Source organism: Lemur catta, chromosome 22 (genome assembly GCF_020740605.2).
Source record: "Lemur catta isolate mLemCat1 chromosome 22, mLemCat1.pri, whole genome shotgun sequence".
NCBI lineage: Eukaryota > Metazoa > Chordata > Mammalia > Primates > Lemuridae > Lemur > Lemur catta.
In genome coordinates, this window is record NC_059149.1 from 7,548,256 (window position 1) to 7,836,613 (window position 288,358).

At 36.0% G+C, this 288,358-nt stretch overlaps 3 protein-coding genes across 4 annotated transcripts; 2 read left to right on the forward strand and 1 right to left on the reverse strand.

Annotated features, from left to right (window-relative positions):
• Window positions 1-11,469: 11,469 nt before the first annotated feature.
• Window positions 11,470-132,673, reverse strand: LOC123626427 (A disintegrin and metallopeptidase domain 3-like). Its single transcript, XM_045535374.1, has 20 exons — window positions 132,619-132,673; window positions 132,042-132,124; window positions 126,746-126,801; window positions 118,133-118,211; window positions 102,116-102,192; window positions 101,464-101,641; window positions 91,859-91,924; window positions 85,739-85,810; window positions 85,346-85,512; window positions 84,138-84,219; window positions 73,900-74,036; window positions 71,126-71,315; window positions 59,732-59,830; window positions 56,953-57,148; window positions 56,364-56,451; window positions 55,931-56,111; window positions 36,734-36,851; window positions 15,493-15,664; window positions 14,130-14,180; window positions 11,470-11,541 (listed from the first exon to the last, which is right to left on the reverse strand). Exons 1-19 carry the CDS (start codon window positions 132,671-132,673, stop codon window positions 14,132-14,134), a joined length of 2,145 nt encoding a protein of 714 aa, XP_045391330.1. The 3' UTR covers window positions 11,470-11,541; window positions 14,130-14,131.
• LOC123626491 (squalene monooxygenase-like) lies at window positions 60,443-66,310 on the forward strand. The gene is given in 5 exon segments (XM_045535468.1): window positions 60,443-60,453; window positions 62,453-62,529; window positions 64,585-64,734; window positions 64,838-65,934; window positions 65,936-66,310. Coding segments are annotated over 5 exon segments (1,710 nt in total).
• A 50,956-nt stretch (window positions 132,674-183,629) lies between the features above and the next one.
• Window positions 183,630-280,602, forward strand: LOC123626630 (disintegrin and metalloproteinase domain-containing protein 32-like). Of its 2 annotated transcripts, none has more exons than XM_045535776.1 (16): window positions 183,630-183,696; window positions 190,794-190,870; window positions 191,473-191,650; window positions 201,510-201,578; window positions 205,720-205,791; window positions 223,910-224,046; window positions 230,031-230,247; window positions 244,269-244,361; window positions 246,031-246,229; window positions 260,041-260,132; window positions 260,401-260,484; window positions 267,841-267,940; window positions 269,087-269,243; window positions 271,741-271,779; window positions 279,695-279,733; window positions 280,500-280,602. In XM_045535776.1, exons 1-16 carry the CDS (start codon window positions 183,643-183,645, stop codon window positions 280,504-280,506), a joined length of 1,614 nt encoding a protein of 537 aa, XP_045391732.1. In that variant the 5' UTR covers window positions 183,630-183,642; the 3' UTR covers window positions 280,507-280,602. The 2 variants fall into 2 exon arrangements, with proteins under 2 accessions (XP_045391732.1, XP_045391733.1); XM_045535777.1 differs by having other exon boundaries at window positions 230,070-230,247.
• Window positions 280,603-288,358: the final 7,756 nt, after the last annotated feature.

Below are 288,358 nucleotides of genomic sequence, written 5' to 3' on the forward strand. Positions count from 1 at the left end.
TGTGGGGTTGAATGTTGATCAAAGGGTAAAAAATGTCAATTAGACTGGAGGAATAAGTTTTAGTAATTTATTGCACTACATGGTGATCACAGTTAGTAATAATGTATATTTCAAAATTGTCAAAATAGATGTTTATAGTTTTCACCACAAAAAAAGTGAGGTGACAGGTATGATGAACAGTTAGGTTCATTGAATTTCTCTATAATGTATATGTAGATCAAAACATCATCTTGTTCCCCATGAGTATACATAATCATATGTCAATTAAAACTAAGTTTACAAAAAAAGAAAATAGAGCTTGATCCTGACAAGGCAATCAAAAAGCACTTTTCATGGTGTAACTTGATGACAATTCTAGATTATAATCAGTGGAGGAAAAGGGAACACTTTAATACTCTTAATATTTATTGTCTTTTCAGATAAGGAGAAATCAATAAAATGGAACTTTATCTTGATAAGGCAAATAAAAAGTGCTTTTCTTCAACTGTGAACACTGCTAACAATACTAGATTATAACATAGTGTTATGATGGGAAAGGAAAGCTTCAAATGCAACCTGACCATCTGTTGTTAACAGTGACTCTGAACAGCCACTAAGAAGCTGTGGGGATGGGGACGGCGGCAAGGCGAGGGGAGAGAGGAAAACACACCCTGCGGAAGAAGGAGCACGCAAGTGCCTCCTTGAACTTTCTGACAAATATCCTAAACTGCACACGTCCGACACCTAACTCCTCTTCTATCCCACCTCTCACACAGCCCTTCTTTAACCCCAGTGCACCCTGTCGCAGGGATGAATTGTGTCAACAGTTGTAAAAATAAACTCTACTCAGCATTAAAACTTGGACCTGCTAGGTACTGGTATAACTGGGTCACTGATAGCTGAGAAATTATTTTTAAAATAAGGCAGAAAGTGATGATAATTGTTGAAAAGATCTCATGGCAATGAGAATGAGGTATATGTGGTAGAATCATCCTAATTTGTATTTTTCAAACAGCTTTTTTGAGATATAATCCACATACAACACAATTCACCCATTTAAAGTCTACAGTGGAGAGATTTTTATTATGTTCACAGATATGTGTGACCATCACCAATTAATTTCTGATTAGCCTCATCGCATCAGGAAGAAACCCTGTTCCCTTTAGCCATCAACCCCCTCCCGGCAGTTCTTCATCCCCCACCTCCCCTCCCAGCCCTAAACAACCACTACACTAATTCTTATCACCAGAGATATTCCTGTTCTGGACATTTTATACAAATTAAAACACATATAAATACGTGGTCTTTGTGACTGGCTCTACTCACTTAGCATAATGGTTTCAAGGTTCAACCATGTTGTAGCAGTATCAGTGCTTTATTCCTGTTGATGGCTAATATTCCATTGTTTGGATATACCACATTCTGTTTATCCATTATTCAGTTTATAGACATTTCAAAAACAAAACTCTGGGCCTTTTTGATGAGATTCTTTCACTCTTGTCCCAGGACCATCTTTGTTTTTTGATGGAGACTCTGCAGGTCTGAAATACACTCGAGGTGGGCTGATGGTTTTGAGACGTGTAGAAGTGCACACATCTTAGGGAGAGGGAGAGGGGTGGAGGAGAAAAGCAAAAAAAAAATCTTACCAGTTTATACAGGGCTAAGGAAGTATCGCTAGTGATGGAACAGGTGTCTCTGACCAGGAAGTCCATTTGAGCAAAGTGATTCTTGCTGGGTAACTTAGCGGAAGTGTTATACCTTTAGGAAGCAAGACCTCTAAACTTGTATAGTCCAGAGCTCAAAGGACAGAAAGCACTAATGTGGGCCACTAGAAGTGATATAACTGGGGCCACTCCTACATCCATCTTGAATCCAAAACAGATGCATTCTTCTTGTTGGGGACGCAGCACCACACAGAGGTCATTCATTCATCCTCATCCTTGAGGATGTCATCCTCTCTCACAAACTATCACCTGGAAGCTGATGCTCCAGCAGCAGGTTTAACAGTTATTTCAAACTTCTGTCAGGCTAGCAGCGTCTTTGGTAGAGAACCAGCCCCTTGGTCTCTGATGTGATGTTATATGGAAAGCCTTGCCACAGGAATAAACACTGTTTAAGGTTTTGGAGAAGGGTGGTGGATGAAGCTTTGCAGGTGGGGAAAGTAAATCCATACCTGGATATGAGCCTATTCTTGTCAAAATGAATTCCTGGCTGGAAAACATCAAATATGGTCAATGTCCCTCCGAGGGACTTTTTCCTCTCATTGAATGATGATTTGTCTGATGAATGGCCACATGCCCCAACAAGAGGCCATCGTAAACGTTAACATAAATACCACATCTGGCACAATTATTGCTAATGGAAACATTGAATTTTTGTGTTTGAAGAATTGAGTATCATCCTTCAGGATAGGTCTGTTTTCATGGAGGCCTGAGTGGTGAATTAAGTGGAGATGTGATGATCTTGTGTCCGACAGTCCTCAAAATGTCTGGGTATTCCTCTTGTCTCAGAGAGCGGTTACATCAGGAAATGGTGGTAGTTTCTGCCAGGAAAGGACTGAGCAAATGTTTATCATGTAATTATATTGTTGTGGCTTTGCAGTGGCATTCATCTTTAAGATCCTGCTTCTCTTTCAGTCAATGGTTGAGGGTCAAAAACTTTGCTCAGTTCCAGAAACTGGTCGAGAACTTGTGACATGTTAGGGCAGCAACAGCCCTCAGCCTCTTTATTATCTCTTGTTAATTAATTTGATGGACAGATGAGTCAACCCTTTTTGACTGCCTATTTTTTCACTCAGGGAAATCTCCTTAACTCTGTGGTTAACCCTAGGACCTTGCCAGATATTACGATAATTTTATACACTTGGTTTCTGATGATTAAAAGAAACTACCTGGCCTCTGCAATCTTACGATTCTGTCACACCCGTGGCTCACAGAGAGCATGGATCTGTGACAGCATCTCATACCATGAATGTGTCCCACACTTAATTTCTAACTGAATGTAGTTCTTTCTAAATATTGAATTTTTGATTAGTTGAGTAAATAAATGACATACTCTGTTAACATAAAAAGAACCAAACTCTGTACAATAATTTAGAGAGGTTTATTCTGAGCTGAATGTGTGTGACCAGCCTGGAGCACGTGGCCTCAAGAGGTCCTGAGAAAATGTGCCCAGAGTAGGTGGTTCACAGTGTGATTTTATACTTTCACAGAGACGAGAATTACACATAAAAACGTGAGTCAGTATGTAGAGAGCATGCATTGGTTTGGCCCCAAAGGTGATACATCTCAAAGCAGAGGCTTACAGGTTATAGGTGGGTGTAAAAATTCTTTGATTTGAAATTGGTTAAAGAAATTAAGGTTTGTCTAAAGGCTTAGAATATTGTAACTTAAGGATGTCTGTTAATCAGAGACAAGCCACCGGAAATTTATGGAACCTCAAGTGATCCATTAAGCAAATTGATGGCGTGTAGGTGTGGTTTAAGCTTTCTCTTATGTAGCCTTAGGCCTATTGATGAGTTACAAAGGATATCTCCAAGGAGGGAGGTGAGCATGGCAAGACACGTCTGACCTCTCTTCTCATGGCTAGCAACTCAGTTTTTAGATATTTCTGGGTCCAAGAAGGGATCCATTCAGTCAGCTGGGGGTGCTGAAGATTTTATTTTGGTTCACAATTCTATGGGCTTTCATATGGCACACAGGCATTTTGAGGGTGACTGGCCTTATACAGAGAGCCTTACTCTGTGCTACTATAGGAAAATACCTGAGACTGAATAACTTATAAAGGCAGAAATTTATTTCTCACAGTTCTGGAGGTTGAGAAGTCCTCGATCAAGGCACCAGCAGGTCTGGTGTCTGGTGAGGGCTGCTCTTTGCTTCCAAGATGTTACCTTGTTGCTGTCACCTCTGGGGGGAAAGGGAGCGAAAGCCAGTTCCCTACAGCCCTTATATAAGGCACTAATCCATTCCTGAAGGCAGAGCCCTTGCAACTTAATCACTTCCTCAAAGGCCCCACCTCTTACTACCACAATAGGGATTAACTTTCAATGTGAATTTTGGAGTGGGCACACAGTCAAACCATAGCATATAGTATATCAATTTATTATGCCCACTTTTCTGGGCTTCTAATTTCCTCTTTTACATCCTAGCATTTGTATTTTCAATTCAATGTGTACTATTGCTTTTTCCATGATTCTAAGAGACATCATAGAACTGTGTTTGCTGAATCTCTTGGCATTTCTGCCAGCATAATAAGTCCTGGATCCTTAGAAAGTTCTTCTAAATCAATGAACATTCTTTTACTCAACCTTACATCCCAGCCCCTTGATCAAGTAGCTTCAGAATGCAGTCCCATGCCTACTGTCCTTGCGCCCACTGGTATATGTTGGCTAGATGTTGCATTTCCTTTGGAGTATAAATCCTTTTGTCTTATATCAGGCCCAGCACATCTCTGACCAAGTTATATTGTGACTTAATTCTAGTTAATTGCCTAGTGGCCAGGAGGGAAAGTGGGAGCAGAATACTTTTGGGGGCACGTATGAATTTGCAGAAGACAGACCTTTGTATAATTTTCAGTCAAGGAAAGAATGCCACCTCTTGATAGGAATGAATAGATCATTTCTGCAGGTTCAGATAGTTCTGAAAAATCTGGGGATTTGAGATTTTTCAGAGGTATCAATCCAAAAGTCCTACTCCTTCCGTGAATGGAAAAATCCAAACTCTGAAATATTTGAAAGAGGTTTATTCTGAGCCAAATGTAAGGACCATGGCCCAGAGCCACTCCCAAGAAGCCTTGAGCAGGTGGACTCGCTGTGGCTGGGTTACAGTTTGGTTTGATACATTTCAGGGAGACAGGGATTACAGATAAAGTCATAAATCAATGCATGGAAGGCATACATTGGTTTGGTCCAAAAAAGGTGTGACATCTCAAAGCGAGGGGCTTACATGTTGTAGGTGGGTTTAAAGATTCTTTGGCTGACAATTGGCTGAGAGAGTTAAGCTTTATCTAAAAGACCAGAAAGGAAATGCTTAATTTAAGATGAATGTGTGAGCACTCTGGGAGGTCCAGACAGGAGGATCTTTCAAGTTCAGGTAAGGATCTGCTAGGATGCTTGAGTTGAGATGGGTGGCTTTCTATCTTTGATCTAGCATCTCTGATGCTAATGCTATACCAGAGTCAGGTTGGGAAGTAAACCACACTATAGTTGGTTAACAAAACCTGTCTAGTGGCATTTTACCATTTGTGAGCATGACTCATCAGGCCCCCTTAGGGAGGAATTTTGGGCAAAAGAAAAGATCAGAGTTCAGTCTTTACTCCCGTATGTGAGACTGCCATGGTTTTCCAATCAGGGCTGGCCCAGTTTATAGCCTAGAACAGTTTTGGTTGGAAATTTAACCTTCTCTGAATCTTGGCTAATTTTCACACAAAAGCTCAGGACTGGTTTTCAGTGTGCTGTGTGTTCTGCTATCTCCTCCTGCATGAGATGAGAACTTCATTTTATGCAATCATAGAAGCTGTTATACGTTGACTTATAAGAAGAAATATATATTTGGCCTTCATCCTTGTTTCCTGGCATGAAGCTCATAAAGTCCTTGGAATTGTAACTAAAAGCTCAGTACCTGTTCCTGCCGCCGAATTAAAAACAACCACCACCACCACCACCAAAAACAAGCGGGTTGAGGAGAAAGAGAAGGAAGCTTTATTAATTTGGCAGCAAATGAGGTGGATGGCAGACTCTAGCCTTAAAGAACCACTGCCCTCCCATTGAGAGGAGTTGAGACTCTTTTATAGTTACACAGTTCTTTAGTTAACTCAGAGTCTTCATGACCTGTGTCACACACTGTTCCCCTGGTGGCTCAGTAGCTCCTTGTCTGATCTTGCAGTTTCTCCATCATTTGTCCTGTGACCATTGAGCCATCTCCTGCAGTGAGAAGAAGACAACAAACAAACCAGCACAAACAGACCTGCAAGTTAAGTTTCCTGGTATTGTTACATTGTTACTGTGAGAGTAGAATAGCCTTTGGCTTAATTAACTTTTAACCCTGTAACAGCATGTCTAGAAGCAATAGCATCTTCTTTGTATGCTAATTGGATGGCTGATGGATGCAGCCTCCAGGATAGCTTAGGGACAGAGGGTGGTTGCCAGGGGAACCAACGATGTGAGTAGAAGGTTGGAACTTTCAATTGCATTGCTAAGGGCCAGGGAGAAGAGAGGGACTGGAGATTGACTTAATTATCAATGGTTAATGATTTAAGCAATGACACCTACATAAAGAACCCCAAAAGGATGGAGCTCTGGGTAGCTACAGGAAGGCCATGGGAAGGTGGTACACTTGGAGGTGGCATGAGTAGTGGAATACTAACAACTTCCAGCAGGTTCTTAGATGGACTGTATCTCCGTAACAAAAGACAGATTGACCATAGAAAAACAAACCGAAGTTTATCAACTTGCATATTTTAAATATATTATACATGGGAGGCATCCAGAGAATGAGCAGTTCTCAAAGTTGGGAGGGGGGTTTGAATTCCAGCCTATACCACATATTCAACAAAGAATAGTAAATTTTTAGGGAAGTAAGACAAAAGAAAAGGAGTTTGAGTCTGTCTCTATATGCAGCAACCTGGAGAAAGGCAACAAATGGCGCAAAAAGGCTCGTTAGCAAAAGCTACCAGTATAAATTACTCTGCTATCATCTCCAGGCTGATGACGGTCTGAAACTATCTTCAACGGTTAATCTTTGTTCTCCCTGGGGTGGGGGGTGAGGGGCAGGATGCCTCTTGTCTTTGAAAATCTTTGTCCAGCTTTTAGAAAAATAGAGGGAGGGAAGAGAGTTCTCCTGCATCTGTTCCTTCTTACTTGTGTTTAGCTCAACAATTCCTCATGCTGTTGAAAGATAAATTCTGGTATCTCACACATGGAAGCATCACATCTCTTTCCACTTACCTTTCCCTATATACACGTTTATGTAGATGCTCATCTGTGTACTTTGTAATGTTCTTTATAATATACTGGCAAACACACATAAGTGTTTCTCTGAGTTCTGTGAGCCGTTGTAGAAAATGATTGATGTTCAGAAGGGGGTCCTGGGAGCCTCTAATCTGTAGCCAAGTCAGAAAGAATTTATGGGTAACATGGGGACCTACCACTTGTCAGTGGCCTCTGAAGTGTGGGCTATCTTGTGGGACTGAACCCTCAACCTGTGGAGTCTGGCTAATTCCAGCTGGTGTCAGAATTGAATTGAGTTATGTAGGACACCCATTCAAAGTCTGCTAAGAACTGGAGAATTGCTTGGTGTGTGTTTGTAGGGGGACACATATTTGGGAATCAGAAGTATTACGTGAGCAGATAAAGGAACAAAAGATTCCTATTTATGGTTGGTTTTTCACATATTGAGGACCACTGTTATTCTCCCTGGAAACAATGTTATTGTCACTGTTGTTCTCTCTTTGCTCTTGAATCATGTTTACCAAATGTCAATCAAGGCTTTTTTTTTTGGTGCTCTTACCTCCCCTATATTTCTTAGTTGCCAAATACAACACAGGAGCTAACACATTCCCTTCCACTGGGTCACCATTTCAATTCACCACCAGCGAACGGTCTTGTAATTGCAATTGTCTCAGGGCTATCTTTGCTCTATCTACCACCAGTGATGAGATTTCCACTGACGTCTGGGTGGTAGGAGATTCCACTCAAAAATCCCACCTCAGCATCAGCTTTCTTAGGCCCACGCTTAGTCACAGCAATTGCAATATCCTGGGAAACAGTTGAAGACATGGTGACTATTCTGCAGGATGTTTTCAGAGAGTGTTGTTGCAAATAAACACCTGTGAAAGGGAAGACAAACAGGTAGTAGAATTTTGCTAGGGGTGAGAGATTTTGAGCTGCTAAGCAGTTTCCAGTGAAATCTTCAGCCAAACTTTTAGGAAGTTCTGAAGATGGGATGCCCTGCCAGATATGTCCCAAGCTGGAGTGAGAGCCTCAGGCTTTTAAAATCCCACATCACTCACTCGTTGGATGTGGGCTGCCCTGGCAAGTGAATGTTACCCTAAATTCAGTAGTTCTCTTCAGCTGAAGAAATCCCCATAGGGGGCTGATGGCTGAGGACTGCATGCCTGCAATATGACTAGCAGTTGTGATAATATGTCCAATATTCCTAAAAGAGGATCCTGGAGGCATGGCATAACATCCACTTTGGTTATTAAGGGAGTGGTACAAAGAAATAGCTCATACTCTGCTGATAGGTATGTAAATTGGTCCAGCATCTATTAAGTCTAATTAGAGACATAGCCAGTATTTTCTCTCCTAGATACGTACTTCCATATTTCTATGTTTATTTGCCATATACATGTAAATGCCAACACTGTTTATAATAGCTATAATCTTCAGGAAACGGATTACAGACCCTCCAAAAGCAAAGTGGCAAAGAAGACCATGGCATATTCATGTAAAGCAGTACAATACAACAACCGGAATGAGTAAGCTAAAACCACACATAACATTATGGATAATTCTCAAAAATATAATGTTGTGGATCAGAATACATACTTTATACTTCATATAAAAAGATCAAAATCTGACAAAACCAAAACAAAATAAAAACTATAGTGTTTGATATCAGGACAGTAGTTACCCTTCAAGGATATTAGAATTAAATGGAGCATAAATGGGCTTCTGGATTATTATGGATACAATACTACTTCATACATGCTCTTGTTAGGTAGTTACAGTTTTTCTTTGAAATTTAACCAACCTTTATACTTACAAATTGTTCAATTTATTCTGTGTGTCTTATTATATAATAAAATATTTCCTTATAAAGTATTATTAGCAGCATCAGAAAATAAAATGGGTTTGACACTGTTATTGTTTCTGACATTAGAAAAAATATTTAAAAAATTGAAAATTTTGAAGATTTATATAAAATGAACAAGTTGTTGAAAAATTTCGAATGACAAAACTGGCACAAGAATAAGCAGAATTCATAGATAGTCCTACTAGTATTGAAGAAACTGTATTTTAATTGTATTTTCCCATATAAAAAAGTCCAAGTGGATTTCACAATAAATTCTACCAGACATATGAGAAGAAATAACAAACAAACAAACAAACAAAACCCCCACAAAAAAATTTACTATAGGTTTCCAGTTTCTAGTCTGGCATGTAAGGAGCTTTGAAGTCATCACTGCTATCCTCGTAACAATAAAAAAGCCAAAGAAACTGAAAACCAACACCCCCTTCTGGAGCCATCAGAGAACTGAGGGTACAAGGAAAACTGCTGTCCCCAAAGCTAGAGCGACAGACTGGCAGATACAGAGAATCAGAACTTATCCGAGAAGAAACCCACAAACAGGCACCTTTTCAGGAACCAGTAGCAGATTAGGAAAACAAACTGTGGTTGATGAATTGCTGGAGGCTAGTGTGAACAAGTTTAAAAATGAAAACATCCACAGGGGCTCAGTTGTAGGGAGGAGCCTTACACTTTTGTCAGTTTTACCTCCTGGAGTCCTATCAAGTTCTCACAGTGAAGATCAGAGAAAAGAATCCATTTTGAAATATGCCCAAAGCATTGCTTTTCTTAACTTACTTGCCCTGAAAAGAAACCATTTCACCACAGTCTAAATGACTGGAGTTTTAGTAGAGTCTAACTAACTTGAAGAAAGACAAATACCCAGCCCTAGCATGCTCTCCAGCCTTTGATTAGGGGCAGAGCATATACCCGTCTAACCGAAGTTCACTCAAACATTCCACGTGCAGTAAGAGAAATACTCAACTGGACTCAATTGCATACCTTGCTTATATTACTAGATTATAACCCACAGAGGAAAGGGGAAGGAGAGCTTTCAAATGCAACCCGTATCTTATTATCAGTGACCCTAAGCAGTGACTAGGAAGCTGTGGGGCTGAGGAGGGCAGCAAGGCAAGAGGAGAGAGGAAAAGTGACACCACAGTGGAAGAAAGAGCATGCAACTGCCTCCTTGAACTTTCTGCCAAATATGCACATGTCCAGAACCCAACTCCTCTTCTATTCCACCTCTCCCCCAAAGCTTCTTTTACTCCAGTATTCCCGACTGCCAGAATGAATTGCATTAACGGTTACAAAAATAAACTCTGGTCTGGACTGAAACTTGGACCTGCTAGGTACTAGAGTACACCTGGGCAACTGATAGATCAGACACTACTATTAAAATAAGGCAGGACATCGATCATAATGGCCCCAAAGAAGTTAGAGGCAATCAGGATGAGATATAGGTGGTGAAATCATCCTAATTTGTATTTTTGAAACAGTTTTATTGAGACATAATTCACATACCAGACAATTTACCTATTTAAAGTATACAATTGAATGGATTTTAGTATGTTCACAGATATGTGCAAACATTATAAAATTTTAATCAGTTTCATAATTTCAAAAAGAAACTCCCTACCTTTTAGCCACCAATCTCTCCCCCACCTGGTTCTTCAACCCCCACATCCTCTCCTAGCCCTAAACAACCATGAAACTAATTCTCGTCTCCAGAGATAGTCCTATTCTGGACATTTCATGAAAACGAATAATACATGGTTATTGTAATCAGATTTATTCACTTACCATAATGGTTTCTAGTTCCATCCATTTCATATCATTTTCAGTGCTTCATTTCTGTTTATGGCTGCTATTCAATTGTTTGGATATATCACATTTGCTTATCTATTCATCCACTGATAGACATTTTGAAAAAGAAACTCTGGGCCTCTATGGTGAGGTTCTACTCCTGTTCCAGCAGCATCTTTGTTTTTTGACGGAGGCTCTGTAGGTCCAAAACAGACTCCAGATGGGCTGATGTTTCCTTGACCCATGTGTAATCTTTGAGACTTGTAGAAGTGCGTCCATCCCAGCAAGAGAGAGATGGGAAGATGGAGACAGAAGTAAGAAAATCATACCCAGAAGACATCAGCTGCACTTAAGACGGTGCAGCGAGTTTGGGTTTCCCCAAAAGACAAATAAATATTCTATATATCAGTTTATATATGGCCAAGAAAACATATATGCCTGACAGAACAGGTATATATGACTGGGAACTCAGTCTGATCAATTTCCTTAAGATAAAATAGATGCTAGTGACTATCTGTGGGCACTGGGAATAGACTTATCTAGAAATTCTTCCTCTCAATATTCCCAAGCCCAGGATAGGCAGGAGCAACTGGAGATGCGCAGGCTGTCACTGTCTTCTACTGAGGTGTGCGCAGTCCGCGTGGCCACGGGCACCTGAGAGTAGACAGCAGCAGTGGACAATGGAAAGTTTTCAGCTTGGGATGTAACAAAAATTCTGAGGTTCAAAAGAGGCAAAGCTGCTTATTTCATACTAAAAGATCATGGTGGGTAGAAGAATTGATAGACACAAGCTTGCATGTTTTCAGTCACAGGATTTTATTTTGGTTTGTGAAAATGAAAGCTTTTCGCCATAACAAAAGGAGAGCAACACAGGGTTTTTTTTCCATTCTTGGATCAGGCCAGTTTATAGTGAGTTTCTTGGTAACATCCTTTCTCCATCTTATGGCTTTTTGATATTATCATTTAATTGCTGTTGTAGAAAAAATATAGAAAAATAAAAATGCTAAATTTTCATCGTTAATAAAAGCTATTTACATTTACTATGCAACTACAGGTATGACACTTAATTTATATAATAAGACACTGCTTATACTGTTGTTATTTGTGACTATGATCTGGGAAATTTGTTATTCTAAGTTTCTATTTCATGAATAGTTTATGATAGCTACTTTAAACAGAAATATTACAAATTGATGTTTATATGTTTAATTTACACAGCCTCTAAACTTCATGCGGGTAAAAGAAAACCACCAGCAAGGAGAGTGAAGAAAAAAACAATATAAATATGTATAAGAAATAGAAAACTGTTATTACTAATCGTGTATTTCTATCTGCAGAGGAAGAGCACTTCCAAAAACCCTCTGTGCATTTCCTACATACACATGACAAATCCAAACTCATTCTTCACTCCCCTCTGCTTCTTCACCTCAACCCAAATTAGTTCTTTTCCTACTATACTGTATGTCATTGGTAAAATCCGTCACTATTCATTCTGCCAGAAAAGTTGAGGTCCTTGTAGATCTCTCTTTCATTCTAATGTAAATACGTCCACCCAGTCACCACTCCAATCAATTCTACCTCTGTCATTTCTCTCAAAACATATTTGTGCTTTTCCTCTCATCCGTCCCTGTCCTCATCATACCTTTCCTGTGCATTTAGTAGTGTCTTAGCTGTGTCACTGGTCTCCAGTTCTGACAAAATCCATTTCCCCTACTTTATCCCAGTGAAATTTGTAAAATACAAGCCATATGTATCAAATGTCTCTTACCACCTCAAAAATACTACGTCCTTCATGCAGGAGAACATTTAAACTCCTGATCATGGCATGTCAGACACTTGACTTGGCTCATGCTAACCTATGCAGACTTTATCTCTCAATATTTATAAACTTACGATGAATTTTAAAAACTGGTAAGAGATAAACTTGGGAAACAGAGAGGCCTAGTTTTACATTTTAGTCTTGCTATCTTCCTGCTTTATATCAATAACCATATTATTTAAGTACTTTTTCCCACACTCTACATCCAAACTGTCAATGCATTCAGTTGGTTCACCTTCAAATTTATACATAAAACAATCCTTACCATCCCTTGTCTGAAGTACCATCTTTTGTCTCCTGGGTAACTGCAGTAGTTTCTCCATTGAGGGGTATCTATCTGTACTTCTACTCTGGCCATCATACAGACTGTTTTCAACAAATTAGCCTTTCGAAGTATAAATTATGTGCTGGGAATCTGAACTATCCCACAATGCCTCCCTTTCACTCAGAGTAAATGACAAATGGTCTTCAAGAGCTCCAAGAAGCTACGTGAGTTTTACTTCTCTGACCTCATCACAACTGCAGCCCTCCTGCTAACTCGGCTCAAGATGAACTGACATTCCTGGTGTTACTCAAACATTCCAGACTTAATTTTGCATTAGAGCAATAATGTGTTTGGAAAGGTATTGCCCAGATATATGAATGGATAATTCTTTCAGGTACATGCCTCTGTAAGACAAAGTTGCCTTGCAGCTGGAATTGAAAAGCTCTGTCTTTACCTCTGGGAAATCCTGGATGTCGCTTTTATTCCCCCCCAGGATAAGGGCAATGCAATTTATAATAGGCTGCTTAAAATTTAAAATAAGGATCTTTGGGACTTAGGGTCTTTGTTATCCCAAGTGCTTAATGACAGATAAGGAAATGGAGACCCATTGACTTAACTATCAATCAAAGTCAGATAAGGAGAAATGACAGATAAGTAATTGGATGAACTTTTGATGTCACTTTTGGTTGAATTTTTTAATTTTTCCATTTACTCCCAGTGATAGAGGCCTAACATGCCTAATATCATTATTTCTTCACACATGTGAATTATAACTTTGAGCTATATTTAGGGATGCCCATTGTATTCCATATTATGATAAAGAATGGTCTCTCTGCCTTGAAGGGAGGATGCATTTAACATTTTGTCTGATATTTAATACGTACTTAATCAATGTAAATTCCATTCTCTGTCTCCAGTCATATATCAGGTTCTGTGTGTAAAGACTGTGACATTCTTATAAGTGTAAACTCTGGATGCAACCAGTTGCATTAAGTTAAATCCCAATTCCAAAACTCATTAAAATTCTATACTCATGAGAAATCATTTAAATTCTTTATGTCTATTTCCTCCTTGAAATGAGGATAATAATACCCATGGAGTCTTAGTGAGGAAGAATATAAATGTGAGGAGACAATGTGTGTAAATCTACCAATTAGAACCACTGGAACCTTAAATGAGTGAGCAGGAGGTATAATGGTTCATAGATATTTTAAGGAAATATTTCCAATTCATTTAAAGTCATTTCTTATTACAAAAATTCTGCTCAGTAAGTTTCTGGCAAATATGAGTTAACATTAAATATTTCTCAAGAAGCATAAAACAAAATTAACATCAAGTACTTTAATGCGATATTAACAAATTGGACTCAGGATGATGAAATATGAGCATAATAGTTTCTCATACTGAAGTATTATCAAACAAACTACTTCATGAACTATATCATTTTATTAATAATTTGATTCTTTCAATTCACCTTTAACGCTGTGACTGGCTGCTGTTACTATTGCTGACTTCTGAGAAAGATCTGTAAAAAAGAGATAGCATCAGGAAACAATATAATCTTAAGGAAAATAAAGACAAGTTTAAACAAGCTACATTTGGGCTAATTCATCAATTAATATGTATGAAGTGAACAAGTGTAAGCAGAGAAGTCAATTTGGAGAGAATGGACAGAGATACAAAGAGGTGCTGTCCATCATAAAGCCTTTGTGTGACAGAGAGAATGACCTAGTTCCCAACCATCCAGTTCATTACCACCCTTTTGTGCTTCAGCTCTATTTCATTTCTTATTCTTGCAGCCCTGAAAGCACGTATTGCTGTGAAACTTAGGCTGTCTTGACCAGATTTTGTAATTTTTAACCAATGATCCCTTAGTATAACATTTCTTCCCAAAGTCAGATTTATTTCTTGCAGTTGATCTTCCAAGAGACATATTCAGATATTTCCAAGATGTCTTAAATAAGAGCACAGGAAGAGTCATGCTAGCTATCATTCAATTAAGTCAATTTATAATAATTGGATAATTATGTAAATGTCTGCATAAATCATCCAGATTATTACTCTGAATTTAACTAGTTGTTGCTAACTTTTTGATAAATAAAATAAACTAACCAGAGAAATAAAAGTGCTGATGGAAATTTTACATCACTGTCTTATTTCCATGAACACAAATGAGAAACAGAGAATCTCTCTATTTTTTTTTTAGCATGGAACAACAAAATCCACTTACTTATTCTTGCTTCTGCATTCTCATATCTCTAAATATTCACTGCATGGCTTTTATTGGTTTTACAATAAAGAAAAAAAGCTATGCAAGTACCTTAATTCTAATTTTAGAAACACGGGAGCAATATTATGTTTAAAATATGGAGTATACTACCTGTGTTCTTTCCCTCATTCTGTGTCATCTCCTATTTTCTTACCTTCTATGTATTCTAAGCACAATATTTGCCTCCATGACTAACTTTATTGATCTCTTTGGCACAACTGATTGTCAATGCAAGGAAAATCGTGTTTCTTGGGAAAGCGACAGAACTTCTTAAAACAGTTATAGATAATGTGACTTTCTATGTGAAAGACCATGAGGATTTACTGAGTAGCTTTAATTGTTCTTGGCCTTGTAAGAATGATTAGGAAATCTAACTTCCTGAAATGTGAAAGAAAAAACAAAAACAAAAAACTTTGGTATATACTGAGATCTTCTTATTCAATATTTCTAAACATTAACCTAATCCATCTCAGTATCCCTACTTGTAATATTCTGAATTACAGTCAAATTCTTCCCATAGTATAATACATTTATAATATTAAGCATAAAAGGTCGTAAGTTTACTTACCCTATGCTTGCAGTTTCTGCTTTGTGCCAAAATCCTTTCATTGTTTTCCATTTGAGACTAACAGTGGCAGTTAAAATGAGGAAAGGTAGAAGAATGTAGAAACTTATCAAAAGGCCATTTTTTTGAGGAGAAATGGGTCGTTTTACAAATAAGGGCATCTTTGCATTGAAACCTGAAATAAAAAGTACTTTTTAGCTTTTTCAAAAATATGTATAAATCATACCAGTAATTTGAATTATAAAAATTTAAATTTAAATAATATAGTCAGAAACTTAATACATTTGAATTTAAAAGTGTTTTTCAATCTTCTATGACTATGCCCCAAAGTGCATTATATATTTTATGTCAGCTCAATATCCTTATAAATATCATTGGCAATATATTGTCATTGACATTATGTAATATCCTTGCCATAATTTAATTTGTCATCTCATCATATATATATTTAATTTTTACTTCTGATATATTATAATCTCTTTTAGTCCATCATATCCCCTTCTGTGACCTGCATTAAGTTCATTTACGTTGTACAACCATCTAACTCCAGAACATTCTCATCCTGCCAAGCTGAAATTCTCTACTCATTAAATATTTACTCACCATTTCCCCCTCTCCCCAGAAGAACCATCCTCCTATAATAGTTTGATTTTATGCATTTGACCACTCTAAGCACCACAAATAAACAGAATCCTAACATATTTGTCTTGTTCTAACTGGTTTACTGCCCTTAGCATAAGGTCTTCAGTTCATATCCACATTGTAGCATATGACAGAATTTTATTCATTTTTAAGGCTGAACAATCTTCTATTATGTCTATACAACACATTTTGTTATCTGTTGATAAACATTTGGGATTTCCACATTTTGGCTATTGTGAATAACACTACTATAAACATGGAAGTACAAATATCTGCTTGAGTCCCTGCTTTCGATATTTTGGGGACTATATCTAGATGCGGAATTTCTGGATAATATATTAATTCTATGTTTAACATTTTGAGGATCCACCATGCTGTTTTCCACAAAGGCTGCACTATTTTACATTTCTACCAGCAATGCACAAGGGTTCCAATTTTTCCATATCCTGATCAACATTTGATATGTTGTAAATTTTTCTTTATAATAATGATCATCCTAATAAGTTTGCACTGGCATTTCATAGTAGCTTTGACTTGCATTTCCATAAGGATTTTGATGTGAGAAAATTACATTTTTTTTCTTGTGTTCACTGGCCATCTCCACATCTTTGGAGAAATTTCTATTCAACTCCTTTGCCCATTTTTGAATTGGGTCATTTCTTTTTATGTTTTTGACTTGTTCTTTACATCTTCTGGATATTAATCCCTCATCAGATATATTATTTCAAATATTTTCTCCCATTCCATGTACTGCCTTTTTACTAGGTTGATAGTTATTGATGCACAACAGTTTTTAATTATGATGAATCCTAATTTATCTATTTTTTCTTTTGTTGACTGTGCTTTTGGTGTCATATCAAAGAAATCATTGCCAAATCCAATGTTATGACAATTTCCCCCTATATTTTCTGTCTTGAGAGTTTATTTAAGCTCTTACATTTAGATCACTGATCCATTTTCAGTTAATTTGACATGTGATATAAACAAGGTCCAACTTTATTCTATTGCATATAAATATGCAGATATCTCAACACCGTTTGTTAAAATGACTGACTTTCCCCCAATTAATGCTGTAAGCATTCTTGTTAAAAATCATTAGAATATATAGGCAAGTATTTATTTCTGAGGTTCCTTTTTTACTCTATCAGAAAACTTAAATTCTCTTATTTTATTGCCCAAGGTAATCAATTAACTATCAGAAAAAGTACAACAGTGTCCTGGAGACAAATTCTGTCTTTTTATTGTAGCTTTTGTAGAACACATTCAAAAATTCAGAAATTGTCTTTTATTGACCATAATAATATGAAAAATAATATTAATGAATTAAAATATTATACAATTACTAACCAGACAAATGCAAAGAAACAGAAAGCAGCAGTCTAGCTTGGAATAGTGATTGTTTTAGTCTTTTCAAGGTGCCCTAACAAAAATACTATACACTTGGTGGCTTACAAACAACAGAAATTTCTCACAGTTCTGGAGGCTGAAAAGTCCAAGATCAAGGCTCTGGCAGATTCATTCTATGATCTGGGTCTGCTTCCTGGTTCACAGACAACCCTCTTCTTGCTATAAACTCACATGCTGAAACGGACAAGGGAGGGAAATCTCTTTTTTATTTTTTATTTTTTTATTTCAGCTCTTCATGGGGGTACAAAACTTCAGGTTACATACATTGTCCGTGTCCCACCCATCCCCCTGAGTCAGAGCCCCAGGCGCGTCCACTCTCGAGACAGCGCACCTGGCATACACCATGCAGTCATACCTCCATCCCCCCCCCACCTCCCTGAGTTAGCACCTTCAAGCATGACCATTCCCCAGACGGTGCCCAACGTACTCATCATGCAGTCATACACCCACCCCCTCCCCCTCCCCACCCCCGTCTCAGTCTGAAATCCAGTTGGTTTCCTTCCCTGATGTGCATTTAGGTGATGATCAGGGAAACCAATTTTCTGGTGAGTACATCTGATGCTTGTTTTTCCATTCTTTGGATACTTCACTTAATATAATGGGTTCCATTCTCTCCAGGAGAACCAAAGAGATGTCGTATCATCGTTATTTCTTATAGCTGAGTAATACTCCATGGTATACATATACCACAGTTTACTAATCCATTCGTGGATTGATGGGCACTTGGGTTGTTTCCACATCTTTGTGATTCTGAATTGTGCTGCTATAAACATTCGGGTACAGGTGTCTTTGTTATAGAGTGACTTTTGTTCTTCTGGGTACATGCCCAATGATGGGATTGCTGGATCGAATGGTAGGTCTACTTGAATCTGTTTAAGGTATCTCCATAGTGCTTTCCACAGGGGTTGCACTAGTTTGCAGTCCCACCAGCAGTGTATGAGTGTTCCTGTCTCTCCGCATCCACATCAACATGTGTTGTTTTGGGAGTTTTTGAAAAAGGCCATTCTCACCGGAGTTAAGTGGCATCTCATTTTGGCTTTGATTTGCATTTCCCTGATGATTAGGGATGTTGAGCATTTTTTCATATGTTTGTCAGCCATTCTTATATCTTCTTTTGAAAAATTTCTATTCATGTCATTTGCCCACTTTTTGATAGGATTGTTTGATTTTTTCTTGCTGATTTTCCTGAGTTCTAAATAGATTCTTGTTATCAGTCTTTTATCTGATGTGTAGTATGTGAAAATTTTTTCCCATTCTGTAGGCTGTCTGTTTATTTTCATGACTGTTTCTTTGGCTGTGCAGAAGCCTTTTAATTTAATCAGGTCCCATTCATTTATTTTTGTTGTTTCTGTGAATGCCTTAGGGGTTTTCTTCATAAATTCTTTGCCTAGACCAATGTCTATAAGAGTCTTTCCTACATTTCCTTCTAGAATTCTAATCGTTTCCCATTTAAGGTTTAAATGTTATCCACCGTGATGTGATTTTTGTGAGAGGTGAAATCTGTGGGTCCTGTTTCAGTCTTCTACATGTGGCTATCCAGTTTTCCCAGCACCATTTATTGAATAGGGATTCTTGTCCCCAGAGTATGTTTTTGTCCATTTTGTCAAAGATTAGATGGTTATATGAGGATGGTTTTATATTTGGATTTTTTGTTCTGTTCCACTAGTCTGTGTCCCTGCCCTTGTGCCAATACCAAGCAGTTTTAATAACCACAGCCTTGTAGTATACTTTGAAGTCTGGCAAATCAATACCTCCCATTTTGTTTTTATTGCTTAAAATTGCTTTTGCTATACGGGGTCTTCTCTGATTCCATACAAAGTGTATAATTATTTTTTCTAAGTCTGTGAAAAATGATGTTGGTAATTTAATAGGAATTGCATTGAATCTATAGATTACTTTGGATACTATAGACATTTTAACAATGTTGATTCTTCCAATCCACGAGAATGGTATGGTTTTCTACCTATTTACATGTTCTGCAATTTCCTTCCTTAGTGTTTCATAGTTCTCTCTGTAGAGGTCCTTTACCTCTTTAGTTAAATATATACCTAGATATTTTATTTTCTTTGTTGCTGTTTTGAAGGGTATTGAGTCCTTAATTTGGTTCTCCGATTGAATGTTATTGGCATATATGAATGCCTCTGATTTGTGTGTATTGATTTTGTAACCTGAGACTTTACTGAATTCATTAATTCCAGGAGTCTCTTGGTTGAGTCCTTGGGGTTTTCCAGATACAACATCATATCATCAGTGAAGAGTGAGAGTTTGATCTCTTCTGTCCCTATTTGGACACTCTTGATTCTGCTCTCTTGCCTGATAGCTCTCGCAAGGACTTCCAACACTATGTTGAAAAGTAATGGGGACAGTGGGCAGCCTTGTCTTGTTCCAGTTCTGAGTGGGAATGCTTTCAATTTTTCCCCGTTCAGTATGATGTTGGCTGTGGGTTTGTCATATATGGCTTGTATCATTTTTAGGTAGGTTCTGTTTATGCCTATTTTGTTAAGCATTCTTATCATAAAAGGATGTTGAATTTTGTCAAATATTTTTTCTGCATCTATTTAGAGGATCATATGGTCTTTATTATTGCTTCTATTTATGTGGTGAATTACATTTATAGATTTTCGAATGTTGAACCACCCCTGCATCTCTGGGATGAAGCCTACTTGGTCGTGATGAATTATTTTTTCAATAAGCACTTGAATACGATTTGCTAGGATTTTATTGAGAATTTTTGCATCTCTGTTCATGAGAGAAATTGGTCTGTAGTTTTCTGTTTTTGTTGCGTCCTTTCCTGGGTTTGGTATCAATGTTATATTGGCTTGGTAAAATGTGTTGGGGAGAATTCCATCCTTCTCAATATTGGAGAATAATTTATGTAGGATGGGCACCAGTTCATCTTTGTATGTATGGTAAAATTCAGGTGTGAACCCATCTGGACCAGGGCTTTTCTTTTTGGGAAGGTTTTTTATTGCTGTTTCAATTTCAGTTCTTGATATTGGTCTATTCAGGAATTCTATTTCTTCCTAATTGAGCTTGGGAAGGCTGTGTTTTTCTAAAAATTTGTCCATTTCCTCCTCATTTTCCAATTTATGTGCATAAAGATTTTGGTAAAATTCATAGATGATATCATGTGTCTCTGTAGCATTGGTCATGATTTCTCCTTTCATGTTCCTGATGGAGGTTATTAGAGATTTTTCTTTTCTGCTCTTGGTTAGTGTAGTCAGTGGTGTGTCTATTTTATTTATCTTTTCAAAGAACCAACTTTTTGTTTTATTAATTTGCCTTATGGTATTTTTGTTGTCCTTTTCATTTAATTCTGATTTGATCTTAATAATTTCTTGCCCTCTGCTGGGTTTGGGGTCAGTCTGTTCTTCTTTCTCCAGCTCTTTGAGTCTATTCATTAATTTTTCTATTTGTAAGTTTTCTATCTTTTTGAAATAGGCATTTATGGAAATGAATTTTCCTCTCAGGCTGCTTTAGCTGTGTCCCATAGATTTTGATAAGTTGTGTCTCCTTTGTCATTTAATTGAAAGAATGTTTTGATTTCTGACTTGATTTCTTCCTTCACAAAAATAGTTGTTCAGGAGAAGGTTGTTTAGCTTCCATGACTTTGAGTAGGAATGAGAGTTCCTGTTAGGGTTCATTATTACTTTTATTCCACTGTGATCTGAGAAGATGCCTGGTATGATTTCTATTTTTTTGAATTTTTTAAGACATGCTTTATGGCCTAGGATATGGTCAATCTTAGAGAATGTCTGGTGAGCTGATGAGAAGAATGTAAATTCAGTGGATTTCGGGTAGAGTGTCCTGTAGATGTCAGTCAGGCCCATTTGTTCTAGCATTCTGTTTAAGTCTACTATTTCTTTGCTTATTTTCTGTTTGGAGGACATGTCCTGTGCTGTCAGTGGGGTGTTAAAGTCTCCAGCAATTACGATATTGTTGTCTATCATTTGGTTTAGATCGAGTAGTATTTGCTTTATGAATCTGGGTGCGCGAAAGTTGGGTGCATGTGTATTAAGTATGGTTATGTCTTCTTGTTGAATTGTGCCTTTCACCAGTATGTAGTAACCGTCTTTGTCTTTTATTACTTTTGTTGGTTTAAAGATTAAGTCATTGGAAATTAAAACTGCCACACCAGCTTTCTTTTGGCTACCGTTTGCTTGAAATATCGATTTCCATCCCTTTATTTTCAGTCTAAATGCATCTTTGCAGGCTAGGTGAGTTTCCTGAAGACAGCAGATACTTGGTTTGTGCTTTTTATCCATCGGCCCAGTCTATGTCTCTTGAGTGGGGAATTCAGGCCATTGACATTTAGTGAGAGAACTGATAAGTGGGACATATTTCTGTTCATCTTATTGGGGAGAACTTCATTGCTATGTTTTCTCTCTTGAGCCATTGTGGTGGCTAGAATTTGATCTTTAGCTCTTGGGTGGTTTTACATTTGTGGGTCTTTGTTATGCTGATCTGTGTATAACTCTCTTTTGAGTACTTCTTGGAGGGGTTGTCTTGTCTTGATGAATTCCCTCAGTCCTTGTTTATCTGAGAATGTCTTAATTTCTCCTTCATATAGAAAGCTTAGCTTAGCTGGGTACAAGATTCTAGGCTGGGCATTATTCTGTTTCAGAAGAGTGAGAATGGGGCCCCAACTTCTTCTTGCTTGTAACGTTTCAGTTGAGAAATCTGGCATAATTCTAATGGGCCTCCCTTTGTCTGTTACTTGTTTCTTTCTCCTTACAGCTCGAAGAAGGGTCTCTTTAGTGGATATTTTGGTCAGTCTGATGACTGCATGGCATGGTGTTTTCCTATTTGCTATGAATCTACCAGGGGTTCTTTGAGCTTCTTGAACCTGTATATCTAGAGTTTTGGCAAGGCCTGGGAAATTTTCCTCTATTATGTCTTCAAATAGTTTATCCAGCCCTTGCTTATTATCTTCTTCACCCTCAGGGATGACGTTAATTCTCACGTTAGGCTTCTTCACAAAATCCCACATTTCTTGTAGACTCTGATCTTTTTTCTTATTTCTTTGCTCCATCTCTGTGACTGACTTATTTAATTGGAAAGAGTTATCTTCAATCTCTGAGATTCTTTCTTCTGTTTGATCTACCCTGCTCTTGAGACTTTCCACTGTGTTTTGTAGCTCCCTAAATAAATTCTTCATTTCTAGGAGTTCAGTTTGGTTTTTCTTCAATATTTCTATTCCCTTAGTGAATTTTTCTTCCAAATCCTGGATTTTTTTGGTAGTTTCTTTGTGTTGGTTATCCATTTTTTCTTGTATATTATTCAGCTTATTTATAATCCATAACTGAAATTCTTCTGGTAACATGTTGGTATTCTGAATCTGGTTTGTGCCAATTAGAAGAGAGCTGGTATTTCTCTTTGGGGGCAAGGTTTCCGTTTGGTTTTTTGTGCTCCCCATATTTTTCTCCTGAGCCCTTCCCATCTGGCTCTATCGTTAGATCTTTTCTCACAGCTTTAGTCTGGCTAACAGCACGCCTTGTACTCTGTTCTTAGCCTGTGAAACAATCTAGGTATGTTGCTTCCTTTGTCCAGAGGGGGAGACTGTTGTGTGTTGTTTAGAGTTTTTTCTATCTCAGTTGGGGGACTGCTTCTGATGGGTCCACCCCCAGAGGGTTGGCTTGACCTAAGACCGGTTTGGCAAGTTAAGTCACTATGTTGTGGACTTTCAGTTAGCAGGCAGGATTCACACTATTTGCAAGCAGAAAGTCTCTCTCTCTCTCTTTTTTTTTTCCCCCTGTCTTTTGGTTCTTTCTCTAGATGTGTGGATTCTGTCTCATTCTGCAGGAAAGACACTGGCTAGGGGGACGAGGCAGTGCCCTCACTCGCTCAGTGCCTCAGTTGCTGCAGCTCCCATGGGCAAAAGTCTACCCTGTCCCAATGTCTCCAAGGTCCAGGCTCCACACTCTTGCGTCTGGGGAAGCCCTCAGTGTTCACACCTGTGAAGGGGACCTGGAGAGTGTCCATGGACCAGGGGATGGAGGCCCCTGGGGAGCTGCCTGGCACCCTATGGCTCTGCAGCAGCTAGGCCTTGGACCCCACAATGGCGGCTGCCCACCCGCAGATCATGGGCACTGGGGGGCAATGTGCAGAGTCCAGTAGGAACCAGAGCTGGGGGCCTGGAGAGCTCAGGAGTATACAGTAGCTCCTGGGCTTGAGGGCCACCAAAAAGGAGAAAAGAAAAAGAAAGAAGGAGAAAAAAAAATAAAAATAAATAAAATAAATAAAAAGAATAAAAATAAAAATACAAATAAAAAGAAATAGAAAAAGAGAAACAAAAAACAAAAAACAAACAAAAAAAAACAAAAAAACACACTAATAATAATAAAAATAATAATAATATTTTCAAAAATCAATATGAATAAAAATAAAAGGAAAAAGAAAAAGAGAAAAAAAACAAGAAAAAAAAACCCTGTTATTCCGTGACCAAGAGTTTTAGCTCTTCCCCGCTGATGTTTCCTGTCCACAGAGTTCACACAGAGCCACAGCTCTTGGTGTGGGGTCACGGACTGTAAAAGGGAGCTGCGCGGGGAACCCCGCAGCCCCCTATGGATCTGCAGTGGCTACACTGTGGTCCCCAGATGGTGACCGCACCTGCCGGTGGCCGGCGCTGGGGGAGAATGTTCAGAGCTCGGCCGGCGCCAGAGCCCACAGCAGCTCCCCGGCCGGGGGGCCGCCGAAAAAGAAAAAGAGAAAAAAAAACCCGCTTTAATATTTCACGATCACGGTCCCTCGCCTCGGCACAGCTCTGCACCTGTTCCTTTAAGTGTTATGTCGCCGCAGAAACTCCCCAGAGTCTAAGCTCCTTCCCGCTTATGTCACCTGTCCTCGGAGCTCCACGTCTCCCGCGGTGGTTCTGCACCAACTTCAGTCAGATGCCTGATTGAGCGGGTGTGGATGTCAGTGGGGAGAACAAGCCGCTTTGCTGTGGGGCTGAACCCGCCTCACTCGTTGGTGAGGTGGGTACAACCGTCCCGCACTCCGCTGTCTATTTTCCATCCCGCACTCTCCAAATTATCTCGGTCTGATTTCCCACTCGCCTCTGTTTTTTCTTGTTCTCTGTGTCCCATGGTGATTCTCCGTGGGTTCACACCGCGGTTGCAGCTGCGGGGGAGCAATCCTCTAGTGTTGTGACAGGTCGAGATCTATGCCTTCCTCTCCGGGAGCACATATCCAGGAGGTCACCTCCACTCCACCATCTTCGAAATCTCTTTCATTAAAACACTAATCCTATTTATGAGGGCTCTACCTTCATGACCTAATCACCTTCCAAAAATGCCACTACCAAATACCATCACATTACAAATAGATTACAATATATGAATTTGGGGGGGAATAAAAGCATGTAGTCTACGAATAATATTACCATTGATCGTGTAAATGAAATGTCAGACTACAAGAGTTTAGATGATATCCTTATTTTTTCCAAGTCAAAAGTCAATGACCTATTTCAAAAGACAAACTGGATATATGGAATTCTCATCCAGTTAGTCACATAATAGGAAGGACTTCAGCAAGCAATATTTTGTTACAAGCACCTGAGACTTCCTGTATTATAAAAAAGACTGAGGATAACATCCTTTCATCTTCTACAACATTTGGACATGAACATTTATTTGATATGGTTCACAAGTAGAAAAATACTGAAGTTAAATATATATGCAAAGTATATTGAAAGGATTTAAACACAGTAGGAGTAAAAAATTAAGATTACCTTAGTTGGTGTTTATTAAAATATTTTACTTATAGTACAAAGAAGATAACATCAGGAAAATTGTTACCATCAAAATTGTGCTTTGAAGATATAAATGCAAAAAAAAGAGAATGATAAATAATGGTCATTCCTAACCTATTAAAGATTGATTTCAAATACATCTGGTAATTATAAGAAAGATATGTTCCAGATTCACATTTAACAGCAGAGAGTTGAATCAAAACACATGGGGCATTTTAGTTACATATCCTTAAAAGCCTAGTAAAAATATAGATTTAAAAAATTGTGTTTTCCATGTTTAAGTCTATATTAAAATTTTTAATGAAGATTATTTTCACTATTTTTTATTCCTACTTCCTAAATTTACATAAAATATGATTTTTAAAATAGAAAAAGGATTTTTGGGCATACAAGTTAGAGATAACTATTGAGGGTTAATTTCAGACAAAGTAAACTTCAAGACAAAAACAAAAGAAATACATTACAGAAATTATAAAAGCAACAATTCACCAGAAACAAATCTGAACTATATATGTGACAATTAGCAAATAATCAGAATGGAATGAAATACATACCAGCATACTAAAATGGAAAAATAAATAAATACATATTTACGATTGGAGATTTTTAAAACTACTCTCTCAGTAATTGATAGAAGTGGAAAACAATTTGTTGGGTGAATTCCTTGAAAAGTATAAACTACTTTAACTCACTTAAGATGAAATTAGTAATATGAATGTCTACATGCTAATTAAGAAAATAAATCTGTATTTTAAAAGCTCCTCCAAAAGGAAATCTCCAGGCCCACAGGAATTCACTGGAAATAGCTATCAAACATTTAAAGAAGAAATAATGCCAATTTTAAGCAATCGCTTATGGAATATAGACAAGGAATATAGAAGAGGAACTCATTTTATAATACTAGTTTTACTTGATGACAAAACTGGATAAAGACAGTACAGGGAAGAAAAAGAGACAGAGACAGAGGGACAATGAGGCAGGTGATATTTCTCAAAAATACAAACACAAAAATCCTCAACAAAATATCAAATTTATTAAAGTATAAACATAATAAATCATAATCAAGGAAAATTTATTCTAGATACTCAAGATTAGCTCAAAATTCAAAAATCAGTGTAATTGAACATATTAACAGACTAAGAGGCAAAAACATATAATCAATCAACACCAAAAAGCATTTGCAAAATTAACAATATTAATAACAAATTATTTTAGAAACTAGGTATTAAATAAAATTTTCTCAAACTCATAATGACTATCTACAAAATCCTTACAGCTAACATGATACTTAATGGTGAATAACTGAATTCTTTCTCCCTAAAATCAATAGCAAGGTGAGATGTTAACTCCCCCAACTCGTACTCATCATAAGCCCAGAGGTCCTACCAAGAACAATAGAACTTTTTATTTTTATTTAAAACATAAAATAAAATAAAATATAAAAGGCATAGATATTGGAAAGGAAGAAAGAAAATGATCAGTATTTGAAGATGACATGATTGCAATTGCCTACAGAGAAATCCCAAAGAACTTCCAAAAATTCTCAGAACTAAAAATGAATTCAATTATATTGCCCAATATAGAAAGACATGGGAAAAAACCCAACTGCATACCTATAATTAAAAATGAATAAATGGTGACCAAAACATATAAAAAGCCACAATATCATTTACAATTGCTCTAAAGAAAATACAAATAATTAAGTAACAGTACATACACAGTATATGGTGAGAATTACAAGAGTCTGATGAAAGAAATCAAAGCAGACTCAAATAAATGCAGAGAAATACTGTGTTCATACAGTGGATGATGCAATACAAATTCTTCCTAAATTGATCTATATAAATAACAGCAAGATTTTTTAATAAATATAGTCAAGCGAATAGCCACACAATATTGATAAAAGAAGAAGAAAGTGGCAGAAATCAATTTTCTTCAATGTTAAAGATTACCATAAAGCTACAATAATCAAAGGAATGTGGTATGGGTATAGGGAGTGACACACAGATCAATGAAATAGAACAAAGAACCAAATAAAACAACAACAAAAATATTGTCAATTAATTTCTGACAGAAGCCAGAAAACAATTCAATAGATGAGTGATAGCTTTTTCAAAAAATGGAGCTAAAGTACCTGAAAAATTTAACTTTGAATTAAAAGCTCTCATCCTTTATAAAAGTTAACTTGAAATGCATCATGGGCTTAATGATGAAGCCTAAAATTACACTTTTTAGAAGTATTACAGCATACCATTGTCAGGTCCTATGACTGACAAAGAGTTCATATACTTGACATTATAAGCATGATTTAGAAAGTAAAATAGTAGATTTTATCAAAATAAAAATTGGAGGCTACCAAAGATAGCAGCCCAGAGACACCAGCTGCCAGATGGTCTCAGAAAGAAGGAAAAGTTTTTTATTTTGAAAAAGAAAAAATAAACAAATGAACAAACATAGATCAGGTGTAATTCTGAGAGAAAAGTGCCAGAGCCTACAAGAGATTCCACTGGAAGAAATTGCAGAGCAGAATAAGAAGGAGCAAGATATCAGCAGAGGTCAATGCCCTTAGAGGCTTGGAGTCCAGTGAAAAGGGTAGGTGGAATGGTTTTTTTCTCTTTCCCTCACATCTCGGGCAGTCAATAGGCTCCTGAGCTACTAGAGAGAGTTTCTACCCTCATAAGCTCAACGGCTGCTGCTGCCAGTGAACTGGGATATTCTTGAGGACAAAGCACCAGGCTGCCAGCACCCTCAGTGTTACATCCCATCACTGCAGACCTGAGGCTAGAGTTGGTCACAGGTCCTAAAAACAACATGGCAGTTTGTTCCTTCTGGCAAGCACCATCTACTTGCAGAGAGGTCAATTTTCATACACTTTACAGCATTTGGTCGTGCAATCATACATAGTGTGGTTCATTCTTACTGACAGGAAACACCTACTGTCTCAGAAATTAAACTGGGTGTGCCAAGACAATTCACATTGTTGAGAATACCACACATGGGGGAAAGAGAAAATATGGCAAAGACCTCCTTCCTCCCTCACCAAACAGAGACAGGCAATATGCCCACACACATAGCTCACCAGTGCTACAGCCTTCAAACAACTAGTGACTGAAAAATCCATCACACTAAGGATATCTATAGTGAAGGCATCTACCCAGAACCTAGACCACCATCAAAGCACGCACAAGCAAAGCCAAAGATTCTTACCCATCATATGCTACAGTAATGCCCTCACAAGTGATGGGGGAAAGAGAAACCCCATCTAAACAAAACAAAATCCAAAAATAAGAAGCAACAGCTGCTCCAGATGAGAGGCAAAAACATAAATTTACTTACACAGGAAAACCCACTGAGCTAACTTCAGAATTCTGAAGAGAGACCTTACAATCCTAAAGGGATTGGGAACCCATATTCAGTCTTCTTAAACAGAGCGACTTCCAGCCTAGAATTTTGTATGCTGCAAAACTAAGTTTGATGTATGATGGAGAAATAGACTTTTCCAGACAAGCAAACACTAAGGGAATTTGTCAAGATCAGACCTGCCCTGCAGGAAACATTGAAAACTGCATTATATATGGTTCAGGAAAATAGACACCCACCAGTGTAAAACGACCCAAAAGATGAAACTCAGAGTTCATATTAAACAATAACACAGCAGCATTGTAATTGCTGGGGACTTCAACACTCCACTGACAGAACTGGACAGATTATCCAAGCAGAAAATAAATAAAGAAACACTGGACTTAAACTTTACTCTAGAAGAAACAGGCCTAACAGACACAGAATATTTTATCCCAAAACAGCTGAATATACATTGTTCTCATCAGAATATGGAACATTCTCCAAGATTGACTGTATATTAGGCCAAAAAACATCTCTCAGCAGATTCAAGAAAATAGAAATGATACCATGTATCTTCTCAGACCATAGTAGAATAAAACCAGAAATCAACTAAAAGAGAAACATTCAATTCTACACAAAGTCATTGACATTAAACAACCTGCTGCTGGATGATTATTGCAGTAATAATGAAATTAATATAGAAATCAAAAGATTCCTCTAACTGAACAACAAAGGGGACAGAAGCTATCAAAACTGTAGAATTCAGTAAAAGCAGTCCTAAGAGGAAAATTCATAGCCTTAAAGGCCTATATCAAAAAGACAGAAAGATCACATTTTAACAATCTAATGACATATTTCAAGGAACTAGAAAAGTAAGAGCAAAGCCAACTGAAAGCCAGCAGAAGAAAATAAATAACTAAGGTCAGAACAGAACTAAAAAAAAAAAAAAATAGAAAACAAAAAAACAATACAAACTGTCAATGAAACAAAAAGTTGGTTCTTTGAAAATATAAACAAATGGATCAACCTCTTGCTAGATTAACCAGGAATAGAAAAGAAAGGGCACAAATAAGCTCAATCAGAAATTAAAAATAAAAGATTACAACTGATACCACAGAAAAAGAAAATATCATCTATAAATATTATGAAAATCTCTACATATATAAACTGGAAAAAATAGAGGAAATGGATAAATTCCTGGAAACACACAATCTCCCAAGACAATAAGGAACAAAGAGAATTCCTGAACAGATTAATATCAAGCAGTGAGACTGAAGCAGTAATAAAAAATCTTCCAATAAAGAAAAGCCCCGGATCAGATGGATTCATAGCCAAATTTCACCAGACATCCAAAAAACAGCAGGTACACATACTGCAGAAATTATTGCATAACATTGAGAAGGAGGGAATGCTCCCCAAATCGGTCTATAAACCAGTATCATCTTGATACCAAAACAAGGAAAGGACACCACAAAAAAAGAAAACAACAGGCCAGTACATTCTAAATTCCTCAATAAAATACTGGCAAACTGAATTCAAAAGCACATAAAAAAAATCCACCATGACCTAATGGGCTTCATCACAGTGATACAAGGATGCTTCAACATACATAAATCAATAAACGTGATTCACCACATAAAAAGAAGGGAAAACAAAGAAAAGATGATTATCTCAATAGGTGTAGAAAAATGATTTCTCAAAATCAGCACTGTTTCATGATAAAACCCTTCAGAAAACTAGGCATAGAAGGAACATACCCCGAAATTATAAAAGTCATATATTACAATCCCACAACCAACACCATACTGAATGGGAAAATTTCAAAGCATTCCCACTAAGAACTGGAACAAGACAAGGGTGCCCACTGTCACCACCTTGATTCAACAAGGTGCTGAAAGTTCTAGCCAGAGCAATCAGGCAAGAAAAAGAAATAAAGAGTACCTAGATAGGGAAAGAGAAGGTCAAACTATGGCTTTTTGCTGACAACATGATCTTATATCCAGAAAACCACAAAGACTCCTCCAAGAGACTCATGGAATTGATAAATAAATTCAGCAGTGCCTCAGTTACAAAATCAATGTACAGAAATCAATAGCATTTCTGTATACCAATAACAGTCAAGCTGAGAGTCAAAGCAAAGACTCAATGCCATTCACAATAGCTACAAAGAAAATAAATAACCTAGGAATATATTTAACCAAGGAGGTGAAAGATCTCCAAAAAGAGAACTATGAAACACTGAACAAAATTTCAGATGACACAAACAGATGGAATAACATATCATGTTCATGAATCAGTAGAAACAACATTGTTAAAATGTCCATACCATCCAAAGTGATTTACATATTCAATGCAATCCCCATCAAAATACCAACACCATTTTTCACAGATCTAGAAAAAATAATTCTACCTTTGTTTGGAACCTGAAAAGACCCCAAATAGCCAAAGCAACCTTAAGCAAAAGGAAAAAATCTGGAGGCATCATCTTTCCAAACTTTAAGCTCTACTACAAGGCTATAGTAACCTGAACAGCATGGTACTGTCACAAAAATAGAGACATAGACCAATGGAAAAGAACTGAGAACCCAGATATAAAACGATCTACCTACAGCCAACTGATCTTTGACAAAGAAGACAATAATATACCTGGGGAAAAGAAGACTTATTCAATAAATGGTGCTGGGAAAATCAGGTAGCCACATGCAGAAGAATAAAACAGGACTCCTATCTCTCACCATACATAAAATTTAATTCAACATGGATAAAGGACTTACATGTAAGGCATGAAACCATAAAAATTCTAGAGGAAAATGTAGGAAAAAGTCTTCTTCTAGATATTGGCCTAGGCAATGAATCTATAAAAAAAGAGCCCAAATGGCAATCACAGTGACAACAAAAGTAAATAAATGGGATTTGATTAAACTAAAAAGCTGCTGCACGGCCAAAGAAATAACTAACAGAGCAAATAGACAACCTGCATAATGAGAGAAAATATTCACAAGCTATACCTCCAATAAAGGACTAATAAACAGAATTTACAAAGAATTCAAGCAAATCAGCAAGGAAAAAATCAAACAACCTCATTAAAAAATGGGCAAAAGACATGAACAGAAGCTTTTCAAGAGAAGTTAGACAAATGGCCAATAAACATATTACAAAAATGCTCAAAGTCACTAATCATCAGGGAAATGCAAGTCAAAATTATAATGAAATATCACCTTACCGCAGGAAGAATGGTTTTTATTAAAAAAGTCCAAAAACAATAGATGCTGGCATGGATGCACAGAGAAAGAAAGGCTTATACACTGTTGGTGGAATTGAAAATTAGTATAACTTCTATGGAAAATGGTGTGGAGATTCATCAAAGAACTGAAAGTAGACCTACCATATGATTCAGCGATCTCACTACTGGGTATTAAGCCAAAGGAAACAAAGTCCTTTTCTCATGCATGTAAATGTTTATTGCAGGATAATTCAGAATAGTAAAGGTATGGATTCAACAAAGATGCCGCTCAATTCATGCATGGATCAACAAAATCTGGTATGTGTATACCATGGAATACTAGGTGGCAATGAAGAAACATGGATTAAGGCCTTTTGCAACAATTTGGATAGAACTGGAGACCATTATCCTAAGGAAAGTATCTAATGAATAGTAAAACAAACACTACCTGCACTTTCTAGTAAATTGAAACTAATGGATGAGCACATACATACACAGAGGGAAGGAAAACTCAGTGGAAATCAAGCAAGGGAAAGGCAGTTAGAGGGGATGGGCAAAAACCTACCTAACAGGTACAATGAACATTATCTGGGTGATGAGAATACTTACAACCCTGACTCAAGCATAACAAAATTGATACACAGAACCAGAAACATTTGTACTCCTGTAATAATTTGAAATTAAATAAATAAAACCTTTATGCACACAAACTGGAAAATGTGGAGGAAATGGACAAATTTTTAGAAACACACAGCCTCTCTAGGCTCAACCAGGAAGAAACAGAATTCCTGAATAGACCAATATCAAGAACTGAAATCAAAACAGCAATAAAAAACCTTCCCAAAAAGAAATGTTCTGGACCAGATGGCTTCATAACCAAATTTTACCACACCTACAAAGAAGAACTGATGCCAATCCTACAGAAATTATTCTCCAACATCAAGAAGGACAGAATTCCCCCAAAAAAATTTTATGAAGCCAACATAATTTTGATACCAAACCCAGGAAAGGATGCAACAAAAAAAGAATACTACAGACCAATGTTCCTTATGAATATAGATGCAAAAATTCTCAATAAAATTCTAGCAAATCAAATCCAGGTGCTTATCAAGAAAATAATCCATCATGATCAAGTGGGCTTCATCCCAGAGATGCAGGGATAGTTCAACATATGCAAATCTATAAATGTAATTCACCACATAAATAGAAGCAAAAACAAAGATCATATGATCCTCCCAATAGATGCAGAAAAAGCATTTGACAAAATTCACACCCTTTGATGATAAGAACGCTTAACAAAATAGGCATAGACAGGGCCTATCTAAAAATGATACAAGCCATATGTGACAAATCCACAGCCAACATCATACTGAATGGGGAAAAACTGAAAGCATTCCCACTTATAACTGGAACCAGACAAGGTTGCCCACTGTCCCTATTGCTTTTCAACATAGTATTGGAAGTCCTTGCAAGAGCTATCAGGCAAGAGAGCAGAATCAAGGGTGTCCAAATAGGGACAGAAGAGATCAAACTCTCACTCTTTGCTGATGATATGATATTATATCTAGAAAACCCCAAGGATTCAACCAAGAGACTCCTGGAATTGATCAATTAATTCAGTAAAGTCTCAGGATACAAAATCAATACACACAGAGGCATTCATATATGCCAATAATAGTCAAACGGAGAACCAAATTAAGGACTCAATACCCTTCACAACAGCAACAAAGAAAATAAATACCTAGGAATATATTTAACTAGGAAGTAAAGGACCTCTACAGGGAGAACTATGAAACACTGAGGAAGGAAATCACAGAGCATGTAAACACGTGGAAAATGACACCATGCTCGTAGATCAGAAGAATCAACATTGTTAAAATGTCTGTACTACCCAAAGTGATCTACAGATTCAATGCAATCCCTATTAAATTACCAACATCATTTTTCACAGATATAGAAAAAATAATTTTACGCTTTGTATGGAACCAGAGAAGATCCCGTTTAGCAAAAGCAATTTTAGGCAATAAGAACAAAATGGGAGGTATTAATTTGTCAGACTTCAAACTATACTACAAGGCTGTGGTTATTAAAACTGCAGGGTATTGGCACAAGTTCAGGGACGCAGACCAGTGGAACAGAACAGAAAATCCAAATATAAAACCATCCTCATATAGCCATCTAATCTTTGACAAAGCAGGCAAAATCATACTCTGGGGAAAAGAATCCTTATTTAATAAATGGTGCTGGGAAAACTGGATAGCCACATGTAGAAGACTGAAACAGGACCCACACCTTTCATCTCTCACAAAAATCACATCACGGTGGATAACAGACTAAAACCTTAGGTGTGAAACTATTGGATCCAGAAGAAAATGTGGGAAAGACTCTGATAGACATTGGCCTAGGCAAAGAATTTATGAATAAGACCCCAAAGGCAATCACAGCAACAACAAAAATAAATAAATGGGACCTGATCAAATTAAAAGGCTCTGCACAGCCAAAGAAACTGTCACAGGAGCAGACAATTTACAGAATGGGAAAAAATTTTCGCATGCTACACATCTGGTAAAGGACTGATAAGAAGAATCTATTTAGAATTCAGGAAAATCAGCAAGAAAAAATCAAACAACCCTATGAAAAAGTGGGCAAAGGACATGAATAGAAATTTTTCAAAAGAAGATAGAAGAATGGCCAACAAACATGAAAAAATGCTCAACATCTCTAATCATCCGGGAAATGCAAATCAAAACCACAGTGATATATCACTTATCTCCAGTGAGAATGGCCTTTATCAAAAAGTCCCCAAACAGTACATGTTGGCATGGATGCAGAGAGACAGGAACACCCATACAGTGCTGGTGGGACTGCAAACTAGTGCAACCTCTAATTTGGAAAGCAATACAGAGATACCTTAAACAGATCCAAGTAGACCTACCGTTTGATCCAGCAATCCCATTATTGGGAATCCACCCAAAAGAACAAAAGACATTCTATAAAAAAGACATCTGCACCCGAATGTTTATAGCAGCACAATTCACCATCACAAAGATGTGGAAATAACCCAAATGCCCATCAGTATATGAGTGGATTAGTAAAATGTGGTATATGTATACCATGGAGTATTACTCAGCTATAAGAAATAATGGTGGTATAGAATATCTTTTGTTCTCCTGGATAGAGTTGGAACCCATTCTACTAAGTGAAGTATCCCAAGAATGGAAAAATAAGCACCACATGTACTCACCAGCAAATTGGTTTCCCTGATCATCACCTAAGTTTGGGAATAACACTAATTGGGTGTTGGACAGATGTGGGGAGGGGAGGGGATGGGTGTATACCTACATAATGAGTGTGATGCACACTGTCTGGGGAATGGGCATGCTTGAAGCTCTGACTCGAGGGGGGGGGCATCGGCAATATACATAACCTAAATTTTGTACCCCCATAATATGCTGAAATAAAAAAAAAGAGAGAAATTTTGTTTTGAGGAAAAAAAAAAACAACTACAGACTTGGACAAAATATATGCAAATCCCACAACACACATGTATCAATAATATATAAAATGTCTCAAAACTGTCCATTTAAATGACACTTTCACTGAATAGAATATATAGCCAAATAATCACATTAAAGATATTCAAAATCATCATCCCTGGTGAAGTGCAAATTAAAACTACAATGAGATATTAATAGAGAGCTAATAGAATGGCTAAATTTAAAAATAGTGTTACCATCATAAGTTGGTGAGTGTGCAAAAAAGTCGGTTATTCAGATATTATTGTTGGGAACACCAAACAGTATAGCCACCTTGAAAATAGTTTTTGACCCTTTGTTTTTAAAACTATATATACCTTGCAATATGTCCCAGCAATTTGACTCTTGGGCAGATATACCAGAGAAGTAAAATTTTACTTTCACACAGAATCTTCTACATGAATATCATCACAGACTTATGTAGAATAGCTTAAAATTGGACACTGCCCAAATGAGTGAAGGTTAAATTATCCTTCTTTAAATTTATGTATGTATATATTTGTTTCAGCTTAAACTAACTGAAACTTTACTTTCTTCAGTAACACCTACTATTAAAATACCCAAAATTCTAAATTGTGGGAGCAAGAAAACATATTCCAACAACCTGAAACATATATTGTTCTTAACATTCAAGTCTTTAGCTCCCTTGTCTCAAGCTGCTGTATTAATTTATCCATACATCTAGTTAATTAGAAATATAATTGTCACCTCAGTGTATTTGACACACAAACCCATACCTCAAGTATTTATTCAGATACATAATTCTAACTGTAAAAATTATGTTTAGAAAAAGCAAATATTTTATATTTGTTCATGACTTTTCACCAAATATATTTTAAAATGTTTAATTCAACATACTACTAATATGCTGTGGGTGTGGAAGATTTAATTATTTTTCCCTTTTGATATTACAGTTAAATTTAGAGATTCCATTTGGCTGTGAACTATATAGTACATCACAATAGGCAATGTCAATGTCCTTGCCATATACAGACTACATAGTAAAACTATCACCTTTTCTATAAGTTAACTATGTCTATGTACAAAACTGTGATGTATAAAAAGAAATATTCTGGAAACCATGGTTAAAATTAAGGGAGGAGGCTTTAAATTTTTCACTTCTTGATTAGAATTAAAAGTGTACACACAATTTTGGCTGGAAGTATGGTAGTCACCAGCCACAATGGCTATTTAAATTTAAATTAAATAAAGTAAAATAAAGTTGAAATTTCAATTCTTTCATTGCACTATCCACACATCAATAACTATGTAGGACAGGGGGGATGTAGTCCATCTCTATGAAGGCAGAGAGCTTTATTGGAACACATTGATCTAAAGACTTACCTTCTCTTATAAGCCAAAACCCATCATCGCTGCTTCCTCCTGGTGATCCTGGTGATGGGTCGCAAGTTGGGGGAGAATATCCAACATCACAATGACAATTATGGAGATCGTTGCAAATCTAAAACCAAAACAAAATGGAATAAGAAAATTTTATCTACAACATAAAAATTCAATGCCTTGTTTTTAGTTAGTCAATGTAAATTATTAAAATATTATAACAGTATAAGGAGTTTTAAATTTAATATGGAAATAATTTTTAAAATAAAAAGTAACACAATAAATGTCCATGTAATATATTTTTAAATATCATAGAGACATTGTCTTATTTGTCCCTTGTATTTCTAAATAAAGGTAAATAACATTCTTGATTCAACTCAAATGCCTTTTGCCAGAAGGCACAGAGATTATGAAGCTAAACTATAGAATGATAATTTAGTATGAATTGTGCTAGATTTAAAAGTATAGCTGCGATAAAAGTCAAACTTTTATGAGAAATGGGAAAAAAGCCAAAAGGCAGAAGTTTGCTTAATGAGATACACATAGTAAAATGTATGTGGAAGGTGAGAAAAATGTGTATAGTTGTGATCTGGTGAATGGATAGGAAAGGGCCAAGTAGAAAATTCAGAAATAAGTTCATACATAAATTGAATAAGAAAGTACATTAAAAGTAAATAATAAAGAAAAGAAATAAAAAATATATTGCAAATAACAGGACATATTGGGAGAAAATATTGTTTGAAGACAAAGAGACATGTCACTTTTTATATAAATTACTACATAAAATATGAATTATCAGAATGGCAAAAGACACTGGCCACAAAGTTAAAGCAAAAAGCATGCTGGGAAAAATTTACAAAGTTGACAAAATTTCTATAACCTAGTAAATAAATTTATAATAGATAGACAAATAGAAATGCAAATGAAAAATATAACCATACATACTTAGAAACTATGTCATTAATTATCAAATAAATCCAAATTACTAATGGATTTAGCATGTTAGAAGAGAGTAAAAAGACTAATAAACTCGTCTGGCTAGAATGTAAGGAAATGCACATTTTTGTACATGATTGATGGGAGAAAAAAATGGCACAATATTTCTTGAAGCCAATATAATACTTATGAAAATTCAAATGGTGCAAATATTTGTTCCAATCAGATTACGTTGCTAATTATTTTAAGAAATCAGATAACCGTGCAAAGGTGAATTTATAACAATGTCTACTTTACTACTAGTCACAATAGTTAAAATTTAACATCATTTGAAAGGCCATACAATAAATGACATTTCAAATATTGTATGGATGATCTGTACAGGAACATAAATTGATGCCACTGAAGGATGAAACAGATCCAAATGTATAGAAAACTTTGATCCCATAAAAATATTAGATTAAAAGCAATGTGTTTAATAGTGTGTGAGTGTTTATAAATTTATAAGTAACATTATAAATAATATGTATGTATAAATGCATATGTATAATCCTTAATAAACTCATTTCCAAAATTTCATAATCTTAATCTAACATTATAATAATAGATTATGTTTCATATTGCATATTTGTACGAAGTTCATAGTTATTTGCTCATGGAAACCCTAACAATCTGATTGTAAACATAAATAATGTATATGTATAAATAATGAAATCTACTCTCATTTAATAGAAATTTTCCAAAAGAAATTTCCACAACAAATAATTGTGAACTTTATTATTATGGAAAATGTCATTGACATGGATTAAAACACTTACACTTAAAAAGAGAGTAACAGTTACATACCCCATGCCCTTGGCATTTTACTTCTGCATTACACAGTGTCAGATTCTTCTTTGGGGAAACATCTTCACAACTGTGCTCACTGCAAGCCTCAAATATTAAGTTAAAAAACAACAGAAATGAAATGTAAAGTCAAAAGATGGGGAATAAAATTTGTTAAAAAGTTATGTGCACATAATTATATGGAATAAACAGAACAAATGAATCTCACTTTCATAACATCTCTTTATTTTAATAAATACATGGAGTCAAAATCAAAATGGTATGTTATTACTCAATAAAATGTGAAATATTGCAAATGAGATACTATTTTTTTCTTTTAAGAGAGCAGAGATATACTTTTTTGTTACAAATTGGTACAGAAAAAAATAGCTAAATTGTAATAACAATTTGTAATTTCTAGGACCTGTCTTAGCACTTTTTATGCAATTTTATATTATATACTCCCATAGACCCTGAGAAGGAGATATTTTTATGTATATTTTGTATTTGAGAATAATTATACTTACAATTTTGAAGTCATGTCATGCGTTATTGACATAGTGATTTTTCAAAGCAAGAACTGCTTTACTCTTGGGTTCTCAATTCTGTTACATTGTTCTATGTCTGTGTTCTTGTGCCAGTACCATGCTGTTTTACTTACTATAGCCTTGTAGTATAGTCTGAAGTCATATAGCCATCTAATCTTTGACCAAGCAGACAAAAACATACACTGGGGAAAAGAATCCTTATTCACTAAATGGTTCTGGGAAAACTGAATAGCCACATGTAGAAGACTGAAACAGGATCCACACCTCTCACCTCTCACAAAAATCAACTCATGATGGATAACAGACTTAAACCTAAGGTGTGAAACTATAAGAATTCTAAAAGAAAATATTGGAAAAACTCTTATAGACATTGGCCTAGGCAAAGAATTTATGAAGAAGATCCCAAAGGCAATCACAGAAACAGCAAAAATAAATAAATGGGACCCGATCAAATTAAAAAGCTTCTGCACAGCCAAAGAAACTACCACAAGAGGAAACAATCTACAGAATGGGAGAAAATATTCTCAAGCTACACATCCTGTCAGATGTGTATGTAACCTAAACATTTGTACCCCCATAATATGCTGAAATAAAAAATAAATAAATAAATAAAAGAACTGCTTTACTCAGAGATCCTAATGTTCTTGTCATTTTTTACATTTTCTCCAACTTCCAGGACAATATCTCTCTCATATTTCACATTAGCAGTGTGACCTCGAGCAAGTTATTTAATACCTTCATACCTCAGTTTATTCATGTCTGAGTTTGAGATGGTATTAAATGTCTCACAGATTATAAGAATAAAATAAATTTTTATACGTAAATGAACAAAATCAGTGTGTGGCCCTTAGTCAATTCTCATTAAATACAAGCTATTATTTTCTTTAATTATTTATTTAACTTGATTTATAAATTAGATTATGTATTTCATGTTAATATGCCTCTATCCAAGTTTTCATTTAATTTGAATGTCTTTTGAGGCATGTTCTGAAATGATGGCTGGATTTTCTCAAGTTATCTGATGGGTTGTCCTAAGCATGATGAATAGTCCTTATTAAAAAGATACATTTTGGCACAATTAAATGTTAAAGAGTTTGTTTGAGCAAACAGCAACTCATGAATAGCAGAGCTCCAAACCAGAAGGGGTTCAGAAGCTCATTAAAGAAGCATAAAGAGGCTTTTGTAGGATGAACACAGAAGGGCAGGAAAATATCTAATTACCTACAGTTTTATAGTTTTTTTTCCTTGTTCTATCCCATTGGAAAGCTCTTAGTTATATGTTAGTTTGCTGCTTCCCATTGGTTGAGCTTAAGCTCTGTTTCTCTTTAAAATAGGCATTTACAGAAATAGTTCAAATTGAGTCTTGCTTATGTTTGCAAATCAAGCAAGGTTAAGCTCATATTAGGTCTAAATGCTTTTGTCTGCTCAGGGATTCTTCACACTCAGTCTCTATTTTAACTTACTTTAACATCCTAAAAAACAATTCATGATTGTCTATCACCATGAACAGATAAGGAAAAAATATATCAGCTGGTTCATTAACTGAAAGTGCTTTGATGAATCCAGCATGGATAACACAGTGCTGGACCAGACAGCATCACCAGTCCACAACACCCTTTTCATTCTAGTGTTCCTTAAACACTGCCACTGAGACAATGATATGTTCGTCATACTTCAATGGGTTATTTTCATGGGGAAAAAAAGCCAAGAGAATGTAATATCCATGTTTCTGATGCAATTGTCTTCAAGTAAACAGATTAATATGTGGCTGGATCTTCTGTAATGGACAGGAAAAACACAAAGACACTATAAAAGTACTTAGCCTGGTCAATAGTTGGGATGATGTTTTAAATACAAACTAACACATGAGATGTCCCTCTTTCAAGAAGAAACACAGATAGTGCCCCAGAAGTAGTCACATCATGGTACCAAAAACAAAACAAAAAAATCCCTGAAGACATATTTCCTCAGACAAAATATCTGGATTATATAAACATATTTTCTTATAGATCTGTGTATAAGAATGGTTAAGAAAAGGCAGTTATAAATTTATTTATGAAGTAGTCTATCTAATTTTTTAGAAAATTACATGCTCCAAACATATTCCTTTTCAATTTTGAAATGAATGTGCTAAGGTGTGCTCCTAGTCTAGTTTGGTGAGCTAGGATCAATTTCATAAATGATAGCATGCCCTTGCTAATAAACTAACAAACAAGGAAAAAGAAAAAAGAAAAAGTAAACTATCTAATTTGTTGTAATTAAGATTAACTATCTATAGATTAAAATGTTTTTAAGAGTTTGTTTAACAGCCTTGAAGAATTCCTAAGCTGACAGCAAGGGTGAGGAGCTTCTGGCCTTAATTCCTGCTAAGGATAAACCTGCTTCCAGAGAAAAGAGAAAACAGAAAGCCAATTCTCTCATACCTCACAGCTGCTCCTGTTATCAGTCTGCTGCAGTAGAGAAAAAAAAAGGAAAAAAAAAGCAAGCTCAGCAATTTCACCACTGTCTCCTTCTAACGGGCTATAGCCATAAATTTCCCTCTACCCCTTCTCAGCCTTCTCTAATAAAGAGCCAGAGCTGTTTGGCCTCAGAGCCAACACTTCTTTGTTCCTTTCTTGTGTTGAGCTCTTTCTCAGTAGGAGAAAGTAAAATAAACCCTGTACTTCTATCTTAACTTTGGTATGAGTAATTGTTCTCTACCTTCACCATGAACACCTAGTGAGCCCACCACTCTGACAATAAACTCTTCCACTGTTCTAAGACTTGTAAATGACAAATTTAAAGATGGTTTCTATCGTGACTAACATTAAGCAAACTTGCATTGGTGGAATAATCCCCATCTGCATGCAGTACCTTGTTCACTTAGTATATTACTATGTTAAATTTATTAGTGCTGTATTTAGAATATTTATTATAATAAAGAAGAGAGGTATACATATTCATATTGATAAATAAGAAATCTTTCTAGTTCTATTGATTAATTTAGGTATAGATAGATATAGCTGTAGATATGTATTAAATTTAATTTTTGTAAAGGACCCACATTTTATAAGGGTGGGTTAAAGAAGTCTACTACCCAACTTCTTTGAAATCAACTGAGCAAGGTAGAATAACAAATGAGAATAAGTATATTATTAATTAATATCACAGAGACAGAAGTATTCCCATTCAAATCGACAGAGTTAGCACACACAAAAGCCCCTATTTTCTAATAAATGAGAGTAAATGTTAGTCAAAAATATGTAATATGAAGATGAGAAATTTTAAAACTCTTTGAGATTGTGAAATAAAATGGAAGGCCATTGGTGGATGAAATGAAGTGAAAAAGCCACCAAACAGAATACAATGGCAAAGGAGAGAGCCTAGCTGATCAGCCTGACAATGCTCTGCAAGTGCTGCAGCCTCAGAGTCCTAAGGAAAAACTGAGGAATAAGATGAAAAAGGAGGAATGGGAAGGGTGGCCAAAATGTTGCATTATGCATGGAAGTGTGTCCACAAAACCACAGAAGTTTTTAGCTCTCAACATCCACTACTCACCTCTCCAGCTCTCCTTTCAATTACAGAATGCAGTCAACACACTTTTATCCCATGGGAGAATGTATAAAGGGGCAATTTGTTTCCTAAAGCAACTGAATTAATAATGACTATAGAAGTCAGGCTTCTAAAATTGTCTATCCTCTAGAATAAGCACTACCTAATTGAACTATTGCAAATACCATGGCCTAAAATCTAAGTTCCGAGACAAAGACTGCCATTTAATAAACCCCTGCTACATAGAGAAAGCTCCCTACTATGTATTTGATCAAAAATGGTTTGGGAGTAAAAAGTCATGCCAACCCAAAACTCCTACTGCACCAATGAGTCAAAGCCAGATAAATTATCTGAATCATACTTTAAGGACACCAGAGTTCTTTGAATGCAATGAATATTGCATCATCTAAAGATTTCTTTACCAGTTGTTTTTAACTATCAATTTCAATCTTGTTCACTCCCCTGCCAACACAAATTTAGAAGCATATACTTGTGGAAGTAATTTGTAGAATTCACTATACTTATATCATACCTGAATGTTCATGTGTATGTGTTTATGTATAGTATTATATGTATATGTATTTCAAGCTGAATATTCAGAAAGAATTAGATGAGTTAGCTGATTGCTTTAATAAGAACTATATCACAAAAATCATAAATTATGGTCTTCTTGGACAGAAAAAGAGGGTAAAAAATTCATTTTTCACTCATTTATAAGACTGGTTGCATAATATACAAACTGGTCATTGTCCTGACTGCAAGAGAGTTCTTGAATTAATCAGTTTGCAAGGTTTATGTCTAAGTCCATTTTTAACCCAATATGGCTAGGACTGAACTCCATATGCAAAGGGTTTCCATTCACAGCTACATTCAAACACTAGCCAAAACCCACATGAGAACTGGCTCCATCTCTTATATGGTGGAGCCCAAAGCAAGCTATGTGCACTATACTATAGTCTTCATTTGGGAATCAATGTTCACTTACCAATCACAGCAGTTTATCCCTGTCATGTTTAATCCACTGCATGAGGAAGTGCTAATAACTGTGTTAAATATTTCCAAGCATAGCTACAAAAATACACATTTGTTTAACACCTTTACATGATAGAGGAGGTATATACTATGGCCATCATCTTGCAGTATGTCTTTTAATTTTGTTCAATGTGGTATCAACTGCTTTAAAGAATGGTGTTTGAAATGTGTGTGCAAACTGATATATACATAACTCTGGAAGTAATACAAGTGCCTGGCCATATTGCGTGAAAATGCCTTTGAACCATTCCATTTACACAAATACTTGCAAGTAGAGGTGCCATAAACCAACTGGGGACCTGAAGGGGGTCATACTCCTTGTCTTTCCTCATTTTTAAAGCATTTTTTTTCTCCATTTTTCTTTAAAAGCAGCAAACGAACTGTAGTCCAGGGTTTAGTGTCATGGATGAGAGTGTGCTGATTGTGGGTGGGGGCTCTTCAATGTTTGACCACTGAGTTGGTCCCACCCTCTTATGTGTCTCAGTTTCTCTCTTCAGGGGTCTAGTAATTTGAAGAGGGCTCAAAATGCAGAGTGATTAGCTCTTATATGTGTCTTCTGTATGAGCCTTGTTTTAATTAATTTGTTGAGGGGGTTCCCTGTTGGGCCATTTGCACTTCAATGTATTGCCCCAGGCAACTCCCACTCAGGACCCTGGTCACCCAAGGGTGCCTTTTGGCTGGGAGGAGTAAAATGCCTTCTCTCTTTGGAGCTGAGGAACTCAGTCTCTCACTTATCTACAAACAAGACAGTTCGGTTTCCTCTTTCAGAAATGCACAGAAAAGCCAACTGAGATTAATTTTATGAGGAAAATGCAATGGAGAAGACCCTTTAGAATGCACCTCCAAATGTAAGTTAGGATCTCAAACAATTAATTTATAGGAAAAGAACCAGCTCAGAGTAAACCAGGACCATCAACCAAAAATGGGAGGGCCAGAGCTCAGGAGGACATATCAGTTCTGCCAAAGGAGAAACTCGGAGTCATGGGGGTGGGGGGTGGCCCAAATGGGGCCATGCCAGTACCTGGCACCAAGTTAAGGCTACTCCTTCGGAGGTCCAGAGTGTTCTCTGAGCTCCATGTCTGGGCATCAATCTTGCCAAAGGAAAAGAAGCCAAACTCTGTAAAATAATTTAAAGAGGTTTATTCTGAGCCAAATTTGAGGACCATAATCTCAAGCCACACCCAAGAAGTCTTGAGTAAGTGGTCTTGCTGTGGTTGTGTTACAGTGTGGTTTTATACATTTCAGGGAGACAGAGGTTACATGTAAAGTCATAAATCCATACATGGGAGACATACATTGATTTGGCCTGAAAAGGTGGGCCATTTCGAAGTGGGGGCTTACAGGTTATAGGTGGGCTTAAAGATTCTTTGACTTGCAATTGGTTAAAGACATGGAGCTTTGTCTAAAAGCTTGGAATGTTTTAGGATAAGGAGGCCTGTTAATTAGAGACAAGGCACCAGGACATATATTTGTTGTATAAATCTAGGACCTGCAGGTTTGTCTTGCATAGCCTTAGACCTGTGAATGAATTAAAAAGGACATCTCCAAGAAGGGAGGGGGCATGAAGAGGCATGTGTGACCTCCCTCCTGGTGGCAGGCAATTTAGTTTTAGGATATCCCCTTGGCCAGGAGGGGGTCCATTCAGTCAGCCGGTGGCAGGGGGGGAGCAGGCGGAGAAGTCTTATGATTTTATTTTAGTTCATAAAACAACTAACTTTTCTGGGAGTATTAGCCTGTACTTTTAATAAATTTTGAAAAGTTTTTCTCTACCTTCAGGTACCTTGGCCTAGGTATTATCTTATCAAGATAATTTCTTATGCTTCAAGTTGTCTTTATCAATGTATTTGATTATGGGGGGAAAATTGAATCATTTCTGTTAAATGTGTAAGGTGTTTTTTTCTTTTTAACTATGTGCCTCTGTACTCACTTTTTAAATGTTTTAATTGTTACTCTGGCTAAGTGAATGACATTATTTTATAATGACCTGTGATTCTGTTATAATTAAGTGTTACAAGCTTTTTCAAATCCCTAGCAAAGTTCTTTAAAATCAAATTCTAAATTAAGTGTTTTGACCTCAAACTAACTTTGGGAATTTCCTAGTTGGGGACTTAGAAACCCTAAAGGATGTATTTTTCACCTTGTAAAAGAGAGATATTAAACCAATTAAACTTGTTTGATATGTTAAATTATATGGGAATGATTGAAAAAAATTTAAAAATAAATGATGGTTAATCTTCTTTAAATTATATTCATGTAGATATGTTGTTGGTGGTGAAGTTCTAATTTATAGAAGTCTGATGATCCTGGTGTGATATCATCAGTCATAATTCTAGTTGCTACCTTAAAATGCTGTATGTAATAGAAATAATTAAATTTTCTTGTCAATTCTATCACTATTATAATGAACTCTTTATCAAATTTCTAAATGCAGCTATTCTAAGGTTTTGATATCTTCAGTTCTTAATTCTTCTCCAAAAGTATTTGCAATGTGCTACAGACCAAAGTTCTTCTGAGGGAAAAGACCCTGACAAGTACTCATGGATACAGGTTGCTGACAACTTTAAGATCAGCGGACTAAGTAAAAATGTCCAGAACTCTAATAGATAAAATGATGAAATCATGAAACTACTATCCAAGATAAAGTAAAATAAACATTAATTACATAAGGCTAAATGAACTGGTAAAAAAGAATTATGGGTGTTCATGACTTTCATTGGAAACATAGCTGGTTTATTATTATAATATTTTGTTTTCCAGATTTTAAGAAAACCTTTTTCCTCTCTTAAGCTATTTATAATTTACAATAATTTTGTAAGTAGAATTAAGACATAGTTGTTTGTCCCTCAGTATCTGTGGGTAATTGGTTCCAGTATCCTTCATGGATACCAGAGTCCATGGATGCTCAAGTCTCTTATATAAAATGATATATTATTTGCAAGTAACCAATGCACACCCTCTTGTGTACTTTAAATCATGTCTAGATTTCTTATAATACCTTATACAATGTCAATGCTAGGTAAATAGTTGTCAGACAATATTCCCTTAGGGAATAATGAAAATTTTAAAAGCATGTATATATTCAGTACAGATACAACCATCCACTTTTTTACTCTATATTTTTTATCCAAAGTTAGTTAAATACACAGATGTGGAACTCACCCATGAATATGGAGGACTGACTTTATTTATTTTGCCTGTTCAGTCCAAAATTTAGAAAGCTACTTATGCATATTCTTATTTTTGTGGTCAATAGTTGTTTGCATAAGTTCAATAAGAATCTGTTCTCTTTGTAGCAAGATATGGTTGGAAACAGTGACTATATTACCAAGTCTTTCAACAGGATGCCATATATTAAACTATTTATAGGACTTGCAGACAAAGTCTGAAATCTGCCTTTGTTTGGCTTTCTAGCCTCAAGAAGTTTTAAAATCTGAGATCACTATGTGCTCAAACACTATTCTTTATGCACTTAGGTAAAGAATCAGGTCAAATTTGATACAAGTAAACTTATTTTACAAAGAAATCAGTCTTACTCTGATTATCTCTGGTAGAATTCTAGATGACTACAGGGAGAAAAAAAATGTTTCTAAATAAAAACCAGAGTACAGCAGTCATTACATTGTGTACTTGTTCAGTTCTTAAGACTTGTGACTGATGTGTGGGCCACTCCTAGAGTTCACCAGAGTGCCCAATGCCATAACCAGGGACATTCAAAGTGTAAACCAGAATAAAAAGTTGCCAACTTCATGCTGTGGACAGCTTTCCCCAAAAAAACAGAACCAGACTCCCTGTTATAATGAGACTCTTCCCTCTCTTAAGTTTTCCTTGTTTGTGGTTAACTTTTTCACCTGGCAGAGTACAGGTATAGTTAGAATTTCACAATGAGTAGCTTCTGTGAGTACCTTGTCAAAATGGTAAAGTTGTCATGCCAAGCCTAGATCTACACATGACTTAAAAAAGTTCCTTGGTCCACTCAGTGTGTGACTTTAACAGCATCCCTAACACAACCACTGCTCACCCTCTGCTTGAATTCAATCCAGTCGTGGGATACTAGATGATAAAATAGCTCTGGATCATCTATTGGTTAAATGAAGAATATCTACGCCATCGCTAATACAACATGCTGTACCTAGATAAACTCCTTTGTGGAAATTGAGATCTAGTTTCATAAAATAAGAAAACAAGCCACAGGGCTACAGCCGGTCTCACCTAGTTCCCCATGGTTTTTTAATTTGTTTACTGGAATAACCTTAGGCTTGAGCTCTTGGTTCAGAACCATTATGCAAAAGGGATTTATTATACTCCTTTTTGTTTTGTTTTGTATTAATTCCTTTAAACTTTGTACCTGTTGCCTGCCAATAATCTATGGAAGTACATCTCCAAATAGAATAATGTTCGCTCAGTGGTTTAAGATGCTAGCCAACATCTATAAAACAGGCAAACTTGAATCTAACAGTGGACTCTGGGTAGACCTACCCTGAACCATTGATTCCAAACCTCCTGTTGCTAAAATGTGGCTAAAAGGGTTTTTGAGATTGATTCCTTGTCACTTCCCTTCCACACTGGACCAGACCAACAACTGGGACAAGTCTGGCTAATACTGAGGAAAAATCAAAACCTAACAATAGAGCTGTTTATCAGTGATAACTCTGTGGAGAAAGATCTTGATCGAAATGAAATGTGAAAGTTGTCAGAATAAAAAATATGGTCATATGTGTCAAACTTAACAACAAAAAAAAAACTTTAAATAAAGCCAGGAGATTGTGAAGGAGGGACCTCATGCAAACATGTCTATGATAAAAACTATTACAAAGATAACCTGAAGGGCTCTTACGCACATATGCCTGTGAGCAAAACTTTTGCCAAGGGCTTGGGCTTTTCAAACTGCACCTTGTTACAGGAGTCTCAAGAGCAGCTAGCTGGAGGTACAAGAAAACTTGCCTGATACATTATCTCAAATAATAAACTAATGTCAACTCTTGAAATAAACTCTTGTGACCAGTGTTCTCTTTAACTCAAAACAACTTGCATACACTGCTTTTTTTGCTTCCCCTTGCCTCAGCCTCCTTGAATGTGTCCGTGGTTGTTACAGCACATTCATTCCTCATTGCAATGCTTCTGCTCAGCTGCTCATTCTTGTAAAAATTTACTGTTTTTGAAGAACATCTCTGCTTATTATTTAGGTTGACCTGATTTCATTTCATTTGCCACTGTAAAAGTATTTTTCTTGTACACAAGATACTTTTTCAGACTCATTATTTCGCAGATTCCTTTCCTTTGTCCTTAATTTTTAGAAATTTCATTATGCTGCATTCCACTGTGAATTTCAATGGGTTCATCCTATATGGGTTTTGCTTGGCTTCTTGAATCTGTAGTAGGCTTTTGCCTTTTTGCCAAATTTGGAAAATACCCACACATTACTTTTCAAATAATTTCTCATCCTTAAACTCTTTCTCCTATTCCTCCAGAATGAAAATTTCATAAACATCATATCTTTTTGTAATAATCTCATGTCACTAAAGCTTTATTTTTTCAGGCTATATTGTCACTGTTGCTGGAATTTGTTACTAATAGTCTATTAATAACGGCAGCTTCACTGATTCTTTTGTCTGTTCTTACATTCTTCTCCTGAGACCATTATTGAGTAGTACATTTTGATTATTGTAATTTTTACTTGTAAATTTTCTGATTGGTTCTCTATATCTTCTATTTCTTTGCTGCTGAAACTTTCTATTGCTTTATCAGTTTCAAGCATGCGTGACTGCTCATTGAAACATGCTCATGATGACTGTTTTACATTCTTTGAAGGATAATTTTGACATCTGTGTCATCTCAGTATTGATATTTGTTAGTTGTCTTTTCTCATTCAAGTTGTCATTTTTTGGGGTTCTTGATACAAAACATGACTCAGATTGAAACCTAGATATTTCGAGTGTTATGAGACTCTGAATCTTGTGAAACCTTCTGTTTTAACAGTACTCCTCTGTTAAAACTCTGGCAGGAAATCAAGGGACACTGCCTCATTATTGTCAGGTATAACTGGAAGTATAGTTTCCATTAGTACCCTGGGTGGGAGGGGCTCCTACATACTGCTCAGGTGAGGGAAGGACAAGCCCTCCACTAGATTTCTGCTTATGGCACCTTGGCAGGATTGGATGTGAGGCAATTTTTTTTCTGTGTAATTTGGCAGAAGTAGAGCAGTTATAGTTTAAACATGGGCTATATTGCTAGACTCTTCCTTTGGCTAGAGAAGGAGGGATTTCCTTGAGGATTTCTTTTTGTCTGTGCCACTTGGCTTTTCTCAATTGCTGGCTTCTCTGACACCTAGTTTGGGACACAGGCAGCAAAATAAAAAAAGAACTCACTGCTGTGTTGTTTTTGGTGTTTCAAAGTCCCTAGCTGGTTTGCCTTTTTGCCTTTTTCTCTTCACCCTTCAGTGTTCTCATTTTTTTTTTTTACATAAATGTTCAGGGTTTTTAGCTGTATATCATGAAAGGAATAAGAAAAAGTATGCCTAGTCCATTTTTCTAGAACCTCAACTCTTTATTTGCTGGTTTGTAATCATAATATAATGCATTTACTAATATTTTCCTTGCAACTCATTGTATGTCTATTTAAAAAATCTTTAAATGTATCACTTACTTCACCTAAGTTTTCTTTGAAGATATTTATTAAAACATTTTGATCTGCAATTCCTCTGAAATAATATTTTCTATTTAAGTCTATAGGTCAGTTAACTACTCCTTGTACTAATACTGCACTTCCTTAAATTCTTTGATTTTACAGTAGTCCTTGATATTTAGTGGAGTGAATTTCCAGCTTCCATTTTCTTCTTTGAAATTGCATTGGCTATTTTGTATTTTTCCTTTTCATATGAATATATATATATATATATTTTTTTTTTTTTTTTTGAGAAAGGGTCTTGTTCTGTTGCCAAGGCTGGAGAACAGTGGTGGGATTATAGCTCACTGTAATCTTTACCTCTTTGACTCAAGGGATCCTCCCACCTCAGCCTCCCAAAGTGCTGGTATTATAGGTATGAATCACTGCACCTGGTCCCTTATGAATTTTTTAATATGTATACCAGCATCCTCCCCACAAAAAAAAAAAAATTTAAAACCTCCTGAGAATTTCAATGTGGTAACATGTTCACAAATTAAATTTGACAACACTGACATATTTACAATATTGAGTCTCCAGTTTATGAGTAGAGTTCATTCCTCCATTTACATAGGCCTTTTTGATTCTCTAATGTTTCATAGCTGCCAGTGTGAAAGCCATCTTGCATACATTTTATTAGATCTTCCCAGGTTTTAAATACTCTTGAATGCTGTTTATGCTGCACGACCTGGTCACAGGGCTTCTTCTGAAAAGCTTTAATTTTTACCTGTCATAAATCTATAATGACTGAGCCATAAAGCCACAGAGTTGCTGCAATCTTTGGTTGGGGAGTTTCAGCAAGACAACTTAACCCAAGGATATGATCTATGCTTTAGTAGAAATTGCAACCCATAGAATTTCCATGCATCTGTACAATCCAAACAGTAGAAATGCATGTTTTGCAAGTTTTTGCCCTGTTTTTACACTGAACATAATATTACAAATATATTTCTGCTAGAGTAGGAGACTAAGAGACAGGGCTGAGACCACATGCAGGGGCTTGAAGATCAGGTATGGTACAGGTATTAAAATAAACTCTTAAGCAGAAGCTAACTAGATGGGCTGATCACCTTGGACAAAAACTGGCTTCGACTTGCTTGCCAGCTACCTCTGCCACCTTACTTGAACTTTGGCTACTTAAAGTATTATTTACACTGTGGTTTTAAAATTTCTGCACCCCTGAAATCACCATGACGTTCAAAAAAAACCATATAAAAGTGGGAGGGAACACAATTCTTGGAATTACTACACAAATTCTTAGTAAAAGCCAACCCCTTGGCCTTGAATATTCCTCCACTCAATCAATAAGAAGGCAAAAGATCTAAAGCCACTTCCTCTCTGTGCAGCTGCTCTTTTGGACCCTGCACACTCTCTTCCCTGAGAGTGTACTTTGATTTTCAATAAAAATCTGTCACTTGCTTGGCTTAGGTGGTGCATCCTGAAATTCTTTTTCCAAGGAACATCAAGAACTTGGAAAAACCTCCACTCGGAGTCTGGAAATGTTTCCAAGTCATTAAAAAGTCTTTGCAAATGTCATTTTAAAGAGAAATATTGGCCAGGTGCGGTGGCTCACGCCTGTAATCCTAGCACTCTGGGAGGCTGAGGCGGGTGGATCTCTAGAGGTCAGGAGTTCGAGACCAGCCTGAGCAAGAGCGAGACCCCGTCTCTACTAAAAATAGAAAAATTATCTGGCCAACTAAAAATATATATAGAAAAAATTAGCCAGGCATGGTGGCACATGCCTGTAGTCCCAGCTACTCGGGAGGCTGAGGCAGTAGGATTGCTTAGGCCAAGGAATTTGAGGTTGCTGTGAGCTAGGCTGATGCCATGGCACTCACTCTAGCCTGGGCAACAAAGCGAGACTCTGCCTCAAAAAAAAATAAAAAAATATTCATGTCATTTGCCCACTTTTTTATAGGATTGTTTGATTTTTTTCTTGCTGATTTTCCTGAGTTCTAAATAGATTCTTGTTATCAGTCTTTTACCTGAGGTGTAGTATGCGAAAATTTTTTCCCATTCTGTAGGCTGTCTGTTTATTTTCGTGACTGTTTCTTTGGCTGTGAAGAAGCTTTTTAATTTAATCAGGTCCCATTCGTTTATTTTTGTTGTTGCTGTGATTGCCTTAGGGGTTTTCTTCATAAATTCTTTGCCTAGACCAATGTCTGTAAGAGTCTTTCCTACATTTTCTTCTAATTTTTCAAAAGAAGATATAAGAATGGCTAACAAACATATGAAAAAATGCTCAACATCCCTAATCATCAGGGAAATGCAAATCAAAACCACAATGAGATACCACTTAACGCCGGTGAGAATGGCCTTTATCAAAAAATCCCAAAACAACACATGTTGGCGTGGATGCGGAGAGACAGGAACACTCATACACTGCTGGTGGGAATGCAAACTAGTGCAACCCCTGTGGAAAGCATTATGGAGATACCTTAAACAGATTCAAGTAGACCTACCATTTGATCCAGCAATCCCATCATTGGGCATCTACCCAGAAGAACAAAAGTCATTCTATAACAACGACACCTGTACCCGAATGTTTACAGCAGCACAATTCACAATCGCAAAGATGTGGAAACAACCCAAGTGCCCATCAATTCACGAATGGATTAGTAAACTGTGGTATATGTATACCATGGAGTGTTACTCAGCTATAAGAAATAACGATGACACGACATCTCTTTGGTTCTCCTGGAGAGAGTTGGAACCCATTATATTAAGTGAAGTATCCAAAGAATGGAAAAACAAGCATCACATGTACTCACCAGAAAATTGGTTTCCCTGATCATCACCTAAATGCACATCGGGGAAGGATACCAATTGGATATCAGACTGAGACGGGGGGTGGGGGGAGGGGATGGATGTATGCCTACATGATGAGTGCGTTGCGCACCGTCTGGGGAATGGTCATGCTTGAAGGTGCTGACTCGGGGAGGTGGCGGGGAGGGGATGGAGGTACGACTACATGGTGAGTGCCAGGCGCACTGTCTGGAGAATGGACACACCACACCTGAGGCTCTGATTCAGGGGGATGGGCGGGACACGGACAATGTATATAACCTGAGCTTTTGTACCCCCACAAAGAGCTGAAATAAAAAATAAATAAATAAATAAATAAATAAATAAATTAAGAGAAATATTGTGTTCCATGTTACATATACTGTAATTCATCTGACCAACCACAGTAAACTGGCATTTACTCTGCCTTGATTTTTTTTTCTCTACTATAACTCATACTTGTTCTATGCTAATGTATTATATTATAAACAAATAAAAATTTATAATAATATATTTGACTCCCTACACATTTCTAAATCATTTTCCAGAAGGTATGTGCTTATTTTTACTTGTTTGGGGATGATATTAATAAGATACACTTCTCAACATCATATATCATTTTCAATGACAAATTGACAAGACAAAGGCAATATCTGGATACTAATTTACTTTGTATTTAATCACAAATTAGGTGAAAAGTTTTCATATTCCTTAGTCATATGTCCTGTTTTATAAAACTTTTCTTTGCATGCACACACACACACACATACGCTAATACACAAGCGTATGCATATTAGCTAATACACAAGCATATATGCACAATCCGTGGGTGTTTTCTCTGACATCAATTAATTCTCTAATATCAACTTGGCATCCAAAAAGTAAATTCAATTCTAACACTATGTATCTGCATGGAGGTAGCAGCATGCTATAGTTTGGATATTTAATCCTCCAAACCTCATGCTGAAATTTGATTCCCAAAGTCAGAGGAAGGGTCTAATGGGAGGTGCTTAGGTCATGGTGGTGTATCTCTCATGATTGGTTTGGTGCTGCCCTTGGGTAATGAGTGTGTTCTCTTCACACTCTGTTAGTTTCCTCTTGAATTGCTTGTTTAAAAAAGAGGCCAGTACCTCCTTCCCTGCCTCTTTCTCACTTCCTCTCTCTTGCTATGTGATCTCTGCACAGACCAGCTCCTCTTTACCTTCTTCCATGAGTGGAGGGTGCCTGAGGCCCTTACCAGAAGCAGATGCTGGTGTCATGTTTCCTGTGCAGTTTGAAGAACCATGAGCCACATAAACCTCTTTTCTTTATAAGTTACCCTGCCTCAGGTATTCCTTCATAGCAAAACAAAAACGGACTAAGACACACCACATCCCACAAGTTAAAGGGCTCAGACTCTAAAGACTACCCACACCACAGATGCCAATGGCAAGTAGCAGGTAAGCCATACTTCTGACAGACCAGGTATGAATTGGGGGTTTCCGTCACCTGCTCCACAAGGCAATAAATTGTGAGAATGGCTCATAGAATTCATGAAAGCACTTTACTTATGTTTACCAGTTTACTATAAAGGATACAACTCAGGAAGAGTTAAATGGATAGATAAGATACGAAGGATAAGGTATTAGAGGAGGGGGAAAGAGTTTCCATACTTTGTGTTTTAGGAGGAAGTATTAAAGGAGTAGGTTAATCAGCAAATAAATGAGTTATTTTAATTATAACCAGTTAGTCTTCTTTGTCAACTACTGGTCAAACTGTTCATATTAAAATAATGTAGAGCCACAAGGTATAAATAGTTATATAAAAGTCTGATTTATATAAAAATATAGTATATAGCCAGAAGTCAACCAGCCATTGTTCCCTCACTTCCTTGCTGCTGTAATTGGTAACACTTAATGGCACTGTCCTCCCTGACAGGCACAAAACTTGTGACCCCCCACCACCACCACACACACACACACTTCTTCTACAGGTAACATTGCTGTCATAAATCCCAAGACTTGTGATTCTATAGATAACATTGTCATTATAAACCTTAAGACTGGTCTTTGAGGTGCTTTTCAGACTCTGCATCCTGCAGACCTACTGAGGCCAACCAGACCCATGGACAGGCGTGGGAACGGATCCAACAGCTCTGAAACTCCCTACCTAGGAAAACTTCACACTGAGAAGATAATTTCTGCATCCCAACCTTGTGAGCTATCCCCTACCAATCAGAAGACCAAATTCCTTAGCTCTTTGCCCACCAAACTATCTTTAAAAACCCTTTCTATCAAATTCTTGGAGAAATGGATTTCAGAAATTACTCCATCTCCTTGCCTGGCACCTTGCAAAGTAAAACTCCCCACTGCAGCACCTGCTGTTGCAGTGTGTTGGCTTCCACTGGGCAAGGGACCCAGTTGGGCAGTAACGCTGTGGAACTAAATACTTGGCTCTTTCTCTGGTTTTATTAAATGTGCCTATTATTCATGTTGTTCTGACATTTTTCGGTGTATTATTTTATTCTTTTAGTTCCTGGTTCACACAATATTTGCAAATCAGATCCTGGTCTAAAAAGGAGGCTTAGATTCTCTAGTGGGGAAAAACAAGCTTAAATACCTATAGCAAAATTCTAATAAAAATAATAAATAGTAAAGCAAGAGTTCCTTTAACCAACAGAAATTGTGATCTTTGTATTTTAAGATCATACTGGAGTAACCAAAATGTATAGCTAAAAAAGGTAAGATCTCTCTCCCTTCCTCTCTGTCTCTGTCTCTGTCTCTGTCTCTCTCTCTCTCTCTCTCTCTCCTTCTCTCTTTCTCTCTTTCTCTCTCTCTCTCTCTCTCTCCAGGCACTCCCATACAAATCCACCACATATATAGTTTCAAGTAAAAATCATATTTACCTTGTTGGGCCCACAAATAGTACCATCTTTTACATAGGTCTCATCTTTTCTTGAAGAATTTGTTAAAGCTGCAGACAAACATACAAAGCCTCCAATGAAAGTATATTGCACATCGTGGTAAAGGATTGATACTAATTCTGAATGTGTCCAGTGACAAACCATTTTTCCACAATGGGTATTCCTGGAAATATGAGGTAGAAAAAATTATCCATTTTTCACTAGGTACATAATATGCTAGGTAAACAACAATTCAAAATATGAGGATAATTCAAAATATTACTCAGATAATAAACACTAAGGCTATTCAGAACATACACTGTATACAATAGGGTTATCTCCCATTTGAGTAAGCGAGTGTTATAAGTGTGCTCTGTGGCACACACACAGCACACACACATGCATTCGGGAAATGTATAATTTTCTAAATACCCACTTATAATCACAACGTCCAGCACAGTTTCCAAATTTGTCACTTTGTAAATTCACTTCTTGTAAACACAGATAAGGACCTCCTTTAGCAACTGAAAACATAAGGATTTCCAATTATTAATATTAAAAAATATTAAAAGCTTTAAAAAAGTGTGGTAAATCAGTATAGAAACATCTAGACAACAACACAATGCCAAGTCAGTGTCATCAGCTAAAAATCTGTGATGTCATCTACCTGATACAAAAAAAAAGAAACACTAAAAACTACCCACTTGAAAACAGAAAAAAAATTGTATTATCATGCAGATATGATTGATAAATAAAACAGTAATTTACTCTGTTATGCACTATTCTAACAGTCTACTCTCTTTCCATCAGTCACGTGAAATTTCACTGATGTCCTATTATTTGTATCCTGTACTTATTAGATCCATTTTACCTCTTGACAGCATTCAAAGCTGCTTTGGTTTGCAATTTTTTTTCAAATTTGAATGTAAACGACAACATTTTTTAGTATGGCTATAGGGTGGACTACTGACTTTAGAATAACTACAACTTAAAAATGAATCCCAGAGAAAAGGTAAAACTATTACATTTTCCAAATAACTCTACACACTGTATATCCGGATCTCGGCACACTCCTTTATAGCAAAAGGCAGTCTTATTACTGCATGGTTCCCAATCAGCAGCTCGGCGATCAGGTACACAAAACTCAGACAATCCATTGCAATATTCTGGAAGATCACACATATCTTTGCTTTTCCTACATAGACGTCCTCTTTCAAATATCTGTGAGACAAAGAAAAACAAATACATATCTATTTCAGGCTCAGTCAAGTTTTCCTCCACTACCAAGAATTAAGTTGGGTGTTAAAAATGAATCTCTCTACTCTTCTGAAATATTGTACACTATGTACTACAAAACCAAGGAGCCACAATGACTTGTATATATCACATATTGAGAATCATCAGCTAAAAAGCAAGGGTATCCAAGAGACACATAGAATAAAAATTCTGTTGTGACTATTTGAAACAAAGATGTACCTGAACATGAAGCTAGATTCACCTTCATCTTAAGCTTCTTAAGTCTGTGTTTGCTTTTCTTTGCTTGGCTGTTCATCATCAAGATACAACTGACTGATACATAGTTGGCATTATGTTGTACAAATTAAAGTTTTTTTTTTTAATTACCTATGGGAATTTCTAAGTAATCGTTAGAAATATGTTAATCACTTCAAGGGTTAGCAAACAGCTGATTAAACTGTGTTTCATATACTTGCACTTGGGGTTGTGCCTACCTAAGCTAAAAATGTATAAGAAAAATAATTGAATCAAATCTCTACATTTTAGACAGGCTTTGGTAGAAATTGGCCTATTTGAAAGTAGACCAAAAAGTAAATTGGAACCTTTTACACTCATGGTAGGTAAATAAACATGAGAGCAGAGTACAAGACACTTGTGAGTCTTTGAGTGACAACAAAAGTCAAATTCTATGCCAGAACACATGAGAAAATTAATATGAACTAACACAGTACAATTTAGTTATGATCCTTTAGGCTCTCCCTGGCAACTTGTCCTGTGATTTTTCATTATACTAAATGAAGCAATTATCTCTGTTTTAACGAACTACCCTTTAGGATGTAGACAAAGGGTGGTGGACTGTTTAGAAAATTCTTAATACTCAATTCCAGTATTTAGAGACAAAGGCCAAAACCAGAGCTCTGGTTAAGGGAAATGCAACAGGTCTATTGCTATGAAGTACAAATCCTACTGTGGCCTTTATATTCATGCAACTTGAAAACAAATGATCACTGGCTTTAATAATTAGTCCATAGAGTAGAAGAGAACACCTTGTCAAAGCTACACATCAGTATTTGACATGCTACATATTGCTGAGTATTGATTCCTTTCTCTAATATATTCAAAATGAGAATTTTAAATATTTTTGTCTCTTTATCTGAGCATTGCATGCAAAATGTGTATGGTTTTCTTGTTCTATAATTTTTTATAAGTTGTTTAAACGTTAAATTGCTATATTCTGTTATTACAAAAGGAATTCATACCACCCAAATAATCTGGAATTGCTATTGAATGTAAAAACCAGATGGGTCTTCAACAGTGATTAAAACCACACAGTGAAAAGCAGAGATAAGAAGGTTGAAAGAGAACTAAGGACATCCTCTGGATCCTGAAATCAATTGTGTTTGAATCGGATTTCTGTTATTTACCAATACAATAGATAATCAACTTGAAAACAAATAAAACAGTATAAATAATAGAAAACATGTTTAATATCTAAAACTTCATGGAACAATGAAACTTCCTATATTAAACTAATGAAAAGTCATGAGGTAGAAGTAGTAATAAAAGTCTGATTTCTATAAAAGTATAGATAGATCCAGAAGTTAACCCACCATTGTTCCCAAACCTCCTTACTGCTGCAACTGCTTAGTGAATAATGGCATGTATTCTTCCTGACAGGTGCATGATTTGTAACATCCCCAACTGCTTCTATAGATGGCATTGTTATTGTAAAGTTTAAGACTGGTCTTTGAGATATTTTTGACTCTGCATTTGAGGGGACACACTGATGTCAACCAGACCATGGACAGGTAAGCAAGATAGCAAACAGATCCCCAGAAGTTCACATTAGCACCACAAACACCTGGATTCTCAGGCACAGAAGAGCCCCACAGTTCTCACAGCCCCTGAGCCCAGTATAGGGAGATGCCTGGAGTCCACATGGTTTCATTGCTCTAGAGAAGAAACTCATGCTGGGTGCCTCACTCTCCCTGAGACACAACTACTATGGATAACATCATTCTGAGAACACAGTCCCTACCATAGTGCAGGGACCCGTGGACAGGCTGAGAATGGATCTAACAAACCTTGAGACCCACTACCTAGGAAATCTCCCAACTGAGAAGATGGTTTCTGCTTCCCAACCCTACAAGTTCATCCTCAGCCAATCAGCAGACAGAATTCTCTAGCCTTTTGTTCACCAAACCACCTTTAAAAATCTTAGCCCTCAAATTCTCAAGGATATGGATTTGAGAAATTACTCCCATCTCCTCACCTGGTGCATTGCAAAATAAAACTCTTTCTCCACTGCAACCCATGCTGTCACAGTATATTGGCCTTTACTAGGCAGTGGGCAAGGGACCTGGCTGGGCTGTAATGATACACATATCCTCTAAAACCATGCTCTACAAAATATTTGGGATATAAAATAAATGTTCATATGCTATTAGGAAGTAGACCCCCAAATAGGAGCTGACCACAGAGAATATAGAGTAAAATATTTGAAACATAAAAATGAATAAGACAACAAAAATTTATTTTAAAAAATAATGTAATATTTTGAAATCTTACCATGCAAGTATTTACATCACAGCATACCCCACTGCCACATTCTGCAGCTCCCAGCAGACTGCAATCTTTAGGATTACAGCATTTTTTATGAGTGCATGTCTAAAAGCAAATATAATAATATTAATCACTTTTAATCAAATTTTAATCAAATAAATAATTTTATTTCCTTTCAAAACATACTAAGCATGTCTTTATCTTAATTACAATCACAGCATGACTTTTGATTTTTGTATTTATTTTCATACCACTTTATTTAAACTTAAGATATTTTTCCTATAGGAAAAAAAGGTGATGTTGATGAAATTACTCATAATTTCATGCTGAAGAAATTGACCTATTAAAAATTTAATGCAATTTCAGTCCTATTTTTGTTTATAAAAATGTGTACTGCAAATTTGTATACTTTTATTTATTATATTATAGATGTTTTTTCATATTAATCAAGTCTTACTAAGACATCATTTGGGGAATAAATAACAATGTATGAATATGAAAAAATAGAGGTTTCTAAATAGTACCAATAGTTTATTATTATAAATGATGTTTCAAAGAAAAATTTGTCAATCAAGGAGACTGAAAAGAGGGGTTCAATGCCCGCCCAGTCCACAAAGGACAAAGATAACAAATAGATGACTGCATTAGGTTGGCAGCACAGAGAGAGATGCAAAACTCCTGGTTGGGTGGGCACAGAGAAAAGAGAGAATCCGCATCATGGGGAAAAGGTAAGCAAGATAGCAGATAGGTCCCCAGAAGTTCACACTGCCACCAAAAATACCTGGATTCTTGGGCACAGAAGAGCCCCACAGTTCTCACAGCCTCCGAGCCCAGTACAGGGAGATGCCTGGGGTCCGCATGGTTGCATTGCTCTAGAGAGGAAACCCATGCAGGATCCCTCACTCTCCCTGAGACACAACTACTATGGATAACACCATTCTGAGAACAGAGTCCCTACCATAGCGCATCATGTTCTGGGACCCAGTAGCCCCTGCATCTCCACAATCCTTTGATCTAGCCGTCGTCCCACTATGTCTGCATGAAAGGCTGCAACAAAACAACCCCACTTTGACCCAGTGGTATGTTCATAATTCTGGCCCCCTAAGTTTAATCAGCATTCTATAATCCAGGGAAAAGGCAGTCTAGCACATTCAGGATACAGCATCCAAGCCAAGGGGGCCCGATTTTCATTCTCTCCCGGGCCTCAGGGCTAGCTGCATGGCACCTGCCATACCGGCAATTTCACTCCTTTGACCAGTGGAGCTTCCGTGCACCATGTATGCCCCTAAAAACCGAGGACCAAGCTGCTTGGCAAGTGCCACCAGCAACACTGCCTCCCTGACCAGAAAGCAAAGCCACCATACCCAGAGCCTGCCCTCCCAAAAGGCCTGATTACTAGCTCAGTTTTGGGGCATCAACTTGAAAATATCCACACCAATGCATACAAAAACACTAACAATCTGGGCCACTGAGGCACTCAAGACAACTAAAGAAATCAAACAGAGACTACACCATGGTGTCCACCCAGAACCAAAGACAAATCCCCCTGCTCAACTGATGCTGAAGGACACACCTACAGGAAAAAGTCTTTCCCTGTGAAAGCTATTCTATAAAATTGGAAAAGGTGATTGTTCCACCAGATGTGCAGATATCAACATACGAAAAAAAGAAACATGAAAAAGCAAAGAAACATGACACTCCAAAAGAAACACAATAATTGTCCAGTAACAATGTCCCTCCCAAATCCATTAAATGTCTGAAAAAGAATTCAAAAGTATTGATATAAAGGTAATACATCAGGATTAAAAAAATACAGATAGGTAATTCACAAAATAAGCAAAATAATTCAAGACAAGAAATTAGTATTGAAAAGTGGGGTGCTGCTGATAACAAATACCTAAGAATGTGGAAGTGGCTTTGAAACCGGGTAATGGGTAGTGGCTGGAAGAGTTGGGAGAAGCACGATAGAAGGCTAGATTGTGATAAGGGCTTAGAATAGAAAAATACTGGGGAAATTGTGGCACTCCTTAGGGATTAGTTAAGTGGTCAAGACTGGAATGCTGGCAGAATTGCAGCAGTGAAGTCTCTTCTCATGAAGTTTCAGATGTAACAGAGGAAAAGGTATTGGAAACTAGGGTACAGGATATCCTTGTTATGAGCTGGCCAGTGACTTGGCTGAACTGTGACCATGCCTGGGGGCTTTGTGGAAGGCCAAACTTGAGAGTGATGAACTAAGGTGTCTGGCAGAAGAAATCTCCAAACAGCAAAATGCCCAGGTCGCTGTGTATTTACTTCTAACTGCTTATGGTTAACTGCTAGAGAAAAGGGAAGCAGTGGAAAAAATTTGGAAAATCCATAGGCTAGCCATGTAGTAGAGAATCAAAGAGCATTTTCAGGAAAGGACACCAAGGATGTACCCAGAAACTTGCTTAAGAGACAGAAGGAAGCCAGGTGCTATTCCTCAAGAAGATGGAAGATGCTAAAAACATTTTAGAGATATTAGAGGCTTTGCCTCCCATCACAGGCCTAGAAGCCTAGGAGGGCAGAATGGTTTCAGAGGACACACTGGGATGCTCTTCATGGGATCACTTACCAAGGTTGCCTCAGGACTCTGCTCCCAGTATTCCAGCACAGTGCTCCCCAGCCTTGCTCAAGCAGCCTCAGGTACAGCTCCTACCAGAAGGTGCAAGTCCTAATGGCAGCATCCACATGGCGCTAATTATGCAGGCTTGCAGAAAGCAAGAGCTGTAGAGGCTTGGTAGCCTCCACTCATATTTCAAAGGATGAAAAGCCTGGAGGCCCAGGTATAGACTCATTACAGGGGAGAAGCCACCACAGAGAGTCCCCACTAGAGCAATGCTTAGTGGGGCTGTGAGAGTGGCGCCACCACTAAGATCCCAGAATTATAAAGCCACCAGCATGCAATGCCAGACTGGGAGAGCTGGATGAATTGAGACCAGCCAAACCATGGGGGGGAGGGGGTGCTTCCCAAGGCCTTGGACCCACCCACCCTTGCACTTGTGTGTAGAGGACACTGGACATGCAGTCAAAGCAGATTATTCAAGAGTCTGAATCCCCAGTGTCAGCTCTCTTGGGTTTCAGACTTGCTTGCAGCCTGTTACCCCTTTCTTCTTGCTTCCTTCTCCCATTTAAAATGGGAATATGTACCTATGCTTATAAGCAGATAACTTGTTTTGATTTTACAGGCTCATAGATGAGACTTTAGGGCCACGCATCAGTAGATGGGAGATGTTCTGAGATGGCACAAGACGTACAAGAATTAAACTGCCAAACTACATAGGGATGAACCCAGCTTTTGGTTTAGTTTGATGTGATGAAGGAGGCAAAAGGGTAAAGAGGTTGCTACAAACACTATTCATGCTGATCACACGGCCATGGGACAAGAGCAACCATGGCAGGTGAAGAAGGAAAACCTTAGACTCTAGGAGGTCAAGAGTAGAAAGTGAGAAAATTAAACTCTTGGCTCTCACTTGCAGGACACTTGGCCCAGGCCTGTCAACTCTGAATGCTTTGGTGACCATCTTGTCCCAGACTATCCCCCCTACCCTTACTCTATGCACTGGACGCCCATTCTATCAGGAAACCTCAACTTGAGTCCTGATGACATTAGAGGTAGACAGCCTCTGCCCAAGATAAAGTTCTGAACACTGATGTGATTTCCTCTGGCCACATTTTATTAGATTTGGAGGTCTCTGCTACTGGCTAAGGAAAAATAAAATTCTCTTGTGTACTTTTCTCAAGCCCATAGCTATTGCTCTGAATTGTACAGCTTCCTGGACCTGCCATCTCACGGACTCTCCTGACAAAACCATTAGCTGTTACTTTCAATCCTTCAGAAGACAGATTCCTTCCTGTCTCTTCTGCTACTTAAATTCCCCTCACATTAATAATCCCTATCTTCAATTTAATAAGAATTGGACCTTGACCTCATATCAGCAAAATGTTGCTGCTGAAGTAGCTACAAATATCTTGGCAGAAATAAGTTTAACCAACATAGGCCAACGTATTGAATCTAGGCTTCTACGATAGTCAAATTGTTATTCTCCTCAGAAAAACTGCAGCCTGCTCCGTAGGAAATATTTAAATCTGTTCAAGGAGTTTGTTAACCTCCAGGGACCAAGAGTCAGTTCAGTCATTTTTTTGTCATTTTCTATTTCTGCTGTAACAAATTACCATAAAGTTAGTGGCTTACAACCACTAAATGTATTGTTTTATAATTCTAGATAAGATGGTATAAGTCCAAAAAGAGTCTTACTACACTAAAACCATGTATTAGAAGTTTTGCATTCCTTTGGAGGGTCTAAGAGAGAATCTTTTTCCCTGCCTTTCCAGCTTCGAGAGACCACGTGCACTCCCTGGCTCATGGACCCTTTCTCCATCTGCAAATCCAGCAGTACAGAATCTTCAAACATCATTGTCACATCTCCTCTAACTCTGACCCTTTTGCATCAGGCTAGTAAGAACCCTTATGATTACACTGGTCCCACCCAGATAACAAAGAATAATCAATTTCTCTCAAAATATTTTACTTGATCACATATTTAAAGTCCCTTTTGCCACATCAGACAACATATGCAGAAGTTACGGGGCTGGGCAGGGTCACACGTGCCTCTAGTCCCAGCCACCCCAGAGGCTGAAGCAAGAGGAGCATCTGACCCCAGCAGCTCAGCCTGGGGAGGGGAAGAAACAGAAGTCAACCCTCAAAACTGCAGTCTCTTATTCACTTTCATTTGATATGAGAAAGGATGTATTAGTCTTGAATTAGTAAGAAGGACATGGAAATGAATCTTAGACTAACGCACAGTCCCTTTATTACAAAATAATAATATGGGGGCCAGCGGGAGCTGGGAGGGAGGCCAGCGAGGAGGCCGGCGAGGAGGCCGCACGTGAGGCCGGCGAGGAGGCCGGCGAGGAGGCCGTGGGGAGCCGCCGCCACCGCTGCAGTCCGAGGTCTCTCTGGATGGAGCCTGCCTTTTGCTGGCGGAGAAGTGAAGTCGCTGATGGGCAGTTCCGGGGCTGAATTTCAGTTGGAAAACGAACAGAATCACTTTCCATGATGGAGAAAACTTTTATTTAAATCCTCGGGGTAAGGATTGTACTGTACCCGCCAAGAAAGAGATGTGCTGCAGCACAGAAAAGGAACCAATATTTCAGAAACAATCTTAACGGGAGCAGCTGCCTCTACATTAATATCTTCCCAAAGTGATCCCAAAGTTATCATCGTGGGATCTGGTGTACTTGGCTCTGCTTTGGCAGCGGTGCTTTCCAGAGATGGAAGAAAGGTGACCGTGATTGAGAGAGATTTAAAAGAGCCTGACAGGATAGTTGGAGAATTTCTGCAGCCAGGTGGCTATCAAGTTCTTAAAGACCTTGGTCTTGGAGATACAGTGGAAGGTTTTGATGCCCAGGTTGTACATGGCTACATGATTCACGATCAGGAAAGCAAGCCAGAGGTTCAGATTCCTTACCCTCTGTCAGAAAACAATCAAATGCAGAGTGGAAGAGTTTTCCATCATGGAAGATTCATCATGAGTCTCCAGAAAGCAGCCATGGCAGAGCCCAATGTAACGTTTATTTAAGGTGTTGTGCTACAGTTATTAGAAGAAGACGATGCTGTGATAGGAGTTCAGTACAGGGATAAAGAGACTGGAGATATTAAGGAACTCCATGCTCCCTTGACTGTTGTTACAGATGGGCTTTTCTCCAAATTCAGGAAACACCTGGTCTCCAATAAGGTTTCTGTTTCATCTAATTTTGTTGGCTTACTTATGAAGAATGCACCACAGTTTAAAGTAAACCATGCTGAACTTATTTTAGCTAATCCAAGTCCAGTTCTCATCTACCAGATTTCATCCAGTGAAACTTGAGTACTTGTTGATGTTCGAGGAGAAATGCCAAGTAATTTAAGAGAATACATGGTTGAAAAAATTTACCCACAAATACCTGATCACTTGAAAGAACCATTTCTAGAAGCCACTGAGAATTCTCGTTTGAGGGCCATGCCAGCAAGCTTCCTTCCTCCTTCACAAGTGAACAAACGAGATGTCCTTCTTTTGGGAGATGCATATAACATGAGGTATCCTCTTACTGGTGCAGGAATGACTGTTGCTTTTAAAGACGTAAAACTGTGGAGAAAACTGCTAAAGGGTATCCCTGACCTTTATGATGATGCAGCTATTTTCCAGGCCAAAAAAATCATTCTATTGGACAAGAAAAACATCTCATTCTTTTGTTGTGAACATCCTTGCTCAGGCTCTTTATGAATTATTTTCTTGCACAGATGATTCCCTGCATCAGCTAAGAAAAGCCTGTTTTCTTTATTTCAAATTTGATGGAGAATGTGTTGCTGGTCCTGTTGGGCTGCTTTCTGTATTATCTCCTAACCCTGTGGTTTTAACTGGACACTTCTTTGCTGTTGCAGTCTATGCCATATATTTTTGCTTTAAATCGGAACCTTGGATTACAAAACCCCGAGCCTTTCTCCGTAGTGGTGCTGTATTGTACAAAGCGTGTCCTGTAATATTTCCTTTGATTGACTCAGAAATGAAGTGTATGGTTCATTAAGCTTAAAGCAGAACCATTTGTGAATGAATATTTGAAACTCAGCAAGTCCTGAGAGACTTTTGGAAGAGGATGTATATTTCATAGTACTATACCACTTCTAAAGTGGAACCTCTTGAACCAACATTAGGATTGATTTGTTTTTGAAGTTTTTTGTATATAAACATGTAAAAACATATGCTTTAATTTACAATTTAAAATGAAGGGTAAAATAAGCTAGATATATAAAAGGAATGATTGTTACCATAAACTAGTGCTAATACTAAGGACCTGCAGCTTTTCTTTTGAACTTAGTATTTGGGATGAGTCGTTGGGACATGCAAATAAAATGAAGAATGAGCAAAAAAAATAATAATAATAATAATATGCACTGTATGGGAGAAGGGCACACTTGTAGCTCTGGCTTGGGCGAGACAGAGGCATTATATGTACCCCCAAAAACGTTTGTACCCCCATAATATTTTGACATTAAAAATATATATATAACCTGAACTTTTGTACCCCCATAATAAGCTGAAATAAAAAAAAAATGAAAAGACATGGAGGAATCTTAGATGCATATTACTAAGTGAAAGAAGCCAATCTGAAAAGGCTAAATGCTGTATGATTCCACCATATGACATCCTAGAAAGGGCAAAACGATAGAGACAGTAAAAAGACCAGTGGTTGCCAGAGGTTGTGGGGAGGAGGGATGTATATGCAGAGCATGGAGGGTCTTTAGAGCAGTGAAGCTATTCTGTGTGATACCACAATGGTGGATACATGACATTACACATTTGGCAAAACCCATAGAATGTACATCACCAAAAGCAAATCCTAATGTGAACTATGGACTTTAATTCATAATAATGCTCCATATTGGCCCATCAATTGTAACAAATGTAGCACAGCAATGCAAGATGCTAACAATAGGGGAAGTTAAGCAGGGGGAACAAGGAGAGGGAGTATTTGGGAACTCTCTGCATTTCTTGTTCAATTTTTCTGTAAACCTAAAACTGCTCTAAAGAATAAAGTTTATTAGTAAAAAAGGAAAAAAATAAATATAAAATTTTGAAAAATTAAAAAAATAAAAAGCAGCATGAAGGTGGGGCAGCCTTTGAGAACAAAGTTGTATTTTTTTTAAGAAAAAGTAAACTGCTTTCACTGTTGAATAAATACACCAGAATTCTGAAAAAAATAAAAAAATAAAAAATAATAACAATAAAAGGAGTTATGATAATTAGGACACACGTAACTTTGGAGATTATTACATCTGCCACTTTCACTATCTGGTCCCCAGTGATTCATGTCCATCTCATATGCAAAATGCATGCATTCCACTCCAATATCCACAAAGTCAAAATTCTTCACAGCATCAGCTCAAAGGTGCTGATCTGCTGACTCATCTCATTGGAGAGAAGGAGTAGCTGGGGCTGCAATTGGTCTCTTTTCCTCCTGAATCTTGCTTTAGTTTGTCTGACTCTTAGGCCTGGTGCGTATGTGTTCACTTCCATGACAAAGGCCCTGTAAATGTGTGAGCTAAGTCCTATAATGTTTCTCTTTCTCTCTCTTTCTCTCTCTCAATATATGATAAATGTATATGTATGTGTATGTGCACATATATGTTAATATATTAACACATTTAGATATTAAAAAGAAAGCAAAATTACCCAAATAATTTTATATGGATTACATGCTAAAATAATACTAAATTGCATATATTAAGTCAAACTATATTATTAAAATTAATTTCACCTGTTTCTTTTTACATTTATAAAATGTAAAATACCACTATGCTTAACATATGTTATTACTGATAGCATTGGTCTGATGAAACACTAATGGAATTAATAACAGAAGTCAGCAAGACTGAGGAATACAAGATGAAAATATAAAAATCTAGAGTATTTTTATATCCCATCAACAAAGAGAAAATTTTTAAAATGGTATGACTTATAGTATCGTCAAAATATCAAAAACATAGCAATAAAAATTTAAAAATATATCAGTGCAAGATCTTTACACTGAACAGTAAAAAATACTGTTGAGAAAAAATTAGACATAAATAAATGGAGATATACACCTCTATTTTATCTAACCTCAAATTTATCTAAAGATTCCATGCTATGTCTTTCAGGAAAGCAGTCTTCATTTGTGGTAGATACTGAAAAGACAAATTGGAAATTTACTATCATATGCAAAGGGCCAAAAATACTCAAGACAATCATGAACTAGAAAAGCAGCACTAATATAGACTAATATAGCAGTGGTAATATAGACTACCTTAGCCCACAAATTGATGGAAATGTGGAAATGTATAATTATGAAGATCATCTAATATTGGTACAAGATGAGGCAAAACAGAAAAATGCAAAAATGTTCACTTGATTGATAACCAAGATTATGATTCGGTGTAATAAGGGAAGGATAGACTATGAATAATTGTGAATATTTAATTTGATATTCTTACACACATATACAAAAATAAATTACAGATTGACTGCATATCTAAATGTAAATGAGAGAAAAGATATAAAATATTTTTAGAGAAACATGTGAACATTTTTGTGACATACTGAGCAACGCATATAAAATTATATGTGCTATCTGTTGCTTCATAGCAAATATTTAGTGGCTGAAAACACTAAGAGTCATTTATTATTTTATGTTTTCTTTGAGTCAGAAATACAGGTCTGGCTTGGAGGAGGAATGGCCAACTGTGGTTTATGGTCTCCCACAGAGTAGTTTCAAGACAAACCTCTCCTGGTTCTGAGTGTTGGTCAATTTATGAATCATACTTGCTCCAATAAACTGCTATATTTAATTTGTCAAAATTATTCTTTCAACAAATGGATATCTTTTAAAAAAAGGACTAAATGGAAATTTTAAGGATAGAAAATATTTGAATGAAAAATTCACTAGGTCTCTTAAAACAAAAGAAAATTTAGTGGTTTTTGAATTATAACAATCAAATATATCTATATCAAAGCACAGAGAGAAGACCAAAAAAAATCAAAAAAAGCTTCATGAAGGAAAGAGAAAAGCTTTCACCAATTATACAAAGACATAACGCTGAAATAATAAACAGATTTTTCTATGAAAGTGCATTAATTTTTAAATAAAAATATTCTTTATAACAGAAATTATATTGAAGAAAGTGTGAAGATATGGAAGACGTTTAACATATTAATGATCAGCATAAGGAATATATAAATAAATGCAAAGGAAAAGAAAATGCCTAATAGATGGAAGTACAAATCAACTAAACAAACATTTCACAGCAAAGAAAACTTAGATGGCTAATAAAAATATGAAGATATAATTAATTTTACTAGTAATTGATGACAGTCCAATTGAAAGCACAATGAGATAGCATTCTGTACATACACAATCAGCAAAAATTACAAAGTCTGGCAATACCGTGTGCTAAATAGGGTGTGAAATAAACAAAGCCATCAGAAGTGTAAATTAGCGCAACTATTTTTTTTTAAATTTAGCCATCACTCAGGCATTATTCATGTAAGGCTGGTGGCAGGCACCTCTCCCTTCCCTAATGAAAAAAAGAAGCCCCTCCTATTCCTCAATAACCGCCCTAAAACTGCAACAAAGAAATTCCTCACTCTTCGCACCGAAGAGACCCCTATCCCCCAGCCCCAAAAACATATATAAACCCACTCAGACTTCTGGGCCATGCGACTTTTCAGGTCTCTCTCTCTCTTTCCCGGACCTGAAAATCTCACCCAGGTCCCTCTCTTGGGACTCGTTACCCTCGCCCGGGAGCGCTCCAATAAAGCCTTTTTACTTATCCCTTTCAACTCTGCTTGTCTTTCTTTCTCTGGCGCCGGCCACTCCAAAAAACCTTACAATTCACTTACTTGATAATCCAGAAATGCCTTATCTAGGTATATAGCCGGGAGATATTTATGTACATCAGGATTTAAGTACAAAACATAATAAAACTCTTTAGAATGGGAGAAAAAAGCCTACGAACAGTCTAAGTGGCCATACAAAGATCAGTAATTGTATATGCATAATGGATTATGACACAAAGAAGTGAATAAATGAGCTACATTTACACAAAATAACATGGATATTATCAGTAATATAGAGGATGGAAACAGTCTAAGAAAATTACGCTACATTTTTTAAATGTTCTAAAATTGAAAGTGAATAAAAATTATGATAAAATTATGAAAAGTTATTATTAAATGAAACATTCTAGATAATATTTAATTCTAGGAGAGAGGAAAGCTTGAGGAATTACGAAGAGTTGGGCCATGCGTGTATCATTCTTGGGTCATGTGTATTATCATGAATGATAATGAACCAAGGATTATGATTAATCTAATTTTTTAGAAGCAAGTGAAAATAAATGAAGCCTTGAACCACAGATGCAAAGACTGAAATTAGGAGATAAAGAAATAAATGACAACACACGTTAAATAACTTAATGAACCAATGCAGTCACTTTGGAGGAATTCAAGAGATTAAGATGATGATTATATTATTGATGCTACTGATGCGTATGGTAGTAAAAAGTGATATTGCTGTTAATGGTTAGATGATGAAAATCTCTTTCTTTACTGTGTGACACTCTTATCCAGGTGTTAAACTCTACGAATGTTTTAAATTTAGGCAGAGTTGGTTATCACATGTCCACATCTCTCCATCTCACATATTTGATAAAATGGTGCAGCATTTAAAAAAAAGTCCTCTTCCTTCATATCATATCTATATCTATAGACTCCATAAGAAACAAATAAACACCAAACAAACCAACCAACCAAACAAACAAACAAAAAGCAAATCTGCGAATTAACTGCAAAGTTTGTCACTAACCTGGGCGTCTGTGCCACAATCACATTGCTCTCCTGCTTCCAAAATTGAATTGCCGCAAACTGCATCTTCTTTTGGGGAAATCACTCTTGAAATTGTTTTATTCTGAAGACATTCAAGTTCAGGCTGCAAAATTATCTGTTTAAATTCATCCATGCTGCAACTGCTAAAAAGTTTTACACCTTGCAATAGTCTAAAATTAAAGCATATTCCTCAGATAAATGGAATAAAAGTATCAAAGTAACACTATTCAATAAAATGGTATGAATTCTGATCTACTTCACTTACAGAAGAGACAAAGGAGTGGAGAGTGATTTTACTTTCAATATATGTTGTAAACAAAAGAAATAAGTCTATTTCTATTGCAATTTTATATAATAGACATCTAGAAAGTAGTGGCAGTGTAAAGTGGCAAAATACTTAACATCTGTTGCACAATAAGCCCCATTCGAGTATAATATTATTGGCAACGTCATCATTATTATAACAAGCTCCAATAATCATTAAGAAAATAGGACATACTATGAAATTTATGTGGAAAACTTCAAGAAGTAAAGATAATTGACTGTGTTAATGAAAAATCATGATTATTCTTTGTTAACAGAATTTACCAAATAAATTATCTCAACATTGAGGTATATAAAGTGTATAAGCTCTAGATTCCACTTTTTAATTTTTTACTTTCTGTATTTCTTTACTTTTAAGAGAGTACTGTTTAATGAGTTTTTGTGTAATTTTGAAATTATCTCAACCTTTTAAAAATAACACAAATATAGTGCAAAAGTAAATTTTGCTTCCTGAGAAGTTAAGAGTAAAATGGCAACACGATAGCATGATAACTCTAAATATTTTAATGTGTAGTTTTTCCATAGAAATAAATTCTTCTATATAAGCACTCTATCCTCTTCAAAATCAGGAAAAAAATCATATATTACTAGTATCTAATCCTCAGACTCTATTCACATTATCCCAAACATCACAATCATGGCATTTTATAGCAAAAAGATTCAGTTCAGTATCAAGCATTACATTTCGTTCTCATGACTTCTTAGTTTAGTTGCCCAAATTTTTGTTAGCTTTTATGACCATGAAAAGTTCTATAATTATAGGCCAATTATCTTGTATAATGTCCCTTAATTCAGGTTTATGAAATATTTCCTTATGGTTAGATTTAGTTATGTATTTTGGCAGCATTATCACAAGATTATAGCTATGTTTGTCTCATTGCAACCTAAAACATGGCACACAATTTCAATATGTCATATTACTGATAAAAATGTATCAGTTGATTAAGGTGTGTCCACAAGTCTTCATTGTTAAATTACTTATTTTTTATCATTTAATAATTGCAAAGAGAGAAGTACTTTGGTTTTATGTAAATATCCTATTCCTTAATTACACTTCCAATTTATATAGTCATGTATTTATATTAATATGGAGTCATGTTTTTTATTTTACTTAATGGGTTATAATCCATTACTACCATTATTATTTTTGACACTCAAATTGTCCCAGATTGGGCAAGCGAAAGCCCCTTCAAATTAACTTTTATGTCCCTTCCACAAATTCTATCCATACTTCTCTGAACTCTTATTTTCTGACACAAGATGTTCCAAGCTCATTTGTATTTTCTCTGCCTTAGCCTGGAATCAATCATTTCTCCAAGATTTCCCTGCTCATTTTATTAAAGAAGAGTATTTTAAAAGCATGATCTGTGTGATACGTGTGCTCACTGTTGTAGATTTTTCAGGACAGAGACCAAGGCCATAGAACATATTACGATGACTCAAAACATTATCTTAAGCCACCTCTTTTCACCCAATAAAGCTACTTGCAAAGTTATCTGTTTGACATTTTTATTTCCCATCCATATGCTGATGGCTTGCACATTTTAGGTCTCTAGTCCTCTGAGACTGAGACCTATATAACTAACTGCCCCTTAACTCCAGTCCATTACTCAGAATATCTCTGATTTAACATTTACAATCTGTCCTCAAGATTCTCCCCTATTTTTCTACTTTCCTAAAATATTGGACTTTTTCAGTATTTGTTATTACGTTGTGATTTCCAAAAACATATGAATAATTCTTGACATCCTCCTTTTTTCAATCTTAATGAACTTCTGTAGATTAGTATGAAAATCATCTCTCAAATATTAGTATATTGTAGATCCCTCTGATTCATTTCACAAGATAAATTTTTATTACCCATACTTTGTAAGTTGATTAAAATATGTTTTGTATTAATAACATTTTATTATATAATCCAAGCCCTCACATCATGACTGCATGATCATGATCTTTCTTACATTTTCTATATTACTTTCTTTCCCTTACTAATGGTTTTTTAGCCTATTGCATTTTATTTTCTTTTTCCTCTGCCTAAAATATTCTAGTTTCAACTATTTCTTATTTTTGTAAATTTGTTGCCCCTCCCCTATCTACGAATCTTTTTACAGGTCTGTTGAGCTTTCCAAACTTCTTACTACACAGGTATCATCTCACTTGCTGACACTGAGAAGTTTTTCAACAAATCCAAGACTTCTGTAAACCTTAGAAAGTTATCATTAGTATACACTTTCTCTCTATTTAATAACATTGAGTATAGAACAATATAGTCCATTCTCTGCAACATTCTATATTCATATACTTTAATATTTTAAGTAAGCATATTTGTAGCCAATAAAATATTTTTACTCATTATACTGCAAGAAATCATATATCAAGGAATAGTACAAATATTTATGAAGGGAAGATGTGATAAAAACTACATCTTACATTGCTTCAGGACTCATTATGCATGTAGCTCCTTGACAGTAACAATTGTAGATGTTATCATATGTTAATCCCAGATTAATTCCAAGCAACTGTACCATAACAACTGAAAAGGCCTCTAAAGTTATCTTCTTTGAATACTAAATAGAAAAAAACAAACACACAAGATAGAATTGTTGCCTAGATTATTTCTTCACCCCTATGATATTGTCAAGCTTTTTTGGCTGTACTACCTAAATGAAAATGAAAATTTTAAAAACTGCTATACCAAAGCCAGTCATTTTCTTAGAAATAAGGAAATTTCTTTAAAAATAGGTAAACTTTGTTATTCTTTTTAAGCAATATTGTTTTGATCCAAATGGCATTGACATATAATAAAATAAGATTAATTGAATAATATGTTTTACATCTTAAAACATCATTGATTAAATTCCAATGAACTTGAAAAAACATTTTGAGAAGTAGAATCACTATTTCAGTAACTATAGTATTTCTCAAAAGAACACTTGGGAAAAATACACATTTTCTGAAAAATTGAAATGGCAGTCAGTTTTCACTTCAGGAGTAGTTTGAAAAAAGTCAAATTAATTTTTTTCTAAAAGCATAATAGTATAATACTTTGTGAGTAGCATTTCTACAAGCCCCCAGCAACCAATGATCATTTTACTATCTCTATAGTTTTGCCCATTTCTGAACACCATGTAGTTAAAACAATATGAGTACAGTATGTAGTTTTTTCATTTTGATGTCTTTCACCTAGAAGTATGCATTTGGGTTTTCTTCATGTTTTATTGTGGCTTAATAGTTAATTATTTGTTTTTTTTTTTTTATTTCAGCTCATCATGGGGGTACATAAGTTCAGGTCATATACATTGTCCATGTCCCGCCCATCCCCCCGAGTCAGAGTCCCAAGCGCGTCCATTCTCATTCTCCAGACAGTGCGCCTGGCACTCATCATGTAGTCATACCTCCATCCCCTCTCCCCCCCACCTCCCTGAGTCTGCACCTTCAAGCATGACCATTCCCCAGAGGGTGTGCAACGCACTCATCATGTAGGCATACATCCATCCCCTCCCCCCATCCCCCATCCCAGTCTGATATCCAATTGGTATCTTTCCCCGATGTACATTTAGGTGATGATCAGGGAAACCAGTTTTCTGGTGAGTACATGTGATGCTTGTTTTTCCATTCTTTGGATACTTCACTTAATATAATGGGTTCCAGCTCTCTCCAGGAGAACCAAAGAGATGTCGTATCATCGTTATTTCTTATAGCTGAGTAGTACTCCATGGTATAGTTCATTATTTGAATCACTGAATATTCCCTTGTATGGATGTACTCAAGTTTGCTTATCCACTCATCTATTAAAGGGCATCTTAGTTACTTCCAATCTGTGGCAATTGTAAATAAGGCTGCTAGAAACATTTATGTGCATGTTTTTGCGTGGCTATAAGTTTTCAATTCATTTGGGTAAATATCGAGAAGGATGACTGCTACATCACAGGGCAAGAGTAAATTGAATATCACAAGAAATTGCCACACATTCATCCAAAGTGGCTGTATCATTTTGTAATCCCATCAACAATGAGTAAGAATTTCTGTTGCTCCACATCCTCACAATTTGGTGTTGTCAGTGTTTTGGACTCCAGTAATATGTTGAATAGGAATAGTGAGCTATATTCTTGCCTCAATCCTGATCTTAGCAATAAGGCATTATTTTCTCAACATAAACATGATGTTAACTATTGATTTTTTTGTAGATGCTCTTTCTCAAGTTGAAGAAGTTTCATTATATTTCAAGTTTGCTATGAGGTTTTATAATAAATAAGCTTGGATTTTGTGTTCTGCATCTACTAATAGAATCATATAATTGTTCTTCTTTAGTCTATTAATATAATGGATTACAGTATTTAATTTCCGTACTATTAACTAACTTTACACATCTGGAATAAATTCCATGTATAAATATCAACAAGGAGATAGAAACTGAAAAAACAAAATCAAAGAAATTCTATAGCTGAAAAATTCAATAAACGAACTGAAAACTTTACTAGAGGAATTCAAAAGCACATCTGATCTGGCATAAGATGAAATTAGTGCAACTGAAGACAGATAACTTGAAACCATCATGTTGGAGAAGCAAAGGAAAAAATAATGAAGTAAATGAAGAGAGCCTATGGTCTAATGGGTCACTATTAAGCAGACCAATATATACATAATGGGAGTCCTGGAAGGTGAAGAGAGAGAGCAAAGGGCATAGAACTTGAGAACATAATGGCCAAAAAATTTGGAGATATAAAAAAGTAAATGGACAAACTAAATCAAGAAACTCAATGAACTTTAATGAGGATAAAGCCAAATAGGCCCTCATAGACACATATTACAATCAAACTGTCATAAGTCAATGACACTGAGAGAAATTTAAAAGCATCAAGGAAAAAGTAACTTGTCACATGTAAGGGAGTGCTCATAAGACTGTCAGGGGATATTTCAGAAGAAACCTTGAAGGAAAAAAGGAATAGGGTGATATATTCAAAGTACTGAATGAAATAATGAAGACTTTTTTTAGTAAAGGAAATCTGTCATTCAAAAATGATAAACAAATTAATAATTTTGCAGATCAGCACAACCTTTAGTTGTTCATGACCAGTAGCCTTCAGTAGCCTTTATCAACATGAAATTCTAAAGGAGTCTTTCAAATTGAAAAGAAAAGCACTAAGTAGCAATACAAAGTCATATGAAAATTATAAAGTTCTTTAACAAATGTAAGTATATGAACAAATTATCATAATTTTGATGTATTAATTGACTTTTAAATCTTGTATAGAATATTTAAAAAAGAAAAGGAAATACTTAGGCTGCCTGAAAGTGCTAAAAAATAAAATGAATAAAAGATAAAAATCCTAAAATGTTGTGCACTGAGCGTTCAATAGAAAACATTTAATTTGCAATATAGATAACATAATACTGGGGGTGCAGCTATAAAGAGTAAGAGTTTTTGTATGCAACTGAAGTTGTCATGCATCTAAAATAGACTGTTATAACTTTAAGAGGTTTTATGTCATTGCAATGGTAACCATACACACACAAAAAAATCTATAGAATATATACACAAGAAAAAGATAAGGGCATCAAAATATGTGACAACGGAACATCAGTGCAACACAAGAAGGCTTCAAGAGAGGAAAGGAGGAATAAATATACAGGATATACAGAAAACAATGAACAAAATAGCAATAGTAAGTTTTTCCCTAGCCCTAATTATATCAAATATAAATATATTACACTTTCTGAATAAAGGCACAGGTTGGCTGAATGTATTGAAAAAAAAAACAGCATCCAAATATATGCTAACTACAAGAGAATCACTTTACATATAAAAACACAAATTGCTTAAAAGGGAAGGATTGAAAAGAAATATTACCTGAAAATAGTAATGAAAAGAAAGTAAGGGTGGCTATACTGATTTCAGAGAACATATACTTGAAGTCAAAAAGTTGAAAGCATTACAAGAGGCAAAGAAGGAATATATTTATATCTATTCTATGTCAATTCACCAAGACAGTACAACAATTATAAATATTTTTGTACCAAATATTGGAACTCCTAGATGTATGATGAAAAGTTGACAAAAATTGAAGGAAGAACTAATCAGCAACACAATAATGGCAGAAGATTTTCAATCCTCCACTTTTAGTAATTGATATAACCAGACAGAAGATAAATAAGTAAATATAGGACTTGAATAACAGGACAGGCCAAATGGATATAACAGATAGATACACAACATTCTATATAGCAACAGCAGAATACATATTTTTTTTCAAGTCTATATGGAACATTCTCTAGCACAGACCACCTTTTATGCCACAAAAGAAATCTTAACAATTTTTGAAATAATTGAAATTATGCCAAGGATTTTCTCCCGTCTGTATGAAATGCGACTAGAAAATTTTACTTAAAGAAGAAAAACATGACTATCCATAAATCTGTGGGAATTTTAAAATACAATATTAAACAATCAGTGAGTCAAAGAAGTCACAATAGAAAACACCTTGAGAGAAATGAAAATGAAAACAATGTATACCAAAACTTGAAGGATCTGTAAAAAACGGTGCTAAGAGGAAAGTTTACACGTGTAATACACACATCAATAATATATAACAAAAAATCTCAAATCAACAACCTAACTTTAGACCTCAAGGAACTAGGAAAAAGGAGAAGAAACTAAACCCAAGCAAGCAGAAATAAAAAAATAAATAATAAAAATTAAAGCAGATATAAGTTAAATAGAAAATAGAAATTAAATAGAAAAAATTAAAGAAGATTTGGTTCTTTAAAAAGTTCCCTAATGAATATTGATGCAAAATTCTCTAGCAAATACTACCCAACTAAATCTAATAGCACCTTAACATGAAAATACACGATGACCAATTGGGATTTATGCCTAGAAGACAAGGATTGTTCAACATAAGCAAATCAATGAATGTAATGTACCCAACTAAATCTAATAGCACCTTAACATGAAAATACCTCAATTGGGATTTATGCCTAGAAGACAAGGATTGTTCAACATAAGCAAATCAATGAATGTAATGTACCATTTCAACAGAATGAAGAAAAAATCCACATGACCATCTCAATTAAGGAAGAATATGAATTTCACATGATTCAGCATCGTTTCATGATAAAAATATTCAACAAACTATGAACAAAGAAAATTACCTCAACATCATAAGGGACATACTTCAAAAGCCTACAGCTAACATTATACAATAATGAAAGCCTGATAAGTTTTCCTCTAAGAACAAGAACAGGACAGAATGCTCACTCTCACCATTTCTACCCAACTTAATGTTGGAAAACCTAGCCACAGCAATTAAGCAAGAAAAAAAAAAAAGAGGAAAAAAAATAATAAGTTAAAGGCCTCCAAATTAGAAATGAAGAAGTAAAATTACCTCTATTCCAGATGGCATGATCTTATATGTAGAAAACCTCAAGATTCCATTGGAAAAAACTGTTAAACTAATAAATTCAGCAAAATTGTAGGATACAAAATCAACACATAATAATAGAATGTGTTTCTATACATTAAAATGAATAATCCAAAAATAAATCAAGAAAATAATTATAATTCCTAGAATATCAAAAAGGATGAAATACTTAGAACTAAATCTAACAAAGGTGGTGAAAAGACCTGTATATTGAACATTGTGAAACTCTGACAGAAGAAATTAAAGAAGATGTAAATAAATGGAAGAACATTTTACATACATGGATTAGGAGACTTAATATCAAAAGATTTCATTACTACCCAAAGCAAAGTGCAAGTTTATCTAAATATCTACCATAAATCACAAGAGCATTTTTGCAGAAGTATTAAAAAGTATTCAAAATTTATATGGGATCTCAAGGGACTGCAAACAGCCATGATGATTTTAGAAAAGTAGAAACAGGTTGGAGAAGTCACATTTTCTGATTTCAAATCAAGTTACAGTAATCAAAACAACGTGTTACTGGTATTAAAAAACACATAAATATAAGTGGAATAGAATATAGAGCTAGAAATAAATCCTCATATATGTGGTCAAATGATATACAACAAGGATGCCAAGACCATTCAATGAGAAAAGAATAGGCTTTTTAATGGTGTTGGGAAAACTGGATATCCACATGCAAAAGAATAAAGTTAGATCCTTATCTTACACCATATAAAAATATTAACTCAAAATGTTTTAAATACCTAAGGAAAAGACCCATAATATAAACCTCCAGAAGAAAACATTGGGGAAAATGTTCATGAAATTGATTTGAACAAGATTGCTTAGAAGTGATGTCACAAGCACAGGGTAAAAAAAAGGAATATTAGACAAATGAGAATACATTAAAAACTTTTCTGCTTCAAATTACACTACAGAATGTAAAGGCAACCTGTAGAATAGAAGAAAATATTTGCAAATCATATATCTGATAAGGGGTTAATACCTAGGATGTAAATAACTCCTACAATCCAATAACAACAAAAAACCAAACAACCCAATTAAAAAATGGGCAAAGGACTTGAAGAGACATTTCTCCAACTATACATGCAAAATGCCAACAAGCATATGAAAAGATGTTTGACATCACTATGTATCATAGAAATACAAATCAAATAACAATGAGATATTACCTCACTTCCATTATAATGAATGACTGCTATTAAACAAACAGAAAATAACAGTGTTGGTAATAATGTGGCAAATAAGATGGGAAATGTTGGTGGGATTATAAAATGCAACAACCACTATGGAAATCAGTATGGTCATTCTTCAAAAGAAGAAAAATAGAGCTACCATATGATATACCAGTACCACTTCTGGGTATATTCTATGGCTTAAATGTTTGTTCTCTCTGAAACTCACATTGAAACTTAATCTGCAACATGGCAGTATTTAGAGATGGGAACTTTATGAGCTGACTGGACCCTAAGAGCACTGCCCTCATGAATGTATTAATCCATTCACAGATGAAGAGATTAATAGGTTATTTGATTAATGGGTTGTCACGGGATTGGGACTGATGGTTTTATAATAAAAGAGGAGGAGAGATCTCAGCTAGGGTACTCAGCCCCCTTGCCATGTGATGCTTTGTGCTGCCTTGGGACTCTACGGTGGCCCCATCAGCAATAAGCCCCTCTCCACTTCTGAGCCCCCTCAACTTTAGACTTCTCATCTTTTATAACTATAATAAATAAATGTCCTTTCTTTATAAACTACTTAGTTATAGGTATTCTGTTATCAGCAACAGAAAACTAAGGCAGAGAACTGGTATCAGGAGTGGGGTCACTGCTAATAACAAATACCTAAAAATGTAGAAGTGGCTTTAGAACTGGGTAATGGGTAATACATAAAAGAGTTTGGAGGGGCAGGACAGAAAAATCCTAGATTATGGTGAGGGCTTGGAAGTCAAGAAGACTAGAAAAGATTCAGAACTCCTTAAAGAATTGTTAAGTGGTCATGACCAAAGTCCTGATAGAAACATGAACAGTAAAGACCATTCTGACAAGGCCTCAGATAGAAATGATTAACAATGTATTAGAACCTGCAGTAAAAGCCATCCTTGGTAGAAACTGGGGAGAAGGTGGCTGACTGCTGTCCATGCCTGAGGCCTTTGTGGAAGGCTGAACTTGAGAGTGATGAACCAGGATATCTGGCAAAAGATATATCCAAGCAGCAAAGCATTCAGGCTGCTGCCTGGTCATGTCTTACTGATTACATTAAGCTATGAGAGGAAAAAAAATGTCTTTAAACAGAATCTTCAATAAAAGAGAAGCAAAGTGGAAATATCTGGAATCCTCTCAACCTGGCCATGTAAAGAGTGAAAAGTGTGTTCAGGACATAAAACCAAGGGCGTAGCCAAGTGACTGTCTGCCAAAGAGATTAGCATGGATAGAAGGGAGCTAGGTGCTGCTCTTCAAGACTATGGAAGGAAGACCTTGAAGGCATTTCAGAAATCGTGAAAGTTGCCCCTCTCATAACAGACCCAGAGGTTGATAAGGGCAGAATGGCTGTGGGGGACAGGGACAGGCCTGGGGAGCCCACCACAGACTCACTGCCCAGTGCCACCTCAGGACTCTGCTTCCCAAAGACTAGTGCATTCCTTCTCATCTGCCCTAGCTGTTGCTCACATAGCTCTAAGTGAAGACTGACACACTGTTCTAAACTGTAAAAGCCATAAACCTTGAAGAGGCATCCATATTTTGTTAAACTTATAGACTCACAGAATGCAAGAGCTATGGAGGCATGGCAACTTTCACCCAGATTTCAATGTATGTATTGAACAATTTGTGGGTCTAGGCAAAAGATGTGTTGCAGGATTGGAACAACTGCAGAGAGCCCTTACTGAGGCCATGCTGAGCAGAAATACAGGGTTGAGCCTGTTGCAGAGAGTCTTTACCAGGGCAATGGTTAGTGGAGCCTTGGGAATACAACCACCATTGAGACTGAAAAACTGTAGAGGTACCAGCATGCAATGTGAGCCTGGTAGACAGGAAGAACTGCTATGGCAAGGAAAGCCTTGGGTATCAAACCCCCATACCAATGTGCACAGGATACTGGAAATGGAGTCAAAAGAGATTATTCTCCAGCTTTAAGGTCCAATGTATGCCCTGCTGGGTTTCCAACTTTCTCGGTGCCTATTCCTCCTTTCTCTGGGCCTATTTCTCCCTTTTGGAATAGGAATGTATAACCTTTGCCTGCCCCACCATTGCACCTTGGGAGTAGATAACTTGTTGATTTTACAGGCTCACAGATGAGACTTTGGAGCCTTGAACTTTTGAGTTGGTGCTGAAATGATTTAAAACTTTGGGGCTATAGAGATGGAATGAATGTATTTGTATGTTAGGAGGGCATCGGTTTGGGGGGATGGAATTATTTGGCTAGAATGTTCATCTCCTTTAAAATTCATGTTGACTCCAGTGAGAATGGCCTTTATCAAAAAGTCCCATAACAATAAATGTTGGCTTGGATGTGGAGAGAGAGACAGGGACACTCCTACACTGCTGGTGGGACTGCAAACTAGTGCAATCTCTGTGGAGAGCAATATGGAGATACCTCAGAGATGCAAGTAGACCTACAATTTGATCCAGCAATCCCATTATTGGGCATCTACCCCAAAGAACAAAGGACATTCTATAAAAAAGGCATCTGCACTCGACTGTTTACAGCAGCACAATTCACAACTGCAAAGATGTGGAAACAACCCAAGTGCCCATCAATACATGAGTGAATTAATAAAATTTGGTATATGTATATCATGGAGTATTACTCAGCTATAAGAAATAATGAGGATATAGAATCTCTTATGTTCTCCTGGATAGAGTTGGAAGCCATTCTACTAAGTGAAGTATCCCAAGAATGGAAAAATAAGTACCACATGCACTCACCATCAAATTGGTTTCACTGATCATCACCTAAGAGCACATTCAGGAATAACATCAATCGGGTGTTGGGCAGATGTGGGGGGGAGGGGATGGGTGTATACCTACATAATGAGTGTAATGCGCACTGTCTAGGGGATGGACACGTTTGAAGCTCTGACTCGGGGTGAGGGGCAAGGGCAATATATGGAACCTAAACTTTTGTACCCCCACAATATGCTGAAATAATAATAAAAATAAATAAATAAATAAATAAATAAATAAATAAATAAATAAATAAATAAATAATCATGTTGAAATTTAATATTTAATGTGATAGTGTTGAGAGGTGGAAACTTTATGAGGTGATTTGGTCATGAGGGCTCTTCCCTCGTGAATGTATTAATATATTCATGGAGTAATGGATTAATGGGTTACCATGGGAGTGGGAATGGTGGCTTTATAAGAAGAGGAAGAGAGACCTGAGCCAGCACACTCAGCCACCTCAGCACGTGGTGCTGGCATAACCTTGCAGAGAGTCCCCATCAGCAAGAAGGCCCTCACCAGATGTGGCCCCTTGGTTTTGAACTTCTCAGCCTCCATAACTATAAGACATAAATTTTATTTTTTAGAAATTACCTAGTTTTGGGTATTCTGCTATAAGCAACAGAAAACTGACTACGGCAGTACATATCCAAAAGAAATGAAATCAGAATCTCGGAGATATATGAACTCCCATGTTCATTGCAGCAGTATACACAATGGGCTAGATGTGGAAATAACCTAAATGCCCATCATGAGATGAATGGATAAAGAAAACATGGTACATACTTACAATGGAATATGTTTTACCCACGACAGGAAGAAATTTTTGTCACATGCTACAACATGGATGAACCTTGATGGCATCATGTTAAGTAAAATAAGCCAGTCACAGAAAGACTAATATTGTATGATTCCACTTATAAAGGAATCTAAAGTTGTCAAATTAATGTAAACAGAAAGTTGAATGGTGGTAACCTGGGGCAGACGTAGAGTTATTTAATGGGTGTGGGGTTTCAGTTTTTCAAGATGAAACATTCTGGAGATATGTTTCATAACAATGTGAATATATTTAACACTACTGAACCGTATACTTGAAAATGATTGGTAAGTTTTATGTAATATGTTTTCCCCTACAATAATAAACCTCTTTAAAAATTATACTATCTGAGTTACAAAATCTAAAGACTAGAGCATTTTTATAAACAATATGAGAGATATGTCATATGCACTTTTGGTCATTGAAATGATTAAATTTCAAAACTTTGTTATTACTAAAGAGATGGGGAGAAACGCATACCAGAACAACTCCTGCTGCAAACTTGGGATCACATGCCATTCCATGATAAGTTGCTCCCACGTGAGTAAGATGGTCCCTATAACTAAATAATATGATTTTTCTTATGGATACATACATTTTAAAATGGTAATAACTTAATGGCATTTTATGAATTGGATTCCTATATAAAGTTATGCTTTCTTTAAAACATGAGTATCACAAGCAAACTGTCTTATGCTTTCAATCATTTATGATTTTTGTAATCTCCTATAATTCATAGAAAGTGAAGTTCTAAAGGCTGTTTAAAAGTATATGATACAAAGTCTATAACCTAACAATGCCTAATCCTTTCAAAAATTAATAATCACCATTGTAATCACTAGATGGATATAATTTTAAGATATACAAGTGGAGATTGTTTATTGTCATGGTTTTTAGGTGGTAGGCCAACTCTAAAAATACATGAAGTATACTGAATTGGAAAAGAGGGAGAGGAGATAACATATGCAGCGATTCATTAAGAAAAAAAGGAGATAAGATGTACTAACTGCCCTCTCACATTTTAGTCCCACCTTACTGTCACTCTGGAATCTCAGACGCTCTTTAGACTCCTCAGAAGATATCAATAAATTTATAAATAGATTCCATATTGCTTAAGATGTTTAAATTTGTGTTTTTAATTTTTGCATACAAATTAATCAAAGTAGTAAAACAAAAATCTGTATAAAGACTCTTGAAAGATACAGAGGAAGTAGATAAATAGTCATATCACAGGTCACTACAGAAATATCATGAAGTAACCACAGGGAGAATAAAGTGGTCCATTTCAGTTATTTATTAATTTTATGTTTTGTGCTATAGCCAGCAGTCTATGGAATTATTGCATTCTGTGAACCAATTTGCATGTGATGCAATATTGAAATGATAGTTTCAATTATTTACCTCTGAGAAGATCTTTACAACCATAGAGGTCCCATGTTTAGCTCAAGGCACTCTATTTTCTAGCTCATTACATGTCCATAAGTAAAGACTCTACTCTGGGAATAATGGCCTACTATCATTTAATAATTGTCTTATATCATTGTAAGACTTTTATATTTTGTATTTTTCCAACAGAATATTCATTTAGTATTCACAAATATTATTATACATAATTTGTATACAATTTTGATAGCTAATACATCAAATAATTTGATGAAAATCTTCATCAGTGTGAATATAGTTCTTACATTAATAAGTATGCCATATCATGGGACCTTTGGAAGGAAAATGTTTGTTTCCAAGATAAAAATCTTTGTAGTAATTCATCAGCATCCCCACTTGTTGAAATTTTACTTTGATCTGACCATACCTCCAAAGAAGATAGCATAATTGTCATTTTAAGCTGGGAAAACATCTGAAAACAGAAGATATATGTTATACAATTTTGGGTAACCATAAATATAACAGTATGCCTCAATACATAATGCTAATATACTTAATTTACTATTTCTTGGAGATAAAACCATTGGTGAATTAAACTAGTTAGACTACACTTTTTAGAAAAGTGTAAATGCTATTTATACAATGTTACTGCATTAATGGATAGGTTGCCTACTTAAATATGAAATATAAATACTTACAGTGTTGATAAAACCAAAGATTTGGGTAACTTTCTGAACTGCAACTGCCACTTCAGAGCCCATATAATCATACTGAAAGACAAATATTGTTGCTTCGTCACTAGTGAAAATTACTAAACTATCATATTGAAATGGATTTAAATATAAAAGTTAAAATAATTTGCTGCTCAATTGAAGGGGCCAAAGTAGAATTAAGATATATCACATGCTAAGGCTTAGACATGAGCCTAGAGATTTTATAAATTAGTCAATAATATTAAAATAAGATGGTTGTGATTATCTTCCTCTTTACGGATCTAGAAATTAAGAGTCAATGTCTTGAGGCGCCAAGGGTGCATAACGAACAAGGAAAAGAACCAGGACTCAAATCTAACTAACTAAACTACAAAGTCTATTTGTTCTATTATCATATGTTGTCACTATTTGTCTTCACCCTAGTCAGACAACAGGACTATAGAAGCACACCTCATTTTATTGCACTGAACCTTATTGAAGCAGATATTTCCTTTTTTTTTTTTTTTACAAATTGAAGGTTTGTGGCAATAATGCACCAAACAAAGTCTAATGGCATTATTTTTCCAACATTGTGTTCTTACTTCATGTCTCTATGCCAAATTTTGGTAATTCTTGCAATATTTTAAAATTTTTATTGTTATGTCTGTTATGGTGATCTGTCATCAGCGATCTTTGATGTTATTATTGTGGTTGTTTTTGTTTGCTAGGAAATATGCCCATATAAGATGGCAAACTTAATCTATAAATGCCGTGTGGTTTCTAACTGGTCATTCCCGTCTCTCTCCCTCTCATTGGAAGGAAACACTGTTAAAATTAGGCCAGTTAATAACCTTACAATGGCTGCTAAGTGTTCAAATGAAGGGCAGAATTACATGTCTCTTGCTTTAATTCAAAAGTGATAAATGATTAAGCTTAGTGAGAAAGGCATGTCAAAAATTGAGCTAGGCTAATAGCTAGGCCTTGTGCCCAACAGTTAGCCAAGTTGTGAATACAAAACAAAAGTTCTTGAAGGAAATTTATGTATTTGTTTATTTTTAATTTCAGAATATTATGAGGGTACAACTGTTCTGGTTATGTAAATTGCTTTTGTACCATTTGAGTCAAAGCCACTAGTGTGCCCATTCCCCAGATAGTGTGCATTGTACCTATTAGGTGTGAATTTACCCATCCTCTCCCCCCCTACCTGCTTGATTTCCAATGAAATGTTATTTCCCTGTGTGCACATAAGTGTTGATCCATTAGTTCTGATTTAATGGTGAGTACGTGTGGAGTTTGTTTTTCTGTTCTTGTGATACTTCACTTGAAAGAATGGGCTCCAGCTCCATCCAGGTTAATACAAGAGGCATTATTAGTTCACCATTTTTTTTTTTTTTTTTTGGGACAGGGTCTCACTTTGTTGCCCAGGCTAGAATGAGTGCTGTGGCGTCAGCCTAGCTCACAGCAACCTCAAACTCCTGGGCTTAAGCAATCCTCCTGCCTCAGCCTCCTGAGTAGCTGGGACTACAGGCATGCGCCACCATGCCCAGCTAATTTTTTTCTCTATATATTTTTAGTTGCCCAGATAATTTCTTTCTATTTTTAGTAGAGACGGGGTCTTGCTCAGGCTGGTCTCAAACTCCTGACCTCGAGCGATCCACCCGCCTCAGCCTCCCAGAGGGCTAGGATTACAGGCATGAGCCACCGCGCCCGGCCTAGTTCACCATTTTTTATAGCTGAGTAGTGCTCCATGGTATACTCTTAGAAACTGCTACTCCAGTGAACACATGAATGACAAGAAAGTGAAACAGCCTGATTGATGATTGGAGAAAGTGTTAGTGGTCTGGATAAAAGATCAAACCAGCCACAACATTCCCTTAAGCCAAAGCCTATCCCAAAGTAAGGCCCTAACTGTCTTAAATTCTATGAAGGTTAAGAAGGCTGAGGAAGCTGCGGAAGAAAACTTGGAAGCTTGGAGAGGTTGGTTCATGAGATTAAAGGAAAGAAGTGTTCTTTATAACTTAAAACTGCAAGTGCTGATACAGAAGCTGCAACAAGTTATCCAGAAGATCTAGCTAAGATAATTGATGAATGTAGCTAGACCAAAGAAAAGATTTTCAATGTCTATAAAACAGCCTTGTATCACAAAAAGATGCCATATGGAACTTTCATAGCTAGACAGGAAAAGTCAACACCTGACTTCAAAGCTTCAAAGGACAGGCTTACTCTCTTATTATGGGCTAATATAGCTGGTGACTTTAAGTTGAATCCAGTGCTCATTTACCATTCTGAAAATTCCATGGCTCATATGAATTATGCTAAATCTACTCTGCCTGTGCTCTATAAATGAGACAACAAAAGCCCGGATGACAGCACATCTGCATAAAGCACATTTTACTGAATATCTAAGCCCACTTTTCAGAAAAAGCTGTGTTCTGCTCTGAGCCTGCTGCACAGAAAACGACATTTATTTCAACATATTACTGCTCACTGACAATGCATCTGGTCACCCGAGAGCTCTGATGGAAATGTACAAGGAGGTTAATGTTGTTGTCACATGGTTGCTAGCAAAATATCCATTCTGCACCCATGGATGGAGGAGTAATTTTAATTTTCAAGTTGTATTATTTAAGAAATACATTTCTTAAGCCTGTAGCTGCCGCAGTTAGTGATTGCTTTGATGGTTGTGGGCAAGATAAATTGTTAAACCTTCGGAAAGGATTCACCATTTTAGATACTATCACAAACATTTGTGATTCATGGGAGAAGGTGAAAATATCAACACTAACAGTAGTTTTTAAGAAGTTGATTGCAATAGTCATGGATAACTTTGAGGGGTTCAAAACTTCAGCGGAGGAAGTAACTGTAGATATTGTAGAAATCGGAGGAGAATAGAATTAATTGTAGATGCTAAAGATGTGACTGAATTGTGGCAATTCTATGCTAAACTTAAATTAATGAATAAGTACTTACCTCTTATGGATGAGCAAAGGAAGTGGTTTTATTGAGGTGGAATCTATTTCTGATAAAGATGCTGTGAACATTGTTGAAATGACAACAAAGGATTTACAATATTACATAAACTTAGTTGATAAAGCAGGGGCAGAGTTTGCGAGTGTTGACTTCAATTTTGAAAAAAGTAATACTGTGGGTAAAATGCTGTCAATCAGTATCACACCCTAGAGAGAAATCTTTTGTGAGAGGAAGAGTCAACTGATGCAGCAAATGTTATTGTCTTATTAATATTTTAAAAATTGCCACGGCCACCCCAACCATTAGCAATAACCACCCTGATCAGTCAGCAGCCATTAACACTGAGGCAAGATGCTCCTCCAGCAAAAAGATTATGACTCTCTGGAGGCTCAGAGGACCACTAGCATTTTTTAGCAATAAAGCATTTTTAATTAACATCTGTATAGTGTTTTATAGACATAATGCCATTGCACACTTAATAGACTACAGTATAGTATAGACACAACATTTATAAGCACTGGAAAATCAAAAATTTTTGAGACTCCCTTTATTGCAGTGTATGGAACTGAGTCTAAAATATCTCTGAGGTATGACTGTATATTCTGGATAAACAATGTACTTTCTAAACACAGAGCCCTGAGTAATGTAATAGCGAATTATTTCAAGAATATATCCTTCCTTATCCATGAGAATAAAGATCACATTTTCTCCAAAATATGATTTCTAATTATGTATGCACACACATTTCTAAGTGCTTGCTTAAAATGTGTAAAGAAAAAATGGTACTTGAGATCTTCAGTAATCCCCAATAAGTCTGCAGAAGATTCCTGACAGAAAATAAAAAGCAATGGATAGAGTTCCACCCTGATATAGACAAAAGAGATGTTATTCTTCTAACTCTTTGAAGTTCATCTCTTTAGAGACAGTTTTGCACATTCTGAAATAAACCACACTGTATATTTAAATGATGTAGCATGTATGGTATGAGTGAAAGTTCTCCTTTGCAAAGCTAAACATATAAAAAATCATACAAAAACATAATAGAGAAATATCACATAAATAAACCTAAATATATCCATAATCATAAAATATAGCAGACCATTCACTATTTAAACAGACAACAAAAAATCCATTATATACAAACTAAATTTTTTTAAGAAAACATACTCTTTTAGGACACAAAAATATTGAGTCAAAAGATGAAAAGCTATCATGTAGTTTCAGGAAAATAATAGACAAAAATACATATTAAATTATGTGATAGTTATATGAATTTAGTAGTTATATTGATATGAATAAAGCTGGAAACACACAAAAAGAACATGATTATCATAATATACTGATAAAATATTCAATTATTAGAAAGAATGAAAGTTTCTAAAGTTGCTTATAACAAACAATACTATAAAATATATAAAACAAAATTTAACAAAATAATAAATCATACTGACATATTTTACATAGGTATCCTAATAACTAAGATTGAGTAGACAAATTAACAATAAGAATATACATATACATATATCATACTGACATATTTTACATAGGTATCCTAATAACTAAGATTGAGTAGACAAATTAACAGTAAGGATATACAAGATTTTAAAAACCTAAGCAAACATTATATATATGTATACACAAGCTTGTATATAAAAATGAGAATATATATTTTTTCAAACACAAATGAAAGTTCTATATAAATTTACCCAAATTAGGTCATAAAGCAGTTCTTTTAATATAAAAGGCAGCATCACTTAGATCACATTATCTAACCACAATGAAATTAAGTTAGGGTAGAATTAACAAAATTATTTTAACAATACTATTTTTATGGAGATGGACAATTCTGTTGTGATTGAAGATATAATGGTCTTATTCTTGGTAAATACACACCAAAGTATCTTAGAGTTAAGCTCCATGATGTGATTTACAATGTATTTTCTAATTCAAATGGAGATAGCACAAGTGATAATGGGATAGAATATTAACAATAAATGTGGATAAAGAGAATAAAAGTGTGGTTTGTATTGTTCTCCTTCTTGTGACTTTTCTGAACATTTGAATGATTTCCAAATGAAATGTTTAAAAAGTGAGGATGAAATAAAGACAGTTTTAGATGAACAAAACCTGACAGAACTCAGTAGGCTAAACAAAAATATCATAAATGAAGACCTATTAGAAGGAATGAAAAGCTTTGTAAATGGCAAATATATGGTGAAAAATGAAACTGTTAAAATGTCATTAATTTCCTTAAAAATAACTGAATATTTAATTGAAAATAATTTATTCTACAGTTTACAACACATGAGGAAGTAAAATATAACATGGTTAAAATCACTGAATAAATTTAAATAGAATTTTGCTGTTATGAGGCTCTTATGATATTTATAAAGTTGTATAACATTAATTGTAGATCATGAGATGTTAAGAATACTTATTAGAATATGAGAGAGACCACTGAAGTTGGGGACTAGAAACAGAAGTACAGCAGAAAAAAAAAAGTATTGGCGACAAAAATAAATGCTAAAAGTAAACCAATTATGCAAGGGTATGAAAGAGAAAAAAAGGAATAAATAATTATAGGACATAGGAACACTAATACCAATTGCTTAATCTATATCCATAGTTATCAATACTTTTGACAAAAATTAATCAAAATCAAAATCAACTAAATATTCTAGTGAATGATTCTTCCTATTTTTCAATATAGAACTTCCACCACGGAAACTAAGCAATTATCAAACATAAAATTATCTTATAAAGAATAATATTTGGTAACAAGAATATCCAACCGAGTAATTAATAGAATAGTTCCCTTTAAAATGGAGATAGATTTAGAGAAGAGTTGCATCAAGAATTGGAGTGGATCCAGAAGTATCTGAAACTAGTTATAATCCAGTGTAGTAGTACCTTTCCAAATGAAGTTATACAATAATGCTAAAGTCCTACACTAATTTGGAAATTGATACATAAATGTTTATTTCCTTATGTTAGTGTAAAGGCAATTGACAACATTTCTTTATGTCCTACAAGACTGAGACATATTTTAAGCAGATTTAAATATATCTGCATTGAAAATAATGGAAGTTTCATATTCATATTCCCCCTGAATTTAAACACAAATGAAGATGCAATAAATATATTAATATCACATACCATGGATTTATCCATAATAATTCGTACTTTCAGAGTTCTTTTCAATAATGCATCACCTGAAGTTTTCTGTGAAGTAGAAAAAATGAATTAAATAAAATATTTTTTAAAAATTTACATTGTAATTATCATGGGCAATATATGCATATACACATATATATACACACATTCATGGTGTAGATATAGAATATACACACACACATATAAATATATATACAGAGAGAGATACAGAAACAGATATGCAAATATAGATATAGGTAATAAGAAAACAAGAGGATTGGTGACCACTTAGCAGGTGAGATTCCAAATAAAAATTTTAGGAGCTTTTTAATTTGATCAGGTCCTCTTTATTTATTTTTGTTTTTGCTATGATTGCCTTTGGGGTCTCTTTCATAAATTCTTTCCCTAGGCAGATGTCTACAAGAGTTTTCCCAACATTTTCTTCTAGAATACTTATAGTTTCATTCCTTAGGTTTAAGTCTGTTATCTACTGAGAGCTGATTTTTGTGATAAGTGAGAGGTGCAGATCCTGTTTCAGTCTTATGTGGCTATCCAATTTTCCCAGCACCATTTATTGAATAAGGATTCTTTTCCCCAGTGTATGTTTTTGTCTTCTTTGACAAAGATTAGATGACTATATGAGTTTGGTTTTATATCTGGGTTTTCAGTTCTGTTCCATTGGTCTATGTCTCTGTTCTTTTGCCAGTACCATGCTGTTTTAGTTACCATAACCTTGTACTATAGCTTGAAGTCTGGTAAATTGATGCCTCCCAATTTGTTATTTATGCTTAAGATTGCCTTTGCTATATGGGGTCTTCTCTGGTTCCATATGAAGCATAGAATTATTTTTTTCTAGATATGCAAAAAATTGTGTTGGTATTTTCATAGGGATTTAATAGGGATTGTGTTGAATCACTTTCAGTAATATAAACATTTTAACAATGTTGATTCTGCCAATACATGAGCATGGTATGGTTTTCCACCTGTTTACATCCTCTGCTATTTCCTCCCTCAGTGTTTTGTAATTCTCCCTGTAGGGGTCTTTCACCTCTTTAGTTAAATAGGTTCCTAGGTATTTTATTTTCTTCATTGCTAGTGTGAAGGGTATTGAGACTTTGATTTGGTTTTCAATGTGACTGTTGTTGGCATATAGGAATACTACTGATTTGTATACATTGATTTTGTAACCTGAGATTTGCTGAATTTGTTTATCAATTCCAGTAGTCTCATGTCAGAATATTTGGGGTTTTCTATATCTAAGACCATATAGTCAACAAAGAGAGATAGTTTGACCTCTTCTGCCCCCATCTGAATGCCCTTGATTTCCTTCTCTGGTCTGATTGCTCTGTCTAGGACTTCCAGCACTATGTTGAACAGAAGTGATGATAGAGGGCAACCTTGTCTGGTTCTATGCCTATTTTGTAAGTGTTCTTACCATAAAAGGGTGCTGAATTTTGTCAAATGCTTTTTCTGAATCTATGAGAGGATTATATAGTCTTTGTTTTTACTTTTATTTGTGTGGTGAATTACATTTATAGATTTGCATATACTGAACCATCCTTGCATCCCTGGGATGAAGCCTATGTGCTCATGTTGGATTTTTTTTTTTTTCGATAAGCACCTAAATTTGGTTTGCTAGGATTTCATTGAGAATTTTTGCATCTATATTTATAAGGGATATTGGTCTGTAGTTTTCTTTTTTTGTTGAGTCTTTTCTGGGTTTTGGTATCAGGGTGATGTTGGCTTCAGACAATGGATGGGGAGGATTTCTAAGCTTCTACACAGCCAAGGAAACTATCATGAGAGCAAACAGACAACCTACAAAATAGCAGAAAATATTTGCATGCTACACATCTGATAAAGGGCTGATAACTATAATCTATATAGAATTCAGGAAGAAAAGCAAGGAAAAATCAAACAACCCCCTTAAAAAGTGGGCAAAGGACATAAACAGAAACTTTTCAAAAGAAGACAGACTAATGGCCAGTAACCATATGAAAAAATGCTCAAAATCTCTAACCATCAGGGAAAGTTAAATCAAAACCACAATGAGATTTCACTTATCTCCAGTGAGAATGGCCTTTATCAAAAAGTCCCAAAACAGTAAATGTTGTTGTGGATGCAGAGAGATAGGAACACTCATACACTGCTGGTGGGACTGCAAAATAGTATAAGCTCTATGGAAAGTAATATGGAGATGCCTCAAAGAGCTACAAGTGGAACTACCATTTGATCCAGCAATCCCATTACTGGGTCTACCCAAAGTAAAAAAAAAAAAAAAAGACATTCTGTAAAAAAGACATCTGCACTAGAATGTTTATAGCATCACAATTCACATTTGCCAAGATGTGGAAACAACCCAAGTACCCATCAATCCATGAGAGGATTAATAAAATGTGGCATATGTCTAGCATGGAATTCTACTCAACCACAAAAACAATGGTGATCTAACACCTCTTGTATTATCCTGGATAGAACTGGAGCCCATTCTTTGAAGTGAAGTATCACAAGAATGGAAAAACAAACACCATATGTACTCATCATCAAATTGGTATTAACTGAATTAACTGACAAACACTTAAGTGTATATATAGTAGTAACATTCATTTGGTGTCGAGCAAGTGAGAGGGGAAAGGAGGGGATGGGTATATTCACAGCTGATGGGTGCAGTACACATCGTTGGGGGGATGGACATGCTTGAAGCTCTGATTTGGATGGGGAAAAGGCAATATATGTAACCTAAACATTTGTACCCCTGTAATATGCTGAAATAAAAAAAATAGAACTCTTGAACAGACCAATAACAAGCAATTAGATTGAAGCAGAAATAAAAAAAAATCACAGGAGGAGATTGTTCCAAAGATATAAGATAGGGGGAAGTCTTGGAGTAAGCATAGATGAGCATGTCTAATTTTGTTTGTACCAATAGACATATTGGAGTTGAAATGTGTACTGATCCATATTCCTGAGGCTGGAACACTGTCTTAGTCCATTTTCTGCTGGTATAACAGAATTATCACAGATTTAATAATTTATAAAGAATAGAAGTTTAGTTGGTTTATGGTTCTGGAAACTAGGAAGTCCAAGAGCACAGCACCAGCATCTGGCATGGTTCATCCCGTGGTGGAAGGCAGAAGGCAGAAGTAAACAAAAGAGAAAGGAAACTGGACTAAATTCACTCTTTTACCAGGACCCCACTTCTGTGATAACCACCCATTCTTCTGTTAATGGAATGTATTCATTTATGAGGGCACAGCCCACATGATCTAATATTACCTGTTTTTTTTTTAATTTAACACAGTTTAATTGAGCAAAGAATGATTTGCGTTTATAAAACAAGCAGCCCTCAGAACTACAAGAAGTTCAGAGAACTCCACTCTGCAAGGTATGTAGGCAGCATTTATGGACAGAAAAGGGAAGTGAGGTATAGAAACAGCTTGATTAGTTACAATGCAGTGTTTGCCTTCTTTGGACAGGGCTTGATAACATGGCTGAAGCTCAGCTATTATGATAGGCTGAGATTTGGCCAACTGTTACAAAAAATATATGTATTCCTAAATTGAATTTTCAGTTTGTTTATGAACTATGTAAGGCTTCAGGACCCTACATAGGAACTTAAGATACATAGACAGCCTCAGGAAAAATTTAGTTTAACACTAGTATTTACTGACTGTTATTTTCATTTTAAATTTCCAAATATTACAGGGGTACAAACATTTTGGTCATGTAAATTGCTTTTGAACCATTTGAGTTGAAGTTATAAGTGTGCCTATCCCCCAGATAGTGTGCATTGTACATGTTATATGTGAATTTACTCATTCCCTCCTCTTCCCCCACCTGTTTGATTTCCGATGAATGTAATTTCCATATGTGCACATAAGTGTTGATCGATTTGTTCCAATTTAACGATGAGTACATATGGTGTTTGTTTTTCCATTCTTGTGATACTTCACTTAGAAGAATGGTCTCCAGGTCCATTCAGAATAATACAAGAGGTATTAGTTCACCATTTATTTTTTATGGCTAAGAAGTACTTTATGGTATACATATACCACATTTTATTAATCCACTCATGTATTGATGGGCACTTGGGTTGTTTCAACATCTTTACAATTGTGAATTATGCTACTATATACATTTGAGTGCAGATGCCTTTTTTATAGAACATTATTTTTTTCCTTTGGGTAAATACCCAGTAGTGGGATTGCTGGATCAAATAGTAGTTATACTTTTAGTTCTTTGAGGTATCTCCATATTACTTTCCATAGAGGTTGTACTAGTTTGCTGTCCCACCAGCAGTGTAAGGCATGAAACTATAAGAATTCTAGAAGGAAATGTTGGAAAAACTCTTTCTTCCACTTTTTAGTGGGATTTTTTTCAACTTTTTCCCATCAATGTGATGCTGGCTGTGAATTTTTCATATATGGCTTTTATAATTTTGAGATATGCTCCTTCTAAGCCAAGGTTTTTGAAAGTTTTTGTCACATTGACCTAGGGAAAGAATTTATGAAGAAGACTACAAAGGCAATCATAGCAACAACAAAATTAAATAAATGGGGCCTAATCAAATTAAAAAGCTTCTGCACAGCCAAGGAAACTATCATGAGAGCAAACAGACAACCTATAGAATGGGAGAAAATATTCGCATGCTACACATCCGATAAAGCACTCATAACTAGAATCTATATAGAACTCAGGAAAATCAGCAAGAAATTAAGGAGCCCTTTTTCTTACTGATTGAGCCTTTGGAGTTGTGTGTTTCCAGAAATTTGTCCATTTCTTCCATATTTTTGATTTATGTGCATAGAAAATTTCATAGCATTCACAAATGATATTTTGTATTCCTCTGATATCAGTTGTAATATTAATATCTCCTTTTCATTTATATATGAGCTTTTTTAAGTTGTTTCTCTTCTATTCCTGATTAATCTAGCCAGAGTTCTATCAATTTTTTCTCTTTTCAAAGAACCAAGTTTTTGTTTTGTTGACCTTCTGTATAATTTTCTTATTTTCAATTTCATTTAGTTCAACTGTGACCCTAGTTATATATTTTGTTTGGATGGCTTTGGACTTGGTTTGCTCTTCCTTTTCTTGTCCCTTGAGACGTGTCATTAGGCTGTGAATTTGTAATCCTTCAGTTTTCTTTGTTGTAGGCATTTAAGGCTACGAATTTTCCCCTTAGGACTACTTTTCCTGTATCCCATAGATTTTGATAACTTGTGTTCTCTTTGCCATTCAGTTTGAGGAATCTTAATTTCCATCTTAATTTCATAGTTGATCAAATAATCATTAAGAAGCATGTTGTTTAATTTCCATGACTTTGTGCAGAATCAACTGTTTCTCTTGGAGTCAATTTCTAGTTTTATTCCACTGTGGTCTGAGAAGATACATGGCATGATTTCAATTTTTTAAATTTGATGAGCCATATTTTGTACCCTAAAATATGATCAGTCTTACAGAATGTTCCATGTACTAAAGAATAGAATGCATATTCAGTGGTTTCTTGGTAAAACATTCTGTAAATGTCTCTTAGGCCCAATTGCTCTATAGTCCCATTTAAGTCCAATATTTCTTTTTCATTTTCTGCTTAGTTGATTAGTCCAGTTCCATCAGTGCGGTGTTGAGGTTCCTGGCAATTACAATGTTGCTGTTTATCTCTCTACTTAGATCTGGGAAGGTTTGCTTTATGAATCTGGGTGCTCATGTGGTAGGTGTATAAATATTTAGGGTTATGTCTTCTTGTTGAATTGCTCCATTTACCATCATATAATGACCATCTTTGTCTTTCTTTGCTATGGTTGATTTAAAGTCAATTTTATCTGATGTGAGAATGTCTACACCTGCTTTCTTTCGGTTTCATTTTTCATGGATTTTTTTTTTTTCATCTCTTGGCCTTTAGTCTGTAAGTGTCCTTGTTAGTTAGACATGTCACCTGGAGACAGCAGATACTTGATCTGTATTTTTTTAAATCCAGTTAGCCAGCCTACATTTCTTGAGTGGGGAATTCAAACCATTTAACATTGTTTGATAGAACTGATATCTGGGGTGCTGTTCTGTTCATCCTGTGGGATAGTGCCATGTTGATTTTTCTTACCTCTTGTACCTTTGCTTTATTTGAGCTCTTGGCTTTAAGTTTTGGGTGGTTTTAAAATGGACAGTGACTATTGTGCTGATCCACATGTAATGAAGTTCTGAGTATTTCCTGCAGGGTAGGTTTGGTTTTAATAAATTCCCTCAGTGTTTGCTTGTCTGGAAAAGTCTTTATTTCTACTTTATTTATGAAACTTAATTTTGCAGGATACAAAACTCTAGGCTGATGGTTGTTTTTCAGAAGACTGAAGATGGGGCCCCAATCCTTTCTGGCTTGTAAGGTCTCTCTTGAGAAGTCTGCATGTGGCCTGCTGGGTTTTCTTTTGTAAGTTATTTGATGTTTTTACCTCGCGGTTTGTAGGAGTTCCTCTTTCAGATTGAATTTGGCCAGTCTGATGACTATGTGTCTTGGTGATTGCCTCCTTGCAATGAATCTCCCAAGTTTTCATTGAGCTTCTTATAGCTGGACATCTAAATCTCTAGCAAGACCAGGGAAGTTTTTCTCAGTTATTCCCTCGAATAGTTTTTCAGCTCTTGGGTTTTTTTTTTTTCTTCTCCCTCAGGGATGCCAATGATTCTTATATTTGGCCATTTTACATAATCCCATATTTGCTGTAGGCTTTCTTCATTCCTCTTAATTCTCTGTTCATTATTTTTGACCAATTTAATTCAAAAGAGTTGTCCTCAAGCTCTGAGATTCTTTCTTCTGAGTGGTTTACTCTATTCTTAAAACTCTTCATTGTGTTTTGTGTTTCCTTTTATGAACTTTTCATTTTCAGAAGTTCTATTTGCTTTTCCTTTAATATATCAATCTCTTTAGTGAATGAATCATTCATTTCCTGAATTGTTTTTCTGGTTTCTTTTACTTGGTTTTCCATTTCTCTTGGATTTTCTTGAGCTTCCTTATAATACATATTTGAATCTTTTATCTGTCATTTCAAAGTTTTGACTTTGGTTAGTTTCTGTTGGTAGAGTTTTGGTGTTCCATTTGGAAGGTTACCTTTTGCTCTGATTTTTCATACTTTCAGAGTTCTCTTCTCATCTGGAGCAGATGTTGCTTCTTAACATTGGATTTTCTTTTGTTTAAATGAGGCTTCTTTGTCCCCTCAGTTGTACAGGGGTGTTTATAGCGTATGTTGGGTAAGAACCTTTGGCTTTGTTTTTGAGTGCTTTAATGGCAATCTAGGTTCTAAGTGGATGTCTTGGCTATGCATACCCTTAGTGTGATGGTTTTCTCGGTTGCTTATTGTTTTTAGGCTGTAGCAGTGGTGAACTATCTCTGTGGGCAGATTCCCTGTCTCTCTTTGATGAGAGAAGATTGAGGCCTTTGGAATCCTTTCTCTTTCCCCATCCTTGGGGTCTTCTTTGCAGTGTGAATTGTAATGGCATGCCCAGTTTCATCTTTGAGACAGTAGGTGGTGCTTGTGGGTGAGAAATGAACTTACCCTGTATGAATGAGTCAGTAAATGTTGTGAAGGGCCATGCAGATTGATCTCCCTGTCAGTGGATGGCATTTGCTGGAAGGAAGAGGATGCAGTGTTATTTTTGTGATTGGCTCTAGTCCCTTAGGAGGAGCACTTGAATGTTCCAGGTGGCGGGTAGGGCCCTGGAACTTCCACGTGAGTCCATATTCTCTACCTCAGTGGAGGTGGGTATGGGAGTGAGTCTGGGAGGGGCTGTATTGGGTGAGCTTGCCCTCAGGCTCCACAATAGGTGGAAGGTAACTGTTTTGGCAGTGTTCAAAGGTCTTCTCACTGCTTCTCAGGACAGCCACCAGGGAGGCACTGACATGGCCCCACTCAGCCAGAAAGTCTTCCTGTGAAGATGGGTGCATCTGAGATTCACAATCTAGCTATCCAGCTCTCAGTTCTTCCCCCAGCCTGCATGTCTAACCCACCAGTATGTGCCTCTGTGAAACAGCAGTGGGTAGGGAGCTCCCAAATTATGTACTCTGGGTTCACTACAAGTCCACAGAGGAAGAGGTGTGGGCCCCAATCTCTGCGGGGGCCTCAGCCTGGAGTACACGCCTGCTGCAGAGAGGGAGCTGCTTTCCAAATTCTCTGCATAAACTTCTCTCCCAGATGGAATGGATGGGAGAGGGGCCACTGCTTCTGGTCAGCCAAAGTGCCTGATTAAACCACACCTGGCTGTTGTGGCACCCTGGGCTATGTTCTTCCTCACTGTAGAATCCACCCTAAACAAACAGAGTGGTTTCCTTGTGGGGGAGAGATGGGTGGTCTCCCAGCTCACCGTGTTTTGGAGTCCCACAGAATTCTACTGTCAGATCTGTCCACATGGGCTTCCTTATCACCCAAGTCCAACTTGCAGACCTCCCCTGTGTCTCCAGCAATGAACTTGAGTTCATGGGGCACAAGGTCCAGCCTGGTTGTCTCTGACTCACAGTGGGCAACTCTGTGAAATGCCATTAGGCAGTGTCTTCCCGAATCAGGCACCCCAGATCTATTGCAGGACCCTAACTGCAAAGGCATGAGTCCCATGTTCCATGGAAGCCTCAGCTTGTAGCACACACCAGCTTGGGGGTTGGGGGGCAGCTGCTTGCCAAATTCTTGGTGCAAACCACTTTCCATTTGCTGTGGGTGGGGGAGGGGAGGGGAGGGAAGCATCTGAATGGGAGGAAGCAGGCTCTCTGGCTTCTCATGACACTCTCCTTGGTGGGGAGCTCCAAACAAGAATGTCTGAGCTCTAGGATCACTCAAATTCTCCCCACTATACCGTGTTGCCATTGTGCCTGGGTTCATGGGGATGGAATAATCTCCAAGAAACTTAGTAGCCCACTGGCCATGGAATGCTTGTGGAAGGGTGAGAGAAATCCCATCCCTTACCCTTACACTGGGCTTGGAGACTCTCTGGGTTTGATCTGCAGTGATTTTTTTCCTTTATCTTCTCACTTCTCTACTTCACAATTTTCCTCTATGAGATACTTGGCAGGCTCAGGTACCTCTCTCTATAATCTACACCTGCTCTGCATCTCTTTTCCTCTACCCTATATCAGAATTTCTAACTTCTGTCTGGGACTGTCTGGCAAGCAGTCTCAAGTCAGTCATCTCGTCTCCCCTCTAGCATATTATCTTGCCTCTTTTTTTACTTTTACATTTTCTACCAAAATAATCCCCCTTTTTAACAAAAAAAAAATGTATTGGCAAACAAAATGCTTATGCAGTAACTTGAACAAATTTGGAAATAATTTTACAAGTAGGATGCAAATTTGGTATAAAACTGTATAAATATATGTGTGTGTGTGTATAAAAATCTTTACAATTAGAGAAACATGAGAATTTTGATGTTGTTAAAATTATGTCTGTCTATAACTATTACATTTTCTAAATGTTATCTGAATAAACAAAAATATATTTAAAACAAGTATCCTACAATTGAAATTTTTAATATAATGAATATCAGGTTAAATTTTTCCCAAAGTTGTCAAATTTCAAAATTTCAATGTGAATAAGTTTATCAAAAGTAAGATAAATGAAAAGCTCATAAACAGGAATACTCACTTCTGAGTTGACAAGAATCCTGTAGGGTTCATCTAAATATTGGGTGACAGAGTACTTTTCTTGAAAGGAGGAATCATCAACTGTATTAGCCTTTATTTGGTAAAGTATATGTGTATATGTAGGTGAAGATTCCAATGGTTCAATACCATAACTGATATTCTTTAACTGCAGCATTCCCCTAAATATTCAAACATAAAGTAAATAAAAATGTAATTAGTGTAGATTCCCCACCGACAAATGTAAAAAAATGCTAAATGAAAACATTTTATAAAATTTGACAATAGTCATTGCACTCAAATATCTGAGAATCACCCATCTTACTTGGATTAACTTTCAAACACAATTTTATACTCATCTTTTGTCTGTTGTAGCAAGTAAGGATAGTTGTGGTTATAGCATAGCTAAGAAACCTGAATACTCTTCATGAAAGTAGAAGCTTTTCTGCATGCATTTTTATTACTGCATCAGTGGGACAGAGACAAAAAGAATAGGAAAAAAGATAAGAGAAAGAGGAACAGGTAAAAAAGAAAGCATATGAGAAGAAACACAAGATAGTCTATATTTATTTTTATTCACTCTATCCTTTAAGACATTTTTGAAAATTATGGGCTCACACAAGATCTCAATGTACATTTGTGGAATATACCATCACCTGAGTCCAGAACAAGTGCTTAGTGTCGCAACTGATTTTGGAATCTCTTCAGCATATCCTTGATAAAAGCAATGGTCCTGAATAAGAGCATAGGAAGATAAATTCATAAATAATTTGGAAATGAAATCCTAGCTTTTATTTTTACTTTCCTGATATTATCAGTCACATTTAGCAATTATAATAACATTATTCTTTAGGTATTCAATTTCTTTGTTATCTTTCTGTAATCTCTTCCTTTAAATCCTTTTCTGCCTATGAATAATTATGACCATGATCCTGCCCGAAATAATTATTGCTACAATTCAAAATTTTTGACAAACAACTTTATTATTTGTGTCTTTTCCTTTTTAGCCACATTTCCTGAGCACATAGTTTACAATTGCTAACTTGATGTAATTAATACATTTGACTTTGACGATGAATATTTCAGTCCCATGTTCTGGGTTACACAGAAGTATTTTAATTAACATTTCTTCATCTTGCTATCACTTTAGTATATCTCTGTAGAGAAAAGTGACCATCCTTAGTTCAAACCATCCTTCCCATCCACAACCACAGTGTTATTCTTTTCCAGGTTCTCCCCTAATGTTTTTCAGTGAATTCTCCTTTTTCTTCTCTCTAAAGTCTAGTAATCTCTAGGGTTAGTGTTGATTTTTTCTTATTCTATACTACGAAAACTTTAGTGTCATCACATTCTTCCCTATGGATGTGTCTATATGTTGTTATCTACCAAACAGACATGTCCATCACAAACCATTCACTTTTTTTCCCAAAACTACACATAACCCCTATCCCCAATCATTGACATTGAGATGACAAATCTACTTTTAGTGGCAGTCAGCAGAACTCAGGCTGGCCAACTCATCTCATGTGGTACACACAGTGATAGCATAGTGCCTGATAGACCCACACCATCAGGGCTAGCTAATTCCAAGCAGGGAGATCCATACTCTGCTATATGTCAAGCTATAGTAGCAGCCACCCAAACTTCCATTCGTGCCAGCAGAATATGTATCTATAAGCCTTTCACAAAGAAGTAGAAGGGAAATCAGATCACTATCCTCCCCTAGCAGTAGAGAGAAAACCAGACTCAACAATTTTTGGCTGTGCACCCAAAGGGATAAAATGATCCTCATGAGATGTTTCCCAATACCCCTCACTCTAAGCAGCAGCTCGCCAGATAAGAGCTTTATCCACCCAGATGAATAGAGGTAGAATGAATTATACTGACATCTAGTAGCCAGAGAATAGTCAAGGGAAATGGCCTCCATTCTATGGGTCTTTCATCAACCACCCCCACACCACCTGGACCAGGGAAATACCATCTACACCTGCAGCTGAATGACATAAGATACAACAGCAGCTTCAATAAATCCCCCCCAAAAAGTAAAAAATGCACAATACAATAATATTGCAATTCCTAAGAAAGCTAAATTGTCATAGGGACAGTAGACTACATTAAAACTAAAATTAAGATGAATGTTTTCTAAAATGGAATATTAAATAAGGTCAAGAGTCTGCTTCACTAAATGTCAAGGATACAATCCAAATCACTCTATATCAAGGACCAAAAAAATCTCAAGAATGAAAAAAATATCAACTGATGCAAATATTGAGATGAGTAATAGCATGAAACTAATCAAAAATGTTTAAAAGAAGCAATAATAAAATTTCATTCATGAACAGTTACAAATTCTCTTGAAATAAATGAAAGAACAGAAAATCTTAGCCAAGAAATAGAAGCCAAAAAGAAAAAAAAAAACAAACGAAAATACTAGAACTTAAAAATAAAATAAAATAAATAAGTAGAGAATCACTGAATAAGCTCTGTAGTAGACTGCATATGACAGAACATAGGGTCACTGAGTTGAAGAAGGGACCAAGAGAATTTACCCAACATGCCAAATAGAGAAAAACAGGATGAAAAAAAATGCTTAAAGTCTCAAGGACTTATTAGAAGAATAGCAGAAGATCTAATACATATATTATAATCTCAGAAGTAGAAGAGAAAGAACTTAGGGTTGAAATCATATTCAAAGAAATATGACTGAAATTCTGGTCAGCAAGACATTGGAATAGGAAGCCTAGGACCCTACATCTCCCCATAAACAAACCAATTCATCAACATTCCATGGAAAAATTTCTTTTATGAGCAATCAGGAACTAACACAAAGTCTCTTCTACCCTGGTAGGATGCAAAACCAGAGTCACTAAAGCTGGTAGAGAAAATTGGGACACTATCTTGCCAGAGACCCTGTGCCCAGAGTAGCACCTTAGGATAAAAAAAAAAAAATACATCCTAGCAACCAGCTTCACACAGGGAAGGTGAAGCATTGGCTTGTGTGTCCAGTAATCCATCCTTTTTATGGAGGCTTCCCCCAAAACTGGCATTTTTCTCACAAGTACAGGAGCTTTGAAGGGAGTGGCACAGGCCAGCAATCCAGGGAGGTGGCATCTTGCATTGGTAGATGTCATTGATCTGCCCTAGTCCCCAGCAGTGTGAGCCAACAAAAATCATAATTGACTGCTTTTTTACTGAAGATTAAAACAGTTGATTGAAACTCCCAAAATGTTTTGCCCAGCTGATGATTGGGGGAATTCTCCTTGATGAGACTTCTCCTTCCAATCTACAAAGAGAGGATGAGGTATCCACTTTGTCTAATATGTAGATATCAACAAAGAGAGATTCAGAAAATGATGAATCAGGCAAACATATTCTAATCAGAATACATGATAAAGCTCCAGAAGCTTACCCTAATGAAATAAAGTTATATAATTAACCTGAAAGAGAATTAAAAACAATTCCCATCAATATGCTGAGATCAAGAGGACAACGCATGAAAAAAGTAAAAATTTCAACAAAAGAAAATATGTATTAAAAAGTACCAAATAGAAATTATGGAGCTAAGGAATGTAATAACTGAATTGAAAGTTTTAGTAAAGGATTCCGAAGGCAGAATAGATCAAGTAGGGAATAGCTCAACCAACTTGAAGCAAGTCACTTGACATAATTAATAAGAGAATCAAAATTTTAAAAAATGAAAAAGTGTGAAAAATCTTGTGGAACTGATGGAACACCATCAAGTGGTCCAATACACAAATTAAGGAAATTTCAGAAAGAGAAGAGGGAAAAGGCCAGAAAGTTCTTTCAAATACATAATGGCAAAAACCTTCTCAAAACTAGGGAAGGAAATTGATATCCATACCCAAAAAGCCCAAAGACATCAAATGAGATGAATTTCAAGATATCCACACATAGGCACATCTTAATTAAATTTTAAAAAGTCAAAAACAAAGAGAACTTGAAAAGTACAAAAGAATAACAACTTGTCACATACAAAGGAAATTCCATACGATTATGAGCAGATTATTTTTTTTCAGGAGAAACCTCGGAGGCCAGAATGGAGTGGGATGATATATTAACTGTGCTGAAAGAAAAACAAAAGCCAAATAAGAATACCACACAAAGCAAAACCATTCTTTAAAAAATGTTGGTCTCCAGCTAATATGGTGTTGCTGTTTATCATTTTGTTTAGATCAAGTAGAGTTTGCTTTATGAATCTGGGTGCACCTAAGTTGGGTGCATACAAATTTAGAACTGTTATGTCTTCTTGTTGAACTGTACACTTTTTACTATTATATAGTGACCCTCATTGTCTTTCATTACTTTTGTTGATCTCAAAACTAAGTTATCTGAAATCAAAACCACCATGCCAACCTTCTTTTGGCTTCCGTTTGCTTGAAATATTGTTTTCCACCCCTTCACCTTGAGTCTCAATGCATCCTTGCAGGTTAAATGTGTTTCCTGAAGACAGTAGATACTTGGCTTGTGTGTATTTATCCATTTGGCCAGCCTACGTTTCTTTAGTGGGCAGTTCAGGCCATTCAATTTATTGAGAGAACTGATAGGTGGGGCAAATTTCTGTTCATCCTGTTGGGTTGAACTTTGTTGCTTTGTTTTCTCTTTTGAGCCATTGTGGTATCTGGCCTTTGACCTTTAGCTTTTGAGTGATTTTACATTCGTGACTGTTTATGGTGCTGATCCATGTGTAACACTGTCTTGAGTACTTCTTGGAGGGCTGGTCTTGTCTTGGTGAATTCTCTCAGTCTTTACTTATCTGAGAATGTATTTATCCTTCATATACAAAACTTAGTTTTACAGGGTACAAGATCCTAGGCTGGGCATTATTCTGTTTGAGAAGAGTGAGAATGGGGCCCCTGTCTCTTCTTGCTTGTAAAGTTTCAGTTAAGAAGTCTGGCGTTATTCGGATGGGCTTTCCTTTGTATGTTACCTGCATCTTTTGCCTTACAGCTCATAGGAGGGCCTCTTTAGTGAATATTTTGGTCAGTCTAATGACTGCATGTTGTGGGGTCTTCCTGTATGCAATGAATCTCCCAGGAGTCCTTTGAGCTTCTTGTACCTGGATATCTAGATTTGTAGCGAGGCCTGGGAAATTTTCTTCTATTATATCTTCAAATAGCTTATCTATCCCTTGTGTATTTTCTTCTTCACCCTCAGGGATGCCCAGATTTAACAAGATGAACAAACGGTGAGGTAACTCATTACCACTAGATCTGCCTTACTAGACACACTAAAGGGAACTCATCAAGTTGATATAAAAAGACACAAAAAGGATCACAATAGAATAAAAAAATATTAAACTGGTTAGTAAAAGTAAATACATAGACATAAAGAATACTACATTACTGTAATGGTGATGGGTAATTCACTTTTAATTCAAATTAAAAAGTTTTTTTTTTATTTCAGGATATTATGGGGGTACAAACATTTTGGTTACATGTTATGACTTTGCCTCACTCAAGCCAGGATTAGAGGCATGCCCTTCCCCCATGCAATACACACCACATCCATTAGTTGTGAGTTTACCCACCTCCATCCTCCCAACCCCCAATGAATATTACTACCATGTAAGCACCTTAGTGTTGATCAATTAGTGCCAATTTGATGGTGAGTACATATGATGCTCATTCTCCCATTCTTGTGATACCTCACTTTGGGGGATGGGCTCAAGCTCTATCCAGGATAATATAAGAGGTACTAGATCACCATTGCTTTTTGTGATCAAGTAGTGTTCCGTTGTATATATATACCATATTTTATTAATCCACTCATATATTTATAGGCACTTGGGTTGTTTCCACATCTTTGCAATAGTGAATTGTGTTGCCATAAACATTTGAGTAGAGATATCATCATAGAATGTCTTTTGTTCTTTTGAGTAGATGCCTAGTAGTGCTATTGCTGGATCAAATGGTATTTCTATTTTTAACTGTTTGAGGTATCTCCAAATTATCTTCTACAGAGGTTGTACTAATTTGCAGTCCCACAAGCAGTGTAAAAGTGTTCATATCTTTCACATCCTCTCCAGCATTTGTTGTTTTGGGACTGTTTGACAAAAGATATTCTCACTGGAGTTAGGTGATATCTCATTGTGATTTTGATTTGCATTTCCCTGATGATTAGAGATGTTGAGAAAATTAAAAAGTTAAAAGACAAAAGTATTGACATAATCATAACTAAAACATGTGTTAAAAGATATACAAGAAAAGATGTAAATTGTGAAAACCAGTAAAGTAAGGGTAGATGAAATTGAAATGTAGAGTTTTTGTAAGTGATGAAGATCAACACAAATAATCACAAAATAGATAAGAAAAGACAAACAGCATAAATACAAGTTTAACAGAAAACAAGAATCAAGCTATCAAGAGTAAAGCCTTCCCTATCAACTTTAAAAAAATATTAATAGTAAACTACTCAATCAAAAGACATAGATTGGTGAGTGGATGAAAATCCAAAGGCCAACTATAAAGTTTATAACAAACTCACTTTAGACTTAAATACACACAGGCTAAAGGCAAAGAATGGAAAAGAGATATTCCATGTAAATGGTCACTGGAAGACGGCAGGGATTTCTGTACTTACATCAGATAAAATGGATTTTAAGACACAAACTCATAAGAAACAAAGAAGGAAATTTTGTAATCTTAAAAGGTTCAATATCTTAAGAAGATATAATTATAAATATTTATATAGTCAATAATAGAGCACATAAATAAACTGAAGAGAGGAAGAGACACAAATATAATAATAGGAAACTTCAATATACTAATTTAAATCATGGATAGAACAACCAAACATAAGGTTAATAGGGAAACACAAGACTTGAATAACACTATAGACTAAATAGTTCTAACATATACAGAATATTTTATCCAACAGTAGCAGAGTACACTTTCTTCTCAATTGCACATGGATCTTTCTCCAGATATTAGGTGACATATTAGGTCACAAAACAAGTCTAACAAATATAGGTGATTAAAATCATACTAAATATCTCCTCAGAACAGAATAGAATGAAGCTAGAAATAAATAGTATAAGAAAACCAGAAAATTAACAAATATGATGAAATTAAACAACACACTATTGAACAATCTTCAGGTAAAAGAAAAAAAATCAAAAAGGATATTACGAAATACCTTGAGACAAATGAAAATAACAAAAACAACAAATACTAAAACAAATGGAAGCAGCAAAAGCAATACTAACAGGAAAATTCATAGCAATATATGCCTACACTAAAAAAGAGGAAATATCTCAAATGACATGTTTTACCTGCAGAAGATAGAAAAAGAAGATAAAACTAAGCCCAAATTAAGTATAAAAAAGAAAATAGAAAAGATTAGAACAGAAATAAAACAGATAACAGAAAAACAACATAAAAATCAACCAAAGTGAGCTCAGTTTTTGAAAGTATAAAATTATAATTCTGTTTAGCTACACTCAGAGAACAAAAGAAGACTCAGATAAATTAAATCAAAGACATTACAACTTATACCACAGAAATAAAAACAGACTGTTTACGAGAATACTATGAACAATTATGTATCCGCAAACTGGGTAACCAAGAAGAAATTGATAAATTTCTAGAAAAACACAACCTACCAAGACAGAATCATGAGGAAGTACAAATTCTAAAAAGACCAATGACTAGCATGGAGATCAGATCAGTAATAAAAAATTCCCAACCAAGATAACACCAAGATCATAGAATTTCACTGATGAATTCTACCAAACATTTAAAGATGAATTAACACCAATCCTCAAACTCTTCCAAGAAATTGAAAAGGAGAAAACACCCCCAAATTAATTTGATGAGGCCAGAAACCAGAGCCATAGAAAACATACTGCAGGACGAGAAAACTACAAGCCAATATCCCTGATGTATATAGATGTAAAAATTCTCCAAAACATCTAAATTCAAAAGCTGTTAAAAGCATGATACAGCATGATTACATAGGATTTATCTCTGGAATGTAAGTACAGTTGAACATAAGAAAATCAGTTAATGTTATACACTATACTATAGAATAAAGAAGAACAAAATTCACAGGATCAGATTAATAGATATAGGAAAAGCACGTAATATAAGCAACACATGCTTATGATTAAAAAAAGCTTTTAAAAAACCAGGAGTAGAAGAAAATTACCTCAACATAATAAAGATCATTATATGAGAACTCCATAACTAACATTATATTCAATGGTGAAAAACTGAAGCCTTTCTCTTTAAAATAAAGAATAATGCAAAGATATTTACTCTCATAATTTCTATTCAATGTAATATTGATAATATTGTCCTGAGCAATTAGACAATAAAAAGATATAAGAAGACATCTAATTAGAAAGCACGAAATAAAACCAGTCCTTCATTAGGTGGCATGATTTGCATAAAATTCTAAAGATTCTCCCTAAAAAAAAATAATCGCACACACACAAATCCCAAATTTAGTGGTTTTCTGGTGGTACATCAACAAGATGGCCAGCTAGAGTTGCCCGGTGCTTATTCCACAAAAAGGGAACAAAACAACGAATAAACGAATTTCTTTTGACTTGAGTAAGTGAAGAAATATGCCAGGGAGCAACAGGGGAGTGGCAAAATTTCTGTGGAGTACATAAGCCCAGAACAGAATCATAGAGAGTGCACCGAGACCTCCTGTCTCTGCCACACAGTCTACCTCACAAGGATCAGCTTAAAGTTACAGAGAACTTCTTGCAAGGAAAAGATAAGCTGAAGACCTTCAGCAGTTCTCACTGTAAGTAAAGACACTAGTAATTATTGATGTATGACTGTCCCTAGTCCTCACAGTCCTAAATCCAGTTTAGGGAGCTGCTACTGGAAGACAGTACAGCAGCATGGATCTCAGAGTAGAAGCCCGTCTCACACCTTTCACCTATGTAATTTATACTGCTATGGCATGGTGCCATCTTGAACCTAAACCCACTGGTAGAGTGCATCCAGCCTTGTGGGCCAGTCACCGCTGAATTACTCTCTCCATCCCTGAGAACATCCCATCATTTCACTACATTAACATGGGTGCCTGAGCTTACTCCCCTGGCTGCCTGGAGCCTAAGCTAGACATAGCAACCAATACCCCTATGTCTGGACACACACTACCCTCCACCCTGGTTCAACAGTTATTCCAGAAGTGGCCCTGCCTCCTCAAAGGGACCGCCACACACTCTTTTGGTCCCTTGCGTCTGTGTACACCAGAGGTTGGCCTGACACCCAATCTAGTGGCAGACCTGCCTCCCTGGAAAGCCCACTGCACAGCTGGCCAGCCCTTCCTGCATGGGAATGCTCAGCCTCACAGCCTGCTAGGCAGTGACACTGATCCCAGAAGAGTCCATTGCACAGCCCATCAACATTCTGCACCTGCGTGTACTCAGCCCAACAACCAGCCTAGCACCTTCTACCCTCAAGAAATCTGTGCCATCACCATTACAAACTCACACTGCCAAGGCCACTGAGGAAATTGCAGATATTGCTGACAAGGATTACAGCTGAACAAACTGCACAGACACCACATTACTAAATCCACCCAGAATAAAAGCCAATGCACCAAACCCAAATGACACCCTAGGATCAATCTACAGAAGAAAAGTCTCTCCCTATAAAATCAACTTTATAAAATTAGACAAAAAAAAAGGACTATTCCACTGCATGTGCAGATATCAATGTAGGGACACAGGAAATATTAAAAGAAAGAAAACATAGCCTTCCTCCCCAAAAATGTGTCTAGTATCAGCTCCAAAGAAAAGAATATTTATAAAATGTCTGAAACAGAATTCAAAATAATGATATTAAGGATATTCAGTGAGATACTAGAGAACACAAGCAAACAATTTAATGAATTCAGGAAAAGAATTCATGATCTGAATGATAAATTTAACAAAGAGATATCCTGAGGGAAAAAAAAAAAAACAGAAATCACAGAGCTAAAGAATTCAATGAACAGATAAAAAAATGCAATTGAGAACTTCAACAACAGACTAAATTAAATAGAAAAAAAGAATTTCTGGACTTGAAGACTGGTCTTTTGAAATAACCCTGGAAGAGGAAAATAAGAAATTAAAAAGTGGAGTAAATCTGTAGGACTCTGGGACACCATTAAGTGAACAAATATTAGCATTATTTCTGTGTCAGAAGGAAGAGAGATAAAGAAAGACACAGAAAAATTATTTAACAAAATGATAGCAGCTGGAAAGTCCCTAAGTCTTAGGAGAGATATAAACATCCAGATCAAGGAATCTCAAAATTCTCCAATTAGATTTAGCCCAAAATTATCCTCTCCAAGGCATGCTACAATCAAACAGTCAAAAGACTAAGATAAAGAGTAAAATTTAAAAGCTCCAAGAGAAATGTGTCAAGTCATATATTAGAAATTCCCAGTAGACTATCAGCAGATTTCTTAGCAGAAACCTCGAAGCTCAAGAGAAAATAGGATCATATATTCAAAAGTGCCAGGGAAAAATGAAACTGGAAATAAAAGATAATAATTACTATCATGAAAACACAGGAAAGTATAAAACTCCCAGTAAAGGCAAATTCATAATCAAATACAGAATTCCCACGTGCTGTAATGGTACAACATAAATCTTTCAATTCTCTAGTACAAAGGTTTGAAGTCAAAATAGTCAAATAAAACAACAGGTATAATTAGTGGCTAAGGACCACACAATAGATAAAGACATAAATTACGGCAACAAAAATATAAATTGTGATGAGGAAGAAATAAAATCTAGAGGATTTCATGTAACCAAAGTTAAGTTGTTATCAGTTTAAAATAGCTTATTATCCCTACAAGACTCATTATATTAGCCTCATGGTAACCACACACAAAAAAATATAACATATAGACAAATAAAAAAGAAGAAATACACTTAGTATCACATAAAACCACCAAACTACAGAAGAAAACAAGAAAATAATGAACAAAGGATCTACAAAACAACCATATAACAATTAGCAAAATGGCAGATGTAAGTTCTTATCTAACAATAAACTTGAATAAAAATGAATTAAAATCTCTAAATAAAAGATGTTGAGTGGCTAAATGATGTTTTATAAAAAGACCTTACTATACGCTGCTTATTACAGACCCACCTCATCATTAATGACAGAGTAAAAGTGAAGAGATGGAAAAAGATATTCCATGTAAACAGAATCCAAAAGTAAGGAGGAGGAGACATATTTACACCAGATAAGACACATTTTCAGTCAAAAATATAAAAATAGACAAAGAATAATATATAATGATAAATGATATAAGAAATATAAATATTTATGTATTTTACATAAGATTATTTTATGCAACATTAAAAGGTTAAATTTCACAAGAGATTATAACAATTGCAAATATATATGCACCCAACATCGAAACAGTGTTACTATCTAATATCTAGATATTATTAGACTAGACTGCAATACAATAGATAGATTGCAATATAATAACTGTAGGAGACTTTAACACCCCACTTTCAGTGTTGGACAGATCATCTAGATAGAAAATAAACAAAGAAACATCAGATATTAATTGCACAATAAGCTAAATGGACTTAACAGACATTTATATAACGCTCAATTTAAATTAATAATGTGGAAGTTTGGAAAGTGTACCAACACATAAAAACTGAATAACATGCTCCTGAAACTGTTGGGTCAATGAAGAAATTAAAAAGAAAATTAATAAATTTGTTAATGAAGAAAATTATTCAAATTGCCTAGGGACATTGTCTAATATCAAAAGAACTTGAAAAGGCTATCCTTTACTGGCAAGGTACTTCCTGACTTCCTGGACAAAGCATCAATGGAATCAATTTAGAAAAAGGGTTCTTATAGTCCAGGCCTTCTTGTATAACCTTTTGGACTAGCAGCTGTTGTTTATCCTTTCCCTTCTAGGCTTGGGGGTTAGCAGCTTTATAGATAAGGGCAGTACTGATGGGAAAGCTGGCTGAATTTGCACAAAACAGTAGAGTTAGCCTATCTCTTCCTGGCTTAATTCCTGGAGCTCACTTCTTTCTCTTACTGCTTAACGTCCCAGAGTGGGGCACTTTTTTCTTCATTAAAAGCCTGTTCACGCAGATATCCTTTCTCCTCAGTGACTTTCTTCATGGCATCAAGGAACTTGTTTGCTGCCTCTTGGTTGGCAGAAGATATTTCCCTTGCTATCTTGATATTTTTTTAAGCCAAATCTCTTTCTAAAATTATCAAGCCATCCTTTGCTGGCATTAATTTCTCCAGCTTTATATCCTTCCCTTTCCTTTTGCTTTAAGTTGTCATATAATGGAGTCACTTTTTGTCAAATCATATTAGAGACTGCAGGTCTGGCTTTCTTATAGTAATCCTATCCCAGATAAAAAATACATTTTCAACATGAAATAAAAAGTTATCTCACAAAATGTGTAAGGTTTTCATTGCCTTCTGGCATAGCTACAGTGACAAATTCGCAAGTTTTCTTTTCTTTTTTATGATGAATAGCCCTTGCAGTAGATTCATTTATTTTGAAATGCAGGCGACTGCAACTGCAAATCTCAACCTGCAGATTGTATCAAGTAGTTCGATTTCATGACTTTGCTTCCTGGGAGCACTTCCAGCATCACTAGCGTCACTTCCTACAGGTCCCATGGTGTTATTCAAGGTTTATGGTATTGCACAAAACACAATAAAAAATACTCAAGAACCACAAGAAGTCACCTTTTACTGTGATATGCAATTTACTGGGGAGATAAAATGCTCACATGGAGATGATCGGTATCACACGGCATTTTAAGTGGATACTCACAACTCTTGAGTTCACTGCAATTGTAGCAGGAGGTGGCTATAAAATTATTACAGTAGCACAGTATATACTAAAGTTAATTCTATGCAATTGTGATTTAATACTACATATTTATGTTTGTTTACATTTATCTCAACTGAATGACATCATATAAGAGTTTGGGTGTGTAAGTTTTGATAAATTTTAACTTATTATAATGGATTGGTGTACCACCATAAATGATAAAATAAACTAGTATGTACATATATTATATGCATTCATAACATATGTAACTTTTTCTTAATTGTTTTGATATTTCCAGGTCCAGAAATTCACTTGAAAGTTTTTTCTCTAAATATTACAAAGCTCAAAATTTTTAAAAAATATATCTACTGAAAAAAATTCATGTATATGTAGACCTGCACAGTTCAAAATCATGTTGTTTAATGGTCAGTGCGATATGCACTGTCTGGGGAATGGACATGCTTGGTGCTCTGACTCGGCGGGGGGCTTGGAGGGGCAAGGGCAATATACGTAACCTAAACTTTTGTACCCTCATAATATGCTGAAATAATAAAAAAAATAAAAATAAAAATGGTCGACTGTACAGCATATTGTTCTTGGATACAGGTAGAGCAACAATGAGAGGAAAATTTTACTACTAAAATGCTTAAAATAGAAAAGAGAGAATAGCACAAGTCAATAATATGACTTCTTCCTTGAACAAACTAGAAAAAGACCAAAATAAATCCAAACCAAGTAAGAAAGAAAAAAGTAACAAACATAAGAGCAAAAACCAATGAAATTAAAAACAGAAAAAATAGAGAAAATCAAGGCAAAGCTATTTTGTTGACAAATTTAATAAAGTTGAAAACTTTCAGCAAGACGACAAAGTTAAAAGAGAACAGAAATCATCAATGTCAGGGATGAAACAGCAGCACAGCTTCTATTTTCATTAAAAGGAAAATACAGAGATACTATGAACAAATTTGTATCCATAAATTAACCAACTGAAATGAAATTAGAAAAAATATCTTCAAAAATAACAAACCACCAAAGCAATACAAATGAAACATAAACTGAATCTTTGTATAACCGTTAAATAAATTTAATGGGCAATTAAAAAGCTCCCTATCACACACACAATTCCCCCAGGCCCAGATGATTTTACTGAACAATTTTACAAAAGAGGTTAAGAATTGACACATATTTACACATCTTCCAGAAAACAGAAGAGGTAGTACTCCATATATGTTGGTATGGGTGTATGTGTGTGTGTTCATTCTTTGACATGCAGTCAAAGAATGAACCTTGATCCAAACATCACATTTTACACAAAATTATCTCAAAATAGATACAGAATTAAATGTAAAGTATACAACTTCTAGAAAGAAAAAAAAACAGGAAATCTTCAGGAACTAGTGCTACGTAGGGTTCTTAGATTTGACACCAAAACAACCCTTCACAAAAAGGAAAAATTGCTAAATTAGCCCTCATCAAAATAAAAAATTTCTGATCATTGCAAGACCCAACAAAAAGAATGAAAAGGAAAATCATAGACTGGGATAAAATGCTTGCAAACCACATGTTTGTCAAAGGACATGTTAAAATATAGAAAACCCAAAAATCAATGGTAAAAACACAAACTCCAATTAGAAAAGAGCAAAAGCCATTCATTAAGAGACATTTCACCAAAGGTGACACATAAGCATGTGAAAATATGTTCTGCCTCAGTAGTGATTAGGAAAAAAATCAAAACCACATATACCCATAATAATTTGAAATTAAAAAATAAAAAAAAACTTTGCTAAATTGTTGGGAAAAAAAAACTACATGAGCTATCACTACATATATAAGGATGGTTAAGATAATTGTTTTTATATAGTGATAACACCAAATGGTGGCAAGGATGCAGAAACTCTGTACCTCTCATATATTGCTGGTGGGAACACAAAGTGGTATAATACAAATGCTCTTAAAAATGATTTGGTATTTTCTTTAAAAAGTAAATATAGATTTACTTTATGACCTGACAATCACATTCCTGGCATGTATTCCATGGAAGTTAAAAGTTTATATTCACACAACACACTGTACATGAATGATCATAAAAGGATTATTTTTAACAGTCAAACACTACAATAACCAAGACATCTCTTACCAGGTGAGGTGCTCCTTTCATCCTAATATATTGAACTAGTTGGTGTGAGGATATCTAAACCTGGTGTTTCTTTGTGGGAAAGTGGTTGTTTAGGAATTCAATTTTTAAATAGTTGTCAAGTGATTGAAATTGTTTATCTTTTTCTTCTCTCAATTTTGATAAATTGCCTTTCCAAATAGTCCACTTCATCTAAATTATCAAATTCATTGGCATAAAGCTTTCATAATATTCTGAAATATCATTTTATTTTCTATATGACTAATAACATTGCCTTTTATCCCTAATACTGACAGGATTTTCTCTTTTTGTTCTAGATAAGACTTACTGGGGGTTGTGAATTTTATTAGTCCTTTTAAAGAACTATATTTTTGCTTTTATTTTTGTCTCTTCTTTTACTTTTTTCTGTATCATTAATATCTGTCCTTATCTGAATTATTTTCTTCCTCTACTATTTTTTTCTTATATAGTATTGCATTCTGTAGTCAAAATCTATCTCCTTAATCCTTTCAGTGTTGGCTTTCAGACATTAGGATAAAAGTGCAAAGTTCTAAGAGTAGCCCTTTCTCCAGAGCTTGATCCTTTCTCCAAGCATTTGCCTTTCTGGTCTTCACTGAATGCCTTACCTCAGTACCAAGGTCACTGGCCAATGCACTGGCTGAAAATCCAACATCTCTAAACAATGATAGCCCTTTAGTATCTCCATTTTACTCAAAACTCTTCAGTAGAGCCTTGCCCAGCAAATTTGCAGCCTAATTTACAGTCAAGCAGAGGATAAATACAGAGAAAACAGATTTGAGAGTGAGACCCCCTTCATCTCTGGTACTATGTCATGAAAGTTACAAGTGCTCCAGCAGTCCTAAACTCCAAACTCTTATCGGAGTTCTACTTGGAGCTATCTCCCTAAGCTGTGATCCAGACATTATTCCCAATCAGAGAGCAAAGTTAAATGGGAAACTCATTTTCTGTGCTTTCTTTCTCTCAGGGACAAAATTCTTTATCTGCCTACTGTCAAATGTCTCAGAACAGCTGCCTCATATATTTTTCTACTATTTGTAATATGGTAGGAAGGGCAAATCCTTTACTAATTACCATATTTTTAATTCCATTATTTCTCAATTCCAATGTAGCAATAGAATCTAATCAATCATTGGCATTTGTCTCTTCTCAATCATGTGTTCTACCAAAACATTTATTTATTAGATATTAATAAATATATATTTATAAATATATTTTAAATATATTAATATTTATTAATATCTTACAGAGTAAAATTAACTTTCCCACATAATTTCAAAAATTTCTTGACTCATGACTGCCTTTTGAAGACAATTCAAGGTCTGATGCTTTGCACGTGACACTATTCACATTCCATACACAATCTGCTTGTGCTTCCTAAATCTCACCAGTTCCCTGAGGTCTTTCTAGAAAGTAATTTTTTTACTGCTCAGGTCCTCTGATAATATCAATTGAAACTTCTCAGCATGTCTTAGCTCCTTCACCCACTTTTTTCTTCCTCAAATTTTTACTAATACATTAAAATAGCTTAGATGTCCTTTCTGAGTTACCATTTAAAAAGTAGTTGTTCTAGTCAATGTGCTTTCAATAGTGATTGCCACATTAGAGTTTGTGATCTGTTTGCGCAATAATTCTGTGGACTATAAGACATTAATTTGCTCTCTAACAGTGGTACTTTAGCCACATAAAAATATAAAATTTGGCAGAAACCAAAACTTACCTTTGTAAATGAAGAATCTGGATACATTGCTCCTGATTTGTTGTATAAATACACGAAGAAACGTGGGTGTAAAAATGACCTAGTTCAATCAAAAAAATGAAAGCTTATTGTAATTATATCATTAATAAAAATAATTTGTAGGACAATAAAATTTAAAAAAAAATACTTTCATTTTTCATGCAAAAACATCCAAAACCTCAATAGACTTATCTCTTCATTATTTGGCTGCATTCTGAATAGCATATGTAGCATATTTTAACATAAAAAAAAATAATAACCTGTATAACCCAGAAACAGTATGGATGCTTTAATGAATTCAAAATGACCAACTGACAAACACAGAGTTATTTTTGGTATTAGCCAGGGCTTCCAGATTTCAACCACAGTTTTCTTTCAAATTCAATTGTCAATAATTTCATGGCATAAACACCTTAGTTAATATTTGCTAACATGTAGCAATAGATTGGTTGCATTAAATAGTTTTCATGAAGTTATACTCTGGTACAAACAACTCCAAATGTTTACTGGTTTCAAACAACAGTGAGTGTCTTTCACAACTTTACTAATGATTTAGCTCCATGCTAACACAATAGGGTGATTATAGTTAACAATAATTTATCATATATTTGAAAATAACTAGAAGAGTAAATTTGGAATATTCTCAACAAAAAGAAATGATAACTATTATAGGTGATGAATACCCCAATTACCCAATTTAATCATTACACATTGTATGCCTATATCAAAATATCACCTGTACCCCATAAATATGTGCAACTATTCTAATATTGTATATCTATAAAAAATAAAATAAAAAAATAAGAAAAAATAAATAAAATGATAAAGGAAATAAAATCGCTTGAAAAAATGAAGGATTAATGATATATCAGGGAGGATTAATGAAACACCCCTACGATCACTCACATACACACACACAAACATGCATAAATGCATGGACACCAAATCATGTACTAAAAAACGATTTAAGATAAACTATATAGAACTTAAAAATTATTAAAAAGTATTAAAAATGACTCACAAATTCTACACATTCCCAAGATGTTATTTAACTATGAGAACATAAGGGATATTTGAAAACAGGCACATAGTGAGAAAGCATGCAATCCCTGTATTCTATCTGAAGAAATAATACGAAAATATTCTAAATAAGCAATATCTGGGACACCATATAAATTTAGTATATAAGGAACAATAAAATGAAGCAATTGTAAACAATAAAACTAGCACTGGAAAGACTTGTAAAATGCAACACAGTTGTTAAGTAAAGAAACTGAAAGCACTGAATTTACATCTTAAGTGTAAAAACAATTTTTAAAAATTCTCTCTATAGGATTAATATGTTACAAATTCAAGATGTGAGAGACATAAAAGAGGAAACCCAAATGCATAAAATGAAACATGAATATAACAATAACTTATATGAAAATTTCATTTTTGTACTATTAAGACAATCAATAGCCTGGGCAGCATATTTGTAACACAGAGAACAGATAAAAGGTTAATAAAGTAGTAAACAAAAATTCCCACGAGTTAATAATAGAAAGAATAAAGGAAAAACAGAAAGATACATCATAGATTGAAAATAAAGAACTGAAAATAAGTGAATAAAAATAAATCCAAAGATAAAACAAAAACATTTGTAACCCGCTAATACTTTGAAATAAACTTTTTTTATAAAAAAAAAAGAAAGGAAATTCAATTAGAATGGTCCGTAAACGTTTGAAAGGCTATTGCCTCTTATTAATAACCAGTGAAATGTACATTAAAACAACTATAAAATAACAGTTTTCATCTATTATTAGTTCACAACAATAAATTAGTGAAAATACTCATTTTGTTGAGAAGTAGAGAACAGAAACATTCTGAATTCCTGGTGACAGTAAAACTGGTATAAATTTTTTGAAGTAAATAATTTGCAGTATACAACAAACTTGAATGTTTTCTTAGTTATAATCCATCAATTTCACAAGTGCTAAGAATTCACAGTCAAGGTTATCCAGAAAAAGCTTTTCTTGCTGTTGTTAATAAATAAAATCAATGACGTAAATGAAATAGTCATAGGAAACTATAAGGGATAAATATAATTAATGAGATTTAATTATAAGTTAATGAATTAAATTAATATGTAGCTATCATGAAGTGAATTAATGATAGCTACATCTACAGGTAAATAACTGAACTCATTATGTGCACATCAGTAAGAATGAATCTCAACAATAATATTATGCGAAATACTGCATAAAAACCAACCACAAAACCATAACAATATAAAATAAAAGTATCTATTGCTCACAACTTCTAGGTCATGTGAGGGTGGGCTGCTCAGTAGTTTTGCTAATATTGGCTAGGCTTGCTCGATAGTCTGGGACTCAGCTGAATATTAGCTGATCTAGGATGGTATGAATAGGGAACCCCGGCTGTGCTCCATGTGTGTCTCTCTTACAGCCAGCTAGCTCAAGTATATTTTTGTGGGGATGGCAGACAAACAAGATGGCCATCAGAAAAGCACAAGAGTTTCTTCAAGCCTCTATTTAAGTCAGCTAACATCTCTTTGGTTAGACATCAATGTAAATTACAAAGCACAGGATAGACTACATAATTTGTGGGGCCCAAGGTAAAATAAAAATGCAGGACTCTTTATTAAAAATTATTAATAATCTCTGGGAGAGTACATGCATAAACTTGGGCTTGCACAGATAAACTCAGATCCAAGGGCTGAGGTTGAGGAGCTTGGGGGAAGAAGTGTTAGGTCATTAAATATGGGTTGAAGAGTCAGGTATATGTTATTATCATCACGCTGGGACTGAGAATCATGGAGCTGCCATTAGCAATCCTATAGTCACTGCTGATTGTGTCAAGTTGTCTGATCCTGATGACAATCATTTGACATGTGAGTGGCTGCTAGAAAGCATTTACAACTCTTGAGAAAATATGATGCAACATAAAATTAAATGCTATAAGAAAAATAATGGCCACGAATTGAAAATTTTTTCAGAGCAAAAATTCTCAGGAGCCAACATTTAACCAACTGGATAAATCACAGCAGGAAGTAGTCCTTACCTGAGGAAAGATTCAATATATGCTTTAAGATCCTTAAATTTTGGCAACAATTCCTGATTTGTTAATACAGAAAAAAAAAAACACTTATCTATTTGGGCACAAAGTCCTCACTATTGAGCAGTTAAAGGATCAAGAACTCTTCTAATTTGGAGTAATACTGAGGCCACAATATTTATTTCTGATTATACTAGTTGAAGAGAATGTAAGGTGTCACTAAGACTTTTTTCAAGAGTTGCTGAAATATTAACAGGTGATTTTTATAATTTAGAGACTCTCAAAGAAATCTTTTACAAAAGAATGCAACCCAGAGCTTCTTTGTATGATTGGATTTGGAAGACAATGAGAGGCTCATTTGTAAGTGCTGTTATAAACATATGAATGAAGATATCTTTTTGATATAATGGTTTATTTTCCTTAGGGTAGATATGCAGTAGTAGGATTGCTAGGTCAAATTGTAATTCTATTGTTAGTTCTTTGAGAAATCTCCATAGCACTTTCTACAGAGGTTGTACTAATTTACATTCCAACAAACAATGTAGAAGCATTCCCTTTTCTCCACATCCTTGCTAAACTGTTTTTTTCTCTTTTTTTTTTTTTTTTTTTTACATTTTTATACTTTTTTACTTTTAAATAACCATTCTTACTGGTATAAGATGATATCTCATTGTGGTTTGAATTTGTAGTTTTCTGATGATTAGTGATTAGCATTTTTTCCTATGTTTGTTGGCCATTTGTGTGTCTTCTTTTGAAAAATGTCGATTTATGTCCTTTGCCCACTTTTTAATGTGGCTGTTTGGTTCTTTGTTGTTGAGTTGTTTGAGTTCCTTGTATATTATGGATATTAATTAGTCCCCTGTGAGATTCACAGTGTGCAAATATTTTCTCCCATTCTGCTCACTGTCTGTTCATTCTTTTTTTCTTTTGCTGTACAGAAGCTCTTTAGTTTAATTAAGTCTAATTTGTCTATTTTTGCTTTTGTTGCTTGTGCTAGTATAAAAATAGACACATAGATCAAGAGACCAGAACAAAGAACCCAAAAGTAAACCATATGTCTACGGCCAACCGGTATTTGACAAAGTCAACAAAAACATACACCGGGGAAAGGACACCCTTTTCAATAAATGGTGCTGGGAAAATATGGATTGCCATATGCAGAAGAACAAAACTGGACCTCTATCTTTCATTGTATGCAAAAACCAAATTAGGAAGAATTAGAGACTTAAGTGTAAGACCTGAAACTATAAAAATACTAGAAGAAAACCAAGTGAAAACTTCTAGACATTAGTCCTGGCAAAGAATTCATGACTATAACCTCAAAAGTACATGTATTCTTTTAGATACCAATTTTGTTGTTCTAATTCAGGTATGTAACATTGTTAGTTCAATACACTTTCATAAATTATTTATGGAGATCATTCAAATTCTCATAAGTAATTTTATATATTTCATTCAAATTGTGCATTTTAACAATTTCAGTGCTAGCTGACTTGGCATGAAAGTGTGCTAATCCACTCCATTGGTATTCAGGTTCAATTCTAACAGAATAAGCTTCAATTTGAATAATAATACACTCTGAGGCTAGCAGAATAGGAGCAAGAAGTTCACCATTTGAGATCCATTTTTATTGGAGATTCTACTAGATGTGAGAACCCCTAATAATTTTCATGACATATCAAGATCATGGACTATTCCAAGGGCATATCTACTGTCTATATAATTATTAACTTATTTATCTTTAGCTATATTACAGGCACTAGTGAGAGTTTATAACTCTGCAGGTTGTACTGATTGAAATTTGGAAGAATTCCCTTTTTTATTAATTCACATTGAATAGTTAATGCACCCTGCTTGGTATTTCCTTCTGTATTTTTGGCATAAGAACCATTAAAAAAAGTATTAATTTGGGATTATCTAAAGGAGTTTCCTGTAAGTAAATGTGAGGCATCAGCAGTTGTGATACCACACTCTTTGTCATCCTCGGGCAGAGGCAGTAAAATGGCAAATTTAAGTAGATTATAGCCATTGAGATGGAGAATAGAAGGTGACGGGAGATCAATTTTGTAACATGTTATTATTCTGCTTGCTGAAAAATGTTGGGTCTAATAAGAATTTATTAAGTTTTTGATAGCATGTGGAACTTGAAATTAAAGTCCATTTGCTAATACTAGTTCAGATAAAGTTTCTACCAATTTAGCTGCTACTGACACTGCTTTTAAACAATTTGGATATGTTCTGGCCCCTGGATCCAACTGAAAGTTATGATAAGCAACGATGCAATGATGCTATGTCTTCCTCCATGTTTTTGAGTAAGGATTCCCAAGGCCTGATTATCACATTGGCAAAACAATACAACAAAAGGCTTTGTATTATATAATTTGTAAGCCCTAAAGCTGGAGGTTGTGGTGAGGTCAGAGTTTTGTTTTATTGTTATTGTTGTTGTTGTTGTTTTTGATTGAACAGCTGTTCATGACTATCTTCCCATAACAAAGGCCCTGGGACAGAGTATTTTTGTAAATTCACATAAGTGGGATGCCAGCGAATAGAAAATTGTGACCCAAGACCTACAGTCTCTGACAAGTCCCAGGAAATCTCTTAATTGTCTCAGGTGTGGGTATAGGGAAACCTTGGATTTTCTTTTCTCTTTCAGGTGAGAGCAAGATTTCTTTGTAGTAAGATTATGTTTTAATTTATAGACTTTTTCTCTAGAAAACAGAAGTTTTTCCACAGAGGCTGTGGCCCTTGTAAGTTAGCTGCTATAAAAAATCAATTGGATCTATTTCAAAGTCTTCTTCAATAGGAGAACATAACATCAAATCATTAACATATTGAATAAAAGCAGAATTTCTAGGAGATTGTAAAGTTGACAGGTCTTGATGTAATGCTTGAGAGAAATAAAATGGGGCTTCAGTGAAACCCTCTGGCATTACAGCCCAGGTGTATTGCTGATTTTTCCAAGTAGAAGCAAACAAGTATTATCTCTTCTTGTTAACTGGAATACTAAAGACAGCAGAGTAGAGATCCACAACTGTGAAAAATTTAGATTCTGTGGGCACATTCGAAACAAAGTGCTGACATTTGGAAATAAGAAATCTTGATATTACAATTTTATTTATTGCACAAAAGTCTTAACTCTCCAATATCATTTATTTGGTTATTGCATAGGTAGGATTGGAGTGTTGCAGTTACTAGTGCAAGGAATTATAAGTCTTTGTTTTATTGTCATGTTTAATTGGTGAAGGTCCTTGAATTGCCTCACATTTTAGGAGGTATTTAGACCATGGCTTAGAATAGTGTATTTGGAATTTTATGGGCTCAACATTTTCAATTTTCCCTATGTCAGTTGAGGAAGAAGCATAAACAAATTTGAGTACTTCAGAAAGTTCAGGGGTTGTATATGTTTCAATATTATGAATTTCTGCTTGTAGGTAACAAAGCAGTTCAGATGCAGGAGGGTCAGGAAATTCTAAGATTATTTCTCCCTTTGAAGAGAACTTTGTATGTTTTCTCAATTTAGAAACCAATTCTCATCTCAGTAAATTTACTGAGGTGGTTCACAGAGTAGAAAGGAATGCTTTTCTCAGAATAGTCCAAGCACTATTTCAACTGGCTCAGACATGAGAAGTCTTTGAACTTGACTTGAAACTTTCAAAAATATTTCTTTACTCTACAGGATATTTTGGTTTATTAGGGGGGGGTTTAAAGTGAATAAAGTGGCCCTGGTAGCCACCAACACTGTATGACACTCCACATTAATTTTGATCTTTGTTTCCTCATTTTTATTTACAAGTATTATGGGAAGTAATTTATAGAGAATCCCTCAGAACATCATTAGTGTTGATTGTTGTCTCAAGAGTCAAGCCCTTGAGGATTCTATCTAAGGGGGAAATAGTCTGGGTCAAAAGGGGTGGGTTCATTAGGGGTCTGAGTTAGATGACTGGTACAAGAGTGAACAATTTTATTCCAGTGGCCTGACTCTTGACAATGATGGCAGACAACTAGTGGCACAGGGTTTCCTTGTTTATGATATCTTGATTTTAAGTTATACTATGCCTGAGGAAGTCTTCATGTTTTTTGACCCTATAGCTACCTATAGCTATGGTAGCTATAAACACATGAACATATTAGCCTTTTGATTACTTTCTTTCAGACCCTCGTATTTTTTCTTTTCTAAAGTTCTCTCAAAGTATCCATCCATGATGACCAATTCAGCCATATCAGTGACTTCCCATCCAGTTGTATACTTTTTTTTATTAGGTCAACAAGCTCTGGCTGAAGCCCATTAATGAATAAGGCTATAAGGCCTATTTCATCTCTGGCAGAAAATATTCCATGGTGTATTTTCAGTATGAAGCGTTTTAACAAATGAAATTCCAATCTAGACCTGCAGTCAAAAACTAATTTATCTTTTTTTCTGTTTGCATAATTGAATAAAGGACCAATCAGTTTTGTCGTAGGAAGAAAACAGGAATAGCTTCTAAAAGTTCTTTAGTTGATTTTCTGGCATCGTTTAGGCCATCCCAAAAGATACACCACTTGAAGGGTCAGCAATACTTTCTGTAGACTTATCCCCCTGCTGTGGCCATACATTTACTTGCTTCCCTGGGTCTTAATATGTTGTGTATCAATGATACAATTCAGGAAGCAAGTATATTTCACCTGGCCCTGCAATGTTCACTGGGGCTGCAGGGCGTCTCCGTCAGAACCCACTTCTCTGACACTAAGTTGTTGAAGGAGGAATTGGAGGCACAATAAAAATTTATGGATTTTCTGGAAATGGCAATTTATGAATTGGAAGCCATCAAACTAAAAGAGGTGTAGGGCTCCAATGACAAAGCATTAGGCAGAAGATTTATCTGGTGAATACAGAAATATAACAAAAATTATTTCTTTGGTCACAGATATAAAAAAAATGCCTGTTTTGGTTTACCTTGTTGGAAAGTCCCTGGTCACATAAGTATATGTCAACTGGCTGCCTTTGATTGAATGAGATTCCCTTTTGTTTTTCTCCAACACAGCATTTACTGGAAATGACCCCAGTTATATTTCACTTATGTTTGCCATTTAAGCAAGGTTAAAGGCAGCTGGTTTTAAAACCAAGCTCATTTTGTTTGCTCAGGAATTTTTCAGGCCTGGTCTACATTTTAATTTGGCTTTAACATGTGTAATATTAAGTAAAATGCTTAAAATCATATAAATATATAAAATGACATGTGCAGATGAAAAAATATTAAACCTGTACAAATAAAAATTATACTCTTAAATACTACACTTGTGGTTGTATTTTATGGAGTTAAATAATTTCATTTGTCTGACATTCATTAATATTTACATCATTAAGTTAGAATTTGGCTAGATTATTCAATTTAAAATCTCAAAACAACTTGAAATTCAAGTATAAAATGAATCACAGAGAAGATAGAACATGTTAAATAAATATAATCTTTATTCTCTTGTTTAAGCTCAATTTAGGGTAGTATTGTAAAAATTTAAGGTACACTAAAAATAACTGCATTTTAAAAAATGGCCACTTACTGTTTTTCAAGATGGAAAGTGTATGTTTTCCCTTCAATTTTGATAAGATAAGTGATCTGCAACAAAGTATTCAGAGAGAGTGTAATTGTTAGAAATTCCAACTTCTTAAAAGTAAAAGTAATTCTTTGAAATGTATATACTTTTTCATATAAATGTAATTATATCCTGCATATATCAAAATTGGATGTATGACAGAATTACTCATAATTATATTTAAATAAAATCAAGAAGTCTAAATCTATTACAAAACTAAGACCATTTAGTCATTAGCATTTAACTATCATAATAAGATCTGAATTTAAAAGGAAGATTACATTTAGAAATGCTGAATGATACTTGAAGAAACTTGAATTTTGTTATCTTGTTTTACTTTGCAGTTTCCAGCATGAATAAACTGAAAATCAAATAATGCAGTACAGGTTCCCTGTTAAGACTACAAGAATGATCCCCTAGCTGCCAGAAATGCTACCCAGAGACAGTCCTCATCTCCCTGTCCCCTCTGAGAACTGCTTCAGCTAAACAGGGTCATCTCATGCAAAGCCACAACTTTCTGTGACAGCCCACATTTAAGTAGAAGTCCTTCCATGTAATGAAGTTTTGCTGTTACAGACAGATTTAGTACGGTGATATCTTCATGATAAATTGGTCCCTCTATCAGTAATAAAGGCCCCCTTTATTTCTAGAAGAATTTTTAAGGCATTTTTATTTAATCCAACTTTATTGAGATATGACTGACAAAATTTGTATTTATTCAAAATGTACATAATACGTACAATATGACGTAATGATAGACATATAAACTGTGTCTGCTTGTCTCACATAGCATAATATCCTCTAATTTCATCAATTAGAAAGAATTAAGATTCTGGAAATAAATCCATAAAAATGTCTTTTTTTCCAACACAGGTGCCTATTTAATTAAATGGAGAACGGATGGTATTTTCTATAAATGGAGTTAAGTCAATAGATAACTCGTATGAGAATAAAGTCAGACGTGTACGCCTGTGCCTTCTGCATTAATAAAATTTAGAGATGATCACACACACAATTATCGAAACTAAAATTATGAAGTTTTTCATAGAAAATATACTGGAATATTTCCATGTCCTTGAGTTGGCAAATAATTCCTAAATAGAAGATAAAAAAATGGCTATAGGCCAGGCGCAGTGGCTCACACCTGTAATCCTAGCATTCTGGGAGGCCGAGGCAGGTGGATCCCTCAAGGTCAGGAGTTCCAGACCAGCCTGAGCAAGAGTGAGACCCCGTCTCTACTAAAAATAGAAAGAAATTATCTGGCCAACTAAAAATATATATAGAAAAAATTAGCTGGGCATGGTGGCGCATGCCTGTAGTCCCAGCTACTCGGGAGGCTGAGGCAGTAGGATCGCTTGAGCCTAGGAGTCTGGGGTTGCTGTGAGGGAGGTTGACGCCACGGCACTCACTGTAGCCCGGGCAACAAAGCGAGACTCTGTCTCAAAAAAAAAAAAAAAAAAAAAAAGGCTATAAATATTTGATTAAAGGATAACATCAAAATTAAAAACTGTTGTTCATCATAAGGTGCCATCAAGAAACTTAAGACAATCCCTAGAAGGGAGAGTGATATTTGTAATTCATATCTGATTGGCCCATAAATATTCAACAAGTCACTTATCATCACTATTCATCACGGGATGCAAAATACCCAAAAAAGATAGAGAAAAATGAAATAAACACATTACAAACGATCAAAGATTGAGAATACCAAGTCTTAGCAAAAAAATGAAACAACTAAAACTCTCATGCACTGCTAATGGAAGGTAAAAGAGGATAACCACTCTAAGAAACAATTTACCAAATTTCTACATATATATATATATATATATGCTCTTACTCTATAAACCAGCATTTCCCTACTAGATATATGCTCACGAAAGCAGACATCAATGAAATATTTGTTTCTTTATAGCAGATTTACTTGTAATGTCTACAAACTGTAGACAGTATCTAACAACAGGTTGATAAATCAATATTTAGGATACCATACAGTTACTAAATATATGAAATACCTGATACCTGAAACAACACAGACAAATCACAAGAATAGTAGGTTGAATGAAGAAGCCATACACAAAAAGAAATTCTCCTATATGATCTCTTTCACAGGAAGTTAAAGGTAATAAAACAGTAAAGTTGGATATAGCAGAAAAAGGCAAAAGACGTTTCTGAGGAGAATGATCTGAGTTAGTGCAAACAGGAGTTTAGAGATGGAAAAGGAATTTCAGATTTGTGCATTTTGATAAAATTATACACATTTCTCCAATAATATAGTCTGGAATGGGGGTGAGGGATAGGATTTCAATAAGGTTTCACGTTTTTAAATAAGATATGAGTATTAATATTGTTTATTTGAACTTATGTAAGCTTTGTTAAGATGTACTTTTATAACTTTAAGTATTTCCCTTAAATTATAATTTATAGGCATACATTTTTTCATGATTCTATTTGTTTTTTAGTATATGTTTTCATTTCAAATATTACATATTTGTCCTTCTTTTTCCTTTAGTCTGTCTCACTGAAATATGTTTTATTAATATACTATTTGTAGAAATCAACTTTTGATGCTGTGAATTCAGGCTATTTTAACTTATAATAGTTTTCTCTTTCATTAATTCTATACCTTAATTTTAGTCATTTTAACAAATTTTAAGGGTATAAATATTTTTGTACCATCTTAATTAACTAAATAATTTTCTGTTTTCCATTACTTAAATATTATTAGTGATAAGTTATGACCCTATGCAATTTTCAAACATAACTCAAATTTCTGTAGGTAACTGATTAATTCTTGTCCATTATTTATGGTATAATATCCATTATTATTTATGATTTCTTCTTCAACCCATAAAATGTACAGAAATTCATCTGCAAATTTCCAAATGAATTTTCCAATCTTTTGTTAAATTTTACCTTAATAGAATTGTTACCACATAATGAATTTTATATTATCAGTATTTGATTTTTAATTTTCTTTCTTTGCTATCATCAACATTTTGTTGAATGTTTTACATATTCTCAAGAAAAGTGCACTTTACTTACAGTGGAGATTGAACTGAATTACAACGGGATTAGAAAAACTCTGTTTCTGGGGATGCATATAAGTCTGGATGTTGCTGACTCTTGGCCAAGACAAAAGTAGTGGGATTTATAATGGGCTTTTTAGGGCACAAAACTACCCTAGCCAAGTTAATTTCTTCAATGTTTGTCTATTTTCACAAGGCTGGCTTGACTACTCCAAGAGTCAATGAAAGCTTTTAGGTGAGTTCCCCAAAGCCAAAATTCCTCCCATAGATCTTGTTGGTAAAAGCCAGAGACTCGGCATGTTCCAGGAGCACAAAGATTGGGCTCATAGAGATCTCACTGTGAATGTGTTTTTTTTTTTTTTTTTTTTTGATTGCTGATGCTTTCCTGAATGTTTTTCTTCTTGCTTCACTATATGCATTGTCATTAAATAAAAGCCTTAAACATGTGATGCTCTGTAGACTCTAGTGAGTCCCCAAAAATACCAGAACTGGAGAAAACAATGCATTCAGTTCATTGGGTTCACATTCCATATATGTCCATTGAATAGCATATTTATTTTTGTTCAAATTTTCTTTATCTTTATCAATATTTTTATGATTTGTCAATCAGCATTTGAGTAAAACATTTTAATATTGCACTGGATGGATGTGATAATTTCTCCCTCTAGTGCTACCAGTTTTAGCATTATATGTACTGAGGGCATTTTATTAAATTCATAAAAATTTATAATTGTTAGATTTTCCTAATGAGCTAAATATTTTATCATTATGTAATACTGCTTACCCTTATCCCTCATAAGTGTGTGCGTGTGTGTGTGTGTGTGTGTGTGTGTACTATCTGCTGTTGTTTTTTTTATGTTATCATGATAATCATCTTTTTTCTTGGTTAGCATTTTCCCAGTATATGGTATGAATTCCTAGACATTTTAAACTCTAAATACTTATGGTTGGGTGTAGTATCTTTTATAAATACATAATCATTAGACTTTTTTTGATGCCAGAAAGTTAGACAGACCACACAGACTATAAAATTCCCCTTAGTGTTTGAGAGTTTTTCAGTTGACATTTCAATATTCCTCTTAGACCTTTCCACTGAAATTAAATCTACACTTCTTCCTCAAAACACAATGTCCTAACCAAAACTGCTAAAACTTAGAAAAAAAGACATCAAAATCAATAAGAAATGAACAAGAAAAAAATTCAAATAGTTAATAGGGAACACACAAAGGCACAGCATCTTTAAAAGTTGATGAAAATAAACCCTAAGTGAGAAATTCATTATGATGCTCACATTAGCAGCGATAAAAAGATTGAACAAAATCTGGTGAGGGATCAAGAATATATGCATCATCATTGTTCGCTAATTAGAGTCATATGTAATGCAACTTTTCCAAAAGACATTTTGTAATATATACCGAAAAAATTTAATGGCTTGCCCAATGATCTTATGAAAAAGATGATCCAGGAATGTTTACGAAACTATTCACATGCCAAAAATTTGATAAAATGTGATATTACATGCATATGGCATAACAGGCAGTTATATGAAAATAAAAGAGCTATATTTATTATCTTAAAAGTAAATCCAACTTTATAAATAAATGAAAAAGAAAATAACACTCATATATGATCATTAAAATATATGTGAGCATGTGTGTACATGTCTAAATATTCATATATTCAGATTTTCTACATTTGGAGACTGATGTGGACATTCACTTCATTCACAACTCTTTGTACTAATGTAAATTTAATTTTACAATGTACACACTTTATTATTTTAATCAGATTAAAATGGTATTACTTCCATTTTTACAAAGGATTTATACATACATGTATATACAAATATAGGCATGGAGATAGTTTTATATACTGCCATTTTAAAATAATGTTACTTGGTAAATATTAGTACGACCTCAGTATATAAAAGTATATAGTTAAATGTACATATTTTCTAAAAGAGTCCAATAAACTGTATTTGTAATTTTGTTACAGGAATTTGGGGCATTTTTTTCCGAGTCTGTTTTAAAATAGTTATACAGCATTCATGTATTACTTGAAAACTGAAAAAAAAAAAAAATCAAACATTTGCTCTCATTCAGGCCAAACAACTCTTCACAACAGCACATTAGAACACAAATGAAATTTCACAAAGGGATATTACTGAATTGATTAGGGCCATGCAGTTAAGTGAAAATAAAACATCTACAATATTTTCAAAGTGATTTCTTAATTACATGCGTTTCTGAAACATCGCCGTCCCTGGTGTTTGTCTGGATCTTTCGTGGCACTGTAATTTGCAGAAACTGGGTTTCAGAGTCTGTAGGAAGGAAAAACCTGTGTGAGCCTTCCCCGGGGAACAGCAGCGTCCTTGTTCTTCACCTGTTCTCTCATCTCACATCACTCTTTAAACTTCCAACACACACACACACACACACACACACACACACACACCACACACACCACACACACACACACACACACCACACACACACACACACACACACACACACACACACACACACACACACACACACACACACACACGGCCAATCCCAGGGCCAGTCTCCGGTATAAGGGGGGCTGGAGTTTTCCGACCCCACCCAGTGTCCCGGGGCAAGTCCTCTCGTGCAGGGTCCCGCAGTGAGAAACCGCTGTCCTAGTTCTGCGCTTCGGGGGCGCCGGAGCCGGGCGGGCTCGGAGGGCCCCTCCCCAACCCGGCCTGAGCTTCTGGAACAAACAGGGCGCTGCAGTCCGGCCAGGGCCACCGTGAGCGGGAGAGGCGGCCCTCGTTCCAGCAGCTTCCGCACTTACGCTGGCCGGAGGTCAGCCGGCCCAGGCCTGCGAGGACCAGCAACAGAGACAGCATTGTGTGGCCGGTGGCCTTGCCACAGTGACGGCCGTTGCTGGTGGAACAGCTGCAGCTCAAGGCCACAGGTCCCCGGATTGTCCCCTTGGTGGGGGAGGGGCAACGGGTGATGGAGGCGCCCACCAGGTGGGGGTGGAGGGTGGCGGGTGCGAGTGGATAACAGAGGCCTCAGGTGCCCCCCGCTCCAGATTGCTGCGCTTGCGGACCGCGTGCAACCCTGTGCTACGGGGCCTGGGGGCTTTATTTTCCAAAAGGTTAACATTTAAAATGTATTCAGAGGTAACATAATGGTTATAAACCACGTTTTCTCCTGTGGGCCATTTGTTGGTGAAGTTCTTGGCAATATTAATATTTGATGCCATAGTTTTCTGGTACAATGACTGAAATCAGCGAAGGAGACCAGAAAAAGAAACTCACAATATGTGTAGTGGCAGCCAATTGCTAATTGCAGCCGTATCTACTTCTACTTTTCTACTATAAGTCTCAAGTCAAAATACACACATACAGTAAAAAAATAAAACATCAATTTCTTAGAAAACTAAAGACTACAAATGAAATTGTAAATCTAAATATGTGTATATTTTATTGCTTTAGTATTGATTTATAACAAGTATTGTGCAAACAAAAATCACAACCAGGTAATTATTCTGCAAATAAACAATCAAATCTGTAACCCCTGCACTTTGGAAGACTGATGCAGGAGGATCACTTGAGGCCAGGAGTTTGAGGCTGCAGTGAGCTATGGTCTTACCCTCCAGCCTGGGTGACAGAGGGAGACCCTGTCTAAGAAAAAGAAGAAAAAAAAATCCAACTCAAAATCCAGATATATTTATGCATTCACTTTTGTACACTTTGGTTTCTTAGAAAAACCTCTGCCTTAGCTATGCCTTAGGGACACTAACTGAAAGGCTAGACATAAATTTTTCCTGAGTCTGGGTGCATTTCTTTTTTCTTCTGCTGCATAGCAAATTGTCACAAACACAGTAGCTCAAGGTGATACACATTTATTATTATATCTTGCAGTTTGTGTGGGTCAGGAATCTGTGTACGACACATTGGGTTCTTTGCTGCAGGCTTTCACTAGGCTACAATCAAGGTATCAACTGGACTGTGTTCACATATGGAGGTTCAGCTGGTAAAGAATCTACTTCCAAGTTTATTTAGGTTGTTGGTAAGATGTATTTCCTATCAGCTGTAGGCTTTAGTTTTTTGTTATTCACCAGACTCTGGTCATTGATTAGACATCACCTGCTGTTCCCTACTTCATGGCTGCCTTTGTAGGCAGTTCGCAACATGTCAGATTGCTTTTACAAGGCTAACAGGAGAATGACAGTGTGTCTTCTGGTAAAAAAAGAGTTTATGTAAAACATAATAATGACAGTGAAATTAATCATTTATATCACATAACATAACATAATCAACAGAGTGATATCATCAACTTGGCCATATCCTATTGGTTAGAAGGAAGACACAGTGACCTTTCCACACTCAAGGTTGAAACTTACACAAGGGCATAAACACCAGAAGGTGAAATTACTGGGTCCCATGAGGGTCTGTCTGACACAATGCAAACAGGACACCTCAGTAGCTGAAGAACAACTGCCACAGCTCACATGGTGCTAGGAGAGATTCAAGATCTGAGAAACCAGAGGAGAGACACCTCATTTAACACTCATAGCATTCAGTAGAGACCACAGAATGATCAAATTTTAGTGGTAAAGAGATAATAGCCATAGAGTATGGGATACTCTGGACATTCATCCTAAAAACCTAAAAATGCCAACCTGAAACAGTCAATCTAATTCTCAAGTAACTGCCTGATGGAACAAAGTATAATACACTTTAAAGAAAACCATAAAATCCAGTATTCAACCAAATAAAAAACATTCATCTTATCAAACATAATTAAACATGAGAAAAGTCAAGAAAGTAGAATTCATATTCAACAGAAAATCAATTTATATAAACAAGGCCATCGATCACAGAGATGATGGGACTTTCAGAAAAGGCCATTAAAACAGCTATTATAGCTGAATGATTTAAAAGAAATTATGATCATAATGGAGACTTAGAAAGAATCAAAATATCAAGTCAAAGTTTTAGAGCTAAGAAATACACTATCTCTATTGAAAATTTCATTGGCCGTACATAAGAATATCTAAGACCATATAGAAATAAAAATCAATAAAGCTGATGTTAAGGCAATAAGACTATCTAAAGAGAAAACACAAAGAAAAAAATGGCTGATAAAAACACACAAAGGAGCAGGAACCTGTGGAACAATATAAAGAAATCTACCATATATGTAAACAAGAGTCCCAGAAAGAGGGCAGAGAAATATTTAAAGGAATAATAATAGCTAATTTTTCCAAGTTTGGTGAAAATTATACTCTAGGAAACATTAAAATTGCCAAGAAGGATATATACACACAGGCTACACATACACAGATCCTAACTACATCAAGACAAAACAAATAAAAAGTGCTAAAAAGTAAATCATGAAAGCAGCTAGAAAAAAATATATAACTATTTTCAAAGAATAGTAATGATAGTCTGAGACATCTCACCAGAAAATATGCAGGAAAAAGATAAAAGATTGATGACCTTAAAATGAGGAAAGAAAAAATAAATCAGAAAAACAAATGCTAAGCACAGAGATCAACCAGAAAACTACACTAAAAGAATTTTCAAAAGACTTTCTTTAGGAAGAAGAAAAAGAATATGAGTGAAAAGCATAGAAAGAAATGTTAAATACTTTGAAAAGTACATAATCTTACTCATTTTAAATCTAAAGATAATTAACTGTATAAATGGAAAATCATTCATATTTTCTGGAGTTTATTTTGTAAGAAGAAATTTAATGTATGACAATAGCAGAAAGAATATGAGAAGGCAAATAGAATTATATTGTTTTAAAGCTCTATATTATGTGAAGTTGTATTGTATTATTTGAGTATAAATGTAAATTAAAGACTCATATAGTAAAACCGTGCTCAATCACGGAACAAAAAGGAAAATGGAGTTCCAAAGTAATATTAATGAACACTAGACAATTCAAAAAAAGTAAAATGAAAAAAGAAAAAAAAAGAGGTATAAAGAATGAAGACTACTAGTGTGTATTTTTTTAAAGATCAAAAAGATAGATAGATATAGGCCGGGCGCAGTGGCTCACACCTGTAATCCTAGCACTCTGGGAGGCCCAGGCGGGCGGATTGTTTGAGCTCAGGAGTTCAAGACCAGCCTGAGCAAGAGCGGGACCCCGTCTCTACTAATAATAGAAAGAAATTAGCTGGCCAACTAAACTAAAAATACATATAGAAAATAATTAGCCGGGCATGGTGGCGCATGCCTGTAGTCCCAGCTACTCAGGAGGCTGAGGCAGAAGAATTGTTTGAGCCCAGGAGTTTGAGGTTGCTGTGAGCGAGGCTGACGCCACTGCACTCACTCTAGCCCGGGCAACAGAGTGAGATTCTGTCTCAAAAAAAAAAAAAGATAGATATAAACCCAAATATAGCAATATCTACACTAAATGTACCAGTCCTAAACATGCAGATAATAATGTTGACTCATGTCAGCAAGACTATGGACAGAATAGATAGCCAGTTTTCTCCTTCCTCCACAGTGATAATGACTTAACAACATTATATGTAAAAATTATCTTTGAGAAATCTATTCTAGAAACAAATCAAGAGTTTCCTGCACCAAACGAAGAGTGTAACCAAGAAGAATTTCATCAAATCAGGTAGAAAACCTTCTGCCATTTACTTGCTGTAGCCCCTCCTCCAAAACAGTACCGCACGTTCATGCAATAACTCCCAACTCTCAACTTCTGTGGAGGGAAATATAAAAGTAAATTCTCTGGGGATTCCCCAAGGAAGTGGTGGTTTCTGTCTTACATGAATGCAAACTTTTATTGGAATAGGTACCATGTGGGGCCAATGAGAACAAAGGAGAACAAATGGCTTAATCTAGCACAAGCAAGACTGCAGTACCAAAGACAGACATGAGGCAAAGCACCAGTTCCATGTCTTGCTACAAAACACAAAGGACACAGTACCACTGAGAGCACCAGGCAGCCTCTAAGTAGAAACAGGTAAATCTCAAGTAGGTGATCACACACACAAACAGAGAAGTCACATTCCCTGAGAACACTTGAGAGCTGAGAGGTTTCAAGAATGTTAAGCTGCGCTGATTAGCAAAGATTATATATATAGTATATATATACAGATATGTATGTATTATATATATATAAATTACTTTAAACCGCTTTAAGGAAAATTATTTTTATTTTATTGTGAATTCCAAATACAATTACACACATTTTTTTAAATAGATTGGCTCAGTAGTAGAACACAATCACGCTGGGTTCCAATGTTGGATGCCAAAATAGATTTAATGGATTTTAATGTTTTACTTACTCTTATTTTTGCAATTGCTCCTTTAACCTGAAGAAAATTGCTCATGGTTAACATATGTTGATCCCATCATTCTAATCACATGGAAATCAAAATCCCTGTATTATGACTTCCAGTTTATAGCTATGTCAGTAATCAAGAAAATGCAGTCATGTACCGTGTGACAACATTTCAGTCAACAATGGACCTCATACATAACAGTAGTTGCGTAAAATTATAATACAGCTGCCCTATACAGATGTGCCATTTTTAAAAATTTTAATATCATATTTTTTCTGTACCTTTTCTATGTTTCCATACACAAATACTTAGCATTAGTTTTACAATTGCCTACAGTATTCAGGCCAGGAACATGCTGCACGAGTTCGTAGCAGAGGAGCAATAGGCTACCATATAGTCTAGCTGTGTAGCAGGCTATGCCATCTAGGCTTGTGTAAGTTCACTCTATGATGTTTGCACAACTATGAAATCACCTCATTACACATTTCTCAGAGCATACCTGTTGTTCAGCAACACATGACTATATTTAAGACTAACTGCCTTCAATTTAATTGGTTTTCGATATAGCAGGTAAGAATTTTTCCCAACTTCTTTATCCAGTTGATGTTTATTTATTACAATATTTTTCAACATAATTGGGCAAATGTGACATTTTTAGGTATCTTTTTCTTTTTCTTTCTTTTTTTGGCCATCACTACTAAGTGTTATGCTCTGGATCAAATTTTCCATGTTTAAATTTTACTCAAGATAAATTTTTCTATCATTTAGGTCACTAACAAATTTTTATAATTGGCAGGCTGACCACTGTCACACAGATTTTATATTGATTTTTTTTCTACCAGTGTGATTGCTGAAAGGTATATAATATTTCTTAAAAATTGTGAACAAGTAAGTATGGAAGAAGAGATGGAGTGTTGAAAGGCATGAGCTAGGTGTTAACAGTAAAGATGTAGGACCAGGAAGATCAAAATGTCCTAAGAAATAAAATACCATGGTCAAAATATTTTGCTTTGCAAGTGAATAAAAATTAGTACGGTTTGGCACACTACAAAAGTAAATAAAAATAGCCTTCAAATTTTAAATGATGAATCAAACATTTTTAACCATTTACCTTCTCTGAAACTTCACTTTCATTTGATCTTATCTTCCATAGAACTATGACATGCAGGAATATTCCTTCAGACTCTGCAATGAGAACACGCTTGTTTTGTTTGTTTTCTCTGGGGATTTTTTTGCATCAACATTAGTCTCAGTCAAGCATGGGTTCTTAATCTTGAGTCCATAGTGGGCTCTAAAATCGTAAATAAATGACTGTGTACGTGCCCATCCTCCTTCTTGGTCTATAGCTTTCACTACATCATCAATGACTCACTGAAAATGACACATTGAAAATGACACACTGAAAATGGCCAAGACACAAACAAACAAAAAATTAGACATTTCAGGTCTCCAGGCCTATCTAGATCCTTTTTAGAATCCCCCAGGGCTTGTCTTCCTCAGGACTCTGAGGAATAAACTGAGGGCGGTGCACCCCCACGGCCACCCTCCGCCACCCCGCGGGAGGCCGCTGAGACCCTAGTGCGGGGCAGACGCCTCCTCCGCTGCTGTCCCTGGTGCACCTGGGCTGGTCTGGGAAGGGGAACGAGGGGGAGGGGGAGGCACCAGCAGGGGACCCTGGAAGGGAGCAGGGTGAGGTCTCAGAGCTGCAGGGAATTGTCCCCCAGAGGAGCCCAGTCTGCTCTGAAGCAAAAGGAGAAGGAATGGGAGGCGACCGTGGACTGACCCGGGCGGACCTGCAGCCTCGCAAGCCCCGCGAGCAGAGCAAGGAGGAGGAACATGGCTCGGCCACCGCGCAAGAGGGGCAGCCACGAAGGAGGCTTTGGTGCAGCGCTGAGGCTGGGCAGGCCCGCGGCCTCTGGGCCATGGGGCCACTGGAGAGGGCCCCTAGTGGTGAGGACTGAGGTTGCTTTCAGCCAGGGTGGCCTGAGCCACAGGGACCCTCAAATAACTGGAAGACTTCAACAGGGTGGGAGATGAAACACCAGATACAAGCATCCGTGTTTGCGTACACTGGTTTGCAGAAATTTAATTGTTTAAACACCTCAGTAGAGCAGCAGATGAGCCTCATTCGCCCTTCTAGTGATGTTCTTGGTAATTTTGTTTCTCCGACTCAGAGTTTTCTAACAGGTTTGATTTACTAGGGTGGAGGTGAAAGGGGAAAAAGAGAAATGTGCACTATCATTACCAGCCATTATTACTATCCGTTTCCTCCATGCTACTGCTGACTTAATGACATTATCTTTGCAAATAAGGACAAATCAAGAAAATGGAACTTGATCTTGATAAGGCAATCTAAAAGCACATTTCTTCAACTGTGCAACTTTCTTACAATAGTAGAGTATAAACAATGGAGGAAACAGAAAAGAAAACTTTAAAAGGCAACCTGTTTTGTTAAGTGACACTAAGCAATGACTAAAAGGCTTTGGAGGTGGGGGCGCAGCAACCCAGGGAGGGAGGAAAAGTGACCCCACTGCAGAAGAAAGGGCATGCAACCGCCTCCTTAAACTTTCTGACAAACATCTGAAACTGCACGTGTCCAAAACCTAATTTTTCTTATATTCCACCTCTCACTCAAACCTTCTTTTACCCCAGAACACCCTATTTCAGAGATGAATTGTGTCAATGGCTACAAAAAGAAACTCTTGACAGGCATAAATTTCGACCTCCTACTAGGTACTGGCACACCTGGGCAATTGATAGGTCAAAAAGTAATATCATAATAAGGCAGGAAAGTGATCATAATGGCCGAAAATAAGTTAGTGTAAATGAGGATGTGGGAAATGTAGTAGAATCACCCCAATCTATATTTTTAAAAAGCTATATTGTGAAATAATTCACCCACTTAAAATGTACAATTTAGGCCGGGCACGGTGGCTCACGCCTGTAATCCTAGCACTCTGGGAGGCCGAGGCAGGTGGATTGCTCGAGGTCAGGAGTTCGAGACCAGCCTCAGCAAGAGCAAGACCCCGTCTCTACTAAAAATAGAAAGAAATTATCTGGCCAACTAAAATACATATATAGAAAAAATTAGCCGGGCATGATGGCGCATGCCTGTAGTCCCAGCTACTGGGGAGGCTGAGGCAGGAGGATCGCTTAAGCCCAGGAGTTTGAGGTTGCTGTGAGCTAGGCTGACGCCACGGCACTCACTCTAGCCTGGGCAACACAGCGAGACTCTGTCTCTGCAGGGAGTTAGCTACGCTCCCGCTCCCCGCAAAGAGGTTTTTTCTCTTTCTTCGGATCAGGTCTCTAAGTTGACCACGCCAGTTTGCGGGGAGTCGGCTGCGCTCCCAGCAAAGAGGTTTTCTCTTCCGATCAGGTCTCTCAGGCAGGGCCATCGCAAAGGATGAAAAAATAGTAGGAAACAGAAATAATGATAATAATACACAGAGCCAAAGATATAGTTTATAAAGTAAAGGTTTATGAAAATAGATAAAAGCAGGGTATCCGGCTGGGGATATTTCCTCCCACCAGAAATATCTCCCAAACTTAATATCCACACAGGTATTATATAGGGTAGATACAAGCTCCTGTTGCCAAGGGCAACGGGATTCACATACTAACAGGCAGTTTGCTTTAGGGTCAAAGTCTTCTAAAAGGCTACTACAGATCCTTTGACTAACTCTAACTAGGGGAACAATGAGTTGTAAAATCTTCTTGGGGCAAACTTCTAAGTTTTCTGATAAGGCTGTTACTTTAGCAAAAACCAGAGACATCTTGGCTCCGGTGATTGTGTTCTTGGAGACAGAGATGATCTCAGAAGTCAACATGAGCTGTGCTTTGTGTTAATCACTTTAACCGCATGGCTCCTTCTGGGCCCGGCTTGGGCATCAGCATATCTCTCTGATCAGCTCTCATCTCCGGGGGTCCTTGCCAGCTCGGGCAACCCATGGCTCTAGGAAGAGGCCTGGCTTGTCTTTCAAAACAGGTGAGAACCATAGGCCCAGTTTACAGCTGTCTCTTTGAAGTGCAGCTTTTACTGACCAAGGAGACGCCCTCCTGAGACAAGGCAGCTTTTGAACTAACACATTTCTTTTTTCTTTAAGGCAAAGCCTTATGTGACTTCTGAAATCAAACCTTGTCTCCAGAAATACAGGGGGCATTTCTATAACTCAGTATTCTTAGGCTCAACATGTCTCAAAAAAGAAATAAAGAAAAGAAAATGTACAATTGAAAGATTTTTAGTATGTGCACAGATACGTGTGACCATCACCAGTTAATTTCTGATTGGTTTCACCTCATCAGGAAGAAACCCTGTTCCCTTTAACCCCCTCCCGCCAGTTCTCCCCCACCCCCCCTCCCAGCCCCAAACAACCACTACACTAATTTTATCTCTAGAGATGTCCCATTTTTGGACATATCATACAAATGAAAACACATATAAATATGTGGTCTTTGTGACCAGGTTTACTCACTTAGCATAATGGTTTCAAGGATCAGCCATGTTGTAGCAGTATCAGTGCTTTATTCCTCTTTATGGGACCACTAATATTCCATTGTTTGGATATACCACATTCTGTTTATTGCTCAGTTGATAGACATTTGAAAGAGCAAAACTCTAGGCCTCTGTGATGATTTTCTTCCATCTTTGTCTCAGGAGCATCTTTGGTTTTCAATGGAGACTCTGTAGGTTCTAAACAGACTCCAGGTGGGCTGATGGCACTACTTTCAGGTGTGTAGAAGTGCCTCCATCCCAGCCAAAGGGGGATGGGAAGAGTAAAGATTGAAGCAAGAAAATCATACTTAGAAAAGTTCAGCTTAAGTGAAGACCACAGGGAAAATTTGGGTTTTCTCAAAGGACAAAAAATTATTCTATATAGTTTGTACAGGGCCAAGGAAGCTCATATACCTGATGGAACAGGTACATACCATCAGGATCTTAGTTTGAGCAATTCATTTATGGTAAAATGGATGCTAGTGACTAGCTGTAGAGTCCGGCTGGACTGATCCAGAAATTCTTCCTCTCAATATTCCAAAACTTGGAATGGATAGGGTAGGAGAATTGTGGCCTATTGAAGAGGCATGGGCTGCAGGTGTCCCCTCCTGAGATGGGAGCAGTTAGGGTGACCATGGACATACAAGAGTAGGCAGCAGTAGTGAATGATGGAAGTTTTTTAGCCTGGGATATAACAACCTCCAGAGTTAAAAAGAGGCAAAGCTCTTTATTTCCTACTTAAGGATCACAGGGGGTAGACACAAGACTGTGTGCTTTTAGCCATAGAATTTATTTTGATTTCTTAAATTGAAAGCCATAAGCCATAACAAAAGGAGGTTAAAAAAAAATAAAGAGGTTTTTTTTTTTTTTTTTTTAATTCTTGTATCAGGCCAGTTAACAATGAGTTTCTTGGAAATACGCTTTCTGCAACCTATGGCCCTTTGATAATATCAATTAGTTACTTGTATAAAAAAATGTAAAAATAGGCCGGGCGCGGTGGCTCACGCCTGTAATCCTAGCACTCTGGGAGGCCGAGGCGGGTGGATCGCTCGAGGTCAGGAGTTCGAGACCAGCCTGAGCAAGAGTGAGACCCCGTCTCTACTAAAAAATAGAAACAAATTATCTGGCCAACTAAAAATACATATAGAAAAAATTAGCCGGGCATGGTGGCACATGCCTGTAGTCCCAGCTACTCGGGAGGCTGAGGCAGGAGGATCGCTTAAGCCCAGGAATTTGAGGTTGCTGTGAGCAAGGCTGACACCACGGCACTCACTCTAGCCCCAGCAACAGAGCAAGACTCTGTCTCAAAAAAAAAAAAAAAAGTAAAAATAGAAATGCTAAGCTTTCATTGTAAATAAAAGCTAATTTAACTATGCAACTACACGTATAGCAATTAATCAGTGTAATATGACTGGTTATATTGTTGCAATCTGTGCCTGTAATCCAGGCACTTTGCAAACCCAGGTTTCTTTTTCATGAACAGTTTGATAGTCACATTAAAAGGAAATATTATAAATTGTTATTTACATGTCTTTCTTAGACAGTCTCTTAAACTTTACATGGATAAAATAAAATCACCAACAAGGAAACAGAGAAAAAAGCAATATAAATATGTGAAGAAATAGAAAAGAGTTACTATTAATTTGCATATTTTTATTTGCTGAGAAAGTGCTTCCAAAAATGCTGTACACACTCTGGGAAGGAAGCCAAAATTTAAGGACCATGGCCCAGAGCCACGCCTAAGAAACCTTGAGTAAGTGGACTCACTGTGGTTGGGTAACAGTTTGGTTTTATACATTTCAAGGAGTCAGGGGTTACAGGTAAAGTCATAAATCAATACGTGGAAGGCATACGTTGGATTGGCCGGAAAAGGTGGGCCATCTCAAAATGGGGGCTTACAGGTTATAGGTGGGTTTAAAGACTCTGACTTGTAATTGGTTAAAAAAAAATGAAGCTTTGTCTAAAAGCTTGAATGTTTTAAGTTAAGCTAAGGAAGTCTGTTAATCAGAGACAAGCTACTGGCCATATATTTGTTGTGTAAATTGAGGACTTGCAGGTTTCTCTTGCATAGCCTTAGTTAGGCCTGTCAATGAGTTACAAAGAATATCCACAAGAAGGGAGGGGAACATGATGAGGCATGTCTGACCTCCATCTCTTGGCTGGCAACTCAGTTTTAGGGTATCCCCTTGGCCAGGAGGGGATCCATTCAATAAGCCAGTTGTGGGGGAGGCTGAATATTTTATTTTAGTTATTTGAGTTTTCCATCATCTCAAAACGTTTGTTACTAATGTTCTAGTGTTTGGAAGTGATTTCATCCCCTCGATACATTAATGGAGAGGGTAGTTTATTACTTCCAACGGAGAGGGTAGGTAGGAGGAAAAATATAGACAGTTCAAAGATCATATTTGAATGACCTCTCTCCTCATTTTTGAGAAGAGTAACAGTTTGCTTCCAGTAGTATCTTATTTCAGGAGAAAGAGCTTTTGAAAACAATGATATGCTGTAATATATATGTAGTGATAATTTATTGATAAGTATTTTATTCCTAGTAAAATCATTCATCATATTTTTTCTTATTTCACATTTATTAATGTTTCAAGTATTATGAAAAGGAAAAAAGTTATTGCAATGGCAAATAATCTCATGATTTTCTAAGAAAAGCTCTATAAATTTTATCTTATTGACCATTGATGTCTTGAAATAAAAGGCCTCTTTTGTATTTGTATATTTACTCCACAGAAATACCTGGGATTTTTAACAAGGGCACTAGAAGTAGGGTCAGAAGAACTCTGGGAGGCCCAGGTGGGAGGATGCCTTGAGATCAGGAGTTTGAGACCAGTCTGAACAAGAGTGAGACCCTATCTCTACAAAAATATACAAAAATTAGCTGAACATCATGATATGCACCCATAGTCCCAGCTACTTGGCAGGCTGAGGCGGGAGGAATGCTTGAGCCCAGGAGTTTGAGGTTACTGTGAGCTAAGGTGATGCCACTGGGCATCAGAGGGAGACTCTGTCCCCCCCGCCAAAAAAAAAGAAAGAAGAAGAAGAAGAAGAAGGAAGAAGAAGAAGAAGGAGAAGGAAGAAGGAGAAGGAAAAAGGAGAAGGAGAAGGAGAAGAAGAGGAGAACTGGGGGAAATCCTGCAGCTTGCTTATATTTTTAACCTCTTCCTTTCAGAATTGTCATACCTAAATATGTTCATTAGTGTATAAAACAGTGATTAATATAATGCCTAGATTTATCATATAGCAATCAATGTAATTTTTATAACTGACTACAAAAATGCTAGTAAAGTAGAAATCTATGGAATATTCTCAGGAAAATGGAACATAAAGAACTTTGGGAAATTTCATCTGTCTGAATATATGGAGAGCTAAGTCTCCTACCATGGGGTGGTGTGTAGGCTAGATATTAGAATGTAAATGCTATTTTTTAATGTAGTCAAATTTATTAATCTTTCATTTTATGCCTTTGAGTTTGTTGTAATTCAGAGAAAGACTTTTCCAGTAGTGAGATTCTTAAAAATTCTCTAGTGGTTTCCTTTTTACTTTCATGGATTGATTGTCTTCAAATAAATTTTTGAATTTTTGGAAACTTATGCTCTATAAGGTTTAAGGTTTGGGCCCATTTTTTCCCAGTTGGATATCAACTTATTGCAATCCTTTTATTGTATAAATGTACAGTCTATTGTTTATTTTCAGAGGAAATCATGGTAGGTCATTTTATTGAGTGCTAGCTAAAGCATTCCTTTGTTTTACTTAGATTTCTCATAATTGTGAAAAACAAAAGAATCTGTTGCATAAAAATCACATGATGCAGAAAGATATTGCCGTGCTAAAACTGGAAATAGACACAATAAAAAATAAAAGCCAGAAAAAGGAAAAGAAATATTTTGAGGTCATTGAAATTGTCAAAGAAAAGAATGATAGCCTTCAAAACAAAATATGCAACTGCATGAGAAATCATTAAAAAAATGACACTCCTGTATAGTGGACAGCCTCATGCTCTGACAGCTGAGAACACAATGCTGAATTCTAAGCTGGAGGATGAAAAACAAAACAAGGAAAGACTGGAAAGAGAAATTTAATCATAACATTCTAGACTGGCTGTTACTATATATGATGATGATCAAAGTCAAACATCCAAAAGAGACCTAGGACTTGCTTTCCAGAGAGCAAGAAATGAGTGCTTTCATTTAGGAAACAAAATGAATTTTTATGTGACTAACCTAAAGGAAAATAATGAGACACAATTTTCTAAAGCTAAAAGTTTTAGCAACGGGCTAGAAATTGACCTCCGTTACAGAGGAGATGCTCTCAAAAAAAAAGACTTTGGCTATAGAAGGGGTACAAGGAGACCTAAGCCACACACAGTGTCAAAGGAAATGGAACAAAGGTATCAGGTTGAATGAAGTGAAGTGAATAAATACATTGGAAAGCAAGAATCTGTGGAGAAGAGATTATCTCAACTCCAAAGTGAAAATGTTTTGCTTCAACAACAACTGGATGATGCTGACAATAAAGGAAAGACAGGCATTAATATTCAAGACCAACTTCCAGCTGTGAGTGAAAAGCAAAGTCTTCTGCTAGCAGGAAAAAAAAAAGTTAATCAATGAATGTAATCATTAAAAGAAAGACTATGTCAATATGAGAATGAGAAAACAGAAATTTAAGTAAGTATAAAGAAAGATAAACATTTTTCTAACTTCCTGAAAGAAGATTTAAAGTTATATTTAGTTATGGCTAAATGTTGAATCTAGTTGAATATAAAAATATTTAGCTTATAAATTTATTTGCTATATCTGTCTAGAAACTTATTGTTTCCAGCAAATAAAAATTAGACATGAGATATTCTTTAGTTTGAGAAAAACATTGTCATCTCTGAAATTTTAAGAGGTTAAGGTACAAATTGTTAGTAGCTATAGACTCATATTAATAATGTAGTTATTAATAATAATTTCAATGTCTTTGCCATATTTTAAGACCATGATGAAACAGATGAACAGAAATGCTCGTACCTGAAATGAGTGTTTTGAAATTAAGATTTATTTAAGTGGATTACTTTCACAGTTAATTCCAAATTTCAGAGATAAACTGATGAATATTGGTGTATCTCATAATACTTTCCTTCAGGAGTGTTTTTTAAAAATATATTTTAGTGGCATAATTTTATTTTTGTTCATGTCAATTTTACTTAAGTCTGAAAAAATTTAAATCTCAATTATGTGTTGTCATGGTATCTCAATCTAAACGCATCTACTTTCTATTAAATCATAATTTAGGACAAATGAGAATTTTAGCAAAACTATATTTGATTTAATCTTCCCATTGATATTTATAATTTATTCTGAATATTTTTGTAAATAATTTGCTTATACTTTTCATTTCAAGACTCAATGGATATCATTCGGATGTAAGTTTGTCCAGTACAAAGATAACTGTAGCTATCTGTGATTTATTAATTCAGCATTGAGTCCCCATTTTCAGACTAATGAGGGGTGGCAAGATTCACTTCATGTATAGGAGGAATGCAGTGAGTAGGGGAGAGACTTGTAGGAGCTGAGGTCAGGGAGGGAGGTGGAGGCCAGGTTACCTAGGACCTGGAAGGCAACTGGAATTTTACTTTTATTATGAGATAGGAATCTACTGGAAGGATTTAAGCAGGCAATTGAATATGTGAGGAATTCTGAGGCTGGTTTGAGCTTCAAATAAAAAGGAAGGAAAACATTTCACAGGGTAGGATTTACCACCACCCATCCCACCCACGTACCTGTTTCATTTTTCAGACTTCAGTAGGTTGCTAAGGATGGCAAATTCATCAGGGGATGAATGAATAGTGAGATGAAACTATTGTCTAAGCAACAGAATACCTATTTGGCAGGAAGAGAACACCTTCTGTGAATTTAACTGAATTCAATAGTAAACAAGAATGTGTATACATGAGGAAAAGAAAGTGAATTGATGCACGTGGTGGTATCTCTCAAAGTGTATATGTTACAGTTAAATATTATTAACATAATTTAATAATAAGGTGATTTATAAAATCAGCAAAAAAAATCTTATCAGGTCATTGTACAACGATTCCAACAAAAAGTGGTTGATACCATAAAAAAAAACACTCTATACCAGAGTCTAGCATCCATTTAGAAGATGATACATTGTGTTTAAAGAAGAAATTAGATCAAATCAGAAGTCAAGTCCATACGAAACTTTGCATGTCAAGAGTTAACCTATAGCTGCTTAGACAATATAAAGTGTTTTAGGGTAGTAATTTTGGTAGACAGCTTTCTTTTGTATTTTCATTAGAATTAATTGTACTACAAAAATTATTACATGTAAAATCCACTTATTTCTGAAAGTCTGACTTTGATTCTATCATTTTTTCTTATAATTACATATTTTTTCTTTATGCAGCCTTAGGAAAGTTGGGAATTACACATCATTCCTTACAGAAGTTAAGAAACTTGTTTTTCTCTTCAACAGTATGTTTTACTGATTTCTTTATCTACATGGTGAGGCAAGCCAGATTAAATCAGAGGATAGTGGTTTAATGTTCCCGAAAATTATCTTTCGTTTTTAATTTTTTTTAAAAATCAATGTCAATAGTGTCTATTACTTCCTCAGTAGCTTGGACAGCAGTTGTTAGTGTAGACTGTGGTGAGGCCTTGATGGTGACAAGAGGTCAGCTAGCCATTCCTTTGGTGCCTTGATGGCACATGTGGCACCAGGCCAGGTATGCCTGTCTTGAGTGACCAGTGGCATAGTTGGGTACAGGCAGTGGCAGTAGGGATCCTGGGTGGAGTGTCCTTTGGGCCTCCAGGGAGTGTGGGTTGGTGCCAGTTTTGGCATCAGCAATATGGTACTTGGTCCCTTGGGTGCCACTTGTGGCATCAGTGGTGACAGTAGCAGTTGTGAGTCAGACTTTGAGCCCCTGTGTGACACACACAGGTGATTGTGGTGGCAGTGACAGCTATGTGGGCCAATCCCTACTGTAACAGAGGGAATAGCCTGCACAAATGTCAAAAATATTTTCTGCCTCTTTAAAACTTCCTTCACTACTGTTTGAGAACTATAACCTTATCCCTTTGCACAGGTGAGTCAGAGCTACAAGCATGCCCAGCCCTCACACAGCATGCACCACAGCAAAGCTCTACCGTTTTTCCGCCTTTGCCAGCAGAGTAAGAAACTTCTTTTCCTTCTCCTCAAAAACATAAATAAAAATAAAAAAATAAAACCTGCATCCCTGCCTCAGGCCACTGGTTGGGAGGGGCAGAATAATGTCCTTTGTTCTTTGTGCTACAGGAGATGGCCAAACTGGATCTCTCCAGGAGGAGTTCTGGACAGAGGTCAGGAGATTGTCTTCCCCACAGATGGGACAGATCATAATCATCAAATATTGTTGAACAGCAATTGTCTGAAGCTGAATGGCCTCCCTTTAAAACCTCTGTATTTCTGCTTATTATTAGGACTACGGCATTTCAGACATGAGTCTCCATCCTTCTCCTTTGCTGGCAAAATAAAAAAACTTCTCTATCCTTTTCCTCAAACCATTTGTTCTTACTCTTCTGATAAGGCCTCGAGGGCAAGTGCTGAGCTTTTGGTAACACTATGTCCATGTGTGGCGCATTTCGCTGGGCACCAAGGTTGGTGGACAGAATAAGCCTGTAGACAGGCCCACTGAAAGCATATACAGGATCTGTTGGCAGTGGCCGCCAGGGCAGGCCTGTCCTCAGTCACCAGAAGGCATGCAGGGTGGGGTGGCTGATTCTGAGGGCCCTAACACTATATGTGGTGCCAGAAGAAGCAGTGGCCACAGCAGGTGGATTGGCCTTGGCTTCAAGTCCCGACTGGTGCAACCTAGCACTGGATGTGGTGGGTTGGTGAGGATTGTTCTCAAGCCCCTGGATGGCGCACATGAGTGGGCCAATCCTTAGGGCCCCTGAACGTTTGCACAGGTGTACTGTGGCCATGGCATTGGAGACGACAGGACTGCTTTCAGTGGTGGTGGCCTTATTCATGTGGCTCCCTGGTTCTGGGGAACACACACTTTGGCTCCTATTGTTCTCAGCAGCTTTCCTTGTGAGCTGGACCATCTATTTCCAGAGGTATGGGGTGCTGGGTGGGCTGAACAAATATAGCATTTACAATAAATAAAATACTTGAAATTCTCTTCTGTTTCCTCTAGTAACTTCCTAAATACTCTGCTATTTATAATCTTATTAATTAAAAAGTTATGTTTTTAGGTAAAATCCTGTAACACTTTTACAGATATTTTCTCATTAATTTTTTAGAGTTCTGCTAAATTGTTTACAATGGCTTTTTGTTAAAGGAAAACAGATTAGTTTTGAAGAAAGCAGAGATTTCAATTCTCTTCATATAGCACATTATTTTAACAGTCATGTGCACATTAAAAATTGTGAGCTCTTTAAAATGAAGGTGTTCTTCATTTCAACTTAAATCTCTGAATGAATTCATGTAAGACTAAACTGTGCCTTTCACTCATATAGCCTCAATGTTTGCGATTGCAATGCATATCACTGAAATTTTACAGTTGGTAATGTATTAAATTTGTCACACTTTTCTTGGGATTAGATAATTCCTTGTATCTTTGACTAGACAGTTTTTCTAAAAAAATTATTTGATCTGAACTTCTTTTACTTTTTTATACATTTTTCATATTTTATGTGCATCTTAGGTTTGTCCTTAATTTATTCTGAATTGCTATTAAAATTTATAAAATTCCCTGTTCACGGATGTCACTTCAAAATTTGAAAATCTTAAAGACTTCCTTCCTTTCTACCTGCTAAAGGAATAATAATCTGGGATAAATTATATGTAAGTTTGATATCCTTGTTTGACTATATGGCCACAAACTGACCTTGTTCAGGTTACTGCATTTCTCTTTATCAAGCCTGCGTCTCTAACCATAGGGTTAAGCCCAATCCAGGTTTTCTAAGCACAAATCAGTTTTCTTAAAATTTCATAAATATTTACTGAAACCCTACCATTTTGCAGGTACTGTATTAGGTACTGTGATATATAAGTTCTGAATGGGATTTGTCTCCTGCCTTTTAGAAGTACATCATCTGTTGTGGAAAGAACCAAACACACAAGTAAGAATAATATGAAGTCTGCCCTATTAAAGGTATAAATAGGAAAGGCAGAGGAGAGAGAAAGAACAAAGAAAGATAAGAACTACAAATTGATTCAGAATATTAATTGACAAGTGCAAGCGTTTACTGTAATTGTTCTAATTGCAATTAGGCAAGGTGAAACCAGCATTGGCTTAACTGCTGCCTAGAAAGTGTTAGCCTAACCTTGGCTGTCCCCATTGAGATAACAAGCTAAATGTATTTTTTTTGTTGCTTTGTTTTGGCTTGTGCTATTCTTTTTTAGGTTTAGACTGCTCTGTTGAAATTGCATGCGTCCATAAAATCACATCTCAACTATCACTTCAAATGTGTTGATTCCCCAAGTGAACTTTTCTGTTTTCCCACAGGGCCTTTTAGTAGTTTATGTGTCTGCCTTTCTATTAATTAATATGAGAGATTAATTCATTCTTTGGGATTTGAAAGGAATTAAAATATAATGCATATGGATGGAGAGGCTGGGAGGTAGCAGGCATTGTAGTACAAAGGAATTAAGCAATGTTTGGGAAAGACTAGAGTCGGAGCATCCAAAGCATTGGGAATAGGAGAAAATAAGTGTCAGGCTGGGGTCCCAATTTAGAAAAAATTAAATAGAAATTAGAAAGTGCTGAGACATTGCCTAGAACTTTCTACTGGAACATAGGTACTGCATTGTGGACAAGAGTCTTCTCTCTTTCACTGCATGAACGAACCAGTATTCGTTGTACTGAGAAGTGTCTGAGTAAGAGAATGACATCACGCGAATTTTAGCCAAGGGCCTACGGAGAACCAGACTGGAGGAAAAAGACACAACCTGATTACCAAGTCCATTGGGCAGTGAAGGTGGAAAAAAAATTGTCGCAGGCCCTCTCCCCAAATACGAAAATCGACTCACTTTTCCCTTTCTTGGAATCTTTTCACACACCTGGCTAGCTCACTTTTTTTTTTTTTAAATTTTAGATACAGCCTTAGTAAATATGAATACATATGCATATTTGTGCGTGTGGTTTTTAATTCAGAAAGTATCCCAAATTCGCTCTTAAAGGCACCCAGGAAGAGTGCGATAGGGAAGACCGCGCGGACGGGCCGCCGTGTGCGGAGGCCGAGAGCTGGGCCCGGGCGGGGACGGCGCGGCGGGGCGGGGCGGGAGTTCGCAGCCTCGTCCGGAAGCCGCGATGCCATTTCCGGCGCCGAGTCCCGCCTCCCCGCCCCGCCGCGGCTGAGGTCCTGCCTCCCGCCGGCCAACGGCCGCCCTTCAGTCGCCGCCTGGAGCCCAGAAACCGCAGCATGTTCCACCTGCTGCTGCTGCTTGCCGGGCTCCGTGGCCTCCCAGCCGCCAGACCCGGTAAGACGCCGAGACCCCGTTACTCTTGCACTCAGAAAAGCACCTCAGGAACTTCTTGAACTCCACTGAAACTCCAAAAATCTGACTTTCCCCAGATAGTGTTTTTCCTACCGAACTTATCCTGCAGGTGGTAATAATTTATCTTGCAACACAGAAAAGTGAAGTGTCTGCTATGCCACAGAGGTACATTGTGGCAGGAAAGGAAGAAGAGTAGGAAGAGTTCCCAAAAATGTAAAATATAGTATATAGTGGGGGAGATTTACATGCAAGTAAAATATTTCGATATGTTCTTATTTTCCTTCTCTTTCTACACACTATTCTGGATCTTGCTGGAAGGTGGAGATCAGGGTGTTGTCATGGTTGGATTACATGAGGGTTTCTTTCCTGGCTTGGAAACTGCTGCTTTCTCCCTGTGTACTCACAGGACCTCTTTGTGTGCAGGGACAGAGAGCAGGAGCAAATTCTCCCATCATGAAGGCCCCACCCCATGACCTTATCTGACCCCAATTACCTCCCAAGGGCCATCACAAATACTATCACATTGAGGGTTAGGGATTCAACATGTGAATCTTGAGGGTTATATTCAGTCCATAACACATACGATATTTAAATGCAGTGGTTGTCAAACTTTGAATTCAGAACTCCTTTACCCATTAACAATTAAATTCTCAAACAGCTTTTGTTTATGCACATTTATATCTGTCAATGGTTATATTAGATATTAATATAGAAATTTAAGAATGTGTATTCATTTTAAAATAACAGTGATAGACCTGTTACATGTTAACATAACTAACACATTTTGAAAATAAAAATATTTTCCAAAACAAAAAAAATTAGAAGAATGAAATTGATTTACAGTTTTGTAAATCTAATGTCTGCTTTGATAGAAGACAGCTAGATTCTCATATCTGCTTGTGCATTCAATCTGTTGCCACATATTTCATTTGAAGTATATGAAGAAAATTCAGCCTATGTAGTTGGAAAAGGGAGGAGTACTCTTTTTAGATAATTGAGAGCATTATTTGGATACTACAACAAAACTTCACAAACAGTAAAGATTAGTTGTTATGTAGAATCTACAGCATATCAATGAACTTTTATTTATTTTATTTGTAAAAATAATAAAGATATTATATGTTTGTTTATTTTTTCTTTTAATAACATTGGTAACAAACAATGAGTTTTTCTTAATATACCATATTAAAATCCATTGGTCTATCTTGAACTTTCATATTTTACTCATGTATTTTTTTAATGGTTAATAATATTTGTTTTCTAATTTTAATTTTAAATTGTAAGATACACATAAAATTTACCAACTTACCATATTTTTTAAATTAATAAACTTTATTTTTTGGAGCAGTTTTAGGTTCACAGCACAATTGAGCTGAAAATACGGAATTCCCATGAAATCTGTGTCCCCACATATGCACACCCTCCTCCACTATCAACATCTGGCACCAGAGTGGTACAGTTGTTACAATTGATGAGCCTGCATTGGCCCATCATTACCACTCAGTGCCCATAGTTTACATTAGGGTGCACTCTTGGTGTTGTACATTCTATATGGTTTTGACAAATGTGTAGTGACATGTATCTGCCATTGTGGTAGTGTACAGAATATTTTCCTTGCCCTAAATATCCCCTGTGCTCCGCCTATTCATACTTCCTTTTTACTAACCCCTGGAAACCATTGATGTTTTTATTGTCTTCATAGTTTTGCCTTTTCCAGAATGTCATGCAGGTGAAATCATATAGTATGTAACCTTTTTCGATTGGCTTCTTTCACTTAGTAATATGTATTTGAGATTCTCCTATGTATTTTCATGGCTTGATAGCTCATTTATCTTTAGTGCTGAATAATATTACATTGTCTAGATCTACCACAGCTTATTTATGCATTGACCTACTGAAGGACATCTTGATCACTTCTAAGTTTTTGCAATTATGAATAAAGTTGCTATAAACACCCATTTGCAGGTGTTTGTGTTGACATACGTTTTCAACTCCTTTGGGTAAATACCAACAAGTGTTATTGCTAGATAACAAAGTTAAAAGTGTGTTCAGTTTTATGAGAAAGATCAAACAGTCTTTGAAAGTGGCTGTACTTTGTGCATTTCCACCAGCACTAAGAGTCCCTGATGTTTCATATCCTAGCTAGCATTTGATGTGTTAGTGTTTAGGATTTTGGCCATTGTAACAGGTATGTAGTGGTATCACTTTTTTTTTAAATTTCAGAATATTACAGGGGTACAAATGTTTTGGTTACATAAATTACGTAAGTGTGCCCATCTCCCAGATAGTGTGCATTGTACTATTAGGTGTAAATTTACCCATCCCCTCTTCCCACTGTTTTGCCCAGGTTCCTCTTGGCATCTTGCAGCACTCTGTTGTATAAGTTGTCTCCTCCTAGGACACATTTTTGCAGTTTTCCCCTACACATATTAAAATTTCACTTTTGATATGACCTTGAAGACATTAAAATTTGTGGAAGCGCATTGTCCTTTAAGAGTCTACTGCTACAGGTGAAGTCTGTGAAAGAATTTAATTTATGCAATGGAAGGTCTCAAAATCAAATGAAGTATAGAGATGAACCTCTAAATTTACAGTGTTTTATTTGGGAAACAAGAATTGCAATTCAGGGCATATATACAGACCGGGTGGTCTTTGTTATGCCTGGAGAACAAAGAGAAGGCTAGAGGTTTTATACAAAAAGAGAAACATTACTTACATTTTGCTCTTTAAGAAAATTTATTGGCTTTAGTAAAGTCTTGGGGAGCTGTCAAGTTCTGATTGGTTAGTGATTGTGATGCATAAAACTATTTTTAGAGTCACAGCAAGTTGTCTTAGCTATTAGATAAAACTGGTTTCAGGCTACAGCAGGTAGTTTCAGAGGCCAGGCTTGCAGAGAATTACATTCTTAGAGTAATGTTTTGTGTCCTGAGTCCTTTTCTCTCCCAGCCTCTCAACCCTGTTTTAGTTGGGGATGACAAGAATGACCCAATTCATATGAGCAACTTTTACAAAGGCCAATTTTTTCAGACAGGGTTTAGGGCTGCTAACTCCATCAAGGAAGGGTCAGGGGATTTGGAAGTTCCCTTATCTGTGTCAATTCAAGTATACATCTTCAAGAATGCAGGATCTCATTATTTCATGAACGATGCCTTTATTTCAACGTAAGAGATCTCACAGCGTTTCACATTTGGATTAGCATTGCAAGTCTTCAACCCTTATGTCATGACTCTTAGACATAACTGTCCTGCAACCACATGATATAAGGAATTTCTTTAAGGCTATGATGGATACTTTCTAATTATCTAACTGTGCTTAAAGTTAGGAGCTTAAGGTCTTAAGCTATTTTATTTTCTTGTATTCTCTTTAGGCAACCCAATTTACCATCTATGTTATTACCGATGTTGTCACAGAGCTTACGTAGCACAGCCCACTTGATCTCCTAATGTCTTACTCCCCATCCATACTCCATCAGGTGAATGATAATGCGTCATTGTGGTGCCATAGATATCCAGTGTCCCATATCCCTCCAGCAAGGTAGCTGTGTATGTGCTCATTAAATATGTAAGCACTGTGTCCCCAAGTATTCCATTTTAAGGGTCTGTTTTCACTGGCCACTCTTAGCACCAGTTTCTATGTCATTCTGGCATCCAGCTTGAAATAACAGTCATATTCAAGAATTTAATGACAGAGAGTTCAGTGAAAGCCATATTCACAGAGGTATCAGCAAGATTAAGACAACCAATAAGGGATGATAAATCCACTGTGGAAACTTGTTACCACTTTTAGGTGTAAGAGGCAAGGGCAGAGAATGGTGTTGCTGGAACCTGGTGAGAGGTGCAGCTGTTGCAGAGAGGCTCAACAGAAGCTATGATTTAGAAGGATGCAGCTATAACATAGCCAGTTCTGAAAAAAGACAATGGAAGTGAAATACCTTGCCTTCTCTTTCTTCTCTCTCTGATCTGTGTGCCAGTGCCTCCCATTAGCCAACCTTCTCTGTAATCCAGAGGGCCAAGAAGCCTGTCAGGCAGTTTGTAAGATACAGCCTCTTGGGCAGAGCTGTCTGAGAAAGGACGGAGAATGGAATAGTCAGCCTAAAATAAACGCATCTGTTTTGGGACTCTTTGTTCCATTGATCTGTCTATTCTTAGGCCTCCCCAGCCTGTTGTAATTTCTGTAATTGTGCTGTGTTTTGATAATCAGGCAGGGTATCCTGTTCTTTTTCAAAATTATGTTATCTGTTTTTATACATTTTATTTTGCAGATCAATTATAGACTAAGTGTGGCATATTTCATAAAAAATCCTTTTGGGGTTTTTGGATGGAGTTGCATTGGATTTATAGGTACTTTCACCATGAATTGAAAATTTTAATATAAGAAGATTTTAAATTTAGGAACATTGCATATTTTTATTCAGAGGATCATCTGGATTTCATAGTTTTCTTTACACATTCCTTTTTATGTTTATTCCTAGATCTTTTATAGTTTTTGTGGCTTTTGTGAATGGGATCTTTTTTAATAATGAGATATATCTAATTAGTCAGCACTGGTGTATAACAAAATAATTGAATTTGTTAATTGTATAGTTGGTCTCTCTAATTAAAAAAAATTTTTTTGTAGATTATCATATTATTTACATGTAACAGCAGCTTTGTTGTTTTCCCCCAATTTTGAAACCTCTTACATCTAGGCTAGGCCCTATTTGTAAATTATAGAAGTGATACTGATAGTATTTGTCTTGTTCCTAACTTTAATGTTAATGTTTCTAATGGTTCCATGAAATATTTTGTTTATTGTAGGATTCTGACAAATGTTTTTTTGTAAAAGTTTTTTTGTGTTATTAATTTGCCATTTAAAAACATCAGGAACTGCTATATACTTTTGGTTGGAATGTTTTATCACATTAATGGAATTCCCTTCTATTTCTAATTTGTGAAGAATTTTTATCATGAATATATATTGAATTTTATTATATTTTTGCATCTATTGAGATTATTATATGCTTTTTATTCTTTTTCCTTGATATGTTGATAATCACATCATTAATTTTTCTAATGTTAAACTGATATAGTAATTCTAGGATAACTTCTACTTGGTCACAATATAAATTTTTGATACACTGATGAATTTGGTGTGTTAATATTTTATTTAGAATTTTTGCATCTGTGACTGTGAGATTGACTTATTTTCCTTTCTCATACTGTCTTTGGCTTTATTATTAAGCTCATATTAGCCACATAAAACAAGTACAACTTTCCCTCTTTATAGTGGGTGAGTTTTCACAATATAGGAATTATATGTTCTTTGAGTGGTAGAAGTAACCTATAAAACTATCCAGGACTTCTTATTTTCCCATTCCTCTTCCTTCTTTTTCCTTCCCTCCCTTTATCCTTCCCTCCTCTCCTCCTTCCACATAGGTCTATGCATTACATGTTTTTTCCTGGGCCATTTTCTATAGTTAAATTGTTTAGAAAATTGTCCATTTTATACAAAGTCATTTATAAAATTCTCTTATGAGTTACCTTTTTTAATCTGTTTTTAAAAAATATTTACTGAAATGAAATTCACATAAAATAAACAGCCATTTTAAAGTAGACAGAGGCATTTAGTACATTCCATCTCCTTTTCCTGATGCTGCAGTGACCTTACAGGTCATGAAGTTAGTTCATTGTGTCACCACTTGGAGTGAGCCTGGATTTCTGAGCCACTACTTGAATGAGAACCGCCGGTGACTCTCTTCAGATTTTGCATGAAAAACAACTAAGCTTTCATTATGTTTAGGCACCAAGACTTCAGGGTGTATTTATTACTGTTATATAGCCTGATTAGCCTAAGTTGGCTAATACAGAAATTGGAAATTTGCAGTTTGTGCTGCCATAACAAACTTAAAATATATACCTGTGACTTAGCTATTGGGCAATGAGCAGCGGGTGATGGGTAGCAGGTGACAAGAAAATTGAAAGCAGTTGGAAAAATTGAGATTCATGTTAGGAAATCACAAAACATTTGGTAAAATTACAGAAAATTGTATGGCAGACTATGTTTTACAGACATTTGATGACATAATGTTAGCAGTGGAGGTTGGTTCCATTTCCCAGGTTTGACAAAGTATTAAAAGAGAGAGATCATCTCAGGAAACAATTGTCCATCTTGCAAATAGAAATAATCAGAATAAAACCAGAAGTTTGGGGGCCTCCAGGATTTTAAAAGGTGACTAATTTCAGATCCTCAAAAGTAAGAGATGGAATTTATAAAAGTTTGAACAACAGTAAAAACTCTGAATTGAATAAAATTACTGAGGATGAAGCTCTATTTAAGCTCTATTTAAGCTCTATTTAAGCTCTGTTTTATTTATATGCAGTAAAACTATTGATTTCAATGTTTATATATTAGTTTTATTCATATTGATAAATCCTCTTTTTTATTTTGTTTTAATTGGCACATAATAATTACACATATTTATGAGGTACAGTGTGATGTTTTGATACATGTGTACATTATGTAATGATCAAATCATGGTATTTAGCATATCTGTTGCCTCAAACATTTATCGTTTCTTTGTGATGAGATCATATAGAATCCTTTTTCTAATTATTTTGAAATATGCACTATAATGTTATTTACTCTACTCAACCTACGGTGCTGTAGAACACTGTTTTCCTCCTATCTAACTGTGATTTTGTATCTGTTGACCAAATCTCTTCCCATCATCCAGTACCGCTACCCTCTCCAGCCTCTGGTAACCACTATTCTACTTTTATGAGATCAGCTATTTTATTTTTTATTTATTTTTAATTTTAATTTTTTTTATTTCACAATATTACAGGAGTATTTAGATTTCACAAATAAGTGAGATCATGTAGTATTGGTATTTCTGTGCCTGGCTTATTTCACTTAACATAATGGCCTCCAGGTTCATTTATGTTGCTGCAAATGACAGGATTTCATTCCTTTTTATGCCTGTGTAGTGTTCTAATCTGTACATATATACCACATTTTCTTTATCCATTCATTTACTGGTGAACAGTTGGATTGGTTCAATATCTTGACTGTTGTGAATAATGCTGCAATAAACATGGAAGTACAGATATCTATTCAACATTCTGATGTCATTTCCTTTGGATAAATACGCAGTAGTGGAATTGATGGATCATTTAGTAGTTCTATTTTTAATTTTTTTTTTATTTCAGGAAATTATAGGGGTACAAACATTTTGATTACATGTATGATTTTGCCACATCCCCATCATGATTTGAAACGTGCCCTTCCCCTCCTACAATGCTCACTGCGTCCATTAGTTGTGAGTTTACCCACCCTCAACCCCCCTACACCCAAAGAATATTACTACTGTGTGAGCACCTTAGTGTTGGTCAGTCAGTGCCAGTTTGATGGCAAGTACATGTGGTGCCTATTCTTCCATTCTTGAGATACCTCACTTTGGTGGATGGGCTCAAGCTCTATCCAGGAAAATATAAGAGGTGCTAGATCACCATTGTTTTTTATAATTGAGTAGTATTCCATTGTATACAATTACCATATTTTATTAATCCACTCATGGATCGATGGGCACTTGGGTTGTTTCCACATCCTTGCTATAGTGAATTGTGCTGCTGTAAACATTCCAGTGCAGATGTCTTTATTATAGAATGACTTTTGTTCCTTTGGGTAGATGCCTAATAGTGCTATTGCTGGATCAAATGGTAGTTCTACTGGTAGCTCTTTGAGGTATCTCCAAATTCTTTTCCACAGAGGTTACACTGATTTGCACTCCTGCCAGCAGTGTAAGGGTGGTCCTGTCTCTCCATATCCATGCCAGCATTTGTTGCTTTGGGATTTTTTTTGATAATGGCCAATCTTACTGGAGTTAGGTGATACCACATTGAGGTTTTGATTTGCATTTCCCTAATGATTAGAGATGTTGAGCATTTTTCATATGTTTGCTGGCCATTATTCTGTCTTCTTTTGAAAAGTTTCTGTTCATGTCATTTGCCCATTTATTGATGGGGTTGTTTTATTTTTTCTTGTTGATTTTTTTTGAGTTCTAGATAGATTCTTGTTATCAGCCCTTTATCAGATGTGTAGACAGCAAATATTTTCTCCCATTCTGTAGGTTGTCTATTTGCTCTAATGATAGTTTCCTTGGCTGTACAAAAGCTTTTTAATTTGATCAGGTTCCATTTATTTATTTTTGTAGCGGCTGTGATTGCTTTGGGGGTCTTTTTCATAAATTCTTTGCCTAGGCCAGTGTCTGAAAGAGTCTTCCCTACATTTTCTTCTAGGATTCTTAAGGAACCTCCATCTTGTTTTCCATAATGGCTGTACCAGTTTATATTGCCACCAGAAGTATATATGTATTCCTTTTTCTCCACATCAATACCAACATGTGTTACTTTTTGTAACACATGATAATAGCCATTCTAACTGGGGTGAGGTAATATCTCATTATGGTTTTGATTTGCATTTCCCTGATGACTAGTGATTTTGAGCATTTTTTTCATGTACTTGTTGGCAAATTGTATATCTTTGTTGAGAAATATCTATTTAAGTCCTGTGTAGATTTTTTAATTGGATTATTTGCTTTTTTGCTATTGAGTTGAGTTCCTTATATATTCTGAATATTGACCTTTTGTCAGATCAGCAGTTTGCAAATATTTTATTCCATTCTTTAGGTTTTGTCTTTACTGTGGTGATTATTTCCTTTGTTTTGCAGACACTTTTTAGTTTGGACACATTAGTCCATTTTTGCTTTTGTTGCTTGTTTTTGAGTTCTTATCCAATTATATCCTCTGTTAAAAATATAGTTCTGATGATTCTTTTGGGTTTTCTAGCTAATAATAATATGCAAAATAATATTAGGACCACAAAATCACATGCAAAAGAATATTAGGACCACAATTCCTGGAAAAAAACAGGAAAAGGTTTAGGTGCTACATAGATGCTACAGTGTGGCTAGGGTCATATGGCTAGGACAAGCACCCAAAAATACCATGTGACTATTAAACTAGAAACACTACTACTGCCACGTCATCACTTGGTAGACAGCAGAATCACTGCTCCAGCAATCCTGAAAGACCAGATGATTCTACCACTATGTGTGCCAGAAAGACCAAATCTTCACATGTGACTGCCATCTGACAATACTCACTTCTGCTTCTAAGTTGTGTACGGGTGTCTTGAGTAACAGAACCTAGTAACATTCCTGTACCTTAATTGCAACAGATCTTGTACATGAATTATTTGTTTTCTGACTTCTACTAGTAGAGGAAAGCAAATAGAAATAGTTAAAATGATTGAGCCTTCCTACAGTATCCCACTGTCCACCTCTAGGTGTGTAACTTAACATCCACATTCACCCTTCTTATCATTTTAAAACTTGCAAGAAACAACACACAAAAAATTGCTCTGCCTCATATAATGTAACCATCAGTTATACAGACAAATTGGACAAACGTGTAACCACCTGAAATTGCACTTACTGGTATGATTTTCTTTCTCCACTCTCAGGACCAGCGGTAAATGTGTTTCTAAGTTTATACTAGTTGACTTTTGGGTACCATTGGCATGTCATGCACCTGCTTTCCCCCTTTCAGTTAGCTGGTCGTAGGAAACCATAAACGAAGCTTAAGGGAGTGATGGAAGTGTGATAGAGGTAGGAATACTGGAGTATGGATCATTTGTTTATGCAACTTGAAGCTTTCAGGACCTGTTCAATCACAATCCTATATATTACACTTCCATTTGATAAGTACTCTTGGGAATGCCTGAAAATATCAGTATGTGAAGAGTGGCTCAAGTTCCAAAACATATAGTTTCACGTGGTCTGAATTTTAGCCTCTATCAGAGACCAGTAGTGAGCCAGAAACTGCGATAAAAGAAATACAATTATATACTGTATTATTTTCCTGTTGCTGGTATAACCACGAATTGGGTGGCTTAAAACAACAGAAATATTCTCTTACAGTTCTGGAGGCCAGAAGTCTGAAACCAAGGTATTGACACTGTTGGTACCTTTTGGAGGCTCAGAAGGAGAATTTATTTCATGCTTCTCTCCTGGTTTCTGATGGCTGCCAGAAATCCTTTGTGTTCTTTGGCTTGTATATACATTACTCCAATCCCTGCCTCTGTCTTCAGATTGCCCCTTCTTCTGTATGTCTTATTTTCTCTTATTTATAAGGACATTTGTCATTGGATTTAAGGCTCACTCTAATCCAAGGTGGTCTTATCTCAAGATACTTAGTTTAATTATACCTTGCAAAGATCCATTTTCCAAATAAGGTTACACTCACAGGTTTTCAGTGGACATACCTTTTGGGGGGCCACCATTCAGCCCACTACATATATCGATGAGGGCATGTCTTTGCTTCAGAGACCTCTGCTGTTATTCTTCCAGAGGGGCTTAACACAGGCTTATTCAGCATTGGCATCTGCAACATCCTCTCAGTGTACTGTTGTTTCTCCTGGCTATAAAGGAAAATTAATAGAGCTTCTTACACAGCATCCTAGATCAACTGAGGAGGCTTCTCTTACTTTGGCATCTCACAAAGCTGTCAGCCTGTTGTTTGTTCAGGAAAAGGTTAGAGCAACTGAACCATATGGAATATATGTTGGCTTCAGAATCCAAAGTGTCTACAAAGTGTTGTGCCTCTTGTCATTTATTATGGAGGAGGATATTTTCCAGTGTGCTCTACACCACCAGACCACATTTCTCTTGTGTGTGTGTTTGCGTGTATGTGTTTAATCCAGACTGTAACACACCTGCTTCTTACCAAGGTATCTTACCTGCTACTTCCTTCAGGTTCTATAGGCATGATGTCATGAATGTAGTCCCCAGAATAATTTCCTCTTCAATGGCGTATTAGTTTCCTGTTGCTGATGTAACAAGTCACCATAAACTTTGTGTTTTAAAGAATATGAATTTATTATCTTCCAATTGTGTAGGTCATAGTCTAAAGTGGGTCTCACTGGGCTCAAATCAATGTGTCCAGGGTGCTGTTTTCTCTCTGGAAGCTCTAGTAGAGAATTGATTTCCTTACCTTTTTCAGCTTTAGTGGATGTCTCCATTCCTTAGCTTGTGGGTCCTTTTCTCCACCTTCAAAGCCAAAAGCGTTGGGCTGAGTCCTTTTCACACTGCCATCTCTCTGGTTCTCTCTTCTGCTTCCCTCTTCTAGGTTTGAGGATCCGTGTGACTAAATTGAGTCCACACAGATAATCCAAGATAATTTCCCTATTTTAAGGTCAGCTGATTAGCAACCTTAATTCTGTTTTGCCATGTAACCTAACATAGTCACAGATTCTGGATATTAGGACATGGACATGTTTGAAGGAGGGGTTATTATTCTATCTCACACAGATATAGAGATGTTTAGGGTCCAGGTAGAAAGAGAACCAGAGATTTGGTAAGGACCCAAGGCAAGCTACTGCAGGAACAATTGCCATTACAGCCATGCAAAACTGCAGACTTGCTTCTGGAATTCTCTGCATATTAGGGTAGAGAAAACAATAATTTTCCTATCAGTGTTTGTATGCAGGCCAATGCCTATGTTCTTTCTTCTTTTAGTTTGGAATATAGTCCTTTATTTTCTCTTATATAGGGGCTAGTGATTCCTCACAATGAGAGGTTAGGAAATTTAATATCCTACTACTTCTTCCCATTTCCTGCTCTCCCTTTTACTACACGATTACGGTTATTTTTTCCCTTTCTGAGTGGCTTCCTATTGCTGCTTCTCTCATAGAACTAGTACTTTCGTCATGTGCTGGTTATGGGTACGGAAACAGTGGCTCGAGGGGGGAATGCTGATCACTGCATCATTGTTTGGCAGTTTCTCTTAGCTTCTTGAAGGTTAAGTGGTCAAGTAACTCCTTACTATAACATCAAGGCATTTCTTTTATTAAAATTTTTATTTTTAATGACACATAATAATTGTACATACTTATGGTATAAAATGTGATGTTTTGATACATGCATACATTGTATAATGACCAAATCAGGGTAATTAGTATATTTGTCACTTCAAACATTTAATGATTTTTTTCATTCCTTTTTATTGATATATAACATTTTACATATTTATGGGGTACAATGTGGTATTTTCTTATATGCATAGAGTGTAATGATAGAGTCAACATATTTAAAGTAGCCATCACTTTGGGTATTTATCATTTCTATGTGTTGGGAAAACAGAAAATTCTGTCTTCTAATTACTTTGAAATACACAGTACATTGTTGCTAACTATAGTCACCCCACTGTGCTATTGAATGTTAGAACATACACCTTTTATCTAACTGTATGTTTGTACCCATTAACCTACCACTCTTCCCTTCCGCCTCCCACCCACCCATCCACTGTTCCCATCCTCTAGTATCTATCGTTTTACTTTCTACCTTGATGAGATTAACTTTTTTAGCTTAAACATGTGAGTGAGAACGTGTAATATTTGCCTTTCTGTGCCTGGGTTATTTCATTTAACATAATGACCTCCAATTCCATCCCTGTTGCTGCAAATGACATGATTTCATTCACTTCTATGGCTGAATAGTATCCCATTGTATATATACGCTACATTTTATTTGTCTATTTTATCTGTTGTTGGACACTTATGTTAATTCTGTGTCTTTGCTATTGTGAGTAGTGCTGCAATAAACATGTGAGTGCAAGTATCCCTTTGATATAGTGATCTCTTTTCCTTTCAATAGACACCCAGTAGTAGAATTGCTGGAGCATATGGTAGTTTTATTTTTATGTTTTTGAGAAACTTCCATACTGTTTTCACAGTGATTATACTAATTTACATTTCTACCAACAGTGTTTTTGAGTTCCCTTTTCATCACATTTTCATCAGCATCTTTTTATTCTCTTTTTTTAATTTCAAAATATTAAGGGGGTACAAAAGTTTTTGTTACACAGATACACTCTATATAATGCTGAAATCAGGGCTTTCAGTGTGCCTGCCTCTGTGACAGTGTTCATTATACCCATTAGGTAAGTTTTTATCCCTTATCCCCCTCCCACACTCCCCCTTCTTAGTCTCCAATGTCCTTTACATCTTTTTGTGTCCCTGTGCACCCATGATTTAGCTCCCACTTATTAGTGAGAGCATGTGGTGTTTGTTTTTCCACTCTGGAGATATTTCACTTAGGATAATGGTCTCCAGTTCCACCCACATTGCTATGGGTGATGTTATTCCTGTCCTTTTATGGTTGAGTAGTACTCTGTGATGCGTGTGTGTGTGTGTGTGTGTGTGTGTGTGTGTATGTATCATATTTTCTTATCAGCTCATGTATTGATGGGCACTTAGGCTTATTCCATATCTTTGCAATTGTGAATTGTGCTGTGATAAACATTGCATATAGGTGTCTTTTTGATAAAACAATTTCTTTTCCTTTGGGTAGAGAATCCCAGTAGTGGGATTTTTTTTTTTTTTTTTTTTTTTTGGTCTTTTGAACAATAGCCATTCTAACTGGGGTAAGAATTTATCTCATTGTGGTTTTGATTTGCATTTCCCTGATGATTAGTGATGTTGAGCATTTTTTCATATGCCTGTTGGCCATTTGTATGTCTTCTTTTGAGAATTGTCTATGCATGTTCTCTACACACTTTTTAATGTTTTTATTTTAATTGTTGAGTTGTTTGAGTTCCTTATGTATTCTGGATATTGGTGCCTTGTCAGATGAATAGTTTGTACATATTTTCTCCCATTTTATAGGTCATCTCTTCACTTTGTTGTTTCTTTTGCTATGCAGATGCTTTTTAGTTCAATATAGTCCCATTTGTCTATTTTTGTTTGAGTTTTCTGTGCTTTTGAGTTCTTAGCCAGAAAATATTTGCTTAGAACAATGTCCTGGAGTATTTTCCCTATGTTTTATTCTAATAGTTTTTTTATAGTTTTGGGTCTCATGTTTAAGTTGTTAATTCATCTTGAATTGATTTTGTGTATGGCGGTAGATAAGGGTTCAGTTTCATTTTTTTGCACATAGATATACAATTTTCCCAGCACCATTTATTGAAGAGAGTGTCTTTTCCCCAGTGTGTGTTTGGGTGCTTTTGTCAAAAAGCAGTTCACGATAAATATATGTATTTATTTCTATGTTCTTTATTCTGCTCCTTTGGTCTGTGTGTCTACTTTTGTACCAATACCATGCGGTTTTGGTTACCAAAGCCTTGGGTTATATTTGGAGGTCAGATAGTGTGATGTCTCTACCTTTGTTGCATTTGCTCAGGATTTCTTTGGCTATACTGGCTATTTTTTGGTTCCATACAAATTTTAGGATTTTTTTTTTCCTATTTCTTTGAAAAATGGCATTGGTATTTTGACAGAGATTGCATTGAATCTGTGTACTACATTAGTTCTTCCAATCCATGAGCATAGGGTATCTTTCCATTTGTTTGTGTCCTCTTTAGTTTCTTTCATCAGTGTTTTGTAGTTTTCCTTGTAGAAATCTTTCACCTTCTTGTTTAAATTTACTCGTAGATATTTTTATTTTTTTGTAGATACTATAAATGGGATTGTATTCTTGATTGCTTTTTCAGCTATTTCATTATTTGTGAATAGAAAAGCTACTGATTTTTATATGTTTGTTTTGTATCCGGCAACTTTACTGAATTTGTTTATCAGCTTTAAGAGTTTTGGGGTAGTTTTTCAGTTTTTCTAAATATAAGATTGTGTCATCTGCAATGACGTTGACTTCCTCTTTTTCAATTTGGATATCTTTTCTTTCTTTCTCTTGCCTGAGTGGTCTGTTTAAGATTTCCAATACTGTGTTGAGTAGGAGTGGTGAAAGTGGGCATCGTTGTCTTGTTCCACTTCTTACAAGAAAGGTTTTAAACTTTTCTCCATTCATGATGATGATAGCTGTGGCATTTAATGATTACAGTTACTTTTATTCTCATTTTTTCTGTACCTTTATATCATGGAATGATACATTTCTACTTCTACTTAGTAGTTTTCAGATTTAAGTCACATTTTTTGACCACTGCCTGCAGTAGATTTGAGGAAATCAATAGGCTTATATGGTCTTCCTCTTATTCTGCTACACTTCCTGACATTGTTTATATACATATATATATAAATGTATATATATATAAAAAATCATATCTATGTCATTATAGCTTTTAACATTTGCATCTACTGTATAACTGTGATTCCCATGGTTGTCTTAACCTTTATTCTGTATTTAAGTTTATTTAATGCTCACTACTAGGCCTTTTACCACAACTCTATTGACATCTTTATTGGGATAAATTTGACTGACTTTTGTGACAGGCACATGTGAATTATTATTTTTTTTTGAGTTTTTACTTATAAATATCTACCTTTTGCCTCTATATTAGAATGACACTTTTGCTGGGTATAAATTTATAGGGTTCTCACTTTGTTTTCTTAAAGTTTTTTAAGACATTATTATTAAGTCTTTTAACATTGAATACTGTTGTGAAAATTCTCAAGCTGACCTGCTTTTCTCCCCTTATACCCACCATGATTTTTTTCCCTTTTTATCTCATATTCCCATGGGATTCTTTATCTTGGAATCCCAATAACTTTAGTAGAATATTTCTCAGCTTTAATAATTATAATCCATTATTCCTAAAATACATTGTACTAGCTAGTCTATTGTTTTAAATCTTTTATTTCAGGAAAGTTTCCTTAAAACATTATCTTTGATATTTTGGGTGTGTATTTTCTGTTTTCTTTAGGAACAATACATTATGTGTGAGATGAATACCTCTTCCCCACTCATTTCTTGGTCTTTCATAACTATCTTCTCTGTTTTTTAAATTAAATATTTTCAAGGTTTTTATACTACATAGTGATGAGCCACCCATATGTGTATAAGTAAATCTTATGAAAGGAACTGAACAGATATTCATTCAAATTTAAGATAGGGTTATTAATTTTTTTTTTATTTTTTCAGGTTTTCAGAACTCATTTCTACAAATCATAGTTCCAGAAAAAATCCAAACAGATACAAATGACACTTCAGAAATAGACAACGTAAGAGACATTTTTTCATAATCTAAATGCTTATATGAAATTTCTTATTTTTATTACATATCTGTAAAATATGTAAACCTCATTTTAGTGTGAATATAAGTATCTAATGTTTCTACTGGTAAGTAAAGTTTTTATAGTAAAAGCAAATGTATAAGTCAGAATATTCTGTTTTATTTAACATTTGTTATTTACTCATGGTAGATTATTTTTAAAGGTTCATGTACAGAAAATCATGTAGAATAATTAAGTGTCTTACCTGAGTAATATCTAGGAGGTCAACATGATTAGAATAATTTTCTTCAAAATGTCTAAGAAAATATCTTTTCATTAAGTCTTCCGTTTTCATTCTCCATTCTGGCACTTACCAGTTCTCAGACAGGAAGAAACCTTTTATTCTGTTATTTTTATTAGAAAGTGAAATATTGTTTTTCACTCATTTATTTAACAGATACTTCTCAGGACTTGCCATGTGCATAAATATATGCTAAGTGTGTTTGGAGATAAAAAAAGAAAGAAAGAAATTAAGCCAGCCCAGTTTATAAGTGGCCAATCTTTTGATAACATTTTATTTTTAACAGTCTTATTGAGGTATAATTTACACACCACAGAATTCACCCATTTTAAGTGATGATTATTATAGTAGTACATAAATAAAGTTGAGCAAACATTACCACAATCCAGTTTAGGATATTTCTGTCACCCTAAAATGTTCCCTCATGCCCATTTGCAGTTCATCCCCAGCCTTTGGAAACCACTGATCTGTTCTCCATCTCTACAAATTTGCCTGTTTATTGACATTTCATATGCATGGAAACCTATAATCTGTAGGCCTTTGCATTAGGCTTCTTTCACTTAGGTTTATCCATTTTGTTAGCATTTATGAGATCATTTTTATTTCTTAATAAATGAGGCTATAATCACATTTGCTTATCCATTTACCAGTTGATAGACATTGGGATTATTTTCAGATATTCTATATTATGAATATTATTTTGTGAACATTCATATATGGACATATATTGTCCTTTTTCTTGGGTAGATTTTTAGGAGTGAAATTGCTGGGTCATGTGGTAAGTTTATCCTTAACATTTTTAGAAACTGCCATACTGTTTTCCATAGTGACTGTACCAATTTACATCAGCAGTACATGAGTGTTCCAATTTCTTCACATACTTAAGAACATTTGATGTTGTCTGTCTTTTGGATTAAAGCTTTTATAGTGGGGGTGTAGTGTTATGTCATTGTGGCTTTAATTTGCATTTCTGTAATGAATAATTATGTTGAGCATTTTTTTATGAACTTATTAGATATTTACATACCTGTTTGGTGAAATGTCTATTCAAAACATTCATCCATTTTAAACTTCAGCTTTTTTTTTTAAACTTCAGCTTTTTATTTCTTTATTTTTGGGTTCTACGAATTCATTATACTTTATGAATATGAGTTCTTTATCAGATATATGATTTGTAATTATTTTCTTCTAATTTCTGGCTTGCCTTTTCATATTCGGGGTGTTTTTTTGAAGCACAAACATTTTCAATTTTGATGACATGCAGTTTATCAAATTTTCTTTTTATGGGTCTTGTTTTTGGTTTTGTATCTAAGAACTCTGTTATAGACTAAATCGTGTTCCCTCAAAATTCATATGTTGAAGCCCTGACCCTTAATGTGACTGTATGTGGAGATAGGGCCTTAAAGAGGTAATTAAGGTTACAGTGAGGTCATAAGGGTGGGATCCTAATCTAATAGGACTGTTTTACTTAAAAGAGGAGGAAGAGATACTAGGGGTATCTGCACACAAAGAAAAGGTTATGTGAGGATACAGCAAGAAGGCAACTATCTGCAAGCCGGGAAGAGAGACCTCACCAGAAGTCAACCCTGCTCCATCCTGATTTTGGATTTTTAGCTTCCAGAGCTCTGAGAAAATGAATTTTTGTTGTTTAAACCACCAAGCCTGTGATATTTTGTTTAGGCGGCCTAAGCAGACTAATACAGATTTTGGTACCATGAAGTGGGGTGCTTCTCTAACAAATAGCTTTGGAATTGAGTTGCGGAAGGGTAATGGCTAGAGGAGTTTTGAGGTATATGTTAGAAAAAAGCCTAGATGGGCTTGAGGGGGCTGTTGCTAGAAATATGGATGCTAAAGGCAATTATTTTAAGGGTCCAGAAAGAAAAGAGAAGAGTTATAGGAAAGCTGCTATAGTCTTAGAGAGTATGCATATCATTATGAACAGAATGTTGGTAGAATTGTGAACATTAAAGGTGTTTCTAGTGAAGTCAAGGATGGAAATGAGAAACATGTTATTGGACACTGGAAGGAAGGAGATCTTTGGTATAAAGTGGCAAAGAACTTGGCTGAATGGTGTTCTAGTGTTTTGTGGAAAGTAGAACTTATGAGGGGCAACCTTGGGTATTTAGCAGAGGGTGTTTCTAAGCAAAGTGTCAAAGGTATGGCCTGTTTTCTCATCACTGCTTATAATAAAATCCAAGAAATGAGAGATAAGTTGAAGAAATTGTTAAGCAAAAAGGAACAAGAACTTGAAGATTTGGGAAATTTTCAGCCTACCTATATTTCAAAAAATGAGAAAGCATGTTCTAGAGAGAACACTGAAGGTGTATCTGGACAATCACAGTATAAAGAGATTACTCCTGATTTAATCAGCCATCTCAGCTGAAGCCAGGAATAGAGCTGGGATTATACTAGCAGAAATACTGCCAGCTTGGACTAAAGGGAACAGAGAAAATGGGACAGAATGAAGGAAGGCTGTTGGACTTCTGAGATTCTACAGAACAGGACAATAGAGCTATCTGGCTTCAAACACACATTATCCTTCAGGAAGAGAGAATGACCCCGAAGGCGATTCAGAGATCGTCATGGCTGCCACCCCACCACAGGCCCAGGGGCCTAAGCTGCTTTCTCTCTGGTTTCAGAGAGTGGAGCCACCTCCTTGGTTTCAGTGGTCTAGGATGCCACTGTCCGGTACCTCAGGGCCCAGAACTGTGGGGGCAGGGCTACTCCCCAGAGCTGAGGGAGATCTGGATCATCTGGACATTACGTAGAACATCATGTCGGATGACTATAACAATTGCATGAAGTTAATTAGACTGTATGAAACATGACAAGCATTCTGGATGCCCTGGTAAAATGCATGGCCCCAGAGGGTATGAGATAAACTCTGTAAAGATTCAGGAACCTGATGCATCAATGTATAAGATTTTCGGGGTCTGGTGTCAGTGGCATGCTGCCACATCCCTTCAAAAATAAAGAATAAATGGTCGCACCTTCTGCCTTCTGTCACTAAGGAAGAGGCACAACAGTGGCTCTCTTGCTGGGCCTCTTGGTTTGGAGGCAGCACAATTTGCATTTGGAAATGCTACTCTGATCCATTTATTGGACGACTGAGAAGTCTGCCAGTTTCAAAGGGAGTCTGGAATAAGAAAGCTCTACATCAGGCCCAGGTTGCAGTACTAGCATCCCTGCTGCTTGGGCTATTTGAAGACTGCTTGATATTAGAAGTATCTGTGGTGCAAGCAGTTGCTGTGTGCAGTCTCAGGCCAGCCTCAGTGGGAGGGTTGTAGTGCAGAACCCTGGGCGGCTGTCTTCAGTCGAGAACTGTATGCCATTCAGAAAGCAGCCTCGGGTATGTTATGGGTTTTCACAGAAACTGAGAATCTGATCATGGTACATTTAATAATGACTGTGTGACCAAAGCTTCCCAACACAGTAGGTGCTGTTAGATTCACCAGGTCATAAAGTTGTTGTGCCAACAGCAGTGCGTCTGATGCTAAGATTGAGTAGGTCCAGAGGGCACAAATAAATTGAGTGAATAGATCCCCATGTCACCCTCTGTGGTATTCAGTAATGCCTCTCTTTTAGCTTCCACCTGTGGACTCATGAGAGGTCTCTATAAGGATGTGATGAAAGAAGGAAACATAAATTGAGCTTGGTTCATTAATGGGTTGTCTTGGTACACTGGTGCAAACCAAAACTGGATTGTTGCTTCACAATAACCTAATTCTTAAAGATGGTGGTTAGGGGAAATCCTCCCAGTGGGTTGGCTTCAGGTGGTACAACTGGTTATCCACTTTGTGGTGAGAAGGAAGTAACCCAAGATAAAAGTATACACGGACTTATGGGGTATGGTGAACGATTTGGCTGTTTTGTCAGATCCTGGAAAGAGCAATATTGAAAGATTAGTTCAAGGAAGAAGCATGTGAATGGACCTATGATAGTGGGTACAAATTGTGGAGATCTTGCTTTCATGTCAGTTCACACCAGGGAGCATCCACTGGGAAAGAGTCATGAAATCAGCAAGTGGATAGAATGAAGCAGTCAGCCGATGACTGTCAGCCTCTGTTCTTGGCTGCCCCAGTGCTTGTACAAATGGTTTCAGGAATGAAATAGCCATGGTGGTAAAGAATCAGACTATGCATGGGTCCAACAGCACAGACTCTCTCTCACCAAGGCTGTAGTTACTGCCACTTCTGCATCTCTGATCTATTAGTGATAGAGACTGATGCTAGACCCTAGATATCACACCATCACTTGAGGAGATCAACCATCTGTAATGTTTGTTAGTAAGTTGAGTACATCAGACTGTTTTTGTCCTGGAAGGAGCAAAGATTTGTCCTTATTGTTCTTGACACACAATTCTGAGTATGCATTTGCATTTCCTGTCTAAAGTAGCTTGGCCGGCATCACTCTCTGCAGTGCACCGGCTAGCCCTACTATCCAGGGTTTTATCAGTGTCTGCTTTATGGACATGGAATCTAATCAAGGATACACTTTATGGCAAATAAAGTCAGTATATAACCATGGGACCGTCTGACCCTATCACACATGGCACCATCCAGAAGCAGCTAGTCTGGTAGAGTAATAAATTGGCTACTTAAAGAAGCAGTTAAACTCTAGATGGGAAATGGCGTTTGCAAAGATGGGGTATTATACTTTACAGTGTAGTGTATATATTAAACAAATGGCCATTGTCCAAGGGCCACAAAGTGGTTGTAGAAATGCCCCTGCTTGTCACCACTTGTGATGAATAACTTGGGGTTATTTGATTCTGTTGCCTACAATCTTATGCTGTGAAGGTTGAAGGTTCTGGATCCCAGTGAGAGGGGCTTCTACCAGGGAACATAGTAAACGTCCCGCTAAATTTAAAGCTACAACTGTCATAAGGTAATTTTTGGCTCTTTGAGACAGTAGAACAGCAATCAGAGAGAGAGAGAGAGAACGAGAGAGAGAGAGAGAGAGAGAGAGAGAGAGAGAGAAAGGAAGGAAGGAGCAAGGGAAGGAAGGAAGGATGGAAAAGGAAAGGAAAGGAATTGACAAACTGGCAGGATAAGTAACTGTGATCTTCATGCGGAGGTAGGATTGCTACTGAATAATGGGGGCGGAGTGACCCGTATTTGGTATGTAAGTGATCCACCAGGACTTTTAAGAAAATTCTCATGCCTAGTTTTAACTGTAAATGGAAAATACAGCAAGGATTGCCTGATAATTGTTACTGGAGGCTCAGGACCCTCTGGGAGGGGCATCTGGATCGCCTCATCCACCCCATCAGGCAAGCCACTTAGAATAGCAGAAATGGTGGCTGAGGGTGAGGGTTGAAGACAATCTAGAATAGATGGTAGAACAGGGAGGTGATAAGTGCCAACTGGGGCATCAGCATCAGGGCTGCTAGGGGATGGATGTAGCAGGTGTTGTTGGTGTGTCCCCAGCCCCCAGTTCCTGGCTAGAATCACTTCATCAGTTCGGTTTGGGTCATATATCCCCTGGCTCATGGGGTATAGCGGCAAGAGTCAGCAATCTTTTCTGGGGAATTGCCTCTGGGTTATGGAGTTACTTCCTGACTCCATACCCCAGGGAAGCCCTTCAGGCACAGAGTAATTGGTAAGGGAGTACAAACCATAGCTCCCTTGCCTCAAGGTGGGAAAGAGTCTGGAGTCACAAAACTCTGGGATACAGAGTGATATTTCAATACACATATATAATGTGTAAAGAACAAATTAGGATAATTAGCATATCTCTTACCTCATTTACCACTTCTTTGCATTGTGAACATGAAAATACTCTCTTCTAGCTTTTTGAAAATATCCCATAAATTATAGTTAACAATATTTACACTATAGTGCTGTAGAACACCAGAACTTATTTCTTCTATCTAGCTGTAATTTGTTTCTGTTAACCAACCTCTCCCCATCCTCCTTTCTCACCGGCCTTCCCAGCCTCCAATACTCACAACTCTACTCTCTATTTGCATGATTTCAAAATTTATTTTAGCTCTCACATACAAGTGAAACATACGGTATTTATTTTTTCTGTGTTTGATTTATTTTGCTTAACATAATATCCTGCGGGCTCATCTGTGTTGTGGCGGATTACAGAATTTCATTCTTTTTTATGGTTGAATAGTATTTCATTGTGTGTATATTTCACATTTTCTTATCAGTTCATCTGTTGATGGACGCTGAGTTTGAATCCATATCTTAGACATTGTCAGTAGTGCTGCAATAAACATGGGGGTGCAGGTATCCCTTTGATATACTGGTTTCTGCTCCCTTGGATCAATACCCAGTGGTGGGATTGCTGGAATGTGTGGTCATTCTGTAGTTCCATTTTTAGTTTTTTGAGAAATCCCATATTGTTTTCTATAATACTAATTTACATTCCCAAGAACAGTATTCCCTTTTACCACCAATGAGTTCCCTTTTCTGCATATCCTTGCCAGTGTTTTTTTTTTGCTTTTGTTTTGCTTTTTGATAATAGCCATTCTAACTGGAGTGATAAAATATCTCATTGTGGTTTTGATTTACATGTCCCTGATGATTAATGATGTTGAGAATTTTTTCATATACCTGTTGGCTATTTGTATATCTTCCTTTGAGAATGGGATTTTTTTTTTTCTGTTGAGTTTTTTGAGGTTCTCGTTTATTCTGGATATTAAACTCCTGTCAGATGAATAGTTTACAAATATTTTCTCCTATTCTACAGGTTTTCTCCTCACTCTGTTCATTGTTTCCTTTGCTGTGCAGAAGCTTTTCAGTTTAATACAGTACCATTTGTTTATTTTTGGTTTTGTTGCCTATGATTTTAAAGTCTTAGCCGTAAAGTCTTTGCCAGACAAATGTCCTGAAGCATTTCTCCTGTTATTTTTTTTCCACTTTTCTATTAATTATATAGTTTTGAGTCTTACATTTACATATTTGACCTATGTTGAATTGATTTTTGTACATTGTGACAGATGGGGCTCTGGATTCATTCTTCAGCATGTGGCTGTCCAATTTTCCCAGCACCGTTTATTAAAGAGGGTGTCTTTTCCCCAATGGATGTTCTTGATGCCTTTGTCAAAAATGAGTTGGCTGCAAATACGTGTATTTACTTCTAAGTTCTTCATTCTCTTCCATAGGTCTATATGTCTGTTTTTATACTGGTACCATGCTGTTTTGGTTACTATACCTTTGTAGTATATTTTTAAGTCAGGTGGTGAGATGCCTCTATCTCTGTTCTTTTGCTCAGGATTGCTTTAATTATTCAGCATCTTTTGTGGTTTCATATGAATCTTAGGATTTTTTTTTCTATTTCTGTGAAGAATGTCATTGGTATTTTAATAGGGATTGCATTGAATTTTTATTTTGCTTTGGGCAGTATGGTCATTTTAACAGTATTAATTCTTCCAATTCATGAGTTTGAGATGCCTTTCTACTTTGTCCTCTTCAGTTTCTTTCAACAATTTTTTAAAAAAATTTTTTGTAGGGGTATTTCTCCACTTTGGTTAAAGTTATTTTTATATTTTTGTAGCTATTGTAAATGGGGTTGTTTCCTTGATTTCTTTTTTGGCTGGTTTGTTACTGGTGTATACAAATGTTACTGATTTTTGTATATTTTTGTATTTTGCAACTTTACTGTATTCATATTTCAGTTCTTTCAGGTTTTTTGGTGGAGTCTTTAGGATTTTCTATGATCCTGATAACAAAGGACAATTTTATTTCCTCCTTTCCAATTTGGATGTCTTTTATTTCTTTTTATTACATAATTGCTCTGGCTAGGACTTCCAGTGCTTTGTTGAATAGGAGTGGTGAGAGTGGGCATCCTTGTTCTAGTTCTTTGAGGAAAGAGTTTCAGCTTTTCCCCATCCAGTGTGACATTAGCTGTGGGTTTGTTATATATGGGCTCTATTATGTTCAGGTATGTTCCTTCTATGCCTAGTTTGTTGAGAGTTTATAATCATGAGGGGACATTGAATTTTATCAACTGCTTTTTCTGCAATTATTGAGATGATCATATGGTTTTTGTCCTTCATTCTGTTGATGTGATGTATCATGTTTATTGATTTGCACAGGTAGAACTATCCTTTCATCCCTGAGTTAATACCACTTGGTCATGTTATATTCTCTTTTTGATGTATTTTTAGATTCAGTTTGCTAGTTTTTTGTAGAGGATTTTTGCATCTGTGTTTATTGGCCTATAGTTTTCTTTTTCGTTACATCCTTGTATGCTTTTGTTCTTAGGGTAATGCTGCTCTTGTAGAATGAGTTAGGAAGGGTTCCCTCCTCTTTAATTTTTTGTAATAATTTGAAAATTGGTGTTAGTTTTTCTTTAAAAGTTTATTGGAATTCAGCAGTAAAGCCATCCGGTCCTAAGCTTTTTATTACTGATTCAATCTGATTATTTGTTATTGGTCTCTTCAGGTTTCTATTTCTTCCTGGTTCAATCTTAGTAGATTATATGTGTCTAGGAATTTATCTATTTCTTCTAGGTTTTCCAATTTGTTAGTGTATAGCTGTTCATATTAGTCTCTAATGAAATTGTAACGTCTCCTCTTTTACTTTTGATTTTGTTTATTTGGATGTTTTCTCTTTTTTTCTTAGCTATTCTAGCAGTTGGTTTATTAATTTTTGTCTTTTCAAAAAACCAACTTTTCGGTTTTTTTGATTCTTCATTTTTTTAGTCTCTATTTTATTTAGTTCTGCTCTTATCTTTATTATTTCTTTCCTTCTACTACTTTTGGGTTTCCTTGGCTCTTGCCTTTCTAGTTCTTTGATTTATATCATTAGGTTATTTATCTGAAATCTTCCCAGGTTTTTGATATAGGTGTTTATTGCCGTAAAGTTCCCTCATAGCACTTGTTTTGCTCCATCCCATAGGCTTTGGTAAGTTGTGCCTCCATTTTCATTAGGTTCAAGTTCAGTAATTCATTCTTTTGCTTGATCTAGTCTATTGTTGAAGCTCTTGATTGTATTTTTATTTGATTTATTGAATTCTTCAGTTATAGGATTTCTGTTTGGTTCTTTTTATGATAATCTATCTCTTTGTTGACTTTTTCATTCAGATCATGAATTATTTTCCTGATTTCTTTGTAGTATTTATCTGTGTTCTTTTGTGTCTTCCTGAGTTTCCTTAAGATTATTGTTTTGAATTCTTTTTGAGGCTTTTAATAAATATTATTTTGTTTGGGATCAATTACTAGAGAATTATTATGTCCAGTTGGAGTTGTCATGGTTCTTACTTTTTTATGTTTCTTGTATCCTTACATTGATATCCATGCATGTGGTGTAATAGTCACTTCTAACTTTATGGATTGGCTTTCATAGGAAAGAGCTTTTCCTATAGGTGTATCTCTAGTGTTGTTTCATTGGGAGCTTTGGCTTTGATTCTGGGTGGATGTAGTAGTGTATGATTTCTGTATGATTTCTTCAACTGTAATCAATATCAGTGGTGTCTGTGAGTTTCCCGGTGATTTAGGGTCTGTGTGTTACTGGAGGCTGTAGCAAGGCTTTTCTGGGGATAAGGTCACCAGGTAGGCAATTTCACAGTGGTGGCAGGAGCAAGGTGGGTGGATGGTCCTCAGGTCCCTGGGCAGTGGTAGTAACAGTGGTGTGTCAGACCTTAGGACCCTGGGTGGTGCATGTGAACACCAGTGGTGGTGGAGGTGGGCTGGCTTGGCCAGTCCCCAGGCCTGTTTGGTGCACATGAGTAGGTGGGTGGTGGCAGGACAGGTGGGCTGGTCTCTGGGCCCCCAGGAGGAAAAAAAGGGTACCAGTTGTAGTGGTGGGTGGGGTGGGACACATGTCCGGCCCCCAATGCTACATGTGATCACCATTGGTGTTGGGAAGGTTGAGCTTGCCCCCAGGCCCCAGGAAGTTGTTTGAGTGGGCCTCCCCGGCTTACTGAAGGCACGTATAAGTGTGTGGTGGCCCTGCTGCTGGGAGGGCATGGGGTTGGTGTCAGCGGCAGCAGCCCCAGGTATGCAGCTCTTAGGCCTTGACAAACATGTGCTTCAGTTTCCTTTGTCCTGGGGACAGCCTTGCTCTGTGCTGCACTGCCTGTTCCTTAGGATGTAGGACACTGCATGGGCTAGAATGCTGGGGACTCAGCCACGCCACCTGTTCCAGCTGGTGTTGCAGTGCTGTAGCCCTCTGGGTGGACATTGGAGGATGTCAAGTGGACTCCAGGGATGTGGAGATGCAGGGACTATTGGGCTCCATGGCATGGTGCTGTCTCTGGGAGTGGGCCCTCAAGATGTTATCATGTTGCCTCTGCCTGGGTCTCAGGGCAAGTGGGACCCAGTGTGAATTCCCTCTCTGGAACAATTAAGTTGTGAGGAGTCCAGGCAGCTACCTATACTAGGCTCAGGGCCTGTAAGGCTTGAGGGGCTCTCTGGTGGCTAGTACTGTATGCATCTTTGGTGGGAAAGTGGTCTGTTGGGGATCTGTCACTTACCTTTTCCCTGCAGGGGGGAATTCCTTCTGGCTCTGAGCCAATCCCAGCCAAGCTGGCTGCTTCTTTACTTCCCTCTGTTTCTGTGCATTAGAGGTTCCCTGTCATTTCCCTGCTGAATCCCAGTTTTCTCTCTTAGATATTCTACTTGATATGTAGTTATCTGCTCACTGTTTTAGTACTTGTTTGTAGAGCTGAGTGGCCTCACTCTGCCATCTTGATGATGTCTCAGGGATGAAACTGCTTAATCATCAAAAGTAGATCATTTGCCTGTTATAGAAATTAAAACAAAAATTTTCCATACTTTTTCAATACCATTAATCAACCCTCTACACTCTTTAGAGATCTACCCCAATTTCTCTATATAGCCTGAAAATAAAAGGCATTTCATAATAACTCCCTTAGTAGAAGTGTAGTTAAAAGAAGTATTCCTTGGTAACTAACATATTAATTACTATAATAGGTTTTTGTTTTGAGAAAACAAAACATTCATCCAAGGACGGCGTAGGGTAACTACTTACAGATCAAGTTCACTTTAAAACATGATAAAGATGTTCCAGGATCTGTGTTTAGTTATCACATTCAGATCAGACTCAGTAAGGAACTATTTGCTCACCAATGCAAATTTTAGAAGTAGGATACTCTGTTGCTTCAGTATAAGGATCTTCTTTTTGGTATTTCTGCCTTATATCTGACACATGCCTGTTTTGCTTCTTTTCCTCAATGTATTTTTGGTTTTCCTTTTTTTGAAAATAATCTTTAACAATTTTGGAATAATTTTAGACTTACAGAAAAATTGCAATGATATTAACCAAGAGTTCTTATATACCATTTACTTAGTTTCCCCTAATGTTAAATCCTATATAGCCATGTCGATACCTTACATTTGTTAAATATAAGAAATTAACATTGGTACTTAACTAGTCAGCAAACTACTTTATTGGATTTCAACAATTTTTCCTCTAATATCCTTTTTCTGCTCCAGGATCCAGCCCAAGAAACTACATTGCATGTCTTCCCAGTGCCCTTTACTCTGTTTCTCATTCTTTTCTTGTTTTTCATGACCTTGACAGTTTTGAAGAGTATTGGTCAGGTATATTGTAGAATACCCATCACTTTGGGTTGGTCTGATATTTTCTCATGATTAGTGTGTTTTAGGGAAGATTACTATGGAGGTGAAAAGTACTCTTCTCGTTACATTATATCGGTAGGGTTGGCGGGGTGGGAGGGAGTGACTATATCAACTTGACTTATCGCTAATGATGTTAATCTTCTGGTTTCATTTTTGACCTGGTAACTACCTGCCTCATTCTTCTTTGATCTGTACAGTATCCTGGTTGCTTCTTATTTTCAGAGATCCTTGAATGCTTATCTTTTTCTGTACTTTTTCTGTGTTTTGATATTTATGTCCTTTTCATTTTTATATGCTTTAACTAATTTTTCTTTTCACTGATGCTCTAACTCTTGCATTTCACATGCTCCCTCTGGCTAGATAGAATACCATCACTCAGGTGCACTGAACTACAGATTTTCCAGCCTGTTGTCATCCATGTTCTGACTTGAAATCAATAGTGATAGAATAAAAGACAATGTCAAATTTTGTTGAATAATCTTCTACTTACGAATATAGGGAACAGGCAATACATCTTAGGAGGATTTTTAAGGAAATGATTAAATAATTCTTGTGCCTGATAGAGTAATCTTCACTGATGTAGAATACCGTATTGTCCCAATGATGCCACCTAAATAAGCATTATAGCATAGCACATGGTCTATTGTTTCCTAAGAATTTACAATTTAGTTACATGTAGATTTCTAATCCTATGTAAATCCTCAGGTTGGGTTTATTTTTGTGGAAATAGTAAGAATGGATTATAAAGTAAATAAATGTTAATTTTTTTGTAATTTGTTGCAGATTTAAATTATATATAACATTTAATTAAGACATTTTAATAAAGACATTTTAAGCATTGTTTGGAGGGATTAATTGATATAAATTGTTCTTTAGCTTCTTAATATTAATATTGTCTTCACTCTCAGTTGTTCTGGATTCTCTAGGAACAGATATCCTATATTATTCCAATAGATGAGAGACCATATACTGTGCACCTTAAGCAAAGGTAATTTTTTATTTTTTCTTTTTGGATTTCATTTCATTTCTATGAAGCTGTTTACTTATAATAGAAAAAGGAGTATGGAGAAAAATAAATGAATTTGGTATTTAAATTTTTAGTTTTCTCAGGTGACCAAATGCTCTCCTGTGACTTAATTAAACTTTTGGTTCTAACGGCTCAGGTAGTCTTTTGTAAATGGAAGTTAGGAACAGAAGAAATATGCACTCATCTCCTGAATACTGGTCTATATGATATTAAGTTGGCGGGACCAGCAGGAGCTTTATACTCAGGGCAGGATGTCACAAAAAGAAGTAAATCTGTGACTGATCGTGTCAGTGAGGGTTTCACCAGAGAGGTGGGACCACCATGAAGGATAGGGAGTAGGAATTTACTATAGAAATTAGATCTTACACTGTTGGAGAGCTGGTGAATAGTTTATGGAGAATAGTACTAGCTATGGGCCACTTTTTGGAGAATTAAGAAAATCATTGAAGTAATTTTCTGTAGGATTTAATTCTCTGATGGAAAGCCAGCTGAGAAAGCCTGGCTTGGAAGGCATTTGTGACAGTCAAGAAGACAGCTTCAGTTAAATTTTGGGAATAGAACTAGATTACATGGTATTCAGGAGAGGTGAATTATGCAAAACTGGAGGTAGCAAGTAAAAATAACTTTTTCAAGAACATTGGGCAGAGAAAGAAGAGACTTAGATGAGTATTTCTTAAGACTTAAGAAAAGACAGGAAGTGTTTTTGTGGCTGAGGGGAAGTTTCTTAAAGTGAGAAAAAGAGATGAAAGGTGTAAATAAGTAATTCATTGTGTAAGATACTAAAGAATTCTCCCAAAGAAAGGGTTAACGCACTCTTTTAGACAGAAGAGAAGAATATGGTGTATGATAATGCAAAGAACTTTTGAAGAGTGTAAGAGGGAAAGTGAGGGAGCTCTCACTGCATTTGAACATCTTATTACGACTATACACATTGTTAAGAAATGTAGGAACCGGAGCTTGGGAAATGGATAGGGCACATGTATATTGTTTTGGGAAATTACCTGCATAATTATTATGACAGCCTAATGACCATTAGGAAGTTATTGCAAATAGCTTTAGACGAGAAATAATGGGAAGCAGAACTCTGACTGTGTAGAGGTAGGGAATTTTAGTTTGTTTGTGAGAAGTGCTGATGTGGCAGAATAAAAGATTTATTAATAGATTAAACAGAGTGGTGGCGGGGATTTGGTAGGGTAGAGGGAGAAGGACATCATCTGAGTCAAGGGAAACATGGGCTCATTCTCGAAGTAGCTGGTTATGATGTGCTTGTGGGACATCCCAGGGGAAATGTCCAGTAGGCAGTTAATTTAGTTTAGAACATGGGGAAAAAGTGTGGTTTCAGCATTCTTTCATTATAAAAACTCTCATTATGCATAGAAGGAATGTACCTCAACACAGTAAAGGCAATCTATGACAGGGCCACAGCTAACATAAATAATATTCAGTGATGAAAAGTTGAAGCTTTTCATCTAATATCAGGAACAAGACAAAGATGCCCACTCTCACTACTTCTATTTAACGTAGTATTGGAAGTTCTAGCCAGAGCAGTTAGGAAAGAGAAAGAAATAAAAGTCATCTTGATTGGAAAGAAAGATGTTAAATTGTTCCTGTTTACAGATGACATGATCTTTTATATATGTATATACACATATATAAAATATATAAAAACCCTAAAAACTATACCAAAATACTATTAGAACCAATAAATGAATTCAATAAAGTTGTAGGATACACAAATCAGTAGCATTTCTATGCATTAATAATTAACTATCCAAAAAAGAAATCAAGAAAACAACCCCATTTATAATAGCTACAAAAAATAAAATACTTAGGAATAAATTTAACCAAGAAAGTGAAAGAACTGTCCACTAAAAACTATAGAACACTGATGAAAGGAATTGAGGAAGACATCAATGGAAAGATACCCCATGTTCAGGATTGAAAGAATTAATATAGTTAAAATGCACATACTGTCCAAAGTAATCTACAGGTTCTTTACAAACCCTATCAAAATTCCAGTGACATTTTTCATAGAAATAGAAAAAGTAATCCTAAAATTCCTATGGAATTACCAAAGACCATGAATAGCCAAAGTAATCTTGGCCAGAAAATACAAAGCTGGAGGCATCACACTGCCTGATGTCAAAATATACCACAAAGCTATAGTAATTCAGGCCATCTTCCTATATAGGTAGCAAATGAAGCCACAGAAATGAACAATATAAATCTATAGAGGTGGGGTGTTAAAGGTGAGAAGGAAAAACAACCTAGTACTGAATGCTGTGGAAACATTTAAGGGATGAAGGAAGGATCCAAGTAAAGGGACTTGATAAAATGAGAAGGAAACACACAAAGTAAACCAGGAGGAAGTGGTATCATTTATACTGAAGAAGAGATTGAAGCAGAGGTTGATAAACTTCTTCTTTAAAAGTCCAGATAGTAAATATTTTAGGTTTTGAGGCCCACATGGTTTTTGTCAAAACCACTCAACCTCTCTGTTTTTGTAGCAAGAAAACAGCCATGATAATATATAAGTGGATGAGTGTGGCTGTTCCAGTGAAACTTTATTTACAAAAGAGACGGTGGGTCAGAGTTTGGCTTAGGGTGTCAGTTTACTGACTGTTGCTTTATATGTTTCAAAAATAATAATTTAAAACATTTTCTCACTCTTTTTTATATTCAGATATTTCGTAGCAGCTAATTTTATGGTTTATTTGTATAATCAAGGATCTGTGAATTCTCATTCTTCAAATACTGAGGTAATATTTAAGTTCTATGTTTTATAGATTTTTAAAAAAATACTTTTTACATTAAATAAGTACTTTTGTTTTATGTTTTTATTTATTTATTTTAATTTCAGAATATTACGGGGTACATATGTTTTGGTTACATAAATTGCTTTTGTATTTTTTGAGTCAAAGTTATAAGTGTGTCCATCACCTAGATAGTGTGCACTGTACCCATTAGGTGTGAATTTACTCATCCCCTCCTCCTCACTCCCACCTGCTTGATTTCCAATGAATGTTATTTCCATATGTGAACATAAGTGTTGATTGATTAGTTCCAGTTTAATATTGAGTACATGTGGTGTTTGTTTTTCCATTCTTATGATACTTCAGTTAGAAGAACGGTCTCCAGTTCCATCCAAGTTAATACGAGAGGTATTCAACCATTTTTATGGCTGACTAGTACTCCATGGTATATATATTCCACATTTTATTAATCCACTCATGTATTGATGGGCACTTCGGTTGTTTCCATATCTCTTAGATTGTGAATTGTGCTACTATAAACATTCAAGTGCAGGTGTCTTTTTTATAGAATGTCTTTTTTTCCTTTGGCTAAATACCCAGTAGTGGAATTGCTGGATCAAATGGTAGTTCTACTTTTAGTTCTTTGAGGTATCTCCACACTACTTTCCATAGTGGTTATATTAGTTTGGAGTCCCACCAGCAGTGTATGAGGGTTCCAGTCTCTCCACATCCGCACCAACATTTGTTGTTCAGGGACTTTTTGATAAAAGCCATTCTCAGTGGAGTTAGGTGATATCTCATTGTGGTTTTGATTTGCATTTCCCTGATGTTTAGAGATCTCGAGGATGTTTTAATGTGTTTGTTGGCCATTAGTCTATCTTCTTTTTAAAAGTTTCTGTTCATGTCTTTTGCCCACTTTTTAATGGGTTGTTTGACTTTTTCTTGCCGATTTGCTTGAGTTCTTTATAGATTCTAGTTACCAGCCCTTTATCAGATGTATAGCATGCGAATATTTTCTCCCATTTTGTAGGTTGTCTATTCACTCTAATGATAGTTTCCTTGGATGTGCAGAAGCTTTTTAATTTGATCAGGTCCTATTTATTTTTGTTGTTGTCATAATTGCTTTTGGGGTCTTCATAAATTCTTTGCCTAGGCCGATGTCTATAGGAGTTTTTCCAATGTTTTCTTATAGAATTCTTATGGTTCCATTCCTTAGGTTTAAGTCTATCATCCATCATCAGTTGATTTTTGTGAGAGGTGAGAGGTGCAGTTCCTGTTTCAGTCTTCTGCATGTGGCTATCCAATTTTCCCAGCACCATTTACTGAATACATATTCTATTCCCCATATATTTTTGTTTGCTTTCTCAAAGATCAGACGGCTATATGAGGATGGTCTTATATCTGGGTTTCTTAATACAGAACACTATCAGAATTCACAGGGGATATATTTAAAGTATATTTATTGATTAATGATCAGGCTTTCCTGAAGTCTTGGTAAATTAAAGGCAAATTATATTGACCTAGCACCTTTGACACTGCCTAGTACCTAGGCACTATTTATTTCCTTATTTTTTTATATTTTGTTGAGTGAATGAATATAAATTAAAGAATAAGAAAAGTAGATACAAATGTTATTGGACACAAATTACAGATCAAGAATCTTGTTTTACTCCCCCATCTCACCCATCATTGAATCCGATTGACCCTACCCTTCAAACTGTGTATCCAGATTTCAGCCTCCTCCACTGATACTGCCCATTCCCAAGGAGACACCACATCCAGTCTGGATTATCGCCACAGCTTCCTGAGACTCTCCCTGCTTCCAAACCTTGTCCATCGCCTCGGTCAGTTCTCAACATGGAAACCACTTTGATCCTGTTAAATCCTAGTCAGATGACGTCACACCTCTGCTCAGAACCCTCCATGGGATGTCCTCCCTTCACCAGAAAGTGACAGCCAGAGTCATTTCAGTGTCTTCCAGGTTTCGCACAGTCCGGCTCCCTTTACCTCTCTGAGCTCTTCCTGTTGATCTCTCCCTTGCTCGCTTTGTTCCAGCCACACTGGTGTCTTTGTGGTTCTTCAAACATACCAGCATGTTCTCCTTCCAAAGACTTCATACTTTCTATTTCATGGGATCCAAATGGTTGTTCTTTCCCAAGAGACGCACATATATTTTTTTCCTCGTTTTCTTCAGTTCTGTCCTCAAAATCACTCTATTAGTCCTTGACTAACCCTTATTTTAAATTATTCCCTTACCCTAATACTCTCTATATTTCCTTTACCTGTTTTGCTTTTTCCCATGGCAGTTATAAGTATATGATGTACCACATATTTTACCTATTTATTTTTTGTCTCTCCAGTACACTATAATCTTCCTGAGGGCTTTTGTTCTGTTTTATTCACTGCTGTAACACCAGTTTCTAGAAAAGTACCTAGCACTCAGCATACACTAAAATTTTGTTGAAATATTAAATTGGGCACCATGCTGATTCACTTAAATTGGATAGGACTATCATTTCCCTTTATTGGTCCTTCTTTCTGCCGTTAGTTCCATCATAAATCAGTGTGTTTTTATAAAAAATCTTATATTTATTTATTTTTATTTTTTAATCTTTATTTTATTTTTTTGAGACAGAGTCCCATTCTGTTACCCTGGGTAGAGTGCAGTGGCATCACCGTAGCTCACTACAACCTCAAACTCCTGGGCTCAAGGGATCCTCCTTCCTCAGCCTCCCGAGTAGCTGTGACTCCAGGTGTGTGCCACCATATCTGACTGATTTTTTCTATTTTTGGAAGAGTCCAGGTCTCACTCTTGCTCTGGTTGGTCTTGAACACCTGAGCTAAATCGATCCTCCCACCTGGACCTCACAGAGTGGTATGATTACAGGCGTGAGCCACCACACCCAGCAAAGAAATCTTGTATCTATTTATACCAAAATTTATAACACCTTTGGATCTTGGACATTACATAATCTTTCTTTACTTCTGAGACATTTGCTGCTCTCTATATCTCTAGGTTGATTATACTGTGGTCAGAGGCCAAACTTTGTACAGTTTCAGTCCATTGAAATATGGTGAGTCCTACTTTATGGTCCAGAATATGGTTTCATTTTTGTAAATCTTCCATATGTCTAGAGAAGGTGTATTCTTTTCTTTATTTCAGAGTACTATGGGAGTAAAAACACTTTGGTTATATATATTGCTTTTACATTGCCCAAGTCAGAGGTGCAAGCATGTCCCTACCCCAGAAAGTGTGCTCCACATCAATTAGGTATGAATTTAACCATCCCCTCCTCTACTCCTCCCAACTGCCCAGCACCGAGTGAATGTTGCTTCCGTATGTGCACATAAGTGTTGATAAATTAGTGCCAGATTAATGGTGAGTACATGTGGTGCTTGTTTTTCCATTCTTGTGGTATTTCACTTTGAAGAATGAGTTTCAGCTCCATTCAGGATAATACAAGAGGTATTAGTTCACCAAAATTTTGTGACTGAGTAGTGCTCCATGGTATACATACCACATTTTATTAATCCACTCATGTATTGATGGGCACTGGATTGTTTCCAGAGCTTTGCAAATGTAAATTGTGCTGCTGTAAATATTTGAGTGCAGATGTTTTTATTATACACTGTCTTTTTATCCTTTGTGTAAATACCCAGTAGTGGGCTTTCTGGATCAAATAGTAGTTGTAGTTTAAGTTCTTTGCGGTATCTCCATATTACTTTCCATAGAGGTTGTACTAATATGCAGTCCCACCAGCACTGTATGAGTGTTCCTATCTCTCTGCATCCATTCCAATATTTATTATTTCGGGACTTTTTGATAAAAGCCATTCTCACTGGAGTTAAATGATATCTCATTGTCGTTTTGATTTGCATTTCCTTAATGATTAGAGATGTTAAGCAATTTACATTATGTTTCTGGCTATTAATCTGTCTTCTTTTGAAAAGTTTCTGTTCATGTCCTTTGCCCACTTTTTAATGGGGTTGTTTGTTTTTTCTTTTTAATTTTTGTGAGTTTTATACAGATTCTAGTCATCAGCCCTTTATTGGATGTGTTCCATGCAAATATTTTCTCATATTCTGTAGGTTGTCTCTTTAATGATAGTTTCTTTGGCTGTGCAGAAGCTTTTTAATTTGATTGGGTCCCATTTATTTATTTTTGTTGTTGCTGTGATTGTCTTTGGGGTCATCTTCATAAATTCTTTGCCTAGGCTGATGTCTATAAGAGTTTTTCCAACATTTTCTTCTAAAATTCTTAAGGTTTCATGTCTTAGGTTTATGTCTGTTATCCACAATGAGTTGATTTTTGTGAGAGGTGCAGATCCAGTATCATTCTTCTACATGTGGCTATCAAATTTTCCCAGCACAATTTATTGAATAGGGATTCTTTTCTCCAGTGTATGTTTTTGTCTGCTGTGTCAAAGATCAGATGACAATATGAGGATGATTTTATATCTCGGTTCTCAGTCCTGTTCCATTGGTCTATGTCTCTGTCCTTGTGCCAGTACCACGCTGTTTTAGTTACTATAGCCTTATAGTATAGCTTTAAGTCTGGTAAATTAATGCCTCCCAAATTGTTCTTTTTCATTAAGGTTGCTTTGGCTATATGGGTGTCTTCTCTGATGCCATACAAAGTGTAGAATTAGTTTTTTCTATATATTGAAAAATAATTTTGGTATTTTAATAGGGATTGCATTGAATCTGTAGATCATTTTGAGTAGTATAGACATTTTATCAATATTGATTCTGCTGATCCATGAGCATGGTATGGTTTTACATCTGTTTACATCCTCTGCAGATTCTTTTCTCAGTGTTTCATAGTTCTTCCTGTATAGGTCTCTCAGCTCCTTAGTTAAATATTTTCCTAAATATTTTATTTTATTTGATACTATTGTGAAGGGTGTTGAGTCTTCGATTTGATTCTTGGCTTGACTGTTATTGGTGTGTATGAAAACTACTGATATCTGCTCAGTGATTTTGTATCCTGAGACGTTGCTGAATTCATTTATCAATTTCAGGAGTCTCTTGGCAGAATCTTCAGGGTTTTTTAGATATGATATCATATCATCAGGAAAGAATGATAGTTTGATCTTTTCCACCCCCATTTGGATACCTTGATTTCCTTCTCTTGTCTGATTGCTTGGGCAAGGACTTCCAGTACCATGTTGAATAGAATTGGAGATAGTGGACAACCTTGTCTTGTTCCAGTTCTAAGTGGGAATGCTTTCAGTTTTTCCCCATTCAGTATCATGTTGGCTATGGGTTTATCCTATATGGCTTTAATAATTTTGAGGTGTGTCCCATCTATGCCTATTTTGTTAGGAGTTCTTATCATAAAAGGGTGCTGAATTTTGTCAAATACCTTTTGTGCATGTATTGAGAGGATCATATGGAAATCTAAAGATTTTTCAACTAAATGATCATGGGGACACAAGTTCTCAAAATATGTTGGATACAGCAAAAACAGTTCTGAGAGGAAAAATCATAGCCTTAAATGCCCACATTCAAAAGACAGAAAGATCACAAGTCAGCAAACTAATCAATCACCTCAAGGAACTGGAAAAGGAAGAGCAATCTAATCCCAAACCCAGCAGAAGAAAAATATCCAAGATCAGAGCAGAACTAAATGAAATCAAGAATAAAAGAACTATATGGAAGATTAGTGAAACAAAATGTTGGTTCTTTGAAAAGGTAAACAAAACTGACAGTCTTCTTGCTAGAGTTACCAGAAGCAGAAAGGAAAGCACTTTAATAAGCTCAGTTAGAAATGAAAAAGGAGAAGCCACAACTGATATCATGGAGATACAAAACATCATGTTTGAATACTATAAAAATCTCTATGACCAAAAACTTGAAAATGTGGAGGAAATGGACAAATTCTTAGAAACACACAGCCTCCATAGGCTCAATCAGGAAAAAATAGAATTCCTGAACAGACTAATATCAAGCACCAAAATTGAAGCAGCAACAAAAAATCTTCCAATAAAAAAAGTCCCAGACTAGACAGGTTCACACCCTAAATTTTACCAACCTACAAAGAACTGGTACCTATACTGAAGAAATTATTCCACAAAATTGAGAATGATGGAATCCTCTCCATCTCATTCTAGGAAGCCAATATTACCTTGATAACAAAGCCAGGAAAGGGCACAACAAGAAAAGAAAACTGCAGACCAATGTCCCTTATGACTATAGGCGAAAAAATTCTCAATAAAATCTTAGCTAACCAAATTCAACTGCACATCAAAAAAATAATTCATCATGACCAGGTGGGCTTCATATCAGAGATTCAAGGATGGTTCAACATATGCAAGTCTATAAATGTAAATAACCATATAAAATAAAAGAAAAATAGTGTATTCTAATAATTTTATGTATAGCGTTCTACATATATTAGTTAGGTATTTACTCATACCTTTTGAATGCTTGATTTCATCAGTTACTGAGAGAAATTAGGTTTAAAATTTTTTTTTTGTAATCATATATTTTTCTGCCTTTACTATTCTTTTAATTTTGGCTTTATATATTTAAATCTGTGTTATTCAGTGAATACTAATTTGGAATATTTGTGTCTTCCTGGTAAATTGAAAAACTCTTGTCGTTATGAAATGTACCTCTTTATTTCTAATAGTGCTTCTTGCCTTAAAGTCCACATTTCCTGCATTAATATAGCTTCAGAATCATGCTTTTAGTTTGTGTTGGCATCTAGCCCTTCAATCTTCTGTGTCATTATATTTTTATAGGTCTCTTTTCCTCAGCATATTAGATTTTTAAGAAATACAGATTCACAATCTTTGTCTTTTAATTGATGACCTAAATTTGTATATTGGAAAATAATTTTACCTGAAACATAAGGTAACACTTTGGGTGCAGGGTATAAACTAGTAATCCCAAGTCGTAATCTAAAAAGAGTAGTTAATATAGTGAAAGTGGCAAACAAATATGGCAAGACTTCCTAATGTCACTTTACTCATACTGATATAGACCACAATGTAGCCTGTGAAAAACATTAGAGAGGTTTCTATCAAGTATTAGAAGTAGCAAATCATTAGAATGTTTTGTCAATTCCAAAGTAATAAGTTTACATTTTTCTTTCCCAGACTCACTGCTACTATCAAGGAAATATTGAAGGATATCCGAATTCTGTTGTCTCACTCAACATGTGTCCTGGACTGAGGTTATTTATTTTCTACTATTGATTACAGAACACCATAGTTATGCTGTTTGGCTGCTGTGAATTTGTTCTGTTTATATTAAGTGTGGAGCTGGAAGAGGATTCCTATGTGGAGATTATTCAGTGATATCCTACTCTGAACATGTTTCTAATTCTCTTTTCCTCAGTTTCTTCACTGACAGAGACATTTCTAATTCCCTCAAACGTTTAGATTTCCTGGCATCTTTGCTCTTTTATTTTTTCTTAACCACAGAAATGACAATTGAGCATTCTTCACTACAAGAGTGGTAGGAGCTATGTTTAAGATAGTTAAGTCACTAACCTGAAAAACAGAGGAATTATTAGTACTTGATCACTGTAATAGTGGATGCTTGTATATCTAGCAATTGATAAAGTAATTTCTGCCGATTTTGCAACTATAAAAAATGAAATGGAAGTGGTTTTGTGGATTAGGAAAATCTTTTGTCTCTTCAGAATCATCACTAAGCAAAATACTGGACTCAAAATGTTTTATGTCTTTGTTACTTTTTTCTTTTGGATTTTGTTAGAGTTTCATAATATAGATTTGATTTTAAGCACTTAAATTTTTTTCCTTAATTTTACAGAGGAATACTGCAATTTGAAAATGTTTCTTATGGAATTGAGCCTCTGGAATCTGCGATTGAATTTCAGCATCTTCTTTATAAATTAGGGAAGGAAAACAATGAATTTTCAATTTTTAACAACGATGACAGAAGCACAGAACAATATCTGATGGACTATAAAATTTTTATAAGTGAAAAAGTGAGTTGTATATGTTTTATTACTATGTTTAAAGCAGTAATAAAGCAGTTACTTTTAATTTATTTTATAAATGAATTTATTAGCCTATTTATAGCTATAGCAAATATCTTTTCCTTGTGAACATTGTCATCTTTTTTTAACCTAATAATGTCCTTGAAACCATACATCAAAGTTTCTTCTTGCACTAATGTATTTACTTTTTATGACCCACTTTATCTTAGTTCTTATTTTATTTGTTACATTCTTACCACTTTCTGAAAATTACCTTGTGTATATGCTATATAAACTTACAAAACTCAATTTCTGTTTTTGTTTCTACATTCCTGGAAGTTATCCAATAAAGCCAATATTTGAAAAGGTTTTATTCATGACCAGAGTCAGCATTAATTTATGGATGTAATTTAAATGCCATAAGCAGGATTGCTAGATATGGCCGTGTGAATTGCTGTGAACCCTATGTCACTGCCTGTGTTGGTCCTCGTAAAAACAATAGTGAACTGTGGTATATGTATACCATGGAGTATTACTCAGCTATAAGAAATAACGATGACACGACATCTCTTTGGTTCTCCTGGAGAGAGTTGGAACCCATTATATTAAGTGAAGTATCCAAAGAATGGAAAAACAAGCATCACATGTACTCACCAGAAAATTGGTTTCCCTGATCATCACCTAAATGCACATTGGGGAAGGATACCAATTGGATGTCAGACTGAGACCGGGGTGGGGGGGGTGAGGGGATGGGGGTATGCCTACATGATGAGTGCGTTGCTCACCATCTGGGGAATGGTCATACTTGAAGGTGCTGACTTGGGGAGGTAGGGGGTGGGGGGAGGGGACGGAGGTATGACTACATGGCGAGTGCCAGGCGCACTGTCTGAAGAGTGGATGCTTGAGGCTCTGACTCAGGGGGATGGGCGGGACATGGACAATGTATATAACCTGAGCTTTTGTACCCCCATGAAGAGCTGAAATAAATAAAAAAGAAAAAAATAAAAACAATAGTGAAAGAGAAAAATTTTATGCCAAGTAACATTGGCATAAATATACATAGTTTGTATAGGAGTATGCAGCAGTGAATCTGCTTTGCTCAGGTGGCAAGAGAACCATAAGTACTGGACACTGACCTTTCCCTAGGGCAATCCTTTGCCAGTACCTCACCGGTGTGGGGAAAGGGGAGCTTAGTCCCTCACGACAGGTCAGGACAACTCTGAGGCATAACTTACCCCCAGAGTTTCTTTGTGCAACTCTGCCTGGGAGCACACTCTTGTGCTGCTTCCTCCTCTCCTGTCCTGCTTCCCTCAGTCCTTAACTGGTCTCTCCTGAGAGTGCTTCCTTAATAAATTATCTACAGGTGAATCCTGTCCCTGCTCTGTCTTTGGGGATTACCTGTTTTCCTTTAAAGGTTTTTATTTATTTATTTTATAATAAAATGATAATTTCAGATTTGAGCACACATATCTGCCAAATTGCATTTGCACTGTTTGGAAGGTGGCATGATCTGGAAAGTAGGCAAGCTCTGGATCCCCAGGGATGTTGCTGTTTGTCTGGGCAAGTGTTGGAGGGAAGCAAAATGGTAGACTGAAAGACAAGTAGAAAGTTCTTTGCTTTGCATGGTTACTGCAGATCATTGTAATTTATGGTAGTCTGTGCCAAGAACTTCAAGATAGATACATGGAGCAAAGTAGCAATAATGGTAATAATTGAGACAGTAGAAGCTCTACCTTTATGTGGCAATAGAATTACATTGGGAGAGGCCAAACAGAATTTGAGGCTTCCTGAACTGGGAGCAACAGAAGGGTAGGTGGATAGATTTCTTTCTGAAATGGTAGAGTTTTACTTGATGTGCAGAAGCAAGATGGAAATATTCATTTAAACAGCAGTGTGCCAGGACACCCAGTAAAAGAGATGTCTAAGCCCTACAGAGCACCAATTGTAGAAGTGGGTGGTGTTGCTTCCAAAGTAGTAGAATTCTTTCTTAATGAACTTAATCCTAGTAAGTCCAGCCTTTCAGGTTGAGACCTAAGAAGAGTCTAAGCAAAATAAGAGAATAAAGGCAGAATCTTTTCATTTACTCAGTTTTGAAGCCACTGGAACTCCTGAAAAGAACTATTATTGTTCAAAGATCAGTAAATATTAAAACTGAGGAACATAGCCCTCAAAGTGAGAGGAGCATACTTTTGAAAAATATTCAATACCGTAAATGAGTAAATTTTAGATAGCACTGATTTCTCTATTTAATAAAATTTAAGAAACACGGATGCTAAGCAATGAGAAATGAAAGATGTAAGACAATATCCTAAACTTAAAAAAAATGAAGATGCCTGCAGAAATTAAAAGGAAGCTAGATGATCTAAGGAAAGTGAAAACAAAACTAAGCATAGCAATAAATTGCTTTTTCTGCCAGGGTTCTTTCCTTTTTATGTTGTTAAAAGCCCCTCGTAGTCAGTTGCCTTCAACATTTGCATGCCAGGTTGATGAGAACTAGCCCTGGGGACGTTTGCTAGAACTGTTTGGGACGCTTGCTTTCTTTTCCCTGGGGTTGTTAAGTATAGGAATGAAGACTGACGCTGACTGTGGTCAGATCTGACCCATGTTGAGAGAGCACGCCTGGTATTGATGATGACATGGAGAACAGAGACATGAAGAGACACAGTGCTGGTGAATTTGAACACAAGTGTCAATCAAAGTATATGTTAGGACTTTACAGTTTCGTGTGTGTGTGTGTGTGTGTGTGTGGTTGCTGAAACTAATTTGAGACCTGTGTTTTGAGACCTAAAACTCTAGAGTCCTGAATAATACTGTGTTTTTGGATATATTTAAAAAAATACATAACAGAGTAATGAATAGAATTTTCAATTCCGCTCATGTAAGGAAAAAAGTGGAGGATATTTCCAGATTATGGAAAAAGACCACGTGGCAAACTGATGAGAGAGATGAAGAGAGAGGGTAGAGAACAGTGACTCAACATATCATTAGTTTTTCTAAAGAAGAGTGAATTAAGAAATGGAAAAGAAATAATAGGAATTGATAAAAAAGGAGAAACTTTCTTCATTAAGGAAATAATTTGTAAACCTAAAGTGTGCCCTGGTATCAGAATCAAAAAATGAAAAGATATCAACAATTAGATGTCTTTTGATGTAAGTTCTAAACTTGGTGTGTAAAAAATGAGGAAAAAACAGATTACCTCCAAAAGAATAAAAAATATCAGCCTGGCTGGATAATTTTCCTCTGCAACATTAATCAAAAGATAGTTGAGAAGTGTCTATCAAGTTTTGGCTACAAAAATTTGTGGCCCAAGAATTTTATAAAGTTGTCATTTAGAAGTGAAAGTGTCAGAAAGATCTCAAAATGGTGCTTTCAGAAAGTGCCTCCTAACAAATCCACTTAAGATTTATTAAATTAGGAATTCTTGACATCCACACCTTAAATTAGAATTCTATTTGAGTGAAGCATTAGTGAGGAAAACAAACATTGCAATTTCGAGTCTTTTCCTCATTCCTTAGTTCTAGGGACCTAGGACTATGCTAACAGGCTCAGTAAACTTTCTTTAATGAAGAAGCATTGATCTTGTTAGATTTGAATTCTTGGCCCAATGTTAGATATCTAGGCTCTTCTAAAACCCTCCAAAGCGGGCAGGAATAACAGAGTCAAATCTTAGCAAGAGTTCGTGGAATGATCAAGGTGATTAAAGAGCCATATTGCCAGAGTACCGTGGCTTGTAAAATAGCTTATGTTTAACATGTTTTGCTAATTTATTTTAAATTTGTATTCTTTTAAACTTAATTTAATTTAATTTTATTTTATTTCAGCATATTATAGGGGTACAAAAGTTTAGGTTATGTATATTGCCCATGCCCCCCCCAAGTCAGAGCTTCAAGGGTGTCCATTCCCCAGACAGTGCCCATCGTACTCCTTATGTAGGTATACACCCATTCCCCCCCCCACATCTGCCTGACACCCAGTTGATGTTATTCCCAAATGTGCACTTAGGTGATGATCAGGGAAACCGATTTGCTGGTGAGTACATGTGGTCCTTATTTTTCCATTCTTGCGATACTTCACTTAGTAGAATGGGTTCCAGCTCTATCCAGGAGAACATAAGAGATGCTATATCCCCATTATTAACTTTAAGTAACACATACATGGCCCCTATTGAAAAGCAATGGTCTTTATTTATAATCTTTTTCAAAATTTCAATAGATTTGGGGAGTACAAGTGATTTTTTGTTATATGGGTGAATTGTATAGTGGTGAAGTCTGGGCTTTTTGTGTACCTGTCACCCAAATAGTGTACATTGTACCCAATAGATAATTTTTCACCCCTTTCCCTCCCTCCCACCTTCCCCCTTCTCAATTTCCAATGTCCATTATGTTACTCTGTATGACCATGCATACCCATAGCTTAGCTCCCACTCGTAGGTGAAAACATGGTATTTGGTTTTGCATTCCTGAGTACTTCACTTAGGATAATGGCCTCCAGTTCATTCCCAATTGTTGCAAAAGACATTATTTCATTCTTTCTTACTGCTGAGTGGCACTCTATGGTATATATTTATACTAAATTTTCTTTATCTACTCATCAGTTGATAGGCATTTAGGTTGATTACACATCTTTGCAATTGTTTAATTGTGCTGCAATAAACATATAAGTCCAGGTGTATTTTTGATGTAATGACTTCCTTGTGGTAGATACCCAATAGTGGGATTGTTGGATGGAATTATAGGTTTACTTTTAGTTCTCTGAGGAAATGTCCATACTGTCTTCCATGGAGGTTGTACTAATTTACACTTTTGCCACATCTGTGCCAACATCTATTGTTTTTGGACTTTTGATAATGGTATTCTGACAAGGATAGAGTGTTATCTCATTGTGGTTTTAATTTTCATTTCCCTGATGATTAGTGATGTTGAGCATTTTTTCATCTGTTCATTAGTCATTTGTATATCTTCTTTTGAAAAATGTCTGTTCATGTCTTTTGCCCACTTTTTAATGGGGTTAAAAAGTAATACTCTTAAAATGTCTACTTTGAGTAATTGGGAAATAGTTCATTGGACCAGCTCATATCAAGGACATATAAAATGATATAAAAAAATCTTAAAACTTTCAAAATATCATAAGAGGTGAGGAATTTCTGAGATAAGATCAGAGAGAGAAGGTATGATAATAGAGAGGTAATCACATCTATTTAAAGCTACTTTTACCCTAATGATATGTTTTGATCCAGGGAAAGTAGCTATTTAAGCATCATTTTTGGTGGCTTGATGGGCCTAAGGAGTCAGAAGTAAAACCTCAAGTGGAGGTAGTATGATAAACTCTTCCTCACTGTGGACTAGGTATAGGAATAAAGTTGGAAATAAAGCCACCCTCACAAGGCATTGAAGCCAGGCTTCTGGCATGGGGTCATCTAAGTACTTGAACTTAGAAATTTGGTCCTGGGCCAGTAGTGTCTCAGCACCCTGATAAAAACAAGTGAATAGGAGGATCACTTGAGCCCAGGAGTTCGAGGCTGCAGTGAGTTATGATCATACCACTGCACTCCAGCCTGGGTGACAGAGCAAGACTGTTGTCTCAACAGACAAACAAAAAACTCACCACCACCGCCACCAACAAAAACAACTGAAGATCATTTCTGGAGGAAATGTAATTTTATGTTCCAAATTTTTTCTTAAAATATATTTTAAAAAACAATACCTAGCACATAGGCAGATAATTAGGCATGCAAGAAATAAAACACCGCAAGCAAGAAACAGCTGAAAGAAAAAAACATTAAAATCAGACTCATAAACACCCATACTATAAGAAAACTTTTATTGTACATTCAGCAAAATAAAAACCAAAGTTAAACTGAAAACTGAAGAAGTGACAAAATGTATTTTTAAAAACACCTTCTAGAAATTCTAAAAATAAATAACCAAAAGAACTCAGAAAATGTGTATAACAGCAGCTTAGATACAACCGCAGAGAGAATTAGTGAACTGTGAGACATCTTAGAAGAAATGTAAAAGTATTCAGAATCCCATATGAGAAAAATATGGACAATATATGTAAGAGATAAGAGAAAAAGAAGATATAATGAAAAGCAATTAGAATCTCAGGAAAGGAGAGAAAGACAATGGGTCAAAGGCAATTTCGGTAAGAATTTGGTTGAGAATTTTCCAGAGGTGATGAAAGATACACATCCACAGATTCAAGAAATGTGATAAATCCCAAGCAAGATTAATTAAAAGAGTTACACTATTATGTTTCGTAGTGAAACTGCAGGAAATCAAGGCACAATGAAAAATATTGGAAACTAACAAAGAAAATGGTTAGTTTTCAAAGGGATAACAGACTAAGCTGACTTTTAACAAGAGCAAGAAAGTTGAAAGAGAATATAAACGTCATTTCAATATGCTGAAGGTAATAATTGCCAACTTGGATTTTAATATACTGATAAAGCATTCTTCACAAATAAAGGCAAAATTAATTATATTTTCAACAAACAAAAAATGAGAGACTTTACCAGCAACAGACTTTCACTAAAATTTTTTGAAGGATATTCTTTAAGCAAAAGGAAAATAACTCTTGAAGGATGGTCTAAGTGTTGGAAGGGATAATAAGCAGCAAAATGAGTGGTAGATATGTGTCAATGTAAAGGAAGATTGATTATGTAGAATAACAGTAATTTATAAAAATATAGAGAATTAAAATACCCAATAAGAAATTCATATAAACTGTAAGGATATAAACAGAGTTAGTGATATGTGTTACTTGCATTATCCAGGAAAAGGGTAATGTTGATAAACATAAAGTGCATGGCTTTTCTCAGAAGAACAGCCTTTAACCCTCCTTGTGCGGGTCTGCTTATATTGTTTTCTTCGAGTTACTGTTTGTATGAAAAAGCATTTATTCTTCATGTTTGAAGTATGTTCTTGCTGGGTAGTGAATCTGGGAAGACAGTGTTTTGCTTTGAACACTTTCAAGTTGTCACTTCATTGTCTTTTGGCTTGCATGGTTTCTGAAGAGAATTCTGTAATTCTTTCCTTTGTTCCTTTGTATGTAATTTTTCCTTTTGCTCTGGCTGCCATCAAGATTTCTCTTTATCTTTGGTTTTCACCAGTTTGAATATGTAGTATCCGTATTCGTTTTATTTGTTTTTGGTAGTTATTATTCTCTCTCTCTCTCTCTCTTTCAATGCCTTCCTCCCTCCCTCTCCCCACCTCTCCATTTTAGATTACAAGTATGTTATAAATAGAGCATTCGATAATATCCCACAGCTCGTGGATGCTCTGTTCTCCACCCTCTACTTTTTTCTCTTTGTATATCAGTTCATGTAATTTCTATTGACATATCTTCAGGTTCACAGATTCTTTCCTCAGCTATGTCATGTCTACTCCTGAGCCCCCTGAAAAAGCATCTTTTACCTCTGCTGTTCTTTTTTTTATTTCTAGCATTCAAATATGATTGTTTCTTACAGTTTTTATCTCTGCTGCAATTCCTATCTTTTCATGAGAGATGTCAACATTTTTCCTAGAGAATTTAACATATTAATAATTGTTATTTTAAATTAGGTGATAATTATAGTTTCTGGGTTATATTTGAATCTTGTTCTGTTGATTACCTTGTTTCTCGAGAGTACATACCTCTTCTCTTATATTTTCTTTTGGCCTTATGATTTTTTTGTGCAAAGCCAAACATTACATCTAGGACAGCACAGACTAAGGTAAGTAGTATTTATTACTGGAAATGGGCACACCTCTTCTGCTAGGCCTTTATTGTGGGACATCAAGTCAATGTGGTTAAGAGCTCAGAGGGTTTGGGTTTTGCTGTTGTCATGGTTTCTTTTAGTTCAATACTGGCTTAAAACTGCTGTGGTGTTACATTTTGCTTTGGGGGGAAATTGGATTGCTGGCAGGTTTTTATTTTTAATGTCCCTAATTTTCTCTTAGTATTAGGCTTTTTTTGTGAGCTTGTTTATTTGTTTTTTATTGTGCTTTTCAGACCGAATAATCTTGATTGATTGTTGTGAAGTTTGCTGATCTTGCTTCTGCCTGCTCAACTCTGTTTCTGAATCATTCTAGTGAATTTTCATTTGTTATCATACTTTTCAGCTCCACAGTTTCGTTTTTATAATTTTCATATTTTTATTGACATTCTCTATGCATTGTGGCATCATTCTTCTGGTTTCCTTTAGTTCTTTGTCCATGGTTTTCCTTAGCTGTTTGAGCATATTTAAAACAGTTAATTTATAGTCTTTGTCTAGTAAGTCCAATGTCTGGGCTCCCTTAGGGGCAGTTTCTATTTCTTTTTTCCCTAAGAATGGGTCATACTTTCTTGTTTCATTTTATGTCTCATAATTTCTTTTTGTTGAAAAATGAACATTTTGGGTGTTTTGATGTGACAATGCTGGAAATCAGATTTGCCCCCACTCCCCTCTAGGGTTTGTTTTTGCTGCTTGTTGTGGGTTGCTTGTTTACTGACTTTTCTAAGGTAAAGAAATATTTTGTTAACAATATTGCTAGTTAAGTTGTCACCTTGTGATTTGACAGAGATTTCCTTAAATGAGTGGAGCAAAAAATCCAAAAAACAAAAAACCTTTTTCAGTTTTCACAGATGGACTCTGGGCACACCTGTAACACTTATTCTAGATGTTTACCTCCCTGCCTTGGCCTTCACTCCTGCTTACACAGTGCCTAAAGATCAGCCAGGAGAAAGTTAGTGTCTTCTCAAGTGTTTTCTCAGCATGTGTCTGGCCCTGGGATTGTATGTTGCCTTCTGTATTTCCCAGTACATGCCAGAGATTTTCAAAGCCTTCATTTTCCCACCCATATCCTTCCTCAGCCTCTTTCTTCCTGGGCTTTTCAGCGTGACTGCTGCTTGTCCCATCGGTTTTCCTTTGCTATAGGTGGCTGCTGCCAGTGTATTTGCCTTTAAATGCTTTTCACAAACACCACCTAGGAGTCCTCTCCAGCCCTGTGAGAGTTTCAAGGTGGAGGACAAAGGAAAGCCCTTGAGCAAATCCTTTAGGGAGCCTCTGCACAGCTCAAAACGCACAGCCATAATTCTTTGAGAACAAGTTTGGTACGTGTTCCTCTGGCACCAGCAAACCACACCAGGAACATGGGCTGCCTTCCTCATGGATGCCACTGAGCTGGATGTGGGGGATGGGATGGGAGATGGGTATGTTCAGGCACTACAGTGCTCTCTTACAGGAAATCAGCAGCTTCTTTTTTCTTTAGACGTTGTCCTGTTTTGTTTTTTTGGAGGGGCAATGGGGGTGATAGCCCACTTTTTTCTTATAAACTGGCAAATGTGTACAAGCTGTACAAGCTGGCCAGATGTGTACAAGCAGGGGTTCCAAGACCAGAAGGGCGATGTGAAAGGTGACTTAGGATTGGCACAACAGCACTTCCACTGCATTTACTGGCTCAAGCAAGTTCCAAGGCCCAGCCTAGGTTGAAACAGGGAAATAGACTTACCTCTTGATGGGAGGCACTCCAAAGTCATATGGCAAAGGACATGGGTACAGAGAGGAGTGAAAAATGTAACCATTTTGAAAGTCCTTAACACTTGTATAATTTATAAAGCAGAAGTTTATTTCTGATGTTGAGATGAAATAGATAGTTAGAAATGCTAGGTGTTTTGTTCTTAGTTCACAAACTGGAAGCTGAAAATCTATTGAGGTATATGTTATAACTTTATAACCAGTGTTCTTACTACTTGCGTCCTTTGCTGTAAAATTCAAAGCACTTTATGTTGATATTAGCCAGTTGTATGAAGCAAACACCTTGCAATATCCTGTAAGTGGTGTGTTAAAGAGTTCATGATAAATAAATTATGAAAATTTTCAACTTTTATATGCTATTTTTTTTTCTAGTTGGAATCAGATATTCCGGATTTATTTCCTCTTTATCTAGAAATATATATTGTGGTGGACAAAGCTTTGGTATGTATTTTGCTTTTTCGTTGCTTTTAAACATTTGATGCAAATGTATTGATTATCCCAATCTTCTTGCTTGAATGTCATAGAAACAGTAGTGGGAAAATGTGCAGACTGAAAAACTAAATGTCAAAATTATATCAGTTTTGTCAGAAATGTTTTATTTTGAAATCTTTATATAACATTCCTGCAGAACAAAATGATTCTTTTTTTAGTGGTACTTCACATTTTCAGGGTTTCTCTCAATCCATACATACCATCTTTTAATGGTAATTTTGGTCAAAGGGAAATTCTTTAAACTTTTAATTCCTATTTTAGGAAGTCTTGAAGAGCAGTATGTAATCTAAGGCATGTTTTACCTTACAAAATATTTACTGGGGAAAAAGTGGCAATATATATAACCTGAGCTTTTGTACCCCCATAATAAGCCGAAATTAAAAAAATAAATAAATAAAGTGGTAGTAGTATAAATATATATGAGAAGTACTTACATTATCTTGTCAAGCTTTTTAAAGCAGTTTTTGATAGTGCACTGTTCCTGTCCATTGTTTTCCTGATATAAAAGACACCTCTAGAGTATTAATTCCCATAAACAATCTGGGGGCTTTTGAACTTTGGAAGCTTGGGGTGATAACTTAGTTTGCAGTCAACCGCATATGGCTTTATTTCTTCTAATATTTGAAAGATTTCAGAAAATAGGGGAAAGTATACTTTTCAGGTTTTATTCTGATGGTAGCATTCATTTGTCACACCTGTGGAACACGACAGAGAATATGAGTAATATTCATTACCAGTTCTGTTCTTAGGCTTGAGCTTGTCAGAAAGACAGAGTTGAGATTAGAGACAGAAGGGATTTGGAGAAGGATATGAAAATACTTGATTTATTAAGGTACAATGAAAAGGGCAAAGGGAACATTTAAGAGAAAATTGAGATTTAAGAGCAAATTAAGCTATTTCGGCTAAATATGACTAAGTTTCTTGGGAACAGTTTAGGTTATGAAAATTCTTTTGTTTTAGAATTCTGTTATAAAGTTTGAGAGTTGTTTTAAGAACTTCACATCCAAATTGCCAGGCATGTGAGCCACATAATGCTGATTAAATATTTCTTCTCTGTGTATGCATTTCTATATTCTTCAACAAAACAAACATTGAGCCAGCTATAAAATCTCTGTTACTATATGTTGGGCATATAAAGAAGAATAATTCTGGTATTTTATTAAGTGATTTTGTAAATTATATATCCACAACTGTAGCCGAGTGAATTTAGTGCCATGATTGAGGGAAGCATATGGTACTATAAAAACACAGTTTAATAATGGAGGCAGACATGGAAACACACAGCTGTAACTTGGTATGTTATTAATAAAAGAGCATGCAAGTGGCTGTTTTAAAATGCAAGTTTTGTTATTCAGGTACATTCAGGCCAACAGATCAGGAGATAATTGCTATTGAAAAGATAGCATGTTACTTTGCAGTTTCCAATAGTAGGGAGCGCTCTACGTCATACAGGGAGCACTCCACATCATGCAGGGCCACGAGGGACACCAAGGCCATCTAGGAGATAGAAGGCTCAAGGGGACATGTGGTCGAGAGCTGCTATTGTGGTGTCAGTGACAAAGAACAGGCAAAGCTGGGTAAGTAGGTTTAGGATGGCTAGTTTGAATAATTCCAGTGGGCCCTGGGGGTATACACAGTCTCTAGTCACCTGATTCTTGGCTCTGGGGTAATTAGGGCAAGGGAATAGTGGCTCTGAGTGTGAGAGCCTGGTAAAGTAGGCTCTGGCTTGAGTAGCTTGTGTATGAAAGTTACACTCCAAGGCCAGTCATGTATTATCTCTAGGAATTGGCTAGCTCTGAGAGGGGTGGTCTTTCCAGGGTCAGCAAGGCCTCAAGATGTCAAAGCTTCAGAAATAAGGAAGATAAGAAGGCATGATTAATACAGTAAGTCACATAATGAATATAAGAAATGAGCAATGGGTGGAGGGTGGGGCCCAGGAAAATTTTGTGCAAAACCTTCTTTTGCAAGAGCACAAAAATGTGAGAGAAGGCTCCTTTCAGGAAGCTACAAGAAATTTAGTCTCATTAATATGTAGAGTTAAAAGATGTAAAAATAGATGAATTAAAGAATTGATAGTGTATTTGGATTTTTATCCTAAAGGTTATGGAGATTCATTGAAATATTTTAAGTGGGTGAGTGACATATTTGTATTTTCATCTTCGAGTCATCATTTTAGTAATAGTGTAGGGGCTGATTTGCTGGTGGGAAAATTGGAGAAGAAGGAACCATTTAAGAGACTATTCTAGGCCGGGCGCGGTGGCTCACGCCTGTAATCCTAGCACTCTGGGTTGCCGAGGCAGGAGGATTGCTCGAGGTCAGGAGTTCGAGACCAGCCTGAGCAAGAGCTAGACCCCGTCTCTACTAAAAATAGAAAGAAATTATGTGGACAACTAAAAATATATAGAAAAAATTAGCTGGGCATGGTGGCACATGCCTGTAGTCCTAGCTACTCGGGAGGCTGAGGCAGAAGGATTGCTTGAGCCCAGGAGTTTGAGGTTGCTGTGTATCTAGACTGATGCCACGGCACTCTAGCCCGGGCAACAGAGTGAGACTCTGTCTCAAAAAAAAAAAAAAAAAAAAAAAGAGACTATTCTAGTAATCAAGGTGAAAACTTATCAATATGTGGTATTAGAAATAAAAGTAAAGGGGCAACTTTAAAAGTGACTGATGAGGTTGAATTAGAAGGACTTGTAAATTGATTTGATTTATTCATGTACTTAATGAATTTTTTGAACATCGTCTAGATACCAGTTGCTGTTCTCGTTATTGGGGATATAGCAGTGAATAAAAGAGAAAAGTTTCTGCTCTCAGGGAGCAAGTAGTATAATAAATGTGGGATATGTGGTAGATGATACCATTCACTAAAGTAATGAAAATATAAGTAGGAACAGATTTTTGAGGGAAGGTGATGGGTTTATTTTTGAATATGTTTACTTTAGATATGAGTTTAGTTTGTGATAATTTGAGGGTCCTGTGGAACATCCAAGGCATGATATACTATAGAGCAGGGGTCCCCAACCTATGGTGAGTTGTGTAATTATTTCATTATATATTATAATGTAAGAATAATAGAAATAAAGTACATAATAAATGTAATGTGCTTGAATCATCCTGGAAGCATCCCCCCATCTGTGGAAAAATTGTCTTTCCATGAAAAATGGTCTCTGTTGCCAAAAAGGTTGGGGACCACTGCTATAGAGAGTTTCTCTCTCCCTCTCTCTCTCTCTCCATATATATGTATATATATATATACACACACACACACACACACATACACATACAATTTGACATTGTTGTAATCCAGAGTTTATTCAGATTTCAACAAATATATGCATATATAGATACACACACGCTCATTTGTGTGTGCATTTGTGTATGTAAATTCATGCAATAGTATCACAGAAGTAGCTTTGTGTAACCTCCGCCACAATTAAGACACTCAACAGTCCCGTCACTGCAAGACTCTCTTATGCTGTCCCTTTAGAGGCACACCCATCCTCTCTCCCCCTTCTTAGCAACCACTAAGCTGTTCTTTATGATTTCGCAGATGTCGCTTAAAGTTATCATTCAGTATGTATCCTTTTAAGATTGTTGTTTTACACTCAGCGTAATTGTCTTGAGGTTTAGCCAAGCTATTCCATGTATCAGCAGTCAGTTCCTTTTTATTGCTGAATCCTAGTCCATAGCAGGAACGTACTACAGTTTGTTTAATCATTTAATTACTGTTTCCAGTTTTTGGCAATTATGAATAAAGCTGTCACAGACATTCATGTACAGGTTTTTGTGTGAGCATCAGTTTTTATTTCTTTGAGATAAATGCCCAAAAGTGAAATTTCTGGACCATATAGTAAGTCCATTACTTGTTTTGAAAGAAGTTGCCAAACTGTTTTGCAGAGTGGCTGTACCATTTTACTTTCCTGCTAGCAGTGTGTGAAGGATCAAGTTTATATTCATGTTTTATTCATTAATGTTTTATTTTGAACTGTTGAACCCCAAACCAGCCTCAAATCTCTGACAGTAGATGAAGAGTAAATCTTAAAATATTACATGATGAATTGTATTTAAACATAAAATTAATTCTCCTTTTCAGTATGATTACTTGGGCTCTGATAGCATCATGATAACAAAGAAAGTCTTCGAAATTGTTGGCCTTGTAAATTCAGTAAGTATCTCTGAATTATAATTTGCATTAACTTGATGTGGTGTTTCTGGGTAATTAAGTCATTGATATAAACGGAGTGTGGAATTGTGAAAATATTGTATTAATTTCCAGGTTATAAAACAGCATATTAATTTTGCATATATTTATCTCTTCTGTTTTTAGATGTTCACCGAATTTAAAATTACTGTTGTGCTGTCATCATTGGAGTTCTGGTCAGATAAAAATAAAATTTCTACAGTTGGTGGGGCAGATGAATTATTATATAGATTTTTAAAATGGAAACAGTCTTATCTCACCCTAAGACCTCATGATATTGCATGTCTATTTATGTAAGAATAATGTTTCAGTATTCCTACAAAGAAAAAAAAGATCTGTGATAATGATGTAGATTAATTTACGGAATTGTTATTCATTTCTGACTATCCACACTTTATTCATTATGTGCTTTATGTAGGCCTTGTGCTCACTTTCTGGTTGTCAGGCAATTAAAAAGATTACTAACATTTATTTCTGTGCTTATCAACCTTTTAAAATGAGGAGATTGAGAGTTTTAAGAGATTAAGCCATTTTTAGGACTCTTAGTTTGTAACTCCAGAGCCAATACTCTGAACTACTACATAAAGAGTCAGGTTTATCTTGTGAGGTTTCTATTTTTATTATGAGCTTTGATCGAAGACTTGGTAAAGTAGGTTGCACATATTGTATCCTAATACATTTTTTGAATTATTTAAAAATGTTAGTTTTCTAATGATAAATTATAGATATATTTTTGTAATATTATTCATATTAAATTTATACCAATAATCAACAGCTTTCAGTAAATATGTATGTATGTATGTATGTATTTTAAAGTTGACATGTCAATATTTTCTTTAGTATGTGTGAAATTAATCTTTCTCTCACATTCTGCCAGTAATAAATGTGATTGCTCTTTTTAATTTTTGACAGCCTGATGGTTGTACATTAATGTCATTGACATTTTAATGTGCTTTTTTCTGATGTCTAGCAGATTTGAGTATCTTCTCATATGCTTGTCGTCCATTTGTATCTGTCCTGTAATTGCCTTTGCATGTGATTAGAGTATTTCCTTGTAATTAATTAATTATTTATTTTTATTTCCTTATAATTTGGAAGGGTTTTTTGAATGTTTAGATATTAACCTTTTGTTTATTTGCGTGACAAATACTTTTTCCATATCTATAATTTTTCTATAAACTTTTTTTCCTTTGCCACATGAAAACTTTTACATTCCATATGGCTAAATTTGTTAATCTGTTCTTTTTTACTTTGGGGGTTTCCTGTACAGTGAAGAAGGTCTCTCAGTGCCCTAGATTTTAGTCTGCTAGATTTTTTTAGGATTAATATTATTACTTTTTATGATTAAGTCTTGAATATATCTTCAGCTAATTTTTATATAGTAAAAAAGAGAGGTACAGTTTTAGTTTTTGCCATATGAATAGCCAGTTTTGCCTCAAATTTAACTTGCACTTTTGTCACACATGTGTCAAGTCCCATAAACAACCTGTTGGGATTTTTACAGAGAATAAAATAATGCTATATATCAATTTGGGAAGAAATGACATGTTTACAATGTTGAGTCTTTCAATCCATGTGTATTTGTAATGTTAAATATTTTAATGAATGATTATGATACATCCTTCCATTTATTTAAGGCCTTTTTTAAATCTCTCATAAAATCTTTACACTTTTCTGCAGAGGTCTTACAGATAATTTTGATATTTATTTTTAGGTCTTTGATATTTTTGTGCTAATGTAAATAATTTGTTTTTCACATTCTGTGCATATTTTGAACATACATAAAAATGCAATTTATTTTTATAAGTATTTAATTTCTTTTTTTAAAGTTGACTTTATTTTTTTTTAGATAAAACAATTTATTTTAAAAAGGATCATGTTACATATGCTCATTTACCTGAAACATTCATCATTGCTTTATGTTGGGAGCATTTGAAAACTTCTAGCTATTCTGAAATACAGTAAACTATCGACAACTATAGTTGCCCCATCGTACCACTGAACATCAGAGCTTCTTCCTTCTATTAAACAGAATTACCCCTTCACCAACACCTCTTCATTACCCCTTCCCACCACCCTGACCAATCTCTAGTAGCTACCATTCTATTCACTACTTCCTTAGAGTAGTTTTATTTTTACAGAAAAAACAAGCAGAAAGTACAGAGAGTTTCCATATACTCCCTCTCTCTGCTCCCTTTGGTTGCCCCTCTTTTTCATAATTTTAAAAATTATATATTGACAAATTATAGTTGTATGTATTTATGGGGCACATAGTGATATTTTGATTTTTGAATACAATGTAATATGATTAATTAAAGATAGTTAACCTATCTATCACCTCAAACTTGGCATTGTGGTGAGAACATTTGAGATTTACCTAGTTAGTGATATTGAAATAATATTACAAAATTATTAGCTATATTCACTATGCTATGTAATAGATCTCAAAAAAAAATCAAACATTTCTGCTATGTAACTGAGGCTCTGTACCCGTTAATCATCATTTCTCCATTCCACCCAGCCCCAGCCTCTGATAACCACCATTCTACCCTCTGCTTCTATGAGCTCAGTTGTTTCAGATTTCACATATAAGTGAGAACATGTGGGTATTTATCTTTCTGTTTTTGGTTTATTTCGCTTCACATGATGTTCTCCAGTTCCATCCACGTTGTCACAAATGACAGAATTTCTTCCTTTTTTAAGGCTACGAATAGCACTCCATTGTATATAAATACCACGTTTTTTAAATCCATTCATCTATTCATCTGTTGATGAAAACTTAGGTTGATTCCATGTCTTTGTTATTGTGAATAGTGCTGCAATGAACATGGAAATGCAGACATCTCTTACATACTAATTTCAAAGCTTTTCGGTGAATATCCGGAAGTGTATTGTTAGACATATGGTAATGCTACTGTTAGTTCTTTGAGGAACTTCCATACAGTTTTTCATAATGATTCTACTAATTACATTTTCACCAACACTGCACAGGCTTCTGTTTTCTCCATAACCTTGCCAGTACTTGGTATCTTCATCTTTTTGATAATAGGCATTCTGACAGGTGTCAGATGATATCTTGTTGTGGTTTTAATTTGAATCTTCCTAATGATTGGTGATGTTGAACATTTTTTTCATGTATCAGTCATTCATATGTCTTCTTTTGAGAATTGTCTATTCAGTTCCTTTGCTCATTTTTTTTTTTTTTTTTTTTTTTGAGACAGAGGTATGGTGGAATTCTGTTGTGGATCCATCTGGTTCAGGCCTTTTTTTCTTGGAAGACTTTTTATCACTGCTTTGATCTTTCTCCTCATTATTGCTCTGTTTAGAAGTTCTATTTCTTCTAAAATTAGTCTTGGGAACTTGTGTGTTTTCAGGAATTTTCTCATTTCCTCTATAATTTCTAGGTCATATGCATAGAAATTTTCATAGTATTCACAGATAATATTTTGTATTTTTGTGGTATCCGTTGTAACTATCTCCTTTTTAATTTCTGATTGAGATTATTTGGGTCCTTTCTCTTCCATTCCTGGTTAATCTAGCAAGAAGTCTATTGATTTTGTTTTTCTTTTCAAAGAACCACCTTTTTTCATGGATCCTTTGTTTTTTTCTTTTCCATTTGTTTAGTTCTGTTTTGATCTTATTTATTTTCTTCTGCTGACATTGGGTTTGGTTTGCTCTTCCGTTTCTAATTCTGTGAGAATTAGGTTGTTAATATGTAATCATTCTTTCTGATGTAGGCATTTAAGCCTACAAATTTTCCTCTTAGTATGGTTTTTGCTGAATCCCATTGATTTTGATAGCTTGTGTCCACTTTGTTGTTCAGAATATTCCATCTTAATTTCCTCAGTTACCCAATAATCATTCAGCAGCGGGTGGTTTAATTTCTATGAGTTTGTGTAGATTTAAGTGTTTCTCTTGGTATTCAATTCTAATATCATTTCACTGTTGTCTGAGAAGATAGATGGCAAGATTTTGATTTTATTGAATTTGTTAGGACATGTTTTGTGGCCTAAGATATGGCCAATCTATGAGAATATCCAATATGCTGTTAAGAAAAATATATATTCAGTAGTTATTGCTAGAATGTTCTGTACATTTCTGTTAGTACCATTTGTTCTAGACTTCCATTTAATTCCAGTGTTTATTAATTTTATGCTTTGATGACCTACCCAACTATTACAGTAGACTATTGCCATCCTTGGCAATTGTGATTCTAGTATTTGTCTGCTTAGATCAAACAGAATTTGCTTTACAAATCTGGGGGTTCCTTTGTTAGGTGCATATATGTTTAGGATTATTATGTACTCCTGTTGAATTGCTTCCTTTACCATTATGTAATGACCATCTTTGTCTTTCTTTACCACTGTTGATTTAAAGTCAATTTTATCTGATATGAGAATGGCTCTCTTTTGGTTTCTATTTGCCTAGAATATTTTTTTTTTCCATCCTTTCACATTGAGGTTGTCTGAGTCCGTGTAGGTTAGATGTGTTTTTTTGAGACAGCAGATGTTAGGGTTGTGATTTTTCATCCATTTAGCTAACCTGTGTCTTTTGAGTGGATCATTGAGACTGGTAACCTTGAATGATAGAACTGATATGTGGGATGCTGTCCTGTTCATTGTGTTGGGTAGTACCTTATTGCTTTATCTTCCCTCTTTTGCTATTGATTTATATGAGTTGTGAGCCTTATCTTTTTGATGATTTTACACTGGTGGGTATCTATTGTGCTTATCCATGTATAATGCAATTCTGAGTATTTCCCACAGGGCAGGTCTGGTCATGGCAAATTTCCTCAGTGTTGCTTGTCTGCAAAAGACTATTTCTCCATCAGTTATGAAACTTAGTTTCATAGGTACAAAATTCTAGTCTGGCAGTTACTTTATTTAAGAAGTCTGTAGATGGCTGGGCATGATGGCTCACACTTGTAATCCTAGCACTCTGGGAGGCCGAGGTGGGAGGATCATTTGAGGTCAGGAGTTCAAGACCAGCCTGAGCAAGAGTGAGACCCCATCTCTACTAAAAATAGAAGGAAATTAGCTGGACAACTGAAAATATGTAGAAAAAAATAGCTGGGTATGGTGGCGCATGCCTGTGGTCCCAGCTACTTATGAGGCTGAGGCAGGAGGATCGCTTGAGCCCAGGAGTTTGAGGTTGCTGTGAGCTAGGCTGACGCCACAGCACTCTAGCCCGGGCAACAGAGTGAGACTCTGTCTCAAAAAAAAAAAAAAAAAAAAAAACAGTCTGTAGATGGAGCCCCAATCCTTCTGGCTTGTAAGGTCTTCACTGAAAAGTCTGCATTTAGCCCTATGGGTTTTCCATTGTAAGTTAGTTGTTGCTTTTGTCTTGATGCCTGTAGAATTTTCTCCTCTGTTGTGACTTTGGCCAAGTTGATTATGTGTCTTGGAGATGTCTTAGATTCTATAAATCTTCCCAGAGTTCTGTGACCATCTTGTATCATGATGTTTGAATCTCTGGTGATACCAGAAAAGTTTCCCTCAATAATTTTCTTAAATAGATTTTCTCTTTCTTGTTCTCCCTGAGGGATACCCATAATTCATTTTAGTTCACTTTGCATAATTCCATATTTCTTGAAGTGATTTCTCAGTCTTTTTGCTTTTCTCTGGTCTCTTTGTATGACTGGATTAGCTTAAAGGCCTTGTCTTCAAGCTCTGAGATTCTTCCCCTTGCTATAGTCTGTTGTTGAAGCTTTCTGCTGTGTTTTAAAATTCCCTAAATGACTCTTCCATTTATTTTAAGTTCTCTTATATCCTTTCGTATGTTGTCTAGCTCTTTAGTGACTCTTTCATTGATATCCTGATTTTTTGTCTTCTTTTAACTTTCTGTTCAATTCCATTCGTTTGCCAGCCATATTCTGAATTTCATATCTGACATTTCAGAAATTTCCTTTGGGTTGGGTTCTGTTACTGAATATCTATTGTTATCCTTTGGGGGAGTTGAACTAGCTTGTTTTTACATGTTGCTAGAATTTTTTTGCTGGTTTCTTCTCATCTGAAACCTCTTCTCTCAGCTCAGGGCCGATAGGTTTGCAGCACACCTGTTTTCTTGGGAACTCTCCTACATTGTGAGGAGGAGGAGACATCTATATGTAATGCTTTTGTGTCTTACTCTGGAGGATTGATCCAGTGGGAGACTGGCAGATGCACTGAGAGCCTGTAACAGAGCCGTTCTCCTTCATTGTCTCAATCCCCTGTGGTTTTCATAGTCCAAGCTGATGCTGGAGGCTATTCATTTGGATTGGTATTAGTCCCCAGACTACTGTTGGAAATTCAGGCATGGTGCTGTGCAAGCCCCTGTCTACAGAGGTAGGTGGCATGACCTTGACCAGCACCTGGTAGATGGCAGGACCTTCTCAGGTGCCTTGGTGCATCATGGGACTTTGGTGGGTGCCTGGACAGGTCATGGGACCGGATACAGTGCTGGGGGATCTTTGTATGGAGTGGAGGGTTGGTCCCTAGGCCACTGTTGGAAGCTCAAGCAGGGAACTTCCTGAGTCACCCTCCACTGCGGTGGGCATTATTGGATATTGCTGTGTCCAGGTCTCCCTATGGTGGGGAAAGTGGCTGTTTGGAGAGGCTATGTAGGAGCTAGCCAAAGGTATCAGGACTGTGTGACCTGCCACATGGCCTGCAGGGTAGGGAGCATGGTCTGCCAGCGGGTGCAAAAGGCCAAGAGATGTGGCCCATCACAGGTCGCAGGATGTGCAGGACTGTGAAAATGTGGTCCATCCATTGGTATGTTGGGCTGGAGTGTGTGGCTGCTGTGTTGAGCTTGGGCCTGTGGAACTACAAACCTCCACATAAAATGCAGGGTCAGGGCACTTTTTCCTCTGGTCGGCATGTGGGAATGCATGGACATGGGCCTTGATGGTGTAGTGCATGGGTTGGGGGGATTGCTCCACTGGTGTGGGTGTGGGGCTGTGGGGGATGGCCTGCTGGATGACCGGGACTCTCTCCCCACACATGTCCTGCCAAGGCTACTACCATGGGATCCCCCTTGATCTCTGTGTGAGTTCTCTGGTGGTGAGGGCATGAGAATGCATCTGCTCTCCCTGCTTCCTTCCCTGTCCTGTAAAGGGTGATATAGGGACAGCCACAGTGAAGCTGATCCCTGTGTAGACCAGGAGCTCCAGACCTGAGAGCTCAAGAGTGGCATTAGCTACAGTGACCTTGGAACTGAGAACAGTGGATCCCTTCTGAGCCTGCTGTCTGATGCAAATTCAGCCCTGTGATGGTAGGGGGAGCTCCCCACAGCTTGACTCACAGTGTGCACATGGGGAGTGTGGGGCCCTAGGCCTCTCTCCTTTATCCCTTCTCCATGTGTAGGGCTCTCCCCCAGGTACCTTCTAGTCTTGGTGAGTGGAACTCCCCGTTCCCATCTCCTTCACTCTAAGTGTCTCCCATGATCTGCAATGTTCTCTCCAAAAGGGTCCATCTGTAGGTTAAGCATATATAGCATTTTTCCATCCTCTCCCAGAGAGCTGCGAGTATGAGGTGCTTGTGGTCCACCATCTTGCCCCCCGCCTCCTTGGTGGTTGAGAGTATTGGCTCTGGACTCAAATTGCCTAAGGTGAAATCCTTCAGTAGCACTTAATCATGCTACCTTGAAAGAGTTACTTACACTTCCCATCTTATGTTTGATTTGTTTAATGGGGATAAAAATAATATCTACTTCACTGGTTTGTTTTGAGAATTAAGTGGAATAATTCATATAAAGCTCTGAGAATAGTGCTATTATATGAGAGTTTATATGGGTCATTACTTAACGCTGAAATCATAATGTTTGGCTGTGAAGCAATACAGTCATTCCTATGAGAAACCGCTGAACTTTTTCTACATGGGAGTGACTTGAAACTATTCGTCACTCTCACTCAACAAAATGTTTTTGATCAAATCATTGTGTCTTTGGTAACTTCAACTAAACAATGAGAACAGTAAAGGCAGCAAAAACTTGGATCCATGGATATGTTTCAGAAATCAAAAGTATTTAATATAATTAATACTAATACTTAATATCAGTTAAAATAGCTTCCAAATTTAAAACAATTAAGGACATATGGAAAGATTGTACCTCAATTTGCTTCAGACTAGGATTTTAGGAACTACAGATTTAAATTATTAGCAAAAATGAAATATTACACTTAAATGATTCATTAAAATAAACTATAAATTTGTACTTATTTATTTAGGTATAGGGATTATCCAAATTATGTGGGAGCAATATTTCATGGGAAAATGTGTGTTACGCATTATTCTGCAGGAATTGCATTGGTATGTAATTATTTAATCTTGTTTTTTTGAATGTACACATTTAAAAATAATCTAACTGGATAGCATGTTTTTAATTGTTTATTTATATTTGCATTTAGAGATTGCATTTGTTTTTCATTATTGTTAAAGTTTTAAAGTATGGAGAAGGAAGAATATTTTGTAGAACAATGATACTGTTGCAATTCACTATGTTTGAGAGTTAAAGTGGGAATAAAAATTTCATAAATATACCTGCATTGCTCAGCACATAGAATAGTGATCATAAAAATTATTTGTAATGAAATTTCTTTTTTTTCCATTATATTATAGGGGTACAGACATTTTCGTTACATGAAATGCATTTACCTTGCCCACACCAGGGCTGCAAGTGTGTCCTTCCCCCGTACAATGTGCACCATTTCCATTTAGCTGTGAATTTCCCCTACCAACCCCCGTCACTCCCCACATACACTTTGGTTTAGAGTTTACAGTCCCACCAGCAATGTATGAGTGTTCTTAACTCTCTGCATCCACACCAACATTTGCTGTTTTGGGACTTTTTTTTTTCAGCTTATTATGGGGGTACAAAAGTTTAGGTTATGTATATTGCCCATGGCCCTCATCCCCCCCGAGTCAGAGCTTCAAGCGTGTCCATTCCCCAGATAGTGCGCATCGCACTCATTATGTAGGTATACACGCATCCCCTCCCCCCACCCCCCACATCTGCCCGACACCCAATTGGTGTTATTCCCAAATGTGCACTTAGGTGATGATCAGTGAAAACAATTTGATGGTGAGTACATGTGGTGCTTATTTTTCCATTCTTGGGATACTTCACTTAGTAGAATGGATTCCAACTCTCTCCAGGAGAACAAAAGAGATTCTATATCACCATTATTTCTTATAGCTGAGTAATACTCCATGGTATACATATACCACATTTTATTAATCCACTCATGTATTGATGGACATTTGGGTTGTTTCCACATCTTTGCGATTGTGAATTGTGCTGCTATAAACATTCGGGTGCAGTTGTCTTTTTTATAGAATGACTTTTGTTCTTTTGGGTAGATGCCCAATAATGGGATTGCTGGATCAAATGGTAGGTCTACTTGGATCTGTTTAAGGTATCTCCATATTGCTTTCCACAGGGATTGCACTAGTTTGCAGTCCCACCAGCACTGTATGAGTGTTCCTGTCTCTCCGCATCCATGCCAACATGTATTGTTTTGGGGCTTTTTGATAAAGGCCATTCTCGCTGGAGTTAAGTGATATCTCATTGTGGTTTTGATTTGCATCTCCCTGATGATTAGAGATGTTGAGCATTCTTTCATATGTTTGTTAGCCATTCTTATATCTTCTTTTTGATAAAAGTCATTCTCATTGGAGTTAAGTGATATCTCATTGTGGTTTTGATTTGCATTTCCCTTATGATTAGAGATGTTGAGCATTTTTTCATATGTTTCTTGGCCACTAGTCTGTCTTCTTTTGAAAAGTTTCTGTTCATGTATTTTGCCCACTTTTGAATGGAGTTGTTTGATTTTTTTCTTGCTAATTTTCCTGAGTTCTGTACAGATTCTAGTTATTAGCCCTTTATCATATGTGTAGCATGAAAATCTTTTCTCCCATTCTGTAGGTTGTCTGTTTGTTCTAATAGCTCCCTTGGCTGTGCAGAAGCTTTTTAATTAAATCAAGTCCCATTTATTTATTTTTGTTGTTGCTGTGATTGTTTTGGGGGTCTTTTTCATAAATTCTTTGCCTAGGGCCATGTTATAAGAGTTTTTCCAACATTTTATTCTGTAATTCTTATGGTTTTCATGTCTTAGGTTTAAGTCTGTGATCCATCTTGAGTTGATTTTTGTGAGAGGTGAGACGTGTGGATCTTATTTCAGGCTTCTACATATGGCTATCCAGTTTTCCCATTGATTGAATGGGGACTGTTTTCCCTAGTGTATGTTTTTGTCTACTTTGTCAAAGATCAGATGACAATATGAGGATGGTTTTATATCTAGGTTCTCAGTCCTATTCCATTGATCTATGTCTCTGTTCGTGTGCCAGTACCATGTCATTTGTGTTACTATAGGCTAATAGTATAGCTTGATGTCTGGTAGATTGATGCCTCCCAAGTTCTTCTTTTCGCGTAAGATAGCTTTGGCTATATGGGGTCTTCTCTGGTGCCACACAAATCATATAATTATTTTTTCTAGATCTGTGAAAAATGATGTTGGTATTTTAATAGGGATTGCATTGAATCTGTAGATCACTTTAAGTAGTATAGACATTTTAACAATATTGATTCTGCTGTTCTATGAGCATGTTAGGTTATCCATCTTTTTACATCCTCTGAAAATTCTTTTCTCAGTGTTTCTCAGTTCTCCCTATATAGGTCTCTCACCTCCTTAGTTAAACATATTCCTATATATTTTATTTTCTTTGACGCCATTTTGAAAGACATTGAATCTTCAATTTCATTCTCAGCTTGACTGTTATTGGCATATATGAAAGCTTCTGATTTGTGTGCATTGATTTTGTATTTTGAGACTTTAATGAATTCATTTGTCAATTCCAGGAGTCTCTTGGTTGAATCTTTGGTATTTTTTAGATATAATATCATATCATTAGCAAAAAGCAATAGTTTGACTTCTTCTGCCCCCATTTAAATAACCTTGATTCCCTTCTCTCATCTGATTGCTCTGGCAAGGACCTCTATCATTGTTTTGAATAGAAGTGGAGATAGTGGGCGACCTTGTCTGGTGCCAGTTCTAAGCAGGAACGCTTTCAGCTTTCCCCCATTCAATATGATGTTGGCTGTGGGTCTGTCAAATATGGCTTTAATAATTTTGAGGTATGACCCATCTATGCCTATTTTGTTAAAAGTCCTTATAATAATAGGGTGCTGAATTTTGTCAAATGCCTTTTCTGCATCTATTGAGAGGATCATATGGTCTTTGTTCTTGCTCTTATTTATATGGTGAATTACCTTTATAGATTTGCATAGGGTGAACCATCCTTACATCTCTGGGATGAAGCCCACCTGATCCTCATGAATTATTTTTTTTGATGTGGAATTTAACTCAGTTTGCTAAGATTTTATTGAGAATTTTTGCATCTATTTTCATAAACAAGATTGGTCTGTAGTTTTCTGTTTTTGTTGTGTCCTTTCCTGGCTTTGATACCAAGGTGACACTTCGATTCCTTTAGAGAATTTTTCATTCACTTCCTGCGTTGTTTTTGTGTCTTCTTTGTGTTGGGGTCTATTTTCTCTTGAATTTTATTGAGCTTTCTTACAATCCATATCCTAAATTCTTCATCTGTCATTTTAACCATTTCATTTAAGTTGGTATCTGTTGCTGAGGAGCTAATAATTTCTTCTGATGGGTGACTTTTCATTCTGATATTTCGTTTCCTAAGTTCTTCTGATGAGTCTTTCTCATCTGGCCTCTTGGTCGAGAGCTGGGGATGCTAGGGTTTGGTTATGGCCCTTTCTCCAAGTCCCCAAGAATTGTTCCCTGACAATGCCAGGGAGAGGAGTGCTGAATTACCTTAGGGGTGTTTCAGCCAGTTGGGTTACCTCTACCTGTTGTCTTCACCACTTCCCAGTGGAGTGGAGTGAATTTGGTTCCCCAGCTGAAGCTCCTAGGTAGTGGATTGTACTTTTGGTTACAAATCCACTGCTCCCTAATAGCTTATGATGGAAGGCACTAGGTTTAGCTATGGGATTATTCCCATTCCCACTATTGTTGATTGTAGCTCGTGTGGAGGAGCCAGTTAGTGAGGTAACCTGTTGTGTTTGTGGTAGGTTCTGGTCCCCCACGTAGGCTATAAAAATGCCCCAAGCTTTGGGAGCAGTCTTGTAGCTCTCAGAGGTTGCTTGGACCCTGTCTCCCTCCTGGAGTTGGGGGAAGAACAAGATAGATCATAGCTGGAGTGCAAGAGCCCGGGTATGTAAGCATGTATGGGGCTCAGAGGTTGCTTATGTCACCTCTAAGGGAGCTGCTGATGTGGAGTTCAGGGCTTTCTCTCCAAGCTTGGAGGACTGCTTCTGGCTGGGAGGGGCCCACTCATGGGATTGCTGAGGTTTCTAGCCAGGTTTTTCCATCCCTGTCCACAAACCCAGGCACTTTCTCGTCCAGTCCGTCTGCTTGTGTTTCCTCTCTGCCCAACACAGGCTCTTGAGCTTCCCCACAGTTCATGTGTCTAGCCCACCGGCATGTGTCTCTGCGTGTTGCTGGTAGATAGGTGGATCTCCAATTGTGCACCCCTTTTCTGCCACTAGACCCTAAGGCGAGGTGGGTGGGCCTCTCAATCCCCAGAAGTCTCTGTCAGGGGGACCCTCCCTCAGGGCAATAGTGGCAGCTCAAGGAACTCTTGGATCAAGCTGAACTCCCTATTAAAGTGAGTGGGGTTGGGGATAGCTGCTCTGATTCAGCCTGTGGCACCAGAGGCATTCGCTTGCCATGGGAACCAGTACTTAGGCGAATTGGGTCACAGTGGCACATCAAGCTACATTATGGTGGTTCTCTGGGGGGAGATGGGGTGGAGCTCACCCACATAACCCTTGTCTGTTGTGTTTCTCCACACCGTCTTGATGGGCACAGGCTCTCACTTGCCACCTGACCCTGGAACTGGGATCTCTCCCCTACACCTTCCTGCCCTACCGTCTGCACCATCAGCAGGTGAACCTGCCAAACAACTATGGGCAGGAAGATCACAAACTGAGGTTGTCCTGCTGGCTGGGGGTGCAAACATATCCCTAGCACTGAAAGCAGCTCACTCAGCACAGAGAACTTCAGTGACTGCTATGGTTTGGAGAAGGGGCTGCAGACTTCCTGCACCACTCTTGAGTTTGAGGAGGGCACCCATCCGCTATCCTCTCCAAGCGGTGGCTGCAGCAGTGCAACCATCCTCCTTTCCCAGCAAACATGGCAGCTCTGCTGACCGAGGCAGGCTTGGCTAGAAGTGTGCTCCCGTTGCCGGGAGCCAAGTCACTCAGTGCAAGGTGCTTTGCTGGGTGCTATGGGGTGGGTGTGGAACATGGTTGCAAGCAGCTTCAGCCAGAATTACTTCCTGAGATGCCAGGAGTGGAGGAGGTGCACAAGAGGAGGCATCCAGATGCAGGAATGCAGGCTCTCTGCTCTAACGCAGCACTCCCCTGTAGGATGAGCACCCTGTGTCCCATTCCTAGCCTGAGACACCAAGGTTGGTAGGGGGGAACCCCTTACTCTTTTCCTGGGCTCCGGAACTCCCTGGAATTAGTTCCAATTGATTTCCCCTTTCTATCCTCCTCTCTCTCAGCTGCTCAGTTCCTTCTGGTGGTGTTCCCACACTCCACTGGTGTCTGTCCCCGTGGTCCACTTCTGAGCAATAATCACTCTCCACTCTCCTCAGTCCAATCCTCAACTCCTGCTGGGATGATCCAACAAACTTTGTCTCTAGTTGGCCATCTTAGAATATTTTTAAATTCATTGACAACATCTTTCTCAACTCTCAGGATATTGTCCCTTAGCTGGGCCACAAGTGAGTCTTTAGCCAGTCATTTTACCTTTTATTAAGCCAGCTGCTTCTTGATTATGGACAGGTGATAAGTAAATCTTATAGTAATGAAACAATTTCCATAAATACTGTGCCACAAAATGTGACCCTGGTCAGAAGTGATACTGTGTGGTGATGTGGAAGCCATTCTGTAAGTACATGATTGTGGTGCTGGTGGAAACACTACAGAAGGGCAAAGAAAATCTATACCTGGAATATGTGGGGACAGGTCATCACCCCTTGAGCGAATGAATGGCCCATTGCAGTAACCCTGTCTCCAGTTGACTGGCTAATCCAGCAGGGACATAGTGCCGTGGTGGGGTCTCCTGATCCGCAGGTGGGATGTTGATGGCAGACACGGTGCTTAGTTGTGTAGAAAGCCATGTCAGTTTCAGTAAGAGGAGTTTGTTGAGCTCATGTAAAGCTGCCCTCTGCAGCCATGGCGACTTCAATTCATTGGTCTTTTGAGTAAGCACTGAGGTGTCCAGGGAAAAATGAATGTGATTGACATTCACTGAGTGGATTTTGCCGACCTGATGTTTGAGGCTCTACAGAGGATATTGTAGGATAGGAGAGGTTTATATACTTATATTCTTATCTTTTCCTTAGACTTCCTTGTAACCAACAAACCTTATTCTTTCCCAGTTTCTGACCACCTGGTGAACCCATTGTCAACTGCCCGTGAATCAGTACCTCAGGCCGTCTCTTAGCAAAGTGGACAACCAGAGGTACTGCCTGGACTTATGCCCACTTAGTCTATTCACTAAGGCAGTGATACCACTTCTGGCTGCTGCTATCATGTCTTGCCCATACAGTCATAGGCCAAGTCCATGCTTTTTCCTCCTCTTTTAACAACGGGTGTCTATTCAGTGTCACAAAGAGCAATTGAGTTGTGGGAGAGACAGCAAAGGGAACATGTTGGTACCATGGGAGTCTGAGATACCTGCTTGTGCAGTTTACTTGTTCTTTCTAGACCTGTCCAATGTGGTGTTACTGTGAACATCCACCTTTATGGTTTGTGGATGAAACAACATCTACATTATGATGAGACATTTGGGTGATGGCCACTTTGTGCTAATGGTCAGGTTGTCAACCTTTACTGAGGCAAGTGTCAAGCCGGGAGCTGCTAATGTAATAACTGGCAAATGATTCAGAGCGGCATATCCAAACATGGCGTATGTTGCAATGATATCCAAATAAGGCCATCAAACATAGTTCCTCTTTTGTTGTAGGGGGCTATGTAAAGTACATAAACTTGTCTAATTTTAGAAGGGATACCCTGATATGTCTGTATCCCCAGGAAATTAGCCACTGTGGTAGGCTACTGAACTTTGAGAATTTATCTCCAACTTACCAGCATGCAATTATTTGACTAAAACATTTGTGATATGTGCTGCTTCCTGCACACCAAGCCTAGTAAGCATGTTGTCAGCAAGATAATCGAGCCAGTGTGATGTTTTGTGTGCTGTACAATAAAGGTCTCTCTGGTCTGTATTGTCACAGAGAGCAGGAGAGGACGGCTGACATAGCCATGAGGCAAGGTAACTGATCCCATACCACTACCCCCTTGTTGTAGGCAAACTGCTCTTGATTGTTTTTGCTACTGATGGATAAAAAGGGGGGAATTTCTAGGTCATTTGCTGCATATCAGTTGCAAGAGGCTGTGGTGATTTACTCCAGTAAAGATACCACACTGGGAATTGCCAGTGTGATTGCCATCACCACTGAGTTAAGTTTGCAATGATCTACAGTCATTCTCCATCTTTCATTTGGCTTTTGTGCCAGGAAAACAAGCTAAATGATGACGTGATACATACCATTACTCCTACAACTTCAAACTTTGATGGTGGCACTAAACTATGCAATTCCCCCAGGGATGTCATATTACTTATGATTTATCATCTTGGGAGCGGTTTCAGGACCTTCCTGTTGGTCTTTCTGTCTCACAATAGCTCTTGCTACATTGGTCGGGGACCAGTGTGTGCTAGTATTTCTATTCCATCCATAATTCTGATATTTGGAAAATAATATAGGATGTATCTGCAGTTCTTTTGTATTCACTGTTAGATGAACTTGAAACAAGACCCTGCTGACCACCTTACCTCCATAAGCCTCCACTTTGACCAGTGGACTAAGGTGATACTCAGTTTTCCAGGGTAACTTCACTTCTGACTGTGAATACAGTAAGCCCCCAAAGTCCTAGATACATTCTTTTCTTGTGTGCACAGTCATTCTAGTCAATGGCCATAGATCCCTCTGGAGAAGGCTTGAGGGAATAGGCATAGTTTCATCTACAACTGCATGGCAGGCTTCTTCCTCAAATGCACTCTCTTCAGTCGAGAATCTCTGAGGTTGTGAACTGGTTTAGGTCTGGGAATCTGTGTCACAGCAACTCATGTTAAGTTGTTGCCACAAGACCTAGAATGTCAAGAACACCGTCAGTGTCATGCCCATATATTTTTTCATTTTTAGGGTCTCTGAAATAATTACCACAATCCCTGTGGGCCAATATACTTTGATCATGTCTAAGTCCCTCTAGCTTATTGTGGTAATTGCAACTACCATGTCTCTGTTAAGCCCTGCCACATGGCCTATACCACTCCCAGTCCCATTATTCTCATTGATTTCAGAGAACCAAGTTCCATTGCACTATCTTCCACCATCATCCCCACTCTGAAAAATACAATCACTCAGAGATTTCTGGTGATATCAGTGTGCCTTTCACCGAAATATTTCTTCATGTCTTGGTGAAGGAGGTATCCTCCTAGCCCTCCCTGGAGGTTTATTTAAGGATAAGTTACCCAACGAGTTTCATGGAATGGATTCACTCAATGTTGCCATATTCCTGAAACTCAGCACTTCTTAACCATACAGTATGCCAGGGTAGTTCTAGTATTTTGACCTCCCCGACAGTAGGCTACTATTAAGTCCAACTTCAATTAGCCATCCTGGTAGAATACTAACATGACTTCTGCTTTTACTCAACACATAAAATAATAAAATCCCAGGCGAGTCACCCATTTCAATAAATTTATTCCAGTCCAGTCTTCTATTTTCCTACTCTTTGATCAATCTCTTTCAAAGTATAAATTAGCCCCTCCCAGAGCAGGACATTTATATTTCTCCTTCAAGACCATGTTGGGATTCAATTCTTAATATGGATCTGGAGGCAATGAGGGGTAGTGAGACAAATGTCCCAGGTATTGCCATTAGAATTGTTTGTTTCTTTAGTGCACAGGCTCTCTTGTTGTTTGGAGAGAGCTTCCTCTGCTGGCAAGGGGAGTACAGGGCTATTTGTCCATGTTGCTCTAACTGTTCCAATCCCAAGTTTCAGATTATGATGATTTCCCTACCTAATCTGGGGGATTTGGGCTTGGTCCTCAGCCATGTCAGTCCACAACTACAGGCGATGAGGAGTTATTTTAGTACTGCTGCAGAAGTGTCTGATCACCTATTTGCATTTTCAGTTGCTCATTCACAGCTTTCCTTTTCTACTGTTCATTATGTGCATCCTTTACGGCTGTCATAAGAAAACAATTAACACCAAAATCTTTATTATTGCTATTGTCACCTTAGCAATTAAGTGTCTTGATATTCCTGACAACTTGGCCCTCTCCTACCCCTTATCCTATGCCAGCGTTGGTGATAATTTGAGAAATCATGATGTCATTGCATACCAGGAATCACCAGTATCCCATTTCTCCTCAGCAAGGGCGTTATCTGTACATGTGTTAAATACACGAGCAGCCTAATCCAGGAATGTTATCTACAGGATCTGCTTTCTGTGGTTTCTCTTGACACCAGTCACTACGTCAGTGAGGGTCCCAGCAGGCAGTGGACAGCACAACTTAAATTGGGTAACTTGGTTATGTGGCCACTTCAAGAACTGGGAAGAGATCACATGGACTATTTGAAATGAATGTCAGAGCTATTGTAAGAAATTGGGTGAATTGAAGATTATAGTCCATGTATCTAAAAGTCTAATGTAAATTTTCTTCATCAAAAACAGCCCTTTTGTATAGTTATGGTAGCTACCTAAGAAGTATGTTAGGTGTTCAATTGTTAAATTATGGCAATGCTTGGCATAGACTCATTACGTTTGCAGTTCAGTAAAACTTAATACCAAGAGTTTCAGCTGCTCAAGGAACTATATCTCCCTATTCTTAAGAGTTTGACAAAATAATCAAAATATTCATAATTAGAAAAATAGTTTTTACCACCCTTCAATGAATTGTCTTTTCTCTAATTTTTTTTTCTTGTTGTTGATGTTATTGTTGTTGTAGTATCCCAAGGAGTCAACTGTGGAGGCCTTTTCAGTTACTGTGACCCAGCTGCTGGCACTCAGTCTGGGAATATCATATGATGACCCAAAGAAATGTCAGTGTTCAGAAACCACCTGTATAATGAATCCAGACGCTATGTAAGTTTTTTAAACAAATTTATTTGTTAGTTATGTTTGTTTTGTTTTAAACATTTGAAGAGAAAACTTTTGGTATTATAGCACAACTTAATTGTAAATGTGCCATGTTCACTACAAAATATAAACATGTAACTTTAAATGTAACAGTAACATGGAGGAAGGTTTACCATTAAAGATAGCCAAGGATAACAAACCCAATCTGCAATATTCATTAGCAAAATAATTTTCCTTAAGATGTGTATTTTATAAACACGCTTAGTAAGGACCTTTAAAAATATGTCAGAAGGCCATAATAAGTGGCCTTTGTTTTAGACAAAATCTTTTATTTTGATTTTAGAATAGTTTGATGTGAATAAATTAATACCCAAAAGAATAAGAAGTCCTAGTTGGAGACCAACATTCAATATATAATATTTTTCCATTATTGAGATACTTCACTTAGGAGAATGGTCTCCAGTCCCACCCAAATTGTTGCAAAAGGCATTAATTCATCCTTTTTTATGGCTGAGTAGGACTCCATGGTATACATATACCAAATTTGATTAGTCTAAATATGCATATGCTATTTTAGTTTATGAGAAAGAACTTTACTTTTGAAAGCAGTTTTGAATAGAGCTACCTTATACATATAATAAAACCCTTTTTGGTCAGTAAAAATATATGTATAATATTTGTATGACTGGAGAAATTACTTGACTTTGCTTAGATTTACTTTTATCATCTTCAAATGGGAATAATTATTGCCTATTCTCTTAGTTCACAGGGTTATCTAAGAATAAAATGAGAAAATAAAATGGGAAAATGTTTCTAAACTGTAAAATTGTTTAAGTATGTGATGGATTAGCTACAATGATTTGTATATTTTCCAGTGTTCTCAAAATAGTATATCAGACAAGAGCTACTGCAGGTGTCCTTAGTGTTTTACACTTTTTCTGTTTGTAATAGCCTATGATAGGTATAAGCTATTCATTGCTGAAGAATAATCAAAAGTTAAAAGTGAGAATAAGGAATTAATTTTTGAAAACATTATTTTCAGGGTTACTTCTAAGCACCTCCTAAGGGTTAATTAACTCTTATATTCTAAAAATAGCTCAAACTCAAACATATACATGTGTATAAATATACACATACACACATAATTATAAATTAGCTCTAAAAGGAATTATATGTGTATACACACATATCCATATATGTACATATATATATATATATATATATACGGATATATAATCAGCATATATATCCATATAGATAAATCACAACAATATGAGAATAAATAGTTTGGGCTTACTGTTCATGTGGTCAGCTATTCTCAAGTATGCTATGACAAGATGTTTTGCGTAGGACACTCAAAGCCTAGCATATTGATGATAAGGTTAACAAATATTACATTGTAGTTACTATATGCTAGAGACCATTTCAAGCATTTTACATATATTAACTCATTTGATTCTCACAACATCCCTGTAGGGCAGGTCCTACTATTCCCATCCTTACAGATGAGAACTGAATTACAGAAAGATAATTACCCTTACTCAGGGAGCTAGTTTGTGGCAGACCTGGGTTTTGAATCTGTATTAATAAACCTTTACATTCATATGGTACTTTATAAAAAATAATGTTTAATATGATTTCAAATATAATCTTCAATTTCTTACAAATTTGTGGTGATATGTGTAGGGTGTTACCTTAATTTTTACAAAATCTAACCATACTGGCCGGGCGCGGTGGCTCACGCCTGTAATCCTAGCCCTCTGGGAGGCCGAGGCAGATGGATCCCTGGAGGTCAGGAGTTCGAGACCAGCCTGAGCGAGACCCCGTCTCTACTAAAAATAGAAAGAAATTATCTGGACAACTGAAAATATATATCGAAAAAATTAGCTGGGCATGGTGGCGCATGCCTGTAGTCCCAGTTACTCGGGAGGCTGAGGCAGTAGGATCGCTTAAGCCCAGGAGTTTGAGGTTGCTGTGAGCTAGGCTGACGCCACGGCACTCACTCTAGCCCGGGCATCAAAGTGAGACAATGTCTCAAAAAAAAAAAAAAAAAAATCTAACCATACCATATATCTATAACTCTTTTGCATTTCCATAGTACATCTCACACATTATGTTCATTCTCAAAGATGGCATGTAAATAAGGTAAGTATTATAATTTCTATTTAATGTGTTTAGGAAAACATCCCTGGAGTATACCCAGCCTAAGTGACTCTACATTGGATACATAAGTTAATTAGTGGCCAAACTTCAGCAGGTATCAATGCTATAACCAGTAAATTATTTATTGGGCACCCATTATAAGCCAGAGAGTTGAATTTTGCACTTGAATTATTTAATAATATTTAATCCTCACTACAACACTATGAGGTAGATGGGTATTATCCCTATAATATAGATGAGAAAACTGAGACTTAGAGAATTTAATCACTTTGCCGTAAGTCATAGAGTTGGTATCAGTCAACAGGTTTATCTAATTCCAAAGCTCTGTTCTGTTGTCTGCTCCACGCTTCATATAGAAGGCAGTTAATATATTGGCATTAGCTTCAGTCAAGTAGCAAGAGAACATTAGTATGTATTTGTATACTCTTCATTCTTACACTTCAGTACTCTTTCCAATATATAATTTTGGGGTAATATTCTACATTTATTTTTATTGTTGAAAAAATATTTATGGAAACCTAATAATTGTACATATTTATGGGGTACATGTGGTAACATTTTGATACATGCATACTATGTGTAATGATCAAATCAGGTGTTCAGAATATCTGTCACCTCATACCTTTATCATTTCTTTGTGTTGGGAGCATATTAGATCTTGTATTCTAGCTATTTTGAAATACAGAGTAAATTATTGTTAACTCTAATAACTCTTCTTTGCTATTGAACACTAGAACTTATTCTTTCAGTGTAACTACTCAATAACCAACCTCTCTTCATCCACTTCCCCACCCTTCCTGGCTTCTGGAAGCCATCTTTCTACTCTCTACCTCCATGAGATCAACTTTTTAACTCCCACATAGGAGTGAGAACATGCGATTAGTATTTGCCTGGCTTATTTCATTTAACATAATGATGTCCAGTTCCATACACATTGCTGCAAGTGATGGAATTTAATTCTTTTTTATGGATGAATAGCATTTCCTGGGGATATATACCACATTCTCTTTATCCATTCTTCCACTGATGGACATTTAGGTGGATTCCATATCCTGGCTATTTTGAACAGTTCTGCAATAAACATAGGGGTGCAGGTATCTTTTTGATACACTGGTTTCCTCTCCTTTGAATAAATACCCAGTAATGAGACTGCTAGATCATATGATAGTACTATTTTTAGTTTTTTGTAGAAACCTTCATACTTTTACCATAATGGCTAGACTAATTTACATTCCCACTAACAGTGTATAAGAGTTTCTTTTTGTTAATATCATCACTGATATTTGTTATGTTTTATCTTTTTTTATGATAGCTATTCTAACTGGAGTGAAAAGCTATCTCATTGTAGTTTTGATTAAAATTAGAATTTTTCCAAATGATTAATGATATTGAGAATTTTTCAGATACCTGTTGGCCATTTGTATGTCTTCTTTTGAGAAATGCCTGTTCATGTCCTTTACCCACTTTTAAATGGTACTATTTGATTCTTTGCTTTGGAGATTTTTGAGGTACCTGTATATTTTGGGTAATATCCCTCTGTCAGATGAATAGTTTGCAAATACTTTTTCCTGTCCTACAGTTTTTCTCCTCAGTCTGTTGATGGTTTCCTTTGCTGTGCAGAAGAGGCTTTTTAGTTTGATACTGTCCCATTTGTCTATTTTTGTTTTTGTTGTGTGTGCTTAGCCATAAATCTTTGCCTAGAATGGTGTCCTGAAATATTTCCTCCATGTTTTCTCCTAGTAGTTTTATAGTTTTTGGCCTTATTTTTAAGTACTTAATTGATTTTGAGTTGATTATTATATAATACATAGTCAGAGATGGGGGTCCAGTTTTATTCTTTTGTATGTGGATATTCAGTTATTTTCAGCACCAATGTATGTTCTTGGTACCTTTGGAGAAGGTTGGCTATAAATAGATAGATTTATATTTGGGATTTCTATTTTCTGATTTTGTTGCTACAGCTTTGTAGTATATTTTGAAGTCAAGTATCATCATGCCTCCAGCTTTGTTCTTTTAACTCAATATTACTTTGGCTATTTGGGGTCTTTTGTGGTCCCATACAAATGTTAGGATTGCTTTTTCATTTATGTGAAGAATATCATTGGTATTTTGATAGGGATTGAATTGAATTTGTAGATTGATTTGAGTAGTATGGTCATTATAGCAATATTAATTCTTTTCCATGTGCATGTGATGTCCTTCTATGTGTTTGTGTCCTCTTTAATCATACTGTTTAGTTTTTATTGTAGAAGATTTTCACCCCTTTGATTCAATTTATGTCTAGGTATTTTTTGTAGCAATTGTAAAAGGGATTTCTTTCTTGATTTGTTATTCAGCTAGTTATTGGTGTATAGAAATGCTAATGATTTTTGTATTGATTTTGAATTCTGTAGTTTTACTGAATTCATTTATCAGTTATTAGAGTTTTGGGGTGGAGTCTTTAGGTTTTTCTATACATAAGAGCATGTTGTCACAAAGAGGGAAATTTGATTTTTTTTTTCCAATTTGGATGCCTTTTATTTGTTTCTCTTGACTAACTACTCTGGCTAGGACTTTTAATACGATGTTAATAGGAATGATGAAAGTGGGCATCCTTGTCTTGTCCAGTTATTAAATGAAAGGCTTTTAGTTCTTCCCCATTCAGTAGGGTGTTAGCTGTGTGTTTGTAATATATGGCCTTCATTATGTAGAGCTATGTTTTTTCTATGCCTAATTGATTGATAATGTTTATAATGAAGGCATTTTGAATTTTATCAAATGGTTTTTCTGTACCTATTGAGATGATTATATGGTTTTTGTCCCTCATTCCGTTGATGTGATATATCATTTTATTGATTTGCATATGTTGAACCATCTTTGCATCCTTGGTATAAATCTCACTTGATTATGGCATATTATCTTTTTGATGTGTTGTTGGATTCGGTTTGCAGTATTTTCTTCTGGGATTTTTGCACCTATGTTCATCTGGGATATTGGTCTGTGGTTTTTGTTGTTATTGTTGTTATTTGTGTCCTTTTCTGGTTTTGGTATCAGGATAATGCTACCTCAAGAAAGAGTTAGCAACAATTCCCCTCTTTTCCTGTTCTTGGAATAGTTTGAGAAGAACTGGTGTTAGTTATTCTGTATATGTTTGGTAGAATTCAGGAGTAAAGCCATGTGGTTATGGGATTTTTTTTGTTGGTGGTAGGCCTTTTATTACTGATTCAAGCTCATTGCTCAGTATTGGGCTGTAAAGTTTTCCTATTTCTTCCTGTTCAATCTAGGGAGATCATATGGGTCTAGGAATTTATGCATTTCTTCTAGGTTTTCCAATTTGTTAGCAAGTAGTTGTTCATAATAGTCTCTAGTGACAATGTGTATTTCTTTCCTATTAGTTGTTATGCCTTCTCTTTTTGTTTCTGCTTTTATTTATTTAGATTTTTTTTTCTTGGTTAGTTTAAACAGTGGTTTATCAACTTTATCTTTTGGTATATAAGCACTTATAAACATTTATCATTGCCTATTAAATGTAATGCCTGTAATCTCAGCACTTTGGGAGGCCAAGGCAGGAGGATCTCTTGAGGCCAGGATTTTGACATCAGTCTGGTCAACACAGCAAGACCCTGTCTCTACAAAAAGTTATAAAAAAAATATTAACTGAATATGGTGGCACTTGCCTATAGTCCCAGCTATTCAAGAGGCTGAGGATTCCTTGAGGCCAGGGGTTGGAGGCTACATCAGCTATAATCACACCACTGCATGGTCCAGCCTGGGTGACAAAGTGAGACCCTGTTTCAAAAAAAAAACATTTTGAAATTAATTTATATAATATAAAATTGTGTTTGCAGAAGCACACTGCCAGTGATATTATATGGATTCATCTTTAGGAAATCCAGTGGTGTGAAGAGATTCAGCAGTTGCAGTTTGAGTGACTTCAAACATTTCACTTCACATGTGGGTACTAGCTGTCTTCAAAATAAGCCACCAATGCAATTGCAACGGAAATCAGTCTGTGGCAATAAGAAAGTGGAGGGAGATGAAGTCTGTGATTGTGGTACTGCAGAAGTAAGTGATAACAAGGCAAATTGATTATTAAATTTGTTGTTGTAGTTCATCTTTTTCATAAATGTTATATAATTCAAATATGAGCATGATGAATAATATGGATAGTAAGTGAAATTATGTTGAAATACGTAAAGGAAAATTCTGTCTAGGCTTTATAGGTGGAAGAGTTTTGAACATGTTTAAAATGCACCACAAAAAATTATTGATGATGGGAAAAAGAGGAGTCTAGAATAGGCTTTTGAGTTCCCGACTAAATATATAAATTCTTTCCAGATCTCTGCTTAACTTTTGGACATTTTATAATTGTCTTATTGAAGATTAATGTGTCAGCACCCAATCACATGTCCTTTAGGGTATTGATTCACAATGGAATCAGTAGTACGGTGAGACATATTGTGTTAATATTGCAGTCTGAACACTAAGTGATTTAGATAATTCACCTAATGAGGAAGGCCTGAAAATATAATGAATTCAAAAGGCCCAGAGAAGAATGCTTTGATATAATTCAGTATTTGCAGAAATACTGCTGATATCATAAATTTTCTTAATTCTGAAATAGGCAGAAATGTGTTAGGGTTTGTTACGTATTTAGGTCTGAATTACTTGTACCCGTATCACATTGTTTTAATTACTACATTTTTGTATTACATTTATTTGATAGAACAAGTCCTCGCTCTTTACTCTTCATTTAAAAAAAACATCAATTTTGTTGGGATATAATCCACATCCATAAAATGTACCCATTTTAAGTGTACAGGCTGATGAATTTTGACAAATATATGTAAACATTGGTACAATTAAGATTCTTTTCATCATCCCGCAAACTTCACTCATACCCCTCTGCAGTCATTTCCACCCCTACTCCTCTCTGGGAAGATTTTCATTCTGTCAGTTTTGCCTCACCTAGAAAGTCATATAAATAAAATGATATAGCATATTTTTTTTGTTTCTGGCTTTTTCCTCCCAGTATAGTGTTTTAAAATTTATTCATGTTGTTTTACGTCACAATAGTTTCTCCCTTTTTATTTTGAGCATACTTGATTGTATGGAAATACCACAGTCTACTTTTCCACTCACCTGCTAATAGGAAGTTGCACTGTTAACAGTAGTGAGCCATTACTCCTAATTTGTAAAAGTACAATTGCTAGGTTGTATGATAGATGGATGTTTATGAAAAACTGCCAAAATATTGTCCAGAGTAGTTGTAGCATTTAATCCTCATATCAGTAACATATGAAACTTTTATTTCCTCTGTATCTGCACCAAAATTTGATGTTGTCATCTTCTAAAATTTTAGCTATTCTAATGGTTTTGTGGTGATTTTAACTTGCATTTCCTCGATGATTTTGATGATGCTGAGCATGTTCGCATTGGCCATTTTAAGTTTTATTTTTAATCGACAAAAACTTTTATATATTTATAGGATAAAATAGTATTTTGATATATGTTTATACTGTGGAATGATTAAATCAAACTAACAAATCGATCATTTCACAGACTTATTTTTTGTGGTGAAAACATTTAAAATCAACTTTTATAGCAATTTTTCAATTGATACATAGTAGTTGTACATATTTTGGGGGTACATGTTATTTTTGATACCTGTATAGAATGTATAATGATCAAATCAGCGAATTGGGATATCCATAAGCTCAAACACTTATCTTTGTGTTGGGAATATTGCAATTCTTCTATTTTAAAATATACAATAAATTATTAACTATAATTTTCCTACTATACTATTTAATACTAAAACTTATTCCTTCTGTCTACCTGTATTTTTGTACCCCTTAACCAACTTGCCTTTATTCCCCCTCCTACCTTTGGAATATGCAATGAGTTATTATTTATTATAGTCACCATTCTGTGCAATAAATCACATAAGTTTATTCCTTTGTCTAACTGAAACTTTGGATCCTTTAATCAAGATCTCCCCTTTCCCCTGTCACCCTACTCCCCCAGTCCCTGGTACCTGCCATTCTGTTCTGTACTTTTATAAGTTTAGCATTTTTGGATTCCACATGTCGGTGAGATCATGCTGCAGTTGTCTTTCTGGGCATGGAGTATTTCACTGAGTATAATTTCCTCCAGGTTCATTCATGTTGTTGCAAATGAAAAAATTTCCTTTTTTTTTGATTGTAAGATTTTTTTATTATGAAGCATTTGAAACATTGGAACAGTGTCTAAAATAGTATTTTGAACACCTCTGTCTTTAACAAATATTAAACATATTGCCATATTGGCTTTATACATGCACACATACATTTTAAATGAATAAAACAGATGCATTTGAAATTTGGTGTGTAATTTTTCTTGACCTAATCTCTTTCCTCTGCACCATCTCCTTCCTTAGACATAAACCCTATCTTGAGTTCAGTCTTATCATTCCCATGCATTTTTTAATGCTTTTGCTACATATATATGTGTTCATAAACAACATGGAGTATTGCTTTGCATGTTTTAAAACTTTAAATTCTCTAATGCATACAACTTGCCTTATTAACTGAGCATAATTTTAAAATATTATTTCATATTCATGTGTAGAATGGTCAATTAAATTGTTTTATTGTTTTCTATTATACGAATATACCATAATATATTTATCAGTCCCCTTAACCCATCCAAGCAGTTTGACAAAGGGACAATTTAAAGTCATATCTTTATAATTTCTTGGTGAAAGCAGAACACCAAGGATGCAAGGAGTCAATATTCTCTTTCCTGCCTTTTTCCATGTGCCTTCACTTATTTTACTGCTTTGTATTTTGGCCTGGTCCCTGGAAAGATTGTAAAGATGACTCATTAGCAAAAGTTTCTCCACAGGCATAATTGAGTAAGTGCTCTATATTAGGGAGAAGTTAACATGAGCTGGACATCGGCCAATGAATAGGTGACTGTCAAGTCTATAGCCATCAAATTATATATGTACATTCATATCTATAATGTTATGCTTCATATCCATGCATATTTTAATTTTTTCTTTTAAAAGACTGTGGTTTAAAGTTATCAAAAATTACTTCTACAGTGGTATAGACACAAGGACCTCTTCTCTCCATCTAGCTGTAAATTTGTATCATTTAGCAAATCTCTGCCTATCCTTCCCTTCCCCCTACTCTTCCCAGCCTCTAATATCCTCTCTTCTACTTCTTTCTTCTATGAGATCAACTTTTTTTAGCTTCCACATATGGAGAGAATATGTGGTATTTAGCTTTCTTTTGATGGTTTATTTCACTTAACGTAATGTCCTCCAGTTTCATCCATGTTGCTGTGAATAACAGAATTTCATTCTTTTTTTATGACTGCATAGTAATCCATTGTGTATATATACAACATTTTCTTTATTCATTGATCTGTCATTGGACATGTGGATTGATTCCATATCTTGGCTACTGTGAATATTGCTGCGATGAATGTGGGAATGCAGATATAACTTTGGTATAATGATTTCCTTCTCTGGATAAACAGCCGGTAGTGGGACTGTTGGATCACATGGTAGTTCTACGTATAGTTTGTGAGGAACCTCCATGTTGTTCTCCATAGGGACTGCCTAGTTTACATTCTCACCAGTAATGTGTAAAAGTTTCGTTTTCTCCATAGCCTTGCCAGCATGTGCTATTTTTTTTGTCTTTCTGACAATAGTCATCCTAACTGGGGTGAGATGATACCTCATTGTGGTTTGGATTTGCATTTCTCTGATGATTAGTGATTTTGAGCATTTTTCACACATTTCTTGCCCATTTGTATGTCTTCTTTTGAGAAATATCTATTTAGATAACCTGAAATATCTGCTTAAATTTTGTCTGATTCTTTTTCAGCATCTGTTTAAATTATCATATGTTTTTTGTCCTAGATTTTCTTAATGTGCTGTGTTACATTTATTGATTTGTGTATATTGAACCATGCTTGAAACCCTTGGATCAATCCCACTTGATCATGGGGAATGATATTTTTAACATATTGTTGTATTGGATTGGGTAGGATTTTGTTGAGGATTTTTACAACTATGTTTATCAGGGATATTGGCCATTACTTTTCTTTTTTAATTGTGTCTTTGTCTGATGTTGGTATCAAGGTAGGGTTAGCCTGATAGGTTGAGTTTGGAAGTATTTATCCTTCTTTACTTTTTTGGAATAGTTTTTAATACATTGCTATTACTTTTTTAAATACTTGGTAGAATTCAGTAGTGAGTATATCAGGTCTTAGGCTTTTCCTTAATGGGAGACTTTTTATTACTGCTTCTATCTCGTTACTCATTATTGATCTGTACAGGTTTTATATTTCTTTATGGTTTAATCTTGATAGGTTTTATGTGTCCAGGAGTTCATCTATTTTTTCTAGGTTTTTCAACTTTTTGGTTCATCAAACTCTTTTGTTGATCCTTTATATTTTTTTGAATCTCAATTTTTATTTATTTCTACTCTGCTGTATATTATCTTTTCTTCTCCAAATTTCAGGTTTGGGTTGTTCTTTCTTTTCTAGTTCCTTAAGGTGCATCATTAAGTTGCTTGTTTAAAATTTTTCTACTTTTTGATGTTGACATTTATTGCCATAAACTTCACTCTTAGTGCTACTTTTCCTGTATTCCATAGGTTTTGGTATGATTTTGTATTTACATTTGTTTTAAGAAGTTTTAAAATTTTTTTCTTTTTTTCTTTTTTTTACCCATTGAATGTTCAGAAGCACATCATTTAATAGGTATGTGTTTGTGTAGCTTCCAAAATTATTCTTGTTATTAATTTCTAATTTTATTCCCTGTGTTAAAAAAATACTGGACCTAGGTGAGACTGTTTTGTGGCCTAACATATGGTCTATCCTGAAGAGTGTTCTATCTGACAATGAAAGGAATGTGTGTTCTGCTGCTGTTGTGTGACATGTTCTGTAAATGTCTGTTAGTTCTACTTGGCACAGCATATAGTTTAACTCTGATGTATGTATCTTCTTTGATTTTTTTTTTTCTGGGTGATCTGTCCATTACTGAGAGTGGGATGATGAAGTATTGTATAATTGTAATGCAGGGTTGTGGTATGTATATACCTATATAAGTCTACAAGTCTATAATGTTTGCTTTACATATTTTAATTCTCTGGTATGAGGTGACTAGATGGGTATAATTATTATATACTCATGCTGAACTGACACCTGCATCCTTAAATAAGGACCATCTTTGTCATCATCTTCTTTTTTTTTGCTAACTTTGACTTGAAGTCTATATATCTAATATAAATATATCTACTATTTTTTTTGTTTTTATTTGTGTGTAATATATTTTTCCATCCGGTCACTTTCAGTCTTTATAGGTGAAGTGAGTTTTTGTAGGCAGCATAATTAATCTTGTTTTTTATACATGCTACTCGTCTATGTCTTTTAATTAGAGAATTTAGTCCATCTGCTTTCAGTGTTACTATTAAAATAGAAAGATGTACTACTGCCAGTTTTTATACTTGTTTTCTTGTTGGTTTGTAACTCCTTTCTTCCTTTCATCCTGTCTTGTGCTTTTAAGTAATTTTCCCTGGTAATATATATTTATTCATTTTTTTAAAATTTTCATTTTTCTATTATATGTTTTTGCTTTGTGGTAATTATGCAGCATACAAAAAACTTCTTATAGATATTACGAGTTCTTTTAAACAGATGACAGTTTAATTTTGATCACACAAAAAAAAAAGAATCAAAGGAAGAAGTTTAAAAAAACCTCCACACTTTAATTCCATCCCCCGCATTTTGACCTTTGTTTTCTAAATTTACATGTTTTTATATTGCATCTTTTTGTATTACATCTTTAATTTTAACAGGTTTCTGTAGTTTTAGTTGTGATAGATTTGTCTTCTAGTGTTCATTCTAGAGCTATGATTGGATTACATACCTCAATTCTGCATCTGTATTCTGAAAAGAATTCTGCACTGTGTCTGTGCTTACTTTACCAGTGAGTTTTATGCTTTCAATGTTTTCCTTTTGCACATTAGCACTCTGTTCTTTCAGACTGAAGAACTCTGTTTAGCATTTTTTTTTTTTTTTCGTAAGACAAGTCTAGAGGTGATGGATTCCCTCAGCATTTGTCTGGGATATAGTTTATCTTTCTTTCATGTTTGAAGGAAAGCTTTGCTGGGTAAAGTATTCTCTGTTTGCAGGGTTCCCCCCTCCCCAACCCCCACCCTACCCTGAGCACTTTGAATATATTGTGTCACACCCTCTTGGACTTCATGGTTTTTCTGAGAAGTATATTGTCAGATGAATTGGAGCTCCTTTATATGTTATTTGCTTCTTTTTCTTGCTGCTTTTAGTATCCTTTCTGTCCTTGACCTTTGAGAGTTTGACTATTATATGCCTGGGGCTAGTCTTATTTGAATTGAATCTGTTTGTTGATCCCTGACCTTTCTATTCCTTGATATTTGTGTCTTTTGGTAGGCTTGGAAAATTTTTTGATATTCTTGCTTTGAATAAGTTTTCTGCCTTTTGCTTTTCTCAACTTCCTCTTGAATGCTAATTCTTAGATTTGCTCTTTTGAGGTTATTCTCTTTATCTTGCAGGGTTTTTTTTTTCCTTTTTCTTTTTCTTTTTCTTTTTTTTTTTTTTTTTTTTGACTGTGTATTTCCCTGTAGACTGTCTTTGAGCTTCCTGATTCTTTTCTATGCTTGATCCATTCTTCTGTTAAGACCTTCTAATGCATTTTTCAGCTTGGCAAATATTTTTCAATGTAAGATTTCTGTTTGAGGTTTTCAAAATTATTTCAATCTCTTAGTTAAATTTGTTTGATAAATTTTTGAATTACTTTTTTGTGTTTTATTCAAGTTTGCTGAGTTTCCTTAGAACTGCTATTTGAATTCTTGAGAGCTCACATGTTGCCTGTTAGGGTCAGTCACTGGCTCATTGCTTTGTCTGTTTGGGGAGATCATGGTTCCCTGTTTGCTGTTGTTTCTTGTGGACATTTGCCTATGGCTTTGCACTGCAGGATTAGTTATTTATTCTGGTCCTCACAGTCTCACAATGTTATGGCCTTTCTAGAATGTATTTACTTAGAGGATCTTTGTAGTTGCCTGTGAGTTTCCTCAATCTTAAATCACTGCCACTTTTTCAGGACTAGATGATGCCTTAAGCCCAGGTTTATCCTCAGCGTTTGCAGGTGTCCAAAGCACTGCCCATCCTGTGTGAGTTGGGGGGAATTCCCACAGGTGGTACCCCAGCTATGTGGGAAGGCTGGCTAAGTGTTTATGCCCAGGAGACCCATGGAACATGCCTCCTAGTGTGTGGTGCTCCTGAGCGGCCACTCTGATTTGGCATTTCTTTCAGATGAGATGAAGAGCAGAGTTTTATGGGCTGGAGTTTCTTGCTGCCCTCAAGGTTTTTTTGTGTTTTTTTTTTTGTTTGTTTGTTTGTTTTGGGGGTTTTTTGTTTGTTTGTTTGTTTGTTTCTTCCTCCTGCAGGTACTCATGCTTCCTGTGGGTTGAAGCAGGAAGGGAACCCAAGGTGGTGGGGAAGCTGGCTTTCCACCTCCATTTCACTTTTCCAGTGTAGAGACTGTGAGTCCTGTAGGAATTTTCAGTGGAAGGTGCCTGGCAGATTGGGGGAGGGCATTCCAGTTAGAGAATTCTATTTATCTTACAGTTTTTCATTTCTCTGTAGCCCTAGAAATTGTCTCAGCCTCAGACTTGAGTTCTGGCACATTGCTGGTGATAACCTTGGCACTGGATATTTGTTTTTAGTTTTCAGTGGACGAGAGTGAAACTAGATCACTTCTACCCCATCGTGTATGTGGTGTCACTCTTCTAAATGCTACTGATTTTTGTGTGTTTGTTTTGTATCCAGCAATGTTTCTGAATTCGTTTATCAATTCTAACAGCTGTTTGGTAGAGTCTTCAGGTTTTTCTATATAAGATCATGTCATTGGCAGAGACAATTTTATTTCTTCATTTTCTGTTTGGATGCCCTTTACTTCTTTTTCATGTCTAATTGCTCTGGTTTGAACTGGTTATTTATTTCTTTTTTACCATGTGTCCAAATCTTCTGCCAGTTTTAAAAATTAGGTTCTTTGTGTTTTTATTGATGTGTAAGAGTTTTGTTTTTTTGACATAGACTGGATACCAGTTCTTTGTGTAACATATATATTACATATATTTGCTTCCAATCTATGTATTATTATTTCAGTTTGTTAACATATTTTGAATATTAGGCTTTTAAAAATTAAGTCCAATTTATCATTTTTTCTCCTACGATTCACACATTTTGTGTCCTAAGAAATCTTTGCTTATCCAAGGTAGTGAATATTTTTTTCTATGTTTTTCATCATAAATTATGCAATTTTAACTTTTATATCTAGTCTATGATGTGTTTTGATTTTATTTCTGCATTTGGTGAGATATTTGAATAGAGCTTTATTAACCTTCATATGAATATCCTGCTTTTCTAGCAGTATTTTAAAATGACTTACTTTTCACCATTATATTACCTTAGCACCCTTATTAAAATAAATGACCATATATGTTTGTTTATCTCCAGGCTCTTTTCTGTTCTGCTGATTTATATGTCTGTCCTTATGTCAATGTCACCTGTCTTAATTAATGTACATTGACAGTAAATCTTGAAAAAAGATAGTGCAAGTCATCCAACTTTGTTCCTCTTTTCCAGATGGTTTTACTATTCTAGAACCTCTGTATTTTCATATAAATTAGAATTTTTACAAAATTCCATGTGAATTTTACTTTGAATTAAATTGTGTTTTATCAATACATGAATTTTGAGAACATTGCTTTCTTACTAATATCAAGGCTTCCAGCCCATGGACATGGTGCATCTCTTTATTTATGTAGGTCTCCTTTAATTGATTTATCCTGTATTTACCCAGGTGGTTACTAAGTGAGTAACAGGTGTATAGCATTGACATCATGCATACACTGGACAAAGGAATGACTCACATCCTAGGGGTCACAAAATAGGATTATGCAAGATTTCATCCCACTACTCGGAATGAAATGTAATTTAAAAAGTATGAATTATTTACTTTTGGAATTTTCCAATTAATGTTTTTACACTATGATTGACTGCAAGTAATGAAGCTGTGGAAACTGAAACCACAGATAAGGGCAGGAGACTTCAGTGAACACGAGAGTACCGATATCTCTTTAGCATACTGATTTTATTTTCTTTTGATACATACCCAGAAGGGAGATTTCTAGATCATATGGCAGTTTTATTTTTATTTTTGTTTTTTAGTTTTGTTTTATTTTTGATTGACACATAACAGTTGTACACAGTTATGGGGTACAATGTGATGCTTTGATACATGTAAACTTTGTGTAATGATCAAGTCATGGTTATTAGTATATCCATAATCTCAAACATTTATCATTTTTTTTGTGATGAGAGCATTCAAAATCCTCTCTTGTATTTTGAAATTGCTATACTTTTAACCATAGTCACCCTACTTTGCAATAAAACACCAGAATATATTTCTCTTATCTAACTGTAATATTGTACCCATTGACCAACTTCGGCCCATCTCCCCCACCTGCCTTCTCTCCTCCATCTCTGGTAACCACTATTCTAATATCAACTTCTATGAGATCAACATTTTTAGATTACATATATGAGTGATGAGTTAATGCAGAATTTGCCTTCCTGCGTCTGGCTTATTTCATTTAACATAATGTTGTCCAGTTTCCTCCATGTTGTCATAAATGATAGGATTTCATTTTTTATGGCTGAGCAGTGTTCCTTTGTGTATATATACATATACCACATTTTCTTTATCCATTCATCCAATGATGGACACCGAGGTTGATTTCTTATTTTGGCTATTGTGGATAGTGCTACAGTAAACATGGGAGTACAGATGTCTCTGACAAACTGATTTTGTTTCCTTGGGATATGTACCCCTTAGTGTGAATGCTATATCATATAGTAGTTCCATTTTTAATTTTTTCAGAAACCTCCCCACTATTTTCCATAGCAGCTATACCAATCTACATTCCCATCAACAGCTGTACTAATTTACATTTCCATCAGCACTTGTTTTCTCTTGTCTTTTTGATAATAATCATCTTAACAGGTGTGAGGTGATATCTCATGGTACTTTTGATTTACACTTTCCTGGTGATTGATGATGCTGAGCACCTTTTCATATACCAGTTAGCTATTTCTGTGTCTTCTTTGGAATAATGTCTACATGGATCCATTGTCCATTATAAAATATGGTAGTTATTGTTATTGTTATTTTATTATTGAGTTGTCTGAGCTTTTTATTGAGTTATATGTGATTTTTATATACAGTTTGCATATTAACCCCTTATCAGAATTATTATATGACTTGCAAATATTTTCTCCCATTCCTTTTTGTTTTGCTGATTTTTTTCTTTTGTTGTACAAAACCTTTTTAGGCTGATGTAGTCCTCCTTGTCTATTTTTGATTTTGTTGCCTGTGCTTTTGATGTTATATCCAAGAAATCATTGCCAAAATGTTGAGAAAGTTTCTACCTACTTTTTTAAAGCAGGTTACAGTTTTGTCTTATATTTAAGTATTAATATTAAATCCATTTTGAGTTAAATTTGCATATGGTGTAAGATGGCAGTCCAGTTATTCTTTTTACACATTTAAATGCAGCTATTCTTGGGTGTACGGTTGTCTAGGGGACGGCAGTCTCTTAAACAGAGTCTAGACTTTCCATACAAGTATTTTTATGTGTATGCCTTTGTTTAATTGATGTTGCTATGGGCAGATGAGGGCTGGGATATCCTATTTCACCATCTTACTAATATTACCCTGCTATTATTTCTATATTAAATGTTTGATAAGATTCACTAGTGAAGCCTTATCAGCTGGAGTTTTCTTCATGGGGAGAATTTTTGCTTGCAAATTCAGTTTCTGTAATACATATAGGACCATTTGTATTTTCTAATACTCTTGTCATTTTTTTAATTTTGTGTCTTTAAGGAAAGATGTCAAGTTTTTTCTGCCATATTTTTGGCAAAAAATCATTTATGATATTTCCTTATTTTCTATTTACTTGCTGCAGGATCTGTAATGATTCTTCTATTTCATTTCTGATATTGGTACTTTCTTTTTTTATTTATTTTTATTTTTTTATTATTATTTCAGCATATTATGGGGGTACGTAAGTTTAGGTTACGTATATTGCCCTTGCCCCCCACCCTCCCCCGAGTCAGAGCTTCAAGCGTGTCCATCCACCAAACAGTGCAGATCGCACTCATTATGTATGTATACACCCATCCCCTCCCTCCCCCCACATCTGCCTGACACCCGATTAATGTTATTCCCAAATGTGCACTTAGGTGATGATCAGGGAAACCAATTTGCTGGTGAGTACATGGGGTGCTTATTTTTCCATTCTTGGGATACTTCACTTAGTAGAATGGGTTCCAACTCTATCCAGGAGAACATAAGAGATTCTATATCACTGTTATTTCTTATAGCTGAGTAATACTCCATGGTATATATATGCCACATTTTATTAATCCACTCATGTATTGATGGTCAGTTTAGCAAAAACTTAATTAATTTAGTTTCAAGTTTTCTGAGAGCCATCACATAATGTCACTGATATTCTGTTATTTATTTTCTACTGCATTGTTTTCTGATCTTATCTTTATTGTTTCTTTCTTTCTGCTTATATTGAGTTTTATTTCTTTTTCTAGCTTTTTGAAGTGTAGGCTTAGATCATTGATTTTTTTCTTCTTTTTCTAATATATATTTTGTACTGAATAGATTTGTTTGTAGGATTGCTTTAGCTACATCACATGTTTTGTTGCCTTTTGGTTTATCATTCAACTTAGAATATTTTCTCTTTTTTGTGATTTCTTTGATACCTGCAATATTTATAGATACGACTTAATTTCCAAATATTTAAGAATTTATCAGCTATTTTTGGTTTTTAATTTGATTATGCTATACTCAGAAAACATATTCTGTGTGACTTAGTTCTTTTAAATATATTGAGAGTTGTTTTACGGCTGGGATATTGTTTATTAATATTTTGGTGACTGTCCCTTGCACAGTTGAAAGTAATGTCAGTTCTTACACTTTGGGGTATAATGATTTTTAAGTGTTAATTTGGGCAAGTTGGTGTTAGTCTTGTTCAAATATTCTATACCCTTTCTGATATTCTTTTCATTTATCATTAGATTTGAAATTTTTAATTGTAATTGCAGATTTTCTATTTCTCTTTTCAACCTGACAGTTTTTGCATCAGTTTTTTGAAACACTATTACTTGGATCACATACCTTTAAAATTTTTATGCCTCCTTGATGAATTGATTCTTATCATGAAATGTCCCTTTAGTTTTAGTTAACATTCTTTAACCAAATTCTACCCTGCCTGGGATTGATGTGGTTCTTTCTATGATTCAGGTTTGCATGCTATGTCTTTTTTCATCCTTTTTACTTTTAGCCTGTGTGTGTCTTTATTTTTAATATGGTTTTCTGTAGATAGCATCCAGTTGGGTCTTGCTTTTTTATTCATGCTGATAACTGCTGCCTTTTAATACATGTGCTTAATCTATTTTCATTAATATAGTAATTAATATGGTTGGTTTCATATATATTATTTAATTCATTTTTTTTTCTGTTTGTCCACCTTTTCTTTTCCCCTCACTTTCTGATTTCCTTTGGGTATATTTTGGTATTGTTTCATCTCTTTACTTAGCTTATTACCTATACTTATCTGTTTTATTTTATAATTGTTTCTCTAGGGTTTATAATATGTATCTTTAATTTATCTTGGTCTACCATCACACTGTGATACACAACTTCACATATAATGTATGAACCAAAAAAGAGTATAGTTCTGTCCCTCCCCCATTGTGGTATTGTGATCATACTTTTTACTTCTATATATGTTATTAACCCCACAATATATTAATATTATCTTTTCTTTGAACAGTCAATTTTATTTCAAAGGAATTCTAAAAAGGAAAAAAAATGTTTATATATATATAAACATTTATACGTATAAATGTTTATATATATAAATGTTTATAATAAAAAATGTTTATATATATATGCTATGTTAAGTTGCCTGTTAATTCTATCATCCTTATTATTTCTGAATCTTTTTCTATGGCCTGATTTTTCTGTCTCTTTTTTTCTTTTTTTGATTACTTTTTTTTTTTTGCTTTTTAGCATGTGAGATTTTTTTTAATTGAATGATAGATATCGTGCCTATTATTTTGTGCAGTGTTTGGATTTTTTCATCCTCCTTTAAAGCGTATTAGATTCTGTTCTTGCTACATTTAAGTTGATTGTCAATCAGTTTGATAGTTTTGAAACATAGATTTTAAAGGGTAGTTTAAAGTAGCTTTCTCTGTAGAATTTGTGTTACCCTATATGCATGCAATACCTAGTTCTGAGTATCTAACTGAATATCCTGGCTGTTCAATGAAGATTTTCTACTGTGGCTAGTTGGAACCCCAGTATCTCCTGGCCCAAATGCCTGGGGATTTTGGCTTTCAGTGCCCTGGCAGTCATTTTTTATTGGTAGTTTTTCTTGTTTTATGCATATGTAGCTCAACTAAAGGCTCAAGATGACTGCTATGCAGAACTCTAGAAGTCTTTCTTTTGCTGTCACACTGTTCAACAGCCCCACTAATTCAGCAACCTCAAACTACCATCTTTGACTTTTCAAGTCAAGGAGAACATTATGCCCTGCTTGGGCAAACACCTCGAGGCAGAGAGCTGGTGACTCAGGGCTTATCTCATTGTTTCTCTTCTCCAAGGGATCATACTTCTGCTTTGTCTGTCATTCAGTTTCTGGACGAAGGAAATCATATGTTTTTCATGTTTTCTAATTGGAAAGGAAGGTAAGTGGGCTACTATTTACTCTGTTATGACCTGAGGTAAAAGTCTTACATTAATTAGTATTTTAAATATTTAGAGATGCTAAAAGCTATTAAGTGTCAGCAGCATTCGTATCCTTTTCTAAATCTCAAAAATTAAGCCCATCAAAAATATAGCTTCTAGGTAAAGTTTCTATTATTGTCAGGATGTATTTTTACTTGTACATTTTACGTACTTGTAGCAATGTGGACCTGATAGTTGTTGTGATCCTCAAAATTGTATGCTGAAACAAGGAGCACAATGTCATGAAGGATCATGTTGCCATAACTGTCAAGTAAGATTTAAGTTTATTAACATATTCCAAGTATATAACAAGTCATATACAGGGTACTTTACAACACTTAGACCTACAGCTGTAAGTCAAAATGTAATGATTTTGCAGATAAACAAAAAGGCAATAAATTTAGAATGAGATTTCTGATTTTGTGAACTTTTCCTGGGTTTTGGGGGCCCCTTCTATGCCAATATTCTCACTAAATTAGTGTTGTTATTTTTTTAAGCCTTGAATGAGCACTATTGTAGAATTCTTAAATACAGATGAGAAGATCTCCGTTGAAAGGAAAGGGATTACTATTCATTTACCATATTTAATATTTATATTATTATAAACAAAAATGTTATTACTGATATGTTAAGTATTTCTATGTATGTAGTTGAAAGATATAGCAGTTTTCCATAATTGTATAAGGAATGAAACTCACTAGAAGTAACATTTTCCAAATCGTGCATATAGCACAAAATTTGAACTCTGAACTTATTATTCAAAGATGGTTACAAAAAAAAAACAGACCAGGTGTGGTGGCTCACACCTATTATCTTAGAACTTTGGGAGGCAGAGATGGGAGGATTGCTTGAGGCCAGGAGTTTGAGACCAGCCTGAGCAATGTAGCAAGACCTCATCTCTACAAAAAAATGGAAAAACTAGCTGTGCATGGAGGCTCATGCCTATAGTCCCAGCTACCCAGGAGGCTGAGGCAGATGGATCTCTTGAGCCCAGGAATTTGAGGTTAGAGTGAAGTATGATGATGCCACTGCACTCTTGCTCAGACAACAGAATAAGACCCTATCTCAAATTAAGAAAAAAAAAGAAAAGCTTGTTTGACTGAAAGATTACATTTTAATTAATGTGGTGAAGATGTTGACTTCTCTTCCCTGTTTTCCTTTTCAGGTCTTCCAATATATTTGTGACAACTTTCTTATATGAGAATACCTCTATTGAACTATCTATCATGCATTCTATCTTCTTAACTGTCCTCGACTCACACAGTTTTATGTTTTTATTTTCTAGAATCTTATCTTGTAGTTACATTTTTACCTCTGTAATATTTTTATTGTCAACTGGAAGTCATCAATTAAGAATTAGGACATAGATGCCAATTTAAGATTCTTTACATAAATTTTTAGAGTTCTACATATGAGTTAATTAACTATAAAATAATTGAGGAGAAAGGGTAGAGTTGGGCTCCTTTCTCTCCAAAGATGCTTACAGTTGAACTGCATCTTTAATCACCCCTCTGGGTCCTCTGCAGTTATTTATGTTTGACGTTTGTCACAGAATTTAAAAATATTCCACATTTACAAACTATGGCTTCAATAAGTATATTTTTTGGCAGTTGAATAAATTACAATATTTTTGCTCAAAAGACATAATTTTTCTAAGCTAAAGTGACCTTTCCTCCTTTACACTTAAAACACAAATAATCTTTGGCTTCCACCGCATTCAGGTTTTGATATACATTTTCTCGTACATATCTCCTGTTTTAATTGATAGCATTCAATTTATATTTTAATATGATTATTATAACAATTTATACAAAAAGGAATTAACTAATAAATATATCAAAAGTACAAATGCTTGACACAATTTTCAAATAAATATTGATGAACACAGCAATCTCACAGAACAATGTAATGATTTTTTTTCATGTTTTAATTTTTGTTAGATTGCAAGTGCAGGTGTTGTATGTAGGCCCCAAGTGCATGTGGAATGTGACATCAGTGAGTTTTGTAATGGATCCTCACCAGAATGCAGTCCTGACATAACTATACATGATGGACATGGATGCAGTAATAATACATTAGTCTGTTTCAGTGGAGCATGCCCTGATCCTGATCAACGTTGTGAGTCTATATTTGGAACAGGTAATATCTTTTTGTTACACGTAAATAATTGGCCCTCAATATTTTAATTATCAGGACAATGGAAACTATTTATAGATATAATATATCATATATTATTTTTCTCTTTAATATATATATTAAATTTTCCCATATTTATTGAAGAATAATTGACAAAAATTGTTTTTTGGTTTTTTTTTTTTTTTTTGAGACAGAGTCTCACTCTGTTGGCCGGGCTAGAGTGAGTGCCATGGCCTCAGCCTAGCTCACAGCAACCTCAAACTCCTGGGCTCAAGCAATCCTTCTGCCTCAGCCTCCCGAGCTGTGACTATAGGCATGCGCCACCATGCCCGGCTAATTTTTTTTTTCTATATACAATTTTAGCTGTCCAAATCATTTCTTTCTATTTTTAGTAGAGATGGGGTCTCGCTCTTCCTCAGGCTGCTGTCGAACTCCTGACCTCGAGCGATCCGCCCACCTCGGCCTCCCAGAGTGCTAGGATTACAGGCATGAGCCACCGCGCCCAGCCAAAAATTGTTTTTATTTTATTTTTATTATAAAATATTAAGGGGGTTCAAGTGCTTTTGTTACAAGGATGAATTGTATAATGCTGAAGTCAAGACATTTAGTGTGCCTGTCAACAGAATAGTGTACATTGTACCCACTAGGTAAGTCTTTATCCTGCAACTCCCTCCCACCCTCCGCACTTATTTTCCAACGTCCTTTATCACACCATATGGCCATGTGTACCTATAATTTACCTCCCTTAATAGTGAGAACATGTAGTTTTTGTTTTTCCATTCCTGAGATACTTCACTTAGAATAATATTCTCCAGTTCCATCCAAGTTGCTGCAAAAGACATTCTTTCATTCATTTTTATGGCTGAGTAGTACTCCATGGCATATATATGCCACAATTTCTTCATCCACTCATCAATTTATGGGCACTTAGATTGATTCCATATCTTTTCAATTGTGACTTGTGCTGCAGTAAACATATGTGTGTAGTTATCTTTTTGATGTAATGATTTCTTTTCCTTTTGGTGGATACCCAGTAGTGGGATTGCTGGATCAAATGACAGGTCTTCATTTGGTTCTTTGAGAGAGCTCCATACTGTTTTCCATAGAGGTTGTAATAATTTGCAGTCCCACCAACAGTTTATAAGCATTCCTTTCTCTCTGCATCAATGCAAACATCTATTGTTTTTTGATTTTTTAATAATGACCATTCTGACAGTGGTAAGGTGGTATCTTCTTGTGGTTTTAATTGTCATTGCCTTGATGATTAGTGATGTTGAGCAGTTTTTCATATATTTGTTCACCATTTGTCTGTCTTCTTTTGAAAAAACTCTGTTCATGTCTTTTGTCCACATGTTAATTGGTTGTTTATATTTTTATTGCTGATTTCCTTTAATTATTTGTAAATACTACATATTTGTATTTTGTCAGGTATATCATTTGTTAATATTTTCTACCGTTCTATAGGTTGTCTATTTACTCTGCTGATTATTTCCCTTGTGGTACAGAAACTTGTTAATTTAATTGTCTGGCTTATTTATTTTTGTTTTTGCTGTATTTGCCTTTGGGGCCTTTGTCATAAATTCTTTTTTTTATTTCAGGATACTATGGGGGTACAAACATTTTGGTTTGCTTCACTCAAGCCAGGACTAGAGGCATGCCCTTCCCCCATACAATGCTCACCACATCCATTAGTTGTGAGTTTACCCACCCTCACTCCCCCAACCCCCAGTGAATATTAATACCATGTGAGCAACTTAGTGTTGATCAGTTAATGCCAATTTGATGGTGAGTACGTGTGGTACATGTTTTTCCATCCTTGTGATACCTCACTTCGGAGGATGGGCTCAAGCTCTATCCAGGAAAATATAAGAGGTGCTAGATGACCATTGTTTTTTATAATTGGGTAGTATTCCATTGCACACATATACTGTATTTTATCAGTCCACTCATGCATTGAAGGGCACTTAGGTTGTTTCTACATCCTTGCAATAGCGAATTGTGCTGTCATAAACATTCCAGTGCAGATGTCTTTATTATAGAATGTCTTTTGTTCTTTCAGGTAGATGTCTAATAGTGCTATTGCTGGATCAAATGGTAGTTCTATTTTTAGTTCTTTGAGGTATCTAAAAATTATTTTCCACAGAGGTTGTACTAATTTGCAATCCCACCAGCAGTTTAAGAGTGTTCTTATCTCTCCATATTCTTGCCAGCATTTGTTGTTTTGGGACTTTTTGATAAAGGCCATTCTCACTGGAGTTAGGTGACATCTCATTGTGGTTTTGATTTGCGTTTCCCTAATGATTAGAGATGGTGAGCATTTTTTATGTTTGCTGGCCATTATTCTGTCTTCTTTTGAAAAATTTCTGTTCATGTCCTTTGCCCATTTATTGATGGGGTTGTTTTATTTTTTCTTGTTGATTTTTTTAAGTTCTAATGTAGATTCTTGTTATCAGGCCTTGATTGGATGTGTAGACAGCAAATATTTTCTCCTATTCTGTAGGCTGCCTGTTTGCTCTAATGATAATTTCCTTGGCTGTACAGAAGCTTTTTAATTTAATCAGGTCCCATTTATTTATTTTTGTTGCTGCTGTGACTGCTTTGGGAGTCTTCTTCATAAATTCTTTGCCTAGGCCAATGTCTGAAAGAGTCTTCCCTACATTTTCTTCCAGGGTTCTTAAAGTTTCATGCCTTAGGTTTAAATCTGTTATCCATCGTGAATTGATTTTTGTGAGAGGTGAAAGGTGGGGATGCAATTTTAATCTTCTGCATGTAGCTATCCAGTTTTCTCAGCACCATTTATTGAAAAGAGATTCTTTTCTCCAGTGTATATTTTTGTCTGCTTTGTCAAAGATTAGATGACAGTATGCAGATGGTTTCATTTCTGGGTTCTCAGTCCAGATCCAAAGGTCTATATCTCTGTTCTTGTGCCAGTACCATGATGTTTTGATTATTGTAGCCTTGTAGTAAACCTTGAAGTCTGGTACACTGATACCTCCCAGTTTGTTCTTTTTGCTTAAGATTGCTTTGGCTATGCGAGGTCTTCTCTGGTTCCATGCAAAGCATGGAATTATTTTTTCTAGATCTGTAAAGAATGATGATGGTACTTTGATAGGGATTGCATTAATTCTATAGATCACTTTGGGTAGTATGGACATTTTAACAATGTTGATTCTGCCAATCCATGAGCAAGGTAGATTTTCCCATCTGTTTACATCTTCTACAATTTCTTTTCTTAGTGTTTTGTAGTTCTCTCTGTATATGTCCGTCACCTCTTTCATTAAATGTATTCCTAGATATCTAATTTTCTTTGAAGCTATTGTAAATGGTACTGCATTTTTTATTTGATTTTTGGCTTGACTGTTATTGATGTATATGAATGACTCTGATTTGTGTGCCTTGTTTTCTTCTAGCATATTTATGGCTTCAGGTCTTATAGTTAAGTCTTTAATCCATCTTGAGTTAATTTTTGTGTATGGCAAGAGATAAGGTTCCTGTTTCATTCTTCTGCATGTGATTCTCCAATTCTTTCAGCACTATATATCGAATAGGGCATCCTTTCTCTGGTGTACGTTTTTGTCTGCTTTGTTGAAAATCAGTTGGTCATAGCTAAATGATTTTATTTCTGCATTCTTTATTCTGTTCCATTGGTCTGTGTGTCTACATTTATATCAGTACCATAGTTTTTTCATTACTATAGCCTTGTAATATAGCTTGAATTCAGGTCATGTGATGCCTCTAAGTTTGTTTTTGCTTAAGATTTCTTTGGCTATTCAGGCTCTTTTTTGGTTGCATATGAAGTTTAGGATTTTTTTTCTAGATCTGTGAAAAAAGATATTCATATTTTGATGGGAATTGCATTGAATCTGTAAATCACTTTACAGTATGGACATTTTAACAATGTTGATTGTTTCAATCAATGAGCATGGGATGTTTTTCTATTTGTTTTTGTCATCTGTGATGTCTTTCATTGGTGTTTTGTAGTTCTCCTTGTAGAGATCTTTCACCTCCTTGGTTATATTTATTCCTAAATATTTTATTTTCTTTGAAGCTATTGTAAATGGTATGAATTGTTGAATTGACTCTCAGCTTGACTTTTATTAATATATAGAAATGCTACTGATTTGTGTACATTGATTTTGTAACCTGAGACTTTGCTAAATTTATTTAACAATTCTAGGAGTCTTTTCATGAAGTCTTCAGGGTTTTCTAGATACAGGATCATATTACCAGAAAACAAGGAGAGTTTGACTCCCTCTTTCCTGATTTCAGTGATCTTTATTTCTTTCTTTTGCCTGATTGCTCTGGCTAAGACTCCCACTATTATGTTGAATAGAAGTGGTGACAGTGGGCACCCCTGTTTTGTTCCAGTTCTTAGGGTGAATGTATTCCAATTTTTCCAATTCAGTATGATGTTGGCTGTAGAGTTGTCATACATGGTTTTATTATTTTGAGGTATGTTCCTTCTATGCCTCATTTCTTGAGGGTTTTTATCATGAATAGGTGCCATATTTTATTGAACGCTTTTTCTGCATCTGCTGAGATGATCAGATGCCCTTTGTTTTTGCTTCTGTTTATGTGGTGAATCACATTTATTGATTTGTTTGTATGTAAACATCCTTGCATGCCTGTGATGAAACTCACTTAATCATGGTGAATTGTCTTTTTGATGTGCTTTTAATTCGGTTTGCTAGTATTTTGTTGAGGATTTTTGCCTCTATGTTCATATGGATTATTGGTCTATAGTTTTCTTTTTTTGTTGTGTTATTTCCTTACTTTGGTATGGAGGTGATACTGGCTTCATAAAATGGTTTAGGGAGAATTCCTTTCTTCTAAATTTTATGGAACAATTTCAGTAAAGGTGGTGCCAGTTCTTCTTTGTAGGTCTGGTATAATCTGGCTGTGAATCTATCTGGCTGGGGCTTTGTTGTTGTTGGGAGATTTTTTTATTACTGTTTCAATCTCATTATTGGTCTCTTTAGAATTCCTGTTTCTTCCTGAATCAGGCGTGGGAGGTTGTGTGTCTCCAAAAATTTACCCCTTTCTTAATAGGGTTTTTAGTTTGTGTGTGTAGAAGTTTTCATAGTAGTCACAGATGATATTAATATTTTGTATTTCTTTGGTATTAATTATAATGTCTCCTTTTTCATATCTGATTAAACATATTTGAGTCCTTTCTCTTCTATTTCTGATTAATCTAACTAGTGGTCTATCAGTTTTGTGTATCTTTTCAAAAAAACAACTTTTTATTTTGTTGATCTTTTGTATTATTGTTTTATTCCCTTTTTTAAATCTGCTCTGTGCTTTGTTATTTATTTTCTTCTGCTAGCTATAGGTTTGGTTTGTCATCCTTTTTCTAGTTCCTTTAGGTGGGACATGAGGTCAATTTGATATTTTTCTGTCTTTTTGATGTAAGCATTTAAGGCTATAAACGTCCCCCTTGTCACTGATTTACTGTATTTCATAAATTTTGGAAGCTTGTATCCTGTTTTGTCATTCAGTTCATTTCCTTCCTTCTTGATGTTGTGGAGTAATTTCCAAAGCATAGGTAAGAGTTCTTTGAAGGTCTTACAAAATTTGTGTGTGAAACCATCTGGCCTGGTACTTTTTTTTTGTTGGAAGATTTTTTAATGTTTTGTCAATTTTGATACTTGATATTGTTGTTTTCAGGAATTCCATTTCTTTCTGCTGCTTGAGTTTATTGAGGCTGTGTGTTTCTAAGAATTTGTCAATTTTCCCCAAGTTTTGAAGTTTGGGGGCATAGAGATTTTTATAGTATTCAGAGAAGATATTTTGTATTTCCATAGCATCAGTTGTGATTTCTACTTCTTCATTTCTGATTACATTTATTTGAGTCCTTTCTTTTCTGCTTCTGGTTAATCTAGTGAGAAGCCTCTCAATTTTGTTTATCTTTTAAAAAAATCAACTTTTAAAATTAATCTTCTGTATAGTTCTTTTTTATTGATTTCATTTAGTTCTGCTCTGATCGTGGTTATTTCTTTTCTTCTGCTGTGTTTTGGATTGATTTGCTCTTCCTTTGTCAGCTCCTTAAGAGAATTCTTTGAATTGTTGATTTGCGATCTTTCTGTCTTTTGGATATAGGCGTTTAGGGTTATGAATTTTATTCTCAGGACTGCTTTAGCTATAACCCACATATTTTGATGACTTGTGTCCCCTTTATCAATTAGGTCAAATAATCTATTGATTTCCACCTTTACCCTACTATTGTTCAGCAGTAGGTTGTTTAGTTTCCATGACTTTCTTTAATGATGAGTGTTTCTGTTGGGGTTCATTTCTAATATTATTCTACTATGGTTTAAGAATATACTTGGTATAATTTCCATTTTTTGAAAATTTTTGTTATTTTTTTTTGGCTTAGGATGTTATCAATCTTAGGGAATGTTGCATGAGCTTATGAGAAGAATGTAAATTCAGTGGTTTGGGGGTATAATGTTCTGTGAATGTCTGTTAGGCCCATTTTTTCTAGAGTTCTGTTTAGGTCCATTGTTTCTTTGTTTATTTTCTGTTTGGAGTATCTGTCCTGTTCTTCCAGTGGGGTGTTAAAGTCCCCAGCTCTTAAAGTGCTGCTGTTTATCATTTTGTTTAGATCAAGTAGGATTTGCTTTTTGAATCTGGGTGCTCCTGTGTTAGGCACATAAATATTTAGAATTGTTATGACTTCTTGTGGAATTGTTCCCTTTACCATTATATAACTACCATTTTTGTCTTTCTTTACTTTTGTTGATTTGAAGTATATGATATCTTATATAAGAATGGCTACATCAGCTTTATTTTAGTTTCCATTTGTATGAAATATTGTTTTACATCCTTTCACCTTGAGTCTGAATGAGTCTTTGTGAGTTAGATGTGTTTGCTGGAGGCAGCAGATTCTTGGCTTGTATTTTTTTTTTTTTTTTCCGTTCAGCCAGCCTATGTCTCTTGAGTGGGGAGTTCAAGCCATTCACATTTATTGAAAGAATTGATAATTTGGGTAGATTTCTGTTCTTCCTGTTGAATAGAACTTTATTGCTCTGTTTTTCCTCTTGAGCCATTGTGGTATCGGGGCTCTCACCTTTATCTTTTGGGTGATTTTACACTGGTGGGTGTCTACTGTGTTGATCCATGTATTATGCAGTTCTGAGTACTTTCTTCAGGGCAGGTTAGGTCTTGACAAATTCCCTCAGTGTTTGCTTCTTTGAGAAGATCTTTATATCTTCCTCAGATAAGAAACTTAGTTTTGCAGGATACAGAATTCTAAGCTTGCCATTATTCTGTTTGAGAAGACTGAGAATGGGGCCCCAATCCTTTCTGGCTTATAAGGTCTCAGTTGAGAAATCTGCAGTTAGTCTGATAGGTTTTCCTTTGTAAATTACCTGATTTTTTCATCTTACTGCATGTAGAAGTGTCTCTTTCATGTTTACTTGGACCAGCCTGATAACTTTGTGTTGTGGTGATTGCCTCTCTGTAATGAATTTTCTAGAAGTCCTTTGAGTTTCTTGTATCTGTATATCTAGATTTCCAGAGAGGCCAGGGAAATTTTCTTCAGTTACTCCTTCAAATAGATTTTCCAACCCTTGTGTATTTTCTTCCTCACTCTCAGGGATGCCTATGATTCTTATGTTTGACCTCTTTACATAGTCCCACATTTCTTGTAGGCTTTGTTAATTCCCCTTATTTCTCTATTCTTTCTCTTTGAGTGAGTTGTTTAGCTCAAAGGTGTTATCTCCAGGCTCTGAAATTCTTCCTTCTGCATGAACAAGCCTATTGTTAAGGGTTTCCACCATGTTTTGTAATTCCTTGAATGAATTTTTCATATCCAGAAGTACTGTTTGGTTTTTTTTTTTATGGTAATAATTTTATTTCTTTAGAGAATGTTTTATTAATTTCTGAATTGTTTTTGTGACTTCTTTTGGGGGGGGGTTATTTTCTCTTGTATTTTATTGAGCTTCCTTACAAATCCATATTCAGAATTCTTTATTTGTTATTTCAATCTTTTCATTTAGTTTTGTATCCATTTGTAAGGAGTTTTTGTTTTCTTTTGGGGTGTCCTTTCACTTTGATTTTTCATATTTCAGGATGAACTTCGCTGGTTCCTTCTCATCTGGGCTCTCCATCCAGAGCTGAGCTTGCTAGGGCTGACTTATGGACTTGTCTCTGAGTCCCCAAAGATTGGTCTCTGACCATGCCAGGGAGAGAAATGCTTGTCCAAAGTTGCCTTTGGGGTGCTCTAGCAGGTTTGATGAACCTCTTGGCTTATACTGCTCTGACGGCTCCCCTGTCAGTGGCGGGATCCGCCGGAATCATGCCCCCGCAGCAGAGAGACAGGCCTCTCTGCATGAAGCATGGTTGCTACAGGGTGGGGAGAGGCCACGGTCTCTGCACTGCTCTCATGTCCAGCGGGGGTGCCGGGTTCTGCCCAACTGTCCAAGCTGCCATCAGGCGATCTTGCAAAGTTCCGCCAAGGTGGTTCCGCTCTCAGTTGTGGGCTCAGGCAGGAATGTGCTCCCACCACATAGAAACAGGCTTCTCAGCACCGAGCGCTCTCGGGGTTGGTGTGGTGGGGAGGGGCCATGGCTACAAGCAGACTTGAGCCAAAATAACTTTCTGTAAATCCAGGAATGGAGGAGGTGCAGAGGAGGAGGCATAATGCCAGCTCTCAGGTCTTTCGTGCCACTCTCCCACCGGGTGAGGGTTTAGTGTCCCGCTCCTCTCTAGAGTCACCCAAGTAAGGGAGAGGATCCCCCCTTACCCTTTAACTGGGCTCCAGGCCTCTCTGGATGTGGTTTGTGCCACTGTCCTCTCTTCTCTCGCTTCCTCTTTCTCAGTTTCACAGCCCTTCTCAGTGGGGTCCCCAGTCACCTCTACTGTCTCTCCCCGTGATCCTCACCCCAGCAATTGTTCTCTACTCTCCTCAGACTAAACTTCTACCCTTCAGCCAGGGCAGTCTGAGAAGGTATGTCTCTAGTTGGCCATCGTGGCTCCCTTCTCAATAGAATTTTTTTTTCTAATTTATTTATTTATTTTTATTTTATTTTATTTCAGGGTATTATGAGGATACAAACGTTTTGGTTACATTTTGTCTTTGCCTCACCCAAATGAGGATTAAAGGCATGCCCTTCCCCCTTACAATGCTCACCCTGTCCATTAGTTGTGAGTTTACCCTCCCAACCCCCTAATCCCTGGAGAATATTACTACCATGTGATCCCCATAGGGTTGATCAGTCAATAGAATTTTTTAAATGGATGACAAGTAAATATGTGTGCATAGCTTAGTTGAACTGTCTAGTCTATTTCTTGATAAAATATACAGGATCATCTTACCAAGAGAGATTAAGATATCAAAAATTTCCAAGCACTAATTATTTTCTGAAACTTAGTATCCAGAGGGAGTGGATTCATTTAGTTAGTATTTCAGCCCAGACTACCAGACTCAGGTTCTATCACATATTTCCAGTCTTATGGATACACCACTGTCTTTTGCTCCTAGAAAATTTCCTTGCAGATGGTACATTTATTGTTATGATAGTTATACAAAGAAGGTAGAAATGGTAGTAACCTGAAAACAGTTTTTGTGCATTGTAATTTGGGAAAGAACATTTCTGAGAGAAAAATACAGCAAATATTATGGCACCGTATTTAGGATGAATCTGATTTGTTCAAGAATAGAAAAAGAGGAGTATGACTAAAGTGTACTAAATTAGGCTAAGTAAAGACGATGGTGAGAAAACTGGATTTTATTCTTTGTATAATGTGTAGAGATATTTAAGTAAGAGTCTGACATCTTTGCTTTTAAAAAGAGCACTCTGATTTGTGATATGGAAAATGTATTATGAGGAGTGCAGAATAGAAGCAAGGAGTTGATTAGAACTCAGCATACTAGAGGAGAACTGATGATAGATAGCTCAGGATAGAGTGGTAGCTACAGAAAATTTGAGAAGTGATCATGCTCAGCCTTATTCAGGAGGTAATGTCCATAAGACTTGGATGGTAGAGGCAGGTAGTAAGAGGATAAAAGAAAGGATGATTCCTAAATATTGGCCTGAACATCTGGAGTATGAAGTCTGGGTGTAAAAATTTGGTTTGAGGATATGTTAAGTTCCAAATGCCTATTAGTCAAAGATCAGATGAGTTAGATATCAGGTTATGAAAGCTAAAATTTTACCTAACATCTCAGTGGTTCCTTATATTCAAGTTAATAGGGAGTCTACTTCTATTATACCTAATTATCTCTGATAGTTGTCAGGGAATGTAACATCAAACTCTCAAGCACTCAATATTTATGAAGGATTACTTAAGTTATTTGCAATAATTTTCCAGCATTTACTGCCCTAGTGCCAGCCATGCACAACTGTCTATGAAAGTACATCCACTATTTTAATGCACTTCAAAGCATTTAATAATAGAATACAGGGAATCTAAATATTATTTTGACCATGGAAGGGCAAATTCTGTTAGTAAATTTGGTCAGTACACTGGGTTTATGGGGAAAATTTAACTTGTACTTCAGGTTTGCAAAATGCTGACCTTTCAGTGTTTTCATATCACTCTGGAAAACCAAGACTGATCTAAGAGAGAGTGAGTATCTAATACGAATGGGAGAAAGTGTTTAAGGGAGAAATTAATGATAAGGGCTCATTGGTAACTTTAAATGCCATAAGTATGCTAACAAAATTGGTCTGAATGGAGATTATTACTTTCAGCAAAATTCTTCTGACCACTTTATGACCAAACATATTCTTTTACATTATCTCTCCAAACAGAACTGTGTTATCTAATTTCTGACTTTCTCCAGATAGTCTCTTGGTGTTTAACAGCCATAGACTGGTATTCCTAACCTGGTATTTCAGATTCGCCATTGAACTGGTTAAACATTGTGACTACCCAGAACTAACATCGCCTGTACTGATGGAATCTGTATAGTCTCCTTTGATCGATGGACCAATGTCTAGAAATGGTAGAAAGTGCTAGGATAAGGGGAAGGTAAAGAATGTAAAAAGAATAGTGGAAAGAAAAAACATATAAAGTATAGAAGAGGCCAGTAAACAGGAGAAACCCTCCTAATTGTAAAAGAGGATGGAGAGGGATTAGATGGGCATTAACAGTGACGAAATAAACGTAAGAATGATTAATTCTCAAACAATTAATGGAAGTAGATATTATTATCTGCTTTTATAGATCAGGCAGTTAGGCTTAGAGAGGTTCACTTTGGAGAAGGTAACTGTACGAGGCAGAATCCTAAGATGACCTCTAAATTTCTTCTGGTACATACACATAGTGGATACTTCCCTGACTTTGGGTTGAGGAAGAACCAGGGAATATATGATGGAATATCATTAATGTGATTAGGTTATATAGTAAATTCAAAGGAATTTTGAGGATATAATTAAGGCCCATAATTAGTCAACTTTGATTTAATCAAAAGGGTGGGGCTGAACTGATCATGTGAGCCCCTAAAAGACAGGAGATGTCAAAAAGATTCTTCTTCTTGTTTGGAAGAAGGAAGCTATCATGTTATGGGAGGGTCATGCAACCAGGACCTGGGGAGACTTTCTAAGAGCCAAGAGCAATACCTGGCAAGAAAATGGGACCTCAGACCTGCAACTGCAAAAAAACTGAATCCTACCAACAATCAGTGAGCTCTGAAGGAAACTCCAACCTCAGATGATATACTATAGCCCCAACCAAGACCTTGATTTCAGCATAGTGAGACCCTGAGCAGAGAACACACCTGTGCCTTGCTGAACTTCTGACCTGCAGAAACTGGGACTTAAATCGATGTTGTTTTAAAGCTCTAAATCTTGGTAATTTTTTACAGAGAAATTAAAAAACAATATAGCAGTGAAGGAAAAAATGGGTAAATACATAGGTTGCTGATTTTGATTCCTTCAGTTTAGATGACCTGAAGATATGATAAAATGTCTTCTCATTGAAGAAATCTCATTGATTTTGTTACAGATCTGGCTATTTGTGAATTCCCACTCAGAATCTAGAATAGTATAGTTTTCTTGTATTATCTCTCTATTGTTTTCTTCTGCTGAATCCTCTCTTAATTTACACTTCCATAATTCTCTACTCCGCCATATTATCTTCTGTGATGGAAATGAATGAAAATGAAGCAAAAGGAGGAATAACCATGAGCATTGCCTTTCACCATACATTTTTCTCTTTCCTTACAACCTTGCTAGGAAAACCTTTGAATTAGATAACAATGGAGAAAGAAGCAAAGGAAACATGATATATTAAGAAATGGAGGAAGATAAAAAAACAACATTTGTTTTAATCCAAATATATTTCCAACTTTGACAGGTTCCAGACAAGCTCCATTTGCCTGCTATGAAGAAATACAATCTCAAGGAGATAGTTTTGGGAACTGCGGTTTCAGTAGAGGGAGATATGTATACTGTGCATGGAAGTATGCTATACAAATATAAATGATACTTTTTCTTCATATATATATATAAATATATATGTACACATATATATAAATATTTATCTTTTTTCTCTCTTTAATATATGTCATTCATTCCAGTGGTTTAAAGTATTACATGTGCATGGGAGTGAGTCTCAGATTAAAATCTCTAGTCCTGACATCTTTCTTGAGCTACAGTATAAAATTTCATCTTATTTTTTAACCTTTACGTATGAATGATGATTGGGTTACTAAATCCAAATCAAAATTGAAAATCATAGCACCCATTGCACCGTTTTTCTCCAAATCTGTTCATTTTTCCTTATAAAAATAGTATCCGCATCCACTTTGATACTTACTCAAAATGAAGACTTCCCAGTGTCTATAAAATGAAATTCAATTCTTACTACATTTGAAGAGCTAGGATTTTGTTTAGTTTATTTTAAAATAACATTTATTAGGAACATACTATGTGCCAGACACTGGGCTAACTTCTAGTTAGCAAAGCATACTCATACACTCATAGAATTTGTAGACTCAAACATAGCATGTAGTTTTATGCTTCCTTGATTTGCTTATACTGTTACTTTTGTTTCGAAATACCTCACTATTTCTGTTGAAAGCTTACTAATTTGTGAGCCTTGATTCAGGTGGCATCTTCTCTGTGAAGTCTTCCCTAACTGTTAAAATAGAATGTGTCCATGTCTTAAATTCCTGTGAGGATTTATTTCACTTGTATCATTTTTAATGGCATTTGAATCATATATTTATTGTAAGCCATAGTAAGAGTATTAGATTGTAAGATAAAAGAGGATAGGGCTTACAAGTTTTTCATCTTTCTCTCCCCCTATAAGGGGATATAAAATGTTGGAGTAAACTGATTATTTAACAGTAAATATATAATCTGCACAGTGAATAAAAGACCACTAATACATTGAAAGATAAGCTTGGATCAATGGATGTATACTTTTTTACTTTTTACTTTAAATGTTACTGTTAAAGCATTACATTTTCCTTAGATATACTACCATAAATGAAGAAGCAACCAACCTAGCTTCCTTCCTTCCTCTTTCTTTCTGTTTTCTCTTTCTTTCTTTCTCTTCCTTCCTCCCTCCCACCCTCCTTCCCTCCCTCTCTCTCTCCTTTCCTTCCTTCCTTCCTTCCTTCCTTCCTTCCTTCCTTCCTTCCTTTCTTCCTTCCTTCCTTTTTTTCCTTTATCTCTCTCTGTTTCTATTTTTGGTCAAAGAAAGCAAACTCAAAGCTTTCCTAATAAATGCCTAATGTATAATAACCATATAATTTTATTATGTTCACAGTAGTCTTATATGTGGACGATTAGTTTGTACCTACCCTGCTCAAGCTCCTTTCTATCCAAAAATGGGTAATGTGATTTATGCTTTCGTACGAGGTACTGTATGCGTAACTCTAGACCACCCATTGCATCTAGAAGCTGAAGATCCCATGATTATGCAAGATGGCACTGCTTGTGATACTGGAAGGGTAAATGAAATCTATTTTTTTTTAAATCTAGTTTTATTCATTGCTTCAGTAAATCTTTTCATTTAAGTATCAAACATTTAAAATGTTTGAACTAAATGTAAATGAAAATACAACTTATCTAATTTCTGAAATGCAGCTAAAACAGTACTTAGAATGAAATTTATAGCATTAAATGGTTATGATTTTATGTTTTATAATTACTAATTGTGATGTTATGAATGCTGGACCTCTTTGGCTTGGAAACATTTTTGTATGTGTTTTTCTTTAGATTTGTAGGAATCGTTATTGTATAGAATCAAGGTTTATTAAGAGTGAATCAGAAGCTTGTTCACGAAAGTGCTCTGGACATGGAGTAAGTAAGCACGTTTCCCTGAATCATACCTATTTTGGACACTTTTTAGCATCATTCATTAATTTATAACATTTACTGAGTTGCTACTATGTGCCAGACCCTGTTGTATCTAGTTTCACTTTAGAGCTGAATTAAGTTGCTAAAGTCGGCATCCATAATTAGTTTTAGAAAAATTATTGTTATAGTCTGATACTTTTCAGAAGGTGTTAAATTTTCCAATAAATGTATTAACCTATTCACAAAGGGAAGATAATTATGCCACAACTCTTGTGCCTGTGAATACATGGGGTCATGGAAAACTAATGGTTTTCTCTCTATTTTAAAAAATAGGCTTTATCTTTTAGAGCAGCTTTAGGTTCACAGAAGCTTACAGCGGAAAGTACAGAGATTTCCCATACACCCCCTCATCCCACATCCACACAACCTTCCTCAATCTTAACATCACACACCAGAGTGGTACATTTGTTATAATTGATGACCCACATGGATACACCATTATCAGCCAAAGTCCACAGTTTATATTAGGGTCCACTCTTAGTGTTGTACATTTTGTGGGTCCTTACAAATGTAAAATGACACGTATCTGTCATTATAATACCATACAGATTATTTTCACTGCCCTAAAAATCCTGTGCTCCATCAATTCATCCTTCCTTCTCCCCTTGACCCCTAGCAACCACTGATCTTTTTACTGTCTCCAGGGTTTTTCTTTTTTCAGAATGCCATGTTATTGGAATCACACAGTGTGTAGGATTTTAAGATTGGCTTGTTTCACTTGCTGATATGCATTTAAGCTTCCTCCATCCCCTACCGGAGTGGTATATTTATTACAGTGGATAAACCTACATGGATACATCATTATCATCCAAAGTCCATAGTTTACCTTAGGGTTCATTCTTGCTGTTGTACATTCTATGGGTTTTGACAAATATATAAGGACATGTATCCACCATTGTAATATCAGACAGAATATTTTAACTGTTTTAAAAATCCTCTGTATTCTGCCTTTTCATCCTGTCCTTTTCACCTCCAATCTCTGACAACCAGTGATCATTTTACTGTCTCCATAGTGTTTCCTTTTCCACATTGTCATGTTATTGGAATCATACAGTATATAGCCTTTTCGGATTGGTTTCTTTCACTTAGTAATATACATTTAAAGTTTCTCCATGTCTTTTCATTGCTTGATAGCTCATTTCTATTTAGTGTTAAATAATATTATCCATTCACCTACTGAAGAACATCTTGGTTGCTTCCAAGTTTGGTAATATAAATGAAGCTGAAATAAACATCCTTATGCAGGTTTTTCTGTGGGCATAAATTTTCAACTCCTGTGGGTAAATACCAAGGGTTGCTATTACTGAATCACATGGTAAGAGTATCCTTAGTTTTGCAAATACTGCCTAAATGTATTCCAGAATTGCATTCCCATGAGCAGTGAAGGCGGGTCCCTGTTGCCCCACATCAACACCAACACTTGATGTTAGTGTTTTGGATTTTGGCCATTCTAATAGGTGTGTTGTGGTATCTAATTGTTGTTTTAATTTGCATTTTCGTGAGAAATATAATGTGGAGCATCTGTTCACATACTTATTTACCATCTATATATATTTTTTGATGAGGGGTCTTTTAAAATATTTTGTCCATTTTTAAATGAGGCTGTTTGTTTTCTTGTTGTTGAGTTTTAAGTGTCATTTGAATATTTTGGGTCACAGTCCTGTATCTGATGTGTCTGTTGCAAATATTTTCTCCCAGTCTGTGGCTTATCTTTTTATTCTCTTAACAGTGTTTTTCACACAAGAGAAAATTTTAATTTAATGAAGTCCAGCTTCTCAATTCTTTCTTTCATGGACTGTACCTGTGATATTTTACCTAAAAAGTCGATGCCATACCTGAGGTCATCTAGGTTTTTCCTAAGTTATCTTTTAGGAGTTTTAGTTTTGCATTTTACATTTATGTCTATGATCCATTCTGAGTTACTTTTTGAAGGTCATAAGGTCTGTGTTAGATTATTTTTTCCTATGTGGATGTCCAGTTGTTCCAGCACCACTTGTTGAAAGACTCTCTGTTCTCTACCATATTGCTTTTGTTCCTTCATCAAAGACCAGATGACTGGATTTACATATGTCTATTTTTGGACCTTCTATCCTGTTTCATTTACCTTTTAGATTATTCTTTCTTTAATAACATACTGTCTTGAATACCATAGATTTGTAGTATGTTGAGGTGGGTAGTATTCATCTTCTGACTTCATTCTTCTTCTTTCAATATTGAGTTAGCTATTCTGGGCCTTTTGCTTCTTCAAATAAACTTTAGATTCAGTTTGTTGATTTCCACAAAATAAATTGCAGGGATTATGAATAGAATTGCATTCAATCTACGGATGAAGTTAAGAAGAATTGATATCTTGACAACAATGAGTTTTCCTATCCATTAACATGTAATATCTCCTCAGTCACTTAGTTCTTTTTTAATAATTCTTTCATCAGTGTTTTATAGTTTTTCTCATGTAGATATTATGCATATTTTGTTAGATTTATAGCTAAGTACTTCATTTTGGCGGGTGCTAATATAAATTATAGTCTGTTTTAAATTTAAAATGTCATTTGTTCATTGCTATTCCAGTAGGAAAATGATTGCCTTTTGTACGTTTAACCTTGTATCTTGCAGTCTTGCTGTAATCATTTTTTAGTTCCAAGAGTTTCTTTTTTCTTCAGTTCTTTTTGGATTTTCTACATAGGTGATTATTTATGCAAACAATGACAGTTTTATTTTTTCCTCCGATTTAGTATATCTTTATTTCCTTTTGTGGTCTTACTGTATTAGCTAGAACTTCCAGTTTGATGTTGAAGTAGGAGTGGTGAGAGAAGGAACATCCTTGCATTGTTTCTGATTTTAGTGGAAAAGTATCCAATTTCTCATCATTAAGTATTATGTCAGCTATAGGCTTTTTCTTAAATATTCTTTATCTACTTGAAAAGATTCCCTCTATTCCTAGTTTGCTGATATTTTTTAAATGATGAATGCAAGTTGGATTTTATTTGTTGAATGCTTCTTCTGTATTTATTGATATCATAAATGTGATTGTTTTTCTTCTTTAGTCTGTTGATGTGTGAAGAAGTACATCAGCTGATTTTATAATGGATTTTTTTCTGAGTATCTGTGTTTTGTTTTTTTATTTGAACATATTATGGGGGTACAAATGTTTAGGTTACAAATATTGCCCTTGCCCCACCTGAGTCAGAGCTTCAAGCATGTCCATCCCCTAGATGGTGCACACCACACCCATTAGGTGTGTATATACCCATCCCCTCTACCTGCCTCCCATCTGCCTGACACCCAATGAATGTTATTACTATATGTGCACATAAGTGTTGGTCAGTTAAAACCAATTTGATGGCGAGTACATATGGTGCTTGTTTTTCCATTCTTAGGATACTTCATTTAGTAGAATGGGCTCCAGCTCTATCCAGGATAATACAAGAGGTGCTGTATCATCATTGTTTTTTGTGGCTAAATAAAACTCAATGGTATACATATACCACAATTTATTAATCCACTCATGGATTGATGGGCACTTGGGATTGTTTCCACATCTTTGCAATTGTGAATTGTGCTGCTATAAACATTCGAGTGCAGATGTCTTTTTCATAGAATGCCTTTTGTTCTTTGGGTAGATGCCCAGTAATGCAATTTCTGGATCAAATGGTACATCTACTTGTAGCTCTTTGAAGTATCGCCATATTGCTTTCCACAGAGGTTGTACTAGTTTGCAGTCCCACCAGCAGTGTATGAGTGTCCCTATCTCTCCACATCCACGCCAACATTTATTGTTTGCAGACTTTTTGATAAAAGCCATTCTAACTGGAGATAAGTGATACCTCACTGTGGTTTTGATTTGTATTTCCCTGATGATTAGAGATGTTGACCCTTTTTTCATATGTTTGTTAGCCATTAGTCTATCTTCTTTTGAAAAGTTTCTGTTCATATCCTTTGCCCACTTTTTGACAGGGTTGTTTGATTTTTTTCTTGCTGATTTTCCTGTGTTCTATATACATTCTAGTTATCAGCCCTTTATCTGCCATTCTGTAGTTTGTCTCTTTGCTCTCATTATAGTTTCTTTGGCTGGGCAGAAGCTTTTTAATTTGATCAGGTCCCATTTATTTATTTTTGTTGCTTCTGTAATTGCCTTTGGGGTCTTCTTTATAAAGTCTTTGCCTAGGCAAATGTCTATGAGAGTTTTTCCAACATTTTCTTCTAGAATTCTTATAGTTTCACGCCTTAGGTTTAAGTCTGTTATCCACCATGAGTTGATTTTTGTGAGAGTTGAAAGGTGCGGACACTGTTTCAGTCTTCCACATGTGGCTATCCAGTTTTCCCAGAACCATTTATTCAATAAGGATTATTTTCCCCAGTGTATGTTTTTGTCTTCTTTGTCAAAGATTAGATGGCTATATGAGGATGGTTTTGTATCTGGGTTCGTAGTTCTGTTCCATTGGTCTATGCCTCTATTCTTGTGCCAGTACCAATCTGTTTTAGTTACTATAGCCTTGTAGTATAGCTTGAAGTCTGGCAAATTGATGCCTCCCAATTTATTCTTTTTGCTTAAGATTGCTTTTGCTATATGGGGTCTTTTTGGTTCCATATGAAGCGTAGAATTATTTTTTCTAGGTCTGTGAAAACTGATGTTGGTATTTTAATAGAGATTCCACGACTCTGTAGATCACTTTGAGTAGTATAGACATTTTACCAATGTAGATTCTGCCGACCCATGAGCATCGTATGGTTTTCCACCTGTTTATGTCCTCTGCTATTTCCTTCCTCAGTGTTTCATAGTTCTCCCTGTAGAGGTCTTTGTACCTCCCTAGTTACATATATTCCTGGATACTTTATTTTCTTGTTGCTATTGTGAAGGGTATTGAGTCCTTGATTCTGTTCTCAGTTTGACTGTTGTTGGCATATAAGAATGCTACTGATTTCTGTACATTGATTTTCTATCCTGAGACTTTGCTGAATTTGTTTATCAATACCAGTAGTCTCATGGCAGAATCTTTGGGGTTTTCTAGATATAAGATCATATCGTCATCAAAGAGAGGTAGTTTGACCTCTTCTGCTCCCATTTGGATCCCCTTGATTTCCTTCTCTTGTCGGATTGCTCTGGCTAAGGACTTCCAGCACTATGTTGAATAGAAGTGGTGATAGAGGGCAACCTTGTCTGGTTCCAGTTTCTAAGTGGAAATGTTTTCAGTTTTTCCCCATTCAGTATGATGTTGGCTGTGGGTTTGTCATATATGGCTTGTATCGTTTTTAGGTAAGACCTGTCTATGCCTATTTTGTTAAGCATTGTTATCATAAAATGGTGTTAAATTTTGTCATGCTTTTTCTGCATCTATAATGTTGAACCATTCTTGTATACTGGGGATAAATCTCACTTGGTAGTGATGCATAATTTCTTTTATATGTTGTTGAATTTGATTTGCTAGTATTTTGTGAGCAGTCGCATTTATGTTCGTGAGAGATATAGTCTGTAGTATCTATTTCTTATAATATCTTTCTTTGATTTTGGTATTAGAGTAATGCTGGCTTGATAGAATGAATTAGGAAACATTCTGCTACTTCTGTGTTCTGAAATAAATTGTAGAAAGTTGGTATGATTTCTTTCTTAAAGGCTTGGTAGAATTCAGTAGTAAAACCATCTGAACAAAGTATTATCTTTTAGATCAATTAAGAATAAAAAAGAAACAGTTTTTAGTTTAACTTTATTCTTTCCCTAAGGCTTTTCTTTTCTTTATATAAATCAGATTTTCTGACCTATGTAATTTTCATTTTCTCTGAAAAACTTCTTTTAATATGTCTTTGAAAAGCAGGTTTATTGGTTGATAAATGCTCTAAATTTTTGTTTGCCTGAGGAAGTATTTATTTCTTTCTCATTATTGAAAGATAATTTCACAAGATTCCAAACTCTAGACTGGTGATTTTTTTTTTCGTCAGCACAGAAAAAAAATACCATACCATCAGTTCCTGGTGTCATGCCATATCTATGTATCTGATGCTCTCTTGGAATACAAAATCTTTTGCTTAAAAATAAAACTGTAAATTAAAAATAAAATCCTAAGCTCCTGCAAATGACTGAACAGACCCCCTCTTGTCTAAGGGGACCCCAGAGAAATCTTAAAACTGAGAACCTTGCCGTGACAGGACAAGAGGTGAAACACACCTCATTATACCCCCTGCATTTTTCAGTTTATAAACAACAACTGACCAGCATAAATGTTGAAACAGAGATCATAAAACTGACAGAGCAGACTCTTTTTGGCAGTAAGATACCAAATTATGAATAAGACCTAAGGCCATGCCAGGCAATGGTTAAGTCGCATCTGTAGACCATCAATTTTGCTCAACATGTCACTTTGACCCAATATATTGTGGCTTGCTCCCATAATCTGGCTCTGACATAGCATCACATGATGATTACCAGATTTCTTTATCTTAACTGAAACATTGCTTTCTGCTAGCTTCAAGTTTTTAGACAAAGCCTTACTTCTTCCACCAATTGCAAATTGAGAATCTCTGCATCCACCTATGACCTGCTTCAAGATATCCCACCTTTTTAGGCCAAATCAATCTGTAACCTCCAGGTATTGATTTATGACTTTGCCTGTAACTTCTGCTTCCCTGAAATGTATAAAACAGTTTACATTCTCACTGCCTTAGAGTCACTTACTCAAAGCTTTTGAGTCTGTGTTTCCATCAGGCTGTGGCCACTCACATTGGCGGAAATAAACCTCTTTGAAATGTTTTACAGGTTGGGTTTTCCATCGACAAAACAAAAGCAAACAAAACAAAACTCATCCTGGTTAAGGGCATTATTAAGCTAGTAAATGTTTAGCATCTAGCCTGGGGAGGGTAAAAGCCTCATTAGTAGAGCACATACTTCAAGCCACCAACATGAAGTCACTGAATGTGGAGGTGGAAAGAGATGCACACAGTTCAGCTCTGGGAGCTGGTACTAGATGGGTCCAGGACACCGGTGAGGAGGGGAGTCCCATGTTTATTAGAATTTAAGTATGCATTTTTGAAATTGTACATTATATTTTCAAGTAAACATTTGAAGGTGTTAAATTTGCTTGATGCAAATATCGTGATCCTCACTTTATAGCTCCTTTTGTTCTTGCTGGTTTTTGGGTATATTTTAATCTAAGAAACCAAGCATTTTATATGTGGGGTTATCTCTCTAAATTATCAAAATTATACCAGGATACTATACAAAAGTAAGTCTGATGATCCATCTCATAATTTTACTTTCTCTGAGAAGGTACTTTAAAATAATCATTTATTTTTTTTAAATGACCCTAGGTGTGCAATTCCCAGAAGCAATGCAATTGTACTGATGGCTACTTGCCTCCAAATTGTCAATTACATCCCAGGGGATCTCTTCTAGTTCCTGAGGGACGGGGCAAGTATCTATCTCTTTAGAAATTCATTTAATAAAATTCTCTAATTGTTTATCTTCACTAAAAAAGTTAGATTTTTGCCACTTAAAAAGAGAGAAATATATGTAGTGAAAAGGAAGGTAAATAGAATTCTCTCAAAAAATGGAAACCAAATATGCTTTCTTAATTTTTCTCTTTTCTAATATTAAAATACCATGATTGAAACAGAATATTTAATTTCTCTTTACTAATACCATTGACATTTTCTTTTAGAATAGTTGTCAACCTTTCTCCACTTTTGTGATTGATCCTGTGATTTCAGTCTAAACAAATAACATTTACTCTGTGGCTAGTTCTGTTACTATTTTTCTATTACGGAAGAAATGAAATAGAAGACAAGATTTTACTCTGAAAGAGTTTGTAGATTAAATAATAAAAATCTATTAAATTGCTGCTTAAGACATGACAGAAGGGATGCTGGCACAATGTTGTGTTTGTTCACCATGACTTTAGTTTTTGTCATTCATTCGTTCATTCATTCGTTGAGTTAGCAAATATTTATTGAACTCAATATATGCCAGTTGCTGGTGTAGTTTCTAAGATGCAGTGAGCAAAAAAAAAAAAACAGTCCTCCTCATGGAGTTTTAGAGAATATGTTTAGGTCTATATGCCCAGTGCTAACAACTGGTAGAATTAGGATTAGGAATCAAGTCTTCTGATTTTTATGCCAGCGTCCTTTTAGTAGCACCGCAATGATAAACCATAGATCCTTAATGTCAAAGCCTACAATCTATTAAAGGAAAATAGGATATACACAAATTCAGTGAAATCCTTTGATAATACAACTTGTGACAATGCAAATTTGGATAACCTTTCATTTACACAATTCCACATTATGTATCATTGAACCTTTTTGCCCCCACTTAAAATGTTAGAATTTTCTATAGTTGCTATAAAATACAGAATACTTTTGAACTTTTTAGAACCTGATTTCCAAGCTTTTAGAGTGAAAGTTTATAGAGATAGTCCCAAGGATTATGTCTTCATAATTATTTTCTATGTTCCCTGAATAGTAATAAAAATTAAGAACATTTTAATGAATTTGTTACAACTTGAAAATAAAAGTAGAAAGTTTAATTTTTTGATTTTTAACATATTGTTATTTTTAGGTTCAATCATGGAAAGAGCTTCAATGAAAACTAAAAAAACCTGGCTTCTAGGTTTCTACATTTTTCTTCCTGTTCTCATTGTAACAACCATGGTAGCTTTGGCATGGAATCGTTTGAAAAAGAGGTTCACTACGGAAGAGGAATCCCTAAGCAGCAAGTAAATTGAATTTGTGTTCTGAAGTTAAACTTTAGTACCGTTTGAATCTAGTCATGTGTAAGGCCATATCATGAGCAGCAACAATACTTTACATTTTCCCGGGATTTTGAGTATTACATCTATATGTCATTTAATTTTGTGAGATGGTTGTGACTATCCCCATTTAAAAGATGCAAAGATTTCGAAGTGTAGTTTAAATAATCTTTCAAAGTCATTTTACTGCTAACTGAGAGAGGAAGGACTCAAATATGTCCATATCTATTGCTTTGAAATACCCTAGAGGTTATCAAAGGGTGATCTGTCACCTACAAAAGAGGTACTAGAAATATTTATTAAAAATGGAGTTTTATATAACCTGAACTTTTGTACCCCCATAATAAGCTGAAATTAAAAAAAAAAGAAAAAAAATGGAGTTTTCTGTGCCCTACCACAGCTGAAATATTTCAATTACATTGCTGCCACATTTAAGGAATAATTTAAAAAATATCCTCCGGATAAAGTTTTCAGAAAGCAAATTTATAATTTAGCCTACAACATTTTTATTTTTAAAGAAATAATTCAAACACTAAGACAGAGAACAAGGTGACAAACATCCAGCTTTGTCCATCACTAAAAATAAACTGTTAATAGTTTTCTTGTTTCTTTTGTGAAACAAACCGTTACATTTGCATCTGCAATTCCTTCTAACATGGTACCCCTTCCTCCATGCAGAGAATGTCTGTATTGAAAGTTTGCTGTATCCTACATATTTATACTACATGTAGCAGCATTTGTGTGCCATATCTAGTATTGGTTTTTATATAATTTTAAATATCTATACTTTCTCTGTAGATGCATTTCTTTTCCTAATTCTAGTTTATGTTGTTTTCCATTTTTTCCTTTCTTACTGTTCTTTTTCATGAGCAGTCTTCTCAAATGTGTTTTTATTTTTTTAGTAATTTGAAAAATGTAACTTTTGGTTTTGTTGAGATCTCTATATTTCCTTTGTTTTTTTATATCAAGTTTTGCTTTTTTGCCTAATTTCTGCTCTCTTTACCTCTGTTCTATTTTAATTCTAGCTTTCTTGACTCTAATAATTTATTAATTTTCAGTATTTCTTACTTTCTAACACATACCTTTAAAGTTAAAATCTTTCATTTATATGTCATTTTCTCTATATTCTTCAGTTTTTAAATAGAATTGACATTCAGTTAAAAAATTAGACAATTCCAATATAATTTCATGTTTAAATCATGAATAAATTGTGGTCTTTAGTTTCCGATTATATGATTTATTTTCATTGTTTTAAAAATAATCTTCCAATTTTGTTAGCTCATTGCAAGACACTTGTCTGTATGATTTAGACTGTTAAATGTTGGAAGCAGAAGAAAAATAAATTCTTATAAAAGTATATACTTGATATGTATACTCCACTGTTTCTAACACAAACTTTTTAATTGTGTTGTTTCAAATCATCTTTATACTTACTGTTTTTTCTTCTTGCCTGGTAATTTATTTTCTGTGAGAGGCAAACTAAAGTCTTCATTGTATTGTGGATTTCCCTCTCATTGTTGAAATTTCTACTTTATATATTTTGAGGCAATAACTAAATACATAAAGTTCATTTTAGTTATATTTTCTTGGTGTATTTTCTTGTAATCATTAATATGTATATCTTAAATACAGTTTATCACTGTTTCAGATTGTTATACCAACTTTCTCTTCAAAAATGACATTTACCTGGTACATCATTTTCATCCCCTTTTTCTCAGTCTGTCTTTGCTTTTAATTGGTCTCTTATAAACAGCCTTTATGTGGCATGAAGTAGTGGGGTTGATTATGCTTCTATGTTTCATATGTTATGACATATTTAGAGTGAAATTTGCCATCTTATTTTTTTTCCTATTTACCATGATTTTTTTTTTATTTTCATAAAATCCATTTTACTAATTGTGATGTTCTCTCTTTTTTTCTCTTCAACTATTTGGACATTTTTATATTCTGTTTTTATTGTTTTGGTAATTTGCTTTAAATTTTAGTATTTACAGTTAATGTTATGTAATGTCTAGATTTAATCATTACATATAGTCTCTCTCTAAATAACACAGGGATCTTAGCCATCTAGCTCTAACCTTCCTTCTTCAGTTAAGTTACCTCCTTGCATGCACTCGTGTATGTGTGTGTGTGTGTGTGTGTGTGTGTGTGTGTGTGTGTAGTATCACCATTCCTTTTGGAAACCTACTTTTTCATTCTAGGTTCAGTTATCTTTTTCCCCTAGCTTCACTGAGGTATGATTGACAAAAAGTGTTTATATTTAAGGTACACAACAGGATGAGTTGATGTATGTATACATTGTAACATGATGACCACAATCGAGAGAATTAAAACATCCATCACTTCATATAGTAGCCTCTTGTGAAAGAGATAATACTGCTTATAAAATGGCCTGACTTTTATCCATGTAGTCGGCAAGCTTTCTTAGTACTTACTTGAGACAGGATTTTCATTTTTTTTTTAGATCCAGATCAGAAGGCAGCACTCTCACATATGCCAGCAGGTAAGTGGGTTAGGGATATTTGTAAGATACATGTTGAAAAGTAAGAATTAATTGATAATTCACAATTTGTTTCTAAATATTGTTTGGACAACATCAATTGGTAAAACAATGCCCTGAAAACCAGACTACTAACATATAGTAATTTAGTTTCTAATAAATTAGTCCTTTCTTCATTTAATAAATGTTTACTGGATGTCTACTACCGAAGAAACAATGAATAAAATAGCTGAGTCTAATAGGAGATATGATATATATAATTAGTAAAGAAAATGATTATATAGTGCCTAGAAGTTACCCAACTTGGGTTACACAGTCATGTGCTGCAAAACATTTCAGTCAGTGACAGACCACATGTACGATGGTGGTCCCATAAAATCATAATGGAGCTGGAAAATTCCCATCACCTTCTGATGTAGCCATCATAATACCATAGAGCAATGCATTACTCACATGTTTGCAGTAATGCTGGTGTAAACAAAACTGTGCTGCCATTCATATAAAAATATAGCTCTACAATTCTGTAAAGTACATAATCCATGAGAATGATAATAACTATGTTTCTGGTGTATGGGTTCGCTATGCTACACTTTCCATCATTATTTTATTTTAGAGTGTACTCCTATTTATTAAGAAAAGCTAACTATAAAACAGGCTCAGACAGGTCCTTCAGAAGGTATTCCAGAAGAATACATTGTTCTTGAATGTCTCCTAACATAGTCACCCTTTTAGAGACATTAGTTACTTTCTCCAAGCTAAGTATGAGAAAAAATATATGATTTTCTTTGTTGTCTCCACTGTCACTGTCACCAAGGGAGTTGTGATAGAATGTTCAAACACTGCAATTCTCCCAACCTTTTGCTCACCTAGAAGCATTACCCACCTTTTATACTTTGAAATCACTTGAGGGTAATGAACATGTTTAGTTTGCTCACTTATTTATAGTCAGCACCTTGCAGAGTAAATGCTCAATAAATACTCATTTAATGAATGAGTGATTACTCTTGAACTTCACACATGCAATAGATAATTAGTATTGTAACTACTCCAGTTATCCCCTCACATTGTCTCTCCTCAAAGACTGTGCCACTCACATAAGCCTCCTCTCCTAGAAGTGGTATTCAACTAGATTGAGGGAGAGAAAAGGCCATCATCCAGAGGACCATTTGAAGACTATAATTTGCAGTGTTAACCCCTAAGTCTAGCCTTGTGTTTGACATACACCGAAAGGTATCCTTTGACTATTCTTTCATTTAAATTTAATAGGCTAAGCAGACATACTTGAGGTGCCTTACTGTTATAACACTTAGTGTATTTTCTTTTTACATTTATATTGTTACTATTTTTTTGTTGTTGGAAAGCCAGTGGAAGATGTTTATACAGCCAACTCCTTGGGTAAACACAAAAAGACAAGAATAATTTTAAGACAGCAGAGTGCGGGATGGCTGTACCCGCCTCACCAACGAGTGAGGCAGGTTCAGCCCCACATCAAAGCGGCTTGTTCTCCCCACTGACCACCACACCCACTCAATCAGGGATCTTACTGAAGTTGGTGTAGAATCACCGCCGGAGACGTGGAGCTCCGGGGACAGGTCAAGCCAATCCTCTGGGGGTGGACCTATCAGAAGCAGTCCCGCAACTGAGATAGAAAAAACTATAAACAACACACAACAGTCTCCCCCTCTGGACAAAGGAAGCAACATACCTAGATTGTTTCACAGCCTGAGAACAGAGTACAAGGCGTGCTGTTAGCCAGACTAAAGCTGTGAGAAAAGATCTAACGATAGAGCCAGATGGGAAGGGGTCAGGGGAAAAATATGGGGAGCACAAAAATCCAAATGGAAACCTCGCCCCCAAAGAGAAATACCAGCTCACTTCCAATTGACACAAACCAGATTCAAAATACCAACATGTTACTGGAAGAATTTCAGTTATGGATTATAAATAAGCTGAATAATATACAAGAAAAAATGGATAACCAACGCAAAGCAACCACAAAAAAAATCCAGGATTAGGAAGAAATATTCCCTAAAGACATTGAAATATTGAAGAAAAACCAAACTGAACTCCTAGAAATGAAGAGTTTATTCAGGGAGCTACAAAACACAGTGGAAAGTCTCAAGAACAGGGTAGACCAAACAGAAGAAAGAATCTCAGAGATTGAAGATAACTCTTTCCAATTAAATAAGTCAGTCACAGAGATGGAGCAAAGAAATAAGAAAAAAGATCACAGTGTACAAGAAATGTGGGATTATGTGAAGAAGCCTAACGTGAGAGTTATCGTCATCCCTGAGGGTGAAGAAGATAATAAGCAAGGGCTGGATAAGCTATTTGAAGACATAATAGAGGAAAATTTCCCAGGCATTGCCAAAACTCTAGATATACAGGTTCAAGAAGCTCAAAGAACCCCCGGGAGATTCATAGCAAATAGGAAAACACCACACCACATAGTCATCAGACTGACCAAAATATCCACTAAAGAGACCCTTCTTCGAGCTGTGAGGAGAAAGAAACAAGTAACATACAAAGGGAGGCCCATTAGAATTACGCCAGATTTCTCAACTGAAACTTTACAAGCAAGAAGAAGTTGGGGCCCCATTCTCACTCTTCTGAAACAGAATAATGCCCAGCCTAGAATCTTGTACCCAGCTAAGCTAAGCTTCTATATGAAGGAGAAATTAAGACATTCTCAGATAAACAAGGACGGAGGGAATTCCCCAAGACAAGACCACCCCTCCAAGAAGTACTCAAAAGAGAGTTACACACAGATCAGCACAACGAAGACCTACGAATGTAAAACTACCCAAGAGCTAAAGAGCAAATTCCAGCCACCACAATGGCTCAAGGGAGAAAACATAGCAATGAAGTTCTACCCAACAAGATGAACAGAAATCTGTCCTACTTATCAGTTCTCTCAATAAATGTCAATGGCATGAATTCCCCACTCAAGAGACATAGACTGGGCCAATGGATAAAAAAACACAAACCAAGTATCTGCTGTCTTCAGGAAACTCACCTAACCTGCAAAGATGCATTTAGACTGAAAATAAAAGGATGGAAATCGATATTTCAAGCAAATGGTAGCCAAAAGAAAGCTAGTGTGGCAGTTTTAATTTCCAATAATTTAGTCTTTAAACCAACAAAAGTAATAAAAGACAAAGACGGTTACTACATACTGGTGAAAGACACAATTCAACAAGAAGACATAACCATACTTAATATATATGCACCCAACTTACACGCACCCAGATTCATAAAGCAAACCCTACTTGATCTGAACCAAATGATAGACAATAATACTGTAATAGCTGGAGACTTTAATACCCCACTGACAGCACAGGACAGATCCTCCAAACAGAAAATAAGCAGAGAAATAGTAGACTTAAATAGAATGCTAGAACAAATGGGTCTGACTGACATCTACAGGACATTCTACCCGAATCCACTGAATATACATTCTTCTCATCAGCTCACGGGACATTCTCTAAGATTGACCATATCCTAGGACATAAAGCATGTGTTAAAAAATTCAAAAAAATAGAAATCATACCATGCATCTTCTCAGATCACAGTGGAATTAAAGTAATAATGAACCGTAACAGAAACTCTCATTCCTACTCAAAGTCATGGAAGCTAAACAACCTTCTCCTGAACAACTATTTTGTAAAGGAAGAAATCAAGTCAGAAATCAAAACATTCTTTGAATTAAATGCCAAAGACACACAACTTATCAAAATCTATGGGACACAACTAAAGCAGTCCTGAGAGGAAAATTCATTTCCATAAATGCCTATTTCAAAAAGACAGAAAACTTACAAATAGACAACTTAATGAATAGACTCAAAGATCTGGAGAAAGAAAAACAGACTGACCCCAAACCCAGCAGAAGTCGAGAAATTATGAAGATCAAATCAGAATTAAATGAAAAGGACAATGAAAATACCATAAGGGAAGTTAATAAAACACAAAAGTTGGTTCTTTGAAAAGATAAACGAAATAGACACACCACTGGCTAGACTAACCAAGAGCAGAAAAGAAAAATGTCTAATAACTTCCATCAGCAACATGAAAGGAGACATCACGACCGATGCCACAGAGATACATGACATCATCTATGAATTTTACAAAAATCTTTATGCACACAAATTGGAAAATGAGGAGGAAATGGACAAATTTTTAGAAACACATAGTCTTGCCAAGCTCAATCAGGAAGAAATAGAATTCCTGAATAGACCAATATCAAGAACTGGAATTGAAACAGCAATAAAAAACCTTCCCAAAAAGAAAAGCCCTGGTCCAGATGGGTTCACACCGGAATTTTACCACACATACAAAGATGAACTGGTGCCCATCCTACATAAATTATTCTCCAGTATCGAGAAGGATGGAATTCTCCCCAACACATTTTACCAAGCCAATATAACATTGATACCAAAACCAGGAAAGGATGCAACAAAAACAGAAAACTACAGACCAATTTCTCTCATGAACATAGATGCAAAAATTCTCAACAAAATCCTAGCAAATCGTATCCAAGTGCTTATTAAAAAACTAATTCATCACGACCAAGTAGGCTTCATCCCAGAGATGCAGGGGTGGTTCAACATACGAAAATCTATAAATGTAATTCACCATATAAATAGAAGCAAAAATAAAGATCATATGATCCTCGCAATAGATGCAGAAAAATCATTTGACAAAATTCAACACCGTTTTATGATAAGAACACTTAACAAAATAGGCATAAACGGGACCTACCTAAAAATGATACAAGGCATATATGACAAACCCACAGCCAACATCATACTGAACGGGGAAAAATTGAAAGCTTTCCCACTCAGAACTGGAACCAGACAAGGCTGCCCACCGTCCCCATTACTTTTCAACATAGTATTGGAAGTCCTTGTGAGAGCTATCAGACAAGAGAGCAGAATCAAGGGTGTCCAAATGGGGATAGAAGAGATCAAACTCTCACTCTTCGCTGATGACATGATGTTGTATCTGGAAAACCCCAAGGACTCAACTAAGAGACTCCTGGAATTAATTAATGAATTCAGTAAAGTCTCAGGTTACAAAATCAATACACACAAATCAGAGGCATTCATATATGCCAATACCATTAAATTGGAGAACCAAATTAAGGACTCAATACCTTTCAAGATAGCAACAAAGAAAACAAAATATCTAGGAATATATTTAACTAAAGAGGTAAAGGACCTTTATAAAAAGAACTATGAAACGCTAAGGAAGGAAATTACAGAACACGTAAATAAGTGGAAATCCATACCATGCTCATGGATTGGAAGAATTAACATTGTTAAAATGTCTATACTACCCAAAGTAATCTATATATTCAATGCAATTCCTATTAAATTACCAACATCATTTTTCACAGATTTAGAGAAAATAATTATACACTTTGTATGGAATCAGAGAAGACCCCATATAGCAAAAGCAATTTTAAGCAATAAAAACAAAATGGCAGGTATTAATTTGCCAGACTTCAAACTATACTACAAGGCTGTGGTTCTTAAAACTGCCTGGTATTGGCACAAGTGCAGGGACACAGACTAGTGTAACAGAACAGAAAATCCAAATATAAAACCATCCTCATATAGCCATCTAATCTTTGACAAAATAGACAAAAACATACTCTGGGGACAAGAGTCCCTATTCAATAAATGGTGCTGGGAAAACTGGATAGCCACATGTAGAAGACTAAAACAGGACCCACAGATTTCACCTCTCACAAAAATCAAATCATGGTGGATAACAGATTTAAACCTTAAATGGGAAACAATTAGAATTCTAGAAGAAAATGTAGGAAAGACTCTTACAGACATTGGTCTAGGCAAAGAATTTATGAAGAAAACTCCTAAGGCAATCACAGCAACAACAAAAATAAACGAATGGGACCTGATTAAATTAAAAAGCTTCTGCACAGCCAAAGAAACAGTCACAAAAATAAACAGACAGTCTACAGAATGGGAAAAAAATTTCGCATCAGATAAAAGACTGATAACAAGAATCTATTGAGAACTCAGGAAAATCAGCAAGAAAAAATCAAACATTCTATCAAAAAGTGGGCAAATGACATGAATAGAAATTTTTCAAAAGAAGGTATAAGAATGCCTAACAAACATATGAAAAAATGCTCAATGTCCCTAATCATCAGGGAAATGCAAATCAAAAGCACAATGAGATACCACTTAACTCCGGTGAGAATGGCCTTTATCAAAAAGTCCCAAAACAATACATGTTGGCGTGGATGCGGAGAGACAGGAACACTCATACACTGCTGGTGGGACTGCAAACTAGTGCAACCCCTGTGGAAAGCATTATGGAGATACCTTAAACAGATTCAAGTAGACCTACCATTCGATCCAGCAATCCCATTATTGAGCATCTACCCAGAGGAACAAAAGTCATTCTATAACAAAGACACCTGTACTCGAATGTTTATAGCAGCACAATTCACAATGGCAAAGATGTGGAAACAACCCAAATGCCCATCAATCCACGAATGGATTAGTAAACTGTGGTATATGTATACCATGGGGTATTACTCAGCTATAAGAAATAACGGTGATACAACATCTCTTTGGTTCTCCTAGAGAGAGTTGGAACCCATTATATTAAGTGAAGTATGCAAAGAATGGAAAAACAAGCATCACATGTACTCACCAGAAAATTGGTTTCCCTGATCATCACCTAAATGCGCATCGGGGAAGGATACCAATTGGATATCAGACTGAGACAGGGGGTGGGGGCAGGGGATGGGTGTATGCCTACATGATGAGTGCGTTGCGCACTGTCTAGGGAATGGTCATGCTTGAAGGTGCTGACCTGGGGAAGTGGGGGGTGGGGGGATGGGATGGAGGTTTGACTACATGGTGAGTGCCAGGCGCACTGTCTGGAGAATGGACATGCCTGAGGCTCTGACTCAAGGGGATGGGAGGGACATGGACAATGTGTATAACCTGAGTTTTTGTACCCCCATGAAGAGCTGAAAGAAAAAAAAAAAGAATAATTTTAAAAGCCACAAATCTAATGGGTGTGTATGTCAGTAGACTCACAGTCTATATATACAATTCCTTTTATTGGTTTTGGGGAGAACTAATTATATTAAATACCAATGTTTTATGGCCAGAGTAACAGGAAAAATCAACTATAAGTTTTGAAGGCATAAAATAGCAGGGGTAGGGAAAGGATGGGAGGGGTAAAATTATGTCACTGTTATCACTGAATTCTCTCACTAATCTCACTAACCGGTATTGTCTTATCTGTGAATTAATCTTGATTAATTTATCTTCAATTCCTTCTTTTCCTTCTCCCTTTATTTTACTTGGGGGTTAAGGAATCTGTGGATATAAAGAATTAAAAAGAGGCCTATAAATTTTGATTTGGAATTTTGGTAATAATTGGTATAAAAATAGAAGTTTGGCAAATATTTTTTAGCACAACTTTCAAAGAAAAGAGGTAAAATTTTCCACAAAAATAGGCCAGTGCGATGGCTCACGCCTGTAATCCTAGCACTCTGGGAGGCCAAGGCAGGACGATTGTTTGAGCTCAGAAGTTCAAGACCAGCCTTAGCAAGAGTGAGACCCTGTCTCTACTAAAAAAAAAAAAAAAAATAGAAAGAAATTAGCTGGACTACTAAAAATATATAGAAAAAATTCGCTGGGCATGGTGGCACATGCCTGTAGTCCCAGGTACTCGGGAGGCTGAGGCACTAGGATCGCTTGAGCCTAGGAGTATGAGGTTGCTGTGAGCTAGGCTGATGCCACGGCACTCTAGCCCAGGCAACAGAGTGAGACTCTGTCTCAAAAAAAAAAAAAAAAAATTTCTACAAAAATAAATATAACTTTGAAACACTGTATTATATCAACTTTATAATGTTATTTCCTTATATATTTAGATCCAAATCACAGGAAAGCATCCAAACACATGGCAGTAGGTAAGTACATTAGGAAGTGTCTCTTAAAATAAATATGTTTTTGAAATCAAAGTAAAATTCATAATCCACAATTAATTTCTAAGCATTGATTGGGTAGATGAATTGCTAAAGTACTATACCAATAAGTAACCTACCAATCTTTACTTAACCTTGTTACTAATGAGTATTTGAACAACTTAGGCTGTTTTTTTCTTCTGTTTAGTAAAGTTCTCTTACATTTGTTGAGAACATATTCTTGTTGATAGAATGGAATGAAAGAGTTGCACCTAAAAAGATATGTGTCAGTTTTAAGGCAAATTCATAATCAGGGCCATTTTATCCATTAGGCATTGTAGCACAATGCTTCAAAGCCATGAGTTTTCAAGAGCCCAAAACAATTTTTACAACATGGAAAACCAAAAATAATTGGCTCTAAGGAAAGGAAAAAAAATAAAGTTAATATGGATTTTAATTGCTAAAAAAATAAAGATATTGTTATATTGATAAATATTTCATTAAATATGAAAAAATGTTAAATTTTCTCATTTGGAAGTGCTTCTGATTGATTAAATATTTTGTTTCCTCAAAAATCATAGAGAATCATGACTTATATAAGTTACTCATGGCCAAATAATTTCATAAGGAAACTTTACTATTCTTTCAAGAATTCGTTTTTTTGAAAAATGAATTTTTCACGTGGCAGTACCCCAACTATTTGTACGCACTGCAGTGGAAAAGAAGTTGCTATCAGTACCTTGAGCATGCGTGCTTTTGTTTTCTTCCACAGTGACTAGTAATTCCCTTGGAAGGCAATGGACACGGAGAAATGAAAATTCTGCTTTTCCTCCTGTGGTCACAGCTGAAGGAAACAATAAACCAAGTGAAGACCAGTTTATGTGCCTGCGTGTCTGTTTTTCTCTCCCCTTCTCTCCCTCAGAATGCAGCCCCTAGAGCTGCAGTTCTGCCACTTCAAGGCCCTTAACAGAAAACATCCAAACTCAGGAATCTCCATCCCCACTTGAGTCCCTGAGCTCTTCCCACTCTTGCTCTCGCCCCTTCCCCCATGACACCCCCTTTTGGTTGACTGCCTGGGGCCCCAGATGCATCAGGTCTTTGCTGAGCCTTACTTAGGACCAGCTGTGGACAGTGGGCCATGTTCCTTCTCCTTTTCCTGCTCAACGGGCTTGGCTGGCTGCAGGTAGTTTAGTAAATCCAGATGTTGGCCCTCCTCATCTTCCTCATGACCGCGGCCTGGGCTTCTGTGGGGACACTGTGTTTGCTTCAGGGATTATACCTTCCCATCCGGGCCTCTCCCTCTATCCCTCACTTTTGCCTTGGCCCTTGGCTGGGTGGCCCACAGGGTCAAGCCCAGAAGACAGGCTGCTTCTGAAGGACGCAGAGAGCTTGAGTTCTGTTCTTAGGAGCAAAGATTAGCCCTTTTCAGAGTTTGGTAAGAGGATTGATAAAATGAATTAGAAAAAGATTCTCTCATTTTCCTTTTCTGAAAGAGTTTGTGTAAAATTGTTTAGAACTTCAACTAACTGTTTAGCTGAATTCACCAATGAAGCACTTTGGGACTATAGATTTCTTGGAGGGAAGATTTTAAATTACAGATTTACTTTCGTTAACAAATAGAGGACTATTCAAATTTTCCATTTATTTTTGTGATAGTATTAGGTTCATCTGAATGTACCCTGGTCACCAGGTTCCCAGTGTCAAGAGTGAGTACTGGTCTAGTCAAGCCAATGACAAAGTGATCACAAAGACAGAGCGATTTTATACAGTTTATCACATAAAAGAAAGAATGAAAATAAAGAAGGAAGCTACACAAAGTGAAAATACTTTCCAGAGAGAATGGACTGGGTCAGTCTCCAGAGTGGAGAAAGACCCTGAAGCCTGAACACACGCTGTCTCTTATAAGCACCACTAGTTTGTCCCACCCTTTCTCCTAGCGGGATTGGTTGCCATTTCCCACTTTGGGTTGACTGATAGGTTAGGGTTATATAACAGATTACATAACAGGTTACACAACAGATTGATTATGTAAAAGTTTCCCTTTCTGCACATGTGTCTTCTCCAGAAGCCTTCACAAAAACTCCATCCGTGTTATGCTAATTAGATGGTAATGAGCCCCAGGTCAGTTAAAGGTCACTAGGAGCTCCTTACTGTGTGCATTTCCCCTCAGGGAACAGTTCCTGGCTGCAGTTTGGTTCCTAGCTACAATTTGGTTCCCAGTCTCCACTTTAGCCACTTCGTTGCCTGCCTTGCCACCCATTTGCCCTCCTCCAGACCTAACAACAGTTTTGTGCAAATATTGCATTTTTAAAAAATTTTATCAATTTCATATAATGGTCAGGCTTGTGGCATAAAGCTATTCATAATATCTTTTTTCGTCTCTATAAACACTATAGTTATGTCACCTCTTTTATTCCTGGTAATAGTAATTCTTGTTTTTCTCTGATTAGTTTTATGAAGAGTTTATCTGTTTAACGAATTTACTAATCTCTCCAGTTCAACTCTTGGCTTTGTTGTTTTTCTCTATTGCATTTCTGTTTTCTATTTCATTAGTTACAGCTTTTATTAATTTGCTCTTTTCCTAGCTTATTGAGATGAAAATTTAAAACATTGATTTTAAACCTTTTTTAATGCATTTAAAAGGTATAAATTTGCCATAGGTACTTTTTTAGCTGCATTCTACAAGTTTTAATATGTTGGGTTTTCATTATTGCTCAGGTCAAATATTTTCTAATTTTAATTTTGATTTCTACTCTGAGTTTTGGGTTACTTAGAAGCCTGTTGTTTAATTCCAAATATTTAGATATTTTTAGCTTATTCTTATTGATTTCTTAATTGTAAACAGAACATATTTCCATAATTTCAAGTTTTTTGGAAGTATTGTCTTCTGGTACAGTCTATGATCTCTTTTGGCAACTGTTCTATGCTCACTGAAAAAAATGTGCATGTTCATTTTTCAGTTGTAGAACATGTATATTTCAATTAAGTCAAGTTTGTTAACAGCGTTTTTGACATCTTCTTAATGTTTTTTTTCCCTTTGTTCTATCAATTATTTAGAGAGATGTCTTGAAATTGCCAACTACTGGGTTTTCTTTGTTATTGTTATATTATTTGTTTTAGATAGTTAATTGTGTTACGTATTTAGAATTTATATTTTAGTGCTATATCTCTAGGATCATTATCTTTTCCTAGTGAATTAACTCTTTATCATTATGCAATTCTCCTTTTTATCTCTAATAATACTATTAGTCTTGAATTCTAATTTTTATGATTTTAATATTGTCCTGTAGTCTTTTTAAAACTTATTTTTTGCATGGGATATATTTTTTTATCTTTGTACTTCCATTGTATGTTTATGGTATATAGTTTAGACTGGTGATGTTTTCATAGATGTATACTTATCTCTAAGCTTATCAAATTGTGTACATTAAATATGTACAGCTTTTTGTATGTCAATCATATGTCAATAAAACTTTTTTTAAAAAAAGGAAATGCAAGGTAGTGGCTTAACAATAAGGAGCTTGCTTGAATGACCTCCCAATGTTCAAAAATGTTTCAAGCATCAATAATAGATGAGGGATTATAAGATTGAATAAAACCATTAAATTAGTAATAAAGCATTGTATATAATTTCCAACTTAATAAAGAAGAAAAAAATGCCATAATAAAAATGTAGAATCAATACAAAATAAAGCAAGAAAGGGAATAAGAGGAAAAACACATATACAAATGAGACCAGTAGGCAGAATAGAAGCAGGGTTGAACCAAGTCTCAGTAATTACATTAAATGGAATGGACAAGAATATCATCAGATTAGATTGAATAAAAATAAACTCCTGCTTATAGGAGACATACTTTATAATAGGGACTCAGATAGGCTGAAGGTAAAAGGAAGGGGAAAGATAAATTATACAAACATGAATCAACATAAACTAGTTGTATAATAACTGTAGTAATATCAGATAAAGGAAAAAATAAAACATGTATTTAGACATCAGATAAAGGAATCAAGATATATTCTAGAGATGAAGAGGGAAATTTCATAAAGGAGTAGCATCCTGGTAAATGTAGTCCTGGTAAACAGCTGGGTCTCCAAATAAAAAACAGACATGTATATGTACTTAAACTCATTAAATGTTACTGACATGAAGGATGTGTACATCCTTGTGAATGATAATAAAATATACAATACCCTCTACTATAAATCCAAATAGCTAATTGATTCTTCCAGAATGCTTTTGTTAATTTTGTAGTTAACCAAATGTATGAGTCAACCATGATTTGATAAATGGAGTTCTATTCTAATTTGCTCTTTTCCAAGTAAATTTATTATCATTAAAACTGCTATATTATCTACTGTTGAATTATTTCTCACCCTTGTACAAGTATATTCATTAACTTAAAACATTTTCAGCATCTGTACCAAGACAATCAACAAAACCTGATTTAGCCCCTGATTTGTGGCATTTGCCGCATGCATTCCTGTAAATACTTACATGGTAGCTGATTTCAAGTAACAGATGCAAGATTATTGAATGCAGAGTTGGAAAGATATGAGCAGTAGCAGACCATTATATAGTATTTTCACCAAAAATAGATAATAGACATAAATAACATCAAGAGCATAGCTAAAATTAATATGTAGGAAAATAAGTGATGAGATCTTATTCATCAATTCTTTGCTTAGCCTGATGTCTAAAAGAGTGTTTCCTACATTTTCTTTTGGAATTTTTATTGTTTTGTGCATTAAATTTAAGTCTTTTCTCAATCTTGAATTAATTTTTGTATATGGTAAAAGAGAGGGGTCCTGTTCATTCTTCTGCATGTGGCTATCCAGTTTTCCCAGCACCATTTATTGAATAGGGCTTCCTTTCCTCAGTGTATGTTGCTGTCTGCTTTGTCGAAGATCAGTTGTTTGTAAGTAGATCATTTTATATCTGTGTTATCTATTCTGTTCCTTTGGTCTATGTCTCTACTTTTATACCAGTACCATGCTATTTTGGTTATTATAGCCTTGTAGTCTAATTTGAAGTCTGGTAATGTGCCTCTAGATTCCTGTTTTGTTTTGTTTTGTTTTTTCCTTAAGATTGCTTTGGCTATTCAGGCTCTTTTTTGGTTCCAAACGAAGTGACAAAAACAAAAATAAATAAATGGGACTTGACTGAATTAAAAAAGTTTCTTCACAGCTAAGGAAATAATCAGCAGAGTAAATAAACAACCTACAGAAAGGGAAAAATATTTGCAAACTATATATCCAATAAAGGGCTAATATCCAGAATCTACAAAGAACTCAAAGCAGCAAGAAGTAAACAAACAAACAACACGCAGTCTGGAGAATGGACACGCTTGAGGCTCTGACTCAGGGAGATGGGCAGGACACGGACGATGTATGTAACCTGAGCTTTTGTACCCCCATGAAGAGCTGAAATAAAAAAAGAAAAAATGTTGGCAAAGACATGAACAGAAGTTTTTGAAAAGAAGATAGACAAATGACCAACAAAAATATAGAGAAAGGCTCAACATCAACATCATTAATCATCACAGAAATGCAAATTAAAACCACAGTGAGATATAACCTTGCCAGAATGGCCATTACTAAAAAGGCAAAAAAAAATTAATGGTGGCATGGACGCAGAGAGAAAGGAACACATAACCATTGTTGGTGGGACTGCAAATTAGTACAACCTCTATGTAAAATAGTATGGAGATTCCTCAAGAAAATAAATGTAGACTTACTATTTGATCCAGCAATCCTACTACTAGGTATCTACCCAGAGGAAAAGAAGTGATTTTATCAGAAAGACACCTGCACTTAAATGTTTATCGCAGCACAATTCACAATTGCAAAGATGTCAAATAAACCTAAGTGCCCATGAATTCATGAGTGGATGAAGCATATGTGGTGTATGTAGCCACAGAGTACTACTCAGCCATGAAAAGGGATGAAATACTGTCTTTTGCAACAACTTGGATGGAACTAAAGACTTTTATCCTAAGCAAAGTATCTCATGACTGGTAAAGCAAACACCACATGTATTCTCTAATAATTGGGAGCTAAACAATGGGCACACATGCACCAAGAGTTGTAAAGGTCACTAGAAATCAAAAAGGGGAACAGGAGGAGAAAGAGAAGGGTAAAAATCTACCTATTGGGTACAATGAACACTATTTGGGTGATGGACACACTGAAAGCCTTGACTTAAGCATTATAAAAGGTTATGTATGTAACACAAACATTGGCACCCCCTTAATATTTTGAAATAAAAAAGAAGTGATAAGTTGTTACTATTTTCTACTTTTAAAAATATAATTTATTTTATTATAACTTAAAGTAATTCAGTTTTTAATAATGATTTATTATCAAGTAACTCACAAAATTACTGAAAATTTAACAATTAGCTCTTGCAAGCCAGAATAGGCTGGGTCCAGTATAGCAGAACATATAATAATTCTAACTTTAAGACCAGAAAGCTGTGATTATTAAAACTGCTTGGTATTGGCACAAGTGCAGGGACACAGACCAATGGAAAAGAACAGAAAATCCAAATATAAAACCATCCTCATATAGACATCTAATCTTTGACAAAGCAGACAAAAACATACTCTGGGGACAAGAATCCTCATTCAATAAATGGTGCTGGGAAAATTGGATAGCCACATGTAGAAGACTAAAACAGGACCCACAGCTTTCACCTCTCACAAAAATCAAATCACGGTGGCTAACAGACTTAAATCTTAGGGGGGAAACTATTAGAATTGTAGAAGAAAATGTAGGAAAGACTCTTACAGACATTGGTCTAGGCAAAGAATTGATGAAGAAAACCCCTAAGGCAATCACAGCAACAACAAAAATAAACGAATGGGACCTGATTAAATTAAAAAGCTTCTGCACAGCCAAAGAAACAGTCATGAAAATAAACAGATAGCCTACAGAATGGGAAAATTTTTGCATACTACACATCAGATAAAGGTCTGATAACAAGAATCTATTTAGAACTCAGGAAAATCAGCAAGAAAAAATCAAACAACCCTATCAAAAAATGGGCAAATGACATGAATAGAAATTTTTCAAAAGAAGGTATAAGAATGGCTAACAAACATATGAAAAAACGCTCAATGTCCCTAATCGTCAGGGAAATGCAAATCAAAACCGCAATGAGATATCACTTAACTCTGGTGAAAATGGCCTTTATCAAAAAGTCCCAAAACAACACATGTTGGCATGGATGCAGAGAGACAGGAACACTCATACACTGCTGGTGGGACTGCAAACTAGTGCAACCCCTGTGGAAAGCATTATGGAGATACCTTAAACAGATTCAGGTAGACCTACCATTTGATCCAGCAATCCCATTATTGGGCATCTACCCAGAAGAACAAAAGTCATTCTATAACAAAGACACCTGTACTCGAATGTTTATAGCAGCACAATTCACAATGGCAAAGATGTGGAAACAACCCAAATGCCCATCAATCCACGAATGGATTAGTAAACTGTGGTATATGTATACCATGGAGTATTACTCAGCTATAAGAAATAATGGTGATACGACATCTCTTTGGTTCTCCTGGAGAGAGTTGGAACCCATTATATTAAGTGATGTATCCAAAGAATGGAAAACCAAGCATCACATGTACTCACCAGAAAATTGGTTTCCCTGATCATCACCTAAATGCACATCGGGGAAGGGTACCAATTGTATATCAGACTGAGACGGGTGGGGGGGAGGGGATGGGTGTATGCCTACATGATGAGTGCCAGGCGCACTCTCTGGTGAATGGACACGCTTGAGGCTCTGACTCGGGGGGATGGGCGGGACATGGACAATGTATATGACCTGAACTTATGTAACCCCATGATGAGCTGAAATAAAAAAAAAAAAAAAAAAAGCCCAGCCAAACATAGTTTCAAAATATTTTAAGGCAAACTATCTCTAAGATGGGAAATAGACAAATTCACAATCATACTAGGTTTTAACACATCTCTGGCAGTAAACTATTGAAAAAGCAAATAAAAAAGCATTGAAGATATAAAATATTTGAATAGCAATTTAAAAAATGACCTCATTAAAATATGTAGAACATTTTCCTATGAACTACTGAGAACACATTATTTTTTACCACAAAATCTACAAAAATCATCCAGCTAGTCTTGACAAATCCCAAATGGTTAAATTTATGCAAGAATAGATTAGGTGTAAATTGTTATTACCTTCTTTGAAGATATTTTGGCCGTAAATATATTAAATGTGTCAGTATTTTTCCCAATCACTGCCACCTGGTCCTGGGTCCTTGGCCAAATCAAACCTAGCCCTAGAGGTTATGAGATAACTGGGCCAAAATGTATTAGATTTTAAAAGTAGCTATATATATTTAACTATACAAGTAATACATGAGTATATGATAATTATAAAAAAATCAATTATGAATGAAACCAAAATTTCCCCATTGGGACCATCACTCCAATTCCTGAGGTCCCCACCATTATCAGTTTTGTGTGTATCTTTCCAGACATTTTATTCTATATTTACTGATATATGTGTCTATAGAAATATGAAGTATAATTATATGGGGAGGTTTTGGACCTAAATGATACAATATTCTATGTACTTTTCTGCAACTTGGTTTTAT

Coding starts and splice junctions, on each gene's coding strand:
- LOC123626427 (XM_045535374.1), bottom strand. CDS start 132,673: ATGCTGTCTCTGTTGCTGGTCCTCGCAGGCCTGGGCCGGCTGACCTCC. Junction 102,193..118,132: donor CAGATTCTTCATTTACAAAG/GTAAGTTTTGGT, acceptor GCTCTTATTCAG/GACCATTGCTTTTATCAAGG. Junction 74,037..84,137: donor TTGCAGCAGGAGTTGTTCTG/GTATGCGTTTCT, acceptor TTTTCTATTTAG/TATTCAAAGAAGATAACTTT.
- LOC123626630 (XM_045535776.1), top strand. CDS start 183,643: ATGGTTTATTTGTATAATCAAGGATCTGTGAATTCTCATTCTTCAAAT. Junction 183,697..190,793: donor CTCATTCTTCAAATACTGAG/GTAATATTTAAG, acceptor TTTCTTTCCCAG/ACTCACTGCTACTATCAAGG. Junction 246,230..260,040: donor TGAGTCTATATTTGGAACAG/GTAATATCTTTT, acceptor CTTTCGTACGAG/GTACTGTATGCGTAACTCTA.